The sequence below is a fragment of the Kogia breviceps genome, chromosome 11 (genome assembly GCF_026419965.1).
Source record: "Kogia breviceps isolate mKogBre1 chromosome 11, mKogBre1 haplotype 1, whole genome shotgun sequence".
NCBI classification, from domain to species: domain Eukaryota; kingdom Metazoa; phylum Chordata; class Mammalia; order Artiodactyla; family Physeteridae; genus Kogia; species Kogia breviceps.
Genome location: NC_081320.1, coordinates 58,687,643 through 58,905,222, shown reverse-complemented (window position 1 = coordinate 58,905,222; position 217,580 = coordinate 58,687,643). Strand labels below are relative to the sequence as shown.

Here is a 217,580-nt window from a genome sequence, read left to right as displayed (position 1 = left end):
GACACTGGTGCACAGTCATTCATGAATCAGGTTTCATGTAATAAAACACAAAAGATCCTGAGGGGAAGAGTGGGTATTACATGTGTAGAGGAGTTGGTGGGGATACAATTATTCTTCACTTTTACCATATTACAGCATTGTAGAGTAACTAAATTAATACCTACATCACCTTTCAGAAAATTGAATTGTCACTTTAAATATTAGCATGAAGACCACACATTAGGTATATAACCAATCAGAATTAAGGTGAGAGGTTAACAGGTTACTTTCAGCAGTCATGGCTTCAATCACTGTGATCCTGGTATCTTACAAGTCTTCTCTATTAGTCATAACAGTATACTAATGCTTTTTTGCAGTGATTAGGAAGAATGAGCAAGTTTTCCTTGCTTGCATTCAAAAGAACTACAGTCTGAAGAATAGAATTCCATTCTTTAACACCTAAAGAAAATAAAGGCAGGCCTGACAGTCTCAAAACTTATAAAATGCAAAGAAGAAGGTCAGAATTACTAACAAATGGAATATAGGGCTTGTAGTGTTTTGCATCCACACCTATTTGTAAACTTTTAAGAATTTTAGAATTTTTTATATTTGAAACAAAAAGTGTGCATCAAAAGCAAGTGAATCAAGCAGAAGTTCTGGAAATGGTAATCATCTCAACTATGGAAGACACTTGTGAGACTATGAAATAACGCTAAACATCTCACATCTAATCATATACTACATTATATATTTCAAATTTGTTAAATTGCTTTCCAGCACCTTTCAATAGAATAAATTATGCTTTGCCTGAATTTAAGAAAAAATACCGCTTTCTGTATATTTGCCTGAAGCACAAACATAATTTTCATTTTGTAAATATATAATACTAAAAATCAAACATCCTTGAAAGTCCAGCAAAGTAGATTGTAAAGCCCAGTAAGTCAAATCTGCTTTACTATCTAAATTCACTCAGTAATACAGCCAAAAATAGTGAACTTTGTTGGGTTCTAAAAGCTTCTGTGTCCTCAATAAAATACTAGTTTGCCAGTTAGTCACCAGTGGTCTTCAATAGCACTAAAAACCAATTTACTCATTTAAGAATTCTATCAGAGGTCCAAATATTATCCCATAGATTAGAAAAATACTAATAATTGGCCAAGGAGATTGGAAGTTGTTTTACCCTAGATTAGTTTTCCATACTTATAGTTATTAATATTCTTAAGCCATCTTGGACTTCCCTGGTGGTCCAGTCGCTAAGACTCCACGCTCCCAATGCACGGGACCTGGGTTCAATCCCTGGTCAGGGAACTAGATCCCACATGCCTCAACTAAGAGTTCACGTGCCACAACTAAAGATCCCACGTTCCGTGACTAAGACCTGGTGCTGCCAAATAAATATTAAAATATATATATTCCTAAGCCATCTTGAGAAATCATTTGTTGGAAAAACTTTCATTAACTACCTCCAAGAAAGGGTTTCACCCCCAAAAAGCCAGTGTGAACAATCTTGTGTCATTATTCTTTGAATTTCAGATAACAGGCTATCCCAGACTCTTCTTTTATAAAAATAGAAATGACAGCTGTCACTTCTTGAACATTTATTAAGTAGTAGGCACTATGCTAAACCCTTCAGATACCCTATGTTCACACCCCTGTGAGGTAGGTTTACTATCGTTAACTCACAGATAAGGAAAATGAGGCTACAAGAACTGAACTAAACTACAGTTGGCTGAGCCAGCAATTGAATCAGTTTAGATTCCAGAGTCTATGTTTGTAAATAATATGCCATAGTGCTTTCTATTCACAGAGCATCTGCCCCATTAACCGCTCTCGGTTATCATCTTCCACCAGAGAGAACACACCGAGGGACTCAGCAAAATGTCCTGTAAGATGAGGGAAATGACTGATTTTGTCCTGGTAACGTATGACACCCATTTTTTTCCATATATTATTTTTATCATGGAACTCCACTAACTTTTCTTAAGCTAGTGCCACCCACAAATCGGGCAAATGAAAGTTCACTAATAAGATTAAAGTGTTACCTTGGAAATTCTGGCTTGGTTAAATGCCATCAAACCCTACCTTCTTTGATAATCCTCCTGTGATGGTAAACGATGCAGGTGCAGTGACGATTTATTTAGATCCAGATTGCATTTATGATTTAAATGATAAAAATAATTCCTTTATCTTTTATTTGTTGGAGTAAAGAATATGTCTTAATTTTGTTTCTTCTCAGACCTTGCATAAAATTGACACTCAACAAATATTTGCTGAATAAATGATTGAACCTTCATCCTCTCTTACCCACACCTTATAAAAATCTTACCCAACTACTCCAATTCCCACGGGTTTCCTAACAGTCCTTATTTTTCAGTGTTTGGTGCTTGGAGGAAAAGAATATTTTCCTCAGTTTTACAATGGTTGGGAAAGAAAAAGGAGTAGAATTATTGATTTGTTCCATCTGTATTCCTTTTCACTCAGGTTCCCCTCAACATTGTTTAATTTTTTGCTGCTTTACACTGCTTTCCCACAGTCCCATATGTTACTTCTCCTTCCTAACAGGAGTACAGTGTCTTTGCCTCTTTATTGTGTTTCATTTCTCCCACTAGTGGGTAGTGATTGAGTAAAGTCCCTGATCTCAAAGATTAAGAAAATTAATTTTTTTTTTTTTTTTTTCCATGCAGCTTGCAGGATCTTAGTTCCCCAGCCAGGGATGAAACCTGGAACCCTGCAGTGAAAGCACCAAGTCCCAACTACTGGACCACCGGGGAATTCCCAAGAAAATTCAATTTTCAGTCTCCAACTCCATGTACTGAAAACATGCCAGTTCTGAGGTACTCTGAACTCCTCAAAGAAAGTGTCTAACATGGTTCTCTGTGAAGAATACAATTCCAAGTCATACCTTTCCTCCGAGTAATATTAATAAAATCAGTTCTTACAATTTCTTTGACATACATTGTTGCTAAACCCAAGCAAATGAGCAGGAAACTTTCATAAGCTCTTCCTAACGTCAGATATGAAATGTATTGAACCTGAAGTATTTATACATGTTACAAAACCTATCCTAGTGCCACAGTCCCAGAAGACAGGCATAAAGCACCCTTTGTGACTTGCTCTACTTTTTAAGGCCTATCTGGCATCTGAGCAAGGTACATTTTGCAAAACATCAGGCTTTGCATGAAAATCAAGGTTTCCACAGTTGAAAGATCTCCCACTCATCAGCATGCTACAAGCAGCTGAAGGTTTGGAAAAGTGTCAAAAAAAACAAACCTTCACAGAAATGGAACTCAGAGAAACAAACTGAACCAGCTAAGTGTATTTATTTTTGTTTAATCAGAATTATCTCTTTTTTGGGGGTAAAGGAGGGAAAATTCACTAATTTGTCCATAAACAATAAAGTGATATTTTTACTTTGGTAAAATTAATCTCAAAGGCACTGTACCTAAACAGATTGCCTGTTAACTATCTCTTATGGAAAGCAGAATTTCACTAAATCTGCACCTTATTCAAATTGTCATCTACTTTAAAGTAACTGGTATTGTCCCTTCTGTCCCTCTAAGAACCGGTTACCCCTTTTCTCCTTAACTTCCTTGTGTTTGCTGAAGAGTTTGCTTTTATCCTCAGCGTCCTCAGGCTGCATTATGAGCCAAGAAATTTGAATGAGAATGAATGCAGGTTGTCTGGCAGCTCCTGGGCAGCCAGAGTGGTCACATGGGAAAAGATGCCCTTAGAGCTGGTCTCCTGAGTAAACAGAAACGCTTTGTAGTCCCCCTAAATCAAGACCCATATCCCCTTTCATTAGAGTCCTGCTGATAGTCATCCTGGGAATATAGAGAGGGATACAAAAGGTAACAAACATGGGGAAATTGTAAGCCAGCCAGATAGAGATCTGGGTGGACATCACTTTCAGGCTTTATCCATTCAGTCATTTATTATATGATTCATTTATTCAACAGTCATCACTGGAAGCCCAGCAGGGCCAAGGACTAATAGGTACTAGGGATACGGTGCTGATCAAAATAGACAGTCTTTGCCTTATTACAGCTTTCTTCTAATGGAGACAGCCAGTAAACAATTATATGTAACTATTATGAACTGAAGTGTGCCCCCCACCCCCCAAAATTCATGTTTGAAGTTGTAACCCACAATGTGACTGTATCTGGAGATAAGGCGTTTAAGGAGGGAATTAAGGTTAAATTAGGTCACAAGGGTGGGACCCTAATCTGATAGGACTGGTGTCCTTAGAAGGGGAAGAGACACCAGAGACCCCCTAAACTTCTCCCTCCATGCACATACAGAGAAGAGGCCCCATGAGGACATGATGAGAAGGCAGCCTTCCACAAGCCAGGAAAAGAGACCTCACAAGAAACCAATCCTGCTGGCATTTTGACCTTGAAATTCTAGCCTCCAGAATTGTGAGAAAATTAATTTCTGTTATTTAAGCCAGTTAGTCTGGTATTTTGTTATGGAAGCCCGAACAGGCTAATACAGTAGCATAATGTTGGGTAATGATAAGAATCATGAAGAAAATAAAGTATGGCAGAAGGATATATAGTGATGGGGTGGAGAGCTATGTTGAATATGGAAAGTAGGAAAGGCCCTGGGGGAAGATCATTCCAGGCTGAAGTATTCCTGGGAGAATTAATTCCCTGACATGAGAACAAAATGGAGGCGTGTGAGAAATAGCTAAAAAGGCTGTGTAGCCCAAGCACATTAGGCAGAGACACATGAAAGGAAATGAGGACAAAGAGGAAACCACGGGCCAGATTATTAGGGCCATGTAGGCCATAGCAAGGACTTCAGATTTTGTTCTAAGTGGGATGGAAAGCTGCTGGAAGGTTTTAAGCAAGAGAGTGACAAATATGATTTACTTTAAAAGGGTCACAGACACACAGGAAGGAGACTGTGGGAGAGAAAGACTGGAAGGTGGGAGAATGGTTAGAAGGCTAGTTTAACAGTCCAGGTGAGAGATGGTGGGGGTATGGGCTAGACGGGATGGGGTTGAAGGAGGTGAGAAATAGTTGGATTCAGAGTATATTTTCAAGATAATTGAGGATTGCTCTATCAGTTAGATGCGGCATGCAAGAGAAAGAAAAGAATCAAGGGCCCTGACTGAGCTGTGCACTAGTCATTGCGGTGCTGTTTACTGAGATGATAAAACAGCAGGAGGCACAAGTTTGTGGGGAGCGGGTTTGAATCAAGAGTTCAGTTTTGTACATGTCTATTAGACATCCAAGTGGAGATGTTGAATAGGCAATTGGATAGACCAGCATGGAGTTCAGGGAGGGTTAGAATTAGAGAGATAAAATGAGTGTCATTAGCATTTAAGTGGTATTGAAAGACTGAATATCGTTAATCACTGCCAGCACCTGCTTCTCAATTTACAGATCCATATTTAAGGGTGGGAGAGGCAGTAAGGAGCTATTTTCCTATCTTTCTGCTCCTCCTTTCCATTCTCCATCCCCTCAAAAATTACCCCATCTGGCTTCAAGCCCTCACTTCAAGAAGACTTCACACTTGGGCCGGTGATGCTGACTGTTACACACTGAAGCACATTCCCCAGTCACCTGGCGAGGCAGAGTCCTCCCACTGGTGGAGCTTGGCTGCTTTGGCTGTGGTTCTAAGCTCAGTCTAGGCCTGCCCTCTCTAAAGCCTGAATCCCTGGAGGAGGTGAGCCTTTTTCCTTGACCGCCTACCTGCCTCTCCTCACCATTTCACAGACCTGGTGTCTTCACTGACTCTCGGCCTTTCTTCAACTCCAGTAGGGAGGCAGTGAGAGCAAATCTCTTTTATGGGACCATAGACCTCTTTTGGTAATGAAGAAGAAAAACAACAACTGCTTTAAGTGAATAAGGGAGAAAACGCCTACCTCTGGGAGTCAAAAGTCCCACTGTAGTTTCCATGAATCATTGCCACTAAACTGAATGAAGAGGATGACCTTGAAAGGGGAGCCTCCATAATCTGGCCTGGCTAGGTTATGGAGAATTACTCAAGAATGAGCCATAACCCAAAGTCAGATCTGGTGGGAACCTGAACCTGCCAGCACCCAGGAGTGCTACTGGTGGCCTAGCGTAGAGATCTTCAAACTGGGGTGCAAGTATCTTGAGCATGAAAAAGGGATCCAGTTTATAGATGCTCATTTTTAGGTCCCTACAGCTGAGCTGTTTGAGGAGGCTACTGTGCCTTACTCTTTTAAGACCTCATGCTGCCCTTTCATTACTGCCCCTTCCCACTTTAGTAAAGAATTCCCACCTGGAATCTTATGAGGCCATTTCTTCTGGATGTAAAGAGTTCCTAACCAAGGAATTATTTAAAATCTTAGTTTCAAAGAAGGATCCTTAAAGTATTTATCAAGGGACCATAATTTTGTGTTTTCCCCTAGCTTATACTAAATACCATATATCACCAATTCTAAGATAAGCATTTTTTCACATTGTAACCTCTCTGAAATTGGTGTATCTTACCATCATGTAAGCCCAGTGGTTGTTATTACCTGCACTTGTGCATTTTCACAATCAAAACTTGTAGAATGCATATTGGATGTATAGTGGAGCACCTTTTTATCACCTAAGAAGCAGAGCTATGGGGCAAAAGTGGACAGTGGGTGGTGAATCAAATGAGGTTAACAATATTCCTAAAGCAGAAGACAAATTCTTTTGTCTAGAATAACTCTCTAGGTCAAGTAGGTGAGTTTCTAAATTTAAACCTATCACCCAGAGATACATTCCTTGTTGCCAATTCAGTTTTGAGAACTTAAAAAACTTCTGTAAGGGCAGTCTGTAAGGAAGCGCTCTATTCCCAGCTCTCTTTCTTATTTGCTACGTTGACTGAAGGCAATTTTACTCTACATTACGTTCCTTGAACAGATATAGGTTTGTGAGTAATTTCAACAGTATTCATAAAATGAATCTGCTCTTCAAATTTTGATGATGTGATCATTTCAACAGAAAAAAATAGAAGGTAAGACATGTACATTCTGGTTACAACTATGTACAAATGCATGCTTATATAGTAATAAGGTTCTGAAGTGAATTTTGAGTAATATCTACAATCTTATTTATTGAATTTAAAAAATAACACTCCCATAGAAACTCTCCTAACTGACCTCCACTTTAACAACCCAGCAAGTAACAAGTTCTCTCTTCCCTCTATGAACTATTCTGCAGGGTACCCATGCAAACCACATGCTAGTAGTCTACTCTCTGTGTATAAGCTCTTTTGCTGCCATCTCTCTCCGGATCAAAGAAACAAACACAATCAGTAAGAATATAGATTTGAACTACACAATCAATAGGCTTGAACTAATGGACCTGTAGAAAACATTTTACCCAAGAAAAAATATACATTCTTGGGACTTCCCTGGTGGTGCAGTGGTTAAGAATCCCCCTGCCAATGCAGGGGACACGGGTTCGATCCCTGGTCCGGGAAGATCCCACATGCCACGGAGCAACTAAGCTCGTGCACCACAACTACTGAGCCTGTGCTCTAGAGCCCGCAAGCCACAACTACTGAAGCCCATGCTAAAGCCCGTGCACCTAGAGCCTGTGCTCCGCAACAAGAGAAGCCACCACAATGAGAAGCCCACACACCACAATGAACAGTAGACCCCACGTGCCGCAACTAGAGAAAGCCCATGCACAGCAATGAAGACCCAACGCAGCCAAAAATAAATAAATTAATTAATTTTTAAAAAATACACATTCTTTTCGAGTATACTCAGATTGTTTACATAAACTGACCATCTATGGGAGCATAAAGCAAATCTCAATTTTCAAGGGTTGGAATCGTATATATCTCATTTGCCACAAGGTCATTAAGTTAAAAAGTCAATAATTGAAATATCATTATTGGAAAATTAAGAGAATCACTTCTAAATAATTTGTGGGCCCAAAGAAAAATAATAATGGAAATTAGAGCATATTTAGAACTAAACGATAATGAAAATAATTCTGTAATAAATTGTATTATTGTCCCAAAGTTTCTAACTTCCCTGTATAAAATTAACATCCCTGACACTTTCTCTGCCTTTACTGTTTTATTTTTCTTCATAGAACATATCACCACATAAAAATTACATATTTGTTTACCTGTTTATTTTATCTTCCTTAGCCTAATATAATTGTCATGGGAATAGAAACTTCTCTCTTGTGTTCACCAGTGTATCTCAAGTTCCTGGCACATAGTATTCAATAAATAGCCATTGAATGAATGAATACTGTTATTACTTTACTATTTGGGTGTTCTCTTTATCAATATTAGTTCTCTTCTTTAATGTTGTGTTGTTTTCAGTTCTTCTCTGATATTAATGTTGCCATTCTCTTTTTCTTTTTCTTCATGTAAGCTTAATCTACTTTTGCCTCTTAACTTTTACATCAGTTTACCCTTATGTTTATCTATTCCAAAGAGCAAATTTTGCATGTCTTTTTTTTTTTTTGGCGGCCCTGTTTGTCTTGTAGGATCCTAGTTCCCCAACAAGGGACTGAACCTGGGTCTTTGGCAATGATAGTGCAGTCCCAACCACTGGACTGACAGGGAATTCCCTGCATATCATTTTAAAAAAATATTTATTTAGTTAGTTGCACCGGTTCTTAGTTGCAGCAGGTGGGCTCCTTTGTTGCAACTTGTGGGCTCCTTATTTGTGGCATGCAAATTCTTAGTTGAAGCATGTGAACTCTTAGTTTCGGCATGTATGTGGGATCTAGTTCCCTGACCAGGGATCAAACCTGGGCCCCTTGCATTGGGAGCACGGAGTGTTAACCATGGGGCCACCAGGGAAGTCCCCTACATATTTTTAATTCAAGGATTTTTGTCTTTTATAAATGACATTAAGCATTTACATTTATTTTCTTGCTGTTTTTATTTCTGTAATCCTGCTTTATACTCCCTAAATTTTGTTTTCTTAGTATTTCCTTCCCTCCACTATTTTATAAAATTATTTATTTTCTCAGACTATGGAATATGCTAGCAGAGGGCAAAGGGACAGGAAGTAGAGAGTAGTGGAAGTTACAGAATACCAACCACAACTTCCTGATCAGAAGCAAGTAAGGCCTATATTAGCACCCATATTTTCTTCCTTATGAAACATTTCAACCTATTTCTTATTCTTACCCTGTTTTCTCTGCTACTTCCTATAAGATGTGTTTGTTGGTGGTTATTGGGCTGTACCCCACAGGCCTACAAGGCCTGTGCTTGCCCAGCTTCAAGACTGAAGAAAGCCTGGAGTCAGCAACAGAGACATCAGTGTGAGACAGGCTGGGACCTTTTGCTGCAGTGCTGCAATGCTTGCACCTGGACTAATGTCTCCTGGAGCAAGAAAATACTGATACAAAGAAAACTATAAGGGACTAAAAGTGGCCGCTGTCCATGCACAGTTCGGGCAAATTCTAGACAAAAGATACAAAAAGACCAAAAAAACCCCAACTGCCACTTCTGAAGAGCTGGGAGTAAAAACAGGATGTCCGAGCAAAAGCAGGGTACTGCACATGCCCCCAGCACTCAACACCAACAACAGGGGTCGGCAAAGCACTGAAGCCACCCCTCTGGCTCGACCCCTGGACACACCCCTACCCTCACCCCATAGAAGGAAGCAGCTCCCTCCACTTTGGGGAGGGAGCAAGGGAACGTGTTACTTGTTTTCGCTCCCTCCTGCTGCAACAGAGGCCCCAATAAAGCCTTGCCTGAATTTCTTGACTGGCCTCTTACCAATTTCTATTGACTGGGGTAGGCCAAGAACCCTGGTAGGTATCAAATGGTTTAATGGATGGGTGAGCTTACGTGTCTGAAGCAAGGTCCTGGAGCAACTGTGTGTGGTGGACGACGGGCAGGACATGGCAGCAGTCTTCGCTCCCTGTGGGGGGAATTACCAGTTATAGGGGAATTGACATCAGGTGGGCTCATTAGTTACCAGGGAAACCAATAGGCATGCCTCTTATCACTCCTCTCACTGCCCCTTTGCTAAGAACAATCACCAGCTGCGGCAAGTTCACAGGAAGGTCAGTCATGTGAATAGGGTGCAGGTGAAGCACTGGTTGGGCAGGGGATGTACAGAGAGCAAGAGAGCAGTCATCTTGAGTGGCCTGACCATACAGTGGTAAACTTTACAATTTCATCCTTAGGTTACAGAATATAAAGAGATTTTTGACTGAACCAGAAGAGTAACTTTACCGAGAAATAGAATAGTTGATCGGACTTTGCATCTTTCCTCTGGGGGAGAGGAGGCATGTTTTTGTTTAAATGAGAGAAGTTGCATTATTTCAAATGGGAGAGTTGGTGTTCTTTGGGAATATGGCTAAAGGAGCAGCTATAAATGTTGAGCACCAAAAAGATGGACCATTGTGGACAGAGTGGATTGGAACTCAGTATCTGTTCTGAACCTTTTAGTTTATCTTTTTAGTGTAACTACACTTTCCAGATTCACAGAAACTAGGGTTTTAAATGTAAATTGGGTTCTGCCAACTAAATACCTGGTGCCAAATGTTTTTCTGCGGCACTGCTTTGGTGTTCAGCATTTGCTTTGGAGGTGTCAAGAGTGTTAGTTGTAGAGGTTGTGGCAGTGCAGCAGCTTCCTGATCTCTGGATGTCTACTTCAACAGGTGTCCTTCAAGTCCAAGGAGGCCTCCTCACTCCTTCCCTTCCTGGCTGTAGCAGAAAAAGCAGCTCTGCTGGCTAGTCAGACTGGTAGTGTTTATTCTGGAATGTTTCCTGCAGACACGTCATCATAGAGACTTGACCTTTTAATGATTGAGAAGACATCTGATTTCCGATATTCAGTTCTTTTCTGCTTAATGTTTTCTGATTCTTAAAACCGTGATCGATAAACTGAAATATCCAGAATTCCGTATCTTTTTCCAGATTCATTTCACTTTAAAGAAGTTTTTGAAATGCTTAGTCAGGAGTTTTCCTGCTGGGTAATAAACTTAGTTTAGTAAATAATTAACCTTTGGAACTAATTATTCTTGATTATTCTGAGCACAAATGCATGCTACACAATGTGGTCAAACAAGTTATTTTGTCTTTTAAGGAAAAGAACTCTCTCTGAGTTTCAACACTGCTATTCTCTGATGGTTTTTAAATGATTGACAGGAAAGTAAAAGTATTAAAGTCTGATGTTCAGAAATGTTAGGTTTTTCATTATTTTTATTTTCCAAACATGAGTTTAAAAGAACATTAAAAGCATCAGAAATACAAATCTGACCTAATGGTTAACATCAGAACAATTTGCATCACAGTAAAGCATCAAGAGAAAGAATTAATATACCCTGCTAATTAGTCATATTCAACTGAATTCTCATTACTTTTATAAAAGTTCTCATTTTAGCCCTTATGGAAAAGTTATATATGTCTATTTATATCTTTATCTCCATATAGACATAGATATAGATAGACATATATAACTTATGAAGAGACAAGTTACATATATCTATCTCTGTATCTGTATCTACATATATCTACATACAGACATAGATTCAGAGACATAAATATACAGGAAGGCTAAGAATCTAGCCTGCTATGTATTTCATGTAAGTTAAATCAATCATTTCTTGATGAGCATAAAGAGACTGAATACCTCATATGCACATGCTTATTTTCTTTATGCTATGATTTTTACCTCCCAAAGATGGGTCAAATCATCTCAGACTCAGAGGTCACAAAGGAAACCTGTCATTTTTAGTTTTACAAGTAGAAATTACTTTTTAAAAAATCTTTTATTGAGTCACATTTGAAATGCCTGGCCAAAAAAGAGATTCATACCTTAAAAAGTATGAAATAGCTTCTTGATTACAATGTTATTACTTATAAAGCTGTTTGGCTTATTGAATTAAATACCAGGTTCTGAATTTAGACAAAAGTTTCATTCCTAATTTGCCACAATTCTTCAAATGATCTTGGGAGAGGATATTATATTTCTTAATTCTTTGTTAAAAAGAGGTAATATACGAACCTACCTCATGGAAGTATTAATAAATGAAAATAGTGTTGTATTAAAAATATAAAAGCACAGTTGAAATAGGTCATAGTGACTTCCAAAAATAGCATTCAATTACCAAAGGAAAAAAAGAAGAGTGTATATTTTCTCTTCTGTTATAAAAGTTAATAGCAAAAATAAAAGAACAAAAGGGAGAGAAGGAAAGAAGGGAGAGAGTCCGAAAAGGTGAATTTAACAGCAAAATAAAATCCATATCTCATACTTAAGCCTCAGAAGTAGAAATGACTGGTTGATCCTGGAAGGTAAGAGTTATTAGATGAGACTAAGCAGAGTTCTAGCTGAGTACCAGCTGTCTTCTCCATGTGTCTCATGACCTCTGTATTTGGGAACAGCATGGGAGAGGATGCTATAAAGTGAACACCTTTCATCCAAGGGATAAAGTACCTTCCAATCTGCAATAACAGTTCTTGAATATAACAATTTATAAAGATCGGTTTTGTATCTTGATGCTCATCTTGTCTAGAAGTTATAGTTCCAAAATTGTATTGAGTTCAAATGCCAACTGTATAATGAAAACATTTTTACATAAAAATATAAGTTTACAGTTCTTATGCTAGGAATCACAGAGTATATAATAAAATAAGTTTTAAGTGTAGAAATACTTTATCTATTTTGCCTTATTGCCCATTTCCAGTTTAAGATGCATGGGAGAGAAATAGCACAATTAGTTTAAAAACAGATCATCTTAAGAATTTTTCTACCATGGTAATATATAAACAAAGACCAAAAAAATTTTCTAAATAGTTACTTAGATAGTCTTCGTCAGGTTGTTAACAAATCATTCTCACACAGAAGGAAAGCATAAATCGAAACACCCCCATCTCATCCTTATGCCTTCTTGCACATAAAAGAGTCTATATACAACAGTCTAGCCTGCTTCCCACATAACAGCACCCTGATGAGATGACTACAGTTAGTGCCTACTACCCCAGGAAGAGCACCCCTCTACTATAGATACAGTCCTCCTCACTAGGTTTCTTGGGTAAGATCATTCTGAAATAGAATAATTCGTTTTTAGCAAGAAAAAACAGACTTTTTTTTTAAAAGAACTATACAGCTACTCAGCTGACACAATAATAATGTCTATAATTAGAAATGGTAATAATCTTAATACCCTATTCTTAGTTGGCTGTCTTATGAAAAGAAAGTAACTAATGCTGTGTATTTTTGGTAAAAATAGTTATAGATAATACATTTCTGATTTTCTGCTTTAACAATGTATTATTTATTCCAGTAAGACTACAACCAAAAAAGTATATTGATCCCAATTCAACACTTCAAAGACTCAAAATGTATAATTCAGTTAATAAAAATAATGCCTCAGTAAAGATGATACCTTCACAGTCTTTAAAAATTCCAGCTCATACTTACTTCAAAGAACCATCACATTGACTCAAATGACCATAATCAGTTCATTCCCTACTTTAATACAGTAGCATGATCATTCCCTGGCATCTATTTAAAAGTTTAGTACAAAAGATTGGAGCACAGGTCAGGTGTAAAATAATAAACTTTTACATCAATGCTTAAAATGTCAAGAAACTGCAAAGCAAACCAATAGATGCTAATACTTCAGACAAAAGGAAGTCATTAGTGTCAACTGTCTAGGTCGTTAAGTTTTGATGTATCTCTGGTCTCACAGAATTTTAAAAAATCAATTAGTATCAGAAACAAAAACATATACATAAGATTCTCTAGCCTCCATGACTAAACAGAGGGGACTGGAATCTGCTTGGCTGAAGTGCTATCATACTCTTGCATTAAATCATTAGTTGTGTGATAATGCATGGCAATATATGAATTGGCAAATCCAAAAGAATTTACTGGCTGTAAGTTGTGTGGGATGCTCTCTTCCTGGGACGGGCTGCTGTTATAGATACTGTAGTACGGCTCAATCCGAGTGTTGATGGGGGTTGAGCTGCTCTGACCATAGTGTTGATGTCCAGCAGACATCTTGGGACTGACCACACTTTCCTTCGAATGACTTGGGCCACAGGCCTGGTCCACAAATTTCTTCTGGGGCTTTGGAGACAACATGTAGGCAGAGTTTGTTTCATGATGGGAGGATTTGTTTCTGTTGACTTCGAGGTTTCCCTTTCCCATGGCTCGGAGTCGAGTCTTCTGTTTGCAGCAGAAAAAACCCAGGCCTACGTACTGCAGACACCACAGCACTTTCCTCCTCAGCCCTGCACTGTTCCGAGAATATATAAAAGGGTTTAATCCTGACTTGAAAAATACAAGCGTAAAACCGAACAGTTCAAACTGGTAAAGAATGAAGCTCCCATTGCTGGACAGAACCACCTGCACCAAGGAGATTCCCAGTGGAAGGCAGCACACCAGGACCGACAGCACAATGATCACACAGGTGACCACCGCCTTGGAATCCTTAGCCGTGGAGAGATTGACGGCCGACACCAGCTGGAGCCGGCTGGCTGCAGGGGTTGGCAGCTGGTTGGGACTCTTGGTGTATCCGTGGGTCTGAACGTGCTGCAGTTTGTTGTAATTCTGGTTCCTGTACAGAGCTGGCATGGTACACTGGATGGGATCTCCACCTCCCTTCCCAGGGGCCCCCATGAAAGGCTGTGGTCTGGAAGCATCAACTGTGATCACAGGGGGGCACTTTCTGACTTGAGCATTTTTCCGCAGGGTCTGAGCAATCATGATGTAAGACACAGACACCACAGCAACACAAAAGGTGAAGTCGACCACATAGAGAGACAGGATGGCTTTCCCTTCTCGGGCAATCAGACTGGACATGGGAAGGCAGAGGTGGGACTTGCTGGTTTTCAGGGTGGCCAAGGTGGCGAGGGTGAAACTGGTGGCCCAGAGGAGCAAAGTGAGGAGCAAGGTGCAGAGAAAGGAGGCCGTGCGGTTCGGCTGCTTCCCCAACACCATGCGGAGCCGGTGCAGGGCAATCACCGCCACTGTCTTGAGGGACATGATGATGAAGCCGGAGCTGGTGAGGTGGAAGGTGAAGCAGAAAGCATCCGGTATGCCGCTGGCTGAACTGAAGAACAACACAAAGGTGAACATGGGGGCCGTCACGCCACAAATGAAGAGGTCACAGAAGGACAGGTTCAGGACCATGAAATCAAAGTTGGTTCTGAATTTCCTGAAGGCCGGATCAAAGAAGGACAAGAAGACAATGAAGTTGCCGTAAGAGCCCAAGCAGAAGATGATTGCGAGCAGAAAGGTACAGCTCACCAAGGTGGCCGTGTGGATGAGGTCCTGGAGGTCTTCCTGGAGAGCAGTGCTGTTTTCTCCCTGGGAGTGAGGCACATGTAGCAGGGTAGTGTTGGGAGCATCCTGAGGGAGGTCCGTTGAGTTCATCTTCAGAGAGATGACTTCCTTCTGTGTGAAGGGAGTCAGGGCCTCAACTCACAGATGAGCGATATTTGACAAAAGAGGCCCAAGGCAGAGAAGCCTGCGCACAAAAATGCATACCCAGAAACAGAAAGGAATTAATGGAGAAAGAAGAGTGACCTCATGATCTTTTACAAAAGCACTAGACTTTTTCAGCTCTGACCCAGAAAGCATTTCTCCTTGCAAAACCCCACACAGGAAAGACACAAAGACCTCAAAATACATTCATCCAGCTGATTTCAGGTTTTATGACACAGTGGTTTTCAAACTAGTTTAAGCATCATCTGGAGTGGGTTAAACAAAAAACAGATTCCTGGGCCTCACCCCTTGAGATTGTGATTGAAGGATGGGTGTGCAGATGTTACCTTCAGAAACTCTGCAGTGCCAGACACTGAAGACACGAGAACATGATCTCTCCACGAAAGAGATCACAATGTAGTTGGAGATCAACCTATGTAATTGCAGCCAAATGTGGCAAATCAGCTGATGGCAGCACACTGTGGAAGGAAAAGAAGGGGGGCATAATCCAGCCTGGGATGGAGGCTGAGACAGGCTGAAGCAGCTCTCGATAAGGAGAAGCTAGCTGGGTGAAAGGCGAGGGGCAGGGAGTGGGGGACAGACAGGCTGGGAGAAGGGGAGTAGGTCTTCCAGCAGAAGGAGAGGCAAGAAACAGCACGTGCTGTGCCTGACGTATAAGCAAGAGGCTACTTTTGAAGTATATCCTGTGGCCTTTTACGTAACTCCCACACATCACTAACAAATCTGACTTCTTTTCCTAGGAAGAATCCTTTATTTTCCTTTATATTTTCTTCTCCCTATTTGTGATTTCTTGGCCAACTCCACACTCTCCTTTGGAAAAGAACTTTGTGTAGGACTATATTTGAGAGGGGAAAAAATGGAAGTAATGAAGGGTGTCAGAATTATATTTGAGATTTACAAGGTGCGAAGCACCACTCTGCAAACTCTATATAAATGTGAGTTATCATTATCCCAGCAGGAATATCCTCGTGAAGAAGCAGGAGGCATGCACCCATTCATGCATGCATTCACCCAGTTTACATCTACCGTGTGCATCTCTCCTCCAGCTTTATGCTAGGTACTGTGGGTGCAAAGATGAATAAGACACAGCCTCTACTTTTAAAGAACAACTTCTTTTTCTTCTTGGTCCTTTACTTTCTTAACATTTTTTTTTTTCCATTTTGCAATGAGATTTAAAATACACTCACACAATGTTCTGTTGTCCCAAATCCCAAAGCCCTGTGTGGCCTGGTGCCCACCCCGCTCCCAAAGATGCTTCCAGTGGTACAGCTTAAGTTGTTCCTTGGAGACTGGTGCAATGCTCTTGGAAACCAAAAAGAACTTGCTTTAATCCAATATTTTAGGAATAACCAGTGGTATTGGGGAGGTCCAGGGGTGATGTTCAGAATATTTAACCACCAGCTCAAGCTGAGTCCCAGAGGCCTCCAGCTGTCCTAGGGTTAACCCTTTTTAGTTGCTGAATCATGGGGTACAGAGGAAGGGGCCTGGTTAGTGAGGGATTACTGGGGCCTCCAAGCAGGAGCTGTGGACCACCCAATACAGAAGTCACCCAGCATTCAATAATAGGTACAGCTGTGCCAGTGAGTATCAGACAAATTTCAGTCCTGGGGAGATCCATAAAACTAACTGGTGTCCTTCATGAAGGAAGAAGATAACCTCTTCTACATTCTCAATGGTCAAAAGTGCAGATCATAACAATATAATGAATTTCTCCACTGGGAAGTAGGACCAACTTTTCTGTACTTTCCTTATATAAAAGAGATAGAAAAATTAATCCTGACCTTTTGTTCCTTGATGATTAGAATTTTAAAAAAATAATAATGGATAGCTTATTATTTTCACTTAAAAGAGTATGTGCCTGTTTCTGAACCCTTTTTGATACCTGTGTAGTGAAAAAAAAAAACTTTTACTGTTAATTTTTTAACTGTTAATTGGAGGATTGGGGTTAACTGATGAAAAAAGAAGTTGAAGAGAAAATCCAATTTGTGGAAGCAAGAAGAGCAGAAAGGGGATACTACTGTTTATAACAAATTCCCCTGACCCCAAAGAGAGAAGCAGAAATTTGGCTTGGGTAAATTAGAATGATGAAGAGTCTGGAATTAGGATGCTAAGAAAAATATCGAGTAAGTGGGTAATAAAAAAGAAGCGGATGATGGAAGTTATGAAGACCCCAGGCTGGGAGAAATTTGCAAAGTGGAAAATGGAATGATGAGGCACCAACATTAGTCAAGGATAAGAGGCAGAAGGGGAAAAAAGCATTTGGAGGAGTTGAGGGGCAACTTGCACTTTCTCTCCAATTATAATGCTTCAATAAACTTAAATTTTTTCAATACCTGAAAAAATAAAGTAGAATTCTGGGTCAGGAATATAATGATCAGTCTTACCATTAGTATGTTCACTTGACTAAGTGCTTGTGATGTGCCAGGCACTGCTCTCAGTGCTCCACACTATTAATATATTGAATCGTCAAAACAACCCTGAGATAGTATAACTTATCTCTATTTTAAAGATGAGGAAACTGAGTCAGAGAGAGAGCACCCATCTTAAAGGGGTACAATATGGATTTGATCCTAAGCAGTTACTCTTTAAAGGCAGCACTCCACCACCAAGCTAAACAGAATAGCAAAGCAATCAAGGCAGGGAGTCCCAGGTCAGAAGACAGTTACAGCAGCTATAATTTACTGGGTGGTTATTATATGCCAGGCACTTCTACTAGAAGCTTTACATAGGTTATCAAACTTTATTTCATTATAGGTTATCAAACTTTATCTCATTCTCATTATAATCCTATGAAGTAGGTTTTGCAATCCCTTCCCAACTCAAAGTTCCTGGAGCCCAAAATTTGAATACAGACATACACACACACACACACACACACACACACACACACACACACCACACAATTCCATGTACCTTTTTGGCAAGGTTGAAAAATTATGGTTCTGGTATAAAGTAACTATAAATCATTCTGATTTGGGATAATTAGAAAAAAAAGGAAGGAATCAGAGGCTGGGAAGAGAAAAGGGAGAAAAAGCAGAAGACAGAACAGAAGTAAAGGTTTGGGCAGGGAAACTTTAGAAGCAGTAAGGAAATGGAGGGAAAGTAAACCCAGGTATTAGGACCAACTTCTGAGACTTTAAGAAAGAGGAGGCTGAGATGACAATTTGGGGAAAAGCTATGATAGCAGAACTATAAAACTCACTTATTTGGGGGAGGGGGGTGGTAAATGAATACCTATTTGCTACTTACTCCTAAATATTAAATAAAGGTTACCAACATTCTTTTCAATGCAAGCATACAAGTTACTCTTTATCTCTGGGACCATAAACAAGTTCTGGAAGAAGATGTAATTAAAGTAATAAAATCAGAAAAATGTTAAGTTGGAACACCAGTTTTAAGAAGAAAACATATTAAGCACAATAAGAAGGAATGAATTCATATCATATGCATCTTATTACAACTAAGAAGGAGAAAGCCTAAAGTAAGCAAGAAATAGGAAGTGAAAATTGTACAGCAATGATTTCTCATTAGGATGTGTGTGAAGAGCCTCTGATAATCTAGTGTGCTGTCTTAATATTTTAGTACATATTAAAACATTTTATATGAGCTTTTACAAGTCAACTCATGACCTGGATTCTTACAACTCTTGTTTTCTCATTATATCCCCAGTTCCTCGAGGGCAGGCATTTTCAGTCTAACCAACCCTCACAAGAAAACAAGGTTCTGTACTATTATTATTATTATTCCCACTGTATTTGTATTGATAAGGACAACATCAGGGAAGTTAGATGACTTGTCCAAGGCCACTAAGATTCAAGCCAGATTTATCTGATTTCAGAGGCCATGCTCTTTCTCCCCAGTGGAACTACCTTTTGAAGCCCAGAGCAGCTGATAGGGTCGGGTCTGTCAGTGGATGAGGGAGAGGGGAGGCTGTGGAGCACCCCCAGTGTGAGAATGTTGTGGGAGACTTCTGAGAGGGCATAGCGACCCAGACCAGGGACTTGAGATGGGTAAGGGCTCCCCTGGCTGGGGAAGGTTATGGTAAGGAGGGCCTAGGTCGGTCCAGGGAAGCGTGTAAAAGATGCAGCAGAGGGTTGGTGAGGTGAGGAGGGCTCAGGCAGGGCATGGGCGGTGGGGGAGGGTTCCACGGGCGCCGCGGGGCCGGGGAACCGGCAGGGCAGGCGCGAGATGGTTTCCCCACAGGCCGCGCCAGGAGCGCAGGTGCACAGCAGCCAGGCCTGGACCTGTGCGGCCGCCTCCTCGCTCACCCGGCGGCTTCTCGGGGCCCGGCCCTCCCGGTCCCCGCGGGGTCGTCCTCCTCCAGGGGCCCGTGGTCTCTCACCTGCCCGGAGGCCGCAGCGCCGCCCCTCCTCCTCCATATCGCAGCCCGGACCCCAGCTCCGCCCGCCGCCCGGGTGGATGCAGGGCTAGAGGCATCATCGCCATCGCCGCCGCCTCCGCGCATCCCGGGAGCCGCGGCAAGCCGGGGCGCGGAGGCGCAGTCACGGAGACGCCGAGGGCGCCGCCCCCCACCCCCACGCCGGACACTCCGGCTCGGCGCCCCGCCTGCCCCCGCGCCCTCGACAACTCGCGGGCCTCCCGTTGCCCTGGGGCCCGACCGCTCCCGCCGCCCCGAGCTCCGTCCTCCGCGCCGAGAGTGGTCTCAGGCGCGCCGTTTTGCCGCTCGGGTAGTGGTGGCTCCCCGAGGCTGTTACGAGCTGACATACCGAGGAAGAGGGGGAGCGGACTAGGTGGAGAGGAGGGCAAAGGTGGGGGCACCGACGGACACAGCGCGACCCATGGGGGCCTTGGACCTTAGAAGGTGGAGACCGTGGACAGCGAGGCGTGGCCAGGCTTCACGTCGGTCTTGGCGGGATCTGGGGGCTTCCCAGGCTTCTGGTCGGCCCGCCGCCCACGTCCCCCCATTCCTGGCGCTCCCGAGTCCGCCTTCCTAGCTCCTCTCTACGCTGTAGCTAATACTTTTTCTCCTAGATCAAACTGGCGTTGTCGTCCAGTTTGGTACTTTGAGACACAGAATCTGTAAATCAAGTCATTGCAACAGACTTTAAATCAAACCAACTATAACGTAATTTTTTCTCCTCTCAGCTCTCTGAAAGTATTAATGAATTTATTGAGGGAACTCAGCAAAGGGCATAACTACTAGGAAACAAATGCAAAGAAACTACCCATGCAAATGAAATAACCAAGCCAAGAAATCATCGACGTTACTCAATGTTGTGTTCAATGTAAGTCATCTTGAAAAGCAATGGTGCAATGCATGCAGCTAATTTTAGTAAGCAAGGACACAAACCAAAAAATTTACCAGCTTCTCCTTCTAAAGTGCACAGTACGTCCAAAATAATGAACTCATAAAAGTGGGTTTTAGTCTCAAGAGTTGTCAAGTAGCATTCACAAATATGTTTGTTACTCTGGGCACAAAACAAAGCCAGTTAAACTCTTTACTACTTCAGTGTCCCAACCTGGGTAACTAGGATCTTACTACTTTTCTGACCTTCTCAGAGGGTACCACTTGGAAACACAGAGTGCTACTTGAATGTTCTTTCCTTCACCGAGTGCCAGAAAACCAGAAAGTTCCATTCAAGTGAAGTACTTAGGACACTGCTATTGAAACACCTATTTTGGCCGATAGTTTATCTTCTAAAATAGAACAGTTCGGCACCAACAAGTACCAAATAATTGGATTTACGCATATATTTTTCCCAGCCACCCCCACCACTCTGCTTTCATCAAGAGAAAATCAAGAGGGCTGGATAATTTATGAGGTAGATACCCAGTCCAGGGGTTGACTATGCTATCAGAATTTAGAAATAACTTCAAAAAAAAAAAAAATTTCACAAGTTGTAAAGGATTCTAGAGAGCTAGAAGAGGAAATCTGGAACCATCAAAGTTCCAGAACTAGTTAAGCACAATCAACAAGACGAAAGCTACTACGATCATGCCTACAAAACTTACTGCCTACAAAACTTATCAGCAGTGTGTCAAATTGGAAAGAACACTGGTTAATAGTCACAAAGTGGAAATCTACACATAAACAAGCAGGGCTGACTCTAAGTATGTTAAGATATGAATAGGCTATCAATTGGCAGGGAAACCAACATTCTAATACACACCACATTGACAATGCAAATTGACACATGCACTTTGAGGAAAGAACATGAGAGCCATTAAAATGTTTAGATTCATGACGTAAGAATCTCACTCCTTGGAATTTATCCTACGGAAATACCTGAATAAAAGAAACAAGTGTTAAGTATGAAAGGATGAAAATGTTCACTGCAGTGTGATCTGTAGTAGAGAAAACTGAAAACCTTGATGTTCAACAATGAGGGAATACCCAAAACAGTGACAGTAACAAGACAAATGGCCCTTAGCCGCAAAAATAACTACAAAGTCTGTAGAAAGTTAATTTTTCCAGTAAGACAAAATTCCTCACTGGTTCTCTCTGAACACATTACTAATAATTAACTTTAAGAAAATAGGTAGGTAAATTTTCCTCCCAAATTTTGAAACACAATTTGCAAATTCTTTCTTTTTTAAAGGATTCATTCAGAAACTAAAGATTATTTATTGGCTCATATAACATTAAAGATATAGGCTTTCTCCTCCCCTTATTTCCTACCACTCACTGCCCCCCCCCTTCCCCACCTGAAACCTGCCTTAGCTCAGTCTTTCAGGCCCAATCAGCAGTGACTTCTAAACACTGGTCTGCCTACACACAACACCCCCCAAACCCTTAACACTTGCGTCCCCTTAACACTGTTCCTGCTATCGGTCTCCATTCTTTTGAATGCAACATCCATTTAAGAATTTAGACAATGGTGGCCATTCATCCCTTTTCTCTCCCTCCTCCTTTTCATTCTTGAGGCCACGGATAGAAAATTTAGGAATTAAATAATTCACAATATAACCAGTTAGGGTATCAAAGTAAGAAGCAACTTCTAAGCCTGGTATCAGAATCACATTGGGCATGTGATTAAGGTGCCCTGCTTTTAGGCCTAGAGTGGGCCTTAGGAGTCGTCACCAGTGGTGCTCAATCCTGGCTGCACAACTGAAGCATTTACGGAGCTTTTAAAAGAATTTTAAAGCTTTTAAAAGACGTTGATGCCTGAGTCCCAACCACAGAAATTCTGACTGAGGAACACAGTGGGTGCCCAGTATCTTATATTTTTTAATTCCCCATTTTAGGAACCTCACCTACGGCAGTGTATTTTCATACAGCCTGGCTAGGAAAAATTGAAGTGGTCAGTACAACATAAAACCTCACTGCTCAAACTGTGGTTTCAGGACCAGGCATCAATATCATGAGCTGGGAGCATGAACTAAATTTCACATTCTAGGCCCATCAATTTGAGAATCAATCATCTAGACCAGTGTTGTCCAACAGAACTTTCTGTGATGATGAAAACATTCACCTACCTATTTAACACGGTAACCACTAGCCAAAAGTGGCTGATGAGCATTTGAAATGTGACTATTGAGACTGAGGAATTTTTAATTTAATTTAAATGTAAATAGTCACACATGGCTATGACCTATTGTGCTGGACAGGTCTGATCTAGATAATTCACTCTGGTCAGAGGGCATGAATTTACGGATCCAGATCTATGAATGCAAAAGGAATCCATGAGGGTCACTGGCTACAGAACTGTCTTCTCCTTGTAATGAAGACAAAAGCCAGGTGTTAAAAACAATCCATTTATTGGGTTTTAAACTAGTTACACAATTGAAATAATCAGTTTGGCACTACACTATACAGGGATTACGCCTGTGTATGCTGACACTTAAATACTGTACCAGGACCTCTGCTGTGCTTAGGTCTGTATCGAGTCATTCAGCAAGTAGATACTAAAAAATATACCGTAGTGTTCCTTTAAGGAAGACTGTACAGGGTGGGCTGCAAGATGACATTCACCAACTTGTGAATTACTTGAACCGAGAAGATACCTTGAGTTCTATAAACTGGTCATAGGCAAACATGTGGTGTTCGCATTTAGAGATGTGCACAAAAAGTTACATAAAAGTTCAGACATTCTAATGATAAATAAACTCAAAAAACCCACACCTCAGCTTTTATAACATGAAAAGATAAAGAAAATAATTTAAAAACACACAAAAAATGGCATTCAATTGGTACAAAAGCCAAAAAAAATCACTATAATAAAGAGCTATATGTGTATCTTTACAAATTAATTACACAGTGGTGTTGTGTAAGAGGTTGCATTTGTACAAAGTCTTGCCAATGCTATTTCTACAGTTTATACAGTCTTTTACATCTATGTAACATTTATTAAACAAGTCAAATAAATATTAAGACTTATTAGTCTCAACGATTCTTCAGGCAAAAAAAAAAAAAAAAAAAAAGGAAAAGGAAAAAAAAATTTTAAAGAGGAAAAAAATTACAGAATTTCCACAAACACAGCAGACTTCCATTAGTCAAGTGTAACAGTTTTCAAAGAGGGTCAAACAATATTTGCAAAAAGTACAGGTAAAAATCAACCAGTCAGGGTTTTTATTGTTGTTGCTGTTTATTTGCAAAATCACACATTGTATACATACATATCAATCAAAAATTTATTCACCAAACCCCTAGTTTTTCAGCAATTGCTCTTCTATTCAGCACCAAAAACTCCAGTCTGTGGGAAACACGTGGACACAGACTTCACTTCTGTGTCTTGGTCGAGCAATCCATCAGGTCCTTGGCTGGGTTCAAGACTTGCCCCCTTTTCCTTCCCTCTTCATGGCTCTCCAGACCCAAGGCTCTCAAGGCTTCAGATTTATGGCCCACAGGCCTACTACCATCTAAACCCAACAGCCATTTGGAAAGAATTCAAAATAACTTGAGATGAATGAAATGACAGGATCTGTATTACAGATGGGCCTTCTCCATTCCAAGTAAACTGTTTCGTAATGAGTTCCTAGACTCTGTCTGGTCTTGGATGCCATGATCATTCTGGGTAATTATTTCTCGTCTGAGACATTATGGCTTTGTCTGATACCTCAAATAAAAAGTGATTAATATTCCAGAAATACTTCTGGACAAGTTAGGAAATCAAATGGCAGCTGAGAACCTGTGGAACGCAGACTAATGAGACCAAACACAGAAACCACCAAAATGATAAGAGCTCAACAGAGGCAGGGTTTTAAAACCTGCAGAAAGCCACCACAGATGGTACCTGAGGATCTGGAATTTTTGATGAAAAGAGCTCGAAGTGAGGACTACTCATCTGTATCAAGGAGGAAAAAAATTTCAGTTAGACAACAGGACATCCAACTCTAAGAGCCCAGCAAATGAAATCTTCAGTCATCCTATCTCAGTAGAAAGGTTTCTGGGTCCTCCCTCTTTAATACAGAATGGATGATAAATAGTTAAGAATCCAGATGAAATGTTTTCACAACTGTAGAACCTAGAATCCCTACGACAACCCAAAATGGCCAGGCCCCACTCAGGAGACAATTAAGAGTAAGATCTCTTTTCTTTTATCTAACCATAAGCCCACTCATGTATAAAGGCCCAAAAGCAGTCACATCAATTCTCTGCTTAATACCTAAAGCAGAGAAGAAAGGATAAAATTCTCTGGGAACTTAACTTCCACTGGCCATAGTAAAAGTCATGAAAGAAAAAACTTAGGAATACCCGCTTCTCAGTTATCAAACCAATGACATTTGAGGATGTCAGACTTCTTTAAACTTTGCTGCCTCACCTTTCTATGCGTAATAGCAGGGTGACACGAGGAGATCGGTGAGAACAAGCAGCTGGTCATCAGTGAATTGCTGTTTGTGTTCTTGCCAGTTGTCATGGTGCGTCCTTCGGAAATTGGATAAGGTCTTTTTTACAGTCATCTGTAGAGTAGGCAACCCACATACATTTTACTTTAACCTCTCCAGGGTTATATTTAGGATACCTTTAGCTAAATAACAATCCTTCTAGACTTCAGATCTTAACGCTTCACCAAGAGCTACAAAACCAATAAACCAATCTTACTTCAAAAAGCCACAAGCTTACTTCTTTAGAGTTAGTACCAGCTGCAATTTAGGAAAAGTGACCAGAACTCGCACCACATTATTAAACCAGTTTCAATATATACTTACATCTATTTATCAAAGTGAAAAGGACAAAGTCATTGGTCTTCCAAGTTGTTTAATGTAGGAACACAGGTGTTCACTAAATAATACCATCACATTTTCCTGTTTAATATTAGCTCCCAGTTAGATACTTCCTAGATATAAAATGCTAGTGAAATAGAAGCATAAAATTTATTCTGACAACACTGACAATACCTTACTTCCACTGGACTCTGAGGGACAGAAGCTATGGTAATTTCCTTGCTACCAAAAGATCTCAAATATACAGGCAGCAGGGTCTCTGCAAGGTTTTAATAATTATTGATGAGTAACTTGGCTCTGGCAGAGGTAGGACTAGGAGCTTTATCAAAGCAGAAGATCCAGAGTATATAGATTAGTATAAATGGTTTCTTACAAAATATCACTGATAATATATGTGCAAAGAAACTAACAAGGGAGAATTTTACCTCAATAGGCTGAGGATCATTCAGATGTGCACTGAGATTCATAAGGAGCTGGGGCATCCAGGTGGGAACATCGTAAGGACTAGAAAGAACACATGCACCGAGTCCCAGCACCCCAGCATGGCGTTTGACCAACTCTGCAAAGAAAACAGCAATATATGTGCAAATATTTACAGGACTCTATTGCACTTGCTACAGTGAAATAAATTAGTTTTCGATCACGCTAGTTGTTTCCAATGTTTCTGCATTTAAAAGTGACTCTGGGGCTTCCCTGGTGGCACAGTGGCTGAGAGTCCACCTGCCGATGCAGGGGACGCGGGTTTGTGCCCCGGTCCGGGAGGATCCCACGTGCCGTGGAGCGGCTGGGCCCGTGAGCCATGGCCGCTGAGCCTGCGCGTCCGGAGCCTGTGCTCCGCAACGGGAGAGGCCACCACAGTGAGAGGTCCGTGTACCACAAAAAAAAAAAAAAAAAAAAAAAAGTGACTCTGTATGCACACATATCAAAAACATGATTTTAAGGCTAAACTAAAAACATCCTATAGCCGTCCCTCAATGACAGCATGATTATATTTAGGTCCAGAAATGTGTCATGTATTTGGTAAAACTAACATAGTAATGGCTTTTTTGATCAATTCATATCATATGTGAAAGTGCAATATCTGATCCTAAAAAAAAAATCACCAGTAAAAATTAGATCCCACTTTTCTGGATGTGACTACCTCCTACAGAATGCATCAATTCATTAGGTAAACACACCATGAATGTGGAATGTCTGTATTCCGCAAAACAGAACTGCTATGTGTCTGTATTCTACAGGGCCTCTATTCTTCCTTTTTAGTGATAGAAGTTACATTAAAGTGCTTTCAAATTCTCATTGTTTTTTAATAAAGATGTGTGCATGTATGTGTTTGTAAGTCTATTATATGTGTATACATGAAATGCTGTGGATAGGGAGTTGAAATTAAGAAAAAGGAATTTGGAGTAGTCATAAACAATGCCATTTGGTTATAACAAAAACCTAAAACTACTTTGGTACTTAATTATTAAAAACACAGTTTTCAAGCAAAAAAACTAAAATATATATTGGTATTTTATTGGAAATTGCTATTAGGTAACTATATGACGTAATCAAAACCCTAGTAGATACAGAGAACAGACTTGTGGTTGCGGGGCAGAGGGGTAGGTGGGAAGGACTGGGAGTGTGGGGTCAGCAGAGGCAAACTATTAAATACAAGATGGATAAACGGCAAGGTCCTACCATAGAGCACTGTAAATCAACTATACTTCAACAAAATTAAAAACAAAATTAAAACCTTGCTATAATCAGCACTTAAGAGCTTCATATTCCAAGCATTTTCTGCAAATTCAGTCAGCTTCCCACTTACTAATCATCTATGCTTTCCATTATTCTTGTGACTATTTGTAGTTAACAGTGGCAAGATCGGATGCTTCTTTGCAATCACATTTAAATTTCTCTTTAAACATGACACAGTCATCAGATCTCATTCTCTTGTTTACCTTCATGCTCAATTCGAGTGGAAGCTCCTGTAGAATAATGAGTGTTCTCACCCTCTATCAAACGCCTAGGGAAGTAATGATTTTTCTCTCTCCAAATGAAAGCAAGGCTTGTTTTCTTAGTTTTTTTCTCTTAGTACATTTACACATAAGTTATAAATTCTAAAAACAAATATTTTAGATCCTCCAAAATAACTAATTCTGGATACCTCTCTTTATAAAGAGATTTCAGGTGGGTGGGTACAGGCTTGATTTACTACAATAGTTGTATGCAGCCGTGTACACATTCCTTAGTACCTCTCTCAATTTCAGCTTTTACACCCCAGGTCTTGCCTTCTATATGCAAAGCTTCTCAAAAGCAGGGTCAGCTATTCCCGGTACCTAGCATAGACCTAGGCACATACAAGCATTCGATAAATATTTGTTGAGTTAAACCTGGTTAATTCCCAAAAGGTGTTTTCCATCAGTCTTGTTACCTGCAGAAGGAATCGTATTCGTATCTCCTACAAAACCAGGGTCTCGTTTCCTTTTCTTCGGTAGTTTTGTTTTGCAAAGTTGCTCAAAATGAATCTGCATAGGACTGTCCATGGTAAGGAAGTTACACTGTAACAGACCACTTAAGGTGGTAGCAGCCATTTCTCGAACCTATAGAAGACAATCACTTCCATTAGAGCCAAGATCCTAAGCCTGGGGAGATGAAAAGAGTGGTAAGGGAACTGGGGTGGGGATTTTCCCTGATATTTGTATACAAATTGTGTAAATGCTCTTTTGCAGTTTCTTAATAGAGATTTCATCAGATTCTCAAAGGGTCTGTGGCCTCAAGATGGACGAGTCACTACACCAGGTTCACAGAAAGTTTAATGGTTAACCATGCTATACAAAATTAAATTTCTCCATACATTAATTATTTTCTCACTGACTGATAGTTCTTATCTGGGGTGTCACTGTAAAAGCAGTGCCAGAGCCTGACATTAAAATAAAATTTTCCTAGACTCTACATCTCTTAAAACAACTGCTGTTGTTGTTTTCACTGGTAATAAAGATACAGGATAATTTCTATAATTGGCATACATAGTAGAGATTTATATCCATTTTAACTCATGAATTTCACAGGTTGTTGTCAGACTATAAATACAGTTTATAGAAGTACTAAATGAAGAGTGTTTAACAGTCCATTTCAGATTGAAATGGGAACTCAAGTTTTGGGAAGACAAAAAAGCTGTAAAAGGTTATCTCAAATATATCACAAAAATTTCTGCTGAATAGTCATAAGGAAAGGCAATAATAATTTGAAAAAAACCCACTCAAACGCTTTGCTACTTATTCATTCAAAAGATTTTTTTCTTAAATTTTTCAATGTGACAGTTTGGGGGTTAACATATTCTTTGCTACTTTTATTACATTATTATATGAAATACATTATAAAATGTTTTACTACTTCATACTTGGTTGCATTATTTCCTTTCATACCATGATTTATTTTTATACTCAACTATTGACTAGAATGCTTTCAACTTCTCACTACTATGCTACAAAACCCTTAATTTATATAATTTTTCCATATTGCAATGTATTATCTTAGGACATGGCTAATTCTAAGAATTGGGATTACTAAATTTCAATATATCTCCAACTTTACTATTAATTTTGTGGCTACTGGTTGCTTTTCAAAGAGCCAGTGCTAACATACTATGATACAAAACTAATGGGAATACTAGGTTTTAACTTACCAACACTGGTTATTATTATTACACATTTTTGTCTTTGGTGGGTGGAGGACATGAAATTAAGAGTCTCATTGTTTTAAGTTTGTATTTTTCTGGTCATTAAGAGAGGTTTGACTTTTGTTTACTGCTTATACTGTTTTCACCCATACATATATGATACCACCACCACTATCTACTCCTCAAGGTCTTAATGGTCTTATGTTTTTCTCTAGTTTGATGCTTGACCAATTAAACTGATGAGTTTCTAACATTCTTGTGGTCAGATCTGTCCATCTCTGGATTTGTGAAATCTATTGACTTAAATACTCAGAATGTCATTCTCGGCTCACAGTTCACATAAATATCCAAATTCATTTCTCCTACTTTCTCTAAGTAAAAAGTATGTGTTTGGCGGGGGTAGGAGGGTGTATCTATACTATATCTGGAATACACTTCAATGTGAGATGTTCTAATCTATTTTTTTTTTCTCCAAGCTGCTATCAAATTACCCAAACACCTCTAACTGAATTGTTCTCTTTCCTGGTAGTGGCATCTACTTTTGTGATATTTTGTTCCAAGGGTCAGTCTGTACATGTCTATAATAATTAACTTTACAAGGTAAGCAAAAAAGGTATTTAGCTTTTTTATCTATAAAAAATTTCCTAACATTTCTAAAAATTTTCCTTTAAATCTTAATAAAGTTTTCTTTAAACATTTCTCATTTAGATTACCACAAAGTTTTTTTTCCCCAATATTATCATGTATACTTCTGGCTAATTATTACTGATATTCAGTACCACATGTTTTAAAACTGATAGTTTTAATAAATGTCATGCTTATGTTTATAGTAACAGCTAAGTTTAAGCCTCCTACATGGAATAAAATACAAGAATAATCTATAAAAATGTTCTAAAACAAGGTCCCCAAAACAGTCCATTTTGCTATAATATTTAAAGGTAGGAAACACTGACTTTTGAGATTTCCACCTTTCCATTTCCATTCCTTTAAGTTTAATAATAAAAAAAAATAGTCTAAAAAAATTTTACAGATAGCTGCAAATATTTTAATCGAAGCCTGTCAGAGTTATAACCACTGGTGAGTACCCTAGGAACTGGACATATCTGCTCCCAGAACACAAGAAAGCTGGAATGCAGAATTCATAGGTTCATAAGGGAGGTGGAGAAATTTCCATTCCCAGTTTCCTAGGGATACAAATCTATTTTCAGTGCTCTCAAATAAAATACAGATAATTACTGGGAGTGCTCCATTACCTGGAAAACCCATAAAGTCCATAAAATAAAATAAGCAAACATTTCACAAGATTTTCAATTACATTTTCTTTACCTAAGGCCAATTTAGACAGTTATATCTTATTTAATGCTACTTCAGCAAAAAAGTTGACTTTAATTTCTCTACCAAGGAAAATAAAAAGGGACAATCTTATCTTAAATCTACTGAATAATAGCACCTATGTGTAGATTTTCATTCTCTTGCAACTGCCCTCATACACATTCCTATTAGCCCTTTAAAAATCAGTAAGGTAAGTAGAGTGTTACCTGCAATTTCATACATTAAGAAAACTGTGGTTCATAAATGTTATCTGCCCAATTGCAAAGAGAAGCCAGAACAAGAACGTGTCCAATGTTTGTTTCCATCTGTACTACAGGAAATGATTGGGGTATCAAAACTAATCACATAGGGCTATGTCAAAATTAAAGTTACTTTTTCTTTACATATCAGTGTGTAAATACTTCTTAAAAGAGGCGCCATAATGCTTTCTTTAAATTTATTAAATTTCGGTTGGCTATAACCTAAATTTTACCTCTAGCTGTTCATCCTCCAAAAGACTTATAACCAGCCACCTGATGTCTTTAACTGCATCTTCATTGTTTAGGAAAATAAAGAGGTTATAAAATACCATGGTCTGGAGGTAGGTCAGTACTGTATATCTAGCATGCCAAGAACTGCTTCTTGCTGTCTGTGAATGAGAAATTAGAAGAAATAATGAAAACAGTGCTGACAATAACATGAGATGACAGTGAAATTACAAATAATATAGACTTCCAATATAACTCTACTTTTACAGGTATAGGTAGAGCAAGCTCATCTTATACCTCCTTCTAAAAAAGAAGGTTGCACAAGCTATTTCAGGTAAAAGTTAGTTATTCTGAATGTATGAATGAATGGTTCAGAGTAAAGGGAAAGGGACACAAATAAAAGTCAATTTTAGAAGAATTATTTATAATTAATGACTCTTAAATCCTCCAACGCTTCCACATTATTTTATTTTACTTTTGATAGTAGCCGGTAGGGTAATGAAAGCAAACAAAATTGAGAACTACTAAATTCTACTGCAAAAAAATACCATTTGAGGCTATTAAAAAATATCTTTCAGGGGAAACCATGGGAACATGTCCATTTTTTATATTATATAACACATGTGTAATCTGCATAAAGCTGAGCACATAGTACACTAAAAATGCAGCCACAGGACTTCCCTGGTGGTCCAATGGTTAAGACTCCACACTTCCACTGCAGGGGGCATGGATTCAATCCCTGGTCAGGGAACTAAGATCCCACAGATCCCACATGCCTTGTGGCACAGCCAAAAATAAATTAAATAAATAAATAAAAATGCAGCCAGAAAATATATACTCACTTAGGTCTTTCTACCACAGATCAGAAAATACAAGTGAATAAAATAAAGGGGAAATGGTAAAAGAGAATGCCCACCCTCTCCCTCATAAGCATTTTGTATCCAAAGTGCTTCAATAATTAGCTCTTTATGTATATAGAAAATTTAGGGTTGAGTGACCTGCCCAATGTCGCAGAAGTTGGTGGCAGAGCCAGGTACAGATTCTAAATCTGTTTCTTTGGTCAACATATGTCTCCTCTCATACTAAAAGAAAACTCAAAATGAATGCAAGTATCAGGTGTTGTGTGTACCACAGCTGACTTTGTGAAATTCTTAGAATTGTAAACCAAAGATATAAGTGTTTGATATACACTCTTACTTGTTTTAGCACCCGAAGTACCAAAGGCACTTGATGAGGGTAAAGCAACCCCTGAGACATTAGTGATAAACATAACTTTGCATCTCTTTTCAGTTCATCATAGCTATTGTCATTTTCCACTGGGGCAATCTAGAGAACAACAACAAAAAAACCAAAGACATAAACTGAAAAATAGCCAAAAAGTACAAAGGCATCATTACATGAAAGAAATTACATTTTTAATTTTAACAACTTCTACAGAAAAATCCAAACATACACAAAACTAGAGAATAGTATAATGAATCCCCATGAATCAATTACTTCTTCAACAATGACAAATACATGGCTAATCCTTTCATTTTTTGCTCCCCTGTGGTTCCCCATCCCCCAATTAAATTATTTGAAGCAAATCCCAGACATATTTCATCCATAAATATTTTATTTTCTGGAATTCCCTGGCAGTCCGGTTGTTAGGGCTCTGTGCTTCCAGTTTAGGGGGCACAGGTTCAGCCCCTGGTCAGGGAACTAAGATCCCACAAGCCACAAAGCATGCCCCGCCCCCCCAAAATGTTATTTTTATCTCTGAAAGATAAAGTTTCTTATTTAAAAAACCTGTAATGACATCATACATAAAAATTCATTACAGTTAAAATACATTCAGTAGTGCTCACATTTCCCCAACTATTTTATGCCTGCATATCCCAGATCCCACTAACCATGAAGGCCTAAAGGAGATTCTCAACCTCAATATTTGTATATTCAGGTTAACTGTTAGGCCCATCACTAGCAAATTATGCAGTACAGCAATCTTATGATACACAGTTTTCTGCAAATTTCAAGTGGATTCAAATAAATCATCCTATCAACCTCATTCTCATATACTATTTGCTTTCTGACTTTTTTCTGAGTGAAGAAAAGGGGTGGAACTCCAGCTATCCCAACATTCATTGCACATTACCCATTTACGAACATATGAGATCATGTTCCATACCCACTGTATATGTGGTAGTGGAAAAAAGTTTAAGCACCACGGCCCTAAAGACAAACCATATCTACACCAGGGACCTACAAGTAACAAAGACCTATCTATACACTAATGGCTACTGTCCACTTTTATATCCCAAAAGATCCCAAAGGTATCCATGGGTATCAGGCCCTACAGAGCACTTTAAAAAGTATTTTAGTAGTGAATCCTTTGAAAATTTCCAGGAGTGTTATCTTTTTGAAATTTCCTAAAGACAAAATACACCATGGCAGATGAAAAGTTTAGCATGCCATTTGCTAATAAACAGTAACACGGGCCCTCTGTCTTAAATAATAACAACTGTATTGACCAATAATTGTCAAGTAGTGGTGATGTTTGTGCCAAGCCTTCCCAATTTGCAATAAGACAAGACTGTTTTCTTAACCACAATCAACCACAGCCATCACTACCAACTATAATTTTGGAAACTACGATATAATCTTAGTTTACTAGCTCTATCCACTGACTGGAGAGATGAATAATTAAAACCACCTCAGGTTATATCTTGCATCAAATAAAACTTCAATATGATTACCAGACACAAGTTATTTCCTGCAAATATTTGTTAGAACCAACTATATATAGTGCCATTTAGCAATGTAAAATAAATACAATATACTGAACATTTTGGTTTTCAAATTTATTATACATTGAATCAAAAAATCAGAAATAGCTATATTCAAAAATGTCATTGTGGCTTTTTTTTTTAAAGCTATCAGTATTTTCTTAAACTATTACTTGAAAACTGGCTCTCAGTGAAACAATGTTCTGTCTTTAGACTTTTCATGTAACTGTCAAGATCCTACTCTTATCTAATATTAGAAAGATTATTTCAACAAATATTTAACCACTAACACCTAATGATTTTCCTGTGACTATTCTACCTTTCAGAGATGCAAACAAATCATACACAGTCTGAAAACCTATCAACCATCTGATGATAATTATAAATTCCTTTTGAAGGTCAAAAGGGGATGCATTTTTAATTTCAGATATAAACTTACCTTAAAAAACAAAGGTAGAAGCTGAAGTTGTTCAGTGACTGCTGTAGAGAAGGATCTTCCCGCACTTGCCATCAGCCATTTCAATACTTTATGGAAACAAACACAAAGAGTCAGTCTTTGCTCTCCAGTTAGAGACTAAAAAGTAGAGTGATTCTATAATGCTAGTGTCAGCCACTCTGATAGCTCTTCAATGTAAAGAAAGAGGTCTGTGTTACTTCACAAATTAGATCAGCAGTGTGACAGGATCCATAACAAACGGTATCAACTAATCTAGGGTACTGAAGCCACCCTCAAAGAATGAATCAGCAAATTATTAATGGTCTACAAACACACAAAGTACAAATTAAAACTAGCCTTCAAAAATCCTAACAAAGCAAAATTGATGACTAAGTTGTTTATACTTAGAATCCTTGAAAAAGTTTTAGATATACAAACAACAGGGAACCCTCAATAATCAAGACAATTTTGAAAAATAAAGTTGGAGGACTCACAATTCCAGATTTCAAAACTTAATACAAAGCTATAGTAATCAAAACAGTGTGGTACTGACATAAGAACAGACATAGAGACCAACTGAATAGGCCAGAGAGCACAGAAATAAATGCTCACATATATGGCCAATTAATTTTCAACGAGGGTGCCAAGACTATTCAATGAAAAAAACAACAGTCTTTTTAACCAATGATGCTGGGAAACTGGGTATCATAAGCAAAAGAAAGAAGCTGGATCCTTATTTTATACCATAGACAAAAATTAGCTCAAAGTGGATGGAAGACTGAAATGTAAGTGCTAAAACTATAAAACTCTTAGAAGAAAACTTAAGGGACAAAATTCATGACACTGGATTTGGCAACAATTTCTTAGACATGACACCAAAAGCAAAGGCAACAGAAGAAAGAAGAGGTAAATCAGACTTCATTAAAATTAAAATTTTTGTGCATCAAAGGACACTATCAAGAGGGTCAAAATGGGAGAAAATATTTGCAAATCATTTTCAGATAAGAGATTGATATCCAGAATATCAATATACAGAATACAGAAAGAACTACAACTCAATGACAACAAAACAACCTAATTCAAAAAAAGGGGGCAAAGAACTTGACATTTCTCCAGAGAAGAAACAAAAATGGAAAATAAGCCAATGAAAAGATTTTCAACCACTAGTCATAAGGGAAATGCAAATTAAAACCACAAGATACCTTCTTCACACCTATAAGGAGAGCTATAGTCATAAAAGGTGTTGGCAAAAATGTGGAAAAGTTGGAACCCCTCTGCACTGCTGGTTGGAATGTAAAATGGTGCGGCCACTGTGGAAAATAGCTTGGTGGCTCCTCAAAAAATTAAACATAGAATTACCACATGGTCTAGCAATTCTGCTTTCAATACCCAAAAGAATTGAAAGCAGAGACTCAAACATACTTCTACATTAATACTCATAGAAATATTATTCACAATAGTCAAAAAGTGTAAACAACCTGAATGTCCATGAACAGATGAATGGATAAACACTGAAAGAACTACACAAAGTGAAAAAAGCCAGACATAAAAGGACAAATATTGTATGATTCTCCTTATATGAGATACCTAGAATAGGCAAATTACAGAGACAGAAAGTAGAATGGTGGTTGCCAGGGGCTGAGGGAGGGGAGAATGAGGAGTTATTGCTTAATGCGTACAGAGTTTCCGTTTTGCAAGATGAAAAGAATATAAAGATGGATGAAAGTGATGGCTGTTTAACAATGTAAACGTACTTGATGCCACTCAACTATAAATTTTATATTATGTACATTTTACCATAATAAAAAGGGGAGGGGGGAGAAGTCAATAGGATAATCTAAAATATCTGTTTTTAGAGGGAGTTTCTACTAAGTTTAGTCACTCACTAGTTTTTAAGAGTTTAATGCCCTGGGTTCGTTCATCTTCTTCACCAATTCCATTTTCTTCCATAACATGGTTCTGAATTTCTTCATCTACATCCATGAGGGGTTTCAATTTATCTAGAATTCGAGCAGTAAACTCAGGGACACGAGGGGATGCTGTTGGTGCAGTGTTTGGCAAAGAAACATCTATCATGAATATATAGGTCAGCACACTGTAAAATAAAATACATACAATAAGAAGAGATCCCACATTATCAATAAAACTAAGGTTCAAAAGTATGACCCAACCAAAGTAAATTTTCCCAAGACAATCCCTAGAGAGGGTCTTGTGCCTGTGCACACAATTCTGAGACATTAAAAACTATAGTGTGGCGACTACTCCCCACTGGCTTGTGAGCACACTACCATTCTATTTTACATTCAGAGACTCTTGTCTAATGTCCCACAATACAATATAAAACAAAATCTGAAGAAGAGGATATCAGGAAACTCAACAGTAACATAACCAGTATGTATTACTACACATTAAAATTTGATAAAAAGAACTCAAGAGGTATACCATACCACAGAGAAAATAATACCTACCTCCCTATTCTTTCCCTGACATTTTTGTAAACCTGGGTGAGTTTGGGTTCCAAATACTTCAGTAGTCTATGCAATAGCTCAGGTACTCTCCACTCCTGCTGGGCAAGGCCACCTTGCAAGACATAGAGTCGACTAAAAATAAAGCACAGTAGAGTTGTGTTAGTGCCCCTCTCTGCCTTTACATGTTTGTTTGTTTGTTTTTCTGTGGCATGTGGGATCTTAGTTCCCCGACAAGGGATCAAACCCATGCCCCCTGTAGCGGAAGTGCAGAGTCTTAACCACTGGACCGCCAGGGAAGTCCTGCTTTTACTTGTTGACAGTATAGATTAATAATGTCTGTATTCCACTTAAAAGTGTTCCATTTTCAAACTGACAATTTAGAATAGCACCTTTAGGAAGAGTTTTATTTTTTGTACATCATTTTCTCTGTATCTCATTTCATCTCCACTGCTATACAATCAAATGAAACACTGACTTTATTTTTTTTTTTTTTTTGTTATGCGGGCCTCTCACTGTTGTGGCCTCTCCCGTTGCGGGGCACAGGCTCCGGATGCACAGGCTCAGCGGCCATGGCTCACGGGCCCAGCCGCTCCGCGGCACGTGGGATCCTCCCGGACCGGGGCACGAACCCGTATCCCCTGCATCGGCAGGCGGACTCCCAACCACTGCGCCACCAGGGAAGCCCGAAACACTGACTTTAGAATACTCATTGAGTTAATCTCTAAGCATCAGAAGTTTCCTCACTAATTAATAATAATAAAAAATTCTTCTTCTTGTTACAGGATTATCTAGATTTTGTTCTCTTGTTCAATAATTTTTGCAGCTCCTTATGCCCAAGTATATTTTTCCTTAAAAGGATTACTATCTTCTTTCCTAATAGGAAAGAGTGAAAATTAGAACATGCGATAAAGAAGTTAATAATACTGTCATAGGGCTTCCCTGGTGGCGCAGTGGTTGAGAGTCTGCCTGCCGATGCAGGGGACACGGGTTCGTGCCCCAGTCCAGGAAGATCCCACATGCCACGGAGCAGCTAGGCCTGTGAGCCATGGCCACTGAGCCTGCGCGTCCGGAGCCTGTGCTCCGCAATGGGAGAGGCCACAACAGAGAGAGGTCCACGTACCGCAAAAAAAAAAAAAAGATACTGTCATGGTACAGAAAAGCAGTCCTGATATAAAAGATGTGACAGCAGAGTAGGCTGGACCTACTTTATGTTTGAATTGCGCAGTCTGCCTCCATTTCTCCTACTTGTTCTCAATTGAGAAATAACTGTATTTAGAATCATATGTTGTATTGAATTGAACTATGATCATCTCCCAGAAGACAGTGTTACATTATGTAGCCTTTAGGAGTACAGACATTTCACTTCTACTTATACATAAAGAACAAAGATGTTATCTTTCTTTGTAAAATCTTTTGTTAACCTCATAAGCTTCCTTCTTATTTACCATGCATCTACAAAGGATCCTCCTTCACCACTCAGTGGTGACTCCAACAGCAGCTCAAAAAGCCAGTGAAGTTTCCGGGGATCTCTGCTTTCCTGTGTTGAAAATATAAAGCAGTAGCAATTAAAACAGAGGTCATACAATTTTTCAAATAAATCAGACATCGTTATTTTAGAAATATAAATAAATATAAGTATAGAGGAAGAAAATCAAACTAAAACTCATAGGCAAGTCAAATCCAAATGTATTCTTATAGCTCATGTTAGAAAGACTAACAGTGAGAAAATTGTTAGCTAAAATGACTCTCTTAAATCAAATTATAACTGCCCTGGACATATAAGGTATCAAAAATAATACCTATAACCTTGTATCATCTGGCTTTTACTGTATGTAAGTTACACTTCTAGATATAGGATTTGACTTGTCATTTAATCTAAAAATGCAATTACCATGGCAGAGAAGGTATAACAATCACTTAAGAGTTATCACTCAAGGTTTATTTAAAAAGCTAAACAGAACCATCTCCAGTCATGTGAGATGATAAAATTTCAGGATTCAAGAGGTATAATGAGATTTTACACATTTTGAGACATGGTATGAAACAGTTTGAATAGATCAGTGAGACACAAAAATGAATAAGAGAACTTACACAGGACGTTGCTACACAAGTTCCCCAGTCGTTATAAGTTTCTACTGTAATGTTGGACAATGCTGTTCGAAGCAGAGGACACAAAAGCTCTGAAAGCTTCTCCACCTACTCAGAACAAAATACACAGGAAAAAGTTAATGATACTCAGAACATTTTTCTTTAACTATCTTTTTCTGCAAACACACACATACAAATACACAACCTGATACTTCCTTTATTTCTTAGAAGACCCAAATAAGCCAAGAAAATAACTTCACCATGTTACCATGATACATATCCAGGTAATAAGGCCATCTTTTTCCAAAAAAACCAAAACAAAAATCAGAAAAGAGGAGACACTTTATATGGTTTCTCAAAAAAATCTCTCATACTATTAAAAAGTTCTCTCTTTAAATGTCTGAATGACATAGTACACTGGGCTGAAACAAAATCTCAATCATCTCTGTATTCTGCATGCTTATGGAGGTCACTTGATTGAATCCTAATATAGGAAGCAATGACTTTTCAATACAATTTAGTATTAGCCTGAAGTATAACTTTAAATTCCAAGATTTGGATGGCTATAAATAGCACTTTAAAAGTATTCAGTTATACAGAGACTGTGAATATATATATATGTGTCTAAACACTAAACTGCTTCTCACAGATTAGTGAGAACACAAATCACCTTGACATCTTGATAAAACGCAGATTCTGATTCATTAGATCAGGGTGGGACCTGGGATCCCACTTTTCTAATAAGCTCCCAAGTGATGCCCAAGCTGCAAGTCCATGGACTATACTTTAGTCAAAAGGACCTATGTAGGACAAATGGGGAGAGAGGGCTTGGGATAAAATTTCCAGTGGTAGCACTAGGCACTGAATGAAAGAAAAAAACAAGCTATATCTTAAATAACTTATACGGAAAGCAGATGTGTTCTAGAAATGAGGTAACTCAAAAATGACAGAGACAGGATGACAAGGATATGTATGAACATGTTTAAATAAAATTGTTTCATATGTGAGCAGGAAAATGGCAATATTACAAACTAACGAATACTTTAGTACATGATTCGAATATGTATTTAACTAAACTAATATATTAAAAAGTGTTGATAATCCTCCTAAAAAGTATGTGTAATTAAGTTTACCAGAAACAATATTTGCGTCTTTTCTTTGAAAAATGGCAGCCTACCTTTTACTCAGGCATTCTGGACATTTTACCAGGTTATTTTCAGTCTAGCGCATCTTGCTAAGAAACTAACCTTAGGGTGGATATGTAAAACTTAATCTTATAATTAAAAAGACAGATACTCAAAAAAAGGCTGTCAAACTCAAACCATCTATGAGACCAAATGAGTAATGTAAATTAGCACAGAGGCTAAGACAAAAGATTTAATGAGAAGCTAGAGAGTGCCTCAGGAAGGGAGAAACCCATGCACAGCCCCAGCCAACTAACTGATACAGTGCAGCAATGCGGGACCAGTATTCCACAATCTTCCCATTTCTCAAGAGAAACTAAAATCCTTTACACAGGATGGAAAATAATTCAGATTTTAAAAGACATTCAATACCACCTACAGACCACGACTTTGTGACCTATACTCAAAAGCAATATGAAGTTAAACATTTCATATTTTAGCTGTTAACATCTTTTTCTTTTTTTAAAAGATGTGTGTGCCCTCGATGCAGCCGTGAATATGTTCTGATAAACACACAACCTTCTGTCCACCTTAGAGCTCACAGGCACCACGGGCTAACCCCATGGAGACGAGACAAGCGGGCAGGACCACTGTCCGCCCCGCCACTGCCCCCATCAGCCGCCTGCCTGGCCACCTGTCGCCTTGCTCCCTCCTGAGGACCGCCAGCCCGAGGTGGCACCAGAATGCTGGCAGAGGGGCAGTGGTGGCAGAAGCTGAGGGACTGAGCTAGGTATTAATACCTAACGCGTTGGGAATTGCTGCATAAATGGATAATGCAGCTTTAAGAGGGAATGCACTGTACAAATTACATCACCTTTTCAAATGTCCAATGTTTAGAGCCTCTGATTAAACCAGCTATAATTTCTGCAACACATCGCTGGGTGCTCTCATGTGAATCTGCAACCAAACGTTCTAAATGGGGCTTCAGAACTGGCAGAAAGGCATCATCAAAATTTCTGAATATACCCTACACAAATAAAAATAAGAAAGTTCTTCAGTACTCAAACGACTAGCATCTCCAGTATCACATGCTTATATTTGTTTGCTGTTATTACCACTGTGTTTAAAAAACTCCATGTTCTCCCCTATAGAACTTAACCGTTTTAACAATGTCTGTAAGTTAAAATGGTAAAAACACTGTCATCTGCCACATTACATTAAAATATGATCAGTAAAAGAAAAATTAATAATCTTTCTAATCTTAAAAATATCACACACACCTCAAAAAAATCAAATAAACATGAAACGCACATAGTCTTGTGGGTTTTGGTTTTTTGCTTCTACTGCTAATTACAAATATTAGAGATAAATACTAAAAAGCTTGATATTTTTGAGTCCTAGACCTTAAGCCAAGATGAATATGATAGGCATTACTTCCAGAGTCATTTTAAAGATAACAGATGACTAAACTCAAACTTTGAACAAATACCTTAAAACTTATGAACCTACAAATTGACAGTCACTAAGCTTTATAAAAAGGGTATGTAAATAACAGTTACCTTAAAGAGGCAAAAACGTCGAGGATTAAATTTATCTTTTCCTTTTCTGTCTTCTAAAGATAGAAAAGTAATTAACTGTTCCACAAATTTAGGATCAGAAAAATGATCAAATATAATCTGTTCTGCCTATAAAGTTAAAAAAAAAAAGAACAACATTCAGGGATTAAAATCTATTTAAAAACATGATTCTGAAAACATTAAAATTCAACCATAAAGTTTTGAAACAACAGTAAGTTTTTATTTTTGTTTTAAAGAATTTTTAGTTCTCATAGAGCCTCTCTGGAACCAAAATAATACTGCCTCCTAAAAATGCTAAATCCTAAGAATAGCTAAAAGTTTTCCTTCAGCTCTTCAAGTTTGGATTCCACTTCTCAAACTGCGAAATAAAATAAAAAATGTTCTGCTTGAGAAATGAAGACTTAATGCTATTGTGCCAATTTCTGTGCAATTTAGGAAAATCCTCCAAGCTGCAAACCAAACCCCAGCAAATTATTTCCATATTTATAAAATATCAGCAGTTAAAAGGTAAACTTTGCTCAGAATTAGAAAATAAAAGCTACAACATTAACTTAATTGAGGAAGACATAAACATAAAAGTCCTTCATCAACTTTCAAAATGATAAAGAAGTTCTACAAAGACTAAGAAGTTCCGACTTAAATCTACAAACATTTATTTACTGATTATCCATCATTTATACGCAATAAAAAATTAAAGCCAGTACCCGAGTGCTAAGTATGTAGTAACTTGGGAGTGACCTTAGATATAGAAGACTTGTGCTAACTGGTCCTAACAGAAGGGGGTCGGTTGGGGAGGAGTAAGGGAGTGCACATTTACCAATACTTATTGTGCTATACTGCAATACACAAATTGGGGGAAAAAACCCCATGAACTTAGTTTGAAATATAAATCAGGGGCCAAAAGTAAGATGCATCTGAACCAGGTAAGTGTTTACACGTGGTGAAATTAAATGCTTACCTCTGTCAAATCCTCCCTGCTTCTGCCAAGCTTAGGCTGCTCTTCCACACCAGCATAAACAACCATATTCCTACACAGTAAGAGTTTATATTTGTAATACACATAGGAAACAACATTAGAGCTTCTTGGATAGAAAGCATTAGAAGGCACTTCTAATGAACTCTAATCAGATGGTAAGTTGTGGGTTATGAGTATATCACTCAGTCTTCCACCTTAAAAATCTCAGGTCACTGCATCGTAATGACATAGATTATTGGTGTCAATAAGAGACAAATAAGTATTTCTTAGGGCTGGTTTAGACATATGTAGTATTAATAGGTAGGAATAGAACTTAGAGCAACTATTAACAAACTCCTTAGAGTTATAATGGTGGACTAAGGAAGTCTAAGGGTTTCAGTGGGAAGACAAGGCAAGATGCAGGATGAGGCCTAGCACTGGCAAGAACAAAGAAAAAGAGGAAGAGGGAAGAGGGAAAAAGCTAGAGATTGTGTATCTTTGGTGACAAAGTATCTCTAACTGCTTCAACTGCCTCAGAACCTCCCTAGAAATCCAGATGATAAAACAAATTATATCAAAGATAAGTTGTTTAATAATAAGGTGCATGGAAAGTTGCAACTTACTGTGGCCAGGTATAGTATCCCCAGTGAGTTTTTTCCACAAAGCAACTTGACTCCCATTCTTTTTTAGTTCTTGGTATACTTTTGCTATCATAATGCAACCAATGATTATCGGGTCTATCACCAGCAACAATTTGGGTGGGTTTAGGATATCCACCTAAGGAAAAGACAATTACATTTCATGAGCTTCAAAATAACTGTGCAATAATTATTCTCTAATAGTGCTAGTATGACTTTATCTTCATAATGAGACTCTGTTAAAATTCACTCAAGGCAAAAGCACATACATATGAGGCATTTCACATCAGAGAAGGAAAGATGGGATTAAATGGTGTTGGGATAGTTATTTGAGGGGAGAAAGTCAAGTTTGATCCATACTTCATCCCTTTTACCAAAATTAAAAGGATTAATTTTGTTAAAACTTTTTAGGTTTGAATTAATTAAATTACAGAGCTCAACGAATTCCCATATACTCTCTTCAACCAGATGCCCCCAACTCTCTCTCTCTTTACACACACACACACACACACACGTACACATCACATACACACACTTGTTTTTTGGGACCATTAAATATTCATTTAATATGAGACCTACAAACATGTGTTTCAAGTGAGGGTAAAACAAGATTAGTAGTAGAGAGTATAATGAAATGAAAGTCTTTCCCACATTTAGTTAACACCATTTTATAGTGTTCCAAAATAAAGGTGGTAGTTGGTGTACAGCTACACTCCGTCCCAAAATGGGGTTGGGGGTAAACTGAAGACAGCTGTTTGAACATCTCAGGAGTTATCAGAGATAAAAAAAAAATTGATAGCCAAAGTAATAAAAATGCTGTTTTTCTCCCTCTAAAATCAAATTAACCTTGCCCCTAATCCTACTACTGAGGAAGAAACACTTAACATATTGATGAATTAAATGGTAATGGTATTTTAAGCCTCTGAAATACAGTTTGATAAATAACTAGTATAAATGCTTAGCTGATGAGATAAGTAAGTAGATGACATGTGTACCCAGAGTGTATAAAAGCTACACATTTTACGTATTATAAAGACATAAAGAGCCATCTATTTTTATATACTTGTTAACACTAGTTTTTATTAAGTCAACTGTTTTCCCTTTATAATATTATTTCATACTTCATATTAAAATCTTCCTATACTTCTACACTTTGTATAGAAAAAAACTTGAGATCAAGAACTATAATTTATACATTTCAAAGAAACTTTCCAAGTTTGACTGAGAAGCACTACTCATTAAGTTTGATAGCACTTACTGATTTCATAGGGATTGATGGTCAGCTTTTTGTGGGTTCTTTTTAGCTGCTTAAGAATACCAGCAACAGCTGAGATTGCCATCTAAAAAAGAAGCAGGTAAGGTATATATATCAAAATTTTAAATCTCTCAAATGGTTGCTCCCTTGATCAAAAGCAGAAGCTGGGTTCTGTTTCTTTCCAAAGCAGAGAAATACCTCACCCACTGACATCTGGCAGCACAGCCACATGAGGGCTAACTCTGACTTGGACTGAGTCAGTTGCAGTTCTTACTCTTAAACCTTCATCCATGCTAGTCTCTGCCTAAAAAACTTTTATCCTTTCTTTGTTAAACCAATTCCTGCTCATTCTTCCTATCTCAGCCTAAACATTTCTTCCTAAGGGTCTTTTCCCAATGTGCCAGGTCAGGTCAGCCCCATCTTGCACCCTATCTCTAACAGTTTTCAAGTTAAAACCAACTAGTTGTATCCCTCAGATACCTTTCCCTTCCTGTAACATGTTATAACTGTAATTAATTTTTTAAAGTCAATCTTTCCAATTAACCTATAAACATGTTCCCTGCTATATCTCCAGTGTTGAAATGCATAGCACCTGAACACCTCCTCATATATTTGTTGGATGAATTATTATCATCTCGGAACCAACAGAGGTAGATTTCAAATCAATATACTTCAAGATATCAGGTGAGGCAAAAATTTTCAAACCCAAGGTTATAGCTAAAATAAAGTATCTACCTTTCGAACTACAATTGCATCATGGTTGAGATTCTCAACAAAAAAACGTATGGCACGAAGCGGTAACACTCGGTCATCTCTCAAAAGTAGAGACAAAAGCCCAATGCCTATATGTTCAAATTTCCAGGGCCTGAAAAGGGGGCGGGGGGGAAATCACAGAACACATCATTCATAAAATCACTTTAAAAAAACAACCCTGTATTTGAAACACGCTAATTTTAAGTTTCCCAAGAATCAAAATAGGTAGGTATATTGAAAAATACTGCTCCTATCATTAGCCCCATACTTCCTAAAACTCATGAATCAGACTACAGCTTTTTCTGACAGTCATTCATGGCCTTCAGGGTAGAAACCTCCTATAATACTGAATATAAAAGCCTGAGAATTAAAAATATATATTTTTGCACTTACAAATTTCTCTGCTCCACACCATCTAGCAAAGTGTTTATCAAATTTTCATAGTTCCTTAAAAAAAAAAAAATCAGGTAAGGTATTGTTTTAATACAATACTAAGATAAACATCACATAATGTAATATAAATTAAAATCCGGCCAAATTCACCCTCCTCTTCTCATCACCAGACTATAAAGGGTCTGGTGAGAAGAAAGCCAGAGTGAAAGCAGATGCGTGACCCTGGGAAAAGAAAATGAAAGGCAGAGGAAAAATAAAAAAACAGTGCTAAGTACACTGAGCAACTCAACCATTCCCGAGTGGACATTCAAAAGTAAATTTGTGAGTAGTAATCAATTGGTTAGGAGTGGTCTAACTATATAACAACCCAGATATACATGAGGTAGGGTATAAAGTTTATTATTTATATAGAACTGTTAGAAAAAAATTAATAAGCATATTCATAAGGCAAAGAAATAAATAAAGTTAGGAAGGCTCCTGCTTGAGTGTTACCACTGAAGTGTTTTGGTCCCAAAAATCTAAAAGTAGTTTACTAATATCCTAATAACAAATTTGTATAAATGTTATCGATCAAAAAGTTATTATAAGAGATATGAAGAGATAAACGTGTTGAACTTGAATTTAAGATTTAATGAGTGGGATATGTGTACTAAAAGAAAAATCAATTCATGTTGAAAAAAACATATGATATTAAGATAACTTTAGGGGCTTCCCTGGTGGTTCAGTGGATAAGACTCCATGCTCCCAATGCAGGGGGCCCAGATTTGATCCCTGGTCAGGGAACTAGATCCCGCATGCATGCCACAACTAAGAGTTCGCATGCCACAACTAAGGAGCCTGCCTGCCACAACGAAGGAGCCCATGTGCTGCAAATAAGGGGTCCTTGAGCTGCAACTAAGGAGCCCACCTGGCACAACTAAGACCCAGTGCAACCGAATAAAATAAATAAATAAATAATTTTAAAAAGATAACTTTATCGTGAGATGGTGTTTTCTACCTCCGTAGCTGAAAATGACAATCAGGGATCTTCACAATAATTACCTCTTAACATTTTGGTATCTCTTCAGAATCAATGTATAAAGTTCATTAGGTAGTTATAGTGCATCTATATTTTAGAGATATTTAAAACCTACTACCTATAAAGCTATATGTCATGATAAGTAGGCATTAATAATTACCTTAGGGCATCAGCATTCCTTTCTTGTTGGCGTTTAAGTCCTTCTTTAATTTCTTCTGAGCTAAGCATTATCTGTTTGATAGAGGGGTTTTTTGATTGTTGAAGTAATTCTGCTACTCCGACACATGACTTTGGAATCTTATTAAAAAGAAAAGCCAGGGAGGAAAATGAAGTACTGAAATACCACGGATGAATCTTGACAACATTATGCTGAGTGACAGAAGCCACATACCAAAGGCCACAAACTGTATAATTCCATTTAGATGAAATGTCCATAATAAGCAAATTCACAGAGAAAAAAGGTAGATTAGTGGTTTCCAGGGGCTAGGGGTATGGGGGAATGAATGGGAAGCAATTATTATTGGGTCCAGGTAAAGCAACTATACTCCAATAAAAACTAATTTTAAAAAATTACTGGGGGGCTTCCCTGGTGGTACAGTGGTTAGGCGTCTGTCTGCCAATGCAGGGTACGCGGGTTCATGCCCCGGTCCGGGAAGATCCCACATGCGGCGGAGCGGCTGGGCCCGTGGGCCATGGCCACTGAGCCTGCGCGTCCGGAGCCTGTGCTCTGCAACGGGAGAGGCCACAACAGTGAGAGGACCACGTACCGCAAAAAAAAAAAAAAAATTAAATTACTGGGTACAGGGTTTCTTTTTCTGAGTAATTACAGTGTTCTAGAAATAGAGTAGTGATGGTTATACAACCCTGAGAATATACTATTGTGAATATATATATATATATATTCACAATAGTATATAACAGCATACAACTGTTGTGTTTAAAAGGTGAATTTTTTGGTATGTGAATTACATGTCAATTTAAAAAAAACTTTTAAAAAGAAAGCATAATCTAACAGTTACAAATAGCAAGAGTATGTTTTGCAGAAAAGGAATACATTTAGAGCAGTGGTTTTTAAAACTGAGTATGGACGTCAAGAATAATCACTGCAGAAAAAAGGGGGATTCAACCGCACTCACACCTCTTCTACCCATCCCCAATTCTGATGGGTGCGTAAACAGGCGTTTGAAAATTCTTGGATGACAATCTGCTATCTCTCCCCATCTGAGCTCCACTGAACCTGATATTTACTTTTCAATTGTCAAATCATCCAATTTTAACCTTCACTATAAATTATGGAACCTTGTGTTCAATCTTCTGTGACTCTGACTAGTAGAACTGACCTCCTAAAATATAACCAACTCTTTGAAAAATGAGGCCGCAGATGAAAAATGAGGCCGCAGACATACAGGGGATAATGGTAAATGCAACAATGTAATAACACTTTGTGGCCTCTTGGTAGAAAACCACCTAGTTCTCTCCTGGCCATGCTCCAACTTCCTACTCTACCCTGCCATCTATAGTAATGATCACTAAAGCACTAAAAGGAAACAGAATACAAATGCTTTAAAAAAAATTAGAATCAAACACCAAGAATATGATTACTAAAAAAAGACAAGAAAATAATAGCATTTTGACAAAGCAGTGTTTGCACTGAAATTTGAATTAAAAAACTGATTTTGCTTACTGTGAAGTCCAAGCCAATTGTTTCATATTGCCGATGAATCTTTTCTGCAAGATCATCAAACAGCCTCACTATTGATGGCTTTTCCAGGGACATTGCTTTGCTAAGCCCAGAAGAAACAATTGCTGGCCAAGTCTGTACAATACAGTCCCAATCATGAAGGTTTGCCAAGCATACACCACTGTGATTTCCAAGGAGACAATACAAGGCACCCTGCAGGAAAAAATTATCAATATGGGAAATAAGAGGCACTGTTTAGTTGTAGCCAACTCACATACATGTTGTTTTCAAATTTACTAAACACTGATTATTTAAATGCTTGGTACTGGTTATAAAATAGGTCCCCACATTCAACACATTACTTATAGAAACCTAAATTTGACACTTAAGTACAATCCAGTAATATTTCCTCTAAGTCATTTAACAGAGGGTTAGCTCAAAGAACGGCTATTAATGAGATAATATAGAAATGTGAAGATATTGCTTTTACGGACATAGCTTCCATTCTAATTCTCTTCTCCTACATTTATAAAGGCTGTGAAATGTGTCACTCTTAGCATTTTAGGGTATAACATACAGAACAATTTTTCAAATTGTGGTTAAATCTAGTTACCAACTATTTCTCTAGGTATATAAAAACTAGGTTACTTAATTATGCTATGTACTTTTTACTCATAGGAGCTCAATTAATCAGAATGATTCTGATGACAGTAGGTACCTCTTTCTAAGGTACCCCATTTTAATGAAAAGAGCTATTAGTACCAAAACATTTTATTTCCTGAACATTCATCCAAACAATTCCAATGTGGCTTCCTAACCACCCTGGGCTCTAATCCTCTTTACAGTTCTTATAAGGTCACTGTAACTTCAATTTTACTGATCTAATAGACAGTTTCCAATTTTAAGCTTACTTGACTTATCTGATTTTGTCCATTTAAACTGCTCTCCACAAGGTCGACAACATATCACCCAATGAGTTAGATCCTCTACAACATTCTTGAATTACACATCTGCCTTGGGGGTCAGCAATTCCATTACTGCGAAATTCTTTCAACTTTTCTCTACGTTTGAACAATTTTGTAGTAAAACAAAACAAAATACCCTATACCTTGAACTGCTGTTGCGTGACATCTTGCCTATCAGGCCGTAAGAACTCCAAAACCAGAGGAATGATATCTCTGCAACAGAAGTTATATGCTCCCAAGGCAGCAAAAAATGTTTGCTGGGCCTTATTTCTGACCTAAAGAAAGAGTTATTAACAGATGACTTTTATTAAATGGTAGACAAACTACAAAACAATTTCTAAATGAATCATTAAAACAAAGCAGTGGTAATTTAAATGTTGTCATAATAACAAAAATATACGAAAGCACATAACTTAACAAAAACGAGTAAATGATAATCTTTTTATCAGAAGGAAAGCAAATTACCAACAACCACATCCATGGTTTAAGTTACACTGGTTCAGGGACTTCCCTGGTGGCACAGTGGTTAAGAATCCTCCTGCCAATGCAGGGAACACGGGTTCGATCCCTGGTCCGGGAAGATGCCACATGCCGCAGAGCAACTAAGCCCGAGCGCCACAACTACTGAGCCCACGTGCCACAACTACTGAAGCCTGCACATCTAGAGCCCATGCTCCGCAACAAGAGCCACTGCAACGAGAAGCCCACGCACCCTAACAAAAAGTAGCCCCCGCCCCCTGCAACTAGGGAAAGCCCGCAAGCAACAACAAAGACCCAACACAGCCAAAAATTTAAAAAATAAATAAAATTTTTTTAAAAAGTTACACTGGTTCAAATATCCTTTTGATAAAGGAGAGACTGAATGGAACTGATATGCATTTGTTCAGTAACATAATCAGCAGACTATTAAACTTTTTATTCTGAGTTACTCTTAATGAGAAGAGTCAGATTTTCTCTTGTGTCTACACAAGGAAAATCAAAGACTTTCCAAAACACAGAACAACTTAACCTTTTTAATGCAAGCCTTAAGTATAGGCCACATATTTTTAACCCAAGCAAAAGATTCAGTATAAATTTATAATCCATGAACTAGTTAAATAGTAATGAATAACTGATTATAGTAAAAGCAATACACTGTACATATTTCAAACTTTTTAAAACAATACTTTAGGCAAAATCTCTGGGTTAGATTGGTTTCCTAATTTACACTATTTTATAAAGACAGAATCATTGGCTGTACATGAATCTCTTTACTTTTCCCAGTTCTCTGTGTTTAGAGATAAATTTTTGGTCTTATGCTACCTGAAAGGAGGGACCCCACAATTCATATGGTATCAGCTTCCTGAACTCAAGCAGAATGCCTAGGAAGAATTATATGGCCTTCACAGACAGGCCTTCATAATGTGATTTAATTTAAGAGGCATCAACATTACACTAGCACTATCTACCAAAATTAGTTATATATTTTTTTAAAAAATTTGAGAAGCAATTACAAACAGCAAAAATAAACATTATTTTAAAAAGAGAAGCAAGATTAGTTTGAATATATTTGTCATTTAAAATGTAAATTTTCTTCGCCAATAAGTTATTTAAATTCCCTTGTTAAAATGGGGATACTTTAGATTGCGTGTTACACAATGGGTGAGAGGGGGCATGCCCTGACTGTTTGGACTAGCCTTACCTGACTGTATGAACTTGTAGATAAACGAAGAAGATCTCTAATCATATCCTGATGTATCTTTTTGTATTCACAACCCTCAACAGTTAGTGTTCGTAGCTACAAAAAACAAAAAAAAACAGTGTAAATCAAATCTCAAAGTTTTTTACTAAAAGTTCATTTAATTATGAAGTAACACCAATAATTAAATATTTATCTGAAAAACTGTCATTTAAAAAAGTCACTGTGGGGAGTTCCCTGGTGGCTAGTGGTTAGGATTCCAGGTTTTCACTGCTGTGGCCTGGGTTTAATCCCTGGTTGGGGAACTGAGATCCCGCAAGCCGTGCAGCACGGCAGGACAAAAAAAAAAAAGGCATCATGATTTTAAAAAGCTATTTACCTCATGCTGCAACATTACTCTGTCAATCAATAGCGCTCTGATGTGTTGCTTTTTCCCATGGAGCTGAAAAACAGTAGCAAACACTTCGATATTTTCCCTAAATGACTTCAACAATGGTTCCCCTGAATCCCTTAACAAAAAATTAGTTCAAAGAAGGTACAGGGTGGGCTGGTGGGTACTGAAGGTATTTCATTTATTCTAAAATCATCAGACTTTTATTCAGTCAAATATTAAAAATACAAAAACAGCCCACTAAGAAAACTGCTTTACTCTACTACATTTATAAACAACCTTTCTGGGTAGTTGTGTATGTTTACTACAGAATATAACATTTTTATTTTTGTAAAAATTATCTTTTAAGCTCTCCCCCACCTCCAATGTTCTACCCAGTCACTAAAGGCAGATGTCTGGAACTCAGATTGTTCCTCTTTCACAACTGTATCTCATTAGTCATCAAGTCCCCACAATTCCATCTTTTTTTTTAAACACCTTATCTCCACCCCAATGCCAGTGACTGGATTCAGGCTGTGCTTTCCCATATGAACTATTATAACAGCTTAACTAAAGCCTCCTGGCTTCCAGTCTCAATTGCCTACTGCTTATTGTTCACAGCGGCGGCAGAGCTTTTCAAAATTCACTGAATTGAATAATGATCTTTCCAACATTTACATCAGATCTACTTAAGAACTTCTAATGACTCCCCCGTTGCTGAATGTAAAACTGAAGCATTTTCTTGGGACAAAACCAGAAATGACCTAGTTTACCGCCTGCCACTCTTCCCTACAAACACTGTTTACCAAAGCATGCCATGTTTGTACATCTCCCTGCCCTGTCACATACCATTCCCTTTGTCTAAAATATGTAGCACCCTGTGCCTAAACAATGAACAATGAACTCATATAACCTTTTCAGACTCAATTTCAACAGAAGTCTCCTATAGAAGAACACTGCTATGAACATCAAATGGCTGACTTAAGTATTCTTTCTTCCAGGCTCCCAGGGAAGCTTGTATTGACTTCTCTTGGAGAACAAATATAACATAAGATTACATAAAATGCAATGCTTTAAAGACATGCCTGTGGACAATCCCTATTTTTTACTCCTTCAGTTTCTTACATGGTAAGAAAGCTGTTGCCAAGTTATCAGACTTGAAACTGCCACTGAGAGTCCACAGACTATCATGGAAATCGACAGAAGAGTTTGTCTCAGGGAAGTACATTTTTTCTAGGCTCCTTTTGATTATACCATCATATAATATTTGAAAATCTATTATTTTTACTTATAGGGAACTTCCTCTGTATGCCAAACAATTGCTAAATTAGGTGGTTATATCAGTTATTATACATCTTTAAAAAAATTTCTGTTTTAAGTGAAAATACTGACCCGATTTTCCATTGATTTCTTTACTAGGTTAAAGCTTTTCCAACGAGAGTCAAATTCATGCTTGTGAGATCCTTGGAATTGCAAAAGGTCTCCAGTAATCTGCGTCAAAGAATTTCAAATTTTATATTTATGAGTCGTCATGTCAAACCTGGTCATATTAACAATTATGCAACTGTTAAGTGACAATTGTACCTTTATGATAAGAAACAAGGACTTGGTATCATCTTCTGAATTATTAAGTATGTGGTCTACAATAGGAGGAGAAGAATTTTGGTTAAAATATTTTAAATTACTATAGGACTCCTGATATACTAGTTAAGGAAGAAAAGAAACAAACAAACAAACCAAAAAAAACCCACTGCCTGATATTGTCACCATTTAGAATTTTTAAATGGTTACGTAAAAGCACACATGCTATAAAATAAAATTTCTAAATATTTATTAATAAACATAAATTAAATACATATATGTACTTACTAAGAAGTTTCCTTATGACCCTAGCAATTGTTTCTCGGTGGTTCTCTCTGGATAGATCTATTTTTTAAAAAATGAGAGAAAGCATTTTACACACTGAATGCTGACCAGAGCTTTGAAGTTTATATCAACAGTTATGTCAAGAAGAGATAACGTATGCAGGAAAAAAAACAAATGGGTCTGTATATGGGAAAAGAATCTAAAAAAGAGTGGAGATATATTTATATGTATAACAGATTCACTTTGCTGTACACCTGAAACTAACACAACATTGTAAATCAACTATACCCCCAATAAAAATTAAAACAAAATAAACAAACAAACAAACAAACAAAAAAAACCCAAATGGGTCTGTCTTTATCATAGTTGGTTAGTAGCTTGGCATGATACAGAATAACTTTTAAAACCTTCACATTTATAAGAGCCTGCTTACAAAACTTTATTAGGCAGGCAAGGAGGAGGGAGATAAAACTATCTTTGCCAATATTTCAAAGGCTCTATCCTCTAATTAGAGGCCATAAATGCATAGGATTCTCTAATTAGTTGTGGCGACCCAAATGAAACAAACTACACCTAATTAATTAATGTATGCAATGAACTCCAATGTTAATCCAGCAATAAGGAAGTGTGCTAAATTTCTATTAATGTTAGATTCAGAACATAAATTAACACAAAATGTTTTACATAAGTATTTATATAAAATTTAACTCACTGATAGAAAGATACTATAAAGATAGTTAGAATATGTAAGGGTTTACATCAAGTATAATACAACAGTTCTATAACAATTCTAACCATAAATGAGCATTACAATATATGAAAGTCTGCCTTTGCACATAGAAAGCATCTATCTTTTACTGGCTATTCTTTATATAATAATTACCCACTTTCTCCAGAAAAAGCAAAGATAATATTAAGTAATTAATATTCATTTTATATATAAAAAAGAAACTAGAAAAACTGTAACTACAAAATTATCCCATTTTAACCTTTGTACAGTAACTGATGAAAATAGTCCATACAGATTTACTCAGATTAGGATTCACATACCATATTCAAGTCCAGTATACAACTTTGTCTCTTCCAAGGACACCATACTTGGTACCCTGTATAAAAACAAGAATGCTTGTATTTATTAATAATACCTACAAGGAGGCTTAAAGGGAAAAGTGTCATTGCTAGAATGTTTAAATGATGATCTTTAACAAACACAGATCTCTCATCTTCAGTACTTCAATTCTTTACTCTAGCTTTCTGAAGATTAAAGCTCTATCTGTTTCAGTAAGGACAGTATTATTCATCTTTAAAAAATGTTAATTAAATGTAATGACTTTAGGGGGGGAAATTCACTGCCCAAATGAACATAACACTGATGTTCAATACTCAAATGTAAAAGCTTAAATCTGATGTTAAACATTTATACAAGGAAAAGTCAGCTTTACAAAGTTATAATAAAGGTTAAAACTAGACACCAAAAAATCACCATCAAATTTTACTGTAGAATATACAGCAGACACGCTTCTTTAGATAATCATTACCCTTCCTCTTAAAACCAGCTAAACTGATCTCTCCTGACATCTGCAGTAAAATGCCACTACTTTTGAAGATGTTCAGATGTAAAAATACTATATTAAAAGTCATTTTTGAGGTATGTATGGACAGATTCTACTGGGGAATATGAACCTTTATATCTGAAATCTAAATTTTCTTTAATGACAAATAAATGGACTTTATTTCAAAATATGAGATTCAATTCAGTAACTTTTTATAAACAAAGCAATAATACTTTCTAAGAAAAGGAAGACAGGCACAAATGCCAAGGAAACATGGGGTAAACATATCCTATACAAGGCTAATTAGTAACAAATAGAAATTTTATAATTATTGCTCATAATTCATGACCTACACAACACTTGTAATGAAGAAAACACTATTTTGAAATCAACATACCCCTCCCCCATACTGTATTTTTTTTAAGTTGAATTAATTAAGTTATCTCTACCCTAATATTTGGTTGTTATGAATTCTGGGATTTATCTAAATGGGTAATAACATTAAGATGACTAAAATGCCAATTATTTAACTATGTTCCTTGCCATAATGTGGATGGCAACAGTACTGTCCCAAGTTTCAAAACCAAGCCTACAGAATATAAACAAAGAATGGTAATATTTCATAATATAAAATGCTAATTTGCTTTTCAGAGAATTTCAAGAATTTCAAATTCAAATTCTTCTTAAAATCTGGTATTCATTCCATAAAGTTTCAACTTTTGGCAACAGCTTGCAAACTTGAAATTCTGTAAAATTATGTATGATTGAAAAATATATATGTATCCAGAGTCTAGTCATTAAAAAATAAAATCAGATTCTTTCACAATGAATTTCAAGGGAAGTCCAACATCTTTACTAAAATTAGATTTGACCAAGAAAGAGAAAAGGCTGTGCTCACATAGTAACAAGCATTAGGCCTAAGACTGTTACCCACCCCACTCCACCTTCCCTGGTAAAGCATGGGGAAGTACTTGGCCACAAGCTATAACATGAGAGTAACATGTCTGCTCACTGCTGCTATAAAAATAAGTTGTTTCCTAAAGTAGGAATACAACTGTACCTTCACCCAGTCCATACCTAGTACCACACAATACTGAACCAAGCATGCATTTTAATTATTGTCACAAAATTACTCTTAACAAATGACATTTTAAAAAGCAATCACTATAGTAAGCTATCCTGAAAATTTTTTTACTATATCGAACAAACCAACAAGCAAACAAAAGGGTATCAGTTGGGAATTTGAAATGTTTTTCTTATATGCCTTTCTGACTCTAATAACACCAATTACACTATAACTGCATTTAATAACAAGTCTCATCTAAGCACCATGATGCTAATTCTAAAAATCCATGTGTCACTCTGAATTGTTTCCCTATCAGAAAAGTTGATGAAGTACTATCCACTTATTACAATTATTTAGAAACATATCAACCTGTGTGGGATTTTAAAATATTAAGTAATAGATTTAAATTAAAATGGCTTAGGCTTTTACTTTTAAAACCTGAACTAAAACACATCTTACACATCTCAAGAGTATAGAAGGCATCTGTTTAGACATATAGTTCAGCTGTACTTTATTTGTTCATATCCATCTCAAGTTTCTTTTATGCTTATTTAAGATTCAGCTTTAACTGATCTCTTCTTATCTAACAAATTAATTAAACTCTGATTGTACTGACACCTTTTACACCAAATGCTTCTCAGCGAGTATAAATACATATTTATACTAAATATTTCTTCTGATCTTTAGAAGAATAATTTTCTAAAAGAAATGTCTATCCATTACCCAAGTAAGACTTTATGATTGTATCTCTTTGTGGTCACATTTTAAGTCTATGTGTGCTGGGCTGTACTCTCTGATACTTAAATCTGCTCTTGTAACTTTTAGTTATGTACATAATCTTAGCTGAGTAGACTTAAAGTGCTATCAACAATTATAGATCTGCATTCTGATTAAACACTATAGTAGCAATATATACAATTAAATCAAATACCACCACTCCCCCACCCCGAGTGAAATTCATTCTACTCATCACTGGTTCATTTTACAAACAGTAATATAAAAATAAAAGTATGACAAATAATTTCAACGCAACATATTACAAATAATACCATCTATACAATAATCAAGTTAAATCAGGTTCATAGCAACTACATAGGACCACCAAGCCACCTAATTTATAACAAAATGTGTTTAATATCTGTACCACTTTTAAAAAAAAAAAAAAACTTGTAAGTTTTCTACATCTATGCTATTTGTACCACTAGATGGCAATCTTCTTTAGATTTGATTAGAGTAGAACGATGAAAATAATCACTGGTGGGAAAGAAAGGATGGTGAAAAAGGAAGAAATGACCAGTAACATAAAAACAAAATATATAATACAAATCAAATATGCAAATGAAGGCTAGGTGAACTGTCATGGAACAACTGCAAACAATAATTCTCCCTTTCTTTAAGTGGAACAACAACCTACCCTGCTCCAAATCCCTCCCCTCCCAAATGAAAACAAACATAAAAGGTATAAAAACCAAGCCACTAACAGACTGTTTTTCCCTCAAGGTAACAAGTGTTTCACAACAGACAACTGGCCTATTTCTGTGTGCTGTTATCCAGTTCAATCCTGGGCATAAACAATAGCTATAAACACAAATGAAAGGCTGGCTCTGACGCTACCATGTGAACAAAAGGTTGCCAAGTAAAGAGAATCTTACATACCGCTAGGTTTAAAATTAACTCGGAGCATAAGAACTATTTCCATGTCTGACACACAAGTTTTTTTTAAAAAAATCAATGAAAACAGTCAGAAGGTGAAATAAGGAGAAAACAGGGTTACTCACCGTGGAGTAGTAACTGTTTCCTTTTCTGTGTGCAGCTCCCCCAGCAGAGCTGGGTAGTTTCCTGGAGGTGCCAAGAGAGGTTAGCTAGCCCTGCCCCTCATCGCATAACAACACATCCTTTCACATATTCATGAAATGGTCTCAACTCTTAGACCTTAAGTATGAATTTTTTTCTTTTTTTTGAGTGAAAAGTTAGTAAAAGCTGAGCTCCTAAGAATGATTTAACTAAGAATGACTTAACAGATCTATCGGAGGAAAGGGGGCACAAAGTAAAGAAGAAATATTTGAGATGAAAAATGATGACTCCTCTACCTTGAGTAACCCTGTTTTTAGAGATGTTAGTTTTTTGCATCCTGTGATAGCTGGTTAGACCTAAAAGATTCTGAAGAAATGGACTGCAAAAGGAGAAATTAATGACAATTTGAGGATTAAAGGCAAGTGTCCAAAATTCCTACATGACCCTGGAAAGACATAATCCAACTTCCACATCTATAAAGGTAGAACTATGAGTATAAATTATAGCACAAATGTTTCCATGAAATCATTAACTAAAGGTTCCAAGAGCAAAATAGAGAGGTTCCGGTTTAAGATTAATTCAGTAACCTTGGTATCTGACAAAACTGTTAAATTTCAAACTGAACTAAACTAAAAAAATTTACCCAATTAAGGGTAAATTAAACCCTCAAGGGACCTTATTTCATCCATCCTTTAAAACAGTAAAATTTATAAATATGTACAAGATACTTAGTAACCTTACATTGCTAAAGGCCAAAAAGTACACTGTAGACACCATTAGGTATATAATTTACTTTATATTTAGGATAATCAACTCATCTCATCTAAGCTTTTTACCTAAGCTTTTTATTTTTTGTCAGTCTCTAATCATGTAGCATAGAAAATTGTTTTTCACATGTGGTAGCCATTTCCTTGAACAATGGGATCCCATATACTCTATTAGCAATTAAGATTTTCTTACAGGAAAATTCAGAACTGAAATAAGCTTCCTGTTTTTTACTGCTGCAATTTGCCAGAAGACTAATACTATTAATACATGCACAAGGCAAACTTAATAATAAGTGATTCGACAAAAAATAATTAAAGCAGCTAGAATATTTTCCCTAATTGAGATTAATATAAGAAAAATGTAAGTTTAAATTTAAAAAAAGAATTGAGCTGCTAGGTGCTTCCAAAAACTGGTCTGGTATTTCAGAAAATGCATAATGTCCCACAATACCACAGCCAAACACCACAGGATATCTTAGGCACTACACTAAAGCATTGGTCACCATTATGGCGTTTCCTTTTCTCCCCAACTTGGCACATTTTACTCTATCTCCTTTGGAATAACTCATGTCCAGAACAAAAGAGTTCTTTTCATCTTCTAGTTTCAAACTGACCTGCTACTGATAATCTCCAAGAATAATGCTACAGATCTTCTTTCTTCAACTAGGCAGTATGATTCACTATCACAGAACAATGGCACCATCAATTGAAATTATTTGATTAGTTCTTTCAAATCAATTTACACTCAGAAGATTTTAATAATTATTGACCTATATTAGAATAAGCATTTTAGAAATGTAAAAGGCTAACTTTATTTTATTTTACTTTAGTGAAAACTAACTTACTATCTGCAAAAAAAAAGTCGTAATGTTATATAAAGTCAATGTAAAAAGTCACACATTGACAAAATAAATTTTCAGGTGAAGGTGATACCAGTTAGAAATTGGTTTTAAAAAAAAGAATTCTGTTAAGAACTAATTAAAAGCCCAGGGAAGACTTTACAAACTCTCTCTTTTGACGATTCAAAGGCAAAGGGATGCTCATTCATCTCTAATTATACTTTGTATAATCATTACACTAAGAAGGTGTACGTAACTATAAAGAATCCTAAAAATGTATACTGTTCAGTGATTAAAATGATTGAAGTTTTCCTCGTTGTATATTTTATTTCATTATGTACTATTAAATATACAAGAAAATATTTTATAATTAAAATATATAAACAAATTTATATTAAACATAATTTTGTATTACTTCATTAGGTTTTATGTCAAATTTTCATTAAGTGAAAATTCTAAACACAACACTTAAAACTAAATCATCTTTCCTTTTCAACTTTTCTGAAAAAAAACCTATAAAGGGATATTAGTTTCAATTTTATAGCTTATAATACATAGTAAAATGGGCTAACAATCTGCTTAATTGTCTTCTGTGGCATTAATAATATGGTATTGTTTTCCTTATTGAAAATGCATTTCATTATATACAAATCTAATTGGCTTTATAATAACCAAATATATATGGAACATTTGTCCTAATGCACATTTATTTCAAAGGATAAAGACTTTGCTTCAATTCACTATGATAGTGCACATGGCTCCATGCTGAAATGAACTGCAACTGGAAACCTCTAAGCCCCCTGAGTGTATCGTAATCATCACTCAATACTAAAATAATCTAATTATATACACAGAAGATAAATGCTTTTGCTCTTAGATAAATTATTGGATTAAAGGACCACACTTCAACACGCTCAAGCAGAACTACGTTTACTGATATAATCAACTTGTTATGTATGAAATAGCTTTTTGGCATGCCATAAGAGTTAAGTTCTTACTAATTACATACTGTTAAAGATCATTAGGAAAATCAAAACCGTTTCTGTAGGTCTCTCATTTTAAAATATTATTTAATATCTCTCTTGACAAAAATGAATTTTGGTAAAATTGCTTTTATATCAAACTATAAAACTGATGAAAAACAAAAGTTCTTTAAAAGAATTCAGTAAATTCCTGGGCAAACTTAAAACAGATTTCCTTACCTGAAATGACCCTACTTCTGCCTCTTAAATCTAATGAGTAATCTAGAAAGTTCAATGCCTAGAAACAGTTTTTAGGTAAGTGAAATAAGTGGGAATTATGAAAGTGTATGACCCCAAACAACTGATTATGCAAAATATGGAAAGACAAGCAAGCCACATTTTAAAACCATTCCTTGAAACATTTTAAGATTTTTGTTGCAAAATCAACAAATAATTCTCCCCTTCTGCTTTTCTGAGGGGGCAAGGGTTCCTTACTCATTTTTGTGTGATTTTCATTAACTTATTCAGCAATGAGATGTTGGTGTTCAGAGAAAATGATCTAACATGGTGTACTGAAACTAGCATCTATATACTTGACAAGTAAGCTAAAGTTATATACAGCTGATTTCATTTAAACTCATTTTTTTTTCAACTCAAATGGTAACACTGACAATGGACTAAATAAGACATTCATTCAAAATAATAATACTCTGAAAAGCACTTAAATTTGTAAAAGCAACTTGGTGGGTCTCAAAAGTTCAAAATCATAATGAATAACATAGAACAAATTTTTATTAAAAAACACCCCAGGTTTTTTTGCTAGAAAATCCTTACCATTGATTGCAGACCAAAAAAAAAAAGGTGTTTTCCTTTCTTTTTTTAAAGAATTTATCTTAATTAACTCGGTAAACTAACAGATGAACTTAATATCTCTAAGTTGATATTTTAAAACTGATTGGCATTGAAAGTTATTCTATCCTGGTACCATATGAAAAATCTGAATAAAGCCCTATAATTTATAGATCTAAACTGTGCCTCAGTTGTTTTTGACCTAACAATGACAAAAAGGTTAAAGTGATACAGAAACAACACCAATAACAAAACCAGTGACTCATTATGTGACTAAGTCTTAAAATATATGCCAAATGGCAAAACAGCAAAATATGTAAAGTAGTTATTTTTACTTACAAGTTAGTAACTGGCTCTCCTTTCAATGGAGGTAGGAGGTTTCCTGAGCCAATTAAACAGTTGTGTACTATAGTCAGACTCTGTAGAACATCATCTCTAGAAAAAATAAAAAGCATTTTCATATTTGAGAAGACTCCAAATCCCTATTTAAGAAAAAGCCTTGTAGAGTTTAAGGTGAAGTAAAAAACTTTATCAAGTGGGAATATACAAAATTAAGGCATAGAAATGATGAATGTTTTCAGCTTACCCTCTTAATAGTACAAGGTAATTAAACAGATATTTACTGATAATATTAGACCTGCTTACATTTAAACAGGCTCTATAAATAATCACAAGTAACAACAACTGATTGCCCTTTGTGAAGCAATTCTGAATTTAATTCCCAATTTACCCAAAGATCACAACCACTAACAAAAAGGGAAAACAGTATTACAGAAGATTCTCCACTATAGTCTGTCTTTTAAAATGCACTAGCTAGGGACTTTCCTGGTGGTCCAGTGGTTGAGATGCAGCGCTTTCACTGCCAAAGGTCCAGGTTCAATCCCTGGTTGGGGAACTAAGACCCCACAAGCTATGCAGAGTGGCAAAAAAAAAAAAGACTAGCTAAACATTTACTCCAAAAAGCAGTTCAGAGTACCACACAGCCAACGTAAGTCAATCATACTTCTTCCTCCTCCAAGCCCATTCCTACAAGATTTGCTTATCAGAATTTCCTGTTATTTGACACATAGTAATTTTCTTACTATGATTTTAGGAACTTTCAAAGATTCAAACTATAAAAGTCTAGTGGTCTCAAATAATTGTTTCGTGCTAAAGCTCTTTGGGGGAGAAACAATCTTAGAGATATTTCTCTAAGTAATATTAATATCAATAGTATGAATTACTAAAAAGAAACAAGCTAATAAAATCTAAGGCAAATCTAGAAAAACAGGCATTTCCTTACAAAGGGGGCATATTTACACACACTTCCCAAAAGACGTACAAGTGACATTGCTAAATAGAAGGCATTAAAAACAAACTAGAAGTATGGAGGTTCCTTAAAAAACTACAAATAGAACTACCATATGACCCCGCAATCCCACTACTAGGCATATACCCTGAGAAAACCATAATTCAAAAAGAGTCATGTACCAAAATGTTTATTGCAGCTCTATTTACGATAGCCAGGACATGGAAGCAACCTAAATGTCCATCAACAGATGAATGGATAAAGAAGATGTGGCACATATATACAATGGAATATTACTCAGCCATAAAAAGAAATGAAACTGAGTTATTTATAATGAGGTGGATGGGCCTGGAGTCTGTCATACAGAGTGAACTAAGTCAGAAGGAGAAAAACAAATACCATATGCTAACACATATATATGGAATCTAAGAAAAAAAAATGTCATGAAGAGATTAGTGGTAGGACGGGAATAAAACACAGACCTACTAAAGCATGGACTTGAGGATATGGGGAGGGGGAAGGGTAAGCAGTGACGATGTGAGAGAGTGGCAGGGACATATATGCACTACCAAATGTAAATTAGATAGCTAGTGGGAAGCTGCCGCATAGCACAGGGAGTTCACATTTGTGCTTTGTGACCACCTGTAGGGGTGGGATAGGGAGGGTGGGAGGGAGGGTGATGCAAGAGGGAAGAGATACGGGAACATATGTATATGTATAACTGATTCACTTTGTTGTAAAGGAGAAACTGACACTATTGTAAAACAGTTATACTCAAATAAAGATGTTAAAAAAAAAACTAGAAAAAAAACACTGAGTTTTTCTATTTAAGATGTTTAAATATTATGACAAAATTTCTATTATTAAACTATAAAATGGTTTTACATTATATGGTTTTATATTATATTAATGTGATTAGAAAACCACTTAAATGTATTAAATGGTTTTCTGATCACATTTATGGCAGACATTCAAAACACACATTGCAAATGAATACATCAGGGACCTCCCTGGTGGTGCAGTGGTTAAGAATCCACCTGCCAATGCAGGGGAGACGGGTTCGAGCCTTGGTCCAGGAAGATCCCACATGCCGGGGAACAACTAAGCCCATGTGCCACAACTACTAAGCCTGCACTCCAGAGCCCACGAGCCACTACGGAAGCCTGTGTGCCTACAGCCCATGCTCTGCAACAAGAGAAGCCAACGCAGTGAGAAGCCCACGCACTGCAACGAAGAGTAGCCCCCACTCACCGCAACTAGAGAAAGCCCACGTTCAGCAACGAAGACCCAACACAGCCAAAAATAAATTAATTTTTTTAAAAAAGAAAATGAATAAATCAGATATGCCATTGAGAGAGGGAGAGGCACAAAAAGAATTTTTTAGTCTACAACCATATAACATTAACTGATTATAAAAGAAAACTAACCTAGACATTTCAAGTTCTCCATCCCCACAACGCTGGAGTTTGATGAGCTCAGGCTGAAGAAAAGAGTCCAACAGATAGAAGGCAAAAGCCACTTCTTCAGAAGAAGGAACATGCCACTGGATCCCCAAATTCCACAAGTCCCCTGGTTTACCCCAGTCCTAGAAAATAGCATTTAATTCGCAAGTTGAGAAGTTGGAAAAAACAACATACAAACATATTTTAAAAGGCTTAAAAGAAACTGTACAGGTAATCCAAACCTAAGGCATCAAATGCACAAAAAAAGGTATGAAGACATCATAGGAGTCTTTCATTATCACTCCTGAAAAAGGTCTCCCTGAAGAGTCATTCAAATATGAGTTTACTATAAGAGTAACAGTAAGTTTATGTAAGGCTATTGCATTCCACCCCCAAATTATATGGAACTATGGAGGTTAAATATGGCATTAAAAAGTCATTTCACATACAAACAGAAAAGAAGAAAACTAGAGCTAGATGAGAACTACATTACACTTTCCAAGTTTAAAACATTCCAATAATAGTTTTAGTAATCTATGTTAAAAATAAAGAAGTGACATCTTAATACACAACAAGGAAAAAACCAGCACTTTGAATCCCTTAGAAAAATAACCCAATATATCCTGGAATCCTAAATTATTGAAAATGCTTGCCTTGATAGGAAAGTATTCAGAAGGAGGCTTGTCAAAGCCGCCTGGCACACTGCAGTATTCTGTAGGGTAGATAAGTGTAGTAGAACGAAGAAGGTGATGCAAAAGGTTACAAGACAGAGTGTAACCCTGCTTACAGGTTAAATGTAGGGTTCTTTGTAGAATCTTTACAAGGTGCTCCCTATAAAGAAGCAACTTCTTCCCATCCACTCGAGTAATCTAAAAAGAAAACAGTTAAAGATATTTTGGTTAAAAGATCAAGAATCAACAATTAAAGTTAACTATGTTTGGCCATTAAAGTAGTCTAAAATAGTAATAGTGTTTCTTAAAATGACTTTAATTCATTTTAGGATTATCATTTTAATTATATTCTAACAATGAATTCTTTCTTAAGATCAAAACACATTTTCTGAGTTTAGGCTCTGAAGTGCCATAGTAACATCCTTTTCAAGAGGCTATCTCCTTAAAGAGACAAAACTTACTTAAATGGATTTCTCTGTTCTTTGGTTTCTGAACTAACCCCTATAGGAAACTGAAGTTTGACTGATAGCCAAATTTAGCATGGGGTGCGGGTGGGTGGGAAGATGCCAAATCTGATACACTTTTCAGTCAGAGTTTCCCACAGCTGAATTAATCAGTAAAAAGTCAGGTAGAGCACTGACCACGAAGTAGTCAACAGCTACCATACTCCTTTTATAATAAGAAAATGAGATTATCTCACTTTTTGTAGTCCCATAAAGACATTTTTCAAACTTATGACTTTACATGTTTTAAAGTTAATTTTTCAAAACAGGATAAATCCTCAGAGCAAGTCAACATTTTCACAGCAATATTTTCTTATTCCAAAGATTTACAATACCTCAGACAAAAGTTGAAGATTCCATAGTAACTCCTTATCTAGCTCTTCTTCATTTAATACATCATCATCTAAAAATAGCAAAATAGTATCAGAGGAAAAAAAACCAAATATCTAACTAAATGCATCATTCAAAAGTATTTATATTTAATATTTCTAATAGCTGAGAAAAGTCTCTTTTAGGACATTTTCTTTCTTTCTTCGTTAAGCTGGATTGCTCCAGAGGAGGTGGAAGCTCAATTTTCAAGAAAATAAAACACCAACCAGGACACCTGCCTCTACACATCTCACAAAATAAAAGCTATTATGGCAACAACTGAATGCTTCTTGTATGTATGAAAACATTAATGTAATAGAGTAAAATTTCTAAGCTACCTGTCAACCCGGATGATACCTTGTTTTGAGCAATTTTACCCCAAACTGTAAAATTAAAATATTGCATAGCTTAGAGAATCTGTTTCCATCAACAGAGTTGTAGAAACCAAGAAAAAAATTTGCTAACGTTATAAATACAGAATAATAACCTTAAGACTTACTCATTGTAAGCTGAGTTATAACACTGCAGCAGTGGGGAACAAATAGCTTCAAAGATTCCTCCGGACAGCACTGAAAACATATTTGTATAAATAAGTTTTTTTGAAAGGCACAAATATTGAATAGTCACAAAGTATACACTAGCTCTATTTTCAGTGGCAAATAAGAGCTATAAGCAGCTACTGAAAGAAACATGTATTTTAAGAATGACAAGCATGTCAAAAATAATTAACCACATAAAACTCGTGGCTATTGATTCATTAATTCATCAGTCCAGAAAACCCCAACTCACCTTCACTGCAGCACGGCACATGTCTGCCACCATACGGCCTGCAACTCTTGTTTCAAATATATGTGAAATAGAAAAATTAAAAACCTTCTGAAGGGCCACCTATTGAAAGATAATGTAACAAATGAAAATGTCTAACCAGCACGTTTAAGAAAATTAAACATCTTTTGAAATACCAAAGAAAATGATACTCAGACTATACTAAAAATAACCAAGTAGAAAAAATTTAACCATCTGAATACATAAAGATTTGCTTAATAATGCTACATTCAGGTCTATGAATAACCTTTACACAAAACCCTAATGTGAACAAAACATTTGCGGCACAAGATTTTATTTGCTGCAGAAATGCTAAGCACAAAACCAGAGCTGCTGGAAGCAAATGCAATTTAATTATCTTGTCGGCCAATCCAATATAACAGAGGGAATTTGGGGTAATATCTAATATTTACAGTTTGTCATTCTGACAACTAAAAACTATATTTTTCTCTCCTCTAAAAGACTTGAAGCATTCTATTTAATTTTACAATCAAGTCACAGAATTTTAATTTAATTTCTGAATTAAAGAATTAGCTCTAGACATGGATTGACAATGCTGCAAATTATAAACAACTCCTTTCAAAAGATTTTGGTTAAGTAAGAGATTGTGTTAATTTCTTTATACTAACATAATCTTAATAAATATTTCATGCAGCTGTAAGGCAGTTTAGCTTTTAACCAGGATAAACACTGAACAATGATAATCTCAGATAGAGAAAGAAGAAACAGTAATGGAAAGAGAGTAGTGGAATAGAAAATATGAAATAAAGACCATATTGTATATAATAGGTATCGACTAATACTGAGTAAGTGAATGTTCACAGAATGCCTTATGAGGACAAACTATTTCTCATTCATCATAGTTTGCCAGATTTTTATATTTGGGATTTAATTTCTATTATGTGATGGCATAAACAATTTTCAAAACTCTTCTCCCGAGTAGTATTTTACTGTAAATTTTAAACATACAGTCAATTCTTGTTATTTGTAGTAGTTATAATCTATAAAATCACTGTGGGCACTGAATTAGCAAATACTGAACCACAGTTCTTAGGGGAAATACAGGATTAAGTTCCCATAAACCTCTGGTTACATTTTCATCAACTGATGGATATATGGATATATAATTTTGTTTATGTGTGGTTCTGTTTGAAGACACTTTAATATACATTGTTGATTCATTAACCTTGAACTCATAGCCAAAAGCACTGTAACTCATTTCTGAACAAAGCTTACTTGAAACATGTTAATATTTTCTATGTTAGGCCCATCACAACTATCTTTTGCTTAGAACACTAGACAGTGAGTGCATCAGCATTACCCTTGGGGGGCATTTTAAAAAGCAAAATCACCAAAAAGCACAAAAATGTGAAAGATCTGGCATTAAACAGATGAAAAAAGGACACTTGTTTATATTACAGTAGGAGAGCAAAAACAAGATGGCAGAGTGTCACCTTATTCGTTTTCAGCTGTAAACACACACAACTCAAAATTTTTGCCACTTTTAAAAGTTTGCACAAAAGCACTGCGAGTACCAATTCAGGGGTTACAAATAAATTTTAGCAAGTACACTATGTTGAATTTGCAAATGAGGATCAACTGTGTATCTTTTCCAAATTTTATTTTATTATTATTTTTTTTGGCCTCGCCACGCCATGAAGCACGCAGGATCTTAGTTCCCCCCAGGGATTGAACTCATGCCTCCTGCAGTATAAGTGTGGAGTCCTAATTACTGGACCACCAGAGAATTCCCCATCTTTTTCAAATTTTAGTATGGAAAGAAAGGATAAGCTGGCATGATATGCATACAAAGTAACCTGAAGTTCAATTTTTAAAACTTCAAATAAAACTACAAGTTGGAATTTAATTCTTTGCAGCAATGCTCTTACCATAAATATTTCTTTGGAACATTGTGTGAGGATTGTACTAAACGTAGAAGACAGACCTAATTCGACCAAACTCTCCAAGTGAGTCATTTTCTCAGTTTCTGTCTCTTCTCTTGTTTGCTCCAATGTGCTACTTTCTATAAGTCCGAAGCATCTAAATAACCCAAAGAAAGTAAAATTTTAGCAACTAAAAACTGGCTTAACATTTTTTGTTGTTGATTAGATAAATCTATTGTCATGACTATGCAAGTGATAGCTACTTAATTTGTACATGGATCACAAACCAACTGTCCTTCTGTAACTTGAGAAGAAGCATCAGCCTTACACAGTACTGGGTTGGCCAAAAAGTGCCTTCGGTTTTAAAGTAAAAATAAAAGACAGATTTTTCATTTTCACCAAGAACTTTACTGAACAATGTATTCACCCTTTTGTTCCACTACTTGCTGCCATCTTTCAGGCAATTTCATAATTCCATCCTCCCAAAACTTTTTATCTTTTTGAGCAAAGAACTGTTCTAGATGCCTTTTACAGTCTTCCAGGGATTTGAAATTTTTTTCCACGAAGAGAATTTTGTAAAGACCGAAATAAATGGAAATCCAAAGGTATTATGTCTGGTGAATACAGCGGATGAATCAGGACTTCCCACCCAGGGACTTCCCTGGTGGTCCAGTATTTAAGACTCTGTACTCCCAATGCAGGAAGCCCAGGTTCGATCCCTGGTCAGGGAACTAGATCCCACATGCCACAACTAAGACTTCACATGCAGCAACTAAGAGTTCACATGCCACAACTAAAGATCCTGCATGCCACAACTAAGATCCCGCATGCCACAACTAAGACCCAGTGCAGCCAAATAAATAAATAAATATTTTTTTTTAAAAAAAGTACTTCCCAGCCAAGCTGTACAGTTTTTTTGTTGGCTGGTTAGTTTTTTTATTTTTGGCTGCATTGGGTCTTCATTGCTACGTGCGGGCTTTCTCTAGTTGTGGCGAGTGGGGGCTACTCTTCGTTGCGGTGCACGGGCTTCTCATTGTGGTGGCTTCTCTTGTTGCGGAGCACGGGCTCCGGGTGCACGGGCTTCAGTAGTTGTGAGCCACGGGCTCTAGAGCTCAGGCTCAACAGTTGTGGCACATGGGCTTAGCTTCTCTGCAGCATGTGGGATTCTCCTGGACCAGGGCTCGAACTCGTGTCCCCTGCATTGGTAGGCAGATTCTTAACCACTGTGCCACCAGGGAAGTCCCTGTAACAGTTTTTGCCTGGTCATCAAAGAAACATGAAGTCTTGCGTTATCCTGATGGAAGATTATGCATTTTCTTTTGACTATTTCTGGACACTTTTTGTCGAGTGCTGCTTTCAGTTGGTCTAATTGGGAGCAGTACTTGTTGGAATTAATCATTTGGTTTTCTGGAAGGAGCTCATAATAGAGGACTCCCTTCCAATCCCACCATATACACAACATCACCTTCTCTGGATGAAGACCAGCCTTTGGTGTGGTTGGTGGTGGTTCATTTCGCTTGCCCCACAGTCTCTTCAGTTACACATTATTGTACAGTATCCTCTTTTCATCATCCATCACAACTTGTTTTAAAAGTGGAAAGTTTTCATTACATTTAAGTAGAGAATCGCATGTGGAAATATGGTCAAGAAGGTTTTTTGCACTTAACTTATGTGGAACCCAAACATCAAAGTGATGAACACAACAGAGCTAATGCAAATGATTTTCAACACTTGATTTGGATATTTTGAGTATGTCGGCTGTCTCCCGCGTGGTATAACATTGACTGTTCTCAATTAATGTCTCGATTTGACTGCTATCAACTTCAAGTGGTCTACCCAACAGTGGAGCACTGTCCAGTGAGAAATCTCCAACATGAAACTTCACAAACCACATTTTTTCAAAAAATTTTTTAAAATTGGAGTATAATTGCTTTACAATGTTGTGTTAGTTTCTGCTGTACAATTAAGTGAATCAGCTATTATATCCCCATATCCCCTCCCTCTTGGACCTCCCCCCACCCCACATCCCACCCATCTAGGTCGTCACAGAGCACCAAGCTGAGCTCAGCATGTTCCCACTAGCTATCTATTTTCCCGTGGTAATGTATATATGTCAATCCTAATCTCCCAATTCGTCCCACCCTCCCCTTCCTGCCCTGTGTCCCCCTGTTCGTTCTCTACATATGCGTCTCTATTCCTGCCCTGCAAATAAGTTCATCTGTACCATTTTTCTAGATTCCACATATATGCATTAATATACAATATTTGTTTTTCTCTTTCTGGCTTACTTCACTCTAGACTCTAGGTCCATCCACATCTCGACAAATGACCCAATTTCGTTCCGTTATATGACTGAGTAATATTCCATTGTATATATGTGCCACACCTTCTTTATCCATTCATCTGTCATTGGACATTTAGGTTGTTTCCATGTCCTGGCTATTATAAATAGTGCTGCAATGAACACTGGGGTACATGTGTCCCTTTGAATTATAGTTTTCTCAGGGTACATGCCCAGTAGTGGGATTGCTGAGTCATAAGGTAGTTCTATCTTTAGTTTTTTAAGGAACCTCCATACTGTTCTCCACAGTGGCTGTAACAATTTACATTCCCACCAATGGTGCAAGAGGGTTCCATTTTCTCCACACCCTCTCCAGCATTTATTGTTTGATGACGGCCATTCTGACTGTGGTGAGGTGATACCTCATTGTAGTTTTGATTTGCATTTCTCTAACAATTAGCGATGTTGAGCATCCTTTCATGTGCCCCTTGGTCATCTGTATGTCCTCCTTGGAGAGGTGTCTATTTAGGTCTTCCACCCATTTTCTGATTGGGTTGTAATTGTCTTTTTGATATTGAGCTGCATTAGCTGTTTGTATATTTTGGAGATTAATCCTTTGTTCCTTCGTTTGCAAAGATTTTCTCCCATTCTGAGGGCTGTCTTTTTGTCTTTGCAAACTATTTTTGACATGTTTTATCAGTCACAACACCTCCATACACTGCACAAATCTTTTTTTTGCATTTCAGTTGTTTTTACCTTTCTTGAAATAATAAAGCATAATATGCCAAAAATGTTGCTTTTTTCTTCCACCTTCAGTATTAAAATGGCTACACAAAAATTCACCAATTTTTGATAAGTCTTTTTCTAAGTATAACAGCTGTCGCATACAATCTAACAAAATTGTTTAGAAAGAAGTTAAAAACATCTAAGTACTACTAGAGCCATCTTACAGAAAAAAACAAATGAACCTTTTGGCCAACCCAATAATTAAATATAGGTTGCAATGCAGAACGAGGCTAAAGTTGCTGGGACAGGACATCACTATTTTTTAATGTCAGATAAAGGGGATATCTGAGGTACTTGCTCACCTGTCCATAAACTGTAAGACAAAATCCTCAAATTCAGCTGTGGCAGAACAAAGTTCTCGCTCCACCTGTAACATGTCAACGTGGAGAAAATTTTAAAAGAGTCTTTGATTTTTTTCTCTGAACAAAACTCAATTATAGTCTACAAAATGTCTCTAATACTGCATTATTACATTGAGTGCTGTGAGAAACAGCACCATAATCCCGTATCAATTTAGAATAACTCATCTACATTCCAGGAACCAAAATAAGAAGTAATTAACATGTTTTGTAAGGGCCAGAAACAGAAGTCAGGCAGCCATTTTAAAAAAATCAGTAACAGTTTTCAAACTGCTGGTGTATGTGTAAAGGATTATCTCTCACTACTTAAACATCTAAAGGCCAAAAGTCAGGTAGTAACATACTTGTAATAAAGAAAATTGTTCTAAAAAAAAAAACCAGACAGTAATGAAGAAAATTTCTCTTCATTAGATGCCAATCCCCTTAACAGATTTATTCCTAACATAAGATGGAAAAACAATGCCACAACCTTTGCTTAACAAAACATTAAAAAGTGACAAAACACTGAAATACACCTTTACATGTCACTTGTTTACTAAAATAGCCTATTTTTGACCACCCCCTTTGGTGGGTGCTCTGCAGATTATTTTATCAATGATGACCTCCATTTATGTCGTTCTAGTCACAAAACAGTAATTTTAACTTATGAGCACCTCTGCAAAGTTGCTTTTAAACTATCAAATATTACTATGCATATACAGTAAGAATCAGAACTCAGCTAACCAACCCTTTTACAACCAGAAAGCGTCCTTACTTCTGTGAGGTCATTTCTTTCTTGTAGTACAGATGAACAATCTACTAAAGGCACCAGAGTGGAAAATGTTGCTATAAATTGGAATGTGATCTACGGGAAGATACAAAAGATCTAATATTAATTACATAACTCTAGTTCCAAAATACATGTATACCATAAGCTACAATAAAGTATCAAATAAATTATTCTGAGGGAAATCCCACAACAATTTTTCTGGAAGTTTGTTAGGTTTATACACAAAGTTCTGCAATCTTTTGTCACTGATAAGTTACTGTACCTCCCACCAAAAATATAACATTAGCTAAGAGTAAATAGAAAATGCTAATGCAGAAGCTAGAGATCAGGGAAGAGGGAAGGTGAACAATATTGTAAGTCAGAAGGTGTGTGTATAAGGGGAATCTGGCATTTTACACCCAGTAATTATTATCATGTTCCTTGTGACAAGTGCAGACAAATGGAAGCGCAAGTGATCATATGCTATCATTTTTAATGTATCTGCTTAAGGAAGATAGGAATGCATAATGAGCTTTAAAACACCATATGATCATAAATGCACACAGGTTATGGGAAATTACTAAGGAAGACCTTACATAGATCAACTAACTGTCCACAGATCTAAACTTGGGCATCTACAGATATAACTCTGCTACCATTAACAAATTTTACACTTTACTATGTTCTAAAGAATATTTGAAGAAAAAGTAATAGGATATCCATTTACACACTTATAACTTGATACAAAACAGAATCATAAATATGCTCACCATGCATTTACTAAAGTCATTTGGATCCACCCCAGGCAATGCTCTCATCAACAGAGGTAGCATGTGTGTTGGACCTTCAGGAAACCACTTGCCCCCTGATACCAAACTGCGGGCTACTCCAATTACACAACTTAATGTAGCTGTGAGCTGGTGAGGTTCTGTTAAAGTCTCTAGTGCAGGATATGTTCTACAGTTTGAAAACAGAATTTAAAAAATTTTCCATCACAGATAAACATACATAACACATTAAACACACTAAATTCATAAACTGCATTTTGGATTAAAGGTTTGTAGCTGGCACAGTATTTTGAGTGAATATTTGCTCTCAAAGTGAACAGAATCACCCAAATAAAGGAAAGGTACATGTTCTCCCAACACCCTGCCACCTTACCACCTTTCTACATGCCAATTCCACACTGAAAAGTAACATTAGCTGGTAGATTTTTGCATTCTTTCAGCATCTTAATCCATTTCCACATTCCAATAGGACTGCATCTAATCTAAAAGTCAGTGATTATTAGAATTCAGGAATAACAAGTTACAATTACTCCACTCTTCCCTTTTTTTTTTTTTTTTTTTTTTGTGGTACGCAGGCCTCTCACTGTTGTGGCCTCTCCCGTTGCGAATCACAGGCTCCAGACGCACAGGCTCAGCGGCCATGGCTCACGGGCTCAGCCGCTCCGCGGCATGTGGGATCTTCCCGGACCGGGGCACGAACCCATGTCCCCTGCATCGGCAGGCGGATTCTCAATCACTGTGCCACCAGGGAAGCCCCACTCTTCCCTTTTATGGGAAAAAATAATCTTACTAAAATGCTGAAGGGTCTATTTTATACTTTTAAAAAGACTGTATTTTAAAGTTGGAAATCAGCTATCAGAAACATAAGAGAATATGCCTGAGACTAGAGTGAATAAAATAGGGGGAATAAGACAAACGCAATCTTTGATCACTAAGTAAGTATTTATGAGCCAAGAACACTCACTCTATGGCTCAGTGATTTCACTTTTGAGAATCTATCCTATAGGGGAAAAAAATCCAAAATACAGTCAGTTTAAATTCCTCTTATACAGAAAAGGTAAATAATAAGGAAATTTAACTATAAATAAGTAGGAAAAAAGAAGGATTTCTAACTAGGATTTAAAAAAAATCAAACCTATGCTTATTTTAAAAGATGGATGAAACAAACCAAAAACTCTTTAGCAGAGGTTGTCTTCAGGCGATACAAAACTAAGTGCCTAAATTTTTTTTTTTACATTTTTACTTTTAAAAGACTTTTGCTTGGGGACTTCCCTGGTGGTCCAGCAATTAAGACTCTGCACTCCCAATGCAGGGGGCCTGGGTTTGATCCTCGGTCAGGGAACTAGATCCTAAGAGCCCACATGCCTCAACTAAGAGCCTGCATGCCTCAACTAAAAAGAGCCTGCATGCCACAACGAAGATACCATGTGCTGCAACTAAAAAGACCTCACGTGGCCAAATAAATAAATAAATACATAAATAAATATATATATATATTTTTAAAAAGACTTTTGCTTGGAAATTCCCTGGCAGTCCAATGGTTAGGACTTGGCACTTACACTGCCATGACCCAGGTTCAATCCCCTATCAGGGAACTAAGATCCTGCAAGCCATGCACTGCAGCCAAAAAAAAGAAGAAAAAGAAAACAAACAAAAAAAAACCCGTCAAAAACAGGTAGCAATGCCACTTCTAAACAGGACAATATTACAACTGAGTCTCAAAAAATGTCATTGTATTGACAATTTTGTTAATTAAATATTTATCTTGGCCAAGCATACATCACAGAATATGCTGGTATTAAATCTGTCCAAAATTTGAGAACTAAAGAAAAATGTGATGGATAATTGTATTTGTATTTATAAGCTTTGTTCCTTCTACTAAAAACTTACCTCACCAGTCATAATTCATCAGCTGGAAAACATTAAAATAAGGCAAAACAAAGGGAAAGTAAAGAAACACCAAAACACCTCAGAGTTCAAAATTTTAACTATGCAAACAACTGAAGTCCCCCCTTAGACGCAAGTCTCTCCTCTCCAAAGAGCATCAAGGGACTTGCCACTAACTGATAGCTTCTGCTACCATGTGGAGGTCAAGTAGCAAAGAACACTGAAGGCTGAAGACAGAGTAGAAACTGCCTAACTTCCCCATTCCATTTCCTAATTAAGTTGTACATGTTGGAAGTTTCAAGGCCTCAAGATGTATACATAAAAAAACAGGGGGATCCCCATTTTGGTGAAGATCTTTAACAGGATACCCTTTGCCAAGTAAATGTCACCAATTTTCTTGTCTCAACAGTTAGTCAGAAAATAAGCTGTCATCTGCATTCTGCCAGTAAGGACCTTGGACAAATCTGAGTTTTAAGAAACTCAAACTGTTAGATCCTTCTGGGCTCCAAAATCTAACATTCTTCTTCTACATTTGACAAAGCCATTTAGAGAGGAATCATAAAGTTGAAGTTCAGGGAGCAAAGGAATGAATAATGGAAAGCTTAAGCAATCTGCTCCTGAACACTCAAGACAACTGAGAGTGGCTCTCTCCTATGAAGCACACCAGGCCTATATTGTGACAGTGATGAGGCAAACGGAGAACTACTTTTGTTACTATTTCAACATATAAAATAACAAATGCAGTAAAATCAACACTGTAGAAATAATACACACAAGGTTATACAATATATGAAAATAATAAAGGTAACCAAATTTTCTTCTCTATCATTGAGCCTGAGAAATAGAGATGCAAAATCACATTCACTGCCATGTTCTCAATATTTAGTGACACTCACATTTTGTGAAAAAACAGCCAGAGCTTTATATATGAGCAAAAACTTGAGTAGCTAAAATATGCAAATAATTCAAAATATTTTATTTTATCCATTTCATATCAATTTGCTTTTCTCTCCAATAAACCTTTATCAAGTTACCAATCATTAGGTTAAAACGTCTTGTCTCCTCTAGGAACAGGAATAAGCACAAAGATAGCAAAACAGAAGGCACGGAAAAGAAAAGAAAGCCAAGCACAAGAGTATAGAGAATAACAGTAGTCACAGCTGAGGCTTCAATGAAACAAGTAAAGCTATACTTACCTTTCAAGTACAGGGGGTATTACTAACTCTGGTCTCATGAGTGCAAGATTCTGCAGAGCCTGGGCTGCTTCTAAACTACCAGTTTTGCTAAACATAGCCAAGAGGACAGGTTGAATAATGCATTGTACAAAGTCTGTAACATCTTGATCAGTAAGCTTATGGCTATCAGGCACAGGAGTTAACCAAGAAGGCTTCTTGTATCTTTCACGATGTAATCTTCTAACAACACTGTTTGGCAATCGCTGAAGTAGTTTCATTAACTTGTTCTGGGGACACAGAAGCAGAAGGTCCTAGGTAGGTTCTAGTTCCCCTATAGATATTCATAGTTCCTTTCTACCTTCCCAAGTAAAGATTTTTAAAATAACAGCTTGTATAATCTTTCTTTTTTTGACAACCTTTTTATTTTTTTATTTTTAAAATTTTATTGAAGTATAGTTGATTTACAACTATACTGTGTTGGTTTACAACACAGTGTGTTGTGTTAATTTCTGCTGTACAGCAAAGTGACTCAGTTATACATATATATATTCTTTTTCACATTCTTTTCCATTGTGGTTTTCACAGGACATTGAATATAGTTCCCTGTGCTATACAGTAGGACCTTGCTGTTTAACAGCTTGTATAATCTTATTACAAAGACCTGTATGGCCTAACTAGTAGAATAAAATACTCTTATTCTATTATCAATTAATCATTGATAATAATAATAAAGATGTGTTTCAAATTTCAGTTTTAATATCTAGCACCACATGCATCTTCCATTACATGAAAAGCCATTTTAACCAGGCAACTTAAAAACAAACAAACAAAAAAACTAACACGATAAAACTGAAAAGATGATTCCATGGGTTTGTGGCATTTTGTTACCAGATACCACACTAGTATTATCTTTATTTCTATATGTTCTATGAACACAGTGACTTAATGTAAACTTGATCATTGACATATAGCCAAATCTTAGACAAAGGACAGAAAATGTATCATACGTTAAACAATAGGCAATAGTTACATGTGACCATATCTTAAAAAATTCCAAACCCTAAGAGTAAAAAAATGAACATTACTCACCAGCCAGCGGCCATTATTTGAAGGATGGTAAAAAGATGTGATGCTGTTAAACAAACCAGCCAAATGTTTTTGCACTAGCTTACTTGGTCCACCCTGTTCAGATAAAAGAGCAAAAATATCAGTACCCATGTTATCTGTAAAACTGAAGGGGTTAAGAGGCCCAGGCCTATATACAGATCTCTTAACATGGCTCATATTCATCCTGCTGGCAAAAATCAATCCTACCTCTAAATAAAAGTCAAAAACAATTCCCAGATGAACTTCATACAAATCAACTCAAGACAGTCTACTGAAAATAAGGGCAAATAAATAAATAAATAAATAAAATTAAAATTAAAATAAAAAATAAGGGCAACTTACTGAAACCAAATCAGAAAATGGAAAAGGTACCTTTCAATTTAGAATAACAATATCTTTTACTCCTTGCAGTTAAATAATTTTTCTCACTCAGATTACCATCTTAAAAAAAAAAAGATTACCATCTTAAAATAACCAAGTGTGGCAACATTAAGAATAAAAAGCATTCCTTAAAAGATTCAAGAAGTGAAGAAGTTCTCACAGCAGGAAATAAGGAGGTGAGAGTTACATAAATGCATTCAAATATTTTATTATTACTTCTAAATGTTTCAAGTGATTAGACCTGTTATGTGTGACCATATTGTGATTCAAAAAAGAAAAAAAATTTTTCCCTTAATCTGTTACCAAAACAGCCAACCAAACAACCATAGAACCTGGGCTGCAGGACTTGGGCGGGCGGGGGGGTGGGGGGGGAGGGAGGGAGCCAGGGGAGGAGGCAGCAATGAGGAAAAGGCTGGCAATCATCTTAGCAAGTTGAACCAACCTGGGAATAAAGGACTACAACTTGGCCTTGAAACCTCCTATCTGTCTCAAGATGATCTTTCAAGAAACAGCACAGATTTATAATGCATGCAAATGTCAAATCACTGTCCCGAAACTAACATAGTATTATATGTCAATTATATTTCAAGTAAAAAGAATCAGCACAGACCTAAGGCAGAATATCGAGTTACATAAGGAACATGTCTTTCTGCTGAAATAAAATCCACATTCACGTTTCCCAATTTAGTACAGGGCAACTACTGAGACCATAATTCCATAGCAAAATACCAACAAAATTTTCAAAATTCTAAAATACTTAGCACTGTTGTATTTTAAATTATATTAAATATTCATATTTAACACAAAATGAAACTGCCAATGAGAACAACTGTGTGAGAAACAGCAACATTAAAATAAGGCTGATACCAATCACTATCTAATTCTGTGGCTCCTAAAAAACAAGTTCCAACTCATTGCTTATGTAAAATACTAAATATCCATGTTTTTGCTGTTGTTGAATATCAGAAAGAAAATGGGATTTTCCCTCTGTTTAATAAAATAACAAAAAAAAAGAGAGCTTGAAATTTTCTTTTCTTTTAATCTTACAATGAAATTTAAGAGCTAAACTTCTCACAACCATTCTGTCTTTTTGACAGAAACAGCCAACCGAGCAGTATAACCTGGAAGAAAATAGCAAACACAGAACAATATCAAATGCAGAATAACTCAAAAAGGAGATAACTGTAGAGGCAATATGAATGACAATTCAGAAAATTACAGTATAAAGTTGTTTTAGTACTCTTATTTGGAAGATGACAGTCAGTAAAATAATCCTTCATACTTTTCCCTTCACTAAGATTACTTGGTCAATAAGCTTTGTGTTCAATATGATGTTTTATGTGAACACTGACAATAAATGCATTAATATTGAGCATATGCAGAACCCTGAGTTCAAATCTACCTTTATCATTATCAATTTGACTTGGGAAAGTTCTTTTACCCATGACTCTGGTTCTTGGTCTGTAAAACTATTACAGACACTCTGAATCTCTTAAAACTCTAACTGCTTCCTCACTCCGCCAAATTAAACTATGATTGACCTATAGCACTGTTAGTTCCAGTGTATTACATAGTGATTCCATATTTCTATGTATTACAAAATGATCACAATAATCAAAACTCTGAACTTCTGACCCTTACTTTTAAGGTCCTTTATTAAGGAGATTTATAAATGGTACATTATGACTACATTCTGAGTCTGAGAAACATAAACTTACTCCACCAGAAATATCCAAGAATCAAGTGACCAACTAAACCACTAATCTAGAATTATGTGATTATGTAGACTTTTTGTGTGGTTAACACAAAATTTACATAAACCATATAAACCAAAGATAATGTATTACAAACCATCATGGCGGTGATCCATATTACAGCATGTCCTATATCATAAGCATTTGTTAAAAATCTTGGGACTAACACTTGACTGCTTCCCACTGGGAGGTTCAGGCTTCTCAGAATTCTTGTAAATATCTTTAAAAAGAAAACAAAAAGAATTAAGAATAAATATTTACAGATATCAAATAACTCATTAAATAACCTAAGTGTTACATATTAGTGTTACTATATTGAATATATATTCTCATTTGATTGGTTTTTAAGCAAAATGATATACTGTTTAGTAATTTGCTTTATTCCTTAGGAATTTCATATAAATATCTGTACACTTTCTTTAATGACACTCTGAGGTCACAGGCATGTGACTATGAAGCACCCATATCCATTTACTCCAAAATTGGCAAATAAGACTTAGTTAAACATAAAAAGGCAAAATGTAGATAACTGTAGTTCAATGTGAAATATTTTGACTACTTTCTACCTCCCTAAATGCACATAAAATTAATTTTCCTACGCTCTCATTCCAAGCCAAGGATGCACAAAACACAAATATCTTCTGGCCAATTACTCTCCCTCTCAAAATTTTACCATTGACTTTACCCCCTAAGAATCTGCACTTTAATCTGTCATTTAATAACCGTATTTTAATACAATTAGATTTATCTTTAAAATCTGTTGTTAAATATGTCAGATATGGTGGGGCTAAAGACTGGGGAGGGCTTCCCTGGTGGTGCAGTGGTTGAGGGTCCACCTGCCGATGCAGGGGACACGGGTTCGTGCCCTGGTCTGGGAAGATGCCACATGCCGCGGAGCACCTAGGCCCATGAGCCATGGCCACTGAGCCTGCGCATCTGGAGCCTGTGCTCCTCAACGGGAGAGGTCACAACAGTGAGAGGCCCGCATACCGCAAAAAAAAAATAAATAAATAAAAATAAAGATTGGGGAAATCTACTTTCCCTCCTTAGTTGCTATTGGCCAGCAACAGAGAAAGACAGCACAAGCAAAGGCAATCAGAGCATATGCCTTTTGCTGCTCCCCAGCTCTGCTCTACTGTCAGTGTGCACATCAGAACCACCCGGATGCCCCATAACAGCCTTCCTGAAGCTCCACAGATAATTCTACTGCAGGTGAAACAACACTGAATATGCAATAATGCACCTAGAGTCATTTTCTAGCTTTATGCGCTCTAGGAAAGTATACAATGTGATTTTAAAAGTGGGGAACACTCTAGAAGAACAATCAAATACAATACACAAAATTCGTCAGAAGGGATTAATGTATGACACCCTGAATAACAGTTCTAGTACTTTCTAAATTATCTACTCTGAAACTTATAGTTCATGTCCTGCATAGGTAAGACAAAATAATCAAACATTTATGATAGCTTGATATGATCCAATTACTTTTTGAAAATAAACGATTCATCCTTTAAATTACTTATGTTTTTACTAACAGTCAAAAAATATTTTATGTGGTGCTAAAAATAAGAATACAAAACACACTTCTTAAAGACAAAAAGATAATGTCAGTACTATTGTATATGTTCAAATGTTCTTAATTACCTTTGGTACATAAGGATCCCAATTTATGTACCCTATATTATCTGTAGCCAATCGAGCAAAGAGATTTACTAGTTGCTGAAAGTAAACAAAAAAAAAGACAGTTAATACATTTGTTGTTTTTAAGGGTCACAGTCACACCCCTTATCCACTTATTCTTTTCAGAACAATCACTATGGGCACAACTGAATGTAATATTTGATTTATGACTCAGTTTTTTCAAATCTCCAAATTTAAGTTCTGATTCTTGTCACCCATTTAAAAATCAATTGCAGTTGAAATGCTTATTTAAAAAGGGAAATGACAAAGCATCATCCACAGTGCAAAGAGAAAAATAAGTTTTAATCAAACACACATGAAGAAAACATCCACCAGGTGTCCAGTGACATGTGAGTTAAGGGTACAAAAGGAAATAAACAACAGGGTTTTACTCTTCATGCATTTCACAGTGCATGTATATACTTTCAGATATTGATAAAACCAAAATAAAGAATATTCTGAAAATAAAGAATATAACCAAAATGAATATTCTAGTTCTCTTAGAATAAAGCAAATAAAATTCTAAAAAACTGACTACAACACTGCTAATAGCCAATTCTAAGGAACTGAAGTTACTTATCAAATGATCCGATATAGTTACTTCCAATCTAAAAAGTATATAATAAAAAATGGGATACTCACCCCCTCCCACTGTGGGAGATTTTGCACTGAAACCCAAAGGCCAATTAATTCATCAAACCAAAGTCTGAAGAAGAAAAATGTTGTTAGAAACAGCTAGTGATTTATAGCAAGTGGTTCAAAGCCAGGTATCCTTTGTATTTTTTTAATCTATTATTCTTACTGGTAACTACACAACCTAGAAAAAATAATACTGAAAGTTACAAACTTAATGGAAAAAGAACTACTTTTTCTGAATATTCCCCTTTCAATTTATTTATGCTAAAAAGAATAATCTGATCAAACTTCTACTTCATTGTTAAATAATTGTCTACCCCTATCTAACACTGTTTACAAGTTTCTCCTTCCTCTCCCTACCCTTTTGCTTTAATGCTTTCCTGTTACTACCTGTTCCTGCAACTCCCCCGTACTCTCCTTTAACAGGCCGACTAGTAATTACACCATTAACTAGCACTACGGTAAATGCTAGTTAATGGTGTAATTACTAGTCGGCCTGTTATAAAAGAAATGAGTCACAAAGTGTAAGGAGGAATTAAATTATAGTGGTGGAAACTCTCAAATCAAAGCAACACTGGATTGGCCAAAAAGTAATATCTTACAGAAAATCCCGAATGAACTTTTTGGCCAACCCAGTAGAAGAGAATATAGGGGCAAGAAAACATCTGAATATTATTAACCAATCTTTACAAATGTCAAAGAAATTACAAGTTTTTAATTAAAATTAAAATTTCATAAACATACAGCTAGATACAAAATTTTTGATTTGACTGAAATAGAAGATTTGACATCTCACTACAGAAAACATACTGGGGGAGTGGGAGGGCTAAGCGTGAACCCATAATATACTGATAATTACTATGATCCTTCCAGTCTTTCCTTCATACCTTTTACTTTTTTCATAAAAGTACAGTCTAAATATTTTCATTCTTGGGCTTATGATATACCCGTAGTCATCCAAGAAAAATACAGCTCTTAAAAACAGTGAAAAGACTAGAACAAGTTTAAAAAAAGACCACAGAAAAACTATGGTACACATGATGAGGGTTAAAACCAAGGTTTAGAAAAACACTTTTCCATTCCCTAAACTATGCAATTTAACATTTCCACCACTGCCTATTTATTAAAATTTTCAACCCCTTTTTGTACTTATTATTCTCTCTCCCAATATCTTAAATTAAAACCCACATCTTACTTGGCTTGACATACAAGCGTTATTCTCTCTTTATTTGCAATCCTATATTTAACTGCTTTAGCCTTTACACACACACTTCAAGTATAAGAAACGTAATGGTTGAGTTGGTAAAATTTTTACTTATTATTGCTTTAATAGTTTGCACATGTATATATATATATGTGTGTGTATTCCCTACTATATACTAGAATTTGTCAAGATATATATATATATATACTTACTTAAAACCTTTATGATGAAGTTCTGGAGAAAGGGAGGTAGGAAGAAATATTTCAAAATAAGTGATGGCCTTTTGCATCGTTACATCAAAAGGGCACATTAATGGCCGCCATTCTTCTAGCATCTCAGCTGTGGCATCTGCTGGAAAATACCTAATAAAGAAAGTTTTCATGTATCTATCATTGGCTAAACACTCTACGTCATTATATGACTAACAAAAAAGGAGGAGAAGGCAAAGATACTCATGAGATAATATCACACACTACCAATGTGTGTGATATTACCTACAAGAAATACACATTTTTACAACTCTAAAATAAATAGCCTATCACACTTAGATAAATTTTCTTGTCTGTGGACTTGGGAAAATGTTATTGAGTTGGCCAAAGTTTTTTCTGTAAGATGGCTGAACAAACTTTCTGGCCAACCCAACATAAAGTTGATAAACCTCAGATAAAATACAAAGTCATTCAAATCACCTACAAACTTACACATGATTGTTGTATTTTTTCATCCTATGTGCTGTGTAATAGCAATAGAAAAAAAAAAAAACCTTGTCATAGGGAATCCAGTCTATATAAGAAATGTATAATCAGCAAGTAAGAAAGAGAACATCAGCCCAGGAACGTCTATGCACCTTAGGAACAACAAACCATTTACCCTCACTGGACCAGAGGTTCCTAGGTTGATGTTCTCTTTCTCACTTTGCTGATTATACATTTCCTCCTACATACAAGAGAGGATTGGGCTAGATGATTGAGTCCTATAGGCTCTAACATTGTAAAATTCTATGAAATAGGCAGGAGCATCCCTGGGGTATAGAAGATTTAGAAAAATAAAATCTGAAGTGTGCAGACACACACAAAACGAAGGTAAATGGATAAGGAGGACCTGTTATCCATTTGGGTATGGAATGGATACCCAAATGGGTAGGCAACTGGGTTTTAAAATAATGAAAAGCATATGAAAATTTATGATTTGGGTATGGCCCAAAAAGTTAGTAAACCCTTTCAAATACACTTGGAGGTTTGGCCTATACATCATATTGTTAATCTTATTATATCTTTATATATCTGTGTTATTAGAATCACACTTCATTCCTTTATGTGAAAAATAAAATTACATTTCTAGTTATTCTTCTGTTGAGTTCATCGAGCATTTATGTACCAGATCATTGTGCAACAGGTTAGAATTAAAAAAATTTTTAAAGGCAGAATATATTCATATATTCTACCTTCAAAGATCTCATACATTGATTTCCCTTCCTAATTTTTCAGAATCAACTGTTAGCCTAGTAATCCAAAACAAAAGCTTGGGCATTCTATGAATTATCTAAGAACCTAAAAACCAGTAAGTACCTCAGTGATGATCAAGTTTCACAAAATGACACTGCTCCGGGGTGGCTTATTGAATGACTCAGGTTAGATCTTAAGCCTCTTAAAAGGAGACATTTTATATCTTGAAAATACATTTGCCAGAGACTGAGTAGTATAGGAGGTCAGCAACAAGTATCTGGTCTATAAAATAACTTTAACTCATATTACAAGCATATGATAAATATACGAATTTCCACTCAAAAGAATTCACTGCATTCATAGTAGAAGTATGTCTTAGAACAGCCTGATAAACAAGAATGAAAAAATAGTTCAAATCCACACAACTGGACTTTAACTAAACTAAATTATATCCATATTCATCTTTAAACATAAGAATATGGGATATTCAAAGTCAAATATTCTACTGAAACAAAACACAGTAGAAAAAAACTTATGTGCCATCTTATTATTATCCATTTTAATATAAGACCTACAAGGCTCATTTTGGAAAATAGTTTTGATCTGAGTAACAATACTCTAGGAAAACCTTTCAGATGAAGCCAGTTATACGTACATTATTGCATTCTTACTTTATAATGGGTGACTGACATGTACACCACTTAAAAATTTCTAAATTTATAAATGAAATCTGAAAAGTTCAGTTGAAAAGTTGGAGATGATGTTGTGCCCAGTGACTAACATCACAATATCGGAGACTAGTTATACCTCTAAATTCCTCTTCAAAGCATACTAAAGTTGGGGGAAAGCCCACAGAAACAATAAGAGGCTTTATAAATTGAGAAGCTACTTACGGTCGGCAGCTTTTCACGAGTGTTTTGAGAACATTTTCTACAGAACTGGGGGGAAAAAGCCATTTGATAAATTAGGTTGGTGTATTTTAAGAACACATCTTTAATAAATATCTCTAAGATACACTCATACATTTAGATATTATCTGTGTATATGGAATAACTAATCGTTCTTTTTCATACAGACAAAACTCTAACAATTAACTACCTAAACTCCATAATCTACTCTTCCCTTTGCCTTCATTTTGCTCATTCTATGCAGTGAAAAAAAGGGAAGAAAACTAGAAAAAGGGCAAATCATCTTCGATCTTTACTAAGTGGGCAGCAATGACCATAAACCTATCAATACATCAAGAAGTATGTTCAGTGGCTTCAAATACTAATTTTTAACTTTTATTAAAGTGCTTTTATATCAAAAAACAAACAGCAAAAAGTCTGGTGTGCTTCTGTAAGCAACTACCAGAAACCAGTTTTCTGTAACCTACTAATGAGAGTTTTATAACCCTCCAAGGCACTTTATTGCCAGCAACGATCATCAAAATAATAAGCAACTGCCACCTTTCTGACCAGCTACTTAAAAAGTCAGCTGAGGAACATTAAAAGCTGTAACTTATTTTCCAACTTGTAGGTGGTTCAAGTGAATTTAGGAGAACAACATAAATATTTGTATATGAACTTATAATAAACACTTCTACTTTAATGAAAAGGCTAGTGTGTACTGGTTTAAACACACATCACCAGAAGGGATATTTAAAATTTTAAGTAGACCACAGTCAAAAGAGGTCAAATGCAAATTAACAAAACAAAGAGTCATTTTGAACTGGAATTTAAAAATAAATGTGTGACTACTTACAATGTGATGTATACAAGTAAAAATAAAACAAGTCCCCAAATCTCAAGAGAAAAAATTATGGGGGAAAGGGTAACTTTCAGGTAGTGCTTCCACCTGACACTTTCTCATTAAGCTGCTTGAAATTCTTAAGTCCAGAAGTCTATCCAACTTCTCTGAAAGTTTAAGAACTAATTTCCAAAGAAATTCCAAGGAATAACACAAACCAAACTCAACACAAGTAATCAATGTACTATATAACCAAGAGAGAAAACTATAATTTCATTACTTGAAGCAGTAAGAATCCTCTTTAATTTCAAAAGTACTCAGAAAAAAATTAACTGAAGAGGAAACTGGGCTACAACTCATGAGATAATTCTAAAATAAAAAAGATGACCATATGGCCAGAGAGCCATTGTGGAGCAGTTTCTCTGATTATCAAAGAGAGATGTTACCTTCTCTCACAAAAAAAACCCTCATCAATTCAGAAACAGAGTTTAATTGAGGGAACATCTAAGTTTGCCTAGTTAAAAAAAAAAGGAGGGGGAGGGGAGCAAACTTCTCTCCAACTACATTTACAACTCCCTGAAGACAACGACTGTGATTTTTACTTCTGGGCATTTCCAAAGTGCTTATAACAAGGCTGTGTTCATTTACAGATACACATATATTATAAATATATTTATTTATTTACAAAGCTCTATAAACATTTTCTATCAGGACAACAAAGAACATCGATCTTTCGATCTTCCTTCAGTTTGGACCAAAGAACCAACTTAGAAACAAATTTTAGAATTCATAGGTAAGATCTGAAGATTCATCTAGTTCCAAACGAAATAAGAGATCAACTTAAATGCAGATTTTTAAAAAGATAATTCTAAAATGGTAAACTTATGGTCCAAGGAAATAAGTAGAAGATCTATAATTCTACCAGTTCCTAATGTTTGTGTTCATGTTAACTTTACATTTACTTTTAACTGTTTCTGTGGCAGCTTGTTTGAGAGTGCAACACAGAAAATCTGCTATTTTCACTGGTAATTTTTCCAGTCTACCAACAAACTTCCACATAATGTCAAAAATGATTCTAGAAAGCAAGTCATAAAAGGCTGCATAGCTACATGTTTTCTCCAGTTCCCTTCACTCTTTAGAAGAGTAGGTTAATTATAAGACTTGATAGCTGTCACTTCACTCATTAGAGGAATAGAGTGTGTGGGAATGTGATTTAGTTCATCTAAATAAAGTCAGTTTCAACCCCTCCTTATATATAAGGCCTGTGCCATTGGATTTATACTCTTTATCCAGAAAAGGGTACAATCTCTCTAACCTGTGATATCTGTATAGTGACCTTTTGTGATTCTTGTAATCTCTCAAGATGAAGGGAACAATGTTTCTGTTTAAAAATAAAATAAAAGGTTAAGGCTAGATGCTACTAGATTATATTTCACTAATTTTTAGAGGGAGTGAATAATCACTAAAAACTTTTCCAATTGTTGGAAATTTCTAATATTAAAGTGACAACAATTCAAAACACTTTTTTTTTTTAAATCAAAAGGGAACTACACACCTTCCCTGGTGGCGCAGTGGTTGAGAGTCCGCCTGCCGTTGCAGCGGAAACGGGTTTGTGCCCCAGTCCGGGAGGATCCCACATGCCGCGGAGCAGCTGGGCCCGTGGGCCATGGCTGCTGAGCCTGAGCATCCGGAGCCTGTGCTCCACAACGGGAAAGGCCACAGCAGTGAGAGGCCCGCATACCGCAAAAAAAAAAAAGGGATCTACAGAGGGACTAAGTTTTGGGTGGGTTTTCTCATACCCTATTTCCTCTTAGTAAGCACATGTCAGCTTGAAAAGAAAGCCACAGTATATCATGTAATGAATGGTTCACAGTCTGGGCTTAGAGTCAGATGACTCTGAATTTGAATACCTGTCCTGCTACTTACTAGTAGCGCAGTATTATAGCTTCATATCTATATAAGAGCTGTTACAAAAATTAAATAAGATAATGTAAAGAATGCAGTTATCTGGCCCAGAATTAAGCACAATAAATGTTAACTACAATTATTATTTCATATCTGGCCAAAATAAATTATGTTTTCAATCTCCTTTAGAATGAAAATTTGTACTCATTTTGCTTTTACATTTATTCTACTGCCTCTGAGAAGCTATTAATTTACATTTAGGAAATTGCATCAAAATAGAAAAGTCCTTCCCCAACTGCCACCCTATTTATCAGGGCAGAAAGTAAGTTCTTGTCCCAGTTCTTGAGCTCTTGTCCCAGTTTCAACAAATGACCCTGTGTGAATTTTCCTCTCTGGGATGCAATTTCCTTATGATGATGTTCTTTATGATTCCTTATGTTAATAAAGTATGCCAAATAAATACTTAAGTACTTAAGTATGCCTTAAGTAAATAAATGCCAAATATGTAGCAGAGAAGCCTGAGGAAAGCCAAAAGCCTTAGACTCCAGTTACTGAGATAGTGGACTTATATAAACCTGGAGGTTTATGATTCCTACCTCCTTAGCCTTACCTAACTGTCAGGACAATATTCACTTCTAAACCAGAGAAATGTACAGCAAATGACAAATTCAAGAGGAGAGTAGTGTGGACTGCCCACGGCCAGAAGTACGTTCAGCTTCACTTCACAATACTTGAACTAAAATTTAACTTCAGAGTAATCATATTTGCTTTTTTATAAATGAACTGGGAAACTATAACCCTGGTATATTCTACATACCTCTGCCTCAACCTCCTTGTAACTTAATGTATCAGTTTTGTCCTGCTTTTCCTAAATCCAAACAAATCTATCATCAGTTAGTCAAACACTATCCATCTCATATCTAATCTTACAAAATCTAATACTGCTTAGTTAAATCAGCAGTCATTTTTCACGGCCACTTCACACAAAATTAGGTTCAAGATAATTTTACCTGAGGACAGCCTAAATAAATTACAACATCTTCATCATGATGTAGCATTAACATGGGTTTTTCAATACAATTACTTCAAGAAAAAAGTATGCCTCTATGGCAAGTAAATGTTAAGAAATTGTAATGATTCTGACTACTCGTGTAAAAAGAGTGTGTATGGGCTTCCCTGGTGGTGCAGTGGTTGAGAGTCCGCCTGCCAATGCAGGGGACATGGGTTCATGCCCCGGTCCGGGAAGATCCCACATGCCGCGCAGCGGCTGGACCCATGAGCCATGGCCGCTGAGCCTGCGCGTCCAGAGCCTGTGCTCCGCAATGGGAGAGGCCACAACAGTGAGAGGCCTGCGTACCACAAAAAAAAAAAAAAAAAAAAACAAGTGATAACAAGCCTGATCAATGTGAACTGAGTATTTTTAAAATTGCTTTACAAAGAGCAGTTTCTAGAGAAAGATCATTGTAGCACAACTTTTGAAAGAAGCACTATCAAAGTCATTAATAAAAATTAATAAAATCAACCAATTATTCTCTAATTTCTAAATAAAAATAGAATTTTTTGAAAAGCAAATAGAATATTCCTCAAATACCATGTTAAAAAAAATCACTGCAAATGCCATATTAATAATCATTGTTTATTAACAAAATAACTGTAAACTATTTAAAATTTCAACAGGTTCTCAGACAAATTACTTTCATCATTTCATTATCATGTTAAATTCTGTAGATAAAGATCATTCTTGAGTTGCTGGTAGTAACTTAAGCTTAGAAATGTGGCTACACATATCAAGAAACCCCCAACACAGGTTAAGAACATGTCATTTTCATGTGTTGATGGGGGAACAAAGGATTTAACTGTATCTTCAGGATAAGAGCACCAATTCAAATGGTCCTTTGATAGATGTAACAGAGAAAGAAGAAATCAAGAACAAGTACCAGAAAAGGGAAATATCAAATTTCTCCAGAGGCAGATTAATATGAAAAATGAAATAGTTTAATACTATATGATCCACCTTAGAATATATATAAAAGAAAAATAGATATTTAAATATTTTTTAAAACGTAAATGAGTTATCTAGGCCCAAGCTACTCATGATGCAAATATGTAAACCTTTAAAACACCAAACAACCCACAAAAACTAAACTGATAGTGATAAGACTAAATAAATGTATATATACAGACATAGCAATTCAAACATGAATTATCTAAGTTCATTTGTAAAAACTGATCTATGCATAATTCCCCCATATTTTGTTAGTAGCAATACCTTTCTTTACCGTGCTGCCTACATTTGTAACCTGCAATATGTTATTCCAATTAAGTGTGTGGGACACTGTTTTATGATATAAAATCATGCCCAAAAGCTTCAAATGCTTCTTTTACAAAGTAAACAATAAGCAGTTCTTAAGTTGCTAGTATCGAGTTCACAACTACCTAGGTTTTTTCCAATTTTAATTTTTCTTTTGAATAAAAACCCTACAAATTGTTTCTCCAGTAGAAAATAAAAGCAGATGAAAGTAAAAAGGGTCTTTTGCCACTGAGGCAAAAAGACAGAAAGAAGGAGGGAAGGAGGAGAGAACAGAGAAGAAAATAGGGGAAAGGAGAAGAAAGTTTAATAATCCTTGCTTCAAACAATGGAACCAGCTTTTAAAATGATGTTGAAATGCATGGCATTCTAAACAGTGGTTTCAATAAAGACAAACACATAAGGCACATGAGTTTAAAAAGTTAACAAATGAAGCAAGCTTTCACTTTTGATTATAAAAATGGTATTCTAAAAACAGTTATGAACACATGCAGTCAGCTGACAAAACTGTTTCAAAATGTGTCAGAATACATTTAAAATGAAAATACTCAAAACAAAATACTAACTCCAAAAGCATGCCATATTAAAGGGCTCCTTAAGTCACACTTCTATCCCTGGGCTATAAACACTTGCTATACTAGGGTACTAAATAGTATCTTAAGTGGAAAAGTAAATTTTAAAATGTTTTAAATGATCCCATTTTGGAAATTCACTCAACAGAGACTAGCTGTGAGGAACAAAAAGTGAAAGTACTGTTGCATGGCTCTCCAACTAGTGTCTCTAACACATCAGATTCCTCCAATATTAAAATCAAGGCAAGTGTGATGAATAAATTCCAAGCACCAAAGAATCTGAAAATCTTTCAAAGTTAATTGTTGTAACTATATACAGTGTGACCTGAATGGAAATATGGTAACAGGTACTCCTTTCAAAAGGAGAGGTGAAATATGATAATAACAGTAAAAAGATTAAAGCAAATTAGAGAAAATGAATAAAGAATTAATTACAATTCTGAAAAACTGTTTTAAGTACCATTTTTTCTACCTTTTTTTTTTTTAACAGAAGAGACATTAAGTTTCAAATTTTGTCCTACAGTGCTGCCTCTCACTAAGAAAGTGCCCCCTCAAATGTAGTTCCAGATGCCCAGTATTCTTTCTGATCCCTTCAAACTAGAATAACACATCATTTTTAAAAACAGGATGCATCAACAGAGCTGCACTTCACAATGTGTGATCCTTTTAGTGGACGCACACAGCCCCGTGTGTAAGTGCTCCAAGCCACTAGGCCAATAGAGTTCATCTTCTTGGAGCATTAACTTTAGTCAAGTGATACATATGGAAGAAATTTTTACTTATGAAAGCATTACTTAATATGCCTAATGAAGATATGAATGTTTAGATAAAATGTAAAAATTCCAAGAAATTTCTCACACCACACCTCTTAAGAAAAATCTTTGGGGAAAGGGAAGGAGGTATTAAATGGACAATCTGAGAAGCACTGGAACAGGAAAAAGAATACTGGTTTGGAAACTATAAGTCCTGGATCTTACAGAATTAAAAACAGAAAAAAAGAAAACAAAAAGTGCTGGACCAGTGGTAAGAAAACAGGAGGGACTGATTAATGAGGCAGGAAACTTTAACTTGCACAGATGCAGGCTAAGAGGATAGCAAATCCATAAGCCTCTAACCACATACAGGGCGCATTCTGGAAATTCAAGGGACATTTTTAACTATCACAATTGGGGGGAGGACTCACTGGACCTTTAGTGATTAAAAGCCAGGTATATTCGATATCCTGCAATTCATGAAATAGCCAGACTCAACAAAAAATTATTACTGCAAGACTTTCAAATGTCCCAATGCACGGTCATACAGGTTAAAAATTCTTGAACCTAAAAGTTAACTGCTTTAAACATTAACTATTTTTCACACAGTTTTAACAGACATCAAATCTCTAGGAATACAGCTAACATGTAAATTGAAGGAAGGCTGTACTTTGGCTGAAAATTTTACCTACGGTTATTCATGATTCCTGAAAGAAAAAAAATTACAGCATCATGGCAATTTCAGTTGCCCCACTTGATTTGCCAAAACCAAATCCCCGTGCATGTGTAGTTTTCATACAAATATGTAACTAAGATTGAAGATTGCTTTAACAGTCTTAGAACCAAGTGTCACTACACTTGCAATTAGCAGACACACAAAGAATGAGGATGTCAGAGAATTTCATTAATAATTTTATTAAAATGCTTCATGTTTTTCTGGAATGTCATCCTTATTTTGGTAGGGCACAAAAGACAATTTATGTTGTGAAAATTACACATTGACATTGTTTATTTTGGTAAAAGTCTGCCGCACAAATTCTCTATGGCTTCATGTATTAATGTTTCTTTTCCTAATTCATCCTTTGCCTATCTCTTTCACACGTGATAATGTTTAAAAATAATGTTTTGTAATACTAAGTAACTACACCATCCCACATAATTACATAAAGAATTATTGTGACACTATGTTATAAATAAGGCCAGCTCAACTGCAACAGTATCTTACTTCTTTTTTTTCCCAGTCAGTAGTCTGAAATTAAAGCTATTTCTCTCTCTCTCTCTCTCATCATATTTAAGTAAGTGGGGCCTGTTATTCTGTATCCTAGCACTAGTTTTTATTTCAATGTCTGCTAACAATGCTGCTCTTAGATTTTCTTGTACTTCTGATACAGAATGTGTTTTGACCTTTTTACTTTTAAATCCAAACTTACTCATTATAAGTAGATGCAAAATCTGAATACCATACTGTTTTTTTAAAAAATATTTATTTATTTATTTTTGGCTGCGTCAGGTCTTAGTTGTGGCACGCGGGATCTTTCATTGTGGCGCACGGGCTTCTCTCTAGTTGTGGCACATGGGGCTCAGTAGTTATGGCGTGCGGGCTTAGTTGCCCCGTGGCATGTGGGATCTTAGCTCCCTGACCAGGAGTCAAACCCACGTCCCTTGCATTGAAAGGTGGATTCTTAACCACTGGACCACCAGAGAAGTACCCCATACTGTGTTTTTTAGTATAATAGTGCATGCATGTTTGAAATATATATTGCTTTATAATAAACTACTTTCCCATTATTTCTTTTATGGTTAAAACATTATTTATATTTATTTTTGAGTGTAGAAAGGTCATGTTATGTATGAATTTCATTTTGGAATAGTTATCTATAGAATACAAAAGTCTATTAGAGTTAAGAGTCACGCTGTAAACCAAGTTAAGATTTCATCAAAGACTTGACGTCTCTTTGAAAGACCAAGAACAGCCATGGTGAAACTTTTAAGGAAGGTTTCCATAACAGCAAGGATGATGTGAAACTTCAGGAAATGACATGGTAATTAGTATCAAGATGCAGGGGAGGAACTATAAACAATGACTGACACTAACAGAAATAAGTGTTAACAAAATTTCCTGGAAAACAATGGCATCGCTGAAGAGGAAAGCCATAGATATTTATTAATAATGACACAGTACTTAAAAAAAAATGGCTGCCTTTGCAAAGTTCCACCTGTCAGGGCAGAAAGTGTGACACTTGGTTATAAAGAAGTAAAAGAAATGCTGAAGAAGGAGAAATTACTGAAGGAATAGCTTTCCCTCCCCCATGATTTACCAAAGACTTTCAGAGGCAGTCAAAAAATGAGCCAGGAAAATTTTAGAAAGATAACTGATTTTGAACTCTGTTTAAAGGTCCCTGAAATCTATGAAATGGTGATTCTAGTCAAAAGTTCAATGGGCTCAGGACTTCCCTGGTGGCCCAGTGGTTGAGAATCCGTCTGCCCATGCAGGGGACACGGGTTCAATCCCTGGTCCAGGAAGATCCCACATGCTGTGGAGCAACTAAGCCTGTGCACCACAACTACTGAGTTTGCGCTCTAGAGCCTGCGAGCCACAACTACTAAGCCTGCATGCTGCAACTACTGAAGCCTGTGCACCTAGAGCCTGTGCTCCACAACAAGAGAAGCCACCGCAATGAGAAGCCCGCACACCTCAACGAAGAGTAGCCCCCGCTCACCGCAACTAGAGAAAGCCCACACGCAGCAACAAAGACCCAACGCAGCCAAAATAAATAAATAAAACAGCTTAAAAAAAAAAAGTTCAATAGGCTCAGATTTTGAGGTCTAGTCAATGCAGTCTGTTCCATGCTCCCTCCAGCAGAAATAAAACTCAAAAGTAATCTTTCATGTTAAATTTGGGGTTTTCATAATAAATATTAGTAAAAACACACTTGAACATTGTACCATTTAGTTTCATGATGAATTCTGCCATTTTTATGGTTGAAATGGGTTTCCTTGTTTTAACACATGAAATCTTCAGGAAATAAATACCTTCTGACCATGTGACTGACTGAAATACCTTCTGACAGGATCTATGACTACTGTCCAAAAAACAATTAGGGCCTAAGTTCACAATTACCTATAGTTTTTTTTTTACTCTTTCCATTTACATCATTTCACTCTTTACCTATGACCTAAAAGTCTTTAAAGTCTGCCATCTGCAGTCATTTTCAAAAAAATTCACTTACGACTGCTGACTTAAGTGAGGCCTGAGGATTAATCATGGATTAAATGAACTGAACTGGGTAGACATGTAAACATGTCTAGGATTGAGAGAAAAACCACAGAAATAAATGTTCAAAGACTTCATTTATAAAAGAGAAGAAGGAAAATAATACAGGCATATAAAATGGTGTTCTTCAGGAAATGAGTGCATATGTATATGAGAAACAACTCTAGATAATAAGAGGTAACAGCTATTAAAAGTTTTAAAAAAGATTTCCTAAAAATAAACCTCAATCACAAATTTAAGAGTATTTTAAGCCAAACATGCTAAGACTGAGAAAATTAAGAGCTAGATCACAACTGGACAAACCCTTGTTAACAGGGAAAAATGACACTTTGCAGTGAAGCCTGAAATCACTATTAATCAAAAAGGACAGACTGTACTCTGTAAAGGTTCAGAATAAAATACAAAATGTACCAAAATTAGAGATCTGGAAGAGTCAGGATGTGTGTACAAGAAGCCATAAACAGCCAGAGATTTATAATCTTATTATGTCTAAACATTACTAGAAAATAATATAAACCAAAGACCATGCATTTGAATAGTTTATGCTATAAGACAGTCAATCACTGAAACTGATGCTTCTTTAACTGGGAGTGTGTGTGCTCTGGGATGTGGGTGTCCCCTAGAATAGGCAAAGCTCCTCCTCTTGAAGCATTCATTTTACTTGAAGAATTAAAACACATGTGGATATACTATGAAGAACGCCAAATGTGCGTGACAAAATATTAGATTTCAAACAAAAATCTCTTGTTTTCTTTGGCCAGTATGGTGATGTTAGCTGTTAGAGATATGGTGGTGGGAAATTCTTAAGTGCAGCTTCGGATATAGTTTAAAGAGGACAATAAATTGTTTTAGGAGTCAAGATACATAAAAATGAGCACATTAAAATGTGTATTTGCTTGCTTATCTCAAGTAACCCAACATTTCTCAATTATGATCAAACCCCTAAAAGTCCCCAAAAGTGCTCCCCCAAAAGTACTTTAAATGCAAATACTTACTTAGGAAACCAATTTAATCCCAGGTGCTCTGTCTTAGAATATAATATTCTTTCCACCATGTCATAAAGTGGTCTCCAAGGTAACTCCAAGTCATCTCTTGAAAGAAGTTCCTTTTTCCTAATTAAAGAAAAGAGTAAATACATGTGTGTACGCTTGCTCAGGGTATGTATACTACACATACTACACAGGGAGAACAGTTGTTAAATGTTGCTGTTATCACAGTGGGTTGTGCTTTTCCCCATCCTCAGCCACTCACTGGCAAAACATGGTAGGAGGAAGAACAATGCACCAGGACTTTTGCTGCTGTCCAAACCTCAAGGGGCACCAGGTAAAAACAGGCATTAAAATTTGTGTCACCATTATTGTAGATGAGTTTCATACGTTCCCACACTATCTATGGAGTACTTAATGTTTCCCGAATTGTGCTGGGTGCCTGGGATAAGCAAAAGAATAAATGATCCCTGTCTTCTCAAGGATCTTACAATCTACATAAGGGAAGGTAATTAGTATAAATGAAACAATCAGACAACATATAGTTCAGTATGTACTAGAGAAGAGAAGGCTTCATGGAGGAAAAGGAATCTTAATTAAAAGGTTAATTAACACATGGGGTTTAAACTTATGAAAAAGTTTTCTGCGATCTTTTTCCAAAATGGTAATTTGGGACTTGGTCTTCTTACCAAAGAACACTTAGCTCTCCTCATTCCCTAAAACGTTGAAGAAAAAAAAAAAAAAACCTTACCAGAAATCACAGGAAATTGACTTACTTTAACAAGTTGATTAAGAGACGTGCAAATCCCTGCATCATGCTGATTTCCAGTTTTGGAATTGATACCAGCTCATATAATAATTTGATAAAAAGAACATGATCTTCTTTGCTAAATTTTCTCCCATAAAGTCGAATATATCTGCAAGAGAAAAATTGATACAGCCTTTAAAAACAGATATGGTGACACATTCATGTTCATTGCAGCATTATTCACATAGCCAAAGTGTGGAAGTAACATAAATGTCCACCAACAGACAAATGGATAAAGAAAATGTTATATATATTATACATATATATACATACACATACACACACACACACACACACACACACACACACATATACACAATGGAATATTATTCAGCCTTTAAGAAAGCTGTCATATGCTAAAACACAGATGAACCTTGAGGACATTATGCTAAGTGAAATAAGACAATCAAAAAAAGTCAAATCCTGCATGATTCCACTTATATGCAGTACCTAAAGTAATCAAACTCATAGAAACAGAAAGTACAATGGTGGTTGCCAGGGGTTGGGAAGGCAGACAGGGAGCTATTGTGCAATGCGTATAGGGTTTCAGTCATACAAGATGAAAAATTCTAGATATCTGTTGTACAACAATGTACACACAGTTAACAATACCATTCTGTACACTTAAAAATTGTTAAGATGATAAATTTAAGAGTTTGCCACAATAAAAAAAAATATGTATTGTTACACTTTAATTTCAAAAGTCTTTGATGTCAAACATTTTATCACACTGCATACTCATCACTGTGCAGGAAAGACTCTATATTTTAATTAAAAGATTACCAAATAAGTATTTTATTGACAAAAAATTTATAATTCAGTTATAAAAACTGAATTCTCATCAACATTTACTGACCAATTATAACACTGCTGTTTTATTTTTGTATGGTTTTAACTGGCTTTTGGACACAGTAACCTGAAAAGAATCCCGCTGCACCCTTTCCTTTATTAAGCAAGTGCTCATTCAGAATAACAATCTACCTAATGACTTGCTGAAACTACTTAAAAACATCATATCACAACATTATAAAACAGAACAAAAGAGTACAGACATAGAAGTTTACTGTTTTAACCACAAGAATCTTTGATGAACGCTTACTGAGAATCCTGAAACAATACAGCGTTACCTAACTTGTACTACTTGTTTCTAGGCATTAACTCCTAACTATAATAAAATTATGTTGCTACCAAAAAAAAAAAGCACAGTATTTTATCTCAAAATTATACGTTTTCAATTTTTTAACTTTAGGGAATCAATGTAATCAAAAGCGTCAACTATAAGCAATTTAAGGAAAACGTGTCCCAAAAAGCAAGAATGACTAAGTATGGCATAGTTAAGGATTCAGAAGTAACTAAAACTTAAGTAACAAAAACTTACTTAGAACAAATTACTGGATACTTAAAATCATAAACTCCTTTGAGGAAGACCATTTTATAGACAAATACATAATTCAACAGAAGACACAGCATTAACATTCCTTATATGATCTTTAGCACTTCCCCAACAGCTAAGATCAAATTAAACTTGCATTTAACTTCTAAAATTAGAATACCTGTTTTTCTTTTTCCAGAAAATCCTCAATATTTTTGGTCCAATAAGAGCACTCTTTTTTTAAATTTTCTCAGGCTGCTGCATATTTATTCAGTTCTTGTCTGTCTGAACTTTCAAGGTATAATCCCATGATTTCACCTTAGTACTAGGTGATCGAACAGTATTGGGGCGGGGGTGGGGAGGGTGAGGAGAGACAGCAATGAGACCTGAGATATTGTTTTGCCTCTGTCAGTAATTACCGTGAAACTTTCTTAACCACCTAGGCCTGATAAAGGAAATGGGCTAATGAAGACAATACATAGAGACCCTAAGCCCAGGGCTGCCAGAGATACTTCAGGCTGCTGAATAAACATGGTACAGACTCCTGAATCCTCCCTCAATTTCACTCTAAATTTAGGAGTAAAAGCTAGAATCATTTAAATGCTACTTTCATGTGAAAACAAACCATATCCCCTAAGAAACAGAACATACTTTAAAGATAAAACAGAAGAGTCCAAAGAAACATTTCTTGTTCCCAGTGGCTACCTCAGGCCTTGACAGGGCTCCAAGTGCCCCTGCGGTTATGCACTTACTCTCCCTTGTGGCTAAGAGACTTCTGTGGAAAAATTGAACAAACACTGCTCTAAGCAACTGAAATAATTTACCTACAAGCCTTTTTACTGTAGTATAAATTGTGTAAACATTACAGACATAAAATTCATAGAGTCCAAAATTTAATACTATGAAAAGAGAGACCAACCCAGGGATTCTTAGATGAGCTAGAACTGCTGACAAAACTAGAGATTTTAGGGGGATTACTCAGAAACCTATTTGCCCTGTAAGACTCAGGAAGGTACTTCTCAAAAGACAACATCTAGATGACTGATAAGCATATGAAAAGATACTCAACACCACTGCTCAACAGTAAAAGCAAACTAAAACCACAATAGGGGATGGGAACCAAGATGGCAGAATAGAAGGAGGTGCTCTCACAACCTCTTGTGAGAACACCAGAATCACAACTAGCTGCTGGACAATCATCGACAGGAAGACACTGGAACTCACCAAAAAAGATACCCCACATCAAAAGACAAAGGAGAAGCCACAATGAGACAGTAGGAGGGGTGCAATCACAATAAAATCAAATCCCATAACTGCTGGGTGGGTGACTCACAGACTGGAGAACACTTATACCACAGAAGTCCACCACTGGAGTGAAGGTTCTGAGCCCCACGTCAGGCTTCCCAACCTGGGGGTCCGGCAACGGAAGGAGGAATTCCTAGAGAATCAGACTTTGAAGCCTAGTGGGATTTGATTGCAGGACTTTAACAGGACTGGGGTAAACAGAGACTCCACTCTTGGAAGGCACACACAAAGTACTGTGCACATCAAGACCCAGGGAAAGGAGAAGTGACCTCAAGGGAGACTGAGCCAGACCTACCTACTATTATTGGAGGGTCTCCCACAGAGGCGAGTGGTGGGGGGAGGGGCTGTGGCTCACCATGGGGACAAGGACACTGATAGCAGAAGTTCTGGGAAGTACTCCTTGGCGTGAGCCCTCCCAGAGTCTGTCATTAGCCCCACCAAAGAGCACAGGAAGGCTCCAGTGTTGGGTTCCCTCAGGCCAAACAACCAACAGGGAGGGAACCCAGCCCCACCCATCAGCAGTCAAGGGGATTAAAGTTTTAGTGAGCACTGCCCACCAGAGCAACAGTCAGCTCTACCCACCACCAGTCCCTCCCATCAGGAAATTTACACAAGCCTCATAGATAGCCTCATCCACCAGAGGGCAGACAGCAGAAGCAAGAAGAACTACAATCCTGTAGCCTGTAGAACAAAACCCACATTCAGAGAAAGAGGGACAAGATGAAAAGGCACAAGGCTATGTACCAGAGGAAGGAACAAGATAAAACCCCAGAAAAACAACTAAATGAAGTGGAGATAGGCAACCTTCCAGAAAAAGAATTCAGAATAATGATAGTGAAGATGATCCAGGACCTCAGAAAAAGAGTGGAGGCAAAGATGGAGAAGATGCAAGAAACGCTTAACAAAGACCTAGAAGAATTAAAGAACAAACAAACAGAAATGAACAATACAATAACTGAAATGAAAATTACACCAGAAGGAATCAATAGCAGAATAACTGAGGCAGAAGAACGGATAAGTGACCTGGAAGACAGAATGGTGGAATTCACTGCTGAGGAACAGAATAAAGAAAAAAGAATGAAAAGTAATGCAGACAGCCTAAGCGACATCTGGGACAACATTAAATGCAACAACATTCACATTATAGGGGTCCCAGAAGGAGAAGAGAGAGACAAAGGACCAGAGAAAATATTTGAAGAGATTATAGTCAAAAACTTCACTAGCATGGGAAAGGAAATAGCCACCCAAGTCCAGGAAACGCAGAGATTCCCATACAGGATAAACCCAAGGAGAAACACGCCGAGACACACAGTGATCAAACTGGCAAAATTTAAAGACAAAGAAAAATTATTGAAAGCAGCAACAGAAAAATGACAAATAACATACAAGGGAACCCCCATAAGGTTAACAGCTGATTTCTCAGCAGACACACTACAAGCCAGAAGGGAGTATATAAGTGATATACTTAAAGTGATGAAAGGGAAGAACCTAAAACCAAGATTACCCTATCCGGCAAGGATCTCATTCAGATTCGATGGAGAAATCAAAAGCTTTACAGACAAGCAAAAGCTAAGAGAATTCAGCACCCCCAAACCAGCTCTACAACAAATGCTAAAGGAACTTCTCTAAGTGAGAAACACAAGAAAAGGACTTACAAAAACAAACCCAAAACAATTAACAAAATGATAATAGGAACATACATATCGATAATTACCTTAAACGTGAATGGATTAAATGCTCCAACCAAAAAACACAGGCTTCCTGAATGGATACAAAAACAAGACCCATATATATGCTGTCTACAAAAGACCCACTTCAGACCTAGGGACACATACAGACTGAAAGTGAGGGGATGGAAAAAGATATTCGATGCAAATGGAAATCAAAAGAAAGCTGGAGTAGCAATACTCATATCAGATAAAAAAGAGTTTAAAATAAAGAATGTTATAAGAGACAAGGAAGGACACTACATAATAATCCAGGGATCAATCCAAGAAGAAGATATAACAATTATAAATATATATGCACCCAACATAGGAGCACCTCAATACATAAGACAACTGCTAACAGCTATAAGAGAGGAAATTGACAGTAACACAATAATAGTGGGGGACTTTAACACCTCACTTACACCAATGGACAGATCATCCAAAATGAAAATAAAGAAAGACACAGAAACTTTAAATGACACAACAAACCAGAAAGATTTAATTGATATTTATAGGACATTCCATCCAAAAACAGCAGATTACATTTTCTTCTCAAGTGCACACGGAACATTCTCCAGGATACATCACATCGTGGGTCACAAATCAAGCCTCAGTAAAGTTAAGAAAACTAAAATCATATCAAGCATCTTTTCTGACCACAATGCTATAAGATTAGAAATCAATTACAGGGGAAAAATGGAAAAAACACAAACACCTGGAGGCTAAACAATACGTTACTAAATAACCAAGAGATCACTGAAGACATCAAAGAGGAAATTTAAAAATACCTAGAGAAAAAAGACAATGAAAATATGATGATCCAAAACCTATGGGATACAGCAAAAGCAGTTCTAAGAGGGAAGTTTTTAGCTATACAAGCCTACCTCAAGAAACAAGAAACATCTCAAATAAACAATCTAACCTTACACCTAAAGGAACTAGAGAAAGAAGAACAAACAAAACCGAAACTTAGCAGAAGGAAAGAAATCATAAAGATCAGAGTAGAAATAAATGAAATAGAAACAAAGAAAACAATAGCAAAGATCAGTAAAACTGAAAGTTGGTTCCTTGAGAAGATAAACAAAGTTGATAAACCACTAGCCAGACTCACCAAGAAAAAGAGGGAGAGGACTCAAATCAATAAAATTAGAAATGAAAAGGAGAAGTTACAACAGACACCGCAGAAATACAAAGCATTCTAAGAGAATACTACAAGCAACTTTATGCCAATAAAATGGACAACCTAGAAGATATGGACAAATTCTTAGAAAGGTATAAACTTCCAAGACTGAACCAGAACAAAACAGAAAATATGAACAGAACAACCACAAGTAATGAAATTGAAACTGTGATTAAATATCTTCCAACAAACAAAAGTCCAGGACCAGGTGGATTCACAGGTGAATTCTACCAAATATTTAGAGAAGAGCTAACACCCATCCTTCTCAAACTCTTCCAAAAACCTGCAGAGGAAGGAAAACTCCCAAACTCATTCTCTGAGGCCACCATCACCCTGACACGAACACCAGACAAAGACAGTACAAAAAAAGAAAATTACAGACCAATATCACTGATGAATATAGATGCAAAAATCCTCAACAAAATACTAGCAAAGAGAATCCAACAACACATTAAAAGGATCATACACCATGATCAAGTGGGATTTATCCCAGGGATGCAAGGACTCTTCAATATATGCAAATCAATCAATGGGATGCACCATATTAACAAACTGAAGAATAAAAACCATATGATCATCTCAATAGATGCAGAAAAAGCTTTTCACAAAATTCAACACCCAATTATGATTAAAACTCTCCAGAAAGTGGGCATAGAGGGAAACTACCTCAGTGTAATAAAGGCCATATATGACAAACCCACAGCAAACATCATTCTCAATGGTGAAAAACTGAAAGCATTTCCTCTAAGATCAGGAACCGACAAGGATGTCCACTCTCACCACTCTTATGCAACATAATTTTGGAAGTCCTCGCCACGGCAATCAGAGAAGAAAAATAAATAAAAGGAATACAAATTGGAAAAAAAGAAGTAAAACTGTCACTGTTTACAGATGACATGATACTATATAGAGAGAATCCTAAAGATGCCACCAGGAAACTACTAGAGCTAATCTAAGAATTGGGTAAAGTTGCAGGACACAAAATTAATACACAAAAATCTCTTGTATTCCTATACACTAATGATGAAAAATGTGAAAGAGAAATTAAGGAAACACTCCCATTTACCACTGCAACAAAAAGAATAAAATACCTAGAAGTAAACCTACCATGGGAGACAAAAGACCTGTATGCAGAAAATTATAAGACACTGATGAAAGAAATTAAAGATGATACCAACAGATGGAGAGATGTTCCATGTCCTTGGATTGGAAGAATCAATATTTTGAAAATGACTATACTACCCAAAGCAATCTACAGATTCAATGCAATCCCTATCAAACTATCAATGGCATTTTCTACAGAATTAGAACAAAAAATCTTAAAATGTGTATGGAGACACAAAGAACCTGAATAGCCAAAGCAGTCTTGAGGGAAAAAAACAGAGCTGGAGGAATCAGACTCCCTGACTTCAGATTATACTACAAAGCTACAGTAATCAAGACAATATGGTACTGGCACAAAAACAGAAACATAGATCAATGGAACAAGATAGAAAGCCCAGAGATAAACCCACATACCTAAGGTCAACTAATCCACGACAAAGGAGGCAAGGATATACAAAGGAGAAAAGACAGCCTCTCTTCAATAAGCGGTGCTGGGAAAACTGGACAGCTGCATTTAAAAGAATGAAATTAGAACACTCCCTAACACCATACACAAAAATAAACTCCAAATGGATTAGAGACCTAAATGTAAGACCAGACACTATAAAACTCTTAGAGGAAAACATAGGAAGAACACTCTTTGAAATAAATCACAGCAAGATCTTTTTTAATCCACCTCCTAGAATAATGGAAATAAAAACAAAAATAAACTATTGGGACCTAATGAAACTTAAAAGCTTTTGCATAGCAAAGAAAACCATAAACAAGATGAAAAGACAACCCTCAGAATGGGAGAAAATATCTGCAAACGAATCAACTGTCAAAGGATTAATCTCCAAAATATATAAACAGCTCATGCAGCTCAATATTAAAAAAACAACCCAATCCAAAAATGGGTACAAGATCTAAATAGACATTTCTCCAAAGCAGACATACAGATGGCCAAGAAGCACATGAAAAGCTGCTCAACGTCACTAATTATTAGAGAAATGCAAATCAAAACTACAAGGAGGTATCACCTCACACCAGTTAGAATGGGCATCATCAGAAAATCTACAAACAACAAATGCTGGAGAGGGTGTGGAGAAAAGGGAACCCTCTGGCACTGTTGGTGGGAATGTAAATTGATACAGCCACTATGGAGAACAGTATGGGGGTTCCTTAAAAATAAAATTACCATATGATCCAGCAATCCCACTACTGGGCATATACCAGAGAAAACCATAATTCAAAAAGACACATGCACCCCAATGTTCACTGCAGCACTATTTTCAATAGCCAGCTCATGGAAGCAACCTAAATGCCCACTGACAGACAAATGGATAAAAAAGATGTGGTACATATATACAATGGAATATTACTCAGCCATAAAAAGGAACGAAATTGGGTCATTTGTTGAGATGTGGATGGATCTAGAGACTGTCATACAGAGTGAAGTAAGTCAGAAAGAGAAAAACAAATATTGTATATTAAGGCATGTATGTGGAAACTAGAAAAATGGTACATATGAACCAGTATGCAGGGCAGAAGTTGAAACACAGATGTAGAGAACAAACATGGACACCAAGGGAGGAAAGTTGTGGGGAGGGTGGGGATGGTTGTTTGATGAATTGCGTGATTGGGATTGACATGTATACACTGATGTGTATAAAATTGATGACTAATAAGAACCTGCTGTATATTAAAAAAATTAAATTTAATTTAAAAATTAAAAAAAAAAAAAGAAAAAACAAACCACAATATGGTACCACTTCATACCACCAGACTGGCTAAAATTAAAAAGCACAATACCCAGTTTTGCTGAGAACATGGAGGAACCAGACCTTTCATAGGCTACTCATGGGTGTATAAAGTGGTATAGCCACTCTGGAAAAACTGCTTGACATTACCTAGTTAATGTGTATTAGACATTAGACTGTTTAAAATGCACATTCCTAGGCTCCATCTTAAATCTATTCCATCTAAAATACTGGAAGTGTTAAATGCAGCAACGTTGTTTCTTTAAAAAAAAGGGAAATTTTAAAAAATATTGAGAATGGAGGCTGAGAGTCTCCATTTTACAAAAACGACTCCAGATTTTTCTATACATTTATGCTCAAAAATTCTACTTTAGACCATATTTAGAGACAGTCCATTCCCTTTTTCCAATTAATTTGCACATTACATTTTATGACTAAAATTTTCTATTAAAATATTTGAAAACCTTGGTAACAGTCAGGACTGAACTTTTGAATAGGATATTTTCTTAAACTATCCAGAATAGATAAATGACAAGACATTATGTTCCATCCTCCCACAAGGGAAAAAAAAAACAGTAAAAGATAATACAAAAGCACTCTTCAACTGCTTCCTCCTCACAACCCTACAGTGTATTAATCAGGTGTATTAATCAAATGCTTTAATTTGTTTTTAAAAATTTATTTATTTATTTATTTTTGGCTGCATCGGGTCTTTATTACTGCGCGTGGGCTTTTCTTTAGTTGTGGTGAGCGGGGGCTACTCTTTGCTGCGGTACACAGGCTTCTCTTGTTGTGGAGCATGGGCTTGAGGCGTGCGGGCTTCAGTAGTTGTGGCACATGGGCTCAGTAGTTGTGGTGTACGGGCTTAGTTGCTCTGCAGCATGTGTGATCTTCCTGGGGCTCGAACCCGTGTCCCCTGCATTGGCAGGCGGATTCTTAACCACTGCGCCACCAAGGAAGTCCCAAATGCTTTAACTTTTTTTTTTTTTTTTTTTTCTCGGTACGCGGGCCTCTCACTGTTGTGGCCTCTCCCGTTGTGGAGCACAGGCTCCGGACGCACAGGCCCAGTGGCCATGGGTCACGGGCCCAGCCGCTCCGCGGCATGTGGGATCCTCACGGACCGGGGCACGAACCCGTGTCCCCTGTATCGGCAGGCGGACTCTCAACCACTGTGCCACCAGGGAGGCCCAAATGCTTTAACTTTTAATCGCAAGTAAAGAGAGACAGTGGCATTCCAGGAACAGCAATTATTTAACAAAATGTACAATGCTGTCAAGGTTTTTTCTACTATATATCCTGAAGACAAGTTTACTATATATCGAAGGAAATTTAAGTAAAGTATAAAATTACACAGCACTTGGGGCTTCCCTGGTGGCGCAGTGGTTGAGAATCCGCCTGCCGATGCAGGAGACACGGGTTCATGCCCTAGTCCGGGAAGATCCCACATGCCGCGGAGCGGCTGGGCCCGTGAGCCATGGCCGCTGAGCCTGCGCATCGGGAGCCTGTGCTCCACAACGGGAGAGGCCACAACAGTGAGAGGCCCGCATACCGCAAAAAAAAAAAAAAAAAAAATTACACAGCACTATTGAAATGAACTAAGAATTGGAGCTTGGCTAGAGGCTAAAAATATTGGTTTTCAACGCAAGTTCTGTCATTCATCAGTTATTTTTCTTCAAGGCAGTCACTGGGTTTCTAAGGTTCTATATCCATCAGTAAAGTAAAATTAACATCATTTCAGAGCAACATTAAGACTATTTGTTATTATAAAACATATACAACATTTGCAATGAAATTTAACCTTAACTGTTTTATTTTGAGTAGTCCTACTTACGAGGCAAAAAAGTGAAACTTCAGCTTGAAATTTTAAAAACCAGAATTTAAATATTGTCATTGAAAGTACTTAAAAGTATTTATGGATGATTTTTTTCTTCAATCTCACATCTAGCAATATGTCCTAAATAAAAATTCAGAATATCAAAATCAAAATACCAAAAAGCTTTTCAAGTGCACATTTGCAATTAATAAAAATTTCCTGAAAAAACCCTAGAAGTCTGATATAAGAGAATGGTCTGTTAAATTGTGGTTTATGCCTTTAGACTACAATGTAGTCATTTAAAATTGTCTTCAAAGAATTTTTATGGATGTGAAATGTAATATATTAAAAAATCAGAATATAAAACATTCACAATATGTAACTAAATAAAAAAGAAACAATCATGCATTAAAATTAAAAAATAAACGCTATAAAGTGTTACTTTTTTTTTTTTGGTTTTATAGGTTTATTTTCAAAGGGCAAAAACACTTAAGATAATTTAAGTACAAGTCTAAAAAGAGTTACTCTAAGTCAGCAATGATGCAGAAATGCATTCTCACTTCCAGACAGTTGCCAGCATCTTCTGAGTCTTCTCTCAGTGAAGAAAAGTGGTCTGAAATTTTATTCATATACCTCCTCCTTATCTGCAATGTAATCTACAGTTTCTTGTGAGCACATTAACTTCTCCACATCTAGATCAGGAATTTCAAACCCAAATTCGTCTTCCATGGCCATGATAATCTCCACTTGGTCCATACTGTCTAAGCCCAGGTCCTTCACAAAATGGGAATTTACTAAGAGTTTTTCTGGGTCAGTCTAGTCATAGAGTTTCAAGAGTAAAGAACACGGTCCTTGATTCCCTCTAATGTCAAAGGGGGTGCGTCCCTATACTGGTGGCACAGCTGTGCAACTTCGCCTGGAACCTGCGCAAGTACCGAAGCCGGCTGCGGAGCCCCAGGCCTCATCCGGGCTCCCGAGGGGAACAGGGTGGTGCTGAGCGGCAGGGCCGCGGCCAGCGTGGGGAGCCTGGGAAGCAGCGCGAATGCCGCGGGCAGTCGGAGGACACAGGTACAAAGGACACGAGCCGCCAATGGCTACGCCAACCCAGGATGCACGGCACTGAAGTGTTACCTCTCGATGGTCAAACTACTTCATGTTCTTCTATATACCTCTGTTCATTCAAACTCTTCTAAAGTAAACAGGCATTATTTATTATAATTAAAATTAACACGTAAAAACATTTCATATCAACCTCTGTTGTATGTTTAAAATAGGTAATCAGTATTTCTGCATTTCTACTATTATCTTAATTTAAAAATCGACTAAAGTCCTACTTAAAAGAGCACAGAACAATGAGATATCATCTCACACCGGCCAGATTGGCCATCATCAAAAACTCTAGAAACAATAAATGCTGGAGAGGGTGTGGAGAAAAGGGAACACTCTTGCACTGCTGGTGGGAATGTAAAATGATAGAGCCACTATGGAGAACAGTATGGAGGTTCCTTAAAAAACTACAAATAGAACTACCATATGACCCAGCAATCCCACTACTGGGCATATACCCTGAGAAAACCATAATTCAAAAAGAGTCATGTACCAAAATGTTTATTGCAGCTCTATTTACGATAGCCAGGACATGGAAGCAACCTAAGTGTCCATCAACAGATGAATGGATAAGGAAGATGTGGCACATATATACAATGGAATATTACTCAGCCATAAAAAGAAATGAAACTGAGTTATTTGTAATGAGGTGGATAGACCTGGAATCTGTCATACAGAGTGAAGTAAGTCAGAAGGACAAAAACAAATACCATATGCTAACACATATATATGGAATCTAAAAAAAAAAAAAAAAAAAAAAAAAAAATGTCATGAAGAGATTAGTGGTAGGATGGGAATAAATCACAGACCTACTAGAGCATGGACTTGAGGATATGGGGAGGGGGAAGGGTAAGCTGTGACGATGTGAGAGAGTGGCAGGGACATATACACACTACCAAATGTAAATTAGATAGCTAGTGGGAAGCTACAGCATAGCACAGGGAGTTCACCTCTGTACTTAGTGACCACCTAGAGGGGTGGGATAGGGAGGGTGGGAGGGAGGGTGACAAAAGAGGGAAGAGTTATGGGAACATATGTATATGTATAACTGATTCACTTTGTTGTAAAAGAGAAACTAACACACTATTGTAAAACAGTTATACTCAAATAAAGATGTTAAAAAAAAAAAACACTTAAGCTGAATAAATATTTAAACTTTAGTGTAAAAAAAAAAATAAAATAAAATAAAATTATAACACTCTTCACCCAGGCAAAAAAAAAAAAAAAAAAGAGCACAGAAGGGATCCCCTCGCAGTCCAGTGTCTAGAATGCTGGTGCTTTCACTGCTGTGACCCGGGTTCAATTCCTGGTGGGGGAACTAAGATCCCACAAGCTGTGCAGTGGCAAAAAAAATAAAAAATAAAGAGCATAGGAGTCAAGTTGTATAGGTCTCTCTAGCCAAAAATGAAACCATGAAATCACAATAATTAACTACAATGTATGTTTAAATTCGCTAAGCTCATGAAGAATAAAAGGTATCACCATTTTGCAATATCTAACAGATATAGGACAGTTACTAACATCACCAAAAGAGAAAATCAGGGATTACACATCTCCTGATAAAATTATAAAATACTGACTATTATACAGTCTTGAAAAAGAAAATGAAACTTTATGTCCTGAATAGCAGCAACAAAATCAATTACTGTCTTTACCACTTCAATCTGACTTCCACTAAAGGTAATTAGAATTATGTAATTAATAAAGCTGACTTTACAAGATACAAATAAAAATTGTGAGCCTACAGAAACTATGCCCTCTTTTCAATTTTTTGTGGGACACCTATAAAAACTGGTTGTAAAATAGGCCACAGAGAAAATCTTACTTAATTCTAACATGTGAATATTATACTAGCCAAGTAGTCTGATTATAATAAAATGTAAATTAGAAAATATTAACCAAGTATAATAAAAAGAAACCAAATCATTTAAAAGCATGCATATGGGGATTTCCCTGGGGTGCAGTGGTTAAGAATTCACCTGCCAATGCAGGGGACACAGGTTCCAGCCCTGGTCCACGAGGATCCCACATGCCATGGAGCAACAAAGCCAGTGCATCACAACTACTGAGCCTGAGCTCTAAAGCCTGCAAGCCACAACTACTGAGCCTGAGTGCCACAACTACTGAAGCCCACATGCCTAGTGCTCCACAAGAGAAGCCACCGTTACGAGAAGCCCAAGCACCACAAAGAGTAGCCCCCGCTCACCACAACTAGAGAAAGCCCGCGCGCAGCAACGAAGACACAACACAGCCAAAAAAAGTTTTTTTAATTAAAAAAAAAAAATGCCAATACAGCTTCTCACTGCTAGAAACAGTAAGTGAACAGACAAAATGCAGGGTTTTCTCATAAACCCACCTCTCCTCTTTTCACTCAATTACCTATTTATTCAAAAAGCATTCCTAGGGCTTCCCTGGTGGCACAGTGGTTGAGAGTCTGCCTGCCGATGCAGGGGACGCGGGCTTGTGCCCGGGTCCGGGAGGATCCCACATGCCGCGGAGTGGCTGGGCCCGTGAGCCATGGCCGCTGAGGCTGTGCGTCCGGAGCCGATGCTCCGCGACAGGAGAGGCCACAGCAGTGAGAGGCCCGCGTATCGCAAAAAAAAAAAAAAAACCCCAACAAAAAGCATTTCTAGAGCAAATGAAATGTACAGCACAAGAGTATGATCCAAATAGTTCCTTTAGGCTAAGAACTCACAATCAGATGTGAGGAGACATGTACTCAGAAAACTAGGTAATATACTGAAGGAGGGGAATAAATGCAGTTTTATCAGAGTTTTGTGATTCTTTTTTTTTTTTTAACAAAGTTTCATCATACATAAGTGATTATTGAACCGAATCTTGAAAGAATAGAGAGGTATCATGACTCTGAATAGGAAACTCAAGGTTAAGATAATCTGAGCATTTGGGGGAAGAGGCGGCAAGAGGCACAAAAGACAGCTCTAGGTAGAGGAACACAGAGAGAACAGCACTGTGACAAGAAGACACAGCCAAAAGAACACTGCTTGTTCTATTTCCCCTCTAAAAAGTCAAACTGAGGATCAAAAAAAGTGGATAGACCATCACAAACAATGGGATTTCCCTGGCGGTCCAGTGGTTAAGACTCTGCCCTTCCAATGCAGTGGGCGGGGGTTGGATCCCTGGTCGGGGAACTAAGATCCCACTTGCAGCACAGTGGGGCCAAAACAACAACAAACAAACAAACATGGCTGCTGGTTCGAACGATGGGAACAAAGGTGTTATATAAAGTGGAGGATGTCTTATGTTTCCATGCTAACTTGTTTTGCAACTCAGAACATTATAATCAACTCTGGATAGACAGAATATTTATGGATTTCAATATAGTAGCCAAGCAAGCAGGAACAGCATGATTCTACAAGTTTGCTGAGAATTCAAACTGCTCTATGTCAGTCCCTTGGGCAAGTCATTTAACCTTCCAGGCATTTGTAAAACCTAGGTTTTCTCACAAGGCTATGGTGATGGATAATTGATTAATGTGCATGAAAGACACTGTTCTAGACACTGTTCTCAATTTATGTTCTTTAATTACTTATGAGGCTAAGTATACCTTAAGATATTTGCCTTTAAAAAAATACAAAAAAAAAATGGTCAACCCAGAGGATAAACAATGAGTTAAGTGATGGATAGTAAGACAATGTTCCTTCAGTATCTGTATCTAGCCATGCTGGAAATCTGTGGATGGTCCCATAAACCTATACATTTTCTTTTTTATTTTTTTTAAAACTAACTATAAGTCACATCCTTGAGACTTGAGAGGAAAATATTATTGGTGGGGGAGATTATTATTATTTTATCAGGGAAGCAATATATACTTATTTAAATGGTTCAAACAGTACACCAAGCATACAAATTTGAAACTGTTGTCTACGACTGTTAACAGCCTGTATAGTATCCTTCTAGACTTTATTTATATACAAATGTACATACGTATATACTTTATAAAAACATAAATGTGACGATACTATAGATATTATTTACCACTTATTTTTTTCACTTAATAGAAGTCAAGACACTGTTCAATATCTATAAATATGGATTGGCCATATTCTTTTTAATAGCTATCTAATATTCCATTATAAAAATAATGATTTCCTCAATCTTTTTTTAGGCATTTATGTTATTCTTGTTATTTTTTAAAATTACAAATAATATTTAGTAGGTATCTTTGTATTTACATGTTTACACAAGTGTACAAGCATACTGAACAATGAATTCCTAGCTTAAATTGTTTGACACATTGGTGGGGAATACAAAAAAACAGAAAATAAGACTTAGGTTCAAATTCATTACAGAAATTAATCTCATCCTGAAGCACTGAGTATAAAATGGAATTGGAATGGTATTTTTGCCTGCCTGAGAGGAAAATACTCTTGATGTCCCAATCAAAAGTGCTATCGTTGTCCTCTCTGCCCCTTATAGCTCGTACCAAACTTGAGTATTTTTCACATTCTATCTCACACTATAGTTATGTATGTAATACATTATTCTATTTATTTAGCTGACTGAAATCTACATGGTGGCAGGGACCATGCCTCTGTACCTATTTAACCTTCGGCTCTAACCAGAGATGAAACAAGGTGAACATTGAGAAATGTTTTCTCAACTGATTGAATGTACAAGTATACCTTGAGAAATACAGTGACATAAGTAATTACAAACAGCTCATCAGGGCTAGTTCTATTTAAAAAAAAAAAAAACACCTTCAAACTAACAATAAATATTTGACCAAATTAAACAAACTGACTTTAAAACACTGAGAGTAGGTTTCCAAAACACTGAAAACCAGATGTATCATCTTTACCAAGTGTAGTACTTCTGATGGAAGGCACTAAACAAGGAGATCTGCGGTCTATACTTCTCTTTACCCCCATCCACCACAGGCTGAACAACACAAGAGTTCCAGCATATTGTATGTCAGTTATAGCCTTTATGACTTACTAAAATTGACAGAACAATTTCTAGAGTAATAAAGTCATTCAATATTAACACCTAATGATGCCTCTGTTCTTTTCCCAGTTGCTTCTCTGTTAAGGCATGGATAAGGGGTATTCATTTCTTGAAATGCTTTACTGAGTATCCATTAAGGGCCAGACACAGCAACAGGCAATGGAAACATAAAACAAGTAACAAAGAGCCCTAGAGCATGCAGCCTAGAGAGAGAGACAGACAACTGATTATTTCAATAAGTTAAAGTCTGAGTAAAGACTTTAACACTTGTGCTCAATTTGCCCCATCTCTGTTCCCACACATTAAATGGCTTTCTCCAAATTCCTCCGTACCTAACCAAATCCTATCTCAAAGCGCAGCTGCCATGTCTCCTTCACTGGTAGTCTTCCCAGGCAACACAGCCCGGGGAGCTTTCCTCATTCTGGACACATGGTTAAGAGCAACAGCCCTATGTTCAGCAGGGAAATGGGCTGTTACATAACCTCACTAAGACTCATTTCTTCAATGGTAAAATTGGGATAATAAACGTACCTACAGTTAAATGTTTGTGAAAATCAAATGAAATAATGAATATAAAGCCCTTAGCATAGTGCTGGCACATTCTGAGCCCTCAACAAATGGTGGGTAGTATCTATACCACTCATTTAACAATCTATGAATGCTCTCTTGTAAAATACCTCTGGTTACTGATATTTTTAAACTGCTGCAACTTTTTGTTTCCATCTCTTGTACCTTTATAGCTCAATAAGTAGATGTGGATTATATATCTGTGGTACTGAAAGAAACCTGTAAAATCAGTAGCTTTCAAATTTTTTTGGCCACAACCCACAGTAATAAATATTTAATACACTATACACAAAAACATATGTATAACTGAACTGGTGAACTGTATAGTTCACCCTTATTACTTCCAAATTCACTCTAATAATGTTAGTCTCATTCAACAAATCAAACCAAACGAAACCACACCCAAACTGATCAAGACCTACTAAACTGATTTCACAACACTTAGGTCATAACTGAAAACTTGGAAAATTCTCTATAAACACTTATAAATGAACATACAGATGAAATATTATGAGACACTCCAGACAAACAAACAAAAACAACCAAAACACAAAGTGAAAAGGTCTTGGATATTTGTTAAATTTTGAGAGTTTTTCTTTTAAATCACACTTTTTTTAAAAGTCTTTATTGAATTTGTTACAATATTGCTTCTGTTTTATTATATTTTGGTTTTTGGGCTGCAAGGCATATGGGATCTTAGCTCCCCCACCAAGGAGCGAACCTGTACCCCATGCATTGGAAGGCGAAGTCTTAACCGCAGGACTGCCAGCAAAGTCCCTAAATCACATTTCTAAATAATTACTGAACTATTAAATACCAACTTTTCTCCTGCCATTCACAAATCAGGGACCTCTGTTTGTTATATGTTGACAGAAATTTGACAACATTTTATTAACTAGGATCTCTGGAAGTAACCTACCTTCCCTTAGAACACAAGCTATGCCAACTAAGCTCTTCAGGAATCTGTCCAAAATATAAGCACTCACATGCATTCATAAAATTTCTTGCTCTAAAAGCTTCTACTTCATCCTTGGCTTAAAAAAGAAAACTGTCATATAGAGAACAAAGTAGTGGTTACCAGTGGGGAAAGGGAAGGGGGAAGGGCAACATAGGGATAGGGGATTAAGAGGCACAAACTATTAATTATAAAATAAGCTACAAGGACATATTGTACAACACAGGGAATATAGCCAATATTTTATAATAACTATACATGGAGCACAACCTTTAAAAATTGTGAATAATTATCTTGTACACCTGTAACATATATCATACATCAACTATTCTTCAATGAAAAAAATAAAGGAACAAGGCAAAAAGAAAATTGTCAACATCAACAGACGAATGGATAAAGAAGATGTGGTACATATATACAATGGAATATTACTCAGCCATAAAAAGGAACGAAATTGGGTCATATGTAGAGACGTGGATGGATCTAGAGACTGTCATACAGAGTGAAGTAAGTCAGAAAGAGGAAAATAAATATCGTATATTAACGCATGTATGTGGAACCTAGAAAAATGTTACAGATGAACCTCTTTGCAGGGCAGAAATACAGACACAGATGTAGAGAACAAACGTATGGACACCAAGGGGGGAAAGTGGTGGGGGGATGGGTTGAATTGGGAGATTGGGATTGACATATATACATTAATATGTAGAAAATGGATAACTAATAAGAACTTGCTGTATAAAAAATAAATTTAATTTAATTTAAAGAAAAACAAAATCGTCATAAAATGAAATGAAACACCCACACTTAACAGTCCAAAGATTACTAACACACTCTACTTAGACTGCCTACCATTAGAAGATTATAAAGCATTTTTTGAAATAGAAACAAAGAAAACAACAGCAAAGATCAATAAAACTAAAAGCCGGTTTTCTTTGAGAAGATAAACAAAATTGATAAACCATTAGCCAGACTCATCAAGAGGGAGGGGACTCAAATAAATAAAATTAGAAATGAAAAAGGAGAAGTTACAACAAGCACCACAGAAATACAAAGCATCCTAAGAGAATACTACAAGCAACTCTATGCCAATAAAATGGACAACCTAGAAGAAATGGACAAATTCTTAGAAAGGTAAAATCTTCCAAGACTGAACCAGAAAGAAACAGAAAATATGAGCAGAACAAACACAAGTAATGAAATTGAAACTGTGATAAAAATCTTCCAACAAACAAAAGTCCAGGACCAGGTGTCTTCACAGGTGAATTCCACCAAATATTTAGAGAAGAGCTAACACCCACCCTTCTCAAACTCTTCCAAAAATTGCAGAGGAAGGAAAACTCCCAAACTCATTCTCTGAGGCTACCATCACCCTGATATGAAAACCAGACAAAGATACTACAAAAAAAGAAAATTACAAACCAATATCACTAATGAATATAGATACAAAAATCCTCAACAAAATACTAGCAAAGAGAATCCAACAACACATTAAAAGGTTCATACACCATGGTCAAGTGGGATTTATCCCAGGGATGCAAGGATTCTTCAATATATGCAAATCAATCAACATGATACACCATATTAACAAACTGAAGAATAAAAAACGTATGGTCATCTCAATAGATGCAGAAAAAGCTTTTCACAAAATTCAACACCCATTTATGATAAAAACTCTCCAGAAAGTGGGCATAGAGGGAAACGACCTCAACATAATAAAGGTCATATACAACAAACCCACAGCAAACATCATTCTCAATAGTGAAAAACTGAAAGCATTTCCTCCAAGATCAGGAGCAAGACAAGGATGTCCACTCTCGCCACTATCATTCAACATAGTTTTGGAAGTCCTAGCCATGGCAATCAGAGAAGAAAAAGAAATAAAAGGAATATAAATTGGAAAGGAAGAAGTAAAACTGTCACTGTTTGCAGATGACATGATACTATACATGAGAATCCTAAAGATGCCACCAGGAATCTACTAGAGCTAATCTAAGAATTGGGTAAAGTTGTAGGACACAAAATTAATGCACAGAAATCTCTTGCATTCCTATACACTAATGATGAAAAATCTGAAACAAACCTACCAAGGGAGACAAAAGACCTGTTGCAGAAAACTATAAGACACTAATGAAAGAAATCAAAGGGGACACAAACAGATGTAGAGATATACCACGTTCTTGGATTGGAAGAATCAATATTGTGAAAATGACTATACTACCCAAAGTAATCTACAGGTTCAGTGCAATCCCTATCAAATTACCAATGGCATTTTTTACAGAACTAGAACAAAAGTTCTTAAAATTTGTATGGAGACACAAAAGACCCCGAATAGCCAAAGCAGTCTTGAAGGAAAAAAATGGAGCTGGAGGAATCAGGCTCTCCAACTTCAGACTATACTACAAAGCTACAGTAATCAAGACACTATGGTAGTGGCACAAAAACAGAAATATAAATCAATGGAACAGGACAGAAAGCCCAGAGATAAACCCACGTACCTAAGGTCAACTAATCCATGACAAAGGAGGCAAGGATATACAATGGAGGAAAGACAGTCTCTTCAATAAGTGGTGCTGGGAAAACTGGACAGCTACATGTAAAAGAATGAAATTAGAACACTCCCTAGCTCCATACACAAAAATAAACTCAAAATGGATTAGAGACCTAAATATAAGACCGGACACTATAAAACTCTTAGAGGAAAACACAGGAAGAACACTCTTTGACATAAATCACAGCAAGATCTTTTTTGATCCACCTCCTAGAATAATGGGAATAAAAACAAAAATAAACAAATGGGACCTAATGAAATTTAAAAGCTTTTGCAAAGCAAAGGAAACTACAAACAAGATGAAAAGACAACCCTCAGAATGAGAGAAAATATTTGCAAACGAAGCAACAGAAAAAGGATTAATCTCCAAAATATATAAACAGCTCATGCAGCTCAATATTAAAAAAACAAACAACCCAATCCAAAAATGGGCACAAGACCTAAATAGACATTTCTCCAAAGCAGACATACAGATGGCCAAGAAGCACATGAAAAGCTGCTCAACGTCACTAATTATTAGAGAAATGCAAATCAAAACTACAATGAGAAAAAAATAAAAAAAATAAAAAAAACTACAATGAGGTATCACCTCATACCAGTTAGAATGGGCATCATCAGAAAATCTACAAACAACAAATGCTGGAGAGGGTGTGGAGAAAAGGGAACCCTCTGGCACTGTTGGTGGGAATGTAAATGGATACAGCCACTATGGAGAACAGTATGGAGGTTCCTTAAAAAAGTAAAAATAGAATTACCATATGACCCAGCAATCCCACTACTGGGCATATACCCAGAGAAAACCATAATTCAAAAAGACACACGCACCCCAATGTTCACTGCAGCACTATTTACAATAGCCAGCTCATGGAAGCAACCTAAATGCCCATCTACAGATGAATGGATAAAGAAGATGTGGTACATATATACAATGGAATATTACTCAGCCATAAAAAGCAACAAATTGGGTCATTTGTAGAGACGTGGATGGATCTAGAGACTGTCATACGGAGTGAAGTAAGTCAGAAAGAGGAAAATAAATATCGTATATTAACGCATGTATGTGGAACCTAGAAAAATGGTACAGGTGAACCGGTTTGCAGGGCAGAAATAGAGACATAGATGTAGGGAATAAACATATGGACACCAAGGAGGCAAAGTGGCGGGGGGTGGTGGAGGTGGGGAGTAATGAATTGGGCGATTGGGATTGACATGCATACATTGATGTGTACAAAATGGATAACTAGGGCTTCCCTGGTGGCGCAGTGGTTGAGAATCCGCCTGCCAATGCAGGGGACACGGGTTCGTGCCCCGGTCCGGGAAGATCCCACATGCCGCGGAGCGGCTGGGCGCGTGAGCCATGGCCAGTGAGCCTGCGCGTCCGGAGTCTGTGCTCCGCAACGGGAGAGGCCACAACAGTGAGAGGCCCACGTACCACAAAAAAAAAAAAAAAAAAAAAAAAAAATGGATAACTAATAAGAACCTGCTATATATAAAAAAAAATTTAAAAAGTCTATGTGTTTGAACAAAAGATTATAAAGCATTTTTAATAATATTTTAAGCAACCTCCAACTTACTTGAACTAAAATACTACTCTCAAACCCATTTCACAGCCACAATGGTGTTAAGTTTTTTCTTAGAAAGGGAAAAAGCCTTTATTATATTTTTTAACTCTAAAATTTAGGGTCTGGGTGTTACGAATAAAGCCAAATTAGCATAAAAAGGTAATGACCACTACCAAAATTTTATGGTTCATCTATCAAAAAATTGTAGTAATGATATTCTAAATTTTTAAACACTAAATATTTAACAATAACAATGACAGATTTATTTTTAAATGAAAATTTCAAACTCCCTGATGGAACCCAAATAATCTGCTCTCTTCTCTAATTAACTTTGTTAAACCTCACTCCCCATACCCTCTCTCTTTGGGTTATGAAACACACCATTCTCTTCCTCAACCAAGATGCTCCTTCCTTCTTCTTTGGTTAAATATACATTTTCTTTTGAACCCAGTATTAAAACAGATCTCACCCCAAATTCGTTTTCTCCATTTTGACTGTAAAAGTAACAATTCTTCAGAAACTGCATAATGCTTTAGTTTACAAGGAACAAAAAAGTTAATTCTAATATTACTGGGTACCTATGAATGTATATACTGCTGCACTAAATGCTGTGGGTGCAGGGAAGGAGAAGTAAATATGGAAGACTCTGACCCCAAGAAAGCTCACAGTAGAGAGAAGATAGGTACACAAGGAATACCAAAGCATGAATAAGGGATCAAGAGAGTGCACTAAAAGGGAAGAAATGCTGAGCACAGGCCGAATATGGAAGTAGCCAACTTCAGGATTCCAAATGGGAATATTTATAGTATGTGCTGCTTTTAAAATTCCAGTGGCCAGTATCAATGAATATAGAGGATTTTTGTTGTTTTTTTGCTTGCTGTTGCTTTTATAACCATGTCTCAGCTTGCTTTTCACACAGTACAAATGAGATTTTGGTCTAAATTCTCTACAAACGTTAGAGGAAACACATATTTGAATTTTATATTAAAAAATGTGGGAGGTGGAGAGGAAGATTCACTAGAAATGAGTCTCACTTAATAGGAAAAAAAAAAAGGTAACTCCCAGGTTCTACAATGAGAACTGGTTTAGAAGTTGTGTACTTAGTTACTAATAAATAAGGGTCCCTTAAAAAACGTTAGTGATTTGCCTCTGTTTCACTTCAATTAAGAACACACACTTCAAAGACAATTTGATTTTATAAACACTTCATCAATAAATTGTTTTTAAGTAATACATTCAGATCTCAAAAGAAAAACACATGGTACTGTTTTACTGTTTTCTAACTGCCTTTCTCCATGCCTCAATGTAGGGCATTAAAACACACCAGTCAGAGTGAGAATTTTTTTTAAGTAATGTGCTTAGCATTCAGATTTCCTTCCCCCAAATTTCTTGATGGAGTTACGTCTTGCTTGCTCTGTCCTAAATGAACAAAAATGTGCACTAAGAGAAAAAGAACACTCTGGAACTTCCCTGGAGGGTGGAATTCTTTCACTGACATATCCCAAGTGACACAAACAGTGCCCATCCCATACAAGGCACTCACAAAATAATTTGTTCAAAGAAGACTCCTGTCTCTACTACTTTGCATCAAGCTGTGTATTAACCCATGAACCTCAGTGTCTTCAATGTTAAAATAGAGATAATTCAAGGGAGTCCTTGTTATCCCAGGATTGATTCTATGTCTCCAAAGTTAAGAGGGGAAGAAAAAGATGTCATAATATGAAAATATTCATTAATGAGCTATTTCTTTTATCTCTGTCCATGAGGTCTGTTTATAGTGAACCTTAGACAAAACAATGCAAATGAAATGGAAACTCAGGAGTAAAATTACAAATTCTGCAAAGAAGTCAACTTCATGAGGTTGATCAAAGTAATACTGTTACTCTTTTAGGTTTGATAATGATATTGGCATGGACTTTTTGTTTAATTCCTTTTCACTTAAAGATATATACTGGAAACATTTATGAATGAAGAATATGCTTCGGAAAAAAAATGGTTGAAGGGGGTGGTGGTAGGAGACACCTAATTAATTGGCCATGAGTTGGTAACTGTTGAACATGGGTGATGGGTACACCCAGGTTCATTATATTATTCTTTCCTCTCCTATATATGTTTGACATTTTCCATAATAAAAAAATATTTAAAGCAAAGAAAAAAGTTAGAAAACTATTCACATCAGAATCACACATATAGTCAATGACAAATGAGACTCAGGCAGAAAGAGCCAGTTAACTAGTAAAGAGAAAACTGACAAGGTGTTTTAAAAGAAAGAGTAAGAGACATCCCTGGAAAATGGGAAGAGCCTCAAATATTTAAAAAAATATACGTTTGACATTGCTATGAAAAATCAAACGTGTGTATGTGTAGCGGCAGGGGGTATATGAGAACTCTTTGTACTTTTTGCTCAATTTTGCTCCGAACCTAAAGCTACTCTAAAAAATAGTATGTTAGTTTAAACAAAACAAAAAAACAAACAAAAAAGAGTGAAAGATAACTTACTGTGCTGTTATACAACTTTATCAGAAAAATTTGTCTCTCCAAAATCAATCAATTCATGTATTTTGTTTTTTCCTATGTAAAATCAACTTTCTCCCTACAAAATTTTGGGTCCTGTTTTGAGTGTGGCCACTTAAATAACAGAGACAAACCTTTTCTACTACTTTGTCTAACTGGCTCTCACTGACGAATGTGGCAATTTGTCAAGATTTTGAGATTCTTTTACAAATAAAAAGCTTATCTTTATTGTGTACTTCACAATTTCAGTACTCACATATTACTCTATTAAGTATATCATGTTAACAGACAAGATTAACACTGAGATTTAGTGGTTAGCATTTTCTTCTTTCTTCTCTAACATAGAAATGATATGGATTTGGGTGCTCCTGTGGTCACATATTGCTTTCCACAAGAGGAGGTTAGTGTATTTGATAATGTATATCTTGACTAAACAAGTTTCCAGTGGTTGTATAATCTAATTAAATACATTATGTGGTTTAATCCAATTCCTATCAAGTAAGGCCACATAATATTCTTAATAATAATTAAACAAGGGAGCTATAGTTTAATTAGCAAATTAATCATTAGCAAATGATTCCTCAGTATAACACAATCATTTCATTCTACATTATAATACAATTATTTCATTCACAGCAGAGAATATAACATTTTCACTGAAACAAAGCATCTAAATTTGCTTCATAATACTCCAAACACACACTTCACTAAAATCAAAATTCTGCTTTAAAAAAAAACACAAAAGAAAGAAATGATCTAATTTTAAGATTCTGCTTTTAAGGTTTGTGTTTGGGCTTCCCTGGTGGCGCAGTGGTTGAGAATCCGCCTGCCAATGCAGGGGGCACGCGTTCGTGCCCCGGTCTGGGAAGATCCCACGTGCCGAGGAGTGGCTGGGCCCCTGAGCCATGGCCGCTGAGCCTGCGCGTCCAGAGCCTGTGCTCCGCAACGGGAGAGGCCACAACAGTGAGAGGCCCGCGTACTGCAAAAAGATTTGTATTTAAGATTTTTGCTTTTATGAAACAATTCCCTGCTACGTTTTAGGTTTGAAAAACCATGCATAGTTTACACTCCCACTCTCCAAAAGAGGACTCTAAAGCTAAGAGAGGTTAAGCAAGACCAAGATGATAAGAGTGGCAACACCACGTACAGATAAACTTCTTCTGACTAGACCTCACTGCCTCTCATGAAAGGTCCAGAAGGACAAGGGAGAAAAAGCGGAACTTCAAGATTACCTTTCTTCAACTCCTTTCATTCTCTACATGGGCCATACCAGTTTTACAGATGCCTTTCACTCAGGGTCCAAGAGCTGTCTTAACTGCTGTTTTTCAAAGACCATTTAGTTTGTGCCTCTCTTCTCTAATTTGTTTCCTTGCTTCTTAAAAACTAGTCTCGTGATGTATGATGCCACACAATCTCACTTCAACAGGCAGTACTAATACTTTAAGCTCTCTGTACAAGAGAGCTTGTATCATATCACAGGGCCAATTTTTAAACTACACAGAAATAACCTTTCTTCACAGAGATCTGCTAAACAGACCTGCAAGTCTTGAGATAGATTAAAAGATAATTATAACCATCAAAATGAGATAAAAAGTTAAAAAAAAAAAGGTGGGGGGGTGGTTTCTTGAGTATCTCCTAAACCAGAACTCTACCCAGTCCTGTGACACCCAGATTAGGAATGTATACTTCTGGTCGGGGATCCAGTCCCAGTGTCTCTGAACAGCATTTACATTCTGGTCTTCTTTAGGAATGCACTTGATCTGTGCAACTATTTCCAGTAGTTTACAAACTTATCAAACAGTCCTTGGAGAAAGATACACACTGGCTTATCTGAGGCTCTACAGAATAAAAAATAAAATCATAAAATAACAGAGCAGGAGTGTTTCTCAGGAATTATTTAGTCCAACTCCCTCATTTCTCTCACAAGTATACTGAAACACATGATTAAAGTAACTTGCCCACAGTCACAGAGCTAGTGGGAGAAATTAATTTTATTTTCATTACTACTTTCCATTCTTCTACAAAATACTAAGTATGATCACTACTATGGTAACTGAGAGCTATCACTACATGTTTTGGCATCATTTAGATGTAAACTTGTGCAACACACACAAGGCTTAAAAACAACAAGCACAACTATAAACAGGTCACCTTAGCATGACTTAGGAGAAAAAATACACCCAAGATCACAACATGTCCCACCAAGTTCAAAATGTCTCATAGCGTAATCCCAAGAATCAGCTTGCAGCATTTAACCACCGTTCCAAAATAAAATTCTATCTGATAGCATTTCTTGCTGGTTACTTAGATATAAATGGTTTGACGTTCATAGGTTATAAAGCTGTGTAACTGCAATCTTGCCCTAAACATCAAGGACTGTCTCCACTGTATTTTTAGCCCTTTCTAAGTAAAGATACTTATACCTAAAAGCCCAAAATAATAAACCTCCAGGTGTTAATTTGCCAAGCTTAGTTACAATAAAAATGTCAGAAAAGTGCTTAACTATGCCTGTGTAGATTCTCCATTAATAAATCCAAACCAGATATGAATTCACACACTGGTTTATTTATATATTGTGCATCTAAAAGGGGCTGTTTGTGTCCCCCCAAACGGTTATTTTCTGAAAAATCTACTCTAAGTGATTAAAATGAGGAATTACTGGAACTGACAAAGTAACTTTATTTTTACTGTGCCCAAGTAACACAAAAACCTAGAAGGCTCACTTGAAAAAATTGTGTGGATTTTAATAATTTATAAAACATTCTTCTGTTTTAACCAAAAGTGGTTCTTCTCCCTGTTGCACTTCTTTTTTCCCAAGTCTCCTATGGATCCTAACACCACAAACTTCTTCAAGCTCTAATCGAGAGGAGAGCTGTTAACCTTGACATAAATATGGTCACTCTTTGAAAAGGGCAAATTAAGCATTTGAGTTTTGCTCTTTAATTAAAAAGGTAATTAGTGCTACCACCAGCGACAACTGGAGATGAGAAATTTGTCAGAGGTTCCCTAATAAGTGGCAGATAAGAATCATCCTGTGAGGAAATGTAAAAAAGACGACTGCATTACAAAACCCTGAGTCATCACCCAGTTCACTCAGCAGATTTGGGTAAACATTAGATAAGTGATTTATGTCTTGTGTGTTCAGCCACCCATACCGACATGCATGAACATACAATGTTACCAGATTTTATGTATAGCCAACCAAACAAGATACAGCAAAATTCTCTTTTAAAAAAGTTCTTCTGACACAGTGAAGATGCCCATCTAGCAAGTATGTCCCTAACCTTTCCCCCAACTGTACTTTACTTGGTTTCCCCTAATTTTAGTGGCACTGTAGTTTGCAGCCAGTTTTTAGCAAAAAAAAAAAAAAAAAAAAAGGTTACAAAAGAAGAATAGAACAACTGAGATTGATTTAGGTAATCTAAATTCATTTGAGCAGCTCAAAAATTAACACAAGTCCGATACTAATAACGCCCAGGACAACTTGACAGCTTCCTTCTCTGTTTTCCTTAGTATGTCACATTTCCTTTGGAAATGTCATAAAAGGAGCAACATACACTTTCCCGAGGTTCTAAGACTCAACATTCTCAACATTGACGTCTAGTACACAGCCCAAGAGTGCGCTGAGGGCTGATTTTAAAACAGTCTTTTCAATCAAATCCACAAAGACTGAGAAGGCCCAAAAAAGCAGAACATAGAAGTTCCCTACGGCCTCCTTCCCATTCAGAAAGTTACTAGACGCGAACTGAGGGATAGGAAGAGGCAGGGACCATAAGGGAAGGAAAAACTGGAGTCAACACCAGGAAAAGTCAAGAGTTGTTCGCCCAAAGACGAATCCTCTCTGCTCCCTCCCGCCACCGGCAAAGGTCCAAGGAGGACCCCTGGGCGCCCGCTCCTTTCTTTCCCTGCGGGTCCGGTGCCCTCACGCTCCCCCAGGCCCCGAATGTCGGAAGACAACCACCCGAAACCTTGGGGAGAAACAGCTGCGAAGGACATAGAGGACTAGTGAGAACCAGGGAGATCCCGTAAGAAAGTGTTAGAGAGGAAGCTTGAGTGCTTCCCAGGCTTCGGTCGCGACCCTGGGATTACTGCACAGAAACGATCCGCCCGAACCGGGGCAGAGTTGAGGGTCCAGCGGTCCGGTGCGGACAAAGAGCCTCCCCGCCACCCCCCGCGGACGCCTTCACACCGAGCCTTTGCCTCCGGCCCATCCTGCAGGCCCCGGCACACTTACGTGGAGAGTTTCCTGGTCCAGAAGAGGCCCCCGGGCCACAGCTCTTGGAGCTGCACTGCCCGGCCCAGGTTGCTTTTGATCTGGGCCAGCTGCAAGTCGGACTCGGCGTCCAGCCGCTCGGCGTAGGGCAGCAGCTTGTTGTAGACGATCTCCTTCTGCGGGACGAAGCCTCGCGGGTCCGGACCGGGGCGCCCGCCCGGCTCCAAGGGATCCCCGCCGCCCGCCCTTTCGGCCGGCTCCATGAGACCAGAACACCCCCCAACCCCCTCCCACCCTAGCCCTCCCCGGCCCCCACCCTTCTCCGGGCTCCGCCTCCTCCGCGTCGTCGTCGCCCTCGGCCCTATCGCTGGGCCCCCTCCCCTGGCCGGCGCGCTGCTGGCCCCGCGCGGTCCCCGGTTCGTTGGCGGCCGCAGCGGCCGCTCCGCCCGCCCCGCACCAGCTCGGCTGGTGACGCTGCAGCCGCCGGGCCCGGAGGTTCCGGATGAGCCTCAAGTCACTTCCGGGGCGGGGCGGGGCGGGGCGGGGCGGGGCGACGACGTCGGAGGAGACGGAGTCGGCGACGGCGACGGCGACAGCGACCCTGGGAGCTGCGCCTTCCTTGCCGTGGGCCAGGCTCGGAGCCCCCACCCCCAGGTCCCACCAGCCGAGCTCGAGGCTGTTCCACCGGAAACGCGAGGCTGAATTCCAAGCTATTGTCTTTCCTCGCGTGGGGTCGTGCGCTCCCTGCGTCTGCCCTTGGGAGCGTGTGGTCGCCGTGGCCTCGGACTAGGCGTTCCACGTAGTCCCCCGTGCCAAGTTCATGGAAAAACCTAGGTACTCTGTCCATCCCACTTGTTGCTGATAGATTTTTTACTGTGTCTCCTTTAAGCCCCCGTCTTTCTGGCATTCTCCTGGCCGCCCTCATTCCAAAGGAAGGGATTCAACAAATTCATTCAACAAATATTAATTGAACTGCTGTCCGTCGGACACTCCTTTCAGGCCCTTGAGATGGAAAATTTAGGAGCACCTGGTTTCTGCCCTCCTTGGACTTAACAGCCACATGGAGCTATTGACTAGGGAATAAGCAATTACAAGACAATACTGCTCTTAATTGCTAGATAAGTACAGGATGCTTTCGGAACACCTAAAGAGGACTTCAAACTCGAGGGGAGTCAGGTAGTTTCATAGAAATGATGCATAAAGTTGAGCTTAAGGATTGAGTGCAAATTTTGTTAGGAAAAGAAGAGAGGGGAAGATATATTTCAGCTGAGGGAGAGCCCAGGCTGCAAGCATGCACTCTAGGAATTCAAAGTTCAGAATGACTGAGGATTGCTTTCAGAGAGGGGAGTGAAGAATTGAGACTGAGAAGGACATGCTAGGAAGTTTTTAGAGCTTTATCTTAATGGCAACAGGAAGTGGAAAAATTAAGCATAGCAATGGCATGATATAATTTACATTTCTGAAGAATCATTCTGGCTTTGTGTGGAGAATGAATTAGAACAGACAGAATTGGAAACTGGCAGACCCCTTAAGGAGATGTGACATAATGGTGGGCTGCATGTCAGTTGAAATGATTCGAGAGCTGTTTCAGCAAAAATGGCCTGAGCTTGGTAGTTGATTGGATGTGAAGAGTGAAACAGAGAAGTCAGGATGATGTTAGATTTCTGGCTTGGGAAACTGAGATAGAGAACACAGCAGAAACAGCTATGGAGGCAGAATGCCTAAGGGATGGGAAAATATTTTCATGTATGGATCAGGAGGGTCATCTAAAAATGGATATGGATTAGCATATAGGTGGATTGGAAGGAATGAGATACAGAGAATTGTTAAAAGGTAAAGGAGGCATATTAAAAATTTTAAGAGTTCATCTGAGCAAAAATTGATTCGAATTGGGCAACACCAAACCAGAAGTGGTTAGGAGCACCAACAGGAACCAGGGGAAAGACTTAAATAAAGAAGGTGCAGAAGCAAAGAAGGAAATTATTTAATTGGCTACAGCTTAAAGCCTAGTTAGCTGTTTGTGATTCGTTGTCCTTAGTGTTTAGATTTTGTAATCTTGAGGCATTTACACACTTAGACTTTGGTTTGCTTAAGTAGGCCACCAAAGCATTAGAGCCACCTTAGTCTAATGGCCTCCTTGTTTAATTAGTTTCACAGTATGAAAAGAATAGGGCCCTGAGCCAAACTCTAAAAGAACTCCATATTTAGGGATGGATAAAGAAAGAGAGAGACCACAAAGTATACAAGAAGCAGTCTGAAAGGTAGGCATTCTAGAAAAGTGGGCTTTTTAAAAGAGTTTTCAGATGGAGGAATTGATTAACTATACCAAAGGTGACTGAGCGGTCAAATGAGATAAGACCAGAGAAGGGTTTATTGGAGTTATTGATAAAGCAGATAAGAACAGTTTCAGTGGAGTGTAGGGATGGAAACCAGATTACAGTGACAAAGGATGAGTGGGAAGTAAATAGAGACGGCAAAGGTGGACAACATTTTTTGATAGTTTGGGAAGAACAAGAGAAAAATGTTAGCTGAAATGAAAAGAGGAATTTTTGAAGGTAGGATATATTATTTATTTATTTATATTTATGGCTGCTTTGGGTCTTCTTTGCTACGTGTGGGCTTTTCTCTAGTTGCGGTGAGCAGGGGCTACTTTTCATTGCGGAACACGGGCTTTTCATTGTGGTGGCTTCTCTTGTTGTGGGGCACGGGCTGTAGGCGCACGGGCTTCAGTAGTTGTGTGAAGGTGGGATATGTTTAAATATTGATGAGATGGCACCAGTGGACAGACAGGTTAAAGATACGTGGATGAAGATGACAGAGTGGGAGAGAATATGGAGTCATTGGCCCTTAGCAGTAAACCATAGTCTCCTTCCGTTGTCAGAGGAGGAAAGCAGGGGAGAAGAGATGCAAAAGCAGAAAGGTTTGCAGATTAAGTGCCTGGAAGTTGGAGTTCTTTCTGATGGTTTCTTTCTTTTTTTTTTTTTTTCCTTTTTCCTGTGAAGCATGAGAATGAGAATAGTCTCAAAATTCAGAAAACTGATTAGAGAAACAGAATTGCTTGTCAGTTAAGGCCAGAAGCATGAATTTACCATCATCTGTCTGTACAACTTAGTGACTTTCTCCAGTAATGTTTAGCAGCCCAGGATTGTATGATGTACCCGCTGATTAATGATAGACTGACAAAGAAGCAAGAGAATGTTATGTATGTTAGTGGTAGTGATGGTAGTGGTTTAGCTACCATTTCTTGAGCACTTCTCTCAGCCTGTGCTTTATCTACATTATCTCATTGAACAAGTAGAGATAGTGGAGTTGAGAGTATTTGAAAGAGAATGGTTAACACCTAACTTGGTTGAAGTCTAAGAAGAGAGAAGAGGGCTGATAGAGAGTAGAGAGGTCAGGGGACTCAGATCCTGATGAGTTACACGAACAACATGAAAGGATTAACCTGAGCAAAGGATATGGAAGAACAGGAATGTTTAGATTTAAGATTTCAAAGAAGCAGTTCCAGGTGATCTCAGTTTCCCTGCGAATGGATGTCCAAACTGGAAAAATCGAAAGAATTGTTGGAGCAAAAGCGATGAAGTCTCTTTCTGTTATTCTATGTGAAGTTTAATAGCAAACACTATTCATACCTCTTCAGGGGAGAAAGGTGGGAGACCTTAAATTTCTCTGGAAGACCTAGGCTACTCATCATTAGAGACAGTACCCAAAGTCTGGGGTTAATTTTCTCTTCTCATACCAACTCCCAAGCATTTTTTTAATCTCTTAGCGCTCAGGATACTCTGCCAAAGAATAACAGCCCAGTATGCTTTCATTCAGACCCTGAGGGAGACATTGACTTCTTATCAGACTCCTCTAGGAAACAGGCTATAATCACTTTTCTTGGAAGCCCCAGAAAGTGCAATAGCCCTTCATGGAAAATGTTCTGAAGAGAGAGGTTTCTCCTCAAGCTGGAGGAATTGGCAGAGATAATTATCAATCACATATTTATGTCATTGATATACTTACTGGCCCACGAGTAGTCGTGAACAAAAATGTTATTAGTACTGAACAAAAATGACAGGTTGTTAGTTTCATGCCTTCCTCTGCCTTAGTTTTTTCTGTATATGATGTATTTGGGTTGGGGCCAGGGTGGGGTGGGGGAGCACGGAGGTATATTGACAAGTAGATGAATCTCTGTTGTCAGAGCATAATATTTAGAAGTATTTGAATTATATTAGAATGACTCGAATATAATCAAATATCTAAACTGTTGTGCTGCAGTTACTGAAATCACAAGAATATTGGATCTGAGAAATGAGGATTTTTTTTCCCCAGTTCCTATATGATTTTTTTTTTTAATGAATTTATTTATTTATTTTTGGCTGCGTTGGGTCTTCGTTGCTGTGCGCGGGCTTTCTCTAGTTGCCGCGAGCCGGGCAGGGGCCTACTCTTCGTTGCGGTGTGTGGGCTTCTCAGTGTAGTGGCTTCTCTTGTTGCAGAGCATGAGCTCTAGGCACACAGGCTTCAGTAGTTGTGGCTCGCAGGCTCTAGAGCGCAGGCTCAGTAGTTGTGGCGCATGGGCTTAGTTGCTACGCGGCATGTGGGACCTTCCTGGACCAGGGCTCGAACCCGTGTCACCTGTAGTGGCAGGCAGATTCTTAACCACTGTGCCACCAGGGAAGACCCCCCTATATGATTTTTAAGTTTTGAATTTTTCAGCCAAAAACCCTTCTCATCCAGCCATAGTATCCACTTCACCAATTAAACTAGAGTATATTTAGAGCTCAATTTTTAATAAGAAGGAAATCACAGCTAACGGAATGAATTTTTCTGTGATTATTTTACACTTTTTCCCTTTCTTGGGCATTTTGCCATTTCACTACAATGCAGCCAGGTATAGGCTTCTTTTTATTTATCTTGCAGTGGATTTGTGTTTCTTAAATTGAAGATTCATATCATTCATCAGTCATGCAAAATTTTCAGCTATTTTCACAATTTTTTTTGTTCCTCTTCTCTCCTTGTAGAATTCCCATTAGACATATGTTGTACTTTCTCATTCTATTCTAGATATTTCTTGATATTTTTCAAGTTTTTGTCTCTCTACCTCATTCCAGATAACTTTACCATATCTATTTCTAATTCTTAGAATTCTTAGTTCATTTGTATTGATCTGCTGTGTAACCTGTCCATTGAGCTTCTAATTCCAATGATTATGTTTTTAAATTTGGAAGTTCTACTAAATTTTTTTCAAATATCCCTATTCTATTTTTCATTGAGTTTTGTTCTTTACGGTCCCAATGACTTCTTTAATCATTTTAGACATCTAATTATTTTAGACAATCATATTCTATTATTTCAAATAATGTGCTGTGTTTGTTGACTTTTGTTCATGATGGATCATTGTGTTTTATAACTTTTTATATATTGTGAGATCATCTTCACATGGCTTTTTTTTCCCTGTGGGCATCCCATGTGACCAAGAGCAATGTCTTTGTTTGCTTGCACCAGATCCACAGAAATATCATAGGTATAGTACTAACCAATATTTATGTTCATTTTTCAGCTAGTGTAAACTTGGATTTCTAGCCTATGCAAGTTACAGGCCTGGGAATTCAACCTATGGAGAGTTGTGTTTTTATGTAATATTTTATCAATACTTCCAACTCCCTTAGGTCCAGGGTTTCAACTTCTATCCTGGAGTAGATATTAAAGCCCAATTCACTTGCTGTTTCCAGATCAAATAACACTACCACAAAGCTGATGCAGAATTAACTAACACGCTTATCACTCTGGCTTTCCTTTCCTCTTTGTTTCTAGGAGATACTCCTTTTCTGTGTGTGAGCTCATCTATGGTTATCTCTTGTTTTCATGTTTAATGTAGCATTCCTGTGTAAAAGGGTTTCTGCATTAACTCAGTCTGCCATGCTACTGGAACTGGAGACCTTTAAGGAGTAAACTTTTAACTCTAAAATATTAGACATCATGGGAGCAAAAGGGAGTGATTATGAGTATTAAGAGCTTTTTTAGAATCCTCATATCACATAAGTGGCCATTGATGATGTCTATTCATCAAGCTGTAAAAATGATTGATGATGATTAGAAAATAATTTACTTTTTATTATTTGTAAAACACCTATTTGATATTTAAATGCAGAAGGGGTTTTTCAACACAACTGAAGCTCACTCTTTTTGACAAGCTGTGAATAATGTAGGAGGTCACAGCTTCCCTCATAATCAAATATAGTAAAGAGATGTATTTTTTAACAGTAGTTGAAGAAATTAACAATAGAGTCATTGGAGAGATAATAACTGATGCACAAAGGGGATGTACACTGTTTCCACCTACCCTCAGTTTTTATATGTATAAATAGAACAGGCCTTGTTCATAGGCAGAGAATGGAATTGTCTGCATGAATAATATGAATACCAGCAAGACACTCACATATTATCAGGTACTTGTAATGCTACTCTTTTCAGTCTTTTACTTTGTACTAAGGAGAATCACTTTTGACATTTACAGACTCATAAGAGGGATAATATATCAGATCCCTAATTCTCCATAGTGAATTATATATTCATTAATTCAACAAACATTTATTGAGTGCCTCCTGAGTGCCAAGTGTGAGATCATAAGATGGATGACACAGTACTTGTCCTTAAGGGGTTCACTGTCTAGTGGGGTGACAGACAAGTAAACAGATAAAATTGTAACCAAATGTCATCTGTGGTCTTTCTACCTCTTAAGATCTCTAGAAAAAAGTAATTTAAACTTCCCTCCATAGACTGTGAGAAGTCCAATGCCTCATCCAATAGTTCTGTCAGTTTTGGAGGATGAGGGCTTATGTTTTTATGGTCACTTCGAGCTCTAAACTTTCCTTCTGCTAAATTAGTTCTGTTTACAAGGCTTCTGTTGTCCCTGTTCCAGTACCACTTTAACCCAAAAATGGAACCTGGCTTTTTTCCCTACTTTCCACCATTTCCATAAAATAAACCATTCACACAAGGCTTTGTGTGTGTGTGTGTGTGTGTGTGTGTGTGTGTGTGTGTGTGTGTGTGTTGTTTGTGTCAATAAAATGGAAACAAGTTCAAGGAAAGCAAGGGATTTATATGCTAGAAATACAATCAACTTAAAATTTAACATAAAATGTTTCCCTAAAAGATCTATTTCTGTGTGGTCCATGATGTTATCGAGCTCACTATCTAATGGGGCGGTCAGACATTAAACAACTCATTCTGTATGTATTTAATTATACTTTTCTTAGATGCTTTAGTAGAATAAAGGATGCTCTGATTGTATAAAACAGAGGGACCTAGCCTAGACTGGGAGGCCTAGAAAGATTACTTTGAGGAAGTAGTATTAGATGAACGAAGAGTTGGGGAGAAGGATAATAGAAATGATCTGGCTAGGAAAACAGTATGAATGGAGGCTTGAGGTGGGGGAAGAACTTGGCTTGTGAAGCTCAGAAAAGACCAGTGTGCTCAGGGAGAGAAAGTAAGAGTGGCAGATGTGGCTGAGAAGGCAAGCAGAGTTAGATCACGTAGTGCCTTGTAAGCTGGGTTTAGAATTCTGGAGTTTATCCTAAAAGCTATTTCAGATATACAAATACAGTGCAGCAGGCAGTAACCAAATACTTGGGGGAGCTGAAGGGGTGCTATTAGGGTCTTGAAGTCAACTGTATAGGTATACCCCAGGCAGAGACATCAGTATGTGGAAAGCTGTGGAGTTTTCAGTGGGCCCAGTAAGGCCAGGGAGCATTCAGTACAATGAGATAGGAGCACAGAAAGTGTGGATAATGGCAAGAGAAGAGGCAAGACAGAGAATAGGTAACAAATAGTCCTGTATCTATGTATGGTGGTATTAATGGTAGTAGTGTTAGCTCATACCTACCCATAGAGAGTGGGCTGCCTTTCTGTACTCAGAAGCTAATTCATTTTTTCAGTTATTGCTTTGTTTTGTAAATTAATTTTTTTTTTTTTTTTGGTGCACAGTGCAGCTTGCAGGATCTTAGTTCCCTGACCAAGGATTGAACCCTGGCCCCTGGCAATGAGAATGCTGAGTCCTAACCACTGGTATGCCCTGGAATTCCCATAAATTAATCTTTTTATTTTGAGATAATTGTACATTCACATGTAGTTGTAGAAATAATACAGAGAGATCCCTTATACTCTTTATCCAGTTTCCCAAAATTGGTATTATTTGTAGTCCAATATCACAATCAGGATATTTACATTGATACAGTCAAGCAAGATAAGAACATTTCCATGACCACAAGGATCCCTCCTGTTGCCCTTTATGGGCACATTCACTTTCCTGACCCCTCCTATGTCCCTAATACCTGGAATATTACTAATCTGTTCTTTATATAACTTTATCGTTTCAAGACGGTTATATAAATGGAATCATATAGGATGTAACTTTGTGGGATTGGCTCTTTTCTCTCACCATAATTCCATAAAGATTCATCCAAGTTGTTGCGTGTACCAATAGTTTGTTCCCTTTTATTGCTGAATAGCATTCCATGGTATAGATGTACCATAGTTTGTTTAGCCATTCACTGTTGAAGGACATCTGGGTTGTTTTTGCCTATTCCAAATAAAGCTGCTATGAACTTTCATCTACAGGTTTTTGTGTGAACATAAGTTTTAATTTCTCTGGGATAAATGCCCAGGAGTTCAATTGCTGGGTCATGCTGTGTTGCATGTTGAGTTTTAAAACTAAAAAACTACCCAACTGTTTTCCAGAGTGGCTGTACCATATTACATTCTCACCAGCAATATATGAGTAAACCAGTTTCTCTGCATCCTTTCCAACATTTGGTGTTGTTACTGTTTATTTTAACCATTCTGATTAGTGTGAATGATATCTCATTGTGGATTTAATTTGCATTTTCCTTATGGCTAATGTTGTTAATCATGTTTTCATGTGCTCATGTGTTTATGAGCTAGCTACCTGCATGTCTTCTTTAGTGAAATCTCTGCTCATGTTTTTTGCCTGCTTTCTAATTGGATTGCTTGATTTTTTACTGTTGAGTTTTGAGCATTCTTTATGTATTCCAGTTGCTACTCCTTCGTCAGATATGTGGCTTGCAAATATTTTCTCCTTGTTTGTAACTTGTCTTTTCATACTCTTAATAGGGTCTTTTGCAGAGTAAAAGTTTTTAATTTTGATGAGGTCCAGTTTGTCAATTTTTCCTTTCATGGGTCAAACTTCTAGTGTCAAATCTAATAACTCTGCCTAGTCCTAGAGTCAAAGATTTTTTTTTCTAAAAGTTTTATAGTTTTATGTTTTGCATTTAAATCCATGATCCATTTTGAATTAACTTTTGTGTGAGGTGTGACATTTAGGTCAAAGTTAATATTTTTGCCTATGAATGTCCAATTAATTCAATTTTAAATAGCACCACTTGCAGGCCACCAAGAACCCAGTCATTTCATTTCATAGTCTTTACTCAAACATGCTGTGGAAAGGCACATACTGGCACCATCCACTCTTGTGATCCACTGTGAGCCAATTCTTGTATGAAAAGACATATCTCTCAAGAAAAAAGAGAAAATTTTATGGACAGTTATTTTTTTTAAATTTATTTTTGTCTGCATTGGGTCTTTGTTGCTGCGCATGGGCATTCTCTAGTTGTGGCAAGCAGGGGCCACTCTTCATTGTGGTGCGCAGGCTTCTCATTGCAGTGGCTTCTCTTCTTGTGGAGCACGGGCTCTAGGCATGTGGGCTTCAGTAGTTGTGGCACTTGGGCTCAGTAGTTGTCATTCGCAGGCTCTAGAGCACAGGCTCAGTAGTTGTGGCACTTGGGCTCAGTAGTTGTGCCTTGCGGGCTTAGTTGGTCCGCAGCATGTGGGATCTTCCCAGACCAGGGCTCGAACCCTGCATTGGCAGGTGGATTCTTAACCACTGTGCCACCAGGGAAGTATGGACAGTTCGTAAGTCCATAATTAGTAATACAAAGAATACATTTGACTACTTCTGCTAGAGTATGGACCTGCTAAAAATACACCGAATTTACTTTATTTAGAACACTTAGAGTAGTGGGCATCTGTGATTGACTGCTCAGCATCTGAACCCAGTTGCTAGATTTGGGAAATCCCCAGTTGTGTTGGTCTGGGTGAGAAGTAAGCTCCTGCCTCTAACTTCAGAAGCCTAAGGAGTCACCCTCTAATCACTCCCCTGACAACCTTGTGATCCAGGTTTGGTCACCAGGTACTTTGAATCTTGAGCAAGTAGTGCCAAGATGAGGGGATGATGGATGATATTGGATCGGTGATAGCTATGGCATAGGCAGTCTGGCATTCGTGGCTGTGTTATCAGGAGCAGTGGTTGCCTACAGTGACCACTGTGTCAAATAGAATATATGGTGTACAGTGGTGGTGGCAGCAGCATCTTAATCAGACTGTTTTGCTACCCTGACTCCCTTGATTCTAACTTCTTGTCCGATAATGTTGTTTCTTATCATTTCTCTTCAAGTCTGTGAGTTACCTGATACTTGCCAATAAATTTACCTTCAATTTAAGTTAGCCAGAAATGGTTACTTACAATAAAGAACCCTCGCTGATACTTTTAGCAAATGAGACTAAGGCAGTGGTCTCCCACCCCCAGAGTTTCTGATTCAGTAGGTGTAAAGTGGGGCCTGAAAATTTGCACTCTAACAAATTCCCAGATGATGCTGATGGTCAAATGACTACACAATCTTCATCAAGTTTGGTGTGATTTTATTTTTCTCTCAAACACCTGCTGATTAGCGTTTCATTGTTTGAATATACCGCAGTGTTCTTATCCATTCATCTGATGATGGACACTTCAGTTATTTCCAGTTTCTGGCTATTACAAATAAAGCTGCTGTGAATGTTAATATACAAGTCTTTGTATGGACATATATTTCCTTTCCTTTGGGGTAAATACCTGGCAGTTGAATGGCTAGATCATATGGTAGGTATATGTATAATGTTTTAAGAAACTGCAAGCTGTTTTCCAATGTAGTTATGCCATTTTACATTTTTGCCAACAGTGTATGATCAGTTTTTTTAACTTTAACCTTTCTCGTGGGTATGTAGTAATGTCTCATTGTGCTTCCAATTTGCATTTTCCTAATGACTAATAATGATGAGCATCCTTTTGAGTGCTAATTTAGCATCCATATATCTTTTATGGTGAAACATCTATTAAAATATTTTGTCCCCTTTTGGGGGCCTTGTTTTCTCATTATTGAGTTTTGAGAGTTCTCTGTATATTCTGGGGGTAAATCCTGTACCATATATGTGATTTGCAAATCTTTTCTCCCAGTGTGTGGCCCTTTTTTTCCTTCATTCTCTTCATAGGCAGAGAGTCATTTTTGCAAAAATTATCAACAGCCTCATCAATTTTCTTAATGACCTCCCTTAACTGTTTGATATTCAAATGATTCCTTCTGGAAACACATTCCTTTTCTATTTTCTCTGCTTCTACCATTAACCGGTATGATTGCAGAGCCTCAGTTGCCAACAACATTGTATGTGATTTGAAGAATTCTCTAATATCACTTTCATAAACTTCATGGACTCTTGTACCTATTGAAAAATCTGTGGTTAAATTCTTTTTGATTCATATGATTTGGATTTGTTTGGTAGATATTTTTGGATGTTTACCATAATCTCAAAGTTCAGACCAATGAGGATGTCAACTGAAGGGCCACTGAATGAGATAGAGTGGGGAAAATAAGCACTAGTGTTTTGTATGGAAAAATATTTAAGTAGGGGCTCATTTTATAAATGACCAAGTTCATTAGAGAACATTTTAGTGTTATATGACTTTGCTTCCATATGCCACACAGATTTGTGTAACAAATACTCAAAAACAAGGCCCTGAAAGAAAAGAACCCTTCCTCTCAATATTTTATCTCATATCTTGATCCCCTCTTCCCCACTCATTCTGCTCCAGGTTCTCTGACCTTCTCTCAGATCCTTGATCAAGCCAAGCTTTTTCACAATGCAAGAGCACCTACTCTTTCTTCTTACCCAATAAGTGGGCCAAGAATTTAGATTTACTCTAAGTGCAGTAGAAATCAATAGACAAGTTTTTAATCAGGAAAATAACATCATTTGAGTTAAACTTTCCAAGGATGTCTCTGACTCTGAATAGAGTCAGATTATTCACAGATAAGAATGGGAATAAGGAGATGAATTAGGAGGCTATTTCAGCAGTCCAGTGAGAGATGATGATGGCTTGTATCAGGGTGAGAAAATGAGAAATGGTCAAATTTGAGAAATATCAATATTTTGGAGGTAGAACTGATGAGATTTGGTGATAGAATGTGGTGTGAGAGAAAGGAAAGAGTCACAGATGACTCCAAAATTTCTGCCTTTGGTAATAGCATGTATGGTAGGGTCATTCATTAAGATGGGCAAAACAGAGGATAGGACCAGGTTTGAGAAAAATCAGTCATGAGTTCCATGCTGGCCATTTAAGTTTGCCTCCAAGATCTTATATGAAGATTTGAGCAGGCTTTTGGATTTCTAGAGTTAGTGGCAGGAACCAGGCTGGAGCTATAAATTTGGAAGTAGTTAGCATATACATATTATATTTAATATTAAGAGACCAAATGAGATCACCTAGAAAATAGTATAGATAGAAAAGAGAGTAAAACCTTGTGGCTCCAAGTGGGACAGAGCAAGAGAAACCAGTTGAGCCTGAGAAAAGGAAAAACCCATGTGTGATATTTCTGTCCAGGAACACCCAGTAGAGAGTCAGTATCCAAGATTTTTATTGGGGTCTGGTCATATAGGCACCCTCTATTTTAAAAATTCCAGATTCCCAGAAGGGAAGCAGGTGTTCAACATAAACCACATTGTTTATACAATGTAAGCACAGTGAGCCATCATTTTTCACTTAGGGAACAATGGGAAGACTCCTGAAAATGAAGCTCCCAATTGCTAGCAAAGGGCCAACCTTGCAAGCCTGTTCAAAAGCTAGCAGTCTCAGGGCTGCTATGTTAACTTTTTTCTGTACAGAACGGCATCACAGAAGCTAAGAGAGGAGAATGTTTCTAGGGAGAGAGATGCTGCTAAAGACTCCAGTAAGATAAGGACCAAAGTGGCCAGTGGAGCTGGCAATATAGAGGTCATTTTTGACCTTGACACACACAATTTCGGAAGCATGCTAGGACAGGGAAGCTGGAGGGGGGAGGATTCAAGAGTGACTTGTTGGTGAAGGAGTGGAAACAGCATGTAGAGACAAGATATTTCAAAAAGTTTTCCGTGAGAGTAAGCAAAAGAAAAAAAGCTAGCTTAAAGAAGACACAAGTCAAAAAAGTTTCTTCACAGATGAAAGGTACTCGTACATGTTTGTTTGGGATCAAAATAATTCATTAGAAAGGGAGAGGTGATGATATGGAGAGAGAGGGATTAGGTCCAGAGCAGGAGTGAAATGATGGGAGGAGACCCTTCAGTGAAACAGGAGGGAAGGAGGAGAAAATTTTGTACAGATGCAGGTAGAATAATAGATTGAGAATCAGAAGATGAGCAACTTCTGGTGGCTTCTATTTTCTCAGAGAAGTATGAGGCAACGTCCTCATTTGAAAGTACAGGCTTGTGGAAAAGATGTGAAAGGTGTGAGGTTAAAGTAGAAAGTTGGGGATTTGTAGAGGAAGGAGGAAAACAATTTGGGAAAGAATGTAGAAGTTGGGAAGCTGGCAAAAGAGAGGTCATGCTAGAGGTTAAGGAGGACTCTAGAATTATATCTTAAATGTTTTATTAATGAAAAGCAATACATTGAATTTATATCATTGAAATGTTTCAACCTCTACCAAGATCTACTTCAAAAGGAAACTATTGTATTAGGTAGCAGTTAAAAATAAGAATGAAATGATCAGGCCTTCAACCAAATAGTTCTCATTTATTAGTCTAAAACTATTTTAGTGTAACAGTTTCATTCCTAAATTACCAGTGAACAACTAAAAGAGAATGACTAACTAATCTCCCCCAGGCTCACACAAAGTATACCTCTAACATAATGCTATGACTTCCGCCATCAAACAAAACAGGAAGAATGGTTACGTTTTGCTGATAGTGTTAGATGGTCTGTCATGTAGAGTTTCCATTACATTCTGAATATCAAGTTGGTGAATTATGTGGAAGTTATTTTTATATATATGTATTTTTCAACACTGCCATTACAGGAGTGTCTTTTCACTTTCACAGAAGTGTGTCATGAACACAAGACATAAAGTATATTCATAAGAAGCTTCAAGAGGATTGACATATACACACTACTATATATAAAATAGATAACTAATAAGAATCTACTGTATGGCACAGGGAACTCTACTCAATACTCTGTAATGACCTATATGGGAATACAATCTAAAAAAGAGTGGATATATATATGTATAACTGATTCACTTTGCTGTAGAGCAGAAACTAACACAACATTGTAAATCAACTATACTCCAATAAAAATTAATTTTAAAAAAGCCACTTCAAGAATCTTTGCTATAATATGTCCTTTTAAGGACATAGTATAGTGCATATACTGACTCTCATATTTGCTGAACCCCAGCTGCTGCACTTGTCTCAGAGAACTACTCTGCTCCTCCCATTTATCCTATTGTTACTTACAGTCGTGAGATGAAAATTTTCTCTTTAAAATAAATTGGCTTCTCTAAATAAAGAAATGTCCAAATAACTACTTTAGTCACTCATTTAATCTCAGGTTAAATCAGAAAAAAAGATTTCAGTATGTAAAAAACTCATTTAAGCCTGCAGTGACGTTGGTGTTTTTCTCAATACATAAATCATTATTATCACATTTCTCATTTTTCTGGCTCATACAATAATTAAACTCAGAATCTGCCTTTCCTAGACACAATTAATTCAGGGCTATAATTTTACTTATATGAATTTTATAATGTGTAACTGCATTTATTTCCAAAGTATTTTTATATTAATTGGGGAGTGGGGTGTAACACTTTGAGAGATAAAGGGGGAAGGAGAATTGAGTAGGGAGAGTCTGCAGACCTGGATGCTGATCTGACACTTGTGAAAGAAAAGTGGGGAGGAAACAGCGTTGGACAGGGAGAGCAACAGACTTTGATGCAGATCTAGCAAAGTCTCAGTCAACCCAATGGCGAGCTCCAGAGCAAAGATCTCCTGATAGAGAAGTTCTGCACTTGGTAGAAATGGCGAGGTCTAGTAACACTGCTATGCTCAGTCATTGGTGGGTTGCTGCACTGAGAAGATGATGACCTCAGCTTGAATGTTGCTGTGGTAGGTCTCAAAGGTGCTGCAGCTGAAAGCTATTAGCTATCTGCATTCTTCCAGCTGAAGGGAGATCCAAGCAATGCAGCTTCATGCCTGCTACACCAGCTGCGCCCCTTTTGCTAATGTTGCTCTCCTCAAACAGTTCAGTTCTGTAGTTCAAAAGCTCAGATCCTGGGTTGTTGCACAGTCTCCAACGCTCCTCCTTTTGGCCAGTCCCTCATCTCTCAATTAAGCACTCTTAGCAGATTAATCTTCCTAAGAGACCATTTTTATCCTATCAGTCTTTTGCTCAAAAATATTCAGTGTCTCTCTATTTTTAACAAAATTAAGCCCAGACTCTTTAGCCTGGTACTCAAGGCTAACACAAGATTGGCCCCAACCTACCATTCTGTTTTTATCTAACTTTGTGTCCTCTCTAGTCGTTCCATGTGGGGCCTACTTGTGATCGCCCCAGAATTTCATTTATATTTACATATTTCTTGTTGCTCACATAATACTTTCTATTCCATTTGACACACCATTCTCCCTTCTATCTGCCTATTAAAACCCAGCTCATCTTTCAAGGCCCAGTTTACACTCCCTGTCCAACAGAAAGCAGTGTCTGACCCTTCCTTGGAAACAGTTAAGTATGTCTCCCACTTATTCATATTCTTCCTTATTTTATTACTTATGTTTTAATGTTAGTATGTCTCTTTCCACCTATACTGTCATTTCCTTTGGGATAAGAGGAGCATAATGTTGTTTTTTACTCTGCAAGTAGTTCATGATTGAATGAAGAGAGAGATGAATGAGGGAATATAGATAGATGGTAAGAAGCCACTACAGAAATGCGAACAATAGAAGAGAGACAGAACTTTAGAGTGATATAGAAAAATACACTGGCAAGTGAAAGAATACTCTGTGTGACTGTTTTGTGGGAATGGATGACCCTCTTTCTTAGGTATAAACCAGGGTAGGATTCTTTACCCAAGATACAGAGATCTTTAGGCTATTGTGGATGGGCTTTGGGGGAGCTTGCTGATCAAAAACTCTGAAATTTTTAAAAATTTGTATACATGTGTATGTAACTTTTCTGGGAGTAGGATCCACAGCTTTTATCTGATTTGATTTTCAAAGGAGTCATAAAAAGATTTAAAACCACTTGACTAGGGTTTGGGGCCATGGTAGGAAAGAGGTCAAGCAGGATTGAGTGTGATTTGGCAAGTAGGAGATCATTGGTAATCTTTAAAAAAAAGGTTTCTAAAGAGTGAAGAAGGCAAAAGCCAGATTCCCTGGAATTAAGGAGTGAGTGAGTGATGAGGAAGTGGAGGTAGCATACATAGCTTTTCCTTCCAGAAATGTATCAGCGAATGAGAAGGGAGATCTATGATAATTTGAGGAACAGGAGGATCAGGGGAAGATGTTTTTGAAGGGGATAGGAGATACTTGAGCGTATCTACAGAGGAAGAGGTGAAAAGGGAATAAATATTAGAGGAAGTAGGTGGAGAAGTGTCTTGGTAGTCTGGGTTTATGCTGTGGCAGCAGTCCCAAAAGAATAGTTACTCAAAACATAAAAGTTTATTTCTTGCTAATGCAAACTCTACTGTAGGTTGCTGTCCTCTATGCTGAGACCCACTGATCCAGGTTGCTTCAGTCTTTGGGCTGCATGCCCATGACCAGAGGAGAAGAGAAAGGCAAGAGAGTGATACAGAGGGATCTCGCTGCCACTACTGTGAAGTGACACCTGTTACTTCTACTCATGTTTCGCTAGCCAGAACTAGTCGCATTGTCACACGTAATGCCAGGGGCGGGTGGGGGGGGGTGGCAGGAACATAGAAGAAATATGAAAAGGGATTTGGTGAGCATATAATTATCTTTGCTACATGAAGGGATCAAGAAAAAAGCAAAAGGAATTCTGGGAAGTTGGAAATGGCATAGTTTGTGAATATCCCCATATCGTCCTACAAAAACAGGCCAAGTTGGGTAGCAAAACCTAAACCCCACAAACATCAATAACAAGTTTATGTAGCAAGCTGTAAGCTCCCGCGTACACACATCATGATAGCAACAAGATTCACAAGAGGGAGGAAGCAGAAGGAGCCAAAACAAAACAAAACAAAACATCAAATTACCAAACGATGCCCTGAAAGAAGGAGTCCCACTTGGTGTATAAAGCTTAGAGAGTTCATTTGAGGGTAGAAGTCAAAATTGGTGAGAAGCTTTGTGGACTCCATTTTAAGGTGACAAAGGGAACCATGAGAGGATCAGATGGTGCTAGAATGGTCTAGGCCTTATGGGATGGTACAAGAATGGTCTAGGCTATTACACACTCTCAAAACCAAACTGAGTTTCCTTCCAGGACCAAGACTTGCATGAGAGAGAAGCTTCTAGGACAGGACTTAAAACAGGCCACATTTTATAACTACCACAAATAGTGTTAATTATAGAAACTCCAAATCTGAAAATCCATCCCTTCGTCTATTTCCATACCAATTATATTCAGTAATATTATCCAGTCTTACATATAAGAGGGCTTGCAATGAGATACATGGTACCATTAAGATACTTCAATAATAAAATGCAGTCATCACAGCAACCCTCCAAATTTGATCATAAATTCTCTCCCATTATCCAATGCCCAGGAAAAATTAAAGTCTGAAGATGAAAATTCCTTACACATTAAAGCCCAAAGAAATTAATGACTGAAGTCAAATTCTCTTGCCTTTGAGATTTAAACTTCAAAGAAATTAATGTCCAGAATTCATTCTTTTTTACTTCATATTTTACTCAATCTTAATTAGAAGAGTACTTAAGGCCTAAATAGGTTTAGAATTTTTTGTAAGCAGTTGTAGCTTGTACAGAAATTGTATTAGTTTAACATTGTCTCCCACTGAGTTTCCAGAGAGTCAAAAAAGTCAGTGAGACACAAAATTATTACAGCACAGGCCCAACACCCATCAAATTTAGAAAGAGCTATTCCTCAGTCTCTGGTGTAGTTATTCCAGGCAAATTTGTGTTCCCAAAGCCCATTAATCAGTGTTGTCAAATACCAGGTCAGAGAGGTCAAGGATGAGAGGAAGAGAAATTCTGACTTTTAGCTTCACCAAGATGGTTGATCTGATATAAGGTTCTGGAATCCATGTCCTGTGAACATAAACTGAATTTGGAGATGTTAAATTTGGCACTTGGAATTTTCCATTTCTAGGGGGATAATTTGCTAACCATATTAACTCTTCTTTCAGAGAGTAATATTTGAGATAGATATCGTTGTCTTTTGTGAAGTTTAGAAATTTGTATAGCTTGAAGACTGTATTAGTCATGATAGGCTGGATTATACTGCAATGACAAAGAAGCTCAAAATTTTAATGGCTTGAAACAACACAGTTTATTTTTCACTCATACTATGTGTCCATCATGAATTGGCAGGGAGTTCTGTTCACATTGCATTCACTTAAGGAACTAGGATGACACAATCGCCACAAGTTTTTCCATGATCTCCACAACAGGGACAAGGAAATGTGACAAATCATTGTTCCCTGGCTCTTAAAAATTCCTGCCCAGAAGTAGCACACATCTCTCTGACTCAGTCTTCCATTCACATACCATTGGCCAAAGCATATTGGAACATGGAAGGATAATCTTGCCTTTGAACTCCAAGTTCTTGCCCCTTCATTGCCACATTGAGAGTGAACTCTGTTTACTAATACTGCTTGTGTAATACCTTGTGAGCCGAAAAGTTAAGTCCTTGGCCATCAGTTGCTGTGACTGCTTCCAACTATAGAATAGTTTAAACCAATGTTTCCCAAACATGTCTGACCAAAATAATCATCTGGGTGCTTATAATTATTTAATAACTGGATATAATTATTAAAAATACTGATTCCTATGTCCTATTCCTGCAGCAATGATTCAGTAGATTTGGAATGAAGCCTAAGAATTTTAAAAAATACCCTCTGTTAGTCAAGGAAACCTTCTTCCTAGCATAGGTGCTTTTAATAGATTTTATTTTGGGGGTAGTTTTAAGTTCACAGAAAAATTGAGTGGAAAGTACAGAGAGTTACCATATATATACCCCCTAACCCCCCCACACACACAACTTGCCCCACTATCAACATCCTACACCAGAGTGATACATTCATTATAATGCATGAACTCACACTGACACATCATTCCCACCCAAAGTCTGTAGTTTACCTTAGGGTTCACTTTTGAGTGTTGTACATTGTATAGGTTTATCCACCATTACAGTATCATACAGAATTGTTTCACTCCTCTAAAAATCCTCCATGCTCTGCCTATTCATTCCTTTCTTCTCCCAAACTCCCAGAAACCATTGCTCTTTTGTTGTCTCTATAGTTTTGCCTCTTCCAGAATGTCATAGTTGGAATCATACAATATGTACCCTTTTTAGATGGGCTTCTTTCACTTAGTATTATGCATTTAAGATACCTATATGTCTTTTCATGGCTTAATAACTCATTTATTTTTAGTGCTGAATAATATTCCATTGACCACCCGTAGTTTGTTTATCCATTCACCTACTGAAGGATATCCTGCTTGCTTTCAAGTTTTGGTAATTCTGAATAAAGCTGCTCTAAACATCTGTGTACAGGTTTTTGTGTGAACATAAAGCTTTCAACTCCTTTGGGTAAATACTAATACCAAGTATGACTGCTGGATCATATGATAAGAGTATGCTTAGTTTTGTAAGAAACTACCAAATAGTCTTCCAAAATGGAGAGATCATCTTGCATTCCGAACAGCAATGAAAGAGATTTCTGTTACTCCACATCCTTGTCAGCATTTTGTGTTGTCAGTGTCCTAGATTTTGGCCTTTCTAATAGGTGTGTAGTGGATGTCATTGTTGTTTTAACTTACAGTTCCCTAATGATGTATTATGTTGAACAGTTTTTCATAAGCTTTTTTGCCATCTGTATATTTTCTTTGCAAGGTGTCCTTTCAGGTCCTTTACCCATTTTTTTTTTTTTTGGCTGCATCGTGTGGCTTGCGGGATCTTAGTTCCCCAACCAGGGATTGAATCTGCACCCTCAGCAGTAAAAGCACAGAGTCCTAACCACTGGACTGCCAGGGAATTCCCTCTTTTTTTTTTTGGCTATGTTGGGTCTTCGTTGCTATGCGAGGACTTTCTCTAGTTGCGGCAAGCAGGGGCCACTCTTCATCGCGGTGCACGGGCCTCTCAATATCGCAGCCTCTCTTGTTGTGGAACACAGGCTCCAGACGCGCAGGCTCAGTAGTTGTGGCTCACGGGCCCAGTCGCTCCGCAGCATGTGGGATCTTCCCAGATCAGGGCTCGAACCCGCATCCCCTGCATTGGCAGGCAGATTCCTAACCACTGCGCCACCAGGGAAGCCCAGGGAATTCCCTTTTTTACCCATTTTTAATCAGGTTGTTTACTTTCTTATTTTTGAGTTTTTAGAGTTCTTTGTATATTTTGGATAATGATCTTTTATCAGAGGTGTCTTTTGCAAGTATTTTCTCCCAGTCTGGGGCTTGCCTTCTCATTCTCTTACAGTGTCTTTCATAGAGCAGAAGTTTTTAATTTTAATGAGGTACAGCTTATCAATTATTTCTTTCATGGATCATGCCTTGATACTGTATCTAAGAAGTCATCACCATATCCAAGGTCACCTAGGTTTTCCCCTAGGTTATCTTCTCGGAGTTTTATAATTTTACATTTTACATTTAAGTTTATAATCCATTTTGAGTTATTTTTTGTGAGAGGTATAAAATCTATGTCTAGATTCACTGTTTTAGATGTGGCTATTAAGTTGTTCCAGCACCATTTGTTGAAAAGGCTATCTCTTCTCTATTGTATTGTCTTTGCCCTTTTGTCAAAGATCAATTGACTTTATTTATGTGGTCTATTTCTGTTTTCTCTATTCTGTTTCATTGATCTGTTTTTAAAATTCTTTTGCCAGTACCACACTGTCTTTTTTTCCTTCTAGTTTTGTTGAGATATAATTGACATATAACCTGGGACTTCCCTGGTGGTCCAGTGGTTAAGACTGCGCTTCCAAAGCAGGGGGTGCAGGTTCGATCCCTGGTCAGGGAACTAAGATCCCACATGCTGTGCAGGGCAGCCCCCCCCCCCAATTTTTTTAATTGACATATAACCACACTGTCTTGATTATTCTAGCTTTATAGTAAGTCTTGAAATCAGGTAGTATCAGTCCTCTGACTTTGTTCTTCTCCTTCAATATTGAATTGGCTATTCTGGGTCTTTTGCCTCCATATGAGCTCCAGAATCAGCTTGTCAATGTCTACAAAATAACTTGCTGGGGTTTTGATTAGGATTGTGTTGAATATATCAATCAAGTAGGGAAGAACTAACATCTTGACAATATTGAGTCTTCCTACCTATGATCATGGTATATCTCATTTATTTCTTTATTTCATCAATATTCTGTAGTTTTACTTACACAGGTATTGTACATATTCTGTTAGGTTTATATATAAGTATTTTTTATCTTTTGGATGCTAATGTAAATAATATTGTGTTTTTCATTTCAAATTTCACTTTTTCTTTGCTGGTAAATAGGAAAGCAATTGACTTTTATATATTAACCTTGGATCCTACAACCTTGCTATAACTGATTATCAGTTCCAGGACCTATTTTATTGACTCTTTTGGATTTTCTGCATAGATAATCATGTCATTTGTGAACCAAGAATATTTTATTTCTTCCTTCTCAATCTGTATACTTTATATTTCCTTTTCTTGTTTTATTACATTAACTAGGACTTCCAGTATGATGTTGAAAAGGAGTAGTAAGAAGGCACATCCTTGACTTGCTCCTGATCTTAGTGGGAAAGCTTCTAGTTTCTCACTTTTATTTTATTTTAAAAAATTATTTATTTTTATTTTATTGTTTATTCTTTGGCTGCATTGGGTCTTAGTTACAGCATGTGGGATCTTTAGCTGTGGTGTGCGGGCTTTGTTGCCCTGTGGCACGTGGGATCTTAGTTCCCTGACCAGGGATTGAACCCACGTCCCTGCATTGGAAAGTGGATTTTTAACCATTGGACCACCAGGGAAGTCCCTAGTCTCTCACTTTTAAGTATGATGTTACCTGTAGGTTTTTTGTAGATGTTCTTTATCAAGTTGAGGAAGTTCATCTCTATTCCTAGTTTGCTGAGAGTAGCTTAGGTTTTTGTCTTATTCAGCTGAATAATCAACAATAGTAGACTCCAGAATTGCTGTTCAAGTTTCTAAAACCTGTACCCCTAGGACTCTAGACTCTATGGAAGGTCAATACCTTTGCCAGGTGCTCTGTGAGACACTCTGGTTCTTCTTTTTTTGAATTTCATAAACTTCTCAGGTGTGTTCCCACAAGGCACAGAAATTCATGCATGCCCATCTATAACTACCAAGTTGCCAGTAATTCTTACTGTATTTTCTACTCCTGAGTCTGTGGACAAGCCAAGTTCATAAAGTTTAGTCCCTTTAATTTTTTCCTTTGCCCTGAATGCCACTAACAACTGAAAGTTAGAACTTTTTTGTTCTCTGAAGGGCATCCAGAACTTGGCTTATATCAATAGTTTAAAAAACAACAAAGGCCTAAAAGGATCTAATCCTGCCACCATCTAACATTTGCAAGTTCACAGTGTTTACCTGTGTGGCCTCACCTTTCAGAGGGTGCAGAGACCACTTACAGGTCATGTGCCCAAGACAAGGGTCTTGAGGTTCTGAAACCGTGGAGCTCAGATTGGGACTTGAACCCACACGCTGGCACTCAAACCCAGCCAAAACCCAGATTGGGACTTGAACCCATGGTCTTTTAACTGAGATCACACACTTGGTCTCAGGATTTAATGAAGCTCAGGTTCTTGATGTCTCATCACAGAAAGGATTCAGTGGAGACAAAGTGGATTTATTTAGAGAGAAACACACTCCACAGACACAGCATGGACCATCTCAGAAGGCAAGAGTGGCACCAGGGTATAGGGTTGTCAGTTTTTATAGGGGTGGATAATTTCATAGGCTAATGAGTGGGAAGAATATTATAGCTATTTGGGGGAAGGGATGGGGATTTCCAGGAATTGGGCCACTGCCCACTTTTTGACCTTTATGGTCGGCCTTGGAACTGTCATGGCACCTGTGGGTGTGTCATTTAGCTTGCTGATGTGTTACAATGAGCATATACTGAGGCTCAAAGTCTAGTGGAAGTCAACTCTTGGACCTTGGTTCTAATCAGTTTATGTCGTGTCCTCGGGCTATGTCATTCTTTTAAAGGTTGTGTCCTGCCTGAGCCTTTGCTCAGGCCTGCCTTTAAAAAAATACCCACTCGGTTGGACTTCCCTGGCGGCGCAGTGTTGAGAATCTGCCTGCCAATGCAGGGGACATGGGTTCGAGCCCTGGTCTGGGAAGATCCCACATGCTTCGGAGCAACTAAGCCCTTGCACCACAACTACTGACCCTGCGCTCTAGAGCCTGTGAGCCACAACTACTGAACCTGCATACCACAACTATTGAAGCCTGCATGCCTAGAGCCCATGCTCTTCAACAAGAGAAGCCCCTACTCGCCACAACTAGAGAAAGTCCACACGCAAGCAAGGAAGACCCAACGCAGTCAAAAATAAATAAATTTATAAAAAATAAAATAAAATAATAAAAATACCCACTTGGGGACACACGGTTTTCAAGGGCAGGAGCCCTCTGTCTCCCCCTTTGCCTGGCAAAGAAATAAAGCTATTCTTTTCTACTTCACCCCCCAATAAAATAAAATAAGTAAAAATTTTAAAATACAAAAATACCCACTCACCTATGGACCACGCCTCCATAAACTACAGTCCCTTCCTATGGTTAGAGTACTACATGCTCTGAGACCTACAGCCTCTTTCCCAGACTGCAGCTGTTAAAATCTCATACAACCACCAAGGTCAAAACATTCTGCCCACACACTAAAGTCCACTCATACCACTAACTTTATATAGTTCTTCTATACTCCCAGTTTGGGTCTTGATTTTTCAGTATTCCTCAACATTTGTCTGATTGGAGGTCTTCAAACTTTAGGGTTATACTCCCTTTTAAACTGCAGATTTGCCCAAGCCCTACAAGCGTAGAGCTGATCTCCTGAGCGTCTTGTATCCAGGGAGAGAGCAATTGGTTCAGGCCATGTGGGCTGGCTGGCTACCTAGTGATCTAAAGGCTGGTTAGAGAATGCTGGTTTATTTTGCACAAATTTACCAATCAGCTAAGTCATTGCACTTTTCCCTAAGATAGAGTGAGTTCAGAGGCAGAGAATCCAAGAGTTAGATTCTCTGGGTTCTCTCTGCATGGGAAAAAGCAAAAGTATAGGAGAAGCATTTTCTGCTGAAAGGGTGGCCTCTTTCTTCTCAGTGAATTAGGAGACAACCTCATGACATAAAAATATTTCAGGCCGGGGAAGATATGGGGACTTGAGGAAAGTAGAGGTGGTTTAGAATAACTATTGTGAGGAGTGGAATAAGGACTCAGAAGAGATTAATTATTTTAAAAATTCCTGAGTATCCCTGATGGTTCAACAAGATCCCAGAAGTAATCAAAGTTTGAATCGAGGAACTGAGATGAAAAAAGGTGAATAATGGAAGAGAGATAGCCAGAATGACTATGGTGATCAGGCTTTAACAGAGGACAGTAAAGCCAAATGAAATACTGATACTACTGGCTAATGTTCATCACATATTTAATATGTGCCAGGTTTATGTGGATTATCTCGTTTAACCTTCACAGGAATCCTGTGAGAAATTTAGGGCATAGAGGGATTAAGTAACTCATCCCTTATCACTCAAGTAGTGAACGGCAGAGTCAGGATTTAAACGTAGGCAGTTTGACTCTAAAATCTGTAGCCTTGAATATACATAAAAATAATAAACAAAGTAATTAATTAAATCTATAGACATAACCACAACTACTGGTTGAGGGTTGATGGAATATATGTTACTCTGATTATAAATACCAGGTTCAGTAGAATGGGAGAAGTAACAAGACAAAAGGTGATGGCTGGGGATGGGCATTACAGTTTAAGATCTTGGAGGCTGAGCAGATTCCATATCCAAGGAAGGTAGGGGGAAAGAAGTCAATAAGGCTGAGAAAATGTGAGGTCAGGCTGTGAAAAAGTCATGGACAGAAATGTTGACGTTGTCAAGGATGATATCATTGGAGAGAAAGAGGGAAGTTCCTAAAGCTATCGAGGAACCTAAGGCATAGCCCCAAGGCTGGTAGACAAATTTGATAGGGAAGAGGATATGTAAACATTTCAAAGGAAAGTATGTAATCTATTGTTCATTCTCTCTCTGTCTCTCTCTTTCTCCCTCTCAAATTGGGGAGGAAACCCCCTTTATTTTACTTTGGAGAAAAGCGAGGAACAAACAAAGGCTACAAGATGTGTTGCATTGCTAATAACTATGGCTAGTTGATGACAAAGTCAAATATAAGATCTCGATAAATAGTTAAATCTTTGTTGTTTGGCTTGTCTCTTTTTAACATTGAGAATCAAACTATTAAATACGTAAGTAGTCATTTATTATGAGAATATACATAGTATAACATTTTATTCCCAGAATAGAAATAACACTTTTATTCCCACAAGCTGCTTTTCTGTTTTTCATTAAAATTTTTGGATGTATCTGACACAAGTGCCATTTAAATGTAATTTTTATTTCCTTGGATTTTTTTGTTTTTTGGCCAAGCTGCGTGACGTGTGGGATCTTAGTTCCCCCACCAGGGACCAAACCGGTGCCCCCTGCAGTGGGAGCGCAGAGTCTTACCCACTGGACCACCAGGGAAGTCCCTGCTTAGATATTTTTGAATAAAACATTCTTGTGCTGTTCCCTGGCAGAAATAATATTCATTGGCACTTTTGGATGACATTTCAAAAATGTCTCCTTCTTCTCCATTCGCAGATTTGTATAATCTTATCCTTCATGAATACATACCATTTTTTGTAGTTTCCCTCTGGAATGCTCTTTCTCTCTCATAGTAATAATAATAATAATAATGGGAAGACCTCTGCTATGAAGTTCTTAATCTCTTTTAAAGTCACAAACATTTAATGCTGTAGTTTGCTTTTCTGTGTCCCTCTATTTCTGCTGATTCTCCTTTTCTCATTGGAAATGTTCTGTGTCATTTAACAATGAGCTAGCTTATGAGCTTTTATACTTTTGGTACTAGATCTTTATTGGAAACATCAGATGATAATCTGACACATTGTGACATCTAGCTGTATTTTCAGCTCTTTTCTATGTGTATCTGCTTTGATGTGTTTTTTTTTTTTTTTTAATCTAATCTCTAAATTCTGGGGCATTTTCTCTTTGAGTAAGATACTGTGTCAAATTTGTAAACACTTTCAGAGAATTTGATCTGAGTTTTAAATGCTTTCAAGGCTCTTCCGGTTTTCAGAATATCTACTCCTGAAAGTTTTTGTACTTGAAAAGTACCTAAAAGGCTTTACTGATTTAAAATACTCCTGAAATAAATAGTGCAATTCCCCTTAATAGATTAGTTTGTTGAATTTAAATTTGTTTTGCATTTGCCTTTCTGTTTTTCCTATGCCAAATTAAAGAATAACACTGTACCTCTTACTATAGTATTCAGAGAGTTATCAGAATCTGGTTACTCCTCCTATTCTCACGTTACCCTAAAACTGGGTTGGTCTCTTGGTGGGGTTGAGCCAAAGGACGTAACCCAGCCAAAGATCAGGAGAAGGAAGGATTTATTACTTGCAGCAAGTAAAGAGAACACGAGGAATCTTTCCTAAAGCAGTATCTCCCCACACTGCAAAATTGGGGAAGTTTTAAGCTAAGGGTACATGCATATTTATGAAGGGGCTTGGGAAGTCCGACAGAGTCCAAGCTTTAGTTGATTGAAGTCTGGAGAGTCAGAAAAGATCAACCTCATCATCCCTAGGTTCCAATGGATCTGGTTGTTGAGTGCTTCAAGCTAATCTTTACCATTGAAATAAACTGGGAGTCTTTACAACTTGATATTTTATCTTTGCTGTTGTTAGTTCTCTTGCCTGATAACAGTCATTTGTTTCTGCATTCTTTTGTTCCCTTAGGATCATTAATTACTGAGACCTGTTCAAGGTCAAGCATTGTGGCCAGGCTTAGATCACAAATTAGCTTAGGTCAAAAATGGTTTCTGCTATGTCAAGAAAGCCATGCCCGGTTCTCTTTCTCCAGGGACCCCCTACCCTATCTGCTTACACTCGTTTCCTCTGCTGCCACCCTGACCCACAGTCCTTGTGTTGCAGGAATGGGGACCCCTTCCAGGGCCCAAGAGTGGGCTCTTGTCTAACACTCGGAAATGAATTGTCCGAGGAGACACACGTGCTGACAAAGCAAGAGACTTTATTGGCAAGGGGTGCCCCCGTGGAGAGCAGCAGGGCAATGGAACCCAGGAGAACTGCTCTGCCACGTGGCTTGCATTCTCAGGTTTTATGGTAAATGGGTTGGTTTCCGGGTTGTCTCTGGCCAATCACTCTGACTCAGGGTCTTCCCTGGTGGTGCAAGCATCACTCAGCCAAGATGGATTCCAGAGAGAAGGATTCTGGGAGGTTAATTGGACACGTGGACTGGCGTCTCCTCTCTCCTTTTGACCTTTCCTGAATTCTTCCGGTTTGTGATAGCTTGTTAGTTCCTCATTCCTTACCAAGACCTCCTATTTAAGATTAACTCATGAAAGTGGTTACTATGGTGCCTGGCCAGGGCAGGCAGTTTCAGTCATGGTTCCTCTAAAAATTGCGTCCATCATCTCTGGCCTGGACTGTTTCAAGAGCCTCCCAGCGAGTAGACTGCCCCGGCACTCCATCCCCTATCATCTTTCTTAACCAGCAGCCAGAATGATCCCGTGGAAATATGTCAGATCATGTCACACCTTGGGCCTTGAATGGCTTCCCATCTCATTCGGAATACAAGCCAAAGTCCACACAGTAGCCTGCAAGGCCTGAAGTGATCTGGTCCTTCTTCCCTATCGGAGCTCACCTCTCTCTTTCTCCCTCTGCTCCAGCTACATTAACTCCTTACTGTCCCTTGACTATGCCAAGTTGCTCCTACCTCAAGACTTGTGCTGTCTTTGGAAAGCTCTCCCCAAATATGTCTGCATGGCATGGGCCCTCAACTCCTTCACATCTTTGCTCAAAATGTCACCTTTAGGAGGCCTTCTCTGACTCCCTATTTTATTTCTTTAAAAAAAAAATTTTTTTTTTTTGGCCACACTGCGCAGCTTGCAGGATCTTAGAACCCATGCCCTCTGCAGTGGAAGCACGGAGTCCTAATCACTGGACCACCAGGGAATTCCCTGACCCCTTATTTTAAATCCCCCCACACACACCAAGCACTCTCTGTTCCTTTCCCCTGTAATTGTTTTGTTAATATAACATTTACCATCATCTGATATATTTTAATGGTTATATTATTTATTACCTGCACTGCCACATGCTCAAATATAAGTTTCATGAGGAGTTTGAGTTCATTGATTGAACAGTGCCAGACACAGGGAAGGCTCTACAAGAAAAAAAAAAAAAAGAATGAATTAATTTAGCAGTTAGCATGAGAAATGAGAATTGTTTACTAAACAGAGCAACACCTGGGACACTGGATAAGAATCTGTGATTGTGCTTACAGTGGAACCTTTAAGAAGCTTAGCTGAATCTAGGCAGGTGGGACACACTGGGGAACGCAAACCTTTGGTTTGTGTGGCTGGCTTCCCTCTTCAGCTTTTGGACTCCTTTGTTGAAGATACGGGTGGGGCTGGTGTCATGTTCATCTTTACTTAGTTTAGCTTGGGTAAATTGAGGCTGCAGGTATTGCATTTTACATGATTATATCAAAGTATGTGATACTATTCAGCTAGCTTCTGCATTATCCAGTCTGTCATAAACTTTCAGTAAGAAATCTTGTGTGGCTTTAATGGAAGTGAGAATATTTATATCTCTCCCTCACCTCCTGTCATTCTTTCTTTCTTTCTTTTTTTTTTTTTTTTGCGGTACGCGGGCCTCTCACTGTTGTGGCCTCCCCCGTTGCGGAGCACAGGCTCCGGACGCGCAGGCTCAGCGGCAATGGCTCACGGGCCCAGCCTTTCCACGGCATGTGGGATGTGGGATCTTCCCTGACCGGGGCACGAACCCGTGTGCCCTGCATCGGCAGGCGGACTCTCAACCACTGCGCCACCAGGGAAGCCCCTTGTCATTCTTTCTTGGTTCATATATCCCTTTCCTAAAGATCTAATTCATTGGAGCATCTAGAGAGCTTTTTGTTGGGTTTTATACTCCAAATGAAGCACAGTTTTATCTCAAGAAAAAAATAGAAGTGAAAAATGAACAAATCTTTAACTCCAAGTTCTGTTTTTAGGCTGCTAGACTGTTCTCCAGTTAATCAGTGCCTGGAATCTGCAACCATCATTTGGATGACATAATTTTGCAAATGTAGTTGTTTCAAAGAACATGTTGTACTTAGTAGGGTGCAGGCAGGACCCTTCCCCACAATTCTCCATTTAAACCAGCTCTGCTTGCACTGCTGGTGGGAATGTAAATTGATACAGCCACTATGGAGAACAGTATGGAGGTTCCTTAAAAAACTGTAAATAGAACTACCATACGACCCAGCAATCCCACTACTGGGCATATACCCTGAGAAAACCGTAATTCAAAAAGAGTCATGTACCAAAATGTTCATTGCAGCTCTATTTACGATAGCCAGGACATGGAAGCAACCTAAGTGTCCATCAACAGATGAATGGATAAAGAAGATGTGGAACATATATACAATGGAATATTACTCAGCCATAAAAAAAATGAAACTGAGTTATTTGTAGTGAGGTGGATGGATCTGGAGTCTGTCATACAGAGTGAAGTAAGTCAGAAGGAGAAAAATACCATATGCTAACACATATATATGGAATCTAAGAAAAAAAAGGTCATGAAGAGACTAGGGGTAGAATGGGAATAAAACACAGACCTACTAGAGCATGGACTTGAGGATATGGGGAGGGGGAAGGGTAAGCTGTGACGAAGTGAGAGAGGGCCATGGACATATATACACTACCAAACATAGGGTGGATAGCTAGTGGGAAGCAGCCTCATGGCACAGATCAGCTAGGTGGTTTGTGACCACCTAGAGGGGTGGGAGGGAGGGAGACGCAAGAGGGAAGAGATATGGGAACATATGTATATGTATAACTGATTCACTTTGTTGTAAAGCAGAAACTAACACACCATTGTAAAGCAATTATACTCCAATAAAGACGTTAAAATAAATAAATAAATAAATAAACCAGCTCTGAAGATTCACCCTTCTTCATACCTTGGGTCCCATACCTTTTTTGTAATTCTTGGATAGTAAAAAGTCTAGTCCATATTAGAGATTCACATTTGGATAGCATTACTCTTAAAAGGGGTGGGGATCTTTTTAATATAGGGCAGTTTCCTCCTGCAGGATCCCACTTTGTTCAAGTCCCACTCCCCCCTCCACATCAGTATGAATGTAGTTTACTCCTGGGACTGCATCTCTCTCTCCTCTGTCCTTCCCTCCCTTCCTCTGCTCTGCCATCTCTAGATGATACAGCCACAGTCTTTCACTTTTAGACTTTCCAAAGTGCAACTGCAATTCCCACGTACCCCCAAATTCTAGGAGACACAAGTCAAGTTCTCCAAATGAGTCTCTGGAAAACTCCCTCATTTGAGGGGTAGGAACTCCCCTCTCCAGTGTCTTGTAGGGGGGCTTGGGGGAGGAAGGCACAGATGCTGGGAACAGAAAAACATTCTGCTTATTCAGCCTCAGTGAATTTTTCACCACCTGCTTATTCAGCCTCAGTGAATTTTTCACCAACTCATGTAGTCTGGAGGTGGGTCATAACTTAAGGCTGATAAAACTGGTTTTTCAATGTTTTTAACATGTTCAGAAAAACATGGAAAATATTTGACATCTTGTGCTAACAATAGAGGCCTCAGCTGAACCCGAGATTCTCTCCCACCAGTCATTTTAGATCTGTTGATCAATTTGCCTGCCATCCCCAACTCTCCCTCTTCATTTCACTCACAGTCCCTGAAATATTATATGAAAGACTATCTCTCTGTCCAGGTAACAGATGACTGAACTAGAGATGGACTCCTGACCCTGGGACCAATCCAAAGACTGGCCAATCTGGTTCTCTCCTGAGAATATATACTGAGATTTAAGAGCCTGCAGTAAGATGGTGTTGGATGCTTGAACTTAAAGTTATTTAGAGTCAGGACTGAGAGTCCTAATGGGCAAACTGCTGAGTAAGCAGGAGAAGGAAGCAGAAGGAGACAGGGAAGCATATAGCTAGAGACATGGAGAGAACAGTGTCTATGCCCTTTCCATTTCCTGGAGACATTCTACCATACTGTCTGCATTTGTTTCTATGAATTTCTCCTATGTTCTTTTTTTATAGTCTCCCTTTTTATGTCAGCTGGTTGAGTGAGAAATGACTGCTCCTTGCAAACAAATTGAACAGACTAGAATAATAAACTTGTAAAAAATTATTTTTTTCTTTATGGCATGCCTTCTCTCCCTATTTCAATATTATGCCTCAATGGATATCTTGAATTTAAAACCATATCATGATCCCCCACTACTCAAAGTACTGTCTGAGGACCAGCAGTCTAGACATCACTAGGAGTGTGTTAGAAATGCAGGATCTCAGCCTTCCCAGACCTACTGAATCAGAGGATCCCAGGTGATTTCATATTCATTTGATAGCTTGAGAAGCCCAACTGTAATTTACTCTACACATTTAGTGAAATCAGTCTTCCTAAAATACTGCTTTCATCATGTCCCTAGAATTTTAAATGGTTCCCCATTGCTCTCAGAGAAGTCAAGTGCCCCAGCCTGACACTTAAGGCCACAGTAAAAGGGACCTAATCTACCTCTCCAATCTTTCTTATATGGATGTCCCACTCCAGCTAAATCAGTCTATTCAGTTATTCTCCAAATGTGCCAAGTGTATTCAGGGTCTTTGCTCATGGCATTTGCCTGCCTGGAATTTTCATTCCCATCTCCCTACACGTCCCTCCTTCAAAGACCAGTTCAGTTTCTACATCTCATCTCAGCTCACACTGTTGTTTCATTCTCTGAGTATCTGTAAATCTACAGTGGCTACATGTGGGGGTTTTTTGTTTTTGTTTTTTTAATTTATAGCCTCTCCTCATCAGTGCTTATCACAGTGCAGTGCATATAGCAGTGTTTTGATTCATTGGTTACATCTTTATTATTTAAAATGGTTTTTAATTGGGAAGAGACTTGTTACTTTATACAGCTCTAATTTTTCTAACTTCTTTGACCAAGCAGGGGTTAAGTCCAAACAGAAAGAAACTGAAAGCAGTGTGCTCATGTGCTTCAGTATTTGTAGGTGAATTTTCATCACACTCTGAGAGTGCACTTATTTCTGTGACATTTTATTCCCCATCATTATACAAAGATGTGTTCTATTGATGTATAAGCAAATGTTCTATAAGTGAAGGTTCTAATGGATCTCTTTTTAACATATATTTATGATATTACTGCAACTGATATACATACACATAGTTTAGGAGTCAGTTGCTCTGTAATTCTTCTTGTGAAAAATAGTATCCGTCTCCATCCTCATCCTGCAATATCAGTCCTTGAGCTTTAGCTGAGTGAGGACTACATGAGTAGATGCCTCATGTGCTACTATGTTAAGTCTACATATGGGTTAGGCAGTTGGTCATGAGCCGGAGGAATAGCAGATATGCGCGATTATAGGATTCCATTTGTAAGCCATTTTCACTCTCCCCTCCTTTAGATCTAAACTAGTAGAACATGGGAAAGCTGAGGAGACTTGAGATGGACCTGTACTGGGATCCAACAACCGAGAGTATGGTTCTCAAACCTGTATGTGCATCAATACCACTTGGAGAGTTGTTACTGGGCCCTAACCCCAGTGATTCTGATTCAGGAGGTCTTGAGGTAAGATCCCCCAATTTTCCTTTCTTTCTTTCTTCCTTCCTTCCTTCCTTTCTTTCTTTCTTAGCTAAGTTTTCATTTGTTCATTTCTTGCATTTGGAGTACTCCTCAATGGCATCCTTTGCCTGAGACTCTTTGCCATAGTCCTTAACCAACATACGACTTCAACCAACCACTTTGTTAGGTATTCCCTCTCAGTGAGTTTTACAGAGGCCTACTCATTCCTCTAGTTTCTTGTTGTCATCAACCTCAATTAAGTTGGTTTGGTGTTAAACACAAAGGGCCTCCACCCGCTTGACATACAAAGGCTCATCACAGTTGGATGCAAGCACACAAAGATGGACTTGGCACTTGTCTAAGGCTTTGGCAGCTTTGTGAGTTCCATGTGCTAGGCCATCGTGGATGTAGATGGTCTTCAACACCTCTTGTAAGGCAGTATTAATGTCCATTACGCCTCCAGCAGCAGTGCCTTTCTTGACCATGGTGGTGGGTTATGGGTGCTGCCGATCTTGAGTGCACCCGAGCCTCTGCCTCCACAGTGGTGCCAGCGAAACAGCAAGGGGTTTCCTTTCTAACAGATTCCTAGATGATTCCTAGCTGATACTACTGCATCAGGAATCACTAGGACTGCTTTTGAGACTGCATTTGAGAATGCAGGACTGCAAATGTAAGACTGCATTTGAGAATCACTAGTATAGTGGGGAGAAAAATATCAAAAGGGAAAAAGAGCCAAATTAGTATGATTTGTTAGTCCAGGTCCCTCTTGATATCTATATTTTTGAAGGTGTGAAAATTGTAACATTAATTCAAATAACAGCATTTAATTTTACAAAGAAAAAAGGCATAGTTTGTTTAAATAGAGCTAGTTATGGTTTTTGCTCTTTATATCAAACATTTGCAAACATCAATATCTATCTGAAAAAAGATTTTAGTTTTATTTATTAAAATTTGTGAATGTGAAGGAAATATGTTTTGATTTCATATGACAGTGAAATTAGTAAACAATGATATAAGTAGTCTGCAGATTGCTTTCATCTTGTGTTTTTTTTTGTTTGTTTGCTTTTTGTTTTTTTAAATTTATTTATTCATTTATTTATTTATTTTTGGCTGTGTTGGGTCTTCGTTTCTGTGCGAGGGCTTTCTCTAGTTGTGGCAAGCGGGGGCCACTCTTCACCGCGGTGTGCGGGCCTCTCACTATCGCGGCCTCTCTCGTTGCGGAGCACAGGCTCCAGACGCGCAAGCTCAGTAATCGTGGCTCACGGGCCTAGTTGCTCTGCAGCACATGTGATCTTCCCAAACCAGGGCTCGAACCCGTGTCCCCTGCATTGGCAGGCAGATTCTCAAACACTGCGCCACCAGGGAAGCCCGCATTGTGTTTTATTTTTATTTAAATTTTTTTTTTCTTTTTGGCGGTATGCGGGCCTCTCACTGCTGTGGCCTCTCCTGTTGCGCAGCGCAGGCTCCGGACGCGTAGGCTCAGTGGCCATGGCTCACGGGCCCAGCCGCCCCGCGGCATGTGGGATCTTCCCAGACCGGGGCACGAACCCATGTCCCCTGCATCGGCAGGCGGACTCTCAACCACTGCGCCACCAGGGAAGCCCTTGTGTTTTATTTTTAATGATAATCTTAAAAAACAAAATACAGCTCCTGCTGATTAATGATAAAACTGTACTTGTTTTGTGATGGCTTCCCCTCTGGGAGAGTAAATACCAATGCAATACTTTCCTCAAATACAGTTTAAAAATATTGCTTTTATTTTTTTTTCTTTCCAGTTTTATAGAGATATAATTGACATATAGCACTGTATAAGTTTAAGGTATACAGCAGAATGATTTGATTTACATATAAAACATCATGAAGTTATTATCACAGTTAAGTTTAGTGAACATCCATCATCTCATATAGGTACAAAATTTTAAAAATAGAAAAAAATTTTTTTCTCATGATGAGAACTCTTAGGATTTAGTTTTTAACAATTTTCATATGTAGGAGGCAGCAGTGTTAATTATCATTGTATATTACATCCCTAGTACTTATTTGTCTTATAATTTGAATTTTGTACCTTTTGACTGCCTTCCTTCCTTCATCCAATTCCGCCTTCCCCACCCTCCACCTCTGCTAACCATAAATCTGATCTCCTTTTTTGAGTTTGTTTGTTAATTTTTGAAATATGATTGACCTATAACACTATATTAGTTCCTGTTATGCAACAGAATGATTAGATATTTCTACATTTCAAACTCATCACCACAATGTCTAGTTACAATATGTTACTGTACAAAGATATTACATAGTTATTGACTGCATTCCCCACACTGTACATTTCATACCCATGACTCATTTATTTTGCAACTGGAAGTTTGTACCTGATAATCTCCCTCACATATTTCTTTCCTGACCCTCCCCTTTGGCAAACACCTGTTTGTTCTCTGTATCTGTAACTCTGTTTATGTTTTGTTATGTTTGTTTATTTGTTTTGTTTTTTGAGATTCCACACATAAGTGAAGTCATATGGTATTTGTCTTTCTCTGTCTGACTTATTTCACTTAGCATAATAACCCTCTGGCTCCCTCCATGATGTCAAAAATGGCAAGATTTAATTCTTTTTTGTGGCTGAGTAATATTCCATTGTACACACACACACAAACACACACACATACGCACACACACAGATCTTTATCACTTCACCTATTGATGGGCACCTGTTGACGTTGCTTCCATGTTTTGGCTATTGTAAATAACGCTTCAATGAACATAAGGGTGCATATATCTTTTTAAATTAGTATTTTTGTTTTCCTCAGGTAAATACCCAGGAGTGGTATTGCTGGATTGTATGATAGTTCTATTTTTAATGTTTTGAGGAATGTCCATACTGTTTTCCATAGTGGCTGCACCAATTTACATTCCCACCAACAGTGTACAAGGATTCCCTTTTCTCCACATCCTTGCCAATATTTGTTATTTGTGGTCTTTCTGATGATAGCCTTTCTCACAGGAGTGAGATGATATCTCATTGTGATTTTTAATTTGCATTTATCTGATGATTAACAATGTTGAGTGTCTTTTCATGTGCTTGTTGGCCATTTGCATGTCTTCTTTGGAAAAATGTCTATTCAGATCTTTTGCCCACTTTTAAATAAGGTTGTTTGGGTTTTTTTTACATTGAATTGCATGAACTATTTATATTTATATATTTTGGATATTAACTCCTTATTGGTCATATCATTTGCAAATATTTTCTCCCATTCAGTAGGTTGTCTTTTCATTTTGTTGGTGGTTTCCTTTGCTGTGCCAAACCTTTAAAATTTATTTAGGTCCTATTTGTTTATTTTTGCTTTTGTTTCCTTTGCCTTAGGAAACAGATCTGAAAAAAAATATTGCTATGATTTATGTTAAAGTGTGTTCTGCCTATGTTTTCTTATAGGAATTTTATGGTTTAAGGTCTTATATTTAACTCTTTAATCTATTTTTTTCTTTAATCTATTTTAAATTTATTTTTGTGCATGGTGTGAGAGAGTAGTCCAGTTTGATTCTTTTCCATGTAGCTATCCAGTTTTACCAGCACCATTTGTTGTTGAAGAGGCTGTCTTTTCCCCATTGTATATTCTTGCCTCCTTTGTCATAGATTAATTGACTATAAGTGTGTTGGTTTATTTCTGGGTTCTCTATTCTGTTCCACTGATCTATGTGTCTGTTTTTGTGCCAATACCACACTGTTCTGATGACTGTAGCTTTGTAGTATACTCTGAAGTCAGAGAGTGTAATCCCTCCAGCTCTGTTCTTCCTTCTCAAGATTGTTTTGACTATTTGGGATCTTTTGTGGTTCCATACAAATTTTAGAATTATTTGTTCTAGTTCTGTGAAAAATGCCATTAGTATTTTGATAGGAATTGCATTGAATCTGTAGATTGCCTTGGATAGTATGGTCATTTTAACAATATTAATTCTTACAGTCCATGAGCATAGTATATCTTTCCATCTGTTTGTGTTGTCTTCAGTTTCTTTCATCAGTGTCTTATAGTTTTCTGAGTACATGCCTTTTATGTCCTTTGTTAGATTTATTCCTGTGTATTTTATTCTTTTTGATGTGATGGTAAATAAAAATATTGCTTTTAAACAAGGTTTTAAAATACCTTACTAGTGACTATAAAACAGTAGGTGAAAAAAAAATGTTAAGCCAAAAACCATATATCCCAGTAATTGCTGTCAATTTAGAAGGCAATATAGTTATTTCAGTTATTCTGTCATTATCTAAAACCAAGATCAACAAACTAGGGCCGGTGGGCCAAATGTGTTCCACCAACTGTTTTTGCAAATAAACTTTATTGTAATACAGGTAAGTTCATTCATTTTAGTAGTGTCTTTTGCTGCTTTCACACTATAACAGCAGAGTTGATTTGTTGTGACAGAGACCATATGACCCACAAAGCCTAAAATGTTTACTATCTGAACCTTTACAGAAAATGTTTACCAACTCCTGGCCTACCATGTAGTTTTGGAGCCCTTATTTTGTTTTTTATTTTAGAGACATGGAAAGTTTTTTTGAATAGCATTTATGATGGCAATTTTTGATTTGTTAAGGTAGACTTGATACTTCCAAAATACTATTAGTCATTTGAGTTAAAGAAAGGTAAATAACTTGAGTGATTACATGTTCTGATGCCATTTTGTCCAAAATATAATGAGGATATATTTAAAATAACCACACTGATTTCATTAGCAGGTTTGTAAGTAGGCTCTGAAGAACCAAAGTGGGATTCCTAGAATGTTTGAACAACAGTAGCATTATTGAAATAAACAATAGGTTCCCAAGGGGATTATCCTTTTAAATTAAAAATTAGTTGGCTTATCTTTAGTGCCTATTTTGCTTTCTTTTTAAAAAATCAATCCTGAATAAAGATGTCTACATGATTCCAAAACAACTGGACAAATAAGTTGCGCATTATCTGGAGTACAGAAGAAGTTGTAGGATGGAACTTTTTATTTTACAGCTGGGTTGTACTGGTGTTAAGCATATAACCCTAAATTTAGTTGAACCATCTGAGCAAATTTTAATAAACAGTTCACAGTTTAATAAACAGTTCATGGTTCACAGACTATTCTGCAAAGACAGTCACATTTTAAGTGCTCAGGCTACATAAATACTTTAGCTAGCCTTTGGCCAGTGAGCAAAGTAAAAAATAAAAATTGACCCCTAGAGAAATTCCTATCATCTTACCAATGCTATTACTGAGTTTGCTTTTCCCCACAACTTTTTATTCTGAAAAATATCAAATCTATAGAAAAGTTACAAGAATAACAGGACTCATATACTCTTTTTCTTGATTCACCAATTTTTAATATTTTGTCATTTCACTTCTCTCTCTCCTTTCCTTCCTTCCTTCCTCTCTTCCTTTTTTCTTTTGCTGAATCATTTGAGAATAAGATGCAGACATAACATTTTACCCTTAAATATTTTAGCATGCATAACCTGAGAATATAAACCTATGGTTATTTCAAAAAGTTTTCATGAATTTCCAAGTGATTATGCTTTTTTGTTGTGTAGTTTTTTTGTGGTTGATGATATCATTTTACATCTTATGTATGTAGGTGTGAACATGTATTTTATTATTCTTGAGTAAATACCTAGGAGTGGAATTGCTGGATCTAGTGAAAAGTGTATGTTTAACTTTACAAAAAGTCACCACACTTTTTTAAAGATTAACTATCATTTTTGCATTCCCATAATCAATGTTGGAGAATTTCAGTTGCTCTGTATCCACAAGAACACTTGATTTTGCCAATCTTTTGCATTTTAACCATTCTAATGTGTTTGTAGTGATGTTGCATTATGAGAATTTTTCTTATGACTAAACATGTTGAATTTTTTCATATTGCATTTATACACCATTTTGGGGGTGTATGGTGTCTATTTAAATATTTTGCCCAGGGCTTCCCTGGTGGCGCAGTGGTTGAGAATCCGCCTGCCGATGCAGGGGTCACGGGTTCATGCCCTGGTCCGGGAGGATCCCACATGCCGCGGAGCGACTGAGCCCGTGAGCCATGGCCGCTAGGCCTGCGCGTCCGGAGCCTGTGCTCCGCAACGGGAGAGGCCACAGCAGTGAGAGGCCCGCATACCACAAAAAAAAAAAAAAAAAAAAAATATTTTGCCCATTAAAAAAATAAACTTTTAATTTTAGAACAGTTTTAGATTTACAGAAAAATTGCAAAGATTGTACCAAGAGTTCCCATATGCTCTGTACCCAGTTTCCTCTATTATTAACATCTTACATTAGCATGGTATCATTTGTTACTATGAATGAATCAATATTTATACATTATTATTAATGAATGTATGTATATTATTCATATTTCCTTAGGTTTTACCTAATATCCTTTTTCTGTTTCAGAATCAGATCTAGGATATCAGATTACATTAATCATTATGTCCTTTAGGCTCTTCTTGACTATGACAGTTTCTTAGACTTTCCTTGTTTTTGATGACCTTAATAATTTTGAGGAGTATTCATTAGGTATTTTGTAGAATGTGGAATGCCTCTCCATTGGGATTTGTCTTATATTTTTCTTTTGATTAGACTGGGGTTATGGTTTTGGGTAGGAATACTGCAGAGGTAAAGTGCCATTTTTATCACAATGTAACAAGGATACATACTATCAACATGACATCACTGTTGATGTTGACCTTAACAACCTGGCTGAGGTGATGTTTGTCAGGTTTCTTATATTTTTTTCTCAAAATGTGTTTTGTATTTTTCATTTTTATACATTTCCAAAATAATAGCTGACCATAATACTCCCAACCTCATTATTTCTTTCTCAAAAGTGTCCTTCAGTATAAACATGACAGTTCAGCTAATTTAGTCTTCGACGCTCTCCAACTTCCTTTTCCTCTAACAAGTCTAACAAGCTGTAACAGCGACCACAACACAGTGTGTGCCCTCAAGAAACTTGTTGTTCAGGGAGTGACTAGAGAAGTAAAGAAATCATTGCAATGCTATGGGACTGACATGTGCTATAATAGAGGAAATGTGGGGATGCTGTGGAGGATGCCATGTCTCATTGAGTATCAAGAGGAGGCTTTATGGAGGAAATTATTTCTAGGCAGAGACCTGAATGAGAAGGAATTAGCCAGATAAAGCTGGAGAGAGGATGAGGAAGAGTTCCAGTTAGAGAAAGTGGCTTCTACAGACCAGTAAGCTACATAGACCATTGTGTGTATTGGATATTCAGGTAGTTTATGAGGATTAAAGGCCAAGGCAAACTGACCAGTGACAGTATTGGCTGGAGAGTGAGGAGAGTCCAGAATGCAAATACTTTACAAATCACATTAAAGAGTTTAAACCAGCAGGGGTGGGGGATAGGAGGAGGGCAGTACTGTCTCCACTCCCCCGCAATTTATAGGATTTCTTGCTTCTAATGTAATCATGACCAAGCATTTAAAAGTTGAACTAATGTCGCTTATGTTAATTATTTTTATTTCCTCTTTCTATTAAAGTTAGAGTGTTAGATTAAAATTATTTTAAAATGGTGTATATAGATAGGTTACTTTCTCTATGAGTTTCCTTTCAGGATAGTAAGGGGGGATAGTAAATTTGATGAAAATTATGTGTTATATAAAATTTTTCCCAATAGGTTGAGAGCCACTGGTGTAGACCATGCTGACGACAATGAAGAGTCCCTGAAAGGGTTTAAGTAGTGGAATGACATGATCAGATGTACATTTGGGTAAGATCATTCTGGCTATAATGTGGAGAACAGATTGGAAGGGGCCATCTTGGGAAAATGTAGGCCAGTGGGATGGCTATTGTGGTAATCCAGGTGAGAGATGATGGTGGCCTGAAATAAGGTATTAGTCATGGAGATAGAAAGAACATGATGATGTTTTCCCCTGGATTCTCTAAAGGGTTAGCTTTACTTTTGCCATTATATTTGCTTTCAAGACCAAAAGAATATTTGAAATTTCAGGCACCTTAAAAACTAATGGGGAAATACTTTGCAGCAGAGATATTCCCCAAATTTCTTGAATCATATCAATAGTGTAATAATTTGGAGTCAGACTCTGGTTAAGAAGTCTGAGTCTTCACTGTGACATTGAATAACCTTAGACTTGGGCAAATTGTTTAACTTCTCTAGGCCTCAGTTTCTTCATCAGCAAAATGGAGATATTAATTATGCCTGCCATGTTGTAATTCCATGAGCATCAGTATTCACTTCACCTACTTATTAGACCAGCCCTGACTCTAGCTAAAAAGAATTTCAGAGGCAAACTGCATAGTTATCTTTCAAGCAGTTTTATTGGACTTAACTATCTACATGGTCACATTTTTGTTCCGTATTGGAAGAAATTTTAGACAATTCTAAGATTGGAATGGCTGACCATGATTAGCAGCCATGAAATAGTGAAACTTGTCTGTCGGCACCAGGCTTTAACCCGATGCCAGATGTTTCCCCTTTATAATTTGCTATCATCCTTTGGGGCCATGCAGAAGTATCTTCTAAGGACTTGTAAAGGAGGAAATAAAACTGCCTTCTGAGAATAAACTGTAGGATCATGGCAGAAAAACATATAATTACCTGAAAGAGACACACTTGGGCCAGCTCTCAATAAAACGTCAATAACCTAATTGAAGATATTTTAATATATCTAAAGATATCAGTCAATAAAGGATTGATTAGCCTTCAATCTCTAGATTTTAAAAAAATACACAGGCAAAACTGTCAGTACCCATCCAAACTCAGATTAGGAAAGGAAATCTTAGCTTGCATGTTTCTGGTTCTGATTAGAGGTGGATGTAGGGATGGATTATTGAGGACTTTGATTCTTTTTGTAATATAATCTCAACTGAGATTGATGCTGTAGTAGGTATTGTAAGTTGTCATTATTTCTGTTCTTCTTTTTCCTTAGGAATAGGACCCTTTATTTTTCAATGAGCACAAAGTCACCCAGAATAAGGACCATACTTCCAGCTTCCTTTGAAACTAGGTGTGGCTATATGACCAATTGTTTGTCTATGGGATGCAAGCTGACGTGGTGTGTGCAACTTTCAGTAAGTTTCCATAAGAAAAGAGCATACTTTCCTTTACCTTTTCCTTCTTCCTCCTGGTTAGAATGTGTATGTGATGGCTGGAGGTTAAGCAGCTACCTTGAACCATGAAGTTGAAACCTTGTGTTGAGTATAGCAGAGCAACAAGGTAGAGGGAGCCTGGGAAACTGGTCATGGTGGATCTGCTATATCAGTCTTGGACTGTTTAATCTGGACTTTATTTTTATGAGAGATCATAACTTGTTCAAGCATACTTTGTTCAAGCTACTTATATTGATATTTGGGGATTTCTACTACTCACAGCTGAATCTAATCTTAACTAAAACAGATGCCTCAGAGTCAGTATTATTTTCCTTTTGCTGAATGAATTACCACAACCTAATGGCTTAAAATAATACATACTTATTCAATTATAATTCTGCAGGTCAGGAATCTAAAATGAGTCTCACTAAGCTAAAATCAAAGTGACAGCAGTGCTGCATTCCTTCTTGGAGACTTCAAGGGGAAATCCATTTCCTTGCCTTTGTAAGCTTCTTGAAGCTGCCTGTATTCTTTGGTTCATAGCCCCCTCCTGGCATCACCCCAATCTCTCGTTTCCATAGTCACATCTCTTCCTACTGCCTTTGACCTTCTTTTCTCTCTCTCATAAGGGTGCTTGCAATTATACTGGGCCTACCTCAATAATCAAGGATACTCCTCCCATCACAAGATCCTTCATGTAATCACACCTGCAAAATCATTTTGCTGTGTAAGGTAACATATTCACAGGTTCTGAGTATTAGGATGTAAACATCTTTGGGGGGGGCCCAAAGATGTCTACATCCTGTTCTGTCTGCCACAGTCTTTTAGTCTAATTCCATATGTTTACCTGTCTTTATTCTTATTACTGAGCAACATTTTGATTATGATTTGACTTCCCACTTAGGCTATCCCTAGGGAGAAAATATACAGATCATACTGTCACTTAGGTTTCTGTCCCTATGCAGAGATTTCTCATGACAAATTAGTAAAGTACCTTCTGAGTATGAATTGTCTCTCTTTGCCTTGACTTCAAGGAGAAAATGAGAGCATTCTAATTATCCAATGAGAACATTCTGGTCCATGTGAGAGTTTAATTTCTCACTGCAAATGTATAAACTGGCATTTGGATGTCTACCTCTATCTCTTGTGCGTGAGTCAACCTCTTGGGGCCTGTACCCAGGACACTGCCAGGAGTGTTTCTGGGTCAGATCCTGAAAACTGGCCAGATCTAATTGTGGTGCTTCAATGAATCCTGCCCAGCTCCTGCTGCCTTCCCTGGATGACCCCTTGACCACTTCCCTTTAATGTCCTTCTCCACTGATTTCTAGATCATTCAGTTAAAAGGAGTTAGTCAAAGGTGTGTGAAGTAATGTTGTCCTTGTATAACGTTTCTTAATATAGAAAAAATATTAGAAAATATTTTAATGGACATTTGGTTTGTTTTATTTTTTAAAAAATACTATTAGCTAGTATTTCTGACAATGTAACAATAAATAAAACATACTTTTAGTTAACTAATAAAATAAATGAATAAAGCATATGGAAAAATTGAAATTCATTAAACAAATGAATTCTAATGTAACATTTTAAAGTAAAACGGTTATCAGTGATCATATCAGTAGATAAGATATTGTAAATACCAATCAACTATAAGAAACTTGAAGATTCTTTCAAGAATATTAATGTGACTTAGAACTAGCAGATTCTTTTCACCCAGTGCATCAGATTGGGATAAACATTTCCCAAGAGTGTAACAATCTCTAAAACTTTCTCTCCTACACAGTGAAATAACTATAATTTAATATTCAATGTTAGCAACACCTTTGCTTACATAATAAAGAAATTAAAGAGTAAAGTAGGAAAAACAGGCTGGATTTATTGAGACAACTCCAGATCATCACTTCCTGGAAGGTGGGAGGACAGAGTTATTCTTATCTCTGAGCCTCCTGATTTAAACATTTGCTCTGTGTCCTTGGCCTGGAATGCCCTTCTTGTTGGTCTAGTAAACAGTTCTTCAGTCTCCAAGATTCACATTAAATATTACCTTCTCTGTGAAGGTTTCCTTGTGTCTAAGGGGAAATTGACCCTTCCCATCTTTGGTGCTACCACTATATACTCTGTACTTTTGGCGGATATGTGTATATATACATATAATTTAGTTTACTTAATATAGTACTTACTATAATACTATACTAGGCATTCTTCCAAGCACAGCATAAATATTCAGTAATTTAATCCCCATAACAGTCCCATGAGGTATATTATCTATCTATCTATTCAATATCTATCTATCTATCTATCATTACATATATATATATATATGATTTACTATAAGGAATTGGCTCATGTGATTATGGAGGCTGAGGAGGGGGCCCATAGGGGGGCTGAGAAGTCCCAGGATCTGCAGTTGGCAAGCCGGAGACCTAGCAAAGCCAGTAGTGTGGTTCCAGTCCTAGTCTGAAAGCCAGCATAATGTTTGACCAAATGTCTGGGCACCCCATGGCTGAGTCAAGTTGACACATAAAGTGAGCCATCACAGACACGTAAACAGAGAAGGGCTTGGGGCTTCCCTGGTGGTCCAGTGGGTAAGTCTCTGTGCTCCCAATGCAGGACCGAGGTTTGATCCTTGGTCAGGGAACTAGATCCCGCACGCATGCCGCAACTAAGAAGTCCGTAAGCTGCAATGAAGATCCTGCGTGTCGCAACAAAGACCTAGTGCAACCAAAATAAATAAATAAATGTTAAAAGAAAAAAAAACAGCGAAGGGCTCAATGAGAAGGTGACATCTGAGGGAAGGAGGTGAGTGAGTGAGTCGTGTCTTGGAGAAGAACATCCAGGATCAGCAAGTACAAGGGTCTTGAGGTGCCTGTAAGTTTTAAGGAACGACAAAGCGTAGAGAGAGTCCTACTAGAATGGAACAGGCAAGGGAGAAGGAAGCAAGGGATGAAGCTGGAGAAGCAGTGGGCCGGGGCAGAGAATGAAGGGCTTTATAGGAATTTTAGGAGTTGAGCTTTTACTAAAAATGTCATTGGAAGGTTTTTGAGCAGAAGGGTGACCCTCTCTGATTTATGTTTTAGCAGCATCACTCTGACTTGTGTGTTGAGAAGAGCCTGAATCGTGTCAAAGGTGGAAGATGGGCTAGTTGGGAGGCTCCTGCAGTAATTTAGGTGAGAGACAGTGGTAGTGATAGTGGAAGTGATGAGAAGTGGTCAGATTCTGGACATATGTTGATGGTTAAGCTGACAAGTAAGATGTGGGGAATGAGAGGAAGAAGAGCATTACGGATGACTTTCAGGTTTTGGTTTGAGCAACTGGGGAAAAGTGGAAGAGGCACAGGGTTTGGCAGTAGGGAGGTAGCAAGAGGAGGTCAGGAGTTCAGTTTTGGACTTGCTAAATTGAGATGTCTATTAGTCATCCAAGTGGAGATTTAAGGAGGCAGTTGGATATGTGAGTCTGGAGTTCAGGGGAGAAATGCAGGCTGGACACAACATATATTGGATCATATTTAAGACCATAAGACTAGATGAAATCATGAAATAAGCAAGTGAAGAAAATAAAGAGAAGAGGTCCAAGGACTGAGTTTTGGAATACTCCAAGTTTTGGAGGTCAGAGACTTGAAGAGAACCCAACAAAGAAGACTGAGGAGGAACCAGAGATATAAGCGGAAGACCAGCCATAGTAAAGAAGCCCAGGACTTGGGCACTGATGCAGGTGGTGGGTGTTTGTGGGAGCTCTCTTCTGACTCATTCTATTTCCTCAGTGAAATAGGAAGCAAGGTCATCAACAGAGAATGAAAATGGGTGGTGAGTAGGTGCTTGAGGTTTGAGGACAGAGGTAAAGGTATGAAATACCACCTGAGAGAGAGGGATAATAAAAGGATTCAGGAAATATAGTATGATTGCTGGCAGGATTAAGGGCCAACTCAAGGTTTATGATCATAAATTTAAAGTGGGATCTCTGCATGGTTTGGTTCTTCACCAGGCACATTTAGCTGCACAGGTATAAGCATGGACTACAGGGAGCATTGCCTGTAACAAGGATCATTGTTTAGTCAAGTGAGCTTCTCAGAGTGTCAGAAGGGGCAAGAGAGCTAAGGGTACATGAAACGTATTGTAAGTGAAATTAAGCTGGGAAAGGAAACGAATGTATGCATGCATGAATGACTGGTTTCCTTAGTTGGAACACACATTTTTCTCTCCCATGGTTTGATTCAAACTCACTTTCTTCTTAATAGCCCATGTAAGAACTATACCGCCCAGAAACCATGCTTGTGGTTAAACATTCTCTTGGATGAGCATAATCTGAGAGGGGCAAATGTTATATCATGGGTCATGGTGAAGAGGGATTTTGCTGTTTAAGTTTTCCCTTAGGTTGTTTAGAATTTTTCTTCCATTCAAATATTAGCTTGTTCTGGCAGCAAAACACTAAACTCTGGTAAATGCTAGAGGGTGACTCACAGAAGGTTCCACAGACATTCAATTTTTTTTCCCCTTTTTCTTTTTGGCCATATCTCAGTATCTTTCTAAGTGTCTGGTGAATGATATTTGGATTGATCCTAATTAGGGGTGTATGTCAAGGGGCATGAGGGTGAAGGGACTCTTATTCCCTTTGGGTCCCTGTTTGGCTTCAATTTTGTATTCAGCAGGCAGAGAGACAGCCTTTGTTTACAATGCAGAGTCTTCTTTAATCCAAGGTAAGTGTCAGAGAGGACCAAGAAACAAGGTACAAGGCCAACCAACGTATTACATCGACACACCCACCAATTCCACCTCCCTAAGTTCTAAATATGGCACAAAATAAATGCTCTTTCTACTTCACTCTACATAACCATCAGTCTATACATAGCATGGCCACTCCCTAACCAAAGCATCATCACTCTTCGTGGTCAGAGACCTTGGTGAATGTGGCATGTGTGTGTGTGTACTATTTTAAAACTGCTGTCCTAAAAATAGTTGTGTACAAATAGAAAATGCATGCTTGTTGAGTTCAGGCTTGTTAAGCCCTGGATCGCTTAGCCTGGGAGTATGGCAAGTATATCTTGTTCTATTACTTAGAACCTAACCAAGGGAGAATCCAATGGAATCCAGTACAGAGGCACTCCTACTTAGACCAGTGGTTTTCAACAGGGGCAGTACCACCTTTTAGGATGTGTTATAGGAAATGTGGGTGCATTTTTAGTTATTACAGTGATTGAAGACATGCTAACTGGTATTTGGTGGCTGAGGGCCAGGATTGACAGATGTTTGGAACAGTTCCATAGAACATAGAAATTGTCCTGCCCAACTATCAAATGTCCTTTAAGGCATTGATGTGGGTGAAAAACCTATTTATAATTATCTGAACATAACCCTAACTCTAATTTTTTATTTCTCTTTTATATCACACTTGGAGCATTATGTTAATTTTTAAAAGTTTTTTTTTTTTTTTCCTGTGTGTTGGTAGGTTATATCATCTATGAATTCCCTTTCAGGACAATGAAGGGATATTTCATTATAAAAAGGGGATAGTGGTTCTGATACAATTGAGAACTACTCTTCTAGATATTTTCTTGTGCTTTATTCTTTCCATGCAGAATTTATAAGTTATCTATAATCTCATTCAGCTTTATCCATGAGAGGTACGGAGGCACCAATTTCAGGAGCCCATATTCAAGTCCTAAAGTATGAAGTCTCAGGTGGAGGCTGCCTGTGATTCCTCCCTTCTTACCGCGTATTAGGAAGAAAGAAAGATAGGAATAGTCAAAATTTCTTGTAGAGGGACTTCCCTGGTGGTGCAGTGGTTAAGAATCCGCCTGCCAATGCAGCGGACACGGGTTCAAGCCCTGGTCTGAGAAGATCCCACATGCCGCGGCGGAACTAAGCCTGTGCACCACAACCACTGAGCCTGTGCTCTGGAGCTCGCGAACCACAACTACTGAAGCCCGCATGCCACACTACTGACGTCTGCGTGCCTAGAGCCCATGCTCCGCAACAAGAGAAACCACCGCAATGAGAAGCCCGCGCACTGCAACAAAGAGTAGCCCCCTCTCATCGCAACTAGAGAAAGCCCACACACAGCAATGAAGACCCAACACAGCCAAAAATAAATGAATAAAAATAAATTAATTAATTTTAAAAAATTCTTGTAGAAAAAGAAATCACAGTAAAAAGTTGTGTGAGGATGGGGTAGTCTGGGGCTAGGCATCAGGTTAGGTGGAAAGCCCCACCAGGGGCAGAGATTATGCCTTCTCTGTCTTCTAGTCCTCAGGCTCCAAACGCTCCTCCACCACAGATATCCACACACAACCTGTTCCTTTCCCTAGAAATGTAACTTGCATGTCCCAATTACTCTATAAACTCTGCAAAGAGATTTCCTTTGTTCTCAAGATATGTGTTGGATGGTAAAAGGTTTACACTAAAACATGCCATCCACCAAGCTCCAGACATTCCACTTGAATGAAGGTGCCAAGTGAAAGGTTTGGAAAGATCTTCAAAAGGAGATCCAGAGAGGCAAAGAGCTCATTAATCAAGACCCTACAATTACGAGGATCTGAGGCCTTTTCCCATCCTTAGGGTGAAGCAGCTGCAAATAATCACAGTGGGAAGGAGCAGTACATGACACTGTGATATATGCTTAAAATTGCAATGGAAATGGCTAAGTTATTTATTTTTTAAAAGAGGGAAGCAGACTAATTAAAAAGGAGGTGTTAGCTATGGAGAACAGTATGGAGGTTCCTTAAAAAACTACAAATAGAACTACCATATGATCCAGCAATCCCACTACTGGGCATATACCCTAAGAAAACCATAATTCAAAAAGACACATGTACCACAATGTTCATTGCAGCTCTATTTACAATAGCCAGGACATGAAAGCAGCCTAAATGTCCATCAACAGATGAATGGATCAAGAAGATGTGGCACATGTATACAATGGAATATTACCTAGCCATAAAAAGAAACAAAATTGAGTTATCTGTAGTGAGGTGGATGGACCTAGAGTCTGTCATACAGAGTGAAGTAAGTCAGAAAGAGAAAAACAAATACCGTATGCTATGGAATCTAAAAAATATGGTTCTGATGAACCTAGGGGTAGGACAGGAATAAACATGCAGACATAGAGAATTGATTGATGACATGGGGGTGAGGGGAAGGGGAAGATAGGATGAAGTGAGAGAGTAGCATTGACATATATACACTACCAAGTGTAAAATTGATAGCTAGTGGGAAGCAGCCGCATAGCACAGGGAGATCAGCTCAGTGCTTTGTGACCACCTACAGGAGTGGGATAGGGAGGGTGGGAGGGAGGGGATATGGGGATATATGTGTGCATATAGCTGATTCACTTTGTTATACAGTAGAAACTAACACAACATTGTAAAGCAACTATACTCCAATAAAGATGTAAAATTTTAAAAAATTTTTTTTAAGGGAGGTGTTAGGGACCAACCAAAGAGAAGGTTGATATTCAAAACTCATAAAATTATGGGATACTTTCTGCTGTTGAGCATAATGTGAAATCTCAGCAAATAAAAGGATTGACAGAGAAATAAATGTTTGTCTCAAGACTGGACATGTGTCTCTTAGGAATCCATTCAGGACCTGCAGGACCTCTTACAGTGGAGTTGTGGGTTGGACAAAATATTTGCTGAATTTGGTTGAGGCATGGGGGTGAAGGACATGGTGGAGGGAAGTGATATGATTAAGAGCACTGCCAACTCATGGGTATATAACATGTGAAATCATACAGGGCCCTATGCTTATTAATAAGTTTTGAACAGGGCTCCCCACATTTTCATTTTGTACTGGGCTTTTCAAATTATGTAACTAGTCCTGATCAAAAGAGTGAACATCTGAATCAGAGAGATCTGGGTTCAAATCCAAGCTCTACCACTGGCTAAGAGTATGATCTTGGGCAACTTATTTAACCTCTCTTCATCTGTAAAATAGGAACCATCATAGTATCTACCTCATAGGACTGTTCTGATGACTACAAGAAACAACATAACAGTATTTAGTAAATATTATTAATGCTCTTATTAATGAGAAAAATTTAGATGACATGGCAAAGGCACCAAGACACCAGCCATTGCTGGAGTAGACTGTTTTCTAAACTCATTTTTGCTAACGTGTTTATGCTCTGGATGTGTGTCACCATCCTTGTGGCAAGACAGGCTAATATAACTTTCTTAATTGCAGGCTTCACCGACACATTTTATGCCAGAACCGAAGGAGAGTAGGTGTTATTTCAAATCTGTGAATCATCACATGCACTCACGCATCACATATTTCTTATAGATTTAAAAGTGTTGAACTCTAACCAAGATAATGGAGACATAATTTTAGAATGTAGAAAGATGCCCATATAAAGGCAACTTGCTATTGAGAATACTCCCTTCTCTGCGTGGGCCTGCCTAGTCATTTTATTTGCTATATGGTTATTTAAGGCTGTATTCCCAAACAAAGAATGTGCAAATCAAAAAACTCACCAGGCCCATTTTGCTAGGACTACATACTAATGATCACCTTGTCATGATTAAACTGATTGTATTGTATTAGAAGATGGTTTGGGCTAAGTGAGGAATGAAATGTGGAAATAAGGCTGAGTGGAAGCATTTTCTTCCATTTTAACTGAATACCCCCTATTAGTTCCTTGCTCATTACCATAATTAAAAGTAGTCTTTGGCAGTCTTTTTAAAATTATTTCTGAAGTTGAGAATAAATTTTTTAAATGTGAAATGGATTTCTTAAAAAAGGTTTTAATATATTAAATATGTCATGACCATTCTACTTAGTGGATATACCTCAGCTACCATACCATGATAAGGAACTCTCCCCCAAAGAGTTGAGTCATAGTTCTAGAAGAAAACTCTTCAACTGTTAGGAAGACAAAATTGCCCCTGTGATGTGGGAAGTGAGTTCTTTCTTTCTAACCAAAGCTAGTTCCATAGTTGCAAGTGAAGGAAAAATTGGACTTCCACCTTTCTACACACTTTAACCTTGGGGTTCACCCCATCACTAAAGATAATCTGATAAATACAGTGTCGTAGATTTAGGAATGACTCTCCTTTATTTCATTTCATTTCGTTTTGTTTCATTTCATTTTATTTTTTGGCCACGTGCCTCACAGCTTTCAGGAGTTTAGTTCCCCGACCGGGGATTGAACCCATGCCCTTGGCAGTGAACGTGTGGAGTCCTAACCACTGGACCAGCAGGGAATTCCCTCTCCCTAATTTTATATCTCGCTTAAAAAAAAACTTTTTATTGTGGTAAAACCTATATAACATAAAATTTACCATTGCAACCATTTTTAAGTGTACAGTTCAGTGGCATTAAGTATATTCATATATCTTGCTTTTCTTTTAAAGAGGTCTTCAGCTTAAATCTGCAAAGTTGTTGCCAAATCTCTGTAGATAATTAGTGTAGACCCTGACAAGGAAGTGACAGACTTGCCTATGACGTTTTCAGGGAGTACACCTTTGTGGTTTATGAGAGAGTGCCCCATACCAGGCAAGGGTGGGTGTACCTCAAGGCTCAGCAGGAAGCAAGAGGGAAACTGGACAGAGGTTTTCTGGGATTCTGCATGTGTCAATCTCTGTCCTGGGATAGGTTCGAAATAATGAGCTGACTAGTGCTATCCCCAGTCCTCTGTAAATCCTTCCAACAAACTTCAAGATTGCCTCCCCTCCTCAGACACTTACCTTAATCAATTGTTTCTTTCTCTTCCCTGTAGTTTTATTCTTTACCTCTATTGACTTTCTATCCACATGTAAACTAGCTAAGTGTTTTCCATTTTAATACAACATAGAAACCAAACCAACCAAACAAAACTCTCTCTTGTCAAAATCTTCCCTTGTTAACCCCACATTCTTTTTGTTTGTTTGTTCTTTTCAATATAGTTAAAAGTTTTCTTTCAAAGCTATATAAGCCAACATGGACATGGTTTAAAGCATCAAATCATTTTCTAAGGCCTTTGACAACAAACAACAGTCCCTGCCCCTCTGCTGCTTCTTACTCCTGAGGAGCAACCAGTTTCCACTATTAAAGATATATTTCTTAAAAAATTCATCTCCACATCTCAGAATAACATGCTTGTAGAGATTTTTCCATCTTTGGCCATCGGGAACTCTTTCAGATTGGTTCCAGTGTCCGTTTTGTTGTCTGAGCACTTCCTTTCTTTCTGGCACTATACTTATTTTTCTCCAGGCTCATGTTATATCTTTCCTGCCTGCACCCTAGAATTAGCCATGACTCTAAGGAGCCCTGGTTCCTTCTATTGGAAAATGGTTTTTATTTATTTATTTATTTGCGGTACGCGGGCCTCTCACTGTTGTGGCCTTTCCCGTTGCGGAGCACAGGCTCCGGACGCGCAGGCTCAGTGGCCATGGCTCACGGGCCCAGCCGCTCCGCGGCATGTGGGATCTTCCCGGACCGGGGCACGAACCCGTGTACCCTGCATCGGCAGGCGGATTCTCAACCACTGCGCCACCAGGGAAGCCCTGGAAAATGGTTTTTAGAAACCAAGATCTGGGCACAGGTGTGCTCACTGCTATTGGGGGAACACTGCTTCCTGGCTTTCTCAGTGGACAAAGCTAGGAAACTTATGCACGTATACCCATGTATACACAGATTATAATTATCTATTCCTCTACTATCTATCCAAAGTATATAAATTAAACATGTTATTTATACTGATGTCCCCAACTCTAACTTAGTATTGCAGGGTTTAGTCTAGCTTCTCCCTTGTTTATTTGTAACTTTTTCCTCCAACTTTGAGGAACCTGTTTCCTATTATCTATTATTTATCATTTGTTCAACCCTAGTATAGATGTAAAGTACTTTCAGAATTCTTAACCTGTAACACTGAAAGTAACTAATTTACAGACTAGAGCATTTATATACAGTTCTTTTTATCTTTATCTTTATAGTATCTAGTCAAGATACCGTTTTCCAAAGTTACTTTAAGTCAGCTCCTTCCCCACCCTTCAAAAATTCTGTCATGCTTTTGTGATACAGTTGATTCATTCTCATAGTCTGCATTGCATTCTGTGATCCTCTAACATCCTAGTTAATTTTTAAAATTTGCATACATTAAAGTCCATACTTGGTACAGTTCTATGGGTTTTGAAAAATGCATAGAGTCATATATATACACCATGCCAGGGCCATACAGAACAATCCCATCACTCTAAAAATTGCCTAATCTTTCATTCAACTTTTGATTGCTGTTATCAGATTGCTTTAAAGAGCTGTGCAATACTGTATCTTCCACTGGAGGGCTTCACTGGCTCACAATTATGAGCTACCCTCAGCAGGGGCTGTAGAGAGATTTCTGATATATCCAACTGTAAATGGCTAGAGGGGCAGGTTAGAAGATCAGAGTTATTGGGGAGTTGATGGAAGCAGGTGGCACATGGGGACAAGTTAAATTCTAGGGGAAAGCAGAGAGAGCAATTAACTGGGCAGGTCTGATTGTATGGAGGGCTTCAGCCAGAGGGAGAAAGTGCTCATTATTAATTCATTGCTTGTCAGCTCCCTTCATTGACTAACCTGTTTAAATGGGTCTGGGCCCTGTAAATATTTTTCCTTTGGCATCTGGCCCAATATATTGTCAGTAGGGGACGCTGGAGAGAGACATTGAAGGAGAAAGAGAGGTTTTCCTTCTTGGTTCTGATGGCTTGGTAGCCTCAAGAGCATGCTTTCTTTTTCCCTGCTCAGCTCAGTGCTAAGGTCCTGTAGTGTGTAACTTTTTTTTTTTTTTTTTTTTTTTTTTAGTGTGTAACTTTTGCTGTATGTTTTTTTCAGCTCTTGTGATAAACAGCAGCAGTGTGGCTGGGAGCTCCAGACAGCATAACCTTCACCCCAGCCCAGGTTGCTGCTCTGCATGGGCATGCTGGGACTCAGGCTGGCTGTCTAGTGAGCAAGATGCTCAATCTTTGTCCTGTTCAGTGGGTCAGAGCTGCTCTGTTCCAAGCCATATGCAGAGGTGCGCTAGGTTCCTATAGAGGGAGGCTTCTCTAGGTCCCGGTCCCAGAAATGCCCACAGTGGCAACCCAGCTCCCTCTGTGTACCCACCCATTAGCTTCATCTCATCTGTGCCCCATAGAATTGTTTACTGTGGCTGTCCTGACATGGACTCTGAACATCCCAGGCCTCACACCTGCAGTGGCCATCTGACTCATCTGCCCCCTGACTCTCTCTGCACCTCTTTCCCTCTGCACACACAGCCTGCCAATGAGCTCTGGCTGACCTGTGTCCAGAGGGTTGTTTCTGCTTTCCTGGCAACTCTGGGCCATGTCTGGCCTAGGCAACTTCTCTGCATCAAGTGGGCTTTAACCATACCTTCTTCAGCAAATTTTGAAGTTTGATCTCCTCCAGGTTCCTCTTTTTTAGTTCTTTCCCTCAGTTCTTCAGCACCCTTTAGAGCTCTCATTCTATCTTTATAGTTACTCTCCTATCATTGCTCAATAATTCTTTACAGTGAGCTCCCCCTGTTTAAATTACTCTGTGGTTTCTGCTCTTGATTTGACTGTGGCTAATTAAAGTCTACTCTCACAGGGAGAGGGCAGAGGTGTTCTTGCTCTTTTACTAAATCTCATTTCAAGAAAGAGAAGAAAGCAATTTCCTGTCAGGAAACTTGGTGATGATACTGGCCCAGGCTCTCTAAGTAGAGGATCAAGTCAATATAGAAACCCTAACCAGTAACTCAGGCCCCAGACCTTAGATCCTAGCTCGTAGCTCAAGGTTGAGTTCTGAGAAAGGGAGTTGCCTATATGACGAAGGGACTACTACTGAGTGTATGTTATAACCTGGAACTGGTAAAGGTTCAAAATGTTTGTTAGACTTTTGCCTACAGTGGAATAAGATCAATTATTCTGGGAACAGTATACTGAGATGTAAATTCAGCTTCTTTACTTTGAGCTTGGCACTTAAAAATGGCATAGTAGCCACATAGTTTCTAGATTAGGCATGTATTAACTTAAAAAAAAAAAGTTTCTTCTTTGCTTCTTTCTAATTCCTGCCAACAATGCATTTCTAAGTTTCTCTTTTAAAGAAAATTTCCTGGGTCTGAAAAGGAAGTTTGAAGTTCTTAAGAAATTCTGCTGACAGACTGATCTTACTTTAAATTTCTTGAATGTTCTATTTCTCTTATTCAGCAGATAATGTGTCTGTTTTGTTTCTGGATTTTACTTGGCTATGGTTTGAAGAGTCTTCTTAACATAACTACTATTTCTTTTTTTTTGAGCAAGAAACTTCCTTTTAATGACAAAACTCAAAAATAAGCACACAACACTTTCCTTTACATACCATTGGTCACAATCTAGTCACATGATCACACTTAGGGTGTCCTGGTGCTCAGCGAAAACTTGAGCATTCCATTACTAAAAGGAAGAAGTGGAGAATTGATTAGCATTAGCTTTAGACACAATGCTATGTTGTTTCACTAAGCAATTGAGTGGGAGGGGTTGGTGGTGTTGGGTGGAATTGGTGAGGTTAGAAAGGTAGCCTGGGTTAGAATATAAAGGAGGCTGTTTTGCAGGTTAAGGAATTCTGGCTTCCTTTGGGGGTGGTGGAGGGGTCATTGTTTTCATCAGACGTGTACTTGTCTGATGGAGTTAATTTTTTAAAAAGAGCCCTCTGTTGACAGCAAGGAGTTGGGTTGATCAGGAAGGACTGGAGATTAGGTGAGCAGGTGGCTGACTTTTGCTGGTATCCAGCTGAGAGCCAGTGGGGACCTGACCTGGGGCATTGGCATTGGAGACGGAGATGAAATGACTAATTCAAGATATGTTTAATCAGTATTGATATGAGAGTTCAGGAAAGTGTTGAGGATGACAGTCCAGTTTCAAGCTAGACTCCTGGGTTTTGTATTCAGAGGTCCAGGACACTGTGGAACTCTTCCAGCTCAGCCTAGAGGCAGTTTCTACACAAGAGAATGTATAACAGTACTATCTGTTAACCACGCTCTAATTAAAGCGTGAAGCTGAGGTCCTCAAATGTTTCTTAAAGATTTCCTTGGTTAGCTCTGCCACATCTATAAATCTCTGATGATTATATCTGTAGCAGTTTTGATCATAAAACAAGGTGTATAAACAAGGTGAGATGATTGTTCACATACCTAAAGAAAGAAGAAACAAATAACTCATCTGAATACAGGAGACTTTTGTTTAAAGGATTTGACATCTCTACCATTGTTTTTCTTTCTTTCTTTTAAAATAAATTTATTTATTTTATTTTTACCTTCGTTGGGTCTTTGTTGTTGTGCGTGGGCTTTCTCTAGTTGTGGTGAGTGGGGGCTACTCTTTGTTGCAGTGTGTGGGCTTATTGCAGTGCTTTCTCTTGTTGCAGAGCACAGTCTCTAGGCACACAGGCTCAGTAGTTGTGGCACATGGGCTTAGTTGCTCTGCAGCGTGTGGGATCTTCCCAGACCAGGGATCGAACCCATGTCCCCTGCACTGGCAGGTGGTTTCTTAACCACTGTGCCACCAGGGAAGTCCTCCCATTGTTTTTCTATATGTGTCCTCATAGTAATCTATTGAGGCAGAAATTCTCTAGAGATAAGAAAACCAAGCTAAGTAAATTAGGGAAAGAAATTGTTAGTGTTAGCACTCAGACTAGAAGAAGTCAAGTAGAAAAAGAGTGGCACAAACTAAAATTGAACATGTATTCTACAGCATGTATTGTGAGATGCACACAGGCTTATAATGTAGATATAGTACCCTCAGGATATAGTACCATATATATATAATATAGATATTATTATTTCTCTCACTTTCTAGACATAGAAACTGAAGCTCAAGGGAGTTAAGTGAGTTACCTAAATCTGATTCCAAAATGTGTGCTCTTTTTGATTAACGTAATTGAACTCAAGAGAGAAATCCATTTGGCAATGTTCTTCAGGGAACAGGAAAAAGAGTTGGCCTTCTACCAGCTTGACCACAAAATGAGCCCCTCCTTTGAAAAGGATTAATGTATTATTAGATAGTGGAACCAACATATTAGTAGAGAGTTCCACTGGTTGAACTAGTCATCTGTAAATCTGATAGGCAGCAAAGAAGACATCACTACTCATGGCCTGGTGACATGGGCAATGCTTCTGAGTTCTTTACCCATGGTCAAGGATACCCTTCAAATAAAATCATACATTCTCTTCACAGGTTTGTCAACATCAGTAGAACAGTTTAGGTTTGATCATATCCATTAGCAAGGGCATATGTTCACTGAGTTTAACAGAAGCATAATTGCCTGTACTACTTACATTTTTATTTCTCTTGTTAAAAAAAAAATTTCCAAGAATATGCAGTTGAATTCTAGATGGATAAATGAGTATTGAATGGACCCTCACTGTATTCTTTGATTGAATGGTGTCTCTCCCTGTGTTTTTAATGATGTGTACTTCCAGTGACACATTTTGGATTTTCTGGGACAGTTTTTGGTTTCAAGTTATTTATTATTTTCCTCCCAAAGCATTTCTGCTTATCTGGGTCTAGATTTTTTATTCAAAAAATAGTAAGTATGTTGCATGTTGTGCCCGAAGGCATTTTAGTTGCCATCTGTCACCTGTACTTTATTTTCTACTATATTACCTGTTGATTCCTACATTAAGAATACATGGGAGTGGGACTTCCCTGGTGGCGCAGTGGTTAAGAATCCGCCTGCCAATGGAGGGGACAATGGGTTGAGCCCTGGTCCAGGAAGATCCCAATGCCGCAGAACAACTAAGCCCGTGTGCCGCAACTACTGAGCCTGCGCTCTAGAGTCTGCGAGCCACAACTACTGAAGCCTGTGCACCTCAACTACTGAAGCCCACGTGCCTAGAGCCTGTGCTCCACAACAAAGAGAAGCCACCAAATGAGAATCCCGCACACCGCAACAAAGAGTAGCCCCCGCTCACCACAACTAGAGAAAGCCCGTGCACAGCAACGAAGACCCAACGCAGCCAAAATATAAATAAATAAATTTATTTTTTTAAAAAAAGAGTACACGGAGTAGTGTCTGACACATAATTTAACAAAACCTTCCTTACATTGAAAAATTAATTCCATTTATAAAATTAAATGGATATTATAGCAATTATCCAAATAATTTAGGTAAAGTTGCATTCTAGTATATCCCTCTTGTCCCCTCAATATATGGGTTGCCAGGAAAGGCATATGAACTTCAAACTTGAACCATAAACTACACTACTTGATTAATTGATTTCATGAGACAACTAAGCAATCTGACCCTTGGGGTTTCCTGGTGTTGAAATTTTTCTTACTCTTCTTACATTTGGTTTTCCAACTATACATCTCATATATTATTTTCCAGCTACAAATCCATACAGTATCAGAGTTTGTTTCTTTGCCAAGTCATAATCATGAGTGAAGAACCATGGACGGAGAACATTTTATTTGCTCCTCAACTGCTTTCTTAAAATCACCAGTTTGCTACAGTGAGTCTTCAACATAAACACTAAATTTTAATGAATATGTCAACTTTATAGTTCCTCAGAAGGCTTTGGTATATAAAATTATCCTCACTATGGCAGAATTTATCAGTTAGAAACATTCTGGTGAGAATACCCTTGTAAAATTTGGGGTTTTTTTTTTTGGCAGTGCTGCGTGGTTTATGGGAGCTTAGTTCCCTGACCAGGGATTGAACCCAGACCCCAGCAGTGAAAGTGCCGAGTCCTAACCACTGGACCACCAGGGAATTCCCTAGAATATTTTTTAAAATTAAAAAAAAGAATATTGAGTCTATTTTTTTTTTTTTTTTTTTGTGGTACGCGGGCCTCTCACTGTTGTGGCTTCTCCCGTTGCGGAGCACAGGCTCCGGACGCACAGGCCTGGCGGCCATGGCTCACGGGCTTAGTTGCTCCGCGGCATGTGGGATCCTCCCGGACCAGGGCACGAACCCGTGTCTCCTGCATCGGCAGGCGGATTCTCAACCACTGCGCCACCAGGGAAGCCCGAGTCTATGTTTGATTAATTCAATTCTATGATAGTTATTTACTGTCACATAGTCTTCAGAAAAATACATTTTATTATGCTAAAAGTGTATGTACTCTAGATTGTTAATAGGTTCTGAATTTATAAACTTCTTTATTGTAATACATGTATATTTGTTGTTAGCAAAAATATGCACAATACTGTTGTTTATAGAACACTGAATGTTTGGCAATTTTTAAGGTGAAATGTAGGAATTACATAAATTAGAAGTTAGAGCAGAGAAGACCCTAAATGATGAAATGCAGTCATGACCTTAGAGGAGATTGAGGGAGAACCAGGCTAAGGCAAAGCAGAGTAAGGGAGGCTTTCATTTGGTTATCAAATGCCATGCAGAAGTGATGTAGTAAATATGAAGAATAAATGAACATTCCGAGAACAAATATTTTTAAATCATATTTCATGCTTTGGGATAGTCACCACACACAGGAACTAGAAGAGAATGTTTTTTTATCCACTGTAATTCAAATATTGAATTACTTCAATATTTGAAGTAATTCAAATATTAAATATTTCAATATTTGAAGTGTTTCAAATACAATCTTTGAAAATTCAAATATTGGTTGCTGAGGGAGACCGGACATATGGAGCAATGAGCTTTTTTTAAATTCAGCAAATGTTGGATCTCCAAAGAGAATTTGAACCAAGTAGAGTGTAGGCATTAATGCATGGTACAAGCTAAAATATGAATAATCTCTGGATTTATTCTCATTGGTTCTTTTCTTGGGGAGCAGTATAAATATTTTAAAAATCAAAATTATACAAAATGTTAAATAATACTACAAAGCTTATATTAAAAGATTTAAAAAGCAGTGCTTTCTCTTTCCCTTTAGCTGAGGCTTTTAAATCTTTGGCAGTTTTTCCTGATATAATATGCCTATAGCTATACTGCTGTTTCTTTCTTTTTTCTTTTTTCATTTTTTTGCTGTACGCGGACCTCTCACTGTTGTGGCCTCTCCCGCTGCGGAGCACAGGCTCCGGACCGCGCAGGCTCAGCGGCCATGGCTCATGGGCCCAGCCGCTCCGGGGCATGTGGGATCCTCCCGGACCAGGGCATGAACCTGTGTCCCCTGCATCGGCAGGCGGACTCTCAACCACTGCGCCACCAGGAAAGCCCATATACTGCTGTTTCTTGATTTATAAATTTTAGACTTTATTAATGCCACACCCGCATATACTTCCTTTTCCCTATCCTCTTAATATAATCCTAATCTAATTTCTAGTTAATTCAGTATTTAGTATTTACATTATTATGTAAGTGTTGGTCATTAGTAAGCCAATTAAGCGTACTTTCATTACTTTTCCGTCATTGTACAGCTGTTCGTTTTCTTTGGCATTAAGAACTGCCTGGTTTTTCATCTTACCAGTTTTCTGTTACTCTAACCAAATGTTTAATTAGACTTTCAGAAGCTTATCAACACTACATTTACCATTTCAGATAGTCTATTGATTATCTCTGTCCTCCTGCTCCTGTCTGGATTGGTTGCTACCTGGATTTTCATCCCAGGACCGAAGTTCCTCTAGTGGTTTTATGTATGACATTCCTTGTTTCCCAACTTTCATGTTTTCTTCTTTCTTGTTAGGTCCCTCATTTTACTGGGACCCATCTTCAGTAGTTTTCTGAGAAAGGGTGCACAGATGTCCTCCCATATTTACCCTCATAGTTGATTGTTACTTAATTCTAGGATGAAAATATCTTCTGCTCCGAACCAGAAAGGCTTTGCTTCATTGTTTTGTGAACTCCATTGCTGTCAAGAAGTTTGATGCCTATTCTCATTACTGATACGTTTTATGTAATTATCTCCTCCCCCAATCCCTTAGAAGTTTTAAGTTTTTTCTTAGTACAGTAAGTCCCCTACATACAAACCTTCAAGTTGCAAACTTTCAAAGATACGAACGTGCATTTGCATGTCCAATCATGTAAGTTAGTTCATGTGTCTGGCGTACACTGGTATGTGCATGCATCCTCTACAAATGGTTGTGCTTTTGTGTACTTCACAGAGTACAGTAGTACAGTATTTTTATTTCAAGCCCAGGAGGCCCAGAAGCAAGTCTAAAAACAGCAGTGATGTAGCTGGTACTTGCTAAGAAGTACTAAGCGATAACGATGGAAACAAAAGTGAACATAATTGAGAGCGGAGCAAGGCAAAAAGATGGTAGATGTCACTCATTCTTATAACATGAATTGTTCAACCATCGGCATGCTTCTAATGAACAAGGACAAGAGCATGGAACATGTGAAGTCTGCTGTGCTAATGATGTTGATAATAATATCGAAAAAATGTGGAAAAGTGATGGAGGAGATAGAGAAATTTCTCAGTGTGTGGATGCAGGATCAGCATCCGAGTCAAGTCCTGCTCAGCTTAATGCTGATTAAAGAGAAAGCTAAAAGCCTTTATGAAGACTTGAAGAAGAAACACGGCGAAGAATCAGAGGGTGCATCTTTTAATGCCAGCCATGGCTGGTTTCATCAGTTCAAGGCTAGAGCCAACCTTCACAATGTAAAAGTAAGTGGCAAGGCAGTGAGTACAGATACAGTAGCTGCCTGGGAATTTCCGGAAACACTTTGAGAAATTATTGATGAAGGCATGTATTTACCCGAGCAGGTTTTTAATGTGGATGAGACAGGACTGTACTGGAGGAGGATGCCAGACCAAAGTTATATCAGTAAGGAGAAGAACTTGATGCCAGGCTATAAAGCAGCAAAGGATAGGCTAACTCTGTAGTTTCGTGGCAATGCTTCTGGCGATATGAAGCTGAAGCCTCAGTTTACCATTCAGAGAAACAAGAGCCCTTAGAAACATAGCCAAGAGCTCTCTTCCTGTTATGTGGAAAGTAACCCCAAAGCCGGGGTTACACAGGCCATTTTCCAGGACTGGTTTTTCCACCACTTTATGCCGGAGGTAGAGAAATATTGCTTGGAGAAGGACATCCCATTCAACATTTTTTGCTGCTCGACAGTGCTCCGGGCCACCCCCATTCATGGACAGCTTTCATCCCAATGTCAAAATAGTGCACCTGCCACCAAATACTACGTCGCTCATGTAACCTATGGACTAGGGAGTTATAGCGACTTTCAAGAAATATTTACATCACACTTTTCGTCAGGCAGTAAAGGTGAGTGACGAATCAGGAACAACCTTGTGACAATTTTGGAAGGACTGTAATATCTACAAGGCCATAAAAACATTGACTCTGCTTGGCATGAGGTTACAGTCATCACCATGAATGGGGTTTGGAAGAACCTTTGCCTGAAGTTTGTTCACGATTTTTGTGGATTTGAGAAGGTGGATGAGGAGTCCAAAAAGGTCTTCAGCAACTTAGTGACCCTCAGCAAGAAGCTGGGGCTAGATCTGCAAGAGGATGGCTTTATTGAACTCCATGTTTTGTAACATGAGGAGCTTACTAATGAAGACCTGATGGAATTGGAGGCCCAGAGAATGGACAAAAAGAGTGAAGAAGAAGAAGAAGTAACTGAAGAACCAAAGAGAGTCACAATACAGGAAATGGCAAGGGGATTTTCTTTATTTGAGGAGGCACTGTTAGTCTTTGAGGCCCAGGACCCGAATGTGGAACGGTACATGAAGGTTGCAGCAGCCGTTCAGAATGCAATCCACTGCTACCGTGTCATCTATGATGGGTAAAAAAGAGCTACTACCCGACATCACTGGATCATTTTTTCAAGAGGGTAGATAGAATTGAATCCAGCAAGGAACCAGAACCTGTGCCATCAACGTCAGGTGTGAGTGAAATTGCAGCTTGCTTTCCATCTCCCATTGCTGACAATCCTTCAGCTCTACCATCTCCCACCTTCTCTCCCTCCTCCAGTCAGTAACGCTTCTTGCCTGCTCACTCAGTGCCAGCCCCTGTATGCCAGCTGTTGTACTGTACTACTGTACTTTTCAAGGTACTGTACTGTAAGATTAAAAATGTTTTCTTTATTTTTTGTTTGTTTTTTATGTATTATTTGTGTGAAAAGTATTATAAACCTATTACAATACAGCTCTATATAGCCGATTGTGTTAGTAGGGTACCTAGGCTAACGAACAAACTGGACTTACAAAGGTGCACTTGGAATGGAACTCATTCGTATGTAGGGGACTTACTGTATCCTGAAATTTCATTCTGTGACTTGGTGTCTTTTTTTATTCATTAGGCTGGCATTTAGTGGGGCTTTTAGATCTGAGATTGCATGTCTAAATTGCATGTTTTTTAGTCCTTGGATATTTTCTTTGATTTATTTCCTGATTTCTTTCCATCCTTTTTTCTTTCTTTTTTTTTTTTTTCTGTTTTCTCTTTCAGGAAATCCTATCAGTCAGATGTTGGACATTCTGTAATGATTCTTTAAGTGTCTTATTTTTCCCCTCTTATTGTCCATCTTTTTATCTTTTGATTTTACTTTTTAAATTTATTTTTTACTAGATCTTTATTGAAGTATAATTGCTTCACAATATTGTGTTAGTTTCTGTTGCACAACAAATCGAATCAGTCGTATGCATACACATGTCTCCATACCCCTCCCTCCTGAGCCTCCCTCCCATTCTCCCTATCCCACCCCTCTAGGTCATCGCAAAGCATTGAGGAGATCTCCCTGTGCTATGCTGCTGCTTCCCAGCAGCCAACTATTTTACATTTGGTAGTGTATATATGTTGATGCTACTCTCACTTTGCCCCAGCTTCACCCTAGCTTCACCCTCCCACTCCATGTCCTCAAGTCCACTTTCTATGCCTACCTCTTATTTATTTATTTATTTATGGCTGCATTGGGTCTTCATTGCTACATGCAGGCTTTCTTTAGTTGTGGTGAGCCGGGGCTTCTCTACTTTGTGGTGCGTGGGCTTCTCATTGCGGTGGCTTCTTTTGTGTGGAGCATGGGCCCTTGAGTGCGTGGGCTTCAGTAGTTGTGGCACGCAGTATCAGTAGTTGTGGCTCATAGGGTCTAGAGCGCAGGCTCAGTAGTTGTGGCTCATGGGCTTAGTTGCTCCGTGGCATGTGGTATCTTCCCGGACCATGGCTCGAACCCACGTCCCCTGCATTGGCAGGCGGATCCTTAACCACTGTGCCACCAAGGAAGTCCCATATGTCTACCTCTTTATCCCTGCCCTGCAACTAGGCCCATCAGTACCTTTTTATTTTTTTTTTAGATTCCATATATATGCATTAGCATACTGTATTTGTTTTTCTCTTTCTCACTTACTTCACTCTGTATGACAGTCTCTAGGTCCATCCACCTCACTACAAATAACTCAGTTTCGTTTCTTTTTATGGCTGAGTAATATTCCATTGTATATATGTGCCACATCTTTTTCTTCTTTTTTTAATCTTCTTGATCCATTCATCTGTCAATTGATATTTAGGTTGGTTCCATGTCCTGGCTATTGTAAATAGTGCTGCAATGCACACTGTGGTACATGACTCTTTTTGAATTATGGTTTTCTCAGAGTATATGCCCAGTAGTGGGATTGCTAGGTCATATGGTAGTTCTATTTTTAGTTTTTTAAGGAACCTCCATACTGTTTTCCATAGTGGTTCTATCAATTTACATTCCCACCAACAGTGCAGGAAGGTTCCCTTTTCTCCACACCCTCTCCAGAATTTATTGTTTGTAGATTTTTCTTTTAATTTTTATTTATTTATTTTTGGCTGTGTTGGGTCTTCGTTTCTGTGTGAGGGCTTTCTCTAGTTGTGGCGAGCGGGGGCCACTCTTCATTGCAGTGCGTAGGCCTCTCACTGTCGCGGCCTTTCTTGTTGTGGAGCACAGGCTGCAGATGCGCAGGCTCAGTAGTTGTGGCTCACGGGCCCAGTTGCTCTGTGGCATGTGGGATCTTCCCAGACCAGGGCTCGAACCCGTGTCCCCTGCATTGGCAGGCAGATTCTCAACTACTGCGCCACCAGGGAAGCCCTGTAGATTTTTTGATGATGGCCATTCTGACCAGTGTGAGGTGATACCTCATTGTAGTTTTGATTTGCGTTTCTCTAATGATTAGTGATGTTGAGCATCCTTTCATGTGTTTGTTGGCAATCTACATATCTCCTTTGGAGAAATGTCTGTTTAGGTCTTCTGCCCATTTTTTGACTAGGTTGCTTGTTTTTTTTGATATTGAGCTCCATGAGCTGTTTGTATATTTTGGAGATTAATCCTTTGTCTGTTGTTTCATTTGCAAATATTTTATCCCATTCTGAGGGTTGTCTTTCAATCTTGTTTACAGTTTCCTTTGCTGTGCCAAAGCTTTTAAGTTTAATTAAGTTCCATTTGTTTATTTTTGTTTTTATTTCTGTTACTCTAGGAGGTGGGTCAAAAAAGATATTGCTGTGGTTTATGTCAAAGAGTGTTTTCCTCTAAGAGTTTTATAGTGTCCAGTCTTACATTTAGGTCTTTAATCCATTTGGAGTTTATTTTTGTGTACGGTGTTAGGTAGTTTTCTAATTTCATTCTTTTACATGTAGCTGTCCAGTTTTCCCAGCACCACTTATTGAAGAGGCTGTCTTTTCTCTATTGTATGTTCTTGCCTCCTTTGTCTTAAATTAGGTGCCCATATGTGTGTAGGTTTATCTCTGGGCTTTCTATCCTGTTCCATTGATCTATATTTCTGTTTTTGTACCAGTACAAAACATTGATCTATATTTGATTGATCTATATTTCTGTTTTTGTACCAGTACCATACTGTCTTGATTACTGTAGCTTTGTGGTATAGTTTGAAGTCAAGGATCCTGATTCTTCCAACTCCGTTTTTCTTTCTCAAGATTGCTTTGGCTATTCGGGGTCTTTTGTGTTTCCATATGAATTGTAAAATTTTTTGTTCTAATTCTGTGAAGAATGCCATTGGTAGTTTGATAGGATTGCATTGAATCTGTAGATTGCTTTGGGTAGTATAGTCATTTTCACAATATTGATTCTTCCAATCCAAGAACATGGTTATTTCTCCATCTGTTTAGGTCATCTTTGATTTCTTTCATCAGTGTTTTATAGTTTTCTGAGTACAAGTCTTTCGCCTCCTTAGGCAGGTTTATTCCTAGGGTAAATGGGAGTGTTTCTTTAATTTCTCTTTCTGATTTTTTGTTGTTGGTGTATAGGAATGCCAGAGATTTCTGTGCATTAATTTTGTATCCTGCAACCTTAGCAAATTCATTGATTACCTCTAGTAGTTTTCTGGTGGCATCTTTAGGACTGTCTATGTATAGTATCATGTCATTGGCAAACAGTGACAGTTTTACTTCTTCTTTTCCAATGTGTATTCCTTTTATTTCTGTTTCTTTTCTGATTGCTGTGGCTAGGACTTCCAAAACTATGTTGAATAAGAGAGGTGAAAGTGGACCTCCTTGTCTTGTTCCTGATCTTAGTGAAAATGCTTTCAGTTTTTCACCATTAAGTATGATGCTTGCTGTGGATCTGTCATATATGGCCTTTATTATGTTGAGGTAGGTTCCCCCTGTGCCCATTTTCTGGAGAGTTTTTATCATAAATAGGTGTTGAATTATGTCAAAAGCTTTTTCTCCATCTATTGAGATGATCATATGGTTTTTATTCCTTAATTTGTTAATGTGGTGTATCACATTGACTGATTTGCATATATTGAAGAATCCTTGAATCCCTGGGATAAATCCCACTTGATCATGGTGTATGATCCTTTTAATGTGCTGTTGGATTCTCTTTGCTAGTATTTTGTTGAGGATTTTTGCATCTATGTTCATCAGTGATATTGGTCTATAATTTTCTTTTTTCATGATATCTTCTCCTGGTTTTGGTATCAGGGTGATGGTGGCTTCATAGGACGAATTTGGGAGTGCTTCTCTCTCTGCAACTTTTTGGAAGAGCTTGAGAAGGATGGGTGTTAGTTCTTCTCTAAATGTTTGATAGAATTCACCTGTGAAGCCATCTGGTCCTTGACTTTTGTTTGTTGGAAGATTTTAAATTACAGTTTCAATTTCATTACTTGTGATAGGTCTGTTTGTATTTTCTAATTCTTCCTGGTTCAGCCTTGGAAAATTGTACCTTTCCAAAAATTTGTCCATTTCTTCGTGGTTGTCCATTTTATTGGCATATACTTCTTTGTAGTAGTCTCTTATAATCCTTTGTATTTCTGCAGCATCAGTTGTGATTTCTCCTTTTTCATTTCTAATTTTTTTGGTTTGCGTTCTCTCCCTTTTTTTCTTGATGAGTCTGGCTAAGGGTTTATCAATTTTGTTTATCTTCTCAAAGAACCAGCTTTTAGTTTTATTGATCTTTGCTATCATTTTCTTTGTTTCTATTTCATTTATTTCTGCTCTGATCTTTATGATTTCTTTCCTTCTACTAACTTTGTGTTTTCTTTGTTCTTCTTTCTCTAGTTGTTTTAAGTGTAGGGTTGGATTGTTTATTTTAGATTTTTCTTGTTTCTTGAGGTGAGATTGTATTGCTATAAACCTCCCTCTTAGAACTGCTTTTGCTGCATCCCATAGGTTTTGGGTGGTCGTGTTTTCATTGTCATTTGTTTCTATGTATTTTTAAATTTCTTTTTTGATTTCTTCAGTGATCTCTTGGTTATTTAGTAGCACACTTTTTAACCTCCATGTATTTGTGTTTTTTACAGTTTTTTTTCCTGTAACTGATTTCCAATCTCATAGTGTTGTGTTCAGAAAAGATGCTTGATAAAATTTCATTTTTCTTGGGCTTCCCTGGTGGCGCAGTGGTTGGGAGTCTGCCTGCCCATGTAGGGGACGCAGATTCGTGCCCCAGTCTGGGAAGATCCCACATGTCGCCGAGCGGCTGGGCCCGTGAGCCATGGCCGCTGAGCCTGCGCGTCCGGAGCCTGTGCTCCGCAACGGGAGAGGCCACAGCAGTGAGAGGCCCGCGAACCACACACACACACACACACAAAAATACTTAATTTCCTCTCTTAAACAGAAAACAAAACAAAACAAAACAAAACAAACAAACAAAAAAAAAAATTTCATTTTTCTTAAATTTTCCAAGGCTTGATTTGTGACCCAAGATGTGATCTATCCTTCAGAATGTTCCATGTGCACTTGAGAAGAAAGTGTATTCTGCCACTTTTGGGTGGAATGTTCTATAAATATCAATTTTGGATACTTAGGCTTTACCTTCTTTTGCTTAGCAATGTCTTTACCATTCTTCCATCTGTTTCCTAGCTTTAAAAAATGTGTTGGGGCTTCCCTGGTGGCGCAGTGGTTGGGAGCCCGCCTGCCGATGCAGGGGACGCGGGTTCGTGCCCCGGTCCGGGAGGATCCCGCATGCCGCGGAGCGGCTGGGCCCGTGAGCCATGGCCGCTGAGCCTGCGCGTCCGGAGCCTGTGCTCCGCAACGGGAGAGGCCACAACAGTGAGAGGCCCGCGTAATGCAAAAAAAAAAAAAAAAAAAGTGTTGTTTTTTGTCTGCTGATGTTCATTACCTATTTGCTCTTAAGATTTGTACCATTTTTTGGTGGAATTTCAGAAAAGAGACAAATACATGTAATTAATCAGCCATATTTAACTGGATGTTTTGTATTGGTTTTTGATTTTAGCAATCTGACTTACTAGATATGAAGATGTCTTTTATGTCTCTGAAATATTAAACTAATAAAAATAGGTTGGTTTTGACTGGCCAGTGTTATTTTCCTCCTTCCTCTGGTAAAAGCAGTTGCCTTATTACTTTGAGTGAATCCCCAACCCAAGTGGTTCTGGTAGGGCTGACAATCATAGGTCTTCTGCCCCCTGACTACAGGGATGGGCATGTGATCTAATCTGGAAAATTGGTTTTGCTCTCTTGGGAATATGACTCCTGAGAAGAGGCAAGAAGAGACAGCATGCCGATAATGCTGAGTTTTCTTATTGGTGACCCCTAGAGGAATGGTCTCTGATTGTACGAGCCTGAGTCCTTTGTTGGGCAGAGTAGAAACCAACTCTGATTAGCTTCAGCAGGAAAGGGTTTTAATGGGAGTATATTGGGTAGTTTGTGAAGTTTATGAGACGTTTTCGAACCTGATTTAGAGCCTGATCAGAAAATAATCAGTTACTAATTGTATTAGTTTCCTACTGCTGCTGTAACAAATTACCACAAATGTAGTTGTTTAAAACAACACACATTTATTTTCTTACAGTTCTGAATGTTGAAAGTGTAAAATCAAGGTCTATTCTTCCTGTAGGCTTCAGGAAATCATCTGTTTTCTTGCCTTTTTCCAGCTTCTAGGGGCTGTCTTTCCTCGCATCCCTCTAACCTCCTGCTTTTGTCAACATGTTTCCTCTCTCTCTGATCTCCTGCCTCCCTCTTATGAGGACTCTTGAAATTACATTAGGCCGACCCAGATAATCCTGGATACTCTCCATTTCAAGAACCTTAATTTAAGGTCCACATCTTCAAATTTCCTTATACAGTGGAAGGTAATATATTCATAGGTCCCAGGGAATAGGACATGGCCATTATTCAGCCCACCACACCAAGGAAGACTAAACAGCCAAGAACACAGCTGTATTACAGCACAGCACAGCACAGTCATAAATCCTCACTGCTACCAACACTGAATACACACACACAGGGCTGTCAACTGAAACCCCAGAGCTGCCCTGATTCCTCTTCTCCCCAAGCGGGGCACTGATTATTATTAGTTTATCATCCACTGTCCATTCTCGCCTATTCTTCAGTAATAGAATTTTCATCTGGTCACTTAACCACCCAGAGTAAACACTTTCTCAGTCTTCCTGCAGCTAGGAATGGCCATGTGACTAAGTTTTAGACAATGAGGTGTAAGTGAAATTGTCTTGTGGCAGCTTCTGAGAAACTCCCTTAGGAGATAGTTGGGATTTGCCTGGTTCTTCATTCCTTCTTGCATTCTGCTGCCACCTTGGACCATGAGAATCAGGGCCACACCCTAAGGATGGCAGAGAGTGAATAGAATGAGCCTTGGTCCCTGGGGACTTCATGGAGCAGAGCTGATGTACCAACTCTGGACTTCTTGTCTCCAGGCTCAGTTTATGTGAGAGAGAATTAAAATTGTATCTGTTTAAACCGCTGTTATTTGGAGTTTTCTATTATGTTTAGTGGAACTTAATTTTAAATGATACACTGAGGCTTTCTTATTCAGCTCCTCCTTCTACTGGGTGAGCTGCCCCAGTATCTTGCTCACAAACTTTTTTGCCTTAAGTTAGAAGGATTTTGTTTCTGGGCCTGCTGGAAGGAATTGTACCATCCAAAGGAAGGTTTAGAATGTCACATACTGATAGCATCACAGTGATACTATCATAGTCAGAAAACTGATTACTGAATCCTCTAGCCCAGTAAGTCTCTGTAACAGAGGAGATACTATATACCCTTATGGCATTTTGGAAATTTGTAGACCCATTTTGGCTTGTTAAAATGATTGGAGGAAAAAAAAAAAAAAAATGATTGGAGGATGCACTGGCATCTCGTGGGCTGGGGCCAGAGGTATTTTGCAATGTAAAAGACTAACCCATACATCGAAAAATTGTTCCATGAATTGAATGAGACTTCAAATGTTCTATAGAACTTTCATGTAAGTATAAAACTTATTTACAAGTATCTGTGCCTAGAACTCAATTCCATTTTATATAAAGTTCTAAGTAGTTTTTACATATTTTTAAGATCGCTGAATTTTCCAGGAATGTAATTACTCTGTAAGCCAAGAGAAAATTGTACATTGTTTGCTGGAGAACTTTACCAAGAGGCATTCACTATTTTGAAAATACACATGTGTGACAACAGTGCCACTCATGGCATATGAGTCTCCAGTACACCATGAAATGCATTTGTGCTTGTTGCGTTCACAGTGATTCTACCCATAGGTGTAAGTCTCTGAGTGCCTAAGAGTTTACATTCTGAGATATATATTACTTTATTATAAATATATTTTATTTATCCTTTATTTTATAGTTAGAGCATTACATTGTTTTTAAAAATGTTTTGTATAAATAATATTACCTATGAGTTCATTTCAGGAAAGCAGAGGCAGCATTATAAATCTTTGTTATTAAAAGGGAGCATTGGGTCTGGTAGAGCTCCGGGCAATAAAAACAAGCACAATCCACTAGTGGAAGCAATGTCTGGGGGATGCTGAGTCTGTTTCCCAAAGGTTGGCATGAGTTCTTTGGACCTGGGAAAGAGCTGATACTTGAAGGACTCCCTTGATAAGGCTCAGGGGCTTCTCTAAATGTCTCTTACTAGCCCTCAACATTACCTTGACTCTGACCGCCAAATCATGGATTATTCCTTTCTTCCTCCAGTGGATTGCTTTGTAACTGACCTTGAACACCAGCCATCTCTGTTCAGCCTCCATATCATTTCCTCTGTGACACTGGAAATCAGTATTTTTAGTTGCTGGATCCAGATAAACCTATACAGAGAAAGTAAATCTGGTTCCACTTTTACTTCCTGTACAGGATTCATTAGCATATTTTCCATATGAATAGGGACTGTCGGGAACCATATGTTATTTACCATATGTCATTATGCTTGTTTCAAGGCACATTTTAATATAGCACAAAGGCAAAAAGGTTTAAATTGAAATGCTTGCTGTGCATTGTGGTTTAAAGTTTTTGATTATCGTGAAGCCTGGGTAAGTTAGCTCTCTTCATCTATTTCTTAGAATGAGCTCTCAATAAATTACTTAGAAAAGTTAACCGAGCCGGAGAAACTTTGGGCAAAATAAAAGTAAATTATTAGCCTTTTAGCTCAATTTAAGGCAGGGCTTCATAGATTTTGTGATTACATGCCATTTTATGAGGTGGACAAAGAAGAAACTGGGAAAGAGTCTGGTTGACAAGGAATAAGGAAGGCATGATTTCCCTGTTCATGTAAAGGCTCAAGAATTAGGCTATTTCCCATATGAAAGGTATTTTCAATATATCCCATATTGAAGATACTTTCTTTAATTCAAGAAATGTTGGGACTTCCCTGATGGCACAGTGGTTAAGAATCCGCCTGCCAATGCAGGGGACATGGGTTCGAGCCCTGGTCCGTGAAGATCCCACATGCTGCAGAGCAACTAAGCCCATGCACTACAACTACTGAGCCTGTGTTCTAGAGCCCACAAGCCACAACTACTGAGCCCACATGCCACAACTACTGAAGCCGGTGCGCCTAGAGCCCTCTTGTTGCTCTGCAACAAGAGAAGCCATCACAATGAGGAGCCTGCGCATCACAACGAAGAGTAGCCCCTCGTCGCCGCAACTAGAGAAAGCCTGCGAGCAGCAATGAAGACCCAATGCAGCCAAAAATAAATAAATTTATTTTTTTAAAAAAGAAATATTTATTGAGGCCCTTTTGTGCCTTAGGTGCTATGCTAGTTTCTGAGGAAACAGTGGTGAGCAAAGACAGACACAATCCCTGACCTCAAGGAATTTAAAATTGTTATTAATACCTATTAATAATAATTTAAAAACCACTTATGATTATATAGTTACACACAGAGGTAAATACTGTTAAGGACTTTGTAACATATACAAATATCCAATCATTATGTTGTACACCTGAAACCAATAAAATGTTATAGGTCAATTATACTGCAATAAAATTGTTTTTTTTTAAGTACTGTTAAGAAAAGGAACCTAAGACAGGACACTGACTACCCTGGATTTTTTTCCAGTAGCCCTTCCGAATCCAAACTCCTTCTTTCTTGACCCTGCCCTGTGTTCCAGGAGATTACCTTGGTGGCCTCCAACAACAGGCGACTTGTCCCTCTGGCCTCAGTTTGGGTTTGGCCAATAAGAGGCATCAGCAGGAGGTTAGAGAGTGGGAGCAGAGTGAAATCAGGCTATTAACTCGCCCTCCCTGCCAGTGTAAATTGACTTCGTTTCTTTGCTGGAGGCCACAGCTATTCACTCTGGTTCCAGGAACACCCACCTCATCCCTTATCCCTGTAACTGAGGGGTGATAGGGCTTCCTACTATTGCTAGCCAAGGATGCTTTACTACAGCTGGTCTGGCTGGCTTCCCTTAACAGGGCCCACATCGTTGTAAATGATCTCATTGAACTCACCTGTGAGTGTGCCATCGTTTTCCTAACAGTACCCGAACCTATACACTAGCCTGGACCAGAGTGAGGTAGGACTGCTGATAGATAAGGGAGCATTCTAGGCAGAGGGAAGAGCCATATGGGAGAAATGTTTGAGGGAAGGACAGTGTAGCTGGAGCACAGAGAGAGAGGGGGTGAGGTGGAGGGGGAGACAAAGCCAAATCATAGGCCATAGGTTGTAGTGGACGTTACTCTTTCTTTCTTTCTCTTTATTTTGACCACTCAGCATTTGAAACTCCTTCTTGTGTTTGGGGAATTCCCCACTTAATGGTAGGTAGGGCCAACTTCCTGCTATAGAAACTCAGCTCCAGGTGGCTAGGTGTGGTCACATGACCTAGCCTCAGCCAATCAAGTGCACCCACTCAGTATTTGGGTCAGGAGCCAGATGCAAAACAGTGAAGAATTCCCTTCTTGTTTTGGTAAGTGTGGCAGTGGCTTCAGCGATGGTTTCCAGGATATTGGCAGTACAAGCTGTGGCACCCATTTCCTCAGCTTGGCCCCCAGCCTTATGGGTGACTCACATTTCTTTATAAGTTTCTCTCTTGTCTGAGTCAATTTCTTCCTAGTGGCAATATCCTTTTAATAAATTTCTTTGCTCTTTAAATCAGCCAGATATAATTTCTGTTTTTGGTAACTAAGGTTCACTGTGGTAACTAAGAACATTATACTTTAATGACCATGACAAGTGTTTTGACCTTTATCATAGGAACAAAGGGAAGCTATTGAAGCAGTAGGATGGAGTGGTGGCAGTGATAGGATCAAGTTCACATTTTGGAGAAATCTGTTGGACTGCATCCAAGAAGATCTAACTTAAATGTAGGGAGACCGAGAAATGGGTGCTGTTGGCTTAGACTAATAGGGGTTGCAGTGGAGACAGAGAGAAGTCCATGGATGTAAGGGTAATTTAGCAGGTGAACTTGCTGTGATTGGATGTGGGGGAGGTTAAGGAAAGGTGAGGCATCAAGGTTAGTCCTCCATTTTCTGATCCCTGAACTTGTGTTGACTGACTACATGAATTCAACTACTTTGTTTAAAGCCTTGATTGCTACCCAGGACTTAATGGCTAATCAAAATGATTTTTCCATCCCTTTATGCTTTATATACATGCATAAACTTATTGGAGTTGGATGCCAAATTGCACATAAATTGTCTTCAGATTCAGACTCTGAATTCAGACCATGTTTCAAAGCTTAGCTATCACCAATGAGGAGAAATATAGTCAGTCTGAGTCACACTGTGAAGTAGTATTTTGTGCTGAAGATTCATCTGCAACACTTGAATCAACACATCCTTGGGCTCTTATGAGTAGGGGGCAAACCATTTAGAGAATCCAGAATTGGGCTGCCATCTGTTGTTCATGGGCTTTGCTTCTCGTGCATAACTGGGGAATAAAACATTTAACAGGTGGTATCTAGAAAGTGATGTACAGCATCTCCATTCATGAGAAAACTCTAAATTGTGTTTTCTGTTTAAGGACATTGTTTAAATGTCCTTCTGGGCTTGTGTATGCATCCTCAGTTGATTGAATTATTGCCCGAAGTCCACTATTATCAATATGTACACCATGACCTAATATCCAGAAATTGTGAAACTAATATATGTTGCTTACTGGTATTCACAGCCTCCTCAATGTGAATCAAGCCATGTTTAAGACCTCTTCCAAACTTGACTTATTTACAACTTTCCCCAACTGAGGCATAAAATTTCCATTTATTGTACACTTATTTTGTACCAATTACTCTGCCAACCACTAATAAATATATATTTATACACACCCCCACACACCATGTATTTATTTAACTCTCACTCTAACCATGTGAAGTAGGTATTATTGACCATATTTTACACATAAGGGAATTGAGGTCCACGTTTTGAAATCCTGATTTGAACCCAGATATGTATTACTGGGCCCATGCTAAATCACTGGGCCACAAAATCATCTGACTTATCATTTGTTACTCTCCTTTATTCTGTGTTCCTTCAGCTGGTATCAATCCCGAATGTATTATATTGTCTTGAAATTGAAGATATCATGTAATGCATGTAATGCATTCTAATAGAGATAAAAGCATAGACAAATAAATTAATGGAGAAGTAAGGTGAGAAGATATATGCACCCCAATGTTCACTGCAGCATTATTTAAAATAGCCAAGATATGGGAGCAACCTAAGTACTCATCAATAGATGAGTGGATGGGGCTTCCCTGGTGGTGCAATGGTTGAGAGTCTGCCTGTCGATGCAGCAGACATGGGTTTGTACCTTGGTCCGGGAAGATCCCACATGCCGTGGAGCGGCTGGGCCCGTGAGCCATGGCCGCTGAGCCTGCTCGTCTGGAGCCTGTGCTCTGCAACGGGAGAGGCCACAACAGTGAGAGCCCCACGTACCGCAAAAAAAAAAAAAAAAAAAAAAAAAAAAAAAAGATGAGTGAATGAAGAAGATGTGGTGTGTGTATACACACACACACACACACGTATACACAATGGAATATTACTCAGCCATAAAAAGCATGAAATCTTGCCATTTGCAACAATGTGGGTGGACCTAGAGTGTACTATGCTAAGTGAAATAAGTCAGAGAAAGACAAATACCATATGATTTTATTTATATGTGGAATCTAAAAAAACAAAAACAAATGAACAAATATATCTAAATAGAAACAGAGTCATAGATACAGAGAACAAACAGGTGGTTTCCAGAGGGGAGGTGGGTTGGGGGGGAGGAGAGAAATAGGTGAGGGAGATTATGAGGTACATAATCTATTAAAATAATTATTAAATTATTTTATTTAAATTTAAATTAAAAATAAACCTAAAGTAATTTATTTTAAGTTACAAAATAAATGAGTCATGGGTATGAAATGTACAGTGTGGGGAATATAATCAATAATTATGTAATTTTTATATGGTGATGGCTGTAAGTAGATTTATCATGGTGATCATTCTGAAAAGTATTGAAATAGTGAGTCACTGTGTTGTACACTAACATAGTGTTGTAGGTCAATTATACTTTAAAAACAAATAAACAAACAAATAAACATACTCAGAAAAAGAGATCAGATTTGTGGTTATCAGAGGCAGGATGGGGAATTGGATGAAGGTGATCAAAATGTACAAACTTCCAGTTGTAAGATAAATAAGTACTAGGGATGTAATATAAAACATGATAGGTATAATTAACACTGCTATATGCTATATATGAAAGTTTTAAATGGAGTAAATCCTAAGAGTTCTCATCACAAGGGAAAACATTTTTTTCTATTCCTTTAATTTTGTATCTATATGAGATGATGGATGTTCACTAAACTTGCTGTGGTAATTATTTCATGATGTATGTAAGTCAAATCATTTTACAGTACAACTTTTATACAGTGCTGTATATTAATTGTATCGCAATAAAACTGGAAGAAGGATAAAAGTAAGTAGGGTGAGGAGTTAAAGAAGTAGTTAAAAGAATTGAACATTTAAGTAGTTAAAAGAAGTTATCAGGATCTCTTATCAGTCCAGGAAAATTAGTGGAACACTTTTCAATTGATTCCTCCATATGACACCTATGTTATAAGTTAAGGTGAGAAATAAAATCAGAAGATTTTTTTTTAAAACATCAGACAAGCTCCACTACAATAAAGGGAAAATACTAGACCTGGAGTCAAAAGGCAGGGTTTGAATTCCAGCTTTGAATTGTAGGTTTACTACCAGTTGTGTGAACTTGGGTAAATCACTTGACATCTCAGAGTCTCTGTCTCCTCGAATGATAACACCTCTATTATGCAGCATTTGTGAGGATTAAATGTTGCTCATTTCTGAAATTATTTATAATCTATAAAGCATTATACAAACGCAGATATTATTGTTAACCTACTTGAGGCCTTAAAAGTTAAATTTCTGGAAGTCAAGTCAAGGGCAAATGATGTCCGTGTTTCTATAAGCAGGGCAACATCACTAGCAGCAATACCAACCATCATGGCAATGCTTATACTTGCTCAATTTTCACATGTTACTTTCTTCCTACAACAGCACTGTGAAGCATTGCAGTGTTATAAAATTTACAGAACAGGAAACTGAAATATGAAGACCTCCAGTGTCAGACAATAAGAAATAAAATTAGGCTTTAATTCTACCTTACACTGTATTTCCCGTCTTTAGAATACCTTTGCTTAACACCATTTATGGAAAAAATTGTCACTACGCATCTGTGATTAAATTTAGCAGATACTGTTGAAAGGTGAGACTAAGAAGAGAGCCTACTTAATATGAACTGTTATCTGCTAGGGAAAAAAAAAAGGGTTTCAGGGGCTTCCCTGGTGGCACAGTGGTTGAGAGTCTGCCTGCCGATGCAGGGGACACGCGTTCGATCGCTGGTCCAGGAAGATCCCACATGCCGCAGAGCGGCTGGGCCCGTGAGCCATGGCCGCTGAGCCTGCGCGTCCGGAGCCTGTGCTGCACAACGGGAGGGGCCACAACAGTGAGGCCCGCGTACCGGAAAAAAAAAAAAAAATGGATTTCAGGTATTCCTAGAGCTCGGTCTAGCAAATTATTCATCATTAAGGGGGGAAATCTGTGATAACTGTACCTACAATTCTTTTTTCAACATCTCAACTTTGAATTTATACCTGAAAGTGATGTATTTTTTCCTATGCAAGATGTTCCATACTTACTATGGCCATGTAGTGGACAGGCAAACCTTCAGGGGAAAGTAAAACTTAACAAAACAATAGATAGTTATCAGTTCAGTGACTCTTTATAGTTAACATTTAAGTTATTTGCCTTTTCCAAATAGAAGCTGTAGGCTTTTGCGGTTTTATTATTATCCTAAGTGCTTTGCTTATCATTAGCATGAAGTATTTTTAGCTCTTTGTATGACCCATAGGATTTAAGTAAAACATTGAGGAAAGGAGACTGAACGCACATTGTTCAGTGTGACGTTTCATTTTATAGGTTTATTTTGGCATGGAAGTTGTCTGGTTGAATGTTTCACTGATAGGCTGGCTTAGCTTCTTCTTACACTGTAACTGATATTTCTATGTGGAGGGACATTGATTTTTTAAAAATAATATTGAGCCTTTCTCTGCTCCATTAGTCACTTCATTCCAGGAGAGGAGAGATGACATTGTTTTGTTGAATTTGAGAGAGGAACAGGGTTTGCATAGTCTTATCCATTTGCAGTATACACTATTTGGTATGTCTTCCTAGCTTACAAAGAACCCTCAGTACTTCCCTGCTTCCAGGGATGGATTGCACACAGCAGGATGATCACCTCCAGCCACAGGTGGAGGTGGGTGAATTTGGGCCAATGAGATTTCCTTTCTAGGGACTGATTAAAGAGAGTCAGTCAGTCTGGCCATGATACACATGTAAACTCAGGAGTTTGGGCGTGGCCATTGCTTTCCTCTGTAAAAATTAATAAAGGGAAACCTCACTAAAATGGAGTCAGGAAGCCAGAAGGGGGAGCTCTCACTCCCATACCACTCTTCAGTACAGGTCCCAACAGAAAGGGATGTACAATACTTAGCATCTCCAGCAGAAAGTGGCCCTACTTTACCACTGCCAACTGGAGGAAGAAAGAATTCTCCTTGCCTGGCAACAGCTAAGCCAATGAGAGACTGTTGCACCTCAGCCTGTGAAAAGCCACTGTACTTCAAACTCCCAGTTTCATCCAATGGAGTTTTTGTTTATAACAGCCCCTTCCAACTTTCTCTTCTCCTCTATAAAAGAGCTTCCTTTATTTCGCTTTACCAGACTTGCATGTGGTTCACTGTAGCTGCATGTCTCAAATTGCAATTCTTTCTGTTCCCAAATAAAACCATTTTGTTGGTAAAGTAACTGGCTGTTTTGTTTTAGGTTAACACGTCCTATGTGGACGGAGAAGCAAAAGCTACTCTGCTGAAAAAGGAAGATAAACTAGGTCCAAAGAAGAGAACTGCTTGGGTTCTGATGGCTTTTTAGTTCTTACTTCCAGTTCTTTTCTGGGGCCTGGTTGAACTCCTGACGTGGGTTCTATGAGATGCCTGTATCCTTATAATTATAAAATCCTCTTTTTGCTTTTGCTAAAGGTAGCACTAGTTGTTTTCTGTTACATGTACCCAAAGTATCTTAATAAATACATTATTTAGTTGTGGTTAATAGAATAAATAATCATATACAGGCTGTTTGAGGAAGAGGCTCTACATGTATTTATTGGTACAGCCATTGTAGGTGGTATAATGAAATTTTATTCTAACTATCCTTGTTTAGTTTAATTTATTAAAAATTATAATATGTAAAGAGAGCATAAAATATAGTCATGTGAATGGGGCACTTTTAGGCAAACCTGGCTAGTTTTAGAAAGTAGGAATATATTTCTAACTAAAGAGAGTTTTGTTGTTGTTTTGTTTTGTGGAAGAAAACAATTGGGTTAGAGCAATTGACCAAATAGTAAACTTCTTTTTAAAAATAAATTTATTTATTTATTTTTGGCTGCACTGGGTCTTTATTGCTGTACATGGGCTTTTCTCTAGTGGAGGAGAGTGGGGACTGCTCTTTGTTGCAGCACACAGGCTTCTCATTGCAGTGGTTCCTCTTGTTGTGGAGCATGGGGTCTAGGTGCGCAGGCTCAGTAGTTGTGGCTCGTGGGCTGTAGAGCGCAGGCTCAGTAGTTGTGGCGCATGGGCTTAGTTGTTCTGCAGTATGTGGAATCTTCCCGGACCAGGGCTTGAACCCGTGTCCCCGGCATTGGCATTGGCAGGCAGATTCTTAACCACTGCACCACCAGGGAGGTCCTCAACAAATATTGATAGACGGCACACACAGGGGATCAGAAGTAATCTGTTCAACCTTGTCAGGAATATGTATGAAATACTTAAAGTAAGGAAAATAAGAAAATAAATGTGGTATTTAATAATGGTTTTTCTTATTAGCTACAGAATTATACAAAATGGCAATTCATATTGAGTCAATAATATAATTCATTTTATGTTATAAACAAATAGGTGATCTTTGTCTCTTCATTCATTAACATGAGTTGTATTTGTCCAGGGGATATAGGGGTCATGAAGATGTAGTCCCTGCTCTGGAGTCACATGGAGATTCAGAAGTTGCAAATCAGCTAAATTCTGACTTGGGATTCCATTTAGCTGTATTTGCCATTGCCAGCCTATAGAATCCTTGATAGTAAATGGTCAGCCTCAAAATGTGCCCAGTGACAGTAACCAGAGGGATGAAATATTTATATAACCCAACTGGGAGATAATGTGATTCAGCTTTTCCATACATGGGGATAACTTGCCTGATATCCCCCACCTCCATTTCCCCAAGAACTTGCATAATTATCTCCCACTGCCCAAATGAAGCAAAAAATAGAATGAATAGTAGTTTGTATTTCTTAATCCTCTATCCCTATCCTGCCCCTCCTTCCTTCCCTCTCTGATTTGTTATAATCATTTGTTTTATTTTTGAGAGTCCACATATAAGTGATAATGTACAGTATTTGTCTTTCTCTGTCTGACTTATTTCACTAAACATAATACCCTCCAGGTCCATCTATGTTGTTGCAAATGGCAAAATTTCATTCTTCTTTATGGCTGAGTAGTTTTCCATGCATATATATACCACATCTTCTCTATCCATTCATCTGTTGATGGACACTTAGGTTGCTTCCATATCTTAGCTATTGTAGATAATGCTACTATGAACATTTTGGGTACGTGCATCTTTTCAAATTAGTGTTTTCATTGTCTTCTATACCCAGGAGTGGAATTGCTGGATCACATGGTAGTTCTAGTTTTAATTTTTTGAGGAACCTTCATGCGGTTTTCCACAGGGGCTGCACCAATTTACATTCCCACTAACAGTTTACAAGGGTTACCTTTTCTCCACATCCTCGCCAACATTTGTAATTTGTGGTCTTTTAAAAAAAATATATATATATATATTTTTTTTTAAATATTTATTTATTTATTTTGGTTGTGCCCGGTCTTAGTTGTGGCATGCGAGATCTTCGTTGCAGCATGTGGACTCTTAGTTGTGGCATGCATGCAGGATCTAGTTCCCCGACAGGGATCAAGCCCAGGCCCACTGCACTGGGAGTGTGGAGTCCTACCCACAGGACCACCATGGAAGTCCCATAATTTGTGGGTTTTTTGATGATAGCCACTCTGACAGGGGTGTGGTGATGTCTCATCACAGTATTGATTTGCATTTCTCTGATGATTAGCAATGTTGAGAATCTTTTCATGTGCTTGTTGGCTATCTGTTGTCTTCTTTGGAAAAATGTCTATTCAGGTGTTCTAAGCATTTAAAAAAAAAATTTTTGGCTGTGTTGGGTCTTCATTGCTGCATGAAGGCTTTCTCTAGTTGCGGTGAGTGGGGGCTACTCTTCGTTGTGGTGTGTGGGCTTCTCATTGCGGTGGCTTCTCTTGTTGTGAAGCATGGGCTCTAAGCATGTGGACTTCAGTAGTTGGGCTCAGTAGTTTTGGCTCACAGGTTCTAGAGTGCAGGCTCAGTAGTTGTGGTGCACAGGTTTAGTTGCTCTGCAGCATGGGATCTTCCTGGACCAGGGCTCAAATGAACCCGTGTCCGCTGCGTTGGCAGGCAGATTCTTAACCACTGCACCACCAGGGAAGTCCCTCTATGCATTTTTTAATTGGGGATTTTTTTTTGAGACTGAGTTGTATGAGTTGTTTATATATTTTAGATGTTAACCCTTAATCAGGCATATCATTTGCAAATATTTTCTCCCATTCTGTCTTTTCGTTTTGTTGATGGTTTCCTTTGCTGTGCAAAAGCTCTTAAGTTTAATCAGGCCCAATCTGTTTATTTTTGCTTTTGTTTCCTTTGCCTTAGGAGACAGATCCAAAAACATTGCTACACCTTATGTCAAAGAGTGTTTTACTTATATTTTCTTCTAGGAACTTGATGGTTTCCAGTATTACATTTAGGACTTTAATCCGTTTTGAGTTTATTTTATTATATGGTGTGAGAAAATGCTCTAATTTCATTCTTTTACATGCAGTTGTCCAGTTTTTCCAGCACTGTTATTGAAGACACTGTCTTTTCCCTTGTATATTCTTACCTCTTTTGTCATAGATTAATTGACCATAAGTGTGTTGGTTTATTTCTGGGTTCTCTATTCTGTTCCATTGATCTCTGTGTCTGTTTTTGTGTCAATACTATACTGTTTTGATTACTGTACCTTTGTATTATACTCTAAAGTCAGGGAGTGTGATACCTCCAGCTCTGTTCTTTCTCAAGATTGTTTTGGTTATTTGGAATCTTTAGTGTTTCCATACAAATTTAAAAGTTATTCTAGTTCTGTGAAAAATGCCATTGGTATTTTGATAGGGATTGCATTGAATCTGTAGATTGCCTTGGGTAGTATGGTCATTTTAACAATGTTAATTATTTCAACCCATGAACATGGCAATCTTACCATCTGTTTTTGTGTCATCTTCAGTTTCTTTCATCAGTGTCAGTGTCTTACAGTTTTCTGAGTACAGATCTTTTACCTCCTTGGTTAAGTTTATTCCTAGGTATTTTATTCTTTTAGATGTGATTGCAAGTGGGATTGTTTCCTTTATTTTTCTTTCTGATAGTTCATTGTTATTGTATAGGGATGCAACAGATATTTCTGTATCTTAATTTTGTATCCTGCCACTCTACTGAATTCACTGATGAACTCTAGTAGTTTTTTGGTGGCATCTTTTTTTTTTTTTTTTTTTTTTTGCGGTACGCAGGCCTCTCACTGTTGTGGCCTCTCCCATTGCGGAGCACAGGCTCCAGACGCACAGGCTCAGCGGCCATGGCTCACGGGCCCAGCCGCTCCACAGCATGTGGGATCTTCCCGGACCAGGGCATGAACCCGTATCCCCTGCATCAGCAGGTGGACTCTCAACCACTGCGCTACCAGGGAAGTCCTAGGATCTTCTATGTATAGTATTATGACATCTATAAACAGTGACAGTTTTACTTCTTCCTTTACAATTTGGATTCCTTATATTTATTTTTCTTGTCTGATTTCTGTGTTTAGGACTTCCAGTACTGTGTTGAATAAAAGCACTGTGTGGACATTCTTGTCTTGTTCCAGATCTTAGAGGAAATGCTTTCAGGTTTTCACTCTGAGTATGATGTTAGCTCTGGGCTTACCATATATGGCCTTTGTTATGTTGAGGTATGTTCCCTCTGTACCCACTTTGCAGAGATTTTTTTTCATAAATTGAAGTTGAATTCTATAAAAAGCTTTTCTCCATTTATTGAGATCATCATATGATTTTTATTCTTCAGTTTGTTTATGTGTTATATCACATTGATCAATTTGTGGATACTAGACCATCCTTGTCTACCTCGGATAAATCCCACTTGATCATAGTTTATGATCCTTTAAATGTATTTTTGGATTCAGATTGCTAATGTTTTATTGAGGATTTTTGAATCTATGTTCATCAGTGATATTGGCCTGTGGTTTTCTTTTTTTGAAGTATCTTTGTCTGATACTTCAGGGTATCAGGGTGATGCTGGCCTCATAGAATGAGTTTGGAAGTATTCCTTTCTCTGCAAAGTTTTGGAATAGTTTGAGAAGGATAGGTGTTAACTCTCCTCTAAATGTTTGGCAGAATTCACCTATACATTCACCTGGTCCTGGACTTTTCTTTGGTAGGTTTTTTAAAATTACCGATTAAATTTTATTTTATTACTGGTAATTGGTCTGTTCATATTTTTTTATTCCTGGAGCAGTCTTGGGAGATTGTATGTTTCTAGGAATTTTTCCATTTCTTCTAGATTGTCCATTTTATTGACATATAGTTGTTCTTAGTAATCTCTTATGATTCTTTGTATTTCTGTGGTGTCAGTAATAACTTCTTCTCTTTCATTTCTGATTTTATTGATTTGTGCTCTCTCCATTTTTCTCTTGATGAGTCTGGCTAAAGGTTTATCAATTTTGTTTATCTCTTCAAAGAAGCAGCTATTAGTTTCATTGATCTTTTCTACTGTTTTGTTTTTAGTCTTTATTTCATTTATTTCTGTTCTAATCTTTATGATTTCTTTCCTTCTACTACCTTTGGGTTTTGTTTGTTCTTCTTTTTCCAGTTCCTTTGGGTGTATGGTTAGGTTGTTTATTTGAGATTTTTCTTGTTTTCTGAGGTAGGCTTGTATCACTATAAACTTCCTTCTTAGAATTAGAACTGATTTTCCTGTGTCCCATTGATTATGAAACATTGTGTTTTCATTTTCATTTGTCCCCAGGTATTTTTTATTACTTCTTTGATTTCTTTAGTGATCCATTGGTTGTTTAGTAGTATATAGTTTAGTCTCTATGTGTTTGAGTTTTTAAAATTTTTTTTCCTTAAACCTAATTTCTAGTCTCACAGTGTTATGGTCAGAAAATATGCTTGATATTATTTAGATTTTCTTAAATTTACTGAGACTTTGTTTTATGGCCTAGCATATGATCTATCCTGGAGAATGTTCCAAGTGCCCTTGATGAGAATGTGTATTCTGCTGCTTTTGGATAGGGTATTCTCTCTCTCCCTCTCTCTCTATATATATCTATATATATGTAGATATCTATATCTATATCTATATCTATCGATCGATCGATCGATCGATAGATAGATAGATAGATAGATAGATAGATAGATAGATATAGAGAGAGTCCATGTGGTCTAATGTGTCATTTAAGGCCAGTGTTTTCTAATTGATTTTCAATCTGGATTATATAAGTAGGGTGTTAAAGTCCCCTGCTATTACTGTGTTACTGTCAATTCTGCCCTTTATGTCTGCTAGTATTTGCTTTATATATTTAGGTGTTCCTATGTTGGATGGATATAATTGTTATATCTTCTTCTTGGATTTATCCCCTGACCATTATGTAATGTTCTTTTTTGTCTCTTTTTATAATTTTTTTGTCTAAGTATTGCCACACTGGCTTTATTCCATTTGTATGGAATAATTTTTTCATCCCCTTGCTTTCAGTCTGTGTGTAGCTTTAGATCTGAAGTGAGTCTCTTGTAGACAGCTTATATATGGGTCTTGTTTTCTATACACTCAGCCAGTCTGTGTCTTTTGATTGGAGTATTTAGTCCATTTACATTTAAAGTAATTATAGAATTAACAATATTGTAAGTAAACTATACTTCAGTAAAAAATATAATTATTGATAGGTCTGCACTTACTGCCATTTTGTTAGCTGTTCTGGGGCTTGTTTCTATAGTTCTTTTTTGTTCCTTTCTTCTTTTGCTTTCTTCCAGTGTGATTTTATGACAATATCTAGTGTTTGGATTACTTTATCTTTTTTGTGTGTGTCTATCTATTACAGATTTTGGTTTTTGGTTACCATGAGGTTAATATATAGTAATCTCTATATATACACGATTAAGTTTTTAAATTTTTTTATACAGTAGGTTCTTATTAGTTATCCATTTTATTAGTGTATATATGTCAGTCCCAATCTCCCAATGCATTGCACACACACTCCCCCCGCCCCCCGCCACTTTGCCTCCTTGGTGTCCATAAGTTTGTTCTCTACATCTGTGTCTCATTTTCTGCCCTGCAAACTGGTTCATCTGTACCATTTTTCTAGGTTCCACATATATGTGTTAATATACAATATTTGTTTTTCTCTTTCTGACTTACTTCACTCTGTATGACAGTCTCTAGGTTCATCCATGTCACTACAAATGACCCAATTTCTTTCCTTTTTATGGCTGAGTAATATTCCATTGTATATATGTACCACATCTTCTTTATCCATTCATTTGTCGATGGGCATTTAGGTTGCTTCCATGAGCTGGCTATTGTAAATAGTGCTACAATGAATATTGGGGTGCATGTGTCTTTTTGAATTATGGTTTTCTCTGGGTATATGCCCAGGAGTGGGATTGCTGGGTCATATGGTACTTCTATTTTTAGCTTTTTAAGGAACCCCCATACTGTTCTCTATAGTGACTGTATCAATTTACATTCCCACCAACAATGCAAGAGGGTTCCCTTTTCTCCACACCCTCTCCAGCACTTGTTGCTTGTAGATTTTCTGATGATGCCCATTCTAACTGGTGTGAGATGATACCACAGTGTAGTCTTGATTTGCATTTCTCTTATAATTAGTGATGTTGAGGAGCTTTTCATGTGCTTCTTTGCCATCTGTATGTCTTCTTTGGAGAAATGTCTATTTAGGTCTTGTGCCCATTTTTGGATTGGGTTGTTTGTTTTTTTAATATTGAGCTGCATGAGCTGTTTATATATTTTGGAGATTAATCCTTTGTCCATTGATTCACTTGCAAATATCTTCTCCCATTCTGAGGGTTGTCTTATCATCTTGTTTGTAGTTTCCTTCGCTTTGCAAAAGGCTTTAAGCTTCATTAGGTCCCATTTGTTTACTTTTGTTTTTATTTCCATTACTCTAGGAGGTGGATCAAAAAAGATCTTGCTGTTATTTATGTCAAAGTGTGTTCTTCCTATGTTTTCCTCTAAGAGTTTTATAGTGCCTTGTCTCACATTTAGGTCTCTAATCCATTTTGAGTTTATTTTTCTGTATGGTGTTAGGGAGCATTCTAATTTCATTCTTTTACATGTAGCTGTCCAGTTTTCCCAGCACCACTTATTGAAGAGGCTGTCTTTTCTCCATTGTATATCTTTGTTTCCTTTGGCATAGATTAGTTGACTGTAGGTGCATGGGTTTATCTCTGGGCTTTCTATCCTGTTCCATTGATCTATGTTTCTGTTTTTCTGCCAGTACCATATTGTCTTGATTACTGTAGCTTTTTTTTTTTTTTTTTTTTTTTTGTGGTACACGGGCCTCTCACTGTTGTGGCATCTCCCATTGCAGAGCACCGGCTCCAGATGTGCAGCCTCAGCGGCCATGGCTCACGGGCCCAGCCACTCCGCGGCATGTGGGATCCTCCCAGACCGGGGCATGAACCTGTGTCCCCTGCATCGGCAGGTGGACTCTCAACCGCTGCTCCACCAGGGAAGCCCTACTGTAGCTTTTTAGTATAGTCTGAAGTCAGGGAGTTGATTCTTCCAGCTCCGTTTTTTACCCTCACTACTGCTTTGGCTGTTCAGGGTCTTTTGTGTCTCCACACAAATTTTAAAATTTTTTGTTCTAGTTCTGTAAAATATGCTATTGGTAATTTGATAGGGATTGCATTGAATCTCTAGATTGCTTTGGGTAGTATAGTCATTTTCACAGTATTGATTCTTCCAATCCAAGAACATGGTATATCTCTCCATCTCTTTGTGTCACCTTTGATTTCTTTCATCAGTGTACTATAGTTTTCTGAGTACAGGTCTTTTACCTCTTTACGTAGGTTTATTCCTAGATATTTTATTTTTTTTTTGCAGTGGTAAATGGGAGTGTTTCCCTCTCCATCTCTTTGTGTCACCTTTGATTTCTTTCATCAGTGTACTATAGTTTTCTGAGTACAGGTCTTTTACCTCTTTACGTAGGTTTATTCCTAGGTATTTTATTCTTTTTGTTGCAGTGGTAAATGGGAGTGTTTCCTTAATTTCTCTTTCAGATTTTTCATTATTAGTGTATAGGAATGCAAGAGATTTCTGTGCATTAATTTTGTGTCCTGCAACTTTACCACATTCATTGATTAGCTCTAGTAGTTTTCTGGTGGCATCTTTAGGACTGTCTATGTATAGTATCATGTCATCTGCAAACAGTGACCTTTTTACTTCTTCTTTTCCAATTTGTATTCCTTTTATTTCTTTTTCTTCTCTGATTGCCGTGGCTAGAACTTCCAAAACTATGTTGAATAAGAGTGGCAAGAGTGGACATCCTTGTCTGTTCCTGATCTTAGAGGAAATGCTTTCAATTTTTCACTATTGAGAATGATGTTTGCTGTGGGTTTGTTGTATATGGCCTTTATTATGTTGAGGTAGGTGCCCTCTATGCCTACTTTCTGGAGAGTTTTTATCATAAATAGGTGTTGAATTTTGTCAAAAGCTTTATCTGCATCTATTGAGATGATCATATGGGTTTTCTTCTTCAATTTGTTAATATGGTGTATCACATTGATTGATTTGCATATATTGAAGAATCCTTGCATCCCTGGGATAAATCCCACTTGATCATGGTGTATGATCTTTTAATGTGTTGTTAGAATTTGTTTGCTAGTATTTTGTTGAGGAATTTTGCATCTATATTCATCAGTGATATTGGTCTGTAATTTTCTTTTTCTGTGGTATCTCTGTTTGGTTTTGGTATCAGGGTGATGGTGACCTCAGAGAATGAGTTGGGGAGTGTTCCTTCCTCTGCAATTTTTTGGAAGATATTGAGAAGAACGAGTGTTAGCTCTTCAGAATTCACCTGTGAAGCCATCTAGTCCTGGACTTTTTTTGTTGGAAAATTTAAAATCACAGTTTCAATTTCATTACTTGTGATTGGTCCTCTCCCTCTTTTCCGTTCATGTTTAAGGTAATTATCTATATGTTTGTTTCTATTACCATTTTGTTAATTGTTTTGTGTTTGTTTTTGTAGTTCCTTTTCTTCTCTTGTGTTTCCCACTTAGAGAAGTTCCTTTAGCATTTGTTGTAGAGCTGGTTTGGTGGTGCTGAATTCTCTTAGCTTTTGCTTGTCTGTAAAGCTTTTGATTTCTCCATCGAATCTGAGTGAGATCCTTGCTGGGTAGACTAATATTGGTTTTAGGTTCTTCCCTTTCATCACTTTAATATGTCATGCCACTCCTTTCTGACTTGTAGAGTTTCTGCTGAGAAATCAACTGTTAACCTTATGGGAGTTCCCTTGTATGTTATTTGTTGTTTTTCCCTTGCTGCTTTCAATAATTTTTCTTTGTCTTTAATTTTTGCCAATTTGATTACTATGTGTCTTGGTGTGTTTCTCCTTGGGTTTATCCTGTATGGGACTCTCTATGCTTCTTTGACTTGGGTGACTATTTCCTTTCCCATGTTAGAGAAGTTATTGACTATAATCTCTTGAAATATTTTCTCGGGTCCTTTCTCACTCTCTTCTCCTTCTGGGAGCTCTATAATGTGAATGTTGTTGCATTTAATGTTGTCCCAGAGGTCTCTTATGCCGTCTTCATTTCTCTTCATTCATTTTTCTTTATTCTGTTCTGCAGCAGTGAACTCCACCATACTGTCTTCCAGTTCACTTATCCATACTTCTGCCTCAGTTATTCTGCTATTGATTCCTTCTAGTGTATTTTCTAGTTATTGTGTTTTTCATCTCTGTTTGGTCTTTAATTTTTCTAAGTGCTTGTTAAACATTTCTTGCATCCTCTCCATCTTTGCCTCCATTCTTCTTCTGAGCTCCTGGATCATCTTCACTATCATTATTCTGAATTCTTTTTCTGGAAGGTTGCCTATCTCCATTTCATTTAGTTGTTTTTCTGGGGTTTTATCTTGTTCCTTCATCTGATATGTAGCCCTCTGCCTTTTCATCCTGTCTGTCTTTCTATGAATGTGGTTCTTGTTCCACAGGCTGCAGGATTGTAGTTCTTCTTGCTTCTGCTGTTTGCCCTCTGGTGGATGAGGCTATCTAAGAGGCTTGTGCAAGTTTCCTGATGGGAGGGACTGGTGGTGGGTCTATGTACACGATTTTTAAAGCTGCTGATCTCTTAATTACAAGTGCATTTTAACAACCCTGCATTTTTTTACTCCCCTGCCACCATGATTACTCGTTTTTGATATCATACTTTACATCTTTTTCTTTTGTGTATCCATTAACTACTTATTGTGGATAAAGATGTATGTGGTTGTATGTGGTTTACTTACTACTTCTACTGGATATTTGCCTTTACCAGTGAGAATGAAAAAGAAGGATGAAGTAAAACTATCTGTTTATAGATGACATGATCTTGTATGTAGATAACCCAAAGGAATCTACAAATAACTCTTAGAACTAATGAACAAGTTCAGCAAGTTTGTAGGATACAAGTGTAATATACAGAAATCAACTATATTTCTATACACTAGCAATGACAATTAAAAAGTAATTTTAGAAAAATAAGTCCATTTACAATAAAATCAAAAAAGAATACTTAGGAATGGAAATAACAAAAGAAGCACAAATTTTGTACTCTGAAAACTATAAAACATTGTTGAAAAGAATTAAAGAAGACCTAAATACATGAAAAGACATCCATGTTCATAGATCAGAAGATTTAATATTGTTAAAATGGCAGTACTTTCCAAATGGATCTACACATTCAATCCAATCCCTTTCAAAATCTCCACTGTTTTTTAAAAATGTTAATTGAAGTTGATCCTAAAATTCATGTAGTAATGCAATGGATCAAAACAATCTTGAAAAAGGACAAAGTTGAAGCATTCACATTTTCTGGTTTCTAGGCTTACTACAAAGCTACCTTAATCAAGAGAGTGGGGTACTGGCAAAAGGCTAGACATATAGATCAATGGAATGAAATTGGGATTTTAAAAATAAACTCTTACATTTATGGTTGATTGAATTTTTTAAATTAATTAATTAATTTATTTATTTTGGCTGTGCCAGATCTTAGTTGTGGCATGTGGGATGTTCTTTGTGGCATGCAGGATCTTTAGTTGTGGCACACAGGCTTCTTAGTTGTGGCATGCGAACTCTTAGTTGTCGCATATAGGCTTCTTTGTTGTGACATGCATGCAGGATCTAGTTCCCCGACCAGGGGTCGAACTCCGGCCCCCTGCATTAGGAGTGTGGAGTCTTACCCACTGGACCACCTGGGAAGTCCCTATGGTTAGTTGAATTTTGAGAAGTCTCCCAAGATAATTCCATGGAGAAAGAATATTCTTTTTAACAAATGATGCTGGGACAACTAGATATTGACATACCTCACACCATATACGAAAATTAATCCAAAATGGATCAAAGGCCTAACTATCACAGCAAAAAGTGTAAAACTTAGAATAAAATAAACAGGTGTGAAAATTTATGACATTAGAATAGGCAGTGGTTTCTTAGATATGACAACAAAAGCATAAGCAAGAAATTTTAAAGAATACATTGGATTTCATAAAAATTAAAAACATTTGTGCTTCAAAAGATAACATCAAGAAACTGCAAAGACAACTTTTGGATTGGGAGAAAAATTTTGCAAATCTTATGTCTGATAAGGAATTCGTATTTAGTATATGTACAGAACTTTTACAACTCAAAAATAAAAAGACAAATAACCCAAATAAAAGTGGGCAAAAGATCATAATAGACATTTCTGTAAAGTAGTTGTACAGATGGCCAGTAAACATATGAAAAACTGCTTGATGTCATTAGCTATCAGGAAAACAAAAATCAAAACTACAGTGGGATACGATTTAACACCCACTAGGATGACTGTAATCAAAATGACAGTCAATAACAATTGCTGGTGTGGATGTGGAGAAATTGGAACCCTCATACATAGCCAGTGGGAATGTAAAATGGTACAACTATATCTATATCTGTATTAGGATTTTCCAAAGAAACAGAACCAATGAAATGTGTATATCTCTCTATATTTATTATTAGGAATTGGCTCACATGATTACAGAGGCTGGAAAATCCAAAACCTACAGGGATGGACAGACATTGCAGTCCAAGTCTGAAGGTCTCTGCTATATAATTCCCTCTTGTTTGGGGAGGTCAGTCTTTTGTTCTAGCCAGGCCTTCAACTGACTGGATGAGGCCCACCCACATTATGGAGGGTAATCTGCTTTGTTTAAAGTCCATCAGTTTAAATTTGAATCTCATCCAAAAAATACCCATATTTCTATGGAGAAATATCCAGAGTAATATTTGACCATATATTTCAGCATCATGGCTCAGTCAAGTTGACACATAAATGTTTCACAAAGGCCTATTTTTTCCCAGTTTCTCATTGGTCCCAGAGACTGGATAACTTTAGGGAATGGCATTATTAATTTGCCTAAAAAGCAGTTCTATATATAGCTTGCTGTGAACAATAAAAGTACCATGGACAGTATGAGCCACACAGACTAATTAAGCTATTAATAGAGTTAATATGAGGTGACAAAAATAATTCCTAGTAACAAACTGACATAATATCTACCTTTAGAAATTTTCTTTTTCCTAAACTTCTTACACAACTAAAGGTTTTAAAATGTTATTCATGTTGACGTTTGTTTTTAGTAACATTTATATTTTGTGAGTTCCTTGTAGCAGATAGTGTGAGTTTTACACTTTTAACGGTGTTTTGATTTTAGATTTAACACTGCTTCTTCAACATTCACTAGAGCCCAGAAATGAAAATGTTCCCATCTGCAAAATTATACCTTTGAACACAAGTTAAGCTCTTATTTCTTTGTACAAAGGCTGCTTAGTTTTTTATATGTAAAATATTAAACCTGGTAGAGAGCTTATGTAAATGCAAGGAAGGAGTTCTGGAAGAAGATATAGCAAAGTGATAATAATGGGGAGAAGAAAAGTGAACTGGGAAATTTGAGAAAATGCG

At 37.8% G+C, this 217,580-nt stretch overlaps 2 protein-coding genes, 1 long non-coding RNA gene and 2 pseudogenes across 7 annotated transcripts; 1 reads left to right on the top strand and 4 right to left on the bottom strand.

Annotated features, from left to right (window-relative positions):
• Positions 1-9,093: 9,093 nt before the first annotated feature.
• On the bottom strand, positions 9,094-19,863 carry GPR75 (G protein-coupled receptor 75). 4 transcript variants are annotated; one of them, XR_010835539.1, is made up of 3 exons: positions 19,710-19,863; positions 9,754-9,826; positions 9,094-9,195 (listed from the first exon to the last, which is right to left on the bottom strand). XR_010835539.1 is itself a non-coding variant. In XM_059078950.2 (2 exons), the coding sequence occupies exon 2, from the start codon at positions 15,293-15,295 to the stop codon at positions 13,673-13,675; it is 1,623 nt and encodes a 540-aa protein (XP_058934933.1). In that variant the 5' UTR covers positions 15,296-15,389; positions 19,710-19,863; the 3' UTR covers positions 11,123-13,672. The 4 variants fall into 4 exon arrangements, 2 of the variants coding, with proteins under 2 accessions (XP_058934933.1, XP_066863705.1); XR_010835540.1 differs by lacking the exon at positions 19,710-19,863 and adding an exon at positions 10,443-10,780; XM_059078950.2 differs by lacking the exons at positions 9,094-9,195; positions 9,754-9,826 and adding an exon at positions 11,123-15,389.
• A 3,206-nt stretch (positions 19,864-23,069) lies between these two features.
• Positions 23,070-125,305, bottom strand: PSME4 (proteasome activator subunit 4). Of its 2 annotated transcripts, XM_067007603.1 has the most exons (48): positions 125,038-125,305; positions 96,329-96,469; positions 95,562-95,678; positions 87,071-87,136; positions 84,921-84,965; positions 82,795-82,944; positions 81,385-81,448; positions 80,707-80,781; positions 79,157-79,279; positions 76,907-76,999; positions 75,839-76,104; positions 72,738-72,924; positions 71,974-72,063; positions 71,163-71,227; positions 67,800-67,950; positions 65,875-65,973; positions 65,585-65,654; positions 65,052-65,119; positions 64,196-64,411; positions 63,528-63,685; positions 61,152-61,247; positions 54,033-54,088; positions 52,986-53,042; positions 52,701-52,756; positions 52,509-52,607; positions 51,126-51,188; positions 50,750-50,845; positions 49,212-49,343; positions 48,107-48,316; positions 46,583-46,719; positions 45,405-45,458; positions 44,994-45,123; positions 44,262-44,343; positions 42,989-43,142; positions 42,369-42,438; positions 41,393-41,518; positions 40,708-40,860; positions 38,713-38,817; positions 38,067-38,158; positions 36,622-36,753; positions 36,040-36,248; positions 34,157-34,242; positions 32,150-32,278; positions 30,958-31,113; positions 27,906-28,074; positions 25,918-26,051; positions 25,090-25,228; positions 23,070-24,612 (listed from the first exon to the last, which is right to left on the bottom strand). In XM_067007603.1, the coding sequence occupies exons 1-47, from the start codon at positions 125,277-125,279 to the stop codon at positions 25,094-25,096; spliced, it is 5,604 nt and encodes a 1,867-aa protein (XP_066863704.1). In that variant the 5' UTR covers positions 125,280-125,305; the 3' UTR covers positions 23,070-24,612; positions 25,090-25,093. The 2 variants fall into 2 exon arrangements, with proteins under 2 accessions (XP_066863704.1, XP_058934914.1); XM_059078931.2 differs by lacking the exon at positions 87,071-87,136 and having other exon boundaries at positions 125,038-125,303.
• LOC131765723 (acyl carrier protein, mitochondrial pseudogene) lies at positions 107,204-124,799 on the bottom strand (annotated as a pseudogene).
• A 267-nt stretch (positions 125,306-125,572) lies between the features above and the next one.
• LOC136792154 (uncharacterized) lies at positions 125,573-167,210 on the top strand. Its single transcript, XR_010835538.1, has 4 exons — positions 125,573-125,850; positions 158,003-158,166; positions 165,796-165,888; positions 167,069-167,210. It is a non-coding gene; the product is annotated as an uncharacterized lncRNA (long non-coding RNA).
• Positions 158,247-158,645, bottom strand: LOC131765394 (small ribosomal subunit protein eS12-like; annotated as a pseudogene).
• Positions 167,211-217,580: the final 50,370 nt, after the last annotated feature.

Excerpts from the sequence above, each read along its gene's own strand:
- GPR75 (XM_059078950.2), bottom strand. The coding sequence starts at position 15,295 with ATGAACTCAACGGACCTCCCTCAGGATGCTCCCAACACTACCCTGCTA.
- PSME4 (XM_067007603.1), bottom strand. The coding sequence starts at position 125,279 with ATGGAGCCGGCCGAAAGGGCGGGCGGCGGGGATCCCTTGGAGCCGGGC. Across the intron at positions 43,143-44,261 it reads CATCAATCCCTATGAAATCA|GTGGATATCCTAAACCCACC; the intron begins GTAAGTGCTATC and ends TCTTTTCCTTAG. Across the intron at positions 36,754-38,066 it reads GGATCCTTTGTAGATGCATG|TCGACTCTATGTCTTGCAAG; the intron begins GTAAATAAGAAG and ends CTTTATTTTTAG.